The sequence below is a fragment of the Sesamum indicum genome, linkage group LG7, assembly GCF_026168435.1.
Source record: "Sesamum indicum cultivar Baizhima isolate 11 linkage group LG7, ASM2616843v1, whole genome shotgun sequence".
Lineage (NCBI taxonomy): Eukaryota > Viridiplantae > Streptophyta > Magnoliopsida > Lamiales > Pedaliaceae > Sesamum > Sesamum indicum.
The window spans coordinates 8,914,754-9,160,978 of record NC_142663.1 but is presented as its reverse complement, the minus strand read 5'-3'; the positions used below and the strand labels follow the sequence as shown (position 1 = coordinate 9,160,978).

Sequence of the window (246,225 nt, the reverse complement as noted above, 5' to 3'; positions counted from 1 at the left end):
ACAAATACCAATATTAATGAAAGTATAAAGCACAAATTAGATCTCGAAACTTATTGAAATTAAGCATTCATGGAATCTTTAATTGAAATTAAATAACTAGCTTAGCATGCTAATGTGAGAACACATAAAAGAAAAGGGTTAATTCTACAAAAAAAAAAGTAGAGAATGAAATATCCAAGGATCAAAAGTTGTTCATATGGTGAATTACATCACTTATTTATACTAACTAGTTACCTAATCCTATTAGAACTAAAAAAATGGTGGATTCCTAATAAACTAAAATATCTAAGGAATTAAAATTATTATCCTAAAGAGTTTTCTTAAGTAAGGGGACTTCCAATCAGCCATAGATCTCCCGATCAACCACAAAAATCCTCCAACAAAACGCATCTTATGTTTCCTTGTCTTGCCGATTTTTCGCAGGGTTAAGCGTGGGCACGCCTAACTGGATAAGCAAGGCTGAGTTCCTAACTATAGCTTCTTTATTCCTTTTCCATTCCACCAACCTCTTACAAACTAAATCTGCAATATATCACTGAATTAGTAGTGTTTTTAACATCCAAAGATAGTCAATCACTATTGAAATTATATCAAAATACAATCCTATCAATAGGTGCCGCATTGTTGATTTTACATACTCTTTTTACTTTTTTAATGAAATTTATCTTTACTAAAAAAAGAAAGTAAGTTATCAACCTAATTATTTTTATAAGATCTTTTAAACTTTCTAAATTTTATCATCCAAATGCTAGTAGATGTGTTATATTTTCTAGTAAGGATACTTGTCCTATTTTGGCATCATCTCTGCCAATGATTTCATAAATTAAAGAATAACGTCTCAAATGCTTAGATCGTCTATGAGACATTGGCTGCTTATATAATGGCATTGGCCAGCGCATTGGATGACAGCTATGATACTAACATTCGAGGGTTAATTTAATATGTTTCAAGTTGAAAACTTCAAAACTGGACATCGAGGGTCCCATAGAAACTTGCTAAAAGTATTGCATTCATTGGATGAATGTTGTGTTTCATTTGCGAAAAACATAGGATGCCTATACAATTTTAGTAGGTTAGTTGACAAGGTTGTCAACTGACTCGCAAGAATAGTCATATGACAATCTAGCCTCCGATGCACTTTGACATGATATATTTTGCTGTTAATATCCCTATATTCTTGTGTTATGATATTTGTTCTTGGGTTTATTTGTTTAGGTGCTTTCATGGAAAAAAATAAGTTGCAAGAAAATATATCAAATGCAAAAAGTTTATCAAGAATAACTAGTGACTCACGGGCTATCAAGAATCCGCAAAACAGAGAATTGAATTTAGCATAGGTCATGACTCACGGGTTATCAAACAAATGCTAGGTGAAAATTAAAGAGTCCCCAACATAATTGCTTAGTCAAATTATCATATTTAGCAGCTTATTTCTTTATAATTATATTGAGAAGTTTAGTGATAATAGGACTAGGAGAGAAAGAAGGAGAATTAGACTAAACTTAGGACACATGGGAATTATTATAAGGATTAAAGGTAATTTTCGTTCCCTAACTTCAGACCATTCTCGTTTTAGTCCCCTAAGTTACTAGGGCTCCATTTTGGTCCCGTAAAACTAAAAAAATCTCAATTTTGGTACAAATTTGGTTGGAAAGTTGAGTCACTCGCCGGAAACAGGCATGTGACTTTTTAAATTGGGGCTTGCATTGTGATTGGCTGAAACTTTCTGGAGGCATTCCTAGTTGGAATAGGAAAATCAACAATCTTTAATTCTACACCGTATCATATAATTCCAAATTTAGTGATTCTGCGAAAATTTTGTTTGACTCTAGAGCTAAGTTTTTCGTTTAAGGGGTTAAAAAAAGAAAACATTATATTGTCCTATTTTTGCGAAAATTCAAACTATATGTACTAAGAACCTTATAACTTGAAATATGAAGGTCCAATTTATATTATTCTTATTCAATATGAAACTAAAAACATAGTAATCGAACACATATCTCATATTCCATATATTATACAAAATTCATTTTCCAATGACCACGCATCTAATGCCAAAGGCTCCCATAAAGCTCAACCCAAATACTGATGTTTATTAATTTGTATATATATTTAAATTTTTATACATCTAACCCCATATTCAATACTATATCAATTTTATATTCAAAATTGATGAAATATTATATTTAATAATCAATATCATATATTTTAATAAATCCTAACAATTAACCTATAATTTTTTATATCAATTTTTGAGTATATATTTATACTAAAATACATAGTATGCAAGCTAGTTTATTATTTATAAACTTATGTCAAAATTTGAAAATTTCCCATGAGTTAATCTAAAAATACTAATAATAGCAATAACATATGAATAATTTTTAATTATTTTTTTGTTATTTTATTATATGTATAAAATGAGATCGATCACTATTTGATACTTTTGTTTTAAAAAATCCTTACTTTTAAATCGTTTTTTAAATATAATGAGATTAACCACTTTTAAGAAGTACCTTATGCTTAAGATTAATAACTATACAAAATTATGTGCAAGTATTTTGATAATTGATGTATGTATGTTTTTTTTATATTTTATTAATTATGTTACTACTAAACTAATTAATAGTTTATATTTATAACAATAAATTAAAATATCGTAATATATGTTTAATGATTTTTTATAATTAATATATTGGTATTTAATATTATTTATTTATAATAAGATAATTTTATTAACAAAATTGTTGAAAACTCGAGCTCATTATATATGATTTGAACTTGAGCTCGAGTTCGAACCATAAAAACTCATCTAGCCCGAGCCATAAAAAGAAAATTCGAGCTTGAGTTTGAGCCAAAATAAAATAATCGAGATCTACTCATTTACAACCCTACTATATACAAACATCGAGTTTGACTCGTTTATACCCCTACCATAAGCAAAGATAGATCTATTACCTCAGATGCCAATCAAGTCATACGGCCACCACCAAGAGTCTAGAGACGTTGAATACATGCATTCACCAAAACAAGAAGACAATGGAAGGCCTAAAACCAGATAGCACACAATAGCATAAACTCAATCTGCTGCTGTCACAACCACGTCAACTCCACCATGCATATAAATCTAAACTAGGGGTCTTACAACAAGAATTTGGGGATCTCTTTGATACCATTCAAATATGAACTTAAATCCTTTCTAATACTTCTAACATTATCCATAGAACTCTACGTTTCTACATTCTTAGTTTAATGCTCATATAACTGTTCCCCTGGCAGGGATAGGAAGATAGAGTGATAAATATTCCAAAGAGAAATTATCACTTTTACCAGCATGACAAAGAATCGCACAAAGGGCCTTGTTTGGACAGTTTTTAAATCTGTACAACCATTGTATCTGCTTCTATGTATGACTTGTATGGGCAAAGTAGCAAACTTAACTAGTTTCTTCTGTGTCTCAATTCCTCCAAAGAAAATTGGCTCAACTCCAAGGTTCAAGAAGAAAATGTAATGTTCATTCAGAAGCCAAATCAGAAGCTTCCATGTAGTACCTCTGTGGGTAAGAGGAAGTAACTCACAAGAAAACATATATATATGATTTTAGGCAGGAAAAGTATACAGGTTCATAAGTAAAAAAGTTTAGCCCTTGAGGATCTGTAACTCCTCCAACGACGCACGGAGATCAGAACTGTTACATCCTTCAGTCGTTCTGATAATATTAGGGCTGTCATAAAATACAACATCTGTAAGAGGGTAGTTTCTGTTAGCATGGAGTTGGCTACTAGCACTGCTGCAAACTCCGGTCAGCACTACAGACTTATGAACACCCCCAAGCAATCCTTCATAGTCAGTGTCTCCACTTTCCCCAACAAAAACCACCACTTTTGACAAGTCCATACCCCAGCGAAGATACAGATACCTGAAGATCAAGTTTCACATGTAAACGTCTTGCTAGAATATGATAGAAGTAAATTCAGTATATCAGATATTAAGGATACCGGTGGCACAACGAGTCTAGCAAAGCTATCCAAACTGGAAAGAAACAAACAATTTAAAAATGATTTTCTTATGATGTAGTTGGTCTATGGGGATGATAATTTACGGGGATAGGTTTGGTCTAAATATAGATAGACACCCCGCCCCCCCAAGGTTTGACAAATTAACTCTCTTCTTTTGCACAAACGGCCATTGAAAAACCCTAATGTTCTTAATAAAACAACTCATTTGCCGTTCATTGTGAATAACACAACCTTCGCCTGAGGTTTATCTAAATTCAGACGCCTCTCCTAACGTACATCACCTTCAAAGTTTTTTTTAATTACAACTAGATCCCTAGGTAATACTTATCCACATAAAATAATTAAATATCTTAAATATTTAGAGGTACTCTTAACCATAAACGAAGTTGCATTTTAAAGTTCAAATTTAAGTTCGTAGCATTATACTTAGGTTCAAATATCAATTTGGGTCATTATCTTTTCTACTTCAAAACTTTCACTATACAAATAACTTATTTATTATCAAATGTTAAAAGTCAAGTTAACTTCTACAAGTGAATTTTCTAGACAAAAGCAATTAATTATTGGTTCACATGGTTATGGTAACTACATAACAAAACTCATCTATCTTTTTGAGAAGGCAAAAGGACATCAAATTTAAAGTGTGGAAAATATTTCAGTTGGCTTATTTAACACTAAAAAATTTTGACCGGAGTAATTTAGAATGTACATATTAGTATTATGGGATATAACTTTAATTTTATCACAAGTTAGAAACACTAGATTTTAAGGTAAGTATAAATTACAAACCTCAAATGAGCTTGGGTAAATATAGTCAAGCTTCTGGAGAGTACTCTTATAAAGATAGACTAACAATTAGTTCAAAATTTATTGCATTATTAAATATGATGTTGATGGTATTGTACAAAGTTGAGATTATGTAGAATCTTAATGAATAGTGAAGTTATATATGACTTCAGAAAGAAGGTTTATTTGTATTTTCATCAAGTTTAGGGAAGGCTTAATAATTATCAAACAGCAGAATTCGTCAACCGAGGAATAAAATTGGTTTTCATTTAACTTTTCTGTTGATATGTCAGCAACTCTGGTAATATCATCAATGGATATATGTGTTTGCCTGTCATATGATTAAAAATGACAAGGATGGTAAATGTAATTTTCTAAATTTGAGGGTGTCCATGTGTAATTAGACTAAACATAAAGGGAAGCACTATAAATATCCCTAGTTCAGGAGATACCAGAAAATGTCAATGAAAAGCTTCTTTTATTAAGGTGTTACAGAACCCAAACCAGATACGAACAATGGAACTGCTCATTAGAAATATGCGAGTGAAGCTGATAAAACTGCTGTTCCAAAAGTCCCAGGAATCTTTTATTAGGTTTCATTTAATAGTTACACAACATACGGTCAATTATAACATCAGTAACATATGGATGAAATGGTTGGGGAATTTAAAGCAAGAGCAGCTAAATGGATACCTTTGATGAGTGGGTACACCTTAAAGCATGTGAAAATTTAATAGGTGTCACATGTTGCTCTAAGTATGACAAACTAATGTTGTTGGTGGTGTGGGAATTGGGATGTTTCAATTTTTTGTATCTCGAGTACCGTGTATCTCTCTTGCCAATTCAATTTCCAATCTTAGGCATCCCAAATAGTGTGCTATACTTGTCCTACTGATTAGGTCATTCCCTCTCCACATCTTCTCTATCTCTATTGTCCACTGTCCTCTTCTCTTCATCCCTTTTGCCTTTCGTTTGTTCCACCTTCACATCAACCCCCACCATCTTGAATCCTTTAATTCATCTTTCCACCACCAGATCAGCCATTGCTGCTACGTCTCCATGGTCTGACAACAGCCTTCATCATCCCTAGCCCCCTATCCTTCCACTACTAACATGACTGAGTGCTGCCTCTTACTCTTCAGATTCTAGAGCGGAGGTTTAAGATTAATTAAATGCATGATAATACATTTTAGAGCACCTTAAAGTTGCCATGAGCACGCACATTCACTGGACCAGCAGTTGTTACCAGTGAATTACGCAAAATAGACTATAGCAGTAAAAGCAATCTCAAATTCCCAATTAATCATAATCAGCAACTGCTTCGTATGAAGTCAATCATCGAGAGAATTGTGATAGTTAGTACTATGTAGTCAATAATAGATTTTGATTTTCAGTTTTCAGTCAAATAGTATTTGTTGATTAAGTGCCTATATTATAATGTATATCTCTCACAACTCAAAGTATATCCAAGACAAAACTGATAGCCTCAGGCCGTCATCAAAACTCCTATTTCCCTATGTTGAAAGAGAGGGAAGCGAGGTGGTGGATGATCCATTAAGAATGATGATGCACCTGTTAACTAAAACTATATAGCAATTGACTAACAATAAACACCAAGCAAATGCCACAAAATTACAATATACAATGGATTTTGATGCCTCATACATAGTCTAGAGAAACTAAAAAAATGGAATCATATAAAGTGTGCATATAGATGGTATAAGACATTCATAAATAAAAAAACTCATACCTGAGTGCTTGGGAGCGAGAAGCGAGAACTGGAATAACATTGATCTTCCTTCCATTTTGACAATGGATAACATGACAACGTAGTGCCTGAATCCTCATCAACTTTCTTAGTTCCTTTATAGGGGGAACCTGCAACCAGACTAAAGGTGTCAAGTGAAAGTTTTAATTGAATAATCATAGTCAACCTACAGAACACAAAATAAGAATTCCAGCAAAAATATGAAAAGAGCAGTTAGTTACTGCTAGCCACTATACACGTCATAAGACACTAAGAACTGCAAACCATTATTGAGATAGACATAAAGAAAATATGTTTACCACTCCAGGCTTCTGAACTTTAAAAGAATAGCAATAGTCTGCAGAAGTCTCTTCATCTTCAACAACAATGTGTTCTTCCTTTTCTCCTCTCTTATCTGCTGTTGAAGCAGCCCATCGCACTAAAGTCTTCCTCAACCCTTCACCGCCCCAGCGGTATTCAATATGTGAATGATAATATAAGTCCACCACAAACGGGTTATCTTCTGAATGAAGAGATGAGTAATAAAGATCACCACCACTATTGCAAACAAATGCATCAAAGTCAGTGGGGTTAAATCTTTCTGATATCAGAAATGAACGTATTTCTGTAATGTTAAAGGATGTTGCTAATATAAACCCAACTGAGCCTTCAGCTCTTTCCTCCTTCACAGCCTCAAAGATCTTTCTAACGCTTTCGGAAAGACCTGCACTTGGATCAGTATCCACAGCAATCACAAATATGTGTTTCCTCCTCCTCAAAGCTGGGAACTTTCCAGCATGAGAATTCTGGTCTCCTTTATCAGTTGACGCAGATTTCTGTGCACTCCTGGCTACACCCTTAGACCATGTCAACACCGCATTTTCCAGCTTACTCCTTCGGTCTTCAGAGTCTAAGGAACCATCAAAATTGTCCCTGCTCTCATTCTTATCTCCTTCAAAGGAGAACTTCAAGTTCAAAGATATATCTTGTATATCCCTCAAGGAGTCACTTGGTGAATCTGATTCTGAATTTTCGTCATCGTCATCATTCCTCAACCAACGAGGTTGCCTTGGTTTGCAGCTTGCTATTCTAGAGAGATAAGTTTTACAATGTTCAGGCCACGAAAATAGGTGAATATTTTTTAATCCATTTGCTCTACATTTCGCCCAGAGATGCTTATCTGCAACCAGCTTCAAAAGAGCATCAGCAACAGACTGCTGATTATGGGGATCGACTAGGAGACCATTGTCTAAAACCTGCCATCAACATGAGAAACCAGTGTGAGAAATAATATTGGGAGGCAAATAGTATGAGTGAAATCCTTGTGACTATAAATCAGGTGAAAGAGTAAAAAATACCCTGTGAATATCAACCGGGCCACCATTTTTGGTCGCGACAATCGGCAAACCATGTGCAGCAGCCTGTTAATTGCAGCCAACTCATACAGGTCATGTGAACAAAAAGGTCAAATTAATAAAGGTGTGTAAATTGAAGGCATACCTCGATCAGAGTAAGCCCAAAAGGCTCAATAAAAGCTGGATTTATGAAAACACCCTGTATAAAAATAAGTTAAGCCCACATAAGTCTAATGAGAAGTATTACTAATTTACGCAAGCCAAATATTGATCCATGGAGGGCCAACCAACCAATCTGAACTATTGATCCATGGAAGACCAACTGATCAAACCTAACATTGATCTGTCAGGGCTTTAACCTCTACCAAGAGCTTAAAACTCTGCCTTCAACATTAAACGAGATTTAGATAAACTGTTAACCGACAGCACTATTGATAATTAGTAACTTTTAATAACTCTAATACCGTATCTTCTGCCATTTATAAACATTTTGGTGGCAACTAATGCTTCCAAGTAATTCCAATGTATTCAGTTAAAATATTCTTCTGAGCGAGAGCGAAATGAGAGCTTGAGGTATTCAGCCATCAATGGAAGCAGTTGAGATCAAGATGAAGACATTGCAAGCTAGAGTTTAATATATTTGTTTATCTTGGATCGTTAGCGTAGTTCACTATTTCATTTATTTAAGATGATAAAACAAATATTCAGATCAATTGCCAATTGTGTTTATTTGACAGGAGTCCCTTGAAATCAGGCCAATATTGATGTGAGCTAAATGAGAAATGTTGAGTACCTTAGTTTTTGCTGCTAGGCGGTAGATTTCAGGAACATCATTTTGCTTGTGATGTTTAGGATAGGCCACTTGACCATAGAGATCATATTTATCAATCAGCTTAAGGATTGATAGAAGTACGGAAGCATTTGTTCCAGACATTTCATCAATATTATCACGGTTACCCATAATCAAAGTCTGCAAAAACCCAAATAAAACAAGTAAAACACCAGAAGCAATGCATTCTTCATACTATGACAAGAAAGTATTTACCAAACATTTATTTTCGCTTTCACTTACAAGATTAGCAAGCTCCCTCAGTGGTCGACATTCCCCAAATGCTTTGACCAAGGTTGTGAGGTTCTTTTTGGGATCTGGCCTGGCAAGTGCAAGAATCATAGGCTTCCTTGGGTTTGAAAAGAAGCGCATTATCTGTTTATACATCAGTATTAGATACTTGCATAAGCTTTGGGAACAACAAAGAAGTGCAATATATCTCATAAAAGTAATGAGTTTAGAGGATAGGTGCAAAGTTCCAACCTCTGACCAAATCGGATGATCCGGGGACTTGCCGTCTTCATTTGCCTCGGCTTCAGTATCAAGGTCTCCATCATGTGGAATAATGTGATGAAATTCCATTCCAGGTGGAATTACCTGCAGAATAAAACTCATGCTCTCAGTGAAACAGCAATTATTGCATCATAATGGCATTGGGAGAAGATATATAAATGGGGAAAAGACATGGCAGGTAAAGTTACATATGATGAAAGAGAACAAATTGATGATAGATCACCAGATTATCTGAAGCTGATATCAAGAACTTTAATCCTCCTGATTCAAGTAAAAGACAACAGTTTTACAGTTTTTGGCAGGTCCGCAAACAATGATTGCCAGAATGTAAGACTTCCCCTCTCAGAAAATAGAATGTTCATCCACCAGATGGTAAATGCACCGAAAGCATTCCTTTTTTCAGAGTACTTTGAAAAGTAGGAAATAGAATCTTTCTATAAACTAAGTGCAAAATTTTCTCTGGCATCTCTTTCCACAAAAAACGACACTGCAGTTCAGGTAAATATAAATAAAATAGTTAACCTCTATAAGAGCCCTCCAACCTATTTGCTTAGCTCTATAAAAGAGTCTACCAACATATAAGCAGACATTACGGATAAACCATGGCAAACTTACTATGTCACATATACTGACAAAAGCAGACCTTTGTCTAAAATAGTAAAACAGTACTTACAGCCATGCGGGGCATGAACCTTCCATAACAGCTGACGTTACGCTTAATCCTAGCACGTAGTTTACGCTCTAGTATCGGATCAAAACCATCATACAAACGCCACTGCTCCTCTATCTCTTGCCTTGTGCTAGTAATCACTATTTCAGAGGCATCAAGGGATAATTCTTCTGCCTCTATCCTACGCATTATTTTGTAGGTGGAATCAATCTCATCCCTGGACAGTCGCCCTTGTCTCAAAAGTTGTTCCAGCTTATCACGACCCAGTGAATGACCAGTGAAAAGCATGGGAACATTCAGAGCACCAGATAAAAGAGCCGCGGAGTCGCCTGCATCTGCATAATGCCCGTGGATAGCAACAGGCCAGACTGGACGTCCGTCACCAATTTGCTCACCTAGAACCTTTGACATCTGTATAATGTGGCCAAGAGCACCATCAACAAATTCAGGTATATGAGGCCAGAGAAGTTCTTTTGGAACATATTTATCTTTTGGCCCAAAGGGAATTCGAATTATATAAGCACCACTACTTTCCCCCATCTCATCAATCAAGCTTTCTGAATTTCGTGGAGGAAGCATCTCTGTGGGTTCACCATAGCTCCAGTCTACTTCAGGTGATGATACTTGTCTAGTAAGCAAATCAACACGATATACACCTGGCATTGAAGCTAAAGCCCTTGCCAGTTCAACAACATACTTCACCTGAAGAAATCATACAAGAAAATTGTCTCCATCAATAAAAAGAAGTCATAGATGACCCAAGCAACAACTACTTGCCTCTGTATATAGCAACTCAGAAGATAAAACGTGCTTATATGATAAAAGGAAAACAACTTTAGCAATGAGATAAAAGTTCCTCAGAATCAAATGTAACCTGACCACCAGTATCAGAGTCACGGCCAAGTTCCATGTTTTCACCACGTATCAGACCATGAAGGCTGCAAGAGAGCTAGCGTCAAAAAGATCATGTAATTAAGTTATAATATATAGTTGTGGTCATAATACTTGGACAGAGGCGACAAATAAGATTATCATGTATGCTGAAATTCAAATTATGTCCCTTTAATGGCTTCACAGATTTAATACGCAGAAGTTTCAAGTGATCAATACAACCCATCATCACTTTACACAAAAGTAAGGGCATCCCATTGTGATTGATTGGAGGAAACTTAGAAGCAAAGGAAATACCTGCTAATATGTGAAAATACGTCATTAATATGAAATTTTTTATCACAAAAGAAAAATAGATTTACATTTTACATCATACCTAATTAATACAATGTACAACTTTTTTCCCTTTTGTTGATTGGTCCAGGCCTCCATAGTATCAACAGAACTGATTCTAGGCAATCTACCTCTATTACTTTCACCATGAGTTGAAAGGTCAGTGACAGTATCTCCTTTTTCCCCCTCTGAAAGGTCTTCAGACATATCAGCAACTGCTTCTCTGCGCCCTCTTTCACGTTCAAGACGGCGTTTAGTCATCCTCTGGGCTTCCTCTCCCTCAAGCTACAGAGATTATTATTTGTCAATGATTGGAATGATAACAATCAGCCCTAGTATTGAGCAGTGGTCAAATTGAAGTTTTAAACAATAAAACAGTACGAACAAGTTCAAATAAGTAAATGAAATCAATGGAAAAGACATTCAGGTTGTTGTAATACAGCACAAGATTGTCGTCATTCGACAGCGTGGAGCATATAATGGATCAACTACTGATCATATATTTCATAACCTAGAACCAAAGAAAAGATAATGGAAGTATTGCATGAGGCAACTGCGTAAAGAATGGTAAGAAATCTTGTGCTAAAAAATATCTTAAGCATGTCACAGCAATAATGAGTAAGGTTGTTAGCAAGTATTTTTTACTTCTGAGGTGCATGTCAACCTGATGGAATCAATCATGGAAGAACAGAAATCAAACTCTTCTATTTCAATATTCAGTGTAAGTACCAAACTAAGCAAGAGCTTACTAACTATCAAAATGCATTCATAACTTTAGAAAATTTAATTTGACACCAAAGCCAATCTCAATTTTACAAAATTTAATTTAAAACCAAAAGAATATTCTCGAATCAACTTTTACACTAGATTCGCCACTAATCCTCACATTCTTAAGAAAGCAACATTTCACTACATTTTCAAATCTATCTTAGAAACATCAGTTGATCCATCCTCCGGACTCAAATCAATCATAAAAGAGCACAACCAGGTCCAAACAATTAAAACACCCAAGCAAACAAGCACCTGCTTCTTTTGGCGGGCCAAATTCCAAATCCGCCAGCACATGTTCTCCAGCCTTGTGTTCCTTTCCTGCGGACTTCTGGTCGCTTGCGCCTACATAAAATTCATCCACATGCACGCAAAATCAAACATACAAATCCCAGAAAGAGAAACGCAACACAAAACACACACCAGACACCAAAATCACACATACTCGGACCCACGAGCGGTGGAGATCGGTCTCATCGAACCCCGTAATCACCTCCTCCACAAAGTACCGTGTGGGGCTGAACCTCCCCCTCTCCCGCAGCAGCAGAGACGATTTCACTTCATCGATTCCGGGTCCGACGTCAAGAATCGCCTCAAGGTAACTGTTTATCCAATCATTTCCCGCCATTCCCCCACACACCGGCCACCAGTAACGCCGCGTACCAGTGCCTGTGAAATCGAGTTTGAATTTGCAAATATAGACGTCAGTGGTTTTCGAATGCGTAGAGAGAAAGAGATGGAGCGGTAGGATTTATGTGGAGGTGGGGTGATAAGGACAGTGAAATCCAAAATAGAAATGGTTTATAGAGAGATTCTTGGAATATTGGCGCACAGAAATAGCTCCTATATTTCCTGCTAATATATAGTACCATTGTTTTTTTTCTTTTTCTTTTTTTTTTCAATTGTTTTTCTTTTATAGTTTTGGCCCTTTCACTAATTTCTTCTTTTTCTTTTCCTTTTTTTTATTTTTTGGAATTTTCTTTGTGAACTTCAGATTTTATGCTCGTATTTTACGTGGACGATATTTCGTGTTTCAGTGCTTGAATTTAATTTTATATATACTAATAAACTGACACGCTCGATAAGTGTTCAAAAAATTTTAAAAAATATATATATCTGTGTTTGTGAAGATAAAAATATCTATTAAAGTATGTTTTTTTTAAATATTATATTTTAATCGTATAATTTAGAGCCTGTAAGTTTTTAATCCTACTATCTATGGAAAATTCAACTTTTAATCCCTATTTTAAAAACTTCTCACATTTCAACTTTTGTTAGCTTTTTTTTTATGGTAAAAACATACACAAGTCACGTGATCATTAAGTTTTCAACTTAAAAGAAAAATACGGACGTAATTTATATATGTGAGAAGGTTTAAGGATAAAATTAGCCGATTTAGAAGGCAAATCTTTATATTCAAAAAACCTAAATCAAACTTCACTAAATTCTCTTTAACCGGAAAGCAAATTAATATAAACTCAAACTCTAAAATCAACAACAAAATATAGAGATAACAACAATAAATTGGAGATTTGGAATGTCCTTGCAGTCGCAAGACCTTCTAACCGAGTTTGAATTCGTCCATGAGACCCGACCCAAACCCAGGCGGGTCCTGATTTTTAGGACCCATTACTCGTCCCATCAATATTTTTTGGACCCGGATCCGTCCTATTAGGGGGGTCCAGAACGAGTCCTGTCGGGTACGGATCTAATTGCCTCCCCTATGCACGAGTCACGTATAAACTATGTCTGTGAGGAAAGTGGCTCATTTCCTCAATTGTCCCACGTAGGAAATGAGAGGAAACTTGGCAGCACTTTTCACTATAAAATGGAGGCTTGGTTTTTGTTTTGATATATCCCATAACAACTTGCATATTTCCTACTTTTGCAATTCTACTCTCTTTTGTAATATTTTTTCTGTGAAAGATATTTGGTAGTGTCCAGGAACGTAGGCATATTTTTGTGCAAAACTTTGTTATATTTGGTGTTATTTTATTTGTGTTATTTATGTTTTTCAATAGCAATTATAAGAAGATATGAACATTTTTTAGACACGAATTGTCTCATATATAGGAACGGTCTCCTCAAAACCTATCCTAACTTTAATAATGTGTTCCAAAATAAGTTCTGATTATTTACCGTTACAAGTTTGGACCGATTTTGAGAACACTAATTGTAAAACTTCTGTCGGAACGCCTTTGGTAATGGTCTGGTCGTCCCAAAATCACAAAACATATGACGTCATCGATCGATTTTTGTTCCTCAAGAGTGCCAATAACCGTTCCAATATAGGACGGGCTTTGAAATGGTCGTCTCATCTGCCCCAAATCCCACATTTTTTTTTTTTTTGTAGTGGTAGGTAATCAAAAATTTTGATTTGGATACATACAAATAATGTATATTTGAAAATTTTGATTTGGTTTGGATATTTTAGTTTTTAATGTTAATAAATGCAACTTAATCATAAAAATAAGTTCCTATAAGTTAGATACGTATTGAATTTGTGTATAAGAGATAAATACAAATTCAATTAATATTTTAACATTAGATAAAATTTGGGATAAATACAAATTAATATTTAATATACTTAGAATATATGATATTTCTAAAAAATAAGATTTTTTCTTATCAATTAAAAAATTCAATTATAATCTTGAAGATAAAATTTTAGATAAGTACAAAATAAATATTTAATATATTTAAAATAGGTGATATTTATAAATGATGCTTTATTAATAATTTAAAATTTAATTATAATATTGGAGATTAGATTTCGAGTAAATACAAAATAAATAATTAAGATTTAAAATAGATAATATTTCTAATCAATAAAATTTTTTATTGACAATTAAAAAATTCAATTATAATTTTGGAGATAAGATTTTGAGTAAATATAAAATAAATATTTAATATATTTAAGTAGATAATGTTTCCAACCAGTAAATTTTTTTCTTATCAATTAAAAAACTCAACCATCATTCTGCTATATATATATATATCTAGGAAAAAGTATTATTTTAGTCCGCTAGTATGCCTAGTTTTAATTTTAATTTGACAATTATGTCCATTTTTATTTAAGTCCAGTAACTTACGAAATTGCTTACTTTTAGTCCTCTGACAGACTTTGGATAATTTTGCCCCTATGAGTGCATATGAACTAAAACTGCCTTTCAAAAGTTGCATAGGGGTAAAATTGTTCGAAAATCTGTCCGAGGACTAAAAGTAAGCAATTTCATAAGTTACTAGACCTAAACAAAAAATGGACATATTGATCTAACTAAAATTAAAATTAGACATACTTAGCAGAATAAAATAATATTTTTCGTTCTATATCTATATGTTGCTAATAATGCTCAAAATGGACGACAAATAACTACTGCCTCACCTCATCCAATAATAATATAAAGTTTGGGAAGACCTAATTTTTGTTGGGTGCTAATACTTTTCATTTAGTACTCTAATTATACAACACTACATGATGTATTCCTAATCCATAAAGGTATTGTACAAGAATTTCAATCATCCAAACATTGAGATTTCATCTGTCCTAATATGGTTTTTGTTTGTGTTTCTTTTCCTACGTATTTTGGCATTTCTTGGCAGCCCAACATCTCATCCGGACGAAAAGTAAAAGTAAAAAAAATAAAGTATTTTTCGTCAAAAAATATTATAGTTTAGTGACCAATTCCAACCCATGTTAGAATAAATGAATGGGATAAGCCTTTTATCTTTCACATTATGTGTTTGTTGTATTTATAATTTATGTTAAATTGCATTAACGGCATAATAAATGTCCACAAATTAATTCGATAATCGTGTATTGGACTGCAATTGAATGGAAACTATGAAATCAATTTTTGAGGGTTAGTCAGAAACATTTCGAGTCGAGAACCTTGAGACACTAAGTATTATAATACTCATTATATGAGTGTCATGTTTCATCAACGACAGACGTAAGTCGTCTATGCAATTTTAGTGGGTTAACTGACAAGGTTGTTAGTTGACTGAACTGACTAACGGGAATCATTAGATGGAAGTCTTGGAGATTTGGTTGGTATACTAAAATTCCCCTGCTCTGATAGTCTAGAATGTCCTTGAACTTGAGAAATCATGACAGTTGTATGCATATGATGGTTGCATCTTAGATCAAATGAAAAATAACCATGTCTTCAATGTGGTCATTACAAATATTACAAAACTCGTTCCTAAGTATAAGTTTTATTTAAAATAGAATATGTTATAAGAACCGTGTCTACATTTATTATAGTTTGGAACGGTTTATATATATTATTAATATTGTAGTACTAAGCCCATTCCAAAAGTTAGTACAACGACTATTTTTAATAAATACAAACCGTTACTATATGCGGTCCCAAGACCGTTCCAAAATTTTCTATATATATTCCTCTCTTTCCATTTAATATCACTATCTTCTTTATTCTTCCTATATTCTCTCTATTTTTTCAATCTCTCTCGAATTTTATTGATCTCTCACTATTCCACTAATACTTTCATACTCTTGTTGGTCAGTCTCTTTCAAATTTTTGTTGATTATTTTAAAGTTCTTTTGATCAGATAATAATTTCAACCCTTTATTTGTCAATTGATTATATTTGTTGTACTTTTATAAATTAAATTTAATGTTATAATAATATATATGTGTATGTGTTTCTAGGACTATCATATTAAGACGGTTGAGCATATAGATGTATAAAAAGAACCTGGTGAGGAGGGCTGTCTTACTCCGGAGTTTGAAAAAGGTGTTACTGCATTTATAAAATGTAATTTGAACACGTTTTTAGAAAATCCTCATTCAATAAATTCTTATTTAACACAAATGAAAGTCATTTTGTTCTTTCATGGCCACTGATAATGTTGCCATATTTATGATTTGATTAAACTTAGCCATGATATTTTTATTTGTACTCGTCTTATTTTTTTTATTTCATGACAATGTACTTTTTTTTATTCAAGTTGATGAAATGATATTGAAATTTTGAAATTATTTTTTTATAGCTCATCTTTCTCTATTTTCTTTTATGTTTTTTGTTGCCTTTTCTTATAACTTATTAGTAATAAGTTTTTATTCTTACTTTCTATTTTACGCTACTATATACATATATACTGACATTCACGGACAATATTATTATCTCAGGGTGCTGGACTGATGGATTTGAAAGAAGAATTTGGAGAAAATATTCAAATGGCTCTATTTGATAAGAATTTGAAATACATCAATATTGAACAAAACATAATTCAAGAATTTGAAATTCTTAAATTTGAAAATATCTAAATAAATTTAAATGATTTGTTATCAATCATTGAAAATTTATAATTTCAAATTCTTCCATCCAAATACAATCTCGTATAGAATTTGAATTGCCTTCGTATTTTCAATATTAGGAGGCAAATAATCTGAGAGGTGTCAAAGTAATTTTTATCCTTATTTTATTTGATGGAAATCTTGTATTTGTTAGTAAGTTTAATTTTTATGGAGAGCAACATGCAATTATTCTTGGTTTAAGTTCATTATAAAACTGTGACAATATATGTGCATGGATTGTGGTACAAATTTCTCTGTCATTTTTCGATGTGGTTGCATCCAAGAAGGATTTATATAAACTAATTATCCGATCATTTCTTTGAAGTTTTGGGTTATCTTTCAAGCATGAGAATGAACCCTTTAGTGGTACGGAGTTAAATTCTACAAAATTCATTTCTAATAAATAATGCTATTAAGAAGTTCGATACCCTTGTTCCAATTATTCCTGAATGGATATATAACTTGAGTGTTGTGACACACATATATAGTCATTTGATCTTATGTTCAAATTATTGGGTTGGATTAAAATGGTAGGCAAAATTGCAGAATTAGTCTTGTAAGTTGTATGTATCAGGATTGGTAAAATTTGTCCTGTAAGTATTGGACTGGCATCCTTATAGGATGTTGACAAAAATAAAGAAAGTAAAAAAAAAAAAAAAAGAAAAATACTACCCTTTCACCTCTCTCTCTCTCTCTCTCTACCCCTTCCTCGTCGCATGGCCTCCATTGCCGGAAACCACTGCTGGCAGTGGATTCGTCTCTTCAATTCGCACCTTTCCATACCCTTTTCTCTTGCATTCCCATCTCCGGCTAGCTACTTCACCTCATCTCTTTGTTTATTGTTTTCGCCTCTCTTCACCCTCCCTATTCCTTGCTTAGACGAATGCCAATCGGTTTCAGACTTTCGTAGCAGTTTCTCCTCACCTTCTTCAACTTTTCCCCTTTATTAATTTGCATTTTGATCCAACCCACTTCAATGGGGCTCATTTTTTTTTTATCCCTATCAATATATGTTGTGTATTTAATTAAGAATTTATTTTATTAGAGTAAAAAGTGGGTGCATAAGAAAAAGTGAAAGTAAAAAATAAATATATAAGAAAAAAATTTGGCATTTGGTTAGGGAGAAAATTTGAGGGAAAGTAAAACTGGATGTATATGAGACTATCTAGAGTTCAATCTCATTTCCGTCCAAAATTGAGGAGAAAAGTGAAAGTATAAAGCAAAAATAAATAAATAAATAAAGAATAAAAGTACATATTTTATTTTTCTTTATTTTATTACTCATATATATTTTTTCTCCAATTCTTTTTTAGTTTCCTCTGATACCAATACATAACTTTTGAGAAAAAAGAAAACCAAATCTTTGAAAAAACTAATGCGTCATTGATGAATGGTAGTGATATTTATTTTATTTAAACCAAATGATTTTAAATAAATGCAAAATACTTATTTTGATAAATATTTTTATGTTTGTTTGATGAATTTTTTGCTAATAAGATTTTTAAATTTTTATATACTAAAACTATAATATTAACTTGTTTATTTTTTAATATAAATAGAAAGGATTAATCTATAAAATAATAAAAAAAATTCAATCTATTCTTTTTATAAAGTATTTAAAATTTACTTCCCTTTCAATTATATAAAAAAAAACTTGAAAAAAAAAATTATTACTCAAGTTTCCCACTTTTTTCAAATTCCACTAACAATATTCCATGAATAGTCAGCAAAAGAGGATAACTGGTTAGATATGTTCGTGGAAAATCAATTATGACTTAAATAGATATAATTTTATAAATAGAAGAGACATTTGATCAATCATAAGTGCAAACCAGACATGTCTTTACCTCCTTATCTAATAAAATAAATTGCTATATTTTTAAAAATACAGAGAGGCAAATTACTATTTTTTTCATAAAGAGATAATTTATTAATTTATAATATCATAAGGAGGTTGTTTGCATTTTTTCGAAAATTTTAGTTGAAAAGTGAGTAGATTTTTCGATTGGAACTCGGGTTTAGGTAAGAAGGGGAGAGGAAACTTCGGCCTTATCTGGTTTGATTTTTAACTTTATACTATTTTAAACTGTGAAATTATGTTTAGTTGGACTTTCTTCGGTAAGAGTTGACCATAAGTTCAGAAAATTAATTCTATAGTAACTTTTTTACACAAAAAAGATAATTACAAAATATTAAATTTTCTCATAAAAATCTATCACAAGTTATTTTAATCCAAACACATTTTTATCTATCACGTCTTTTCTTAAAAAAAAAAAAAAAGAAACTATCATAAGATATTCTAATCCAAATATGTTCATTTTATCATGTTTGTTCCCATAAAAAAATATTACAAATTATTCTAATCCCAAAATTTTGTATCTTGTCTTTTCATTTGAAAAATATATATATCAAAATATACTAATCGAGACATATTTTAATTTTTCAAACAAAACTCGATACAAAAACTATTTTGGTGTGGGCTAGAAACATTTTTAGTTTCCTGGTACAGTCTCTTTTTGTACTGGGCTTCTCTGAAGACGTGTCTGTAAAAATTGGACAAAATTTGTACTAATAGTATAAGAATATTTGTCCTCTTACCCATATTTTATAGGTTCATTTGCAACTAGCCCAATTCGTTACCAAATAAATTTTTTATATATTATGTAAAATCTTGATTATCTTTTTTAAAAAAATTACTAATCATGATCAATAATGCAGTAGTTTTTCTGGCGATTTGATTATCTTTTTCTCAAAAATTACTATCCATGATTGATATTGCAGTAGTTTTCTGACGAGCTGGTTACCTTTTTACAAAAATTATGTATTGGTATTATATGAGATTAATAAAGTAAATAAAAATAAAATATGTACTTTTTTGTCTTTTTAACTTTACAGTTTTACTTTCTATCTAAGTTTGGACGAAATGAAATTGAACTTCGGAAGGGTTTCATATAGGTTCAGTTTTACTTCCCCCCAACTTTCATTTTTCACCACAATCAAACAAATTCTAAGACAAAATTCCGCCCACCCCCACCCCCACCCCTATCCCTATTCTATTGAATTACTTTTGATCAATTTATCTAAATTCAAGTGAACTAAACTTTGAAAACTTACGATGTTGTAAAAATTATTTATCATGTAATCCTTAAATCATGTTCATTTTTTAATTAATAAATAATTAAATAATTAATTATATAACATACATGATTGTGCTAAGTATTGTTTAATATCTTGATATAATAATATTTGGTTGAAATGTTGAGGTTGAAGCTTAACATTCTATTGCTATTAAATATGCGGGTTTAATATTTTTTAAATGATATAATTATGTATATATATTTTTAAAAGAATTCAATAGAAAAGAGTTATTTTTTATCTGAGTCTCAATATAAAGAAAAGTTATCAGTAAAAATAAAAAGAAATAACTACAAATATGTTGGTAAATTTAATGTACATTGTAATAATATAGTAAATTACTGCAAATTCAAAACACAACTTCTTATTTTGATACCATTTATTTTGATGATCCAAATATAAATAATGAATCTAATTTTCCTCATTTTTGGAGATTTTGATCTAAGAAATTTTATGTTGAATATGTATCTAACCTATTTAGTTTTTGCTTTAATTTAAAACTTCTTTAGTCTTTCTTAATTACTTATCTTGAGTAAAATACGAATAATTATCCAACAGCACTGTACAATACAAAAAAAAAAAAAAAACAAAAAGTTCGGGGCCAACCCAAAGATTCGAGTCTGGAACAGTGGGCTTGGGTCGGAAGACCCGTTGAATTTTGAGGTGGCTTGAATGTTAACCAGTGCATTGGTTCTCTTTCGATATGACCTTATCCATTAACAAGTCTAGATAATTGCCCTACCCACCGACATAGAATCATCTTATCAAGAATGTTACGGTTCTTTGACAATATATTTAGTACGAGGAGAGATGAATATAATTTTTTTAAATCTAAAAAAACGTATACGTAATTAGAATAAGTTTCAAAAAAGAATATTATAATTATTCTTTAAAATAATTACACGTGCTTCATTTATGAGCGTCGTATCAATATCTTTCAGTAAAATACAAATTATTTTTTTTTTTATAATTTAAAGTTTCAATCTTATCACATGAAAATTATTCGTTATTGTTAGTTTTTACCCTAGTGGATGTAACTTGACGAGGGCACTAACAAGATCGTTTTTCAGGCCAAATCTTATTCAATTTTTAGTATTATATATTAGCAGTTAAATGAACAAATATCACAATAGGATTATTTGTATTTTTCATTTTTTTTCGCTATAGTTCGATTATATGTGCTATGTTTTTTTAAATTATAACCTTAAATTCCAAAATTAAAGTTGGAAATGTAAAAATTTCGTTCATATAATTATAGTATTAAAATTATGTAATTTTTTTAAATAAATTAAAGAAAAAAAACACAAACGCTTTGAATGATTGAGAAGTGTCCAGAATCGACGAATGACCACTCACTGCTCACTGTCCTTTTCTTTTCTGCATTTCTTTGTCGATATATGTGTGAAAAATAGCTATTCGATCTGATCATCTGCAGCCCATGTCGTCGACAGTGATCGTAATTGTGCTTCACGTTTTCTTTTCTTCCCATCTTTGGCTTACTTTTCAGTAAAACAGAGAACAAAATGATGCACTTTTATATTAAATTAGTTGTCTCTATATATATGATTGAGTCTTTGTGCATGTGAAGACATACGCCATTTCATAAAGAAGGAAGTTATAAAGCCCCACACAAGAAATCTGCAGTGGATAGTAATTAATTATCGTGGTGTAATAATTGTGGATCTTTATTTTAGCATATGATATGGAAATATTGCTCACAATAACAAATTATAAGAAATTTTTTTATTATAATTAAGAATTATGATCCGGCTCGATCACGTGCGACTTAGATCAAGGATCGTGATTTCACCACGTCACCTCCCCGAATCTGATATTTGAAGATAAACCAAGGAAAATTAAGCTAGTCGAGTTCGTCCCCGGCGACGACACTCCGAAACTTGAGTTAGTCTCGAGATCGAAGGAAAAGTTGGCGATCTAAATTTGCGAGTAAAGTGATAGAAAATGAAGATACTATTTCCTTGTGTAGGTTGGAGTATTTATAGTGGAGATCCTGGGTCCCACCACTTGACACGTGTTGCTCCTGAGGTCCTTCATGCAATGACTAAGCAGACGACACCTGTCTGGGTCGTTTTATGGGTCGGACCTGAATCAACTTGACCTAACTGCCATAATCTTGACCCGCAACGACCAACGACCACATGTGCGACCTCAATATCTTTGCGACCTTGCAATTTCAATAGAATCCTCATCAAATTAGGATAAATATTTTTGTTGTAGTAAGAATTATAATAAATATTTTGATCATACGAGATTATGGCAAATATTTATTTACTATAAACGTAAGTTTTCATATTGAGGAGAAGCCACCCCCCGGTCACTACTACTGTTATGACCCACCGTTCAGCAAATATTTATTTATTTTATATAACACTCTATTCAACACATAACAAGCTGTTAAAATAGTTTCATATCAAAGATTTGAATGTATGGAAGATTCAATAAAAGTGGCATTTATCAAATCAACCGACGTTTTATTTTTTCTTTCAGCTACACTATTTACTGGATTGATTTTCAATTTCATGGAAATAATATTTATACTCCTCAAAAACATCACTTTATTTTTCGTTAAATAAACATAAGTATATTTGGAAAAATCATCTTTTATATAACAAAAACATAAGTATAACACCTTTTAGAAAATAATATATAGTCTCTAATAAATTATGAAGTTCATTATTGTAATACATAAACGTTTACGCCATAAAATATATATAAATAAAGATAATATTAAAATTATTATTTAACTCTATTTTGACGATAATCAACTATTTTTTTTAGTGCATTAAAATATATATGATTTGACACTTACAGTTTTCTGTCCCTTTCCAAAATAGCACCAAATACATTACCGTTCACTTTCAATAATTTTCTGATCTCTTGAACTGCAACATCAAGCGCTCATCACATTTTAAAATATAAATTTCTCACTTTTTAAAAACTCATCATACCCATTTTCGGTTGGAGTAAGAGTGATGAATTATTAATTAAAATAAATTAATTATAATTTTTTTAATATTAATATCTAATAAATTATTATAATAGTTATATTATAATTAATAATATTAAATATACTTAATTGAACAAACATTTATTATTACAATAGAAACACCACCTACTGTTCAATAGAAACAACATCCCATGTTGAGGTTTGAACCCACCTACTGTTCAATAGAAACAACATCCCATGTTGAGGTTTGAACCCATGACCTCTAACATCATGAGATTTTAGCTTTGCCAACTAAGCTATATCTCACGGCTATTAAACCCATTTTCTCAAATCATCTAAAGTTTATCCCAAAACCCCTTCAAAAGAATTTATCCAAAAACAACTCCAAATCAGAGCACTAATTTTAGAGTAAATTATATTTACATTCATGTGATTAGGTTTAATCTTACAAACACCAAATACCTGTACAAAATTATAAATACATTTTTCAGACTGTAGGTGTAATTATAGGTACAGCCTTTATTCCACGGCAAAATTTTACGCAAATACATTAGAAAATATTTGTATAATTGAACAAATCTTAAATAACATCTGTATAATTTATGGTTAAATTCATTTTGACCCCCTATTATATGTAAAAATATCAAAAACCCCCATGAAAATTTTAATATAAACAATCACCCCTATGTTATGAATGAATAATCACACTGCCCCTGGTCAACTTGAGCCTATTTTTTAGAAACAATGATTAAATTCCCCTCCTAATCAATTGATGAAATTAGGCCTATTAATATATAATTATTTTAATTTATAATTATTAAAATATACTTATAATATATATAATTACAATTTATAAAAAAAATTCAAAATAATAATTAAAACTCACACCCACCTGCTTTACCCCCCCCCCCCCCCCCCGCCACCCCCACCTGCCCAGACTGGCGTCGCCCAAATAAAAAAGGAGGGCGATGGCTGTTGCCCAAGGGTGAGGAGGGCGTGAACGCGCCCTCCTCTTCTGCAGCGGTAGCAGTGGCAGCTGCATTTTGTAAATATATAAATTAATTTAACTAAAATAATATTTTATTATTAATAAATATATGTAATATTATATATATTAAACGTGAGAGAAGGGCAAAAATGTAAAAAAAAGAAGAAGTTATTTTCATAGTCAAAGCGCGTGTGACCCAATTTCTGTATGGAGGGGTTCTTTTTAACTTTATTTTATATCGCATGGAAGTATTTAATATTTTAATTTATGCACAGAACTTTTTAAATATTTCTATTATCACAGGGTGTATGTATTTTTTTCCTAAAATTTACCGTTTAGCTTTTAACCTAAGTCATGAGTTTCAAACTTGCAATTACGCCCTCCACCAACAGCCTTAAATTGTGGTGTAATTAAGATCCACTTTCAAGTTTACACATTTTCGGACTTCTGTTCACACACTTTCTTTGGGATAAGACAACCAAATCAAGATAGAAAGTGATTGAAAACTTGGACAAATCAACAAAATTTCTCCACATCACATGCCCAACACTTTATCAAGATAGAGAATTCTGTTAAACTTCATTTTAGGTTTTCCCATATTATTCCTATAATTTTTTTCTTTTTCTTTTTATCAAATATCATTTTAGTCCTTTAATTTTTTTTTTTTAGTTATAATTTGATCCCTTTCACATCAATTAGAAAAGTATACATAACTGCTTTAATTAAAAGAATTTCTTGTTGCGGTTAAAGATGGTTATTCTTACAATATTACATACCTAAAACTTGATTACAATAGTCCCTCATGTGAGGTCTCTATCACTACAATGCAAGTGACTCAAATGTCCAAAGAGTATGTGGAAAGTGATGACACTTTAGAAATTCACATACTTTCGCTCTTATTATGTCGACCCCAATCGATCGACACAAAAATTATGTTGGATTTGTTGGGATCGATAGCCTCTAAACAGAACCCTTCACCAACAATATTGATGGAAGTATAATGTTAAGATGAGGTCGAGAAGCTAAAACTCTTAGTACTTACAAAGTGCTAATGTGTTGGAAAATGAACCTAACCATGAATCGGTCGTCATGGTCGCTCGACATTTTCTAAACAGTTCGGAAGCGAATCATCAAATTGGTCATAACAAGTCGTGCCCGACAAGAATGCGGATCCATGTCCTATATATTTGATGATATTCATGTGTATTATGAGAGTAAGTTTCTACTAATAACCCCATATTATCCACTATAATTGAGTCATGTTCAGTATTCTTTTAAATGTGTTTGTAAAGGATAGGTGATAAGGACAATTCCACTAATAAAAAGTTGGATAAAAAGAAGAAAATGGGTTGTCAGGAAATCTGAATTTTATGGACAACACTTTCTGGTCTCATCCCTCAATGTGATGCCCCACTCCCATACGCAGAAGAAAAGATGGAGCCCCGGAGTTTAAAGTAAGATTTTGCGTATCTCTTTAGCGCATTTCTGTTTTCATCCACACTTTGCCTCTGCCCTACTTTCAGACATCATTCAAATGAGCATCACAGGCATCAAATCGGAATAAACTTTTGCTCAACGTGTAACTTGTACTAGCGATTGAAGTACACTCCACGTCTGTGGTAACATAAATCTTATTATATTTGTTTAATTAATTAGGAAAAAATAAAATAAAAATCAATAATTGATAATTTTTATCAACTTTAAATATGCATGAGGTTGAAAAAAGTTGAAAAGAGCATTGCGCATCTTATTATATTTTCGTTTTTGGTACCACAATTGTTGTGAATTTGAATTTTGGTACCATTAAATTCAAAATAAGCCTTTTTAGTTTCATAAAATCATGAAATTTATCGCCAGTAACTTGAAAGTTTGTCGAAAAAGATGGGTAAAATTTAGTACAGCTGTAAATACAATTAACCCTTAAATAATAATAATAATAATAAAACCACACACATATCCACCCTCAAACCCTATAAATACCCCCTCAGTGAAGTTCTCGACACACCCCATATTCACTTCTCAACTCTCTCTCTAAACTAAAAGAATATGGGGCGCCTTGCTACTGTTTTCTTTGTACTGATGCTTGTCGTCATCAGCACTGGTTAGTCATTTAGTTTTTTCTTTGAGTTTTCCGACATCCATGTTTACATACAGAGGATAAATTATATGGGCATTTCTGGAGATTAGATTAAATTATATAAACACTTTTTGTGTTTTATAAAATTACAGCCGCACTTTCTGAGAGGTGTTAGTATAATATTTTTCAACCGGTGTTTGTTTAAATTTTACATTTGAATAGGGGTGTAATTGTCGTATAATTATAATTTCAAGAGATGTAACTGTAATTTTACAAAAAATACGGAGATGTTTGCTTTTTGCTTCCTCTTGCTGCAGTAAATATTTTAGTTTAATGAAATAAGTCCCGTGCGAAAATAATAGTAGGCAAAAATCCTCCCAAAAAAAAAAAAAAAAAAACCCGGCAACATGATGTTGTGTATGTGTTGTATTTATTTATTCATTTTTTATTTAGAACAATTTTGTGTCCATGTAAGCTGACACGATATGAAGTTAAATTTAATTATATAAATATTTTATACTTTTTGTAAATTAGCACAGCACTTGAGATTGTAGTTGTAATATTATATATATTCTGGACTGAAAATTTATAAATACACACCCTTAAGTTGAATTACATCGATATTAATTCCTTTATGAGGTAAATTTGTAATTTTACAAAAAATAAAAATTATCTATGTAATTATACGTAATTTCAGGATTATCCATGTAATTTATCTTTAATATTTTAATAGGAGGTAAGTGCAATTAATCAAAAATATATTTACAGAAAGAGGTCCAATGGTGGGAGAGGCAAGGACATGCGAGTCACTGAGCCATCGTTTCAAGGGAGCGTGCGTGAGTTCCACCAACTGCGCATCGGTTTGCCACACCGAAGGCTTCCCCGGCGGCAACTGCAGAGGGTTTCGTCGCCGTTGCTTCTGCACCAAACACTGTTGAAAGGTTCCATTTCAAGCATTAGGCTGTTATTGGTTTTGCAATGTGTTTGATGGACTTTCTCTCTTTTATGTCTTTTTTACTGAGTGGAGTTAATGAATGGTGTCTCTCATGCTGAGACTTCTGTCGTGGTGTACTGTTGAATAATGGCAATAATTGTGTGGGAATGTTATTTTACTTGTGTTTCGCCTTTGTCCGTGTAGGAAATTTTTTTATCTAATTTAGATTTGGCTGAATTACACTAATCGCAAAATAGATGTTTTATATTTATTATGTGATTGGTTAATTTTTTTAAATTATATACCAATCACACGAAAAGTATATAACACTTATCGTAAAACCCTTTAGTCCCAACCCTTTATATTTTGTACAACCTCTTGCTCTTATAAAGAACTTCTTTTTTTTTTATTTTTTTATTTATCTATTACCATTAGGCCATGTTTTGGTGGAAGACAACAAGTCTAAGGGCAGAAAAAATAATGACAAAAGAAAAAACGAAACAATTGAAGATCTTGAAGCTGCAAAATGAAGCATAAAAAATTGAGAAATCTCCGACTATAGTCGTTAGTGTCATTATTGAGGATGTCAGATTACGTATTCTTAGTATTAATTTGCCGAGTTATGTTAGTACTAGTGCGCTTTATAAATTATGGTGTATCCCTTGGCCTGTCGAGGGAGAAGCTAGCACTTGAGCACTGTTGTATTATATCTTTATTCACATCTATGAAATTTACCTTTCTCCCAAAAAAAAAATGAAACATAAAAAAAATATTTATTATTTATGGTAAAAAAATATTCTAGAAAAACCTTAGTTCGATTATTATATTTATCGTTTTTTTTTAAAAAAAAAGAAATAGCAGAAAGAAAGAAAAAATTAGAAGAAGAAAGCACCAAACCTAAATTTCACCATGGAAGAAGCTGAGCTAGTTGACGAAACATCCCCACTCGAATTCTCAAAGTGTTCTTAAAAATATTTTTACTTATCAATTCTATTTTATTATTACAATATAACAGTGTTATAGAGATAATATGAATCACGGACAACGCACGTGCTTTTGACTAGCATAATATTTAAACACCCAAATGAGGTAATAAATTTGATTTAAAAGATAATTATAACATAAAAGGTATATATATAAATAGGTAAGAACTTATAATAAATTCAACAGTAGCCTTATTTCCGAACATCGTTCACAAAAGGGTAAATTGCGTAACACCTCTATGTGTTTGTAAGATTTAGTTAAAAATTTCTTGCGCTAAATTTTATCGGTAAAAAATTCCCTATATTTTATAAAATACAGCAAAAAGTTCCTCTTTATTAGAAACTAACGGAGAGTGTCACTCACCTATTATGCAATATAAAAATCACTTATAATATATATTATTAACTCAATTAAGTTATTATTAATTTAAATATATTCTATTTATTATAAACAATATTAATTAAATATAAAAAATACCAAAAACTTAATATAAATAATTATTAAAATTAAATATTAAAATTAATTAATATTTAAATTTAAAAAATTAAATTAACTTTACTTTACTTTTAATATATATATATATATATATAACTTTTTTTTAAATCTTTTTCTCCGTCACCCGCCATTACTGGCCAGCGACGGTGCCTAGGCGACGGAGTTTGCGCTTCTTCTCTAGGCGACCACCATCGTCTTGATCAGGCCGACACCTCTTCCAAAAGGGGGCGGCGGCGATTATTCTGGGTGACGGAGACGACTATTTCACCCCCCACATAGGCGGCTGCCGTCGCTACCTGAAATTCATATATATATATATATGTTATATATAGTTATATTATATTTTTTATTTATATATTTATATATATATATTATATAATGTATATGTAAATATATAAAAAAAATATATTTAAATTACTTAAAATTTGGACCGTTCATTTTTTATAATTGAAGATAAATGGTTGTTATAAGGGTATAACAATCAATTTAACAACAAATTAACGTCAGAGCTTACCTAACGGAAGAAAAAAGTATACAACCTTTTAAAAACAAAGGGAGATTTTTTTCCATTTTTTAACGTAGAGAATTTTGACTAAATTTTAAAAATATAAAAAAGTTATATACAATTTACCCTTCACAAAAATATCTATATATATATCCTCTCATCGATATCTTCTCTCAGCCTCACTGTGCGCCATCCTAAATTTGGTACAAAACTAAAAACCCTCGTCCTCGCGGACACTCCTTATACGTCGACTCTTTCGACTAACACCTCTGCCAACCATCTCGTTTTTGGTAATTCAATCATTTTTAATTTACTTTGATTTTATTTTATATTTGAATTAGATTTCTTGTTTTGTATTTTTCATATTTAATTTTTTAATTTCACCTGGATCTTATTTACTTTGTGGGGATGTCGATCTTATTTTTAATTTTTAATTTAAAATAGGTTGGTGTTTTCGAGCGAAAACTAAGAAGAAAGTAGATCTAAATCATTTTTTGGAGTCAAGAATCTAGTCTCACATCATAGTTCTAAACATCGAAATAATAATTGATTTTTCTTTTTCTTTCTTTTTTTTGATTTGAACCGATGAACTATTATTAATTTAAATAGTTCGATTACAATCAATTACATCAAATACTAATAATAATTGATTTCTTATTTGTTTTTCTGTTTGTCTGCACACAAATCTAATTTATGTTAAAAAAGATATCACAAATTTAATTGGTTTATTATGTTTATCTTTTTTTTACTTTTGTTTCTCTTAAAGAGAAAAGAAAAATATTTACGTATTTTTTGATGTATATTCATTGAAATTTAACAAAGGGGTTTTCTGGGTATCTATTATCTTTATTTCAAATGTCAGATCTAGGGTTTTTATTGTTTATTTTATTTATTTATTTGGGTGAAATGAAAACTAATTATTTTTATTCATAATATAAGAAGTATTGTCAAATACTAAATACTAATATATTTATTTTATTTTCAAGATTATTGTCAAAATACAATACCAGCGTTGTCGTTTGTTTCAAGATTATTACTCTTAACTTATTAGGATAGAAAATAAACATCAAATCTCATATTTTCCATAAAATATAGAAATTATTTCATACCGATAATTATGTTAAGAGATGGGAAGATAAGAGAACACAAATTCTTCCTTGTTTTGCAGGTTTCTGATAATCATGGGAACAAAGAGCAATCGACATGCATTCTTCAAGTTCTTCTCACCCGAAACTTGTGCAAATCAATTGGTATTTTCCTGCTTTCTCTTGTTTCTGTTCTATCCTATAATGCAGGCTTATTGAAATTTTAGTCATGTATCTATAAGGGATTGACAATTTTAGTTCTCGAATTTTAGATTTAGTAATTTTGATCTTGTTACTTTTAAATGTTCGTAATTTTGGTCATTCAGCCCATTTTATGACCATTTTGCTATTCTAGCTAAAAATTAATCATAATCCACTACATGCTTCAAATTAATCATAAGTCCTCAAAAATTCGTATATTTTTTCGACTATCTTGTTTCTGGATATTCCAAGTTCTCGGTTTTATGGACTTTCTCCAACCACACTACCGCAATAGATGGTTTGCAGGTACTTGGCTCCTTCAGCAACAAACAACACAGCCCTATTTCGTTTCATACCTTAGGACGTAGAAGACTCTCCAATATAGGGACTTAATAGAATTTTGGATAACAAATCGGACAGAAGCCTTACTTTTATTGAAGAGATATATGGAATATTATATAGATATTATTTCCTTCGTTGGAGGAGACAACTATTTAGCCTCTCATATGATAGAGAACTTGACTCGTTGGGAAACCCCCATAAACTAAGAATTTGAAAACTTATTAAGATTTAGACACTCAAATATTATGCTTTGAAGAGTAGAAAAAAATTTCTGATGACCCCCCATCTGCTTCAATTGCTTCTTTCTTTATAGGCGTCCGTTGACTTCAAATTCAGACTCGAAATTTGGTTTTTGATGACGTCATTGTAGTCATCATCATCTTGTCTCTTTCAGATGACGTCACTGCATTCGTCATCACCGCATCTTTTTCAGCTGTTGGTCAATATGGCCTGTCGGTTATGTGATTGCTAGCTAGCATTCCTGTTTTGCTAACTATTGGTCTTTGTTGTTTTCTGCCGATAGTCTTATTTTTTATTTTTTACATTCTCTAATTTTTACTTCAATTTGTAAAATCTCTTCTTTTACCCATGTCTTGATTTGGTTTGGGTTTCTTTTGGGTAACCCAAATTTTTGTCCAGAACAGGGGTTTCTCTTGTTTCTCGCAGTAAGGGCATACATGGTTATGCCATTGTCCAACTTGCAGCATGTTGCACGTTTTCATCCTTGTTGTTTCGGTCGCTGGTAGCTTAATTTTTCAAATCAACATCCTCTTCTTTTCAAATAAGCTTTTTGCGAACTCAATATTTTTTTCCGTCATGGAGTTTAACAGGAATGATCTATTCACTTTGTTGAGAACATTTTGAATGGATATGACTTTGTCCATCTCAATAAGATAAACTCATAATCCCCAAGCTTTTCTAGTAGAGATATCGTCTACACTAATTGCTGATACCAATGGAGCTTCTCCTGAGTCAACTTTACTTTGTTAATGGCTACCATATCTTGTCTCTATAGCTTGATGAAATGAAAAGCTAGATGAGACCCATTTCCTACTGTTTCTGGAGCTGCTGATATGAATTTTAAATCCAGAATATCTCCTCTTTTTAAGTTGGGGTTGTTTTGTTAAGAGTCATAGACTGCCCTACTAATCCATTGCAAAAGCTTTGAAACTTTTGAAAAATTGGGTGATATAGTACGAACTAAAGCCAAGGCTCCAGAATCATACCATTCTCAAACATCTTCTGGTTTGGACCCATCTAACATCCAGACTATGTTATATTTTTTTCAGATGTTTCAATAATGGTCGTGCTTGGGTTTACTCCTTGCGGGAAATTAATTTTTCCCACATTTGCTGGTATACCTGCCAATCAGAATAAAAAGATATCAAACTCGTTAGTGTTAACCTTAGAGGTGTCTGTCATTGGCCTAAAGCTAATATATCCCTCTTTCACTCTAAAAGTGCTGGGTTGACTTAAATTCTTAGGAGTTTGCACTTCATATGACCTAATTGTTGCTATTTCAGTAGAGTCTGACGATGACCTCATGCAATCGGTACTTGAACCCGACACTACAAGTCCACTAATAACACTACCCCCAATAGTTACATGACTAATTTTGCAATTTTCCCCCTACAATACATGGAAATTTCAAAAAACTATCCAGTACAGTGCCAAAAATAACATCTGAGTGTCCAAAAATATAAAATAAAAAAAAAAAGATAGACACGATTAGAATTTTTTGTTATAATTTAAAAAAAATTTAGACTATCTAAAGCTTTTGTAAGTCTGCTGAAAAAACTATACCTACTGAAAATGAGAAATTAAAGAAGTCAAGTTCTTTTCGAAATTCTCAACACACACCATGCATATCAAATTTCTGTTTGATGAACTCGATATCGCGTGGTCGCCGGCCAAGAAAACCAAATAGGGGAAATAAACCCCTGATGAGATCTTCGAGCACCCGAACTGTCCAAGAGTCCCCTAACCCGGTAGTTCCGACAAATGAAACTCAGATGACAAGAATGATTTGATTTCAATCTAACAAATGTAAAGTTAGTTTGCACGTGTGGAAGCTCTCATTTGGTTAGAACTGATTTATGTTCTCTGTGCACAGGAAATTCCTTCAGCCTTTATTCTATCCATCCAAGGAGCTTTACCAAATAATGCAATCCTTAGAGATAAGTACAGTAATTCATGGCACGTGAATGTGGCAAAAGTTGGGGATACATTCTACTTAAAAGATGGTTGGGCAAAATTTGTTGGAGATAATTTTATTAATAGAGGGGACATGTTAGTTTTCGAATGCTATGGTAAAGGCTTGTTTAGTACCAAAATTTATGACTCATCTGGATGTGAAAAGAAAGGAGTTGGAGCTTTTCGGGCCACTAATGAGGAGACGAAGGCGGTGATGGAAGAGGATAAGGAGGACGAAGGGGACGACGAAGAGCAAGAAGGGACGACGAAGGATTCAGACGAGAAAGAGGAAGAAGAGGGCAAAGACGAGGATGAAACTAATGATAACGATGACAATTATATAGTGGTGAGTGAAACAGATGATGAAGGAGAGGAAGAGATTCGTACTAGTAACGTCCACGCTCCGATCGGGAAACATGGGACTAGTTGTAAGTTTACATATTCGATATTTTGTGTTGAATGCATTTAAACATTCTACGTAGAGGAAATGAGCAAAAACACTCCTGTAAAAAGAAAAAAAAAAACAAAACAAATTACCATACTGTGTTTTGGGAAATTTTTCAAAACACAAGGGGTAAGTTACTCATTTTTATTTTTTTATTTTTTATAGTGAGTTTTCTGTTTACTTTTTATATTATACGGGTTAAATTGCATTTAACCCTCAATTTTTTTATATAATAACTAATGTAATTAAATAATTTCTTTATTTAAATAACTTTATACTTGTTTTGCTACATACAGCCAACACTAGTGAAAAACAAAGTCGATGTAGGAGGGTTCCTGATATATATGGCGAAGAGATTTTCCGAACTGGATTGGCAACATATCCCAAACATCCTTATTTTATAACCAAAATTAATCCGGGACGTAAGGGTGAACTGGTAAGATTTATTCCATTACTCTAGTCTTCTCTACATCATTTGTTGCTTTTATAATACGGACAATTATGTTTACGCTCCAGTTATGGTCTGTTTTTAGTATATAATTATAAAAACTACTCCTGACAGTGAAAAATTATGTGTAGTAGTTTGTGTATTGATGTTTTTCAGGAGTGCACGTGTAATTTTAGAGAAAGTAAGGATGGTTTGTATAAATGATATTAACGTTTTTAGTTTCTAGTGGGTTCATATGCAATCATCCAAAGGCAGGAATGATTTGTGTAAACAGACCATAGATTAAGGTGTAAATAAACTTTGAGTAGTGATGAAGATTTGTGTGCTTGCAATCTACTTATGTTTGAAATATGCTTTAGACATAATCACTTATTTGTGATGGTTGGTAGTATATCCCCATGGACTTGATCAAAGTTCAGAACCTCAATCTTCCCAAGGAGATTTTGCTTCTTGATCCAAGTGGGAGGAAGTGGAGCGCAAGGCTGAAGCAATGGAGAGATGGACGAACATACTATAGGGGGGGATGGAGAAGACTTTGCAAAACGAACTTGATTGGAGACGACGACCTATGCATCTGCGAGTTCATAAAAAGAGGCGAACGACTTTGTTTAAACATTAGTTTTGTTCGTGCCAATCGGGACTAAAGCTACACTTCAAAACGATCAACAAAGATCGATGTTGGTGAATTGTGTTTGTATGCAACAATTTCCACATCAAAAAGTTGAGAAGTGTACACTTTGTCTTTGTTAATTTGGTGAAGTATGCAGAGCAACATTGGAAAGGTTAATGGTGAAGATCATCTGCAGACTAATGCTTTTGTATGGGAAAATCGCATTAATGTTTTGTGCCATTTGTTAAGGTATTTTTCTCTATTTAGTTCTCGCATTGCATATCATAATTTCAAAATTTTCTCAAAATTTTAGTCTTCATGTGCATTTATCATCCAATAATTAACGGAGCAGTAGCCTCATTAAGATTTTCTATTAATTATCTAAAATTGAGAAAAGTTTCGAACTTTAATTATTTAGTGAATCTTATATTATTTGATTTTTTAATATTAGATAATCTTGTATATGCATGAAAGATTAAGTTTTTAAAAACATGAGACACTATTGAATAAGAAGTAGACAAAATCAATTAGATTTAAATGACTTAATAGATCAAGAAAGTAAACTAAAAATATGATGAAGTTAAAAATTACAAATAATAATATTTTAAATTTAGAAGTTATGAAGAATATAGATAATATTTTGACAAAATTTAAAATAAATATTTTAAATTTAGAAGTTATGAAGAATATAGATAATATTTTGACAAAATTTAAAATTTGATAGTAAATTATAATTATCATGATTATAGGACATTTCAACAGAAATTAGTACTAATAATATGGATATGTGTATTAGATTAAACTTTTACAAACAATAGTTAATAAACAATTAGTTTAAAATCATTTCACATCAACAAGTTTAAAAATAAGACATTACAATTATTATAATAAAAGAAAAAGTACAAGATTTCACAAAAATAATGTAACAAACATAAAATAAAGTTGAAAAGAAATAAAACCTACAAATAAAGCATGATGATTTTTTTTTTTAAAAAAATGGAATTTCTTATGAAAAAATCCAAAATGCGGAATTTCGTTAATTTTATTTTGATATCGAATCTTTCATATATTATATATTACTTTCATATTAATTTGTTCCAATTATTAAACATAATAATTAGTAAATACAAAAGACAAAAATTAATTTTTAGGAATATCTTTTTCTTTATTTAATAGTATCAATTAAAATTAAAAAAGTGAGTGCAAATAACAAATTAAATGATTTCATCATCAATTAAAATTATTATTATCAATTTTTTTAATATAATTGTATACTAATGATTCAATGATAGAAATATAAATAAATTTAGAGTTTAAAATTTTTTAAACACACTATAAAAAAAAATACAGGATTTAGTGCGGGTTTAGGAATGATTTTTTTTTTTTTTTTAAGAATGAGAAATTACTAATTGGACACTGTTGAATTAGATTTTGGAAGGGCCATGGAACATGAGACCTTCCGTCATAATAGATGGTGTTTCTAATTAGTAAGAATTTTTGTACCACTTGTTCATATATCGTTTCTAAATACGCCTGACTATCTAAAAATATAATTTTTTTGGAGCATTTTTTTTTCTATTTGGAATGGTTTTTATTTTTACTTTTTGTACACATTTTGAAATGATCATTGTAAGACTATCTATGTCCGAGTAATATATTTTGGACTACACTGTTGAATATACTTTGGGACAGTTTTGTTCTTTATTTGGAATACATTGGAATTGTTGGGTCGATGTTGTAGAATGTGCTTTGGAACGGCTTTTGCACCACCATTTTCCACTAGATTTAATACATTTTTTAGAATGATTCTTACCATATTTAGTTATTAATTTTGGAATAATTTTTTATTTTTTTAAACACATTCACAAACCATTCAAAATTCCTTTCCTGATTTATATTTTTTGTAATTGTTTTTTAATTTTGAAATAATAATTTTATAATAATAATAATTAATTAGTTAATATAATTATTTTATTTTTATTTAATTAATTAAATAATATTGAATTATATAATGCAATTAACAATAAAAAATAGAACAAAGGCATGATGTAGATTTGATGGCTTCAAGGATTAGATCATCTCTTGTTTTTTTTTTCTCTGGAATCTCCATCGTGTTTCCTGTTTAATGTAGAAGATATATTAGTCCAAGGGCATGATTCGCTCTTGTCTTGATTTGGATGTCTCAGGGTTTTTTCTTTGGTTTCTCTATAGATCTGTAACTTTTGTTTTCAGATTTGTAAGATTCTTATGTAGATCTAAAAGGATTTTAAGGATTTCAACCAACTTTTGGTTTAAAGTTTCTATTTTTATAGGCATATGGATTAACCTATGTCTATAGTTTTGGATTATCTTTTGAATTTTTCTTAAATCTTGTGAGATCTTCAAGGTATCCGACTCGAGTTCTTTCTAATCATTTCCTCAAATCATAATTTTTAGAATTGTATAGGTGAATGAACTACCCATTTCGTTTCTCTTGGTTAAGATTCTATCATGGACCTCGGTGGAGTGTAAGCGCCTTACTGCGTTTCCTGGTAGTATCTGACGGACTTGAAAATTCCTCACCCCTTTTTGTTTTTCTTCTGGTGTGAGAAAAGTTGAATCAATCCTATACGGACTTTTGTCAAACTTTTTTGAGAATTTTCATAAAAAGTTCCATTTTTGTATTTTCAGAATCTGGAAATATTTTTCATTGTCATCGTAATTCAAACTTTCATTTGGTTCCATTCTCTTAAAAGGTCTCCTCTGTTAGTAGATAAAATATTTAAGTGCAATATAAATAAAGAATCCTAGCTTTGATACCATTCTATGCAAATATGATGCAAAAAAATGTGAAAATATCGAAACATAACTAAATTGCTCTTTTTAAAGCTATAAAGGGATAAAGTTGTTCAGATTTAATCGAAAGGCAGAAATTGCCGTATTTTTAAAGTTACGGAGCATAATTACCAGGGTCAAAAGTATAATCCTTAAAATCCTATCCCTAAATTACGAGTTAGTTTATGTAATTAACCCAAATTAAAAGTATAACATAATTTGCAAAAGGCATGATATTCAAACCTTTTTAAGATCGAAAAAAGTAAGACAATTGATGAAAGTGAATTTAAAGTCAACGAACAATATTGCCGTCTCTATGCATTTGTCATCCCACGGGGATGAGAGTTCTACACTTTCGATCACAACATATATAATAACCACATAATTTTGCCATCTAGTTTCCAACACAAGTTGAACCTTGGGAATAATCAAATGTCAATTTTGATACCTTTTCAAAAATCACATAAAGCGAAAAATCAGAACCGGAGACCTCCTATTTTGTGGGAGGAAAAAAAATGCTATTTTCCCCATTTCATTTGCTGACATTGACAACCATCACATCCACATTCAAACGCGTATACAAGCTGAGGAAGTGTCTCCTTCATATTTCACTTTTGTTTGTGTTTTTTCCCATTTTGGTTGACTTTGTGATGGTAAAGTGAGAAAGAGAAAGACAGCACAAGAATCAGGAACCATCTCAGACAATAACTTTTGACAATTTAGTAAACTTGTTGTAATGTACGTAGTTCCACAATTTGATTTTAGTTGGCAAATATCACCACCCCAACTTAATTGCTTAAACGGACAACATGTGAATATCAACCAAAAGGGAAAATCATTAAAGCAAAAGCATGTGAATGCAGAAATATCACCACATTTTTTCCTTATATTCTCCACTCATTTAAGAATCTCAAACCCTTCCAATATTTAGTTTCCAAAAACCTTCAACCATCCATTCCAAAATAAGCCACCGCTCCTCCATTGTGGCCCAACTTCTTACACTACATACCACATTCAGACAGACTAAAAGATAACCTGTCTTTAATTTCTTAAATGATTTCCCATATACATACATTTTTTGAGAAAGTTATCATGTACCCTGCAATGAGGATTGCCGGGGAAGGCCCTTATGGCTGGAGACCCAAAATCGATTCCATTAAGAAGCGTTGGACCGCTCTAGTCCAGAAAATGAAAACATTGGCAAAATCGACATGGACGACAATTTGTCGCGTTGGGCAAGAAGATCCACGTCGGGTCTTTCACTCATTGAAAGTAGGGTTTTCCTTGACATTGGTTTCCTTGTTCTATTTGCTGGAGCCACTGTTCAAAGATATCGGACAGAACGCCATCTGGGCCGTCATGACCGTAGTCGTCGTGCTGGAGTTCACTGCTGGTGAGCAAGTTTAGTAATTCATTTACCTCTGCCTGTATCTTCTTCTTTCATGCATTATCAATATATATTCAAGTGCATGTGTCATTCTAACTAATTTAAACTGTAGGTGCAACATTATGCAAAGGCTTAAATAGAGGGATTGGGACATTGTTAGCAGGATCACTGGCTTTTTTCATACAGTATATTGCTCAAGAATCCGGGCAGATATTCCGCGCTATCTTCATTGGGACTGCAGTTTTCGTTATCGGTATGCACACCTAACCCTAACTCCATCCAGCACCGTATCGGTTGATTACTGATGTTTTTTTCGGTTTTCCATATATATAGGCTTAATTGTATCTCAAGTCCCATAACTATGATCATTTGAGGTTTTAGTTCTGCAATTTGTTAGAGTTGTAATTTAATTTTGTATGTTGTTTATTTTCACGAAATCAGGACATGTATGTTTGAGGTAGAAAGTGGCATAAGCCACTCATCTGATTGTTTGAAATTTGGGCAAATCATCAGATTGGCTGATTTTGGGTTGCTTTCTTTACATCAGAATGGCATTAATCAACCAATAGGGTGATATACCCCAATTTTAAACAGTAACACTTTAGGCCATCTGTGAAGAAATCCGGCAAATGGGGGAAAATTTCGGTTAAATTTATCTTGAATTGGACAATTTAAAACAAAAAATGTACATAACCAAATTACAATACTAACAAGATACATGATTAGAATGTCAAAGATGAGAATTACTTGACTAAAATACAAGGGAAAAGTATTATTTTAGTCCGCTAAGTATGCCTAATTTTAATTTTAGTCCGATAACTATGTTCATTTTTATTTACGTCCAATAACTTACAAAATTGCTTACTTTTAGTTCTCTGACAGATTTTCGAACAATTTTACCCCTATATATACTTTGTGATTACGTAGTATATATCGTCACTCGAAATACTATTGAGGGTCTGATCAATATCTGAATGAATTGTTTTCTTTATGACAGGAGCCGCAGCAACGTACATGAGATTTTTCCCTTACATAAAGAAAAATTACGACTATGGAGTTGTGATATTCCTCCTTACCTTCAACTTGATCACTGTATCGAGCTATCGGATTCATAACGTGCTTAAACTAGCGCACGACCGCTTTTATATGATAGCAATAGGGTGTGGGATCTGTCTACTCATGAGCCTCATCGTCTTCCCCAACTGGTCGGGCCAAGACCTCCACAATTCTACTGTCTCTAAGCTTGAGGGATTGGCATATTCCATTGAAGGTAAATGCATGTCTATGCCATTTCTTCTCCCAACTTGATGCATATCATTATGTTGTCACACCACATAGTGTAACTAAATTTCTCCTTCACTTCAAATGTTGAGGGGCGTTCAATCCGTCAGAAACTTAATGACGCGAAATGGCAGTTTTAGTCTCGAGATAGGAGTTTGATGCTTTTAGTCCTCTACTTTACGAAATTTTAGAAAATAGTCCCAAAATTGGGAAACCCGACACATTAATTTTGAAACCATTTTAGAATTCTGTAAAAGCAGCGGACTAAAAGTGTTGAATCCTTATCCTATTGGACTCAAAGCGTAATTTTTTCATTTAATGGAAATAAGCCTTAATTAGGACTAAAATTGAATTATTTTTTTCTTTTAAAGTTATGAGATGCAATATTATGGTGAAATCAATATCACAAAGGGACTAACTTGTGGGACGTAAAAAAAAATACAATTTTTCGACGTAGGGTTTTGCAGAAAGTCAAGTAATAAACGAGTTTCCCCATCCTTTGCATGCAGCTTGTGTTAATGAATATTTCAGCAATGAAGATCCAAATGCATCCAAAGATAAATCATCAGAGGATCCTATCTACAAGGGCTATAAGGCTGTTCTGGACTCAAAATCAACTGATGAGACTTTGGTACATAAATCTTGTTTGTTTCCATGCATGCCAGCCAATTCCTATGTATGTCTCAATTTGTGATGTATATATATGTTAGTTGCGCAGGCAATGCATGCAAGCTGGGAGCCATGCCATTCAAGGCACTGTTACAGGTTTCCGTGGCAGCAGTATGTGAAGCTGGGAGACGTCCTCCGCCATTTCGGCTACACCGTCGTAGCTCTCCATGGATGTCTTCAAACTGAAATCCAGGTTACAGTCTCTCTCAAATTTAATTTTATTTCTTTGGAGATGATTAATTGCATTTATACCTCTTGAATATTTCTTTGGGACTATTTTTGGGAGAAAATAAAAACTACATTTGAAGGAAAATAAACAAATCTCGAAGGAAATTAGAGCAAAAAAAGCAGGATTTCTTTCTATTCTCACAAATATTGAATCTCATCCTTCTTATATTTATGTAAGTTGAAGCCAAGTGAGGTAATACAAAGAATAATGTCTTATACAAGTGAATCAAGTAGGTCAAATAGAACATTCATATGCTACTGTTGAAAGAAGGGTTAATTTCCTCTAGCAAAAAATACTTAATGGTCACATATTAAATACGTAACCTATATTATTAAATTCTAGACAAATAAGTATATGATGATCAAAAAGTACTAATTTTTGTAAGTTACACAACTAATATGCTATTTTCCTTATATATATTAGGAAAAATTATTTGTTTACTCTTTTAAATTTGTCTGCTATTAATTTTAGTCATTTAAATTAGTTTTAGTCTAATAACTTACAAAATTGCTTCAATTTTAGTCTTTTGGCCCAATTTTGAACAGTTTTATCCTTATAAACTTTTCAAAAGCATTTTTAATACATATATATCCATTCATTTTGCATCTTGTAGCTAATTCTGGCTTAAAATGGTATAAAAGTCTAAATTTATTGAAAAAGTATTTATTTATATTACCCTTAGAGCATTAGGATGGATTATATATTAGCCTTTATCATAAAAAAAGCAAAAGAGTCATAAATTGGGGTAAAGGACCAAATTTATGTAAAATTAATAGATAAATGACTAAATTTAATATTATCAAATATGAAAGACTAAAATGAATTTATCCAAAGTTATAAGACGAAAATTTCATTTTTTCCAATATATTAATTGAAAAGATGATGTAAGGGGTTTCAATAGATGATTGAATCCTGGATGCTGATCTCTCAGCAACTAAAACCCTCTAAAAGGCTTGGAGAATTGCGCAGGCTCCCATGATTTTACTTTAAACACATTTCTTTCTTACTACTCATGAGCATCAAAATCAAGTTCCTTAATAAATTGTTAATTGCATAGACCCCACGATCTGTTCGAGCTCTTTTCAAAGATCCATGCATCCGAGTTGCTGGAGAAGTATCAAAAGCACTGCTGGAACTGGCTGACAGCATTAGGAAACACCGGCAGTGCTCACCTGAGATCCTCTCCGACCACCTCCACGAAGCCCTACAAGACCTGGACACCGCCCTGAAATCCCAGCCGAGGCTCTTTCTAGGCCCCAACGCCCATGCCTCCACCAACATGTTAGCCTTTGCAGCAGCCACAGCGAGGCAGAAGTCCTCAAAAGACTTGGGAGTCTCTCTCTCGAGTGTCAAAACCGACTCGTCGGCATTGCTTCAGTGGAAGTCCAGAAGGGCTGCTGCCAGTTCTGGCGAACAGGTGGCTGAGAGAAAGGTGTTGAGGCCAACCTTAAGCAAGATGGCCATCACCAGCCTTGAGTTCTCCGAAGCGCTTCCATTTGCCGCCTTTGCCTCGTTGCTCGTGGAGGCTGTGGCGAGGCTTGATCTTGTGATCGACGAGGTGGAAGAGCTTGGAAGAGTGGCTAACTTCAGGGAGTTCAGCGCAGTGGATGCTCAAGAGGCTGCAACTTGTCAGAAGCCTGAAAGGGGAAATGGTGCGCCATTGGAGAACCATTTGCCTTCCCATGGAGCAGATTGATGTCTATGTAGAGTTCAAAGGCAGTACTTTCAGATAGGTTAATGTATTGAGTCATTCTTAGTTTTAATTTACATATCGGAGATGTATGCATTTTGGTGGCTATGCCAAGTGATATAGGGACTGGATTTTATATCAAAAAGTGATCAATATTTTTACACAAGAAAGATGAATTGTCTGTCCTTTCGTCAAAGTTTGTCTCACCTGATACCGAAAATTTGTATTTTACCTTCCATAAGTTAGTTTCTTTATATTTTAATCCTATTGATATGTCACTCACTACATTGCATTTTAAAGTTAAAAGTAATTTGCGCTTTTACTCCCAAATTAACCTTAATTTTATTAAATTTCTAACAAAACAACTTTAGTTCTCCTAAAAACTTAACGGAGCTCATGCCCTTCATGTGTTGTTTCCGTCATAAATTTAATCAAAATAAGACTCGGGACTAAAATTGTAATTTTTTCAAAGTTATGTGATGTAATATGGTGAATTTAAAATGAGACCAGCATCACAAATTGGCTAATTTATGGGGAAAATGCTATTTTGCGCAATTTTCTCCACCTAAAACCAATGGGAAAAATTGCATTTTTCGCCCCATATGATAGGAGGGTCTACCAATTTGGTCATTCGCTTTATGTGATTTTTTAAAAGGTCCCAAAAATTAGATTTATTTTGACACGTTTAGTCCCACAAACCAACTTTTGAAAAAAAAAAAATATGTATATATATATATGGCAAAATCACAAGTCCTTGACTGTTATTTTCCAACGAAAGTGGTTGTCCAAGAAAAAGGTGAGAAAAAATTAAAATACTTGAACCAAACGTATATTCTACCCTATCTTATGGGTCGAAAAAAAATGCAATTTTCCCTTTCACCTATCCATTATTTAGGGGCGATTTACACTTTAGTTTCATAATATAGAGTTCAACATATTCAGTCGTCTATTTTATGAAATTTTCAACAGTTTTAAAATTAAAATTTTTTGACATATTTAGTCTTATGTTATACTGAATTTTTAAAATAGTCTCAATATTGTAAAATTAAATATTTCTAATCCCATAAATCTCATAAAGCGATGAGTAAATATGTTGAATTTTTTCAATTTAGAGATTATTTTGAAAATTTCGCAAAGCAAAAGACTAACTGTTTTTTTCAATTTTGGAATCTTTTTTAAAATTTAGGTAAAGCATAAAATTAAAAGTGTTGATCCCTATCCTACGAGACTAAAATTGTAATTTTGCCCATTATTCACTGACTCTTCTTTTATTTTTTCATCAATAGCCTTACTTTTCTCAAGCTCAAAAAAGGTTTAGATATCGTGTCTTATGCAAATTATTTGATCTTTTAATCTTGAAAGTTAAACTTAATTTTTTAAGTGTGTAGCCTAGTAACAAACTTATTGATAATTATCTTTTCGTACCATTAAGAATATACCAAAACTATCTACTTATATTTTTAAGTACATGTAATGGCTACTACAACACAAAGTATAGCCACATGGTTGCTTTTAAATGTTGGACAAGTGAATTGGTTTAGTAGTTTAATTTCCTCCACGAACTTATAAGATCTACTTTATTGAATAAATGTAGCAATATTTTCAAAATAAGCCTAATGAGACTATATAAAAACCCATTAACGAATAAAAGTAAAAGTACAAATTCCCCATCGTGGTCGACTCTTGATTGTTGGGGTTAACAACCACGTGACAGATTTATGCCACAACTATCGAGGTAAAAAAAAAAATGGGAGTTAAAAAAAATCCAATTTCAGGTCTAACTTTGAGAACTCATTTGCAACGGATAAATTTCACTTTTAATCTTATAAGATAGAAATTCTATATTTTTAATCCTTTACTTTATGAAATTTTTAAAATAATTTTAAAATTAAAAGAGCTACATACATATAGTCCTATATTTTACAAAATTTTAACATAACCCACAAATTAAAAAAATTCAACACATTTAGTTCCACAAATTCCGTAAAATAGATGACTGAGTGTGCATAATTTTCCCTATTCTGAAACAATTTTAAAAATTTTATAAGCAAAAAATTAAAAATATTGAATCGGTATCTTACATGACTAAAAACGTCATTTCGTTTTTCATGTGAGACCAGAAAAATAACTATACCCCTTCTTTCTTCAAAGTTGTTGCCATTCTCTGATTTGCACACTCCAAAGCCCCCGCTAGCTATTTTCCTCCGGCCAAAAGCAGGTCATGCACAACAGTGCGCATGCAAGTCCATCATGTTAGGTCAGTCAATGAGAGGAATAAACTTGTGAAAATAACGAACTACAGGATCAAATCCAAACTTTGGTCACTCACTATACTTGTCACCTCCCTATACTTACACCAGTAACAGCACCAAAAACAAAATTTTGCTCAAAAGATCTATCACAGAACTGTAGAGAGTAACATAAACAGGTGAAATTTAGATTTAGATGTGAACCATCCAAATAAACTAGTGTAATCTGGGATAATTGATGACGTATTAGAATACAATTTAAATACGCTATCACGCGGGGACATGACATGACGGTAGCTATAGCTTCAGTACAACGGGAAAGAATGTAGCAACCGAAGTCAATTAGTGCAGACTTTCAAGCATTTTGATTCGTGGTTGAGATAATGCACCTTGTGACAGGTTGCTGCTTTGGCCTTCAGGAACGAAGTGTTTAGCTCCAACACCATTGGAAAATATCAGTGCTCTAAGGATGGGATCCACTCAGGGAAAAAGGTTAGTGGTGGATGGCTTCAATTTATATCCGAAATAGAGCCAGAACAAGATATGCTAGTTCCTAACTCATAATTAGAGTACCAATCATCTCACATTTCTCACTTACCAGGCGTGGATGCACAAGGAGACTCTTTACAGCCCTTTGCACTACGGAATAAAGATAAATCTGTTCTTCATCTTTTTAGAATTTTCCAGGCACTGAATTTCTCTAAGTATGTTTGCTCAATTGAGGGAACTGTGAATCTCAAACTTCTCGACCTGATCCGTGCCAACCTGGGATGCAAATTCAGTATGTCTTCTGGCATGAAGTCGTGCCGCGTCAGTATACCCACAACTGGAATTCTCTGCACGAGCCAAACATAGCATTTCAACAAAATTACGATTTAAAAGAGAGGCACTACGGAAGAATGAGCATGATGTGTGACGTTATGATCAAAAGTGCATTGGCACCTCCATATAATAATATAATAAAAGAAACCAAAAAGAGTACCTCACAAATTTTCAGGGCGGCATTACAAATAATACTATACGCATGACTATGACCAAAAGTCATTGTGCAATAGAATGTTCCAAAGAATTTCATTTACCGACAAAGAACTGCATAAATTTTGTTATTCATGATGTTTCATGGGTATGACTCCGATGACTTCAAAGAAACCAACGTGTTAGTAATCAAAATAGCTCACAAGTCGTATATTTGGGACCACATGGATAACTAGAATAGCTATTAGAAAGACAAGATATGGAGAATAATTTTGAAATCTAGATATGACCAAGTTTAAAGGATAAAAAATCTTACCCCCGAAAATTTAGGAATCACCAGCAGATGCCGTAAACCAACTTCACGGAAAAGTTTGAGGGCTTTTGCTAAAGACATTGTCTCTACAACAGTGTAGGGAGATGTGTTAGTAAAAGGATGCAAATCTACATACATGTCCATCTCTTCTTCAGACAGTTCTATGTCTTCAATATTATCATCATGGCCGAAACCCCATTTTGCAAAATCGTCATCTGAAAACCGTCTAATGGCATATCGGCCAGCTGGTGCGGGAGTTCGCAAGAAAGTTTTCGATTTTAACAATATGAGAAGATGAGCTCGGAGGATTAAACCAAAGAGGACAGGAGAAGCAGAGAATGGCGGATTCTCTACCACAGGGAACCCATTATGTTGTGTGGTTTTAAGGACATTTACTACATTGCCAACCTTCTCAAAGCCATGGAAGATCTGAAGAGGACCTCTAACCACATCACCAACTGTCAATTGTCTCATGTATGGCTCAGCATGAGCTTTTAAGAAAGGTAAACCCTTCAATGTCATTATGATGTCATATATATTTCCACTGATGGCATCACCCACAGCCTTGGAAATGAAAAGAACAAGCATTATTAGTGGCAGCAGCAATAGATTATTCGTGAGTTCAAGAATAATTGCACATAAGGAAACTGTTATCCTCATAGATCCCCCAAGTAGAGAAGCAGAACCAAGAACTGCAAAGAGACCAGGGTTTAGATTTGAGTTAGAACCAACTAATGTCGCAACGATGCGCCCATAGGCTGCACCTGTCACAATAACTGGCACAAATAAGCCCGCGGGAGCCAGAATTCCATAGCTGAAAATGCTCAGAAAAAAGTGGGCGGCAAAGAAAATAAGCATTGATGAAAGATGAAACTCCGTGTCTGTGTTTTTGCTGAAGAGGTTTTTGATTGCATCATCATTTGTGTTGAAAAAGAGGCTGGCGAGATCGTTGTGGTAACCATGAGGACAATGGAACTTCTTGTAATTTCTGGATCGCCCAATTGTTGGACAAGGCTCTGATGCATTAGACGGACATGCATGACAAGACACCGTCCATGGTAATCCAAATAGAAGACAAGACGTGAAGATTGAAACAGAACAAGCCAATATGATCCTGGAAGCACCTCCTTTCCTGGCACAAGTGATGAAGAGAGACTTGAATTTTTTCTTTATAGAGGGTTGAGAAGGAAATCTAATCCAGTCCATAACCATGTGAGAAATATGAGAACTCACTTGTTAATTGAACTGTATATTTGGAGAACTTTATTCAGTAGAAGATTGTAGATACCCCCTAAGATGCCCCCTAGAACTGCAAGAAGAAGAACAGGAGGCACATCCCTGAGGTGATAGGAAATATTTGCTGAGGTGACATCATACATTATCAGACCCCCTTTACCAAATAGACCACATTTGCCTCTCAAACAGACATCAATCAAAGCCCGAAGAACTATGGCAACAACAGCTGTAGTGAAGAAAGTTTCGCACAAAAGAGTACCTCTCCACCTGCAGGAGAAAAGTCGAGATTAACTGCCTCAGAACAACAACATATAGAGATTCACATTATCACATCAGTCACAATTGCTAACGTCTTAACACATTGCAAGCATCACAGACTTACTAATCATCAAAAATGGAACTAGCCTAATGGTACTTTGGATTATATTCGTGGATAATATCATCAAGAACAATAACATTGTAATGTGCACAAGGAAATTGTTGCTGGTGCCAACTCAAAAGGAAAGGTTGTAAACTTGTGCAAATCAACAGTATTGGAAGCTTAGCATGACCAAATTGAAATGCAGCCAGCAGGAAGGATAATTAAAATTTAGTTTGTTTTTGGATGATGATCAGTCCAATATCAACAATTCAGTATTTGTAAATAAACAATAATACGAATTTTATATAAAACTTATAAATGCATTGAAAATTTTAATGCAAAATATTGAAACAAAAACAGCATATTAAATTAATAAAAAATAATGGGAAACACAATTTGATTCATAAGCTTGCTCCGAATTAGAAGCTTGGGATTGTAGTGTATTTTTCACTATTTTAATAAATACATTTTTATCTCAAATGTCAAATGTCTATTGTCAACTTTTAAAAGGGTTTAATGATTATTATAAAACTTTCAGAATTATTCTATTTATATTTATTTTTCTATCTTTTTTAACTGAATTGTCGGACTACAAAATTAATCTACGCAAAAACAATCATAATTTTATCTTGAATAACTTAATTTATAAAATTGTAAATTAGACTGCTCAGCTATAATATTTATTTGATAGCTATTTGTTGATGACTTTGCCCTCAAATTTTTTAAACCAATTTTCCAAAAGAACTGAAATAAAACATTAATATCAATACTAGGGATCGTATAAATTAAGTATTAGGGACTACAGGGATACAAAACCCAATTTGAAGGACTATATAAGTCGTATTTGCCACAACTAGCAACAAGTGTCGTATCGAATGCCTTACATCTCATCAAGAAAAGGGAAAAGATAACCACAAGCTAAAACCTTCTCTAAAACAACTTGGAGAAATGTAAAATATCCTACTGTATATATGAAAAGGGCAAGTTGCATCATTTTACTTATGGACTGTTCAGTCATATAGTTACCATCAGAATTGACGCTTAATAAACAGCATACCACCAAAGACAAGCTATCAAGCATAGTTAAGGTAATACCAAGATGCAATTTCTTCAAGAGCAAACAACAGACCACCAACTGGAGCGTGAAAAGCAGCAGCTATCCCGGCAGCAGCTCCGCATGTTACAAGATCTCTCATGTCCCAATCATTTTTAAAATAACGCTGCCACTTCCAGGTTAACCTAAACTTTTTTGACCTACCCTGACCTACTATTGCAGCTACACAGGCACCAGTATGGACCAATGGCCCTGCCCTTCCAACATTAAGAGATGACGACACAGCACATATGCTTCCAACTATCTGTGTCATGACACCTTCAAGTAAGACCTCAAAATTCAAAAGATTAAACTTGACACAGCATATACAATTTGAAGCAAACAACAAATAACAGCTTTCATTGAAATTTCTGGTATAAGCTAACATGGATGAGAACATGGGGAATCATGTTTACATTGTTTACCTTCTCCAGAAAAAATGAAGAACAATGACCATAGTTAATTTCCAATAGTAAGATTTCTCCAAATTACAAGAAATAATTGTCTAATGTTCCATTTGAATTGCTCTACTAAAAGGTTCAAAGAGAAGGAAAGACGGATGCCACAATAGAAGAAGGTTGCTGGCCAACTAGCACGGAATGGAACGACAGGAAGTACATTGAACATTGCAATGTGTATAAAAGTCAACTTAATCTTAGTCAATAGGAACAATGGCCAATGGACAGAGAAGATAAACAAACAAGAGTTTTATTAGCACTGTGTTAAAGCAGAAGCAAGTATTCGTAGGATCTGACTTAACAGAAATTGAGAAAATGCTCCTGACAATTTTCAAGAGGACCTAGCTTATGACCAAGTCCAGGGGTGAAGATCATAGGACCAAGTTGGTAAAGAGCACCTAACTAAAGGGGTAACTATCAAAGTGGAAATTATTGGAAACTTTTATCCAACACAGAATCATTAAGTTCAGAGCATCTCAATGACATTTGATTAACCAACCAAATTTCTGATTATATTAGACAGATTAAGTCCATGGAGGCACAAATAGAAGTACCTTCACAACTAGAGTTTGGAATGAAAATATTGCTGGCACATCTACACCATTCAAGTAAGCCTTAACCTCTGGTATACCTGAACCAGCAGCCTCAGGCGCTACAAAAGCAGTGATCAAGCTAGCAAGCAAAGTTAACCCAAGATTTGAAGAGGTAAATACAAGGAAAGCCACCATGAACCTGTCCCCAAATTTCAAAACCATCACATATATATGTAAGACATGGATAACCCCACTACAAAACTAGGGATGGAATGGATGCAGGAAAGAGAGAAGGAGAAGGAGATACAACAAGCCAGATACCACGAAAAATCAGTTTATAACTTAATGAAGTTAACAGATTCAAAGATTCAACCAAACATGAAGTAACCTTTTCCTTTTAGTTTAATTCAAAAGAGGAAGTACTTTTAATTGGAATTGACCATAGCTATACTGAAAATTGAAGGAATTGATGTCCTTAAAGCATGAAGTTAGACCTAAAAATAAACAAGTTTCAGAAGCATGTAAACAGAAGACTATCTTACTTTCCAGTCAACATCATTTTGGAGGTGACAACAAACTTCATGCCAGCTATATTTTCCACAGCGAGATTGATAAAGAATCCAAGGAGACCGACGATGAGTCCAATAAGAAAGCACAATATCCATTTCATGAAGATATACTGATATTTTTGGATCTTTCCCCTACTCCTCCAATCTGCCTTGAAAAAATCATTCTCTATTACCCTGCATGTCAAAGCTTTAGTTCATTAAGACAGCCAACAGTTTTCAGGTCACCAAAAGCATGGAAAAAGCAAATGGAGAAAGTATTAATTTACGAAGTTTCTTCTGAGCATATACATTTTCTGCAAACTGAATTTCAACTTAGCTAAAGGGGCAAGATATCATATAAAAGTTTAGGTGTAATTTGAAGGAAACAAATCAGATGGAAGCGAGCAGCAATCATCCCCTTCAATTCCAAGACTGATAACAACTCAAATAAGACTTAACAGACAAATACGCCACAGAGTGTCGAAAGGAACAAACAAAAAACAAAACTCTTAAGAGAACTGATATCGATACTTCAAAAGTTGAAGCACAAAAGCTAATCCAAAATTCATTTAGAATTCCACCAAGCCGACATACTAAGCTGGTTAGGTACTCGACCGCTCACACACATACTAGGAGTATTTTACGCGCCCTCCATCTTACCCACGTCTCTGTTAAGAAAATCATCTCCATTCAATTAAACCCTGCTCGTCCGTTGTGATCCACATACCCAACCACAATCCAAAAACAGAAGTGCACCCATAGACATGCACACAACACAGGCACCTACGCAATCAACATTGCAAAAGTGAAGGCTGGCGCATATACTGCATACACAAAAAAAAACACGCATACTCATAGTCAAGGCTTTCGATGGGGCAGACACTGGAACCGACAATGGCGACCTCCGCCACCGTAATCGACTCCGATGGGAGCAGCGGCTGGTGTAGCAGTGCCGTGTCGTCATCCACCGACGAAGCCAAACTACTGAAAAGCGGTGCGGACATGAGGACGTGGCCGCCAATATTCTTCCTAGAAGAGAAGAGAATAGCAAAAAACTATTTGAGAGAGTGCAGCAGTTGGTGTTTGCGTTGGAAAGAGCGCAAAAGCGATATATGAGCGACGACGGGGTCGAGGAGGACAGTTACTGAGAGTATTATGATGATTACTCCAAACTTCCAAAAATCCGTTGCAAACTGCAAAACGTTTCTCTCCCTCTCTCTCTCTCAAAACGTCTTTTCTAACTATCCATAAAGTCATAAAAAATATAAACATTATTAATATAAATTATCCATATTGTTTAAAAAATTAGTTGTTATGGTATGCATTTTCTACGTGCATATAGTGAATAATTTTTTTACATATTTTAATATATATTAAAAATAATATTATAAATAAAGATAGAATATATAAATCGATGCATTACATTAAAGATAAAAAGAAGAAAGAAAGAAAGGAATTAATTTATCATTTAATGTAAAATTTTAAAAGTTTTAAATAAATTAGTTATTTTATTGGTCAAAGGGCATTATTGGCTTGGAAAGAAATTGGTGTAGCGGTGTCATTTATGATTGGAGAATGACTTTTTTTTATATAGTATAGAGTATAGATTACACATACACCTTCTAGAAACGTCGTTAAAAAAAAGCCCGGGATTTGTAAAGATTCTTTTGAAACAACCATATGTCTGTTCCAATTGGAATGGCCTTTTGTAGCAACTTGGAACGGAAAATATTTGCTAACGTCATATTTTTTGCCAGAAGAATTTTATATGTTTGGAACGGCAAAGTTACAAAGGTTGTTCCTACAGTCGTATTCGTAAAGCCGTTACAAAAATTTCACTATTATAATTTGGAACGGCTTTTGAAATTGCTATAAAAATTTAGAACGGCTTCTCTTTTTATGAAGGCTCACCATTTCAAAACCTAGTCCAAAATCCATTCCAAATATATAATTCGCTTTGATCATTAAAAACATCGGTACAAAACGTAATACATTTGAACAGTCCATAAATCGTTCCAATTATTTGATATTTTGTGAAATATTTAAGTTTATAATATTTTATGAACAAGTTTTTATTTTTTTAGAAAAATAATAATTAATATTTGGAACGTCGAAAAATTTTAAAAATGTGTTACTAGGGTTGTTTGAAAATTTATAATATTTAGTGGATTTATTTCGGCGTCAGCTCAAAGTATGGATAGAAATTGAAAATTTGGAACCGCCATTATATAAAGTCATTCAAAAAATCGGTCTAATATATTCGTTTGGAGAAAAATTCTAAAAAAAATTGGGAAAATTCAATTTTCAAATGGTTGTTCCAGAGTTATAATGTGTTTAGATTTCAAGACTTATATTTTCAAGTACGATATCTTAAAATTCGTGCACTGAATTTATTGCAAACTTAAATACATATAAGACTGTATCCATTTGATTCCAACTGCCAGTCTGATTTAAAATCACATATCGTGATTCAATGATGCACTGGATTGAAAGACTACTCTTATGTTTCGGATATAATATCTCGACATTTGTATATCCAATTAGTCCGAAATTTCATCGTATGTATTCTTTTGTCGGTTTCATCATATCCGATTAAGCCATGCATTACAAGAATGTAAGATGATAGCTACATCAATGTAATACTAACAATTATGAATACACAAATTTATTTCATTTTGTGAATATATATCAGTTTCAATTTCAAATATTTTTATATACTTCAATTACATTATATGTGCAGTACGGATTTTTATATATTCTTTTAAAAAAATAATTCTTTGTTTGGAATTCCTTTTGGAACGACTTTATGAATGGCTCATTAATATAATGTCGTTTTCTTGATTTGGAATGGCTTTATGAAGGGCTAACCAATACAATGTCATTTTGATTTACGAAAATTAATATATAGAAGGGATAATTATATTTACACCCCCTAACTTATAATCTCTATTTACACAAACCACTCCTATTTTTTGCATAATTATAGAAACTACCCCTGGCAACTAAAAAGTAGAGGTAGTTTGTGTAATGATGCTAATATTTTATGTGTATAATTTTTCAAAAAAGTGAAGGGTGGTTTGTGTAAGTGATAATGATATTTTGGTGGGTGTATGTGATATTATCTAAAAGATAGGGATGGTTTATATAAAAAGACCATAAATTAAGGGATACAAATATAATTATTCTTATATAGAAATATTAGAAGAACGGCCTTATATACAACTTTATATATAATAACTCATTTTGAAAGGCGATTCCAAATTTTTAATATAAAAGGTATATTTTGCATAATTTTTTCCATTTTCTATCATCTTCTCCAATTCTCCCCCACCCACCCAAACGCTTCTCTCTCACCACCCATCACTCGCCGCCACCACCACCACCTGTTGCTAATTTTTATACCTAGCATTTTATTTCAATTTTCTTTAATTTAAAAATATAATTTGACTAAAAAGTATTAAGAGAATTAGAATTTACTTTTTTAAAAGTACAACAATAAAATTTTTGCCATGGACTTTTCCACATCTCACTAGTCATAAATTAAACAAATTGTGCCCCGTAAAAAGTCAACTCACTCCCGTTGCGATTGCAACTAGGGGTGGCAACGAGTCGAGCTCAAGCTCGAGCTCGACGACTATATGTTGAGCTTGAGCTCAATCTAACGAGCTCGAGCTCAAACTATTTTTTTTTAATTATTTTTGTTTTTATTATTATTATTATAAGTTATGAAAATCATTAATTTTTACATAAATTTATAAGTAATAAAATAAATTGTATAATGTATACTATATTATTGTTATTATTATTATTATTAGATTAAATAATGTGAATCACCAATTTTTTACATAAATTTATAAGTAATAAAATAGATTGTATAATGTATACTATATTATATATATACCAAAATATAGTATGAAATTCTAATTTATTGTTATAAATATAAACTACTGATTAGTTTAGTAGTAATATAATTAGTAAATTGTACAAAAAAAAAATCATTTTGAACAGTTTAAAGTTATTGGGAAAATATCAATTTTATGAAATAATGCAATTGAGATACATAAAAATATTTTATAGTTGAAATTAATATATGTTCACAATCTGTAAAATTTATATATTTATAAATGTTAGTATAACATTGATGTAACTATCATCTTACATTGTTGAACAACATGGATTAATCGGGCCATTAAATTCAGATCAGACCGTTAGATATGATAAAACTTACAGAAAAATATATTTGGTAAAATTTTAGACTTATTGGATATACGGATGTCGAGATATCATACTCGAAACATAAGAGTAATCATTTAAGACGGTGTATCGTTGAATCAGACCATGTAATTTTAAATCATACCGTCTGATATGATCTAATGGATACAGTCTTGTATATATTTAAATTTTGTTTGGATCGGGTGCCCAAATTTTAAGATATCGTAATTATTGATTAAATTTTTCAATCTCATTACATATATAATAAAGAATAATTAGAATTGTTCATCATCATCATCATCATCATCATCATCATCATCATTATTATTATTATTATTATTATTGTTATTGTTATTATTATTATTATAATTTTTAGATTAATTCATAGGAATTACTTAATTTTGACATAAGTTTATAAATAATAAAAAATTATGAGTGAATTACTTGTCAATTTAAAAAATGTATAACGTAATACAAATATATATTAAAATATAACATAAAGTTTACATATATAATATTAAATAATAATTTTAATTATATAAAAATATTATAATTTACTAAGTTGTTGACTAAATTTATTTTTGTATAAAGATTAAATATATAAATAAAAATACCATAATTTATTATCATCCAAAATAAAATATATGATATTGATTAATAATTATAATATATAGTCAATTTTGATTATAAAATTGATCAAATATTAAATATAAAATTAAATATATAAAAAAATAAAAAAATAAAAATATATATAAAAAATAAAAAAAATATATTCACCAGCTCGCGCTGGTGAATAGCCAGAATTGAGCTCGAGCTCAAAATCGAGCCGGCTCGACTCATCTGCCACCCCTATTTGCAACAGTACTGATTGTTGCAAAACCATCCTAAAATTTGTGATGTCTCCCATCACAAAAATTTGTCCCAAATGAGTCACATGGTTTATTAATAATTCTAACATACATTTATAGCAAATATTCGCCCAATCTTTGAAGGTATTGGGACTGTTATCCGTTCCAAATACATATAGTACGATATAATCCATCCAAAATAGTCGCAAAGGCCGCTGCAAACTTACTTAAAACATAATCGGTCCATTTGACACAACTTGAGACGAATATATATATATATATATTAAAACCACCCAGATCCGTTGCAATTGTTTCGACTGGATTTTTCCGTCGATAATATTTTCCGTTGCAATTGTTATTTTTTTCATAAGGGAGCAATTACTCATTTGCAATATCACTAGAGGGTTGCTTGCATTTTTTTCTAAAACTTATTATCACTAAATATATATAATTAGTGACAAAATTAAAATTGCCGCTCACTTTTTATGTCATTAAATTTCTCTTTTCTTTTTTTTGGCGATTTTTAACGAATTTAATATTTTATTCAACAAATTAATTAATTAAATTATTTACTATACGGTGAAACTATTTTTCCGACTTTACTTGACAACAAGCTATTATAAAAATAGATATACATAAAAATTTATCAAACTTAAGACTCCAACCTTACTAATCGAGCAAGCCCTTCCTGATTACTAAAACTTTTGAGCTTCTCAGCTCTCAACATTCTAAATCCTTCCCTATAAAATCATCCAAAATCTAATGGTTCAGAGCTCCTTCCTAAATAATTGGTGGTACACATCTTTTGCCTTTGCTAAAACCAACATCTCAAATCCATGCATGCATTCAGAACCAAATAATAGAGAAAAAAGCCCTCCACCACGCTGATCTTTGTCTTCCTCTCTCCCTCTCCCTCACCTGTCTCTCTCTCTCGCTCGCTCGCTCGCTCTTCTCTCAAACATGCATCACATTTACCAGGTTTTCCAGCTGATGTCGATGCGGGCAACCCCACCGCCGTCGCCCCTTTTCCTACCTCCTCTGAACGACGGAGACAACTCCCAAAATGCCAATAGTGTTCTGTATATCCAACCCACTCCAATTGGAATCGCATCCAGACAACGAAGCATGGCGAATTGGAGCACCGGACTCTTTAGATGTCATTCAGACATGAAAACTTGTACTATATATATATATATATATATATATCCCTCTCTATATATAATATATATCTCTCATTTCAGTAACTATTTTGTTCAATTTCTTTTCTCAAATGCTTTTTCTGTATATACATAGGTTGCAAAACATTGTTTTGTCCATGTATAACATCCTCGGAGATTGTCGAGATCATAACGGAGGGGAAAACATGTAAGTATCCATCTATTCTAATTAATGATATTGCAAGGAACAAAAAAAAAAAAAAAGGAGAGAGAGTACATTTGCTGGTAATTAGCCACAAATTTAGTAAACGATAAGAACTTTAAATTTTTGTGAAATTCAAAATTAACATTAGAAATGAAATATTTTCTTCAATAATTAAAAAGAAATTTTTTAATATTGCAAAACTCCGTAGCTAATCTTGGCCAAAAAAGTTGAAAGTAATTCCTCTCAAAATCTTATATATGGATAAATATTTTTGTTAGTTAGCGATTTCAGCAACAAAAAATTGAATATTAAAATCAGTTACGATCTAATTAGCAAGTAAATATTTATTTTCTTGTTAAATTCGCTACTAATATAAATTAGCAACGAATTTTATTATTTTTGCAAGGTATTTATATTTTTAATAGTGCTATTATTTCTTACAGTGATGGGGCCAACGGGCTGCCTAATGTAGAACTAAAATACATAAAAAAATCTAAGTTTCTTCAAATTAGTATATGTCATGGGAACCTTTCCTTGTACATGCAGAAAGAATTCAAGAAATAGGAATAGTTAGGAGAATTTTGTGAAGTTAATTTTTGTTTGTAATATATGGATGGTGCAGTGTCGGGAGATGCGTTGGTTATCTTGGGAGTATGTGCAGTGATATGCGGGATGTGGACGTACACTTGCCGCACGCGAACAATAATCAGAACAAAGTTCAACATTAGAGGAAGCCCTTGTAATGATTGCCTAACTCATGCATGTTGCTTGCCCTGTGCCTTATGCCAAGAGTATCGAGAGCTTGACCATCACGGCTTTGATCCTAGTCTTGGTAAACTCTTTCTCCAAATTCTATTAGTATAAATTATATGCACAACCAAAATTATATTTTTAATCCCGTATGATTGGATCAATATTTTTAGTCTTTCGCTTTACATAAATTTTTAAATAGTATTAGAATTAGGTTTTTTTTTTTTACTCATTTTATCTCACATCCCAATTTAGTTAAAAAAAAAAGACTACAAAATCACGTGGTTGTTAGTTTTCGATGAAAAGTGGCTCTTGAAACTAAACGTATAAAAAATGAATTCAATTTTGGGACTAAAAGTATAGACTTTCTTATTGTGTGAGATGAAAGATGTGATTTTGTCCCAACATTTTTCGGCCCATAGCATATAAGGTCTATGTTGGTATTAACATTTTAATTTTTTCAACATATTTAGTCTCAAGAGCTACTTTTGATCCAAAAATAATTGGGACATGCAGGATATGTGATTATGCCATCAATTTTTTTACAGAAGTTGGGTTGTGGGACTAATTGTGTAGAAAATATTCAATTTTGAGAGTATTTTTAAATTTTGATATAGCAAAGGACCAAATGTGTAGACGCCCTTATCATGTGGAACAAAAAATGCAGTTTTACCTCATATGCACATACATTCTCCATGTCCCCCCCCCCCCCACCCTCACCCCCAATATGATTATTTTTTAAAAATATTTTCTACTTAAAAAAGCATCAGATACAGTACACATGTGATATTTAAGGATAATGTGATGTTTAGATAAGATATTGTGCATTACATGCAATGTTTTTCTAACAAAAAATTTGATTGAGAAACGATCATAAATGGTAACTTATAATTTTGCAAATTTAAAATTATAAATTGACACAAAAAAATAAAGGGAAAAATGGAAGCAACCCCCTTGTGATATCGCAAATGAGCAAATTATCCCCTTGTGAAATAGCGATTTACCTCCCTATATCTTTTAAAATACAACATTTTACCCCCTATGATTTTTAAAATGAAGCAATCTACCTCCCTATATTTTTTAAAATACAACATTTTACCCCCCTATGATTTTTAAAATGAAGCAATCTACCTCCCTATATAAGGAGGTAAATTGCTTCATTTTAAAAAGTATAGGAAGGTAAATTGCTATATTTTTTTCATAGGGGGATAATGTGCTCATTTTTAATATCACAGGGGGATAAATTGCTATTCACCCAAAAAATAAATGACTAAGGGGTGACGTTTTTTTCTATTTTTTGCTCTGGAGGGGTGGGGGTGAATTGCAATTTGCTAATATGTATGATGTTGCAATATGTTGAGTTGTGTTTGTATATAGTATTAAGCACTATAAGTTGAATATGTTCTTTTGTCTTCATTGGAAATGCACAACCAAACAACCCTCAAGCTAGCTAGTTTGCTTTGGACATGGGTTGGATTTAGGAAGAGAAGACATGTATTATTTATTGATTGACAATTTGCTAATTGTTTTTGTTTTTTTCGCCATTGAGTTTAGGTGCGAGGATGTATTATTTATTGATTGACAATTTGCTAATTGTTTCTTAATGGAGGGTGGTTCGAGAATCTTGAAAGACAAAGATATGCAGTTGCCATATACACCATCACTCCACCCAAGCCTGAAAAGATGGAAAGAACATAGAAGCTTTATATAAGTTGATGTTGAAATGGTAAGTCTTTTGTTTTTTTTTGTATACATTTGTTAGTTGTAAAAGAATACATTGATGAATGTAAATCTTCCAGAGTCTTTGGGCAGGAAATGGGAGAAGTGAATACAAAGTATACGGGGAGGGCTAGTGAGAATGAAACAACACATATTTTAGCACTAAGAACAAACAAGTCTTATTAGATCCATCCATACTTCTTTTCTCAACTTTGTTTGTACCACTTTTCCATGCGTGATCTTCTTTATCTTGTTGTTGGTACAAGCAATCAAGTTCTTTTTTTTGATGCAAAATTTTTGTCTACGTGCATTAGATGGGATTTGTCCATGTACGAATTTTCGCCCATAATTTGGGCTACTATACACTTTTGGTCCTATTGGGTAGGGGAATCTCTAAAAATTGTTACATAACTTCAAAAACTTCTCGTTCAATCCTCTCGCCAACTTCTATTAGGAAATTCATTGAAAAAACATGTGAAAATTGAAAACATGGTGTACACATCATTCAGTAAATGTTCATGAGAGATAAAAATCGTTAATGGAGAATTCTATTTTCTGTTCATTGGACAGGCTTATTAATACAAAGGTGGGAGTTTACTAACTCCTATACAATAATTGTAAAGTTGCTACTTTACTAATAAGGTTGTAAAAAAAATTGCGAACTAGCTAAGGTTCAAGACTTTCTTCACTCATCTTCAAGTTGGAGTTGGGGTAGCAACACCAAGCCTAACTTGCACAGAAATGTGTGGAATCCTGGTCCAGAGAGTATCTTTGTGGACATTTCGGCAGGCAGAAGTTTGCTGGCAATGTGGTTAGGTGCAATGGAGCATTCCTTTAGCAATCATGAACAAAATTGTAGTCAATATATAGATTCTTCTATGGTTCATGGAAGAAAGGGTTAGCGTCGCACCAAATGGGAATGGTGGTGACTATAGGAATATGAAAATCACGAAGGATGTATGCAATCCGTTGAAGCTCACCGACCATGAATGATATGGAACCATATTCTACTTCAGTCGATGACTAAGAGACAGTGTTTTGTTTCATGGTTTTCTAAGAAATCAAGAAAGGACCAGAAAATACACAATAATCGTGGTAGAACGTCTATTGTCCATACAACTTGCCCAATCAGCATCAGAATATACATTAAGGTGAAGATCATAGCAGGAAGGGAAGATAAGTCCATGGACATAATGCCTTTCAAATAGCGTACAACGTGAATGGTAACAACCCAATGTTGATCCGTTGGATGTTGTAAGAATTGGCTCCGCTGTCGGACTGCAAAGCAGATATCTGGTCAAGTATAAACAAGATAGAGAAGACAACCGACCAACCTTCTATATTGATTTGGCTCATGAAGAATCCTTGTTCTGCAATACGCTTCAAACCCTAGGGAAGCGGAGTAGGACAACACTTAGCATCAATGAGGTTCAAGTCTGTGATGATGTTTAGGATATATTTTTGTTAAGAAACACTTAGGCTTTCAGTAGAACTGGCAATCTCAAGTCCCAAAAAATATTTGACACAACCAAGATCTTTAATTTTGAAAAGTTCATCCAGGTAATGTTTGATATCAGGAATCAATAACTCCGAGGTACCTTTGATGAGCACATCATTAACATAGATTAATAGGGCAAGAAAATCTCCACCTTTATTCGTAGCAAATAAACAATGATCATGAGCTGATTGTGTGAAACCATAGTCAGAGAGTTTTAAGGATAACTCAAAATTCCATTAGCGAGAATCAAGGTTAAGACCATAAAAGGATTCTTTTTTCAATTGACAAACCGTTCCAGGAGGTGCTGAGTAACCATCCGATGAGATCATATACTAAGGTCCCATGTTTGTTTTTTCCAAGCGTACCAAGCTCCATTTTCATGGCTTCTCTCTCTGTTCTGCATGCTCATGTGCTTGAAACAAAATATCATGGTTCCTGTGAGACAAAGAATTGAGCAACAAAGGATATGTGTGCATTTGTATATGTAGAAGAGTGATTGCGTATAAAATCTATCATCTAGGCGGGTTTCTAGATTATCCTGGAGCATTTCCTGAGAAATAGATGAAGATGAGAAAGGGCGAACAAGATTAAGAGATGGAGGGGAATCAATGTGCATGGAGTTTTGAGTTAAATCTAGAAGAAGAAGAGGTGTGTGATTAAGATCTAGAAAAGAAGAAGATTGGAAGGAAAAATCTCCTCATGGAATATAACATCTGTAATGATGATCGCTGAGTGTGTGGTTAAGTAATAGAATTTGTAAGCTTTTTGTCTAGCACAATAGTCAATAAGTATACATTTGCCATCGGTCTACTTTATTATTAGTTGTTGGTATATTATACATGTTTGATATTAATAATTAACGTACATTAAATTTTGATGATTAAAATTTATCATGAAATTAGAACTACTTTACTCAAAATCAAACAAAACAAAAGAAAGAAAGAAAAGGAAAAAGAAGTTGTAAATGAAAGTACTCCTTTTTCATCTTTCCGTTACTTCAATTTGTGTAGCAAAAATGATTTACTTATTTTGCACCAGCCGGGAATCGAACCCGGGTCTGTACCGTGGCAGGGTACTATTCTACCACTAGACCACTGGTGCTTTCTGTCTGGGAGATACTTGGTGTTATTAAGTTCAAACACCGCAACAATTTGATAATAATAAAATATGTTATCTAAAATTAGTATAATAAAAAATGTAGTTTTTGATCATTTTATTTTGTAAATAATTATTAATATAATCCATATAACTAATTTATTGTTATATTTTAATATCAATCTGTACATCTTGTAATTTTGTAAATTTATAAATTCAAACAATTAACTTATAATAGTTTATATTTATTTAAGGGTATATATTTGTACCAAGATACATTGTATATAATATTTCTATTTTTCTGCTTGTAGACTTATGTTCAAATTTAATGATTTTTATGAATTAATCTAATGATAATAATAGCAATGATGATTAAACAAATTTACTTATTTTTATCCGTAGTGTATTATATATATATATATATATATATATATAAATAAGATCAATCACTACTTAATTTAAACTCCATCTTTTAAAATTGAAAGATATAAAATTTAAATTTCCATCTTCATATTTTAAAAATGTATTTTCATTACCATTCACATTAATTTTACGTTTAGAGAATAGCTTATCTTTATCTATTTTATTAAAATTAATATATTATACAATTCAATTATTAAAAAAATTATTTTGAACAAATATATTTTTAAAATCGCATACTATAAGTATTACCTCCATGTGATATTGCAAATTAGAAAAGCATTTTTGAAAAATACAGTAGGGTAAATTGATGTATTTTTAAAAATATAGGGAGTTAAATTGCTAACTTATTTTAACTGATTTTATTTAATAAATGTTTCATTTAGTAAAATAACCGAGTAATGCCGTTTTGGCAAGAAAAATAGTTTCTTTTTTTTGGCCCACATATCCATTAAAACTAACGATTAGATAACGGAAAGGACCAAAAATAATGGAATCTACAAATTAACGGGGACTAAAAAGTGATGGTTACCCTTACTTTAATTTTAAGTTATAGATTATGTATCATTTATTTATTTTTATTTCTTAAATTTAAATAATTTATAAAATTATTATTTATTTTTCAAGAAATATAATTATCCCATGCCTTGGCATGAGGTACTAACTAGTTCGTTTTATAAGTTCGAATGTCTTACTTTAGGCTTTGATTTCTCATTCACCTATATTTCTCCAACCAAAGTAATTTCATGCTAAATAATGGAATTAATTTTCCAACAATTTACATACTTCAACTGGAAATTTTAACACAAATCGAGTTTAACTGAATCTGAACTAATTATATGGCAAGTTTAATGTGCAATTCATAGAAAGTGACCAATCAAATGAAAAGTATATCACATTTGTTCTATAATTTACACCTTCAGTAACAAGCCAATAACTCGAGTGATCAAAGAATAGTTTCATCCTTCAGCTAACTGTACATGGCCTAGTAGAGCAAACCTCAGTTCTGGTGATGAATTCTAGTAAATTAGGCTCGAGAAGGATGAAGTCAACATGTAGGAGATGTTAGCTAAAGGGCCCCGTTGGCATGCGAGGTCGTGAATGTCCTTCACAATGTCGAAAACTGCCTCCGGTTGTGCAAGTTTTAGTGCATTTTCCGACAATCTATTGAGTTCGTCCTTCTTTGTGCTGAACCATTCGGCCACAATTCTTGCAGTTTCGTTGGGGCTTCGGGTGAATACTCCTGCCCCATTGTCAACTACGTATGGAACATTCCCTTTCTCCTGCCAATGCCAAATAAAAGAGAAAGCAATTACAGACGGCAAAGTTTCAAGATACGGACAAACAGGCATTCTGCCTTCACATGCATGCACTTACTTGCCCGGGGATGTAATCGTTAAGTATAACTGGTAGCCCTCTTATAAATGCTTCAGCAATAGTACCAGGACCCGCCTAAAAAATTCAAAAATCCGATCAACAACTAGTCTACGACGCCAGAACATATTTATGGTAGAGGTAGAAGAGATTAAAGGAGTATAAAGGCAAACGACATACTTTTGTGATGATGCAGTCACAAGCACTCATCCATTTCTGCATTTGTTTCTCAAACCCTCTAATCTAAATGAAGGAATAATACGGCAAAAGTTTGATTAAGTTTGGTCCAAGAAGACCAAGTATACTCTCTGGCTAGTACTACATGTATAGCTTGTAACTCAAAGACAACTTGAAGAACAAATGAAGTTCACCTTAACTGGGATTTTCCACTCAAGTGATTGTAATGTGGAGAACAGAGTTTCATTACGGCCACAGATGATAATCAGTTGTCCGATTGGCTTTTCAAGTTTTGTATCGAACAGAGATTCTCCAAGAGCCCTTGCCGTTTTCTTCACGGGTCCCATGCCTTCTCCACCTCCCATTAGCAGGACGGCTGGCAGTTGTGGATCCATTTCAAGTTCTACCCTTAAATCGTCCTATGAACAAAAGCGGAAAAGTTCCACCATCTAGATCACCTCCAAATATTCAAATTTATCCAAGGATGGGGGGGAGCAGGGGCTTACAGTGAAAGAAGTAACTCAGAGAAATGGCTTTGTTTGGTTTTATTGAACGTTTTGTTTTTTATTTTTGGGAGAATAAGAGAGAAAGATAGTGACAAGTGTGTGTGTGTTATTTAGAGTCCTCAGTCTGTTTGATTTTGTATTTTGTAGTAGTTTAAGATGAATAACAATAAGTTCAAACACACTGAACTGTATGGTTTATAAAGATATAGGTAATTGTTCGTGGTGGCTTTTCCTATCTTTTGTCTAACCAAAAAACAAAAACAAACACAGCATGAGAGGAAATGGCATCCACCTTGGAGAAAACTGCTCGACAAAAAGAGGGTCGGATGGGCAAGCCAAATACACGAATTTGAGATTCTTCGAGCCCATCTAGCAAAGCCCTCTTTGCTACCTCCTCTGACGGACAATATAGTCGGTTCACCGATGGATGAAACCTTAACAAAATAATGTTCTGATGTTAGTATTGCAGCATGTGGAGTTTAATAGGGCCTGAATCAACATGAAATCAGTGTATTACCATGTACGATGGCAAGTGGTTAGGTCCGTTACGACAGTAACAAACGTCACTTTCTTTCGCAGGTTTTGCCGTTTCAGCACCCACAGTGGAATATGCTGCATTAGCGGGTGCACACTAATGATAATATCAGGCTCGTACGCCATTAGACCAGCCTCAACTTCCCTTTAAGATGAAAATTGCAGCATTATAACAGACATAAAATGGTGAAATATTTAGTAGCTCTATGAAAGCATTATTCCCTTAACTATATATATTCTACCAAGCTGTGATGCATCATTCGCAGCATAGTTAACATCCAGCTCGAGAAAAGAGAGATTAAGGGGGGTTTTCACTAGCGTCTAATTCCTTTTGAGAAAATAAGTAGTAGAGAAATTGTAAGTTTAAAGTAGTGAAAGTTAAGAATGCCTGAAAACAGAAACAAATGGTGGTGAAAAACTGAAGTTATAGTGTTTCGAGGAGAATGTTATAGGCTTATAGCTTTTGGCTTAAATGAGCTTATTTTAAGCAATTCAAAACCATAAGTTGTAAACAAAAAACACTATTTTCAATGTATTTTAATCATAGAGCTGATATGCACTTAAGCTATTGCAAAGATCAGTCAATCGAAGAACATAGATATCATGAAAACCAATAATCTACTTGTGGGTGACAGAAGTACAAATCAGATGTCTCTAATGTGATTTATCTGGATTTAGAGTGAAGGTGATAGGATAGTAGGAACAGGTATACATACTTGGCGTAAAAGGCAGCAAAGGCAGCAAGATAGACAGAGTGTATCCATCTAGGAGAGGTGCTATGAAATGCAACTTTCCAAAGCTGCACATGTTTAACCATGAACTTATACTGTCGTTCCATATCATTCAACGGCCAGCCAGTATACTCTTTCCACACATCCTTCACAAATATCTGAGGAAAAAAAAAAAGCAAAGGAAATGAGGTAGGGGAATAGCATCATGAATAAACTACTTATAATCATAGTAGCTTTTATCTTTTGGTGGATTACGGGATTTAACGTCTTCAAATCCTCAAGCACACAAGAAAGATCATTCTCGTTAATTTCTAGTATTTCTACTAAAGCTTTATTTGCATCGGCCCAATATTAACATAATCTAACCAAGAAACGATTGAAGAGATGGCAAAGAATCACTTCATAAGCAAAATTGAGTTAGTCTCTTAGACCAAAAATATCACTGCTAAAATCGGAAGCAAAGACGTAAAACAAATCGCGGTGGTGGAATTGCCAAGCAGTCAAGACAGGAACTAAGCCTCTCAAAGTTCTAGCACCTAAAGTTTAGCTAGTACAAATATTCAGGAACATGGCCTGATCAATAAACCTCAATCAAGAATTGCTCAAAGACCTCCAAAATTTGAGTTGTAACATTACTAGCAAAACTCAAAGAGCATTTATGGCTATACATGCATACATGGTAAGTAACAGAATGCAAAACAAACTAAAATTTCGATGAGCTTACTCTATACTCATCCCCGTATTCGAGCTGGAACGCATCCCTGATCGCCTCGGCAGACGCTCGGTGGCCGCCGCCCGTGTCGCTCATCAGAATCAGCACATTTTTGGTCCTCTCAGCGCCGAGCTGTTCCATCTCCATCCTCCCATCTTCTTCTTCACATTCAACGGCATATTTGCACCTTTTCTGCCTGCTCACAACCCCAAATCCATACACCCCAACTCTTTCGAACACCCTGTTTATGGATTTCCTCGGTGATGCTGCCTTCATCACCATATCTAATCTACACTCAGACAACGTTGTATGTATAAATGTAGAGCTTCTGAACATATATCAATTTCATCAAACAGTTTGAATCAAACAACTCCAAAACCCAAAAAAAGAAAATAAAAGAACCGTATGATTCTTGAATATACCGAAATGGGCTAGACAAAAATACTTCCTTTTCTCCTGGCAAGAGGGTTACATGTAAATCAGTAAATGTATAAGCTTTAAAGCAACCAAACACACAACCTTTGAGGATTTCGAAAACCCTTTTCAAGCAAACATCTTTGTCCGGCAAGAGAGCTAAGGATGGGTACAAGAAACAGAACAAAGGACAGACAATGTCCCAAAGCAAAAGGGACAACGTAAAATGTACGTACATTTGCTCACTATACCTTAACAAAACCGAAACAAAATCAAGAATGCTCAGAAAATCAGCGGACTTTGATTTCCGGCGAGAAAGAGAGATGAGAAGAGTCTTGAGTTGGCGAATGGTTGTTCTTTTGTAAGTTATGAAGGAGGGGTGCGGTTTCTGATACTCGAATTATGCCAACAAGAGAGATTTGAAGGGATTATCAGCCGTCAGATTGCCAACTTGAGGGAATCTTCGGATTTGCAGATTCGGATATTTTGGTTAGCTTAGTGCAATTTTGTGGGACTGAGAGGAAGTGAGTTGGTGATTCATCATTACATGATGAACAGTTGTTTTGACTTGTGATTGTGTATGACTGTATGTTGTCCCAGGTCGGACTCGGACTACATACTGCTTCCTGACCTTACATTGTGTGAAATGGAAATTTTATTACATAGGTGTACGCATAATCATGCAAGAATTGTGAGCTGATTACTTACCCCCCCCCCCCAACAAAAAAAAAGCCCCCACAAAAATAATATTGTAATTAAGATCGTTTTGATTGTTTGTGATAAATTATATAAAATAATATTTGACTTATTTATTATTTTATTTTCTTAGGACAAATTAGATGACATTCTCGAACGTTGGATCTAATCACACAAATACTTCAAGTTCTTTACAAAATTATAAATACATCTACAATATTATAATTACCCCAAGTTCTTTACAAAATTACAAATACGTCCTACGATATTATAGTTATAATTATAAATATATTCCCTATAAAGAGGCAAATTTTATAAATATATCGCTTGAGATAAATTATATCAACAACTTTTAGTGGTGTACTTATAATTTTATAACAAGTATAAAGTGTTTTTATAATTAGACTTAATATCAAAATATTTCAATGTAATGTACCCCCTACACTTTGTCTACATACAACTAAATATAGGATAATACTACCCTTATTTTATGTATTTGTAGTTCAAAGGATTTCTTTTTTTAACATTTTATATTTTAAATTCAATTCAACTTTTCATTAACTGGAAAAAAATGAATTACAATATAATAAAATATATTAGTGAGTTAAAATAGTTCAAATTTTATTAATTTTACAAACTCAAAGTCAAGTAATGAATGTGTATATAATAAACACACAAAAACTTTCATGTAAAAGATATTATTAATTAATAAATATTAACTATTTTAATTTTTTAGATAAAAAAAATGAGTAATTACTCTCAATTTTTTAAGTATATTTTTTTAAAAATATGACAAAATATATTTATTCATTTTTTCCCCCTAAAAGTGATTAACTTTTGGTTAAGTATTGATGATACCCCTCAAATATTTTTTCTCAAACCCAAAGCTAAGGAGTGTTATCCTGTTGGCTCATGAGTAAGGTATCAAGTCCATAGCCCATTTATTCTACAAAGTTGATAGGTTCAGAACTAAGCCCAATCCAGTAAATGACTCAACAAATTATAAAGATCACACGTCATATACATTTTTGACATCACAAGACATCATATTAAAAAATCTCCAACAAATTTTTTCAATTTTGATTGCAGCCGACTTGATAGTAGCAAGTAAAATGGAATCCGTAGAAATCAGAATGACTCACTATATTAATTTAAACAGTCATAACTTTTTCAAGATAAGTCCAAATTGCAATCCATTTTTTTATTCTCATTTAGCTAAATCATGCAACTTTCTAAAGGTATACCAAAAGCTTGCGACCACTTTCGAGATTCACTCTTCACCGATCTACAAAATAGAGGTCATTATGTAGACAAAATTGTAACCAAGTTCACTCACTTTTACTATCATTTTCTCTCAATTTGAGTAAGCTTCTTATGTATTTTTGCATTCCACACGATTATTGTCACTCTATCTTGATATTTTATCAAGTTACTTCAATTATTTCATACAGTATTTCAAGTTTTCCAATTGTCCTCTTAGTAACTCCATTACTAACTTAAGCATTGGAGTGTTAACCCCTATTTTGTATGTTAGCCTTTCTTTGATTTCACTTTACTTGAAACTTGAGCTGTGAGCTGAGAGCACAGCAAGAGTACATCAGCCTCGATGACGCGAGGTATATTTGCTTACCTAATTTTTTTTTATTAATTATTTTATCTTGAAAATATTAAATATTTAATATAAAATTAATTTTAAGGTTCGACCGCCAGTTTCACGAGCGCATCAATACGGTCGCGTGGGGACATTTCCCCCACCCCTGGCCGTGTCTGAGTCAGGTGCCACCAGAACACCAACATTTCTGGTTCGAGATCATGAAGGTAATCAATTTTAAATCAATTCAGTTTATATAATCTAATTGTTTAATTTATTTTACTAATATTTTGTTTAATCTTATTACTGCAGATGACCTACTGGTGGGACGTTCATATTCTAGGTCTTCCACATGTGGGCTAAGAAGTAAATCCGAAAGACATTTTTGGTTGCCCAGTCCAGCATGATCAGGCCACTATGGCTGGCACATGAGCTCTGACTCCAGCTCTAGGCGTACTAGGCCAGCGAGAACTTCCAGCAGGAGTCCTCCAAGAATAAGGCGAACCCCACAGCATCCTCGACTGTGTACTGTGGGGGAGGGATCTTCCTTAGTCGGCATGCACAAGAGAAAATTAGTAAAGAAATAATAATTTCTGTCTATTAAATTATTTTTGTTAAATATGATGCAAATTAACTATTTTTTTCTTATACAAGAGATAGAGCTCGGACGACCGCCCAAACAAATGAAATTATTCGAGCGCTGCTATAAGAAGAAAGAGAATGGGGGTTGGAGTGGACCGCGGGCGGCGGAGGTGGTCGTAAGTAGCTAAATTCTTCATTCAATAAAATATTATTAATATTATTTTTTTAATAATTAATTTTTCATTTAATAAAATTACTCACAATTTTGTTTCTTTTACAATAGACGTTCCAGAAGATGCTGGAGGACCATCAGCCCTGGCCCACGGCCGACGACCTCGGTGCCCCCGCCGAGTCCGAGGCTTCGGTGGCGATGACGGAGCAACAGATGTGGCTGTCTGTAGTTGGAGGCAAGAACAAGGGTCGAGTATTCGACCATGATTTTATGGCCCACGTCTCTGGCCGTACATTCACATCACCATCACCATCGCCACCCCCACCCACAACCACCGACCCGGCCATGGAGGACTGCATCGGCCTCCTCGAGACGATGATGGCCGACATGATGGCCATGATGAGGGAGATGCGAGCCTCCTCGTCGACTGCAGCACTGCCTCCAACGGATCCCCCGACTGAGAATCATAATTCATAAGTCATAAGTCAATTTATCATAATTCATATAAATCAGTAGTTACTAATTAAGTCATATTCATCCAATAAACTAGGTCTTCAACCTACTTAATTTTAGAGAAAAAACCTGAGAAAAACTTTTAACTTAATCCAAACCTAACGATCGTATGTACTCGAATCCGTAATTCAATATAAAATTGGCCTCATAAAAGTTGGTAATCAAAATAAATCAATATTACCTAGATCAATTGACGAGCTAGTCACTCGATTATTTCTTATCGAATCCAAAAAAAAAAAAAAAACAAAGAAACTAGACTAGACAGATAATAAAGTAATGCCAATTGGCAATCTAATTCTATGAAATTTGTGAAACTATATACTTAGTATATGGCAATGAAAATTTTAATGGAAGTGTTTAAAAATTCTTACAACATAGACTTGAAGTTTACTTGAACAATTTTTTAAAATTCAATCATATATGAAAGAATTGTACAAATTTTATATGTTACTCGAGACTCGTATTAATTAATACAGAAAATAATTAATCTTTATAAAGACTATTTAAATCATCATACAATTTAAGAAATATTAAGGTTCAGCAGAGAAGAGCACTGCCGCATGACATAGCTCAAGAATTTTTATAAATTTATCCAAATATTAAAAAATTCTTAAAATTAACAGGTATTGTATATGGTTTCATACATATATATAAAAGAGTATTATAACTAATATACATCTTGGAATAAATCAAATATGTGAAAAAGGGAATTGCCAGATTCACGCCTAATTTCTGACAATGCACGTGTAATAGTAGTTTTTGTAACGATGTTGGCATTTTTTAGAAATTGTGTGTAATTTTTTTAAAAATAGGAGTCGTTTGTGCAAATGATAATTCTTAATTTATGTATGTACAATTTTTTAAAAGATAAAAATAATTTATGTAAATAAATCATATATTAAAAAGGTGCACATATAATTATTCCCTTTATGTATTGCAAAGTTGAAAGTAAGAATAGTGAAGCATGTTGAGTTAGAAACATAGAAAAAATTGGCTCCCTTTTACTTATAAGTGTAATTTTATGTATATTTTGATATTTATAAAAAGATAAATATAATATATATATATATATAAAGAGAGAGAGAGAAAGCGAGATAAACACCATTACATTTTTTTTATAAATACAAAATTATTACCTAAAAATATTAAATAAGGGATGAATAATATATAATTATTTTGCTAACGTTAATATTTTTTGCCTAACTCTAATAAGAAAAGGTCAAGTGTAAACAGTGATATTTCGAAGGGAGTGTAGCAGTAATTTAAAAAAAAAGAAAAAAAAATATAATTTCAAATTTTAAAAGAGAGTCCATATTATCTTGTTGATGTCCCCTAAATCCTTAATAGAGTAAAAGTCCAAAATACACCATCCACCAGCCCAACTTGTATTCAGCTGGCAGCCCCCCATCAGCATGGAAATAAGGCCAAAATGTTATTTTCTATTACACTAAATTGACAATTCCAATAATTCATTTTTTACTTCACAAAAAAAATTGATGTGATAGTCGCGTAAACCACCGCTTACAAATATAAAGAGTTTTTTTCTTTTTACACTAGCCATTATGAGTGCATATAATAAATAATTATATTATAAATAAAAATTAAATGTATAAAATCTATACATACATTTAGAAAAAAATAATTTATTAATTAATATAAATTAAATAAATTAATTTTCAACATTACAAAAAAAAAATACGGTGGTATCATTAACTGTCATGGCTTATTTTTCACTAGCGGCCATTACACATTATTCCCGTCATATTACAGCACCATTAACCAGCATCTGTGCATGTAAACAATCAGCCTACATTTCCCAAAGAACTAGCCTTGTTTAGATCATTTTCCTTAATCACTCCCAGAAATTAATTTGCCATCAAGGGATTAAGAAATAAGAATTCATTTAAAACAAAATCATTATAAAATCCGGAATTAATATTTCAGAAATAATCAAAACCAAAAAGTCCTAATTACTGTGAGTGCATCAATAAAACTAACAAGAATAGACTAATGAATGGTGATGAACATAGCATGTAAAAATACCATCCTTTGTAGAAAATGATGTTGGACTTGGAATTCACGTAGATAAAAAAGTTCATTCGGAATAGTTTGCTTCAACCATATATTAAATTTTCAATAATATATGGAAATTGATAACAAAAGATACAAATTTAAGTCCAAAAGCATGACTTACAATATTAGCAGTGGGGCAATCCTTCACAACCATCTTGCACATTATGGTGATGCTGAAGCAAAACTAAAAGACCATTTCCTCTAAGTCACTTTTGTACTGATGGCTTTGAAACTTTATCATTTGCCCTTGCTTTTAGTGTTTAAATAAACTAGGACATGTACCTTAAATTGGTGCTCTGGCATTGTCCTACATCAGACATGACTCCTAATCCCAATCAAATCAAAGAAAGAGATACCTGTCATTTTCAGCCACTAATAATTGTTGATTTCCAACCATTGTTTAAGCACCAAAGCAGCTTCAGATTCACTTCGAAACAAGACGCACGTATGCATTTGATTTCTTGATGAAATTCCACCTAAAACTAGGACACATTTAAAATTTAATTCTAAAGCTAGGACATTGACAAAATATATTAAACAAGACAAAACAAACGGATTTGGGAGTATAATTTGCATAAGACTTTCATCTGACACTTTCCTTTGCCTCTCATAATAAACAGCGATGACCTTAAGAGGAAACACTATCTGGAGTTCTAGCAATGACCTACATACTTCAACAAAAGATTTTAGTTCTTTTTTTCCCAACTAAGAATGCTTAAAAAGAGACATCTGTGGCCATCATTAAATAAGAAATGACTACAACCTTAGCTGCAATATAAGATCTCAAATTACTGCTCTTAAGGAAGCACCATCTTCTTAATAGAACCTGAGAACCACCTACTTCAAAAGTCATCTGTAGACAACACTTTTCCTCCTTCATGTCAAAATATTCTTCTTTGTGGAGAATGATGTCAGACTTGGAAAGTCATGCAGATAAAGAACTTCTCTCGGGTTATGTTTCTTCAACTACAAAACATGAAAATAGGCAACAAAAGATACAAATTCAAATTCAAAAGCATGACTTACAAGTATTAACAGTAGGAGATCCATCACAACCATTGCTTATTCCCAATCATCAATATAAGATGGTTTGCAATGTGCAATAAACTTGAATGGATCAGGGCTCCCATAATTGTAGACGTTTTCTTCAAGACAACTAGAAACTAATGTAAGATTTGGAAAGAAAAAAAGCAAGATATATTAATATGTAATGAAGAACCAAAAAGATGAATCTTTTGAGTCCTATTCTCATACTAGCCATTTCAATGACAAACTCCACTTCTGAACTTCGAATACCCAACCAGTATAACTTTGTAACTAAGAATTTGTAGATTCTCTGCTACACAATTCTAACAAAGAACACAAAATTACATTCAGATAAAGCCTTAGTCATGCACAGATTGTTGATTAATCAACACATAGGTCATGAAGCACACATACAGTAGGCTGCTTTCATGAGTTTTGATGTAACTCTCATGAGTTTCGGTGTACACATCAATTTCAGACTCTTCTTGATTAGAAGAAGAGACTACTACATAATTAAGCATTGCTTCATGAGAAGAGTGTTGCCCCAAGAAAAGGGCCTGAATAGTTAATTAAAAGTATGTGTACAAGATACTTTATAAAATGAACCATAGAAAAAATGTCAAGGAATGTCAAAAACAAAGAAAAAAAAATGCAAAATGCAAAAAATCAGAAATTAAAAAATAAAAATATGAAAAAATACAAAAGTTAAAATCAAGAACTATCAAGAAAACACAAAAGAAGATTAAAAATAATAAAAAGCAAACATATTAACAAGAAGAAAGAATAAACCAAAACAAAAAATATTTCAGTCAATTGAAATATAAAATATGGGGAAAAGAATACAAAAGTTAAAGAAAGTATCCATTAAAACATAAAATAAAATAATAAATAATAAAAAAGTTAAAGTACCCGAACGGTATAAATTAAGAAATTACAAAATTGAATCAAAAACTGAAAAAAAGAAGTATCAAGAACACACAAGACAAGAAGAAGACCACACGCTGATCTGCATTATTCGCCTCTTTTTCTTTTGATGTGTTTCCATGGAGTTTCCGACAGTATTCTTCCATCACTGCATTTTCGATCAATCTTACGACCACTTCCGAATCCCATTCATTCCACTCAAAAGAATTGAAAACAAATACAAGTAAGAAATTTTAAAAACTATAAACAATCAAATATCACAAAAGAATTTTCCTTTCACGATCCCGAGATAAAACAACTTAATTGAGAATTGAAAAGAAAACCCATCAAAGGAAAAAACAAAAGAGTGATGGGATTGAGAACCAGAATAGTGAGCAACCTATATGTATTGAACAAAAACTTACATCGTTATGTGTGAACACAATGCATTGATTTTGGGCTGATAACAGTCTGTCAAGGCCCAATAAGATATTAAGGGTATGGGCCTAAATTCAATTTATAATCTCAAGGATTATTAGAATCATTGGGTCCGTGAATCGCCAATGGCACGAATTTATGTATATCTATTTTTTTTTTTTTCATTTGCTTAAAGAATTTATTCCTTGTAACATTTTTATAAAAGAAATGGTAAATTACATTGACACCCTATGAGGTTATGTTAAAATATACAAACTTCATCTATTTATTACAAATTTATAATTACACCCTATTTAAATACAAAATTTACACAAATACCCAATTTGTGTAACACCTAACCTCGGGAGTATCAATACAATTTACCCTTAAAAAAATAAGGGTACAATGACTATACATTAAATTTGCAACAAAATATGAAAACAGGTAACAAAAGAAACAAATCCAAGCATGACTTACAGTATTAACAGTAGGAGATCCTTCACAATCCTATTGCAGACTGTTGTGATGTGTTTCCTCTCAAGTCAATGTAGTACTGATAACTTTGAAACTTTATCACTTGCCATCACTTTTGGTTTTTGTAAACTTAGTACATTAACCTTAAAAGGAAACACTAATTGGTGCTCTAGCATTGAACTACATATGTTAGTGAAAGAAAGTTGTAATTATCCCAACTGAGAATGCATAGAAAGAGGATGTGAGCAACATTAAATAAGAAACAACCACAACCTTAGCTACAATATAGGATCTCAAAATTACTGCTACTAAGGAAGCACTATCATTTTTCGGACTTATCCACCTCATTAGAAAGTCACCTATAAACAAACCTTTTCTTTTCTTCATGTCAAAATATCATCCTTCTGTAGAGAATGATGTCGGACTTGGAATTCACGCAGATAAACAAGTTCATTCAGAATAGTTTGATGAAGCACCAATTAGCAGAAGTAGATAACAAAAGATACAAATCTAAATCCAAAAGCATGACTTACAATATTAGCAGTGCGAAGATCCTTCACAACCATCTTGCACATTATGGTGATGCTGAATCAAACAAAAAGACTATTTCCTCTCAAGTCAGTGTAATACTGATCGCTTCGAAACTTCATCATTTGCCATTGCTTTTAGTGTTTAAATAAACTAGGACATGTACCTTAAAGCATGACCTACATCAAACATGACTCCAAATCCCAATCAAATCAAAGAAAGAGATACAGGTAATTTTCAGCCAATAACAATTGTTGATCTCCAACCATCATTTAAGCACCAAAGCAGCTTAAACTACAAAACATGAAAATAGGTAACAAAAGATACAAATCCAAGTCCAAAAGCATGACTTACGGTATTAACAGTAGGAGATCCATCACAATCATTGCTGATTCCCAACCATCAATATAAGAGGTTTGTAATGTGCAGTAAACTTCAATGGATTAGGGTTCCCACAATTGTAGACATTTTCTTCAAGACAACTAGAAACTAATGTGAGATTTGGAAACAAAAAAAGCAAGATATATTAATATGTAATCAAGAACCAAAAAGATGAATCATTTGAGTCATATTCTCATACTAGCCATTTCAATGACAAACTCCAGTTTTGAACTTCGGAACTCGCAGTCAGTATAATTTTGTAATTAAGAATTTGTAGATTCTCTGCTACACAATTCTAACAAAGAACACATAATTACATTCAGATAAAGCCTTAGTCATGCTCAAATTGTTGATTAATCAACACATGGGTCATGAAGCACACATACAGTAGGCCGCTCTCATGAGTTTTGATGTAACTCTCATGAGTTTCGGTGTACACATCAATTTCTGAGTCTTCATGATTAGAAGAAGAGACTACTACATATATTAAGCATGCTTCAAGAGAAGAGTCAACTCCCAAAAAAGGGATTGAATAGTTATTAAAAGTACGTGTACAAGATACTATAACTATAAGAAAATCAACTATAAGAAAATAATAATGAGCAATCGAATTGAAAACAAAAAATAAAATATAAAAATGAACCATAAAAAAACACGACATCAGAAAAATCAAAAAATGTCAAAACATAGAAAAGAAAAAGCAAAATGGAAAAAATCAGAATTAAAAAATAAAAATATGGGAAAATACAAAAGTTAAAATCAAGAACTATCAAGAAAATAAAAAAGAAGATTAAAAATACTAAAAAGCAAACATATTAACAAGAAGAAAGAATAAACCAAAACAAAAAATATTTCAGTCAATTGAAATATAAAATACGGGAAAAAGAATACAAAAGTTGAAGAAAGTATCGATTAAAATAAAAAATAAAATAACAAATAATAAAAATTCAAGTACCAAAAAGGTATAAAGTAAGAAAAAACAAGAAATCGCAAAATTGAATCAAAAACTGAAAAAAAAAACAAGTACCAAGAACACACAAAATATAATAAAAACAAGAAGGGTATTGTGAGTTAGAACCTTCTTGTTTTTGATGTGTTTCCATGGAGTTTTCGAGAGTATTCTTCCATCACTGTATCTTCCATCAATCGTACGACCACTTTCGAATCCCATTCCTTCCACTCAAAAGAATTGAAAACAAATACAAATGAGAAGTTGAAAAACTATGAACAGTCAAATATCAGAAAAGAACTTCCCTTTCTCGATCGCGAGAAAACAACCTAACTGAGAATTGCAAAGAAAACCTATCAAATGAAAAAAAACAAAATTAAGAGAGAAATGAAATTGAGAACCAGAATAGGATGCGAGCAACCTATTTGTAGGGAAGAAAAAATTTTATCGTTGCGTGCGAACACAATGCATTTTTCAAAAAAAATTATCATTGCATGTGAACACAATGCATTAATTTTCAAAAAAATATTACTGTTGTGTGTGAACACAATGCATTAATTTTGGGCTGAACCAAGGCTTCTCTATTGGATCCATCTGTTTGGGTCTGGACCGGCCCTAAATTTTATATTCTTTCAGGGATTCAGAGAGCCTTTATTTCTAGTTATGAAGCAACAGAAACACGTTTTTCTAAAAATAAATTTTAATTTGGACGCGCTATCTAATTTTTTTACATTCTCTACTTTCTATGTTAGTAAAACCCCACCCCACCACAATATGGACTTTCTTTTTGGTCAATGGATCCCACATACACTCAATTGGACTTCTATTCATCGCTTCACTTTCTTCTGCTTCTCTTTCCTAATTTTATTTGAATTTCATTTCAATTTGTTATTCCACTTATTTGAATTCAGAAATTAAAATATGACCAACAATCAAGAGACGAGTCTAATGGTAGTGATCTATGATCGAGATTCTACCGGACGGCGACGAATCGACGACAAAGAAGATTGGCGGTCGTGGTTTGAGCCTAGTCTCTACAGTTAACGAAAACTCAAATTAAAGATAAGAAAATATTCATTTTAAAGATATGATTGGAATGGTGTCACTTGCGGTCAGAAACTCGCCCAAAGGGCACCGAAAACTTAGAGACTAATTTTCGGCAAAAAAGGGGGGCGATGCTCAGTTTTTTCTTCTTCTTTTTAATTAATTATATTAGTTAAAATATATTTTAATTAATAAAAATATTTTAAATAATTATAATAATTATATATTTTAGCTAAATAAATACATTAATTAATTAAAAATAATTTTAGATTTAACAATTAACAATTATAATATTATTTGAATTTAAATATAATTTAATTTATATTTAATATTAAATAAATTAGATATAGTTTAATATCTTATTTAAATTATAAAAAAATATAAAAACAAAACAAAAATTAAAAAAAAAGCATTTTACTAAAAAAAAATGTCAGAAACAGTTAAAAAAAATACTCCCACACCCACAAAGAGCGCATGTAATGCACCTTCTATTAATTACTAATAAAATGGGTGTTTTTTGCTGACTTTTATAAGATACAGAGAATTTTAGGCTATTTCTAAAACATATGGAGTTTTTAGCAATTTCAACATAATACAAAAAAAATTTTATGCATTTTAGCCAAAATCTACACTATTGTCATATGTAACAATTGGTTTTTACTGGGGTGTGTTTTGCCAGACTTGAGAACTGCCTAGCTTAATTTACCTAAGCCGGAAAAGTTAATAATTTTTTTTCAAATAAATTAAAATTATGCTAAAAGCATATCTTTTTGTATATATATATATATATTAAATATAAGTTAAAAATTTTAAATAAATTATATATATTTATAAATATAATTCAAGTAGATGACGGACGAGACCAGAGTTTGACCTAGATTTGATTGGATCCACAATAAAAAACCATCTTCTAGCTCAAACTCGTCAAGTTCGGTCTAAGCTCCAGGCAGGTCATGGTCAACAGCTCTATTTGCCCTCCCAAATTTTATAGATGATCTTATATATTTTTGAAAATTTCGTAACTTTTTTATTATAAGAAAATTATAATATTATATATGATGCAATGGCATTTTATCAAATACTAATGAAAGAATTTGATATTTTCTAAGATAATAATTTATACGTTTATAATATCACAAGAATTACTTGCATTTTTTCTTAAATTGTGAATCTGGTTTCGGACTTCAATTGAAGGGTTCCAACAATGTCGCAAACTTATCGGTATAGTTCATTATATTTTTTTTAAGATTCTATAAAAAAATATACACTATTATATTTGTATGATTAATTATATTTTTAAGATTAATATAATTTTAAAAATTAATTAAATATAAATAATTTATAAAAAAATAATAATTCACAAATTGTGAATTGCATTGCAGTTCACAAATTGCCATGTCGTGGATGAAATCCACGACATCCAGGACATCAAGTCTAACCGCGATTTGATCAAAAAAATATTTTTTTATTCAAATCGCGATTTGTAATTGCGACTCGTATATGTATATTATATTATTTATTTAAATTATATTTATATAATTTACTTATTTTTTAATAATAAAAAAATAATAAACACTCAAATATGGAGTGCTGAGTGACAACAAACGGCAAAAAGAGGTTAACCGTTTAGCCTCTCAGTGACAAAGTTGTTTAATTTGTGAGAGCAACGTAAGATGTGAGGGTGCATGAATAGAAATTGGTGTGGTTGAGAGGAGGGGCCCACAGTAAGCCGTGATGAACCGCTATGATCATTTCATACTCCCCCCGCGGGCCCACCCAACTAACTCACTTTGTCTCTTCGTCCTCGACATGACTCTGACAACACAACCATATTACTTACATGTGTTTGCACACATAAATAAAGGATATATTACAACTTTTTTTTTTCTAATTTGATATAATTATAAATATATTTTTATTATTTAAAAAATTATAAATATTTCATTGATTTTAACGTCCGTCTATCAACAAGCACATATCGTTTGATTTTCATCCAATTTTTGTGGGAATTAGATTATAAATTATAATTTTATATATTTTATAATTTTTTTAAATATTTTATGAACTAATATTTTCTATAGATTATTTATTTTATCCACTTTCAATTTTTTTTATATTTTTAAATAACTTTTTATTTTTTAAAAAAATTCAACAAGGGTAAAATTATAATTTTTACTTCACCATCTAGGGGCTACATAATTATTTTTTATTTGAGAGGTGTATTTGTAATTTTTTAAACAATGATGGTATTCATAATTATACCAAACTTCAGGAAAAATAATTATAATTTACCCATAAATAAACAAAGAAATAATGAATGTTCTTCTTGTCTCAATTTATAAGTTTCCTTTTTTTCTTTTTTCTAAATATTCAAAGAAAATCATATTTTTTTTAAATGTTTTTATTTTAAAAATACTATAGTGTATAATATTGAAATTATCATAGCTAATATTGTGTTTTAAATTTACGGTGTTTTAAATTTTAATTTTTTTTAGTTTGAATTTCAATTAAATTTACTTTCTCCCAAGAAGTTTATTGGCTTTTTGTCGTTAAATTGCTAATATTGTATTTATTTAATCAATTAATATGACTTGTACTGATAGTACGATATGCTACAAAAAAAATATACATGTATATAATATATTTTGGATGAATCGATTTTCTCAATTCGATCGGGACCAGTTGAATCCAATGATCCAATAATTTATCCGGTCCAATCACTGGTCCATTTTTTAAAACAATGTTCAAGAACTTGTTATTGATAATGAACGGCAAATTTCAGGATTGAAAAATTTAGAGTCCGTGATTTGTTTTGAAGTTTAGTCCTTTGATATTCTACGGAGGGTCAAGAAATTCTTTAAAATTGTATGGTGCTACTAAGTTTCAATAAACATAAAAAAACGACAAGTAATTTTAAAATAAATATAACCAAAAACTCGGAAAAAAAAACAATTGAAAATTATCCAAATAAGAGTGTTATCTTCATATGAAAGGCTTCCAATCCTTGGAATAGACTTGCCAAGAGGTTCGAGCCTCTCGAATATGTGTACATCTGGTTGATATTATCTTCAAGAAATAGACCAAAGGGGGGGGGGGTGGATGAGGTAAGTGATAATGATTTATGAAATTTGTCATAATTATGAATATTTTATCGTTATTTGAAAAATTACAAATATCCCAATAAAATTACAAATACTCTAACAAATACACCCCACAATGAGTTGTCACAAAAGGATATTTATAATTTTAAAAAAGTATTTATAATTTTTAAAATAATCAAAAAAGTACTTATAATTATAACAAATATCGTAAGAATACGATGTAATTATTATGTATTTATGTGGCTAAAGTCTGCGGAGGGACAGGAGGAAGATTCTGATGAGAATATCCTTTTGGGTTTATGCCATTCCCTGTATTATTCTTGCACAGATGCCTGGGGATCTGCTTTTGCTCTGCTCAAAGCATCGGATGCTCTCCCAATGACGTGGGTACTGGTGTTCAGAGTTATTTATTAATTTAATATAAAAAAAATAAAATTATGTTAATAAATTTATTTTAAATATATTTATATAAATAAGTCGAGTCGGGATTTAAAATCCCGACTCGACTTTTAAAATAATAAAAATTAATAAAAAATGCTTCAAGTCGGGCATTAAAATCCCGATTCTAAGTCGGGATTTAATATCCCAACTCCAAAAGTGCCCCACTTTAAAGTGGGGCACTTTATATATTAAAATATATATTATATGTATATATATTTAAATATGATATGATATATATGTATATATAATATATATATAAAAATTAAATCCCGACTTGGGTGTTTTCCTTTTTTTTTTTGTTTAAATAAATTTATATAATTTAATTATGTATACTTAATTTTTAATAATATATTAAAATACAAAAATTATAAAATTAACATTGCATTAATTCAAAACATTACAATTAAGGGTACAAATGTAATAGTGTATTTATTTGGTACAATTGTTAAAAATTACAATATTGCACTCGCTCAAAGAGTACAAGATATTCAAATGCATTAGGCACTCCCAAAATACACAAAAACTTCCTGATATTCTAGAGTACAAGATATTCAGATGCCGATGTGGTCCTTTTTTTCCTCTAACTTTGTATGAAAAGTTTGGGTGGTTTTAGCTTAAATTACTATTATAATTTAGAGCTTATCTCGAGACCATTGATAAGTTATACATATATTTACAAATTATTCAATACCCTAATTAAATGTATATCTACTTTAATATAAACAAGAAAGTCACTTTTCACTTATAATTCACGATTTGTGACCATTATAAATGGCATTTTAATATGTTAATCGAAACAATATTTTAATCTAATAAGTTGGATGTCAATCGCAATGTTATTTCCATGGATTAGATTATAACTGAGAAATAGTGTGTATCTCACGTTGAAAAATTGAGGAATTGATACGAGTTTTGGAAAGTATATATTGAGATTGGGTTTGTACAAGTTAAAAATAACTCTAATTTGTCCCACTTTGGAAGTTCTTTGGGAAAAGAATCATACCTTTTATATCACTGTTCATTGGCAAATCATATATCTTTTATATATATTTTTATATATAAATATATATATATATATATAAATATGGGACAAAAATCACTATTTAGTGTCAAATTATGTCAGTTTTATATTATATATATTATATAGAAAGTTGAAAAATAAAAAAATACACAGATAAGGTGTAAAAACACAAAAATAAACATTGAGTGTGTTTTATCTTGTTTTGAAAAATGCAAAAACATGAATCCAAACATTGCCATAGTGTTTGGATTTGTGTTTTGAATGTTTTATTTTGGGGATAAAGAGAGAAAAATAGAGATAAATAAGTGTGTGTTGGAGATAGATGTTATGTTTGGATTTATATTTTGAGGTAATTTAAAATATTTTAAAATAAGTGGTGTAGATTTGATGTTGGGATTTGAGAGACAAAAATCACTGTTTATTGTCAAATCATATCTCTTTTACATAAATTTTTATATATAAATATTGTATGTTTAATGTTGTATTTTTATGAGACAAAAAGTATTGTTATTGTCAAATCATGTCTCTTTTATATATTATATACAAGTGTCTATATATATTATATAAAAAGTTTAAAAACAAAAAAATACAGATAAAGTATAAAAAACACAAAATCAAATATTGGGTGTATTTTATCTTATCTCGAGAAATACCAAAACATGAAACCAAAATCTTTTTATATTAAATCCAAACCTTAATTGGTATTAAGGAAACATTTGAATTTGAACGGTAAATGTCTTTCGATTTTGACAGCAGTTTAACCTTTTTGTTAATCAATGTTGGATTATTGTTGGTTGGCTACTGCAAAGACCCTCTTCCTCACATTTTTGCTCAAAATTTTCAGTGACTGAGTATCATTTTAGGAGAATTCTGACATAGTGCAATGTCATAAATTTATCCGTCTTATTCTGGAAGAAGTGACGTTGTAACCGTACACTTAGGACCGGGACATAATTTTTTCAAGACAACAGATTATATTATGTGATTCGGTTGAACAAGAATTGTTAAAACACAAATTTGCGTTTCTTGTGTTTCTATATGATTTTTTTGACATTGTATTTGGGTTGATGAATTTGAATATAAGAATTTCAATTTTCCATAACAAATCTTTTAGACTTGTTTGGATAATTTCATATTAGAAAGATTTTCAAAATTGTCAGCTCTCATTTAATATATTAATGAGTTTCAATTATTTTTTCAGAATTATTTGAAATTCTTTCCTCAAATCCGTATCTAAAATTTAAATCTTTCTATCCAAATATAGCCTCAAATAATATATTTCTCGTGTACTATACATCTTCTACCTAATTCATAATATATATATATATATGACCAAAACTTATGCTATAAAATTTATTTATTATTTTAAATTTAAAATTTTTACACACGCATCTAAAATCATAGATTTCAAATTCTTAATAGAAAATCCTTTGAATTTGTTTGAATTTTAAATTTAAACTATTTTATATTGAATATCAGGTTGCATTTGGATAAAATAATATGAAATTATGGATTTAAAATTTTAAATCCTTTAATTCTAATTTTAAACTCTATTTTGTGAATATTAATTGATTGTAAATTCTTTTCAAATGAAGTCATTTAAATTCCTTTCAACAAATCATTCTTTCATATTCAAATACACTCTTAATAATATTAAATTCTTCGACTCATTTAAAATTTTTTATTTAAATCTTTTTATTACATTCAAATCCATAAATCCAAATACCGTACCGAATCATTCTGATCCGGCTCGAATTCAGCGATCCCGAGACACGAACTCGTCACAGATAGCTAACTCCTCCGAGATCAGATTTTGGGTTCCCTGAGAATAAGACAAGAACAGTGAGCTCGTCGGGCACGTCCCCGACAATGACCCTTCGACACTCAAGTTAGGTTGATCGAGAAAAAAGTGTGCGATCACAAGGTTCGATCTCAATAAATGCAGAACAGTTACCTTTAATTACGGCGTTTCGGGTCTATATATAGGACAGAGCAGGGTAGCGTTGACCAGCCACGTGGTCTCATCCTACTGGCCGGCGTCCGTGATCGGACGACTACAATTGTCCGGGTCTTCAAGGGTGGATGGGTCCGGGTCGGGTCCTTTCGACCCGACCGATAGAAAAAGCGTGGATCCTTGCTTAAATGACTAAAACGTCCTTAATGAAGGACATTTTTAATATTTTCCTAGCACTTCTTCTTAATCCACATTAGGTTCAAAAGGCCAGACAGGGTAGAGAGAGTGGATTCCCCAAAAGCTGATGTTATTATACATTTGGGGTCAACAATTTAGGTCAAGAGTTGGGCATAGAAAGGTGTTTGATTTTCATTCCAATTTCCCCATCCTTTTATCAATAAGAGAAACCACTTTAAATTATTTAGAGCTCTGATTAATTTAAAAGCGGAAAATTGGATTTGACACTTTCCCAACTTTTTTATCATACCATGATTTAAAAAAAAAAAAACAAATATATTAATCCAAAAAATAGAATAAAAAGAAACAAAAATATTAATCCAGAAAATAAAATAAAAAGAAAGAAAATAACAATAGGCGCGGTTAAGTTGAAAATAGTGTTTTTAATTTATAATTTTATATTTTTCAACCGTTTAAATTAAATTTATTTAAGTGAAAAATTATAGAGTTCTCGTCGCTAACTTTTGCAAGTTTAGTTGATAAAATTGTACTTGTTAAACTTTTTTCAGCAAACACTCTAACTTTAATTTTGTTTTTACTATTGTTATTTTTTATAACGCTTAACTTTCACTACAACTAAATTTACAGTTTTTCTCTACAACGCAGAGGGTGTTTGGATGAACTTATAGCTTTTTAAGTCATCTCGTATGTTTTATGAAAAAGAATAAGGAGGTTCGAACTTACTTTTAGAATTTTAATAAATTAGCTAAGATTTTTATTAAATTAAGGGTAAATTACAGTAATTTTTCATGAGATTTGTTGTAATTAAAAATATATCATTATTGTTTGAAAAATTACAAATATCCCCTAATTTAGCGTTCGTATAACAATGGGCCATTCAGTTTGTATCCGTTAGGTTTTCATATAATTTTTATGGTAAACTGACCAAAATGCCTTTTTGGATTATTAATTATAATTTTATATATTTTAAATTTTTTTAAAAAATATTTTTATGAACTGATATGCCTCATGATTATCTACTTTATTCACCCTCCCCCCTACATTTTTTCATACATTTAAAAAAAAAAAATCACTAAGTGTAAAGCAGTAATCTTACCGTTTAAGGGTAACATAATTATATTTTATTTTAGGGGATATTTATAATTTTCTAAATAATCATGGATATTCATAATTATGCCAAACCTTAGAGTTGTAACTGTAATTTACTCTTAAATTAATTATAAATTTGTCCACTGGAAAGAAATTACTATTGGCTATAATATTAATGGTTATGGCTAAAAATCGTGGTAAATAACTATTATTAATCAGATTAAATAAAATCGATATAAAAAACTAACTTTTCCACAATAAAAAACTTATTTGCTACAGGTAAAAGCCGTGGTAAAAATATTTGTCACGGCCTTTTAGTCGTGGTAAATATTTTAGCCACCCTCGCAGAAACCACGGCCAACAACCATTGCGTGGCCGTGACAATAACTATTTGCTATGGCTATTTATTATTAACCATGAGAATTAACCATGATTAAATATTGTATTTTTTTGTAGTGGTCATTACTATCATAATTTTATAAGCTTCATATTTTTACTTTATTCAAATATATTAACAATTTATTTTTAGAATAAATATAACATCTTATAATTTCAACAAATATATTATAAAATGTACGAGCATAATTGTCTTTAATTCAATTCCCATCCGCCTCACACATTGATGTTCACATTCATTCGTGTATTGTATGCAATATAAGTTTTAAATTATAATGAGATAATTATATTTACACTCTTCTCCCTTGAGCTTTGGTAAATTATACATAAACCCTTTTATTTCGAAAATTACATCTAAAATTCCTGATCTTTGCTTCTATCTAACAAATAAGTTTTTACGTTAGTCAATTCATCAAATTTTCTGATATTAACAAAAAAACTGATGAAAAATAATAGTTATCTTCATCTGACTTATTACTGATTTATTGTAGGTCAAATAATTTTTTCCGACTAAACTACCCTTATAATAGTACCTCATCTCATGCATTATGCATGAAGACATATGATGTTAATTTGATTGTAAAAATATTTATTTGACTAATAATGAATCAGTAATAGTCAACTGGGGGTAAATATAATTTTTTTTATTTATATTAGCAAATTTGGTGAATTTTGATTAATGAAGGGACTTAATAGACAAAAGTAAACTTTAGAGGTACTAGACATAATTTTTTTAAATTATAGAAGTTTATGTATAATTATATCAAAGTTGAAGAAAGGAGTGTGTAATTATTCTTATTAAAAAGGACCCCAAAAAATAAAAAAAGGGAAAAATGTAAGAACAGGCCATTCGGATTTCACCCACCCAGCTAATGTGCCAACTGCCAGCCAGAATCCCTCCAAACCGCACACACACACACACTTGGAACAAACAAAATACCTCTCCACCTCCCGTACTTAAATTCTCTCCTCTCCTTCACCACCTCACATTCTCCCTCTCTCTTTTCCTCTCCCATCCCAAATTTTCTCAGTTACCCACGAAAGAGATGGCTGAGACGACGCTGCTCCCAGATCTCGGCACCCAAATTCTCATCCCTATTTGCGCCTTGGTCGGCATAGCCTTCGCTCTTGTGCAATGGCTGCTCGTCTCTAAGGTGAAGCTTTCCACTGATAAATCCAGCTCCGCCGACGGGAAGAATGGGTTCACCGAAGCGCTCATCGAGGAGGAGGATGGCGTCAGTGACCACTCCGTTGTTCGCAAATGTGCCGACATCCAATCCGCCATCTCCGAAGGTGGAATTTTTCTGTACTTTCATGCTTTTATGTATGTGTGCGTATATTGAGAGATAGCACCAGCTTATGCTTGGGTCCGAATGAAGCGTTTCTTCCCTTTATTTCTTAAGATAAGATATGCGTTTTGAGGATAAATGGATCTTGCGATTTTTGTTTGTGGGTCTTTTATGGCTATTTTGAGCTCTATGTATTAGATTTTATTTACATTTTGTGTATGTATACGTGGTGTCTCTGTGCCTATGGGTTGTGTGAAGGTGTATTGTGTGTGGTGGTGTTGTGTTTCAGGCTTATATTTTTTTCTGGGCTGAAAAATTCAGATATTTGCTCTTTGTTCTCTTTTTCATATACTTACATATATCTTCACGTGTGTTGCTGCGTAAAACTTGCGTTTCGTGGGGACAAAACCAATTAGCAGAAGGGCTGGTCTAAGTTCTTGTATCAGATTCTGAGTTCTTGTTTCTGCTGTGTACTTCCATTTCCTGATTACGTTCTTATTCTTGAAGGTGTAAATCTTTTCCAGAATTATTTGTGGTTTCTTTTGTGTACTCCGTGGACAATTTGAAAAATCAGGCTGATATTTTTCTTTCTGGTGGGTGCTCATAATGTTTGATTGATTAGAAAATGCACTTGGTGCCCTTTTTGTCAAGCCCTGTGATGTGGGGATCTCATAAAGATCCATCTTCTTTGTTTGTTATTATTATTTCAAATTTTTCACTGTTTATTATAATGATTTCTCTATGGACACGTGTGGAGAGACTTGAACTTTAGTCCTTGGTCCTCTTTAATTAGTGTATTCATAATAGTTGGATTTAACTGGCAATCCGTATTACATACTTTAGTTACGTGTATCTTCCTGTTTATTTACTCATTCAACGGGCCATATATGTCAACTGTGATTAAATAATAAGTCTTGCTGAATTGTTACGGGTATGTTGCTTCTTGTTTACTCATCCAATGGGCCCTATATATTGAGTGAATAATAATTCTTGCTGAATTTTTTATTTCCTTCTCATTCTTGTCAGTGTCATGTGCATTGTGTGAGATCTTATAAACCTTGTTAACCTGGGATTTTGTTGTGGGTTAATGCAGAAGCCCCCCCCTTTATTATACTAAAATTGTTAAAGACCCCTTGTGTAAAAAATAGCAACACAAAAGTCTCGTGTTAATATTAAATTATGCATACTCTACCCTGTTGTTAAAACCTTAGTATTTGTCTGATACCTGCTATACCCCATATTTGTATATTTATCATTAATAATTGTTGAATCATTTGGAAACTTTAGGAACCATTGGATTTTGTTCGCATTGGGCAACCAAAGGATCTTGCTCAAAATTCAGCAACCATATGATCACTGTATCTTGTCCATATTTTGAAATTTAATAATATATATTTTACATATCAGTATATGTATATGTTAATTAATGAATACATGATAAATGATATAATTAATAAACAAATATGTATATATATACATACATGAACTAGTATATATGAACATATATGTACGCAGATTTTATATACATCATCAGGGGGTGGGGTTTGTGGTGCCTGGTCAAAGGGAAAGGAGGTCTTAGGGGTGTGCATAGGCATGAGGAGGGGTGGGGGTTGGGGGGAGGAGGAAAATGCGAGCTTGAGGTTACAGTGGCGGTGGTGGGTTGGTGAATGTAGGAGGGGAATGGAGAAGAAAATGGATAAGATGGACTGAAAATGGATAAGATAGAATGAAAAAGTAGGGGAGAACGGAGGAGAAAGAGGAAGATAGGAGGGGAAAAATGGAGATGAAAGAATATAAGGTGGGCAGCAGGTCTGATGGAGGGAGGGGTGTGCACCGGAGTGAGGGAATGGGTAGCGGTGGCAGCAGGCAGTGGGGGTTGTTATTGCGGGTGCAAAGGTGAGGAAGAAGGAAGAGGAGAAGGAGAAGTAGAAAGGAGGAAGAAGGGAGAAGAGAAGTAGAAAGGAGGAATAAGGGAGAAGAGAAGGAGAAGTAGAAAGGAGGAATAAAATAAAAGAAAAAAAGAAAAAGTAAAGGAAAAAGGAAAGATGAGAAAGAAAGGAAGAGAAAAATCGAAACTTGACCCTAACCTTTGTAGTTATCATCCTTACATCAGAGGGTTGAGAAATGTATTTTCAACAAATATTTCAAATTCAAAGTTAACTTACTATGAGTTTATGTAAAAGTTTTAATCTCCATTAATCTGTGATGAGGAGGGTGTATTCTACTGGGTATCTGAAATTACAGGGCGGCGGGGGGTGGGGTTACGCATACATGGAGGTTTCACGTAATGTTGATGTAGCACAGTAGATAGTTATAGAGTTTAACCTTTTCCTTAGATACGTTGACAATGTTCTATAACTATGATTTCTTTGTTATCCATTACATCTTAGTCTGTCATTCTGAACTGAGTGCTAAATCGGCATTACTTATCTGTTTGTGTTTCTTCTGGAACCATAAGATACTTGTTTCAGTGGCATTTTCCCAGAGAAGGAAGTTTGACCAACGGACACCATTTTAGGTTATTTTCAGCCACTCGAGATCTTTCTGATACACTAATTCTTGTGGTGCAGGTGCAACATCATTTCTCTTCACCGAGTACCAATATGTTGGTATCTTCATGGTTGCATTTGCTGTCTTAATTTTCCTATTCCTGGGCTCTGTGGAAGGATTCAGCACGAAGCCGCAAGCTTGTACCTATGACAGCACCAAAATGTGCAAGCCTGCTCTTGCGACAGCTGCTTTCAGCACCATATCCTTCCTTCTTGGTGCCATCACATCTGTGGTCTCTGGCTTTCTTGGAATGAAAATTGCCACCTATGCCAATGCCCGTACTACTCTAGAGGCCAGGAAGGGCGTAGGAAAAGCTTTCATTGTTGCATTTAGATCTGGTGCAGTCATGGGTTTCCTTCTTGCTGCAAATGGTCTTCTGGTTTTATACATTACTGTCAACCTCTTCAAGTTGTACTATGGTAATGACTGGGAAGGTCTATTTGAGGCTATAACTGGTTATGGACTTGGTGGATCTTCAATGGCTCTGTTTGGAAGAGTTGGTGGAGGTATTTACACGAAAGCAGCTGATGTAGGGGCTGATCTTGTGGGCAAGGTGGAAAGGAACATCCCAGAGGATGACCCCAGGAACCCTGCGGTATAACAACAGCAATTTAGAAGTGCCAAAGTTTATTAAAATTATTACTTCTTCCATTCGCAACTTATATTTTCAACAATGTTGCAGGTCATTGCAGATAATGTTGGTGACAATGTTGGGGATATTGCTGGTATGGGGTCTGATCTATTTGGCTCGTATGCAGAATCTTCCTGTGCAGCCCTTGTTGTTGCTTCCATCTCATCTTTTGGGATTAATCATGACTTGACCGCTATGCTATATCCTCTTCTAGTCAGCTCCATTGGAATTCTTGTTTGTTTGCTGACCACTTTATTTGCAACTGATTTCTTTGAGGTCAAGACTGTCAAAGAAATTGAGCCAGCACTGAAGAAGCAACTTATTATCTCCACGATATTGATGACTGTTGGAATAGCTTTTGTTAGCTGGGTTGGCTTGCCTTCCTCCTTCACAATATTTAATTTTGGTGTCCAGAAAGATGTTAAGAGCTGGTAAGGTTACATCTGGTTTCTTATCATTATTGCTTCAAATTTCTTACGCCTTGCTTCCATCATAAACTGACCTTTACATGTATTTAGTCATACCTTTCCATCAAAGTATTTCACCCTCATTTCTAGCTAATTAAGTAAGAAAACATTATTTATTCTGATTCTTTTTCACTTAGAGAACACTGTAATCATATCATTTAGTTCTCTCTCTCTCTCTGAGATGTTTGATAAAGATTAATGTATATTTCTATTATTTTCTTCCTCATCTTTCCTCCAGTTCCTAAACAACATATGACTCTGAGCTTGCAGGCAATTGTTTCTATGCGTTGCTGTTGGTCTGTGGGCTGGCCTAATCATTGGATTTGTCACAGAGTACTACACAAGCAATGCTTATAGGTACTATCTGGACCAAATTATCTAGTGTGGGTTAATGTTGGAAAGTAAATGGTTCTAAAGTCATGCTTCTTGTCGCTTTCAGCCCAGTACAAGATGTTGCTGATTCCTGCCGAACTGGTGCAGCTACGAATGTCATTTTTGGCCTTGCATTGGGATACAAGTCTTGTATTATTCCAATATTCGCCATAGCAATTAGCATTTTTGTTAGTTTTAGTTTCGCCGCAATGTATGGAATTGCAGTAGCTGCTCTTGGAATGCTGAGTACCATAGCCACTGGTTTGGCAATTGATGCTTATGGACCAATCAGTGACAATGCTGGGGGTATTGCTGAGATGGCAGGCATGAGCCACAGAATCCGAGAGAGGACTGATGCCCTTGATGCTGCAGGAAACACTACTGCAGCTATTGGGAAGGTAATTAGTAGTTTCACTCTATTCCACGGAATTGACATGGGTTTCTGGTTGTACATTGGATTTTGCATGTGTTGGAGTTTGTAGCCTGGTATAATTTCATATTCTCTGGGCTAATTTTTTCTTGGGGGAACATGGTCAATATAAGTAATGTTTTTACGTTAGGTTTCCCTGCACTTACTCATGAAGACCCCTGCCTTTAAATCATTTGTTAGCGAACATTGTGATTGAATAGTTAAAATCAGAAAATAGTTTATTCCATATGGGTAATATATTTTTCTCTCGCCAAGAGGAATTTGCTAATGTTTAAACAGGTTTAGTATCTTCTGAGATCTATACTTAAAATTAGCCATTGCTGACAAGCCTTTTGCAAATATTGTGTATCATCACGCAAAGTCTGACTAATACTTTTGTATGTAACGAAGTGTTCTTTACCGTTACTTCCAGGGATTTGCTATTGGATCTGCTGCTCTGGTCTCCCTTGCTCTCTTTGGTGCATTTGTGAGCCGTGCTGCCATATCTAGTGTTGATGTTTTAACTCCAAAAGTTTTCATCGGTTTGCTTGTGGGCGCTATGCTTCCTTACTGGTTCTCAGCCATGACAATGAAGAGTGTGGGAAGTGCAGCTCTCAAGATGGTTGAAGAAGTGCGCCGTCAATTTAACACCATCCCTGGTCTCATGGAAGGCACCACTAAGCCCGACTATGCAACTTGTGTCAAGATCTCCACGGATGCATCTATCAAGGAGATGATCCCTCCTGGTGCTCTTGTCATGCTTACACCTCTCATTGTCGGAATTTTCTTTGGTGTGGAGACGCTTTCTGGCGTGCTTGCTGGATCTCTCGTCTCTGGTGTTCAGGTAATGTGCCGAATATGTTTTGACATGCATTTATATAAATTCCCAAGGAGACTTGCAACATGTACCATGGATTTAAAACGAGTTACCTATTAACATCATTCTGTGTCTCCGTCTTTGACATAATTCTATCACAAAAACTTGCACGTCAGCATGTGTACTGCACAAACCTGATGATATTAACTATGGAACCAAAGTACTACTTTATGGAATGGTCTTCTTTGTGTTGAGGTATAACTTCACTTACATTATGCAGATTGCTATCTCTGCATCCAACACCGGTGGTGCTTGGGATAACGCCAAGAAATATATTGAGGTAAAGAATTTCCCTTGATTTCTATCTTGTCCAACTAATACTTTCAGTTGGGATTGAATCTGGTTTCTCATGCCATCAATTCTTGTATGATAGGCTGGTGCTTCTGAGCACGCCCGGACTCTTGGGCCTAAAGGATCTGATGCACACAAGGCAGCTGTGATCGGAGACACTGTTGGCGACCCACTGAAGGATACGTCTGGACCCTCGTTGAACATTCTTATCAAGCTAATGGCTGTAGAATCACTTGTGTTCGCCCCCTTCTTTGCTGCCCATGGTGGATTGCTCTTCAAGATTTTCTGAAGTATGGCTGACATGAATGCCCTGCAATCCATCCCCTTCCACATTTTGTAATCTCATGTCCAAGTATAAATCTATTTTGCTGCATTCTAAATCTAGGCTTTGAAGAGAATGTTTCCATCATCAGATGGTCAATCTTGTGAAGAGTGAGACATCATTTATATTCTTTCACTGACTAAACGAACACCATATTATCCATTTCAGTAATTTTTCCGGACGTATTCTTCAGAGGAAATAGTAGGTGGGAGTTCAAGATGGACTGCACCAACACGGACCAGTTTGGAGAAGTTCGACCCAAGACGGGCCCTGTATTGTTCGTGGCCAGGTTGGGGCCTTTGAATGGGGCCAATTGGGTGAAACTTTCAGCGTACGTTCGCCCCATGGGTTGGCCCGGTTGAGACAGGACCAGCCTTGGTTGGTCCTGTATTATTAATTTTTTTTAATGAATTGAGGTATTCTTTGGAACAATTTTGTTTTTAATTTATGATTGTCTTATGAAATAGATAAAAGATTAAAATTAAATCTAATAAAAAATTATAAGTAAAAAAAATTAAAATAAATCCAATTCACAGCATTTGTCTGGAGCAAAAACCACATGCACAAGTGAACTTCAGTATACTAAAGATAGTTGCATTTTGTGATGAACTGATTAAAGTGCTTTTTGAAATAAGAATTATAATTTTATTTTTATTTTTTTTATGAACTAAGAGGATAATTTATTTTTATATAATTTTTTTAATTTTTTCATCCATCCCGTCCAATTTCTTTTACAAAATTTTAATTTTTTAAAACAAAAAAGATACAATAAGGGTAAAGTTGATACTGTTCTACCTTCATTCAAAAATTACATAATTTTATCAAAAATGGAACATTTGTACTTTTTCAAAAAATGAGAGGATATTCGCAATTATACCAAATTTTAAAAAAATTGTTGTAATTTACCTTTAAAATTATAATCATGTATTTTATCAACACAAATCGCATTCCTAAGTTTAAACTATTGTGGATATTGTGCGATTTATATTTATAATTTTTTATTTTTTCAAATAATTTCATATATAAAATATTAATATGATAGTTATAAAATTTCATATAGTAATGAATAAATAAAGCTCAAGAAATTACAAAAATTACATTGAAGGAAAGTTACGACACTTGTCATTGTAACAAAATCATAATTGCTCCCTATGTACAGGTTTCAATAGAGGATCATGGCTCCAATATAATACCTCATTAGCTCTTGGGAACGTCCATCTCATTTATACGACCAGACTAGGAACCAATCCACATTCATGTTGCTAAAACTCTAAAATATTTATGGGAGTATAAGATATTTCTCGACTTCTTCCATCACAATAACCTCAAATGACCTTTTTATATAGATGAAAAAATAAAATCTTTATATGAAATAATGAACCATTGAAATATATTATAAATTAAAAGTAACTATAATTATAAAATCAAATCATAATTAAAATGATATGGATAATTAAAAGAATATTAAAAATCCAACGGTCATATAATGAATATTATAATAAACTGATAAAAAAATAAAATTAGTAAAAATCATAAAATAATTAAATACTAATAAAATAAAAAAATTAAAATTTTTATTTAATTTTTTTAACGATTTAACACTACTAAATACAGTTTAATTATTTAAAAAGTTATACTATTTATTTATCGTTACAAAGATACTTCTTTTGAGAAAAATAGGATTATATAATAATATAAATTTTTCTTTATTATATAGAAAAAGGACACACATAAAACTTAGCAGCTATGATTTCATTCTCCTCAACCCATCCTACTTCCGCCGCTCAACCGCCCACAACCTCCGCCTCCGCCTCCGCCTCCTCTGCCGCCGGAACGTCGAGGCTTTTCGATCACCATGTCAGCAAATTATCCTCCTTGTCGTTGCCGCAGTTCCACCAATATTCCGGCCGCTACCGCCGTGGCCTTCGGGTGCGTGCAATCGACGCCGCACAGCCTTACGACTGCGAAGCTCACCTCATGAATCGCTTCACTCAGTCCACCAAGCTGAAAATCGCAATAATTGGGTTCGGAAACTTCGGTCAATTCCTCGCCAAGGCGTTCATCCGCCGAGGGCACACTGTATACGCGCATTCACGATCCAATTATCTCTCGGTTGCGCAATCCATGGGTGCTGCCTTCTTCTCCGATCTCCACGACCTCTGCGAGCAGCATCCAGACGTCATCCTCATCTGTACATCTATTATTTCGACAGAATCCGTGCTCAAGTCGTTGCCCCTCCAGCGTCTCAGGCGGAATACTCTTTTTGTTGATGTTCTGTCTGTCAAAGAATTTCCTAAGAATATTTTTCTCCAAGTTCTTCCCCCTTATTTTGATATTCTGTGTACACACCCGATGTTTGGACCCGAGAGTGGGAAGCACAGTTGGCAGAATTTGCCATTTGTGTTCGAAAAGGTGAGGATTGGAAATGAGGAATCAAGGCTTTCGAGGGTTGAGAATTTCTTGGATATATTTAAGAAGGAAGGGTGTAGGATGGTGGAGATGACCTGCGCCGAGCACGATAAGTATGCTGCCGGAACGCAATTCATCACCCACACTATGGGGAGGATTCTTGAGAAGCTTCAATTGGATAGTACTCCGATTAATACAAAAGGGTATGAGACTTTGTTGGACTTGGTGGACAATACTGCAAGCGATAGTTTTGATTTGTATTATGGGCTTTTTATGTACAATAAGAACGCTATGGAGCAGCTGGAGAGGTTGGATTTGGCATTCGAGGCACTGAAGAAAGAGTTATTTGGACATTTGCACGAGATTTTGAGGAAGCAGTTGTTTGGGAAGGCGGAGGAGGGGGGCCTGAGGGGGCCGCTCCTGGGGAAGTTGCCCAAGAATGGGGCTCCATTGTTGCCGCCTGGAACGCCACAAGTGGAGAATGTGGGCGAAGACGGGAATTAGGATGGTTTCACTTCTATTAGGTACCTCAGTCTTGCAATGGCTATTTCTAGATTGAAATGATTCCTTGTTAGGATTAATTGGAGTGCAAATGATGAAATAACTTGATGAGTGGATTGCATATGTAGAATCTTTGTATAGCTTTCACATAGATCATCTGAATAATCGATTTAAACAATGGTTGTTGTGCCTTTCCTTTTCCTCATAAGAACACCAACAGATTGAAGTGATAAAATTCGAAGTTCCTAGAAAATTAAAATTATGCATTCTACGAAAACGAAGCACCAAGTTGTTTTCTCTTGTTAGTTAGATCCATAAGCGTCAAGCCACTTTACTGCTGAAGATATTAGATGAATCTAAGCTTAATTTGTTGTATTCCTGCATGGAAATATGTCTTAAACCTGACATCGACATACACAAGGGAAGGGCGACAGTGATGTTTCATGGATGAGCAAGCTCGACGGTAAAAGGCTGCGGATCAGTTGAGCTTACTAGGAATTTTTGAAGCAGCTAAAAATTTGAAGGAAATACTTTTACTAGATTGATGAAGCATGCTTAATCAAGAATGCAGTTTCCACAGCTTTATCTATGAAGAATGGAGAATCGAATGGTAAACTGTGAATCATATTTTTGTCCCTTAGGTTTTCCATTAGTAACAGAACTTGTAACATAGTTAGAACTATTTCAGATGTCTAAATCTCCATAGTTAAACAAAAGCAACAGCATTCCTCAGCAACGAAAAATGGTGATGAATTATCTTACAGAGGGTTAGAGACTCTTCTATCGTATCAGTATACACAATGTGAATATTGTGTATTCATATTGTTTTGTAAAATGCTGTGTTCATATTTCCTAATTGGTTTTCTTTTGATTCCTATCTGTTCTGCTCATAATTCCTGGTATGTTTGCTTCCCATAGTAACCCGTAATGATATTGGAGTGTGTTATTGACTTGGAAAAGTCTCACACAAGTGAGTTTAGCTTCTATTTCCTGGTTTTGCCTGAAGCTTCTAGGAGAAGAGAAGTCATTCTGCATCACAGAAGTCCTGTTTATAATTTGATGACCACAGGAGTGATCTATGACTAGAAAAGATTAAGTTTAAGCCCTTACATAGCCTCCAACATTGTTTGGACAGTGCTTAGGTTTCAGCTAAACAGGAAAGAGATCAACTCCCACTATTGGTAGGTTTGAGTTGATTTTGGAGAGATATGGAATCACAACATAGAGCCATCATTGAACTGTTATTATTTCCTAGTTATTAGATATTGAGGATAATTAGCAAGTTTTATCGATTTTCGTCTTACTAAGGATAGCTCAATTTCGTGATAACATGTCTTTGTCCACATTTAAGGTTAATTTACTTTTCTACTTCATGAATCATATGCTTGATTCATCCAGTCCAACAAGAAATACCGTTGGACGTCTTTTGGGAACTGCTTGGTTGACATAATTCCATCTACATCAGGTATGTCGTAGTGCATGATTAGAGTTCTTGCTTCTTTCATCTCAGGAATATTAGATGAAGTTTGGCTGCATAGCAGGCAGTGCAGGTATGAAGGTTCTGCATCAAATCAACCAATATGACACAGTAGAAAACTTGTATCAAATTCGCACAGAAGTTTGTTAATTACAACCCATGAACCATTGTCTCTGGTGGTTGAGCTTCTGAAGAAGTCTCTTTCCCTAAAGTTGTTTTTGAGGATGCTGTTGTGAGGCACCAGAGGAGTAATAGTGTAGTGAAATTGCATGACCTTATATAGGATAGTTCTAAACTTATATGGTTGATAATTATTCATACTATCATGAACTTGAAAAATTACTTTGACATTAAGAGTAAATTACATCTACGTTCTCTAATATTTGATATAATTACAAATATTTTCTTATTGTTTGGTAGATTATAAATATTTTTCTAATTCTAACGTCCATGTAACAATGGGCTCACTCCATTAGCCTCCATTAGGTTTCCATCCTATTTCTGTGACGAACTGATCAAATGCTCTTTTGAACCATGAAATATAATTTTATACATTATTTAAATTTTTTTAAATTAGTTTATAGATTAATATGCTATATGGACTATATATTTTGCCCATTCTCAAATTTTCTTTTATATTTTTCAAATAAAAAAATCGAAACGGTAAAATAGTAATGTTGACTTCATTGTTTAGGGGTTACATAATTATTTTTTATTTAAGAAAATTATTTATTATTTTTGTAAATAATGAGACGGTATTCATAATTATATCAAATTTTAGCGAAATTAGTTGTAATTACCCTAAAAATAAATGTCTGATATGTTTTGCGACGTGTAATTTGAAAAATCATACGTACAATATTCTGGTAGAGAATTTGCCCCATGAGAAGAAACTTTGATCATGATATGTTTTTCAATTTGATACATTTTTATTAGTGTATCTCATTCTGCATTAATTAAAAAAAGTTTCAAACTGGTTCCATAAACACTAACGGATCTGTTATGTTTTTATCCATTTTTTCTGGTGAATTAAAAAATTTTTCATGAGAAATTTTTATGCCATATATCCACTTGTCATATGTTATATATAATTCCGGATCTTCTGTATTTTGTAATTTAATTTTTGGAAAAAATGCAACCAACCCCGTTGTGATGTTATAAATGAACAAATTACCCCGTTATAAAAAAACAAATAGCGATTTATTTCTTTGTATTTTTTAAAATACAACAATTTACCTCCCTATATTTTTTAAAATGAAGCAATTTACCTCCTTGTATAAGGACGTAAATTGCTTCATTTTAAAAAATATAGGGGATAAATTGCTATATTTTTTTTAAGAAGGATAATGCACTTATTTTCAATATCACATGGGATAAATTGCTATTCACCCTTTAATTTTCATAATGTGCTACTTGTCTATGATTAATTTCAAATAATCTAAACACCTAGGCCCATTTATTTATTTACTTATTTATGTTTGTATGAGATAATATGGTAATAGGATAATTAATAATTTGATGAAAAATAGGATTTGATAAGGATTAAATATTTCATGTTTCCTTGTTTTGATTGCCAAATTAAGGGATACTTATGGAGCGTTTCATTTTATTTCTATAAGTCAATTTGATTTGGAAAAGTTATTTTTTAGTTGATTAAGTATGTCTACTATTAATTTTAGTATGATAATTATGTTCATTTTTTTTTATTCAATAACCTAAAAAAATGATTAAATAGGTTCTTTAAAGTCGTTTTTTTTATAGCGAAAAATATAACGTGGCATGCCAAGTGAATATATTTTGATAATTTTTAAGTTTATGTGGCAATCTTTTATGTGAAAAACATGTTGGACATAGTTTGACTTATTTCATAATAGTGAGAATCTAGGGTTTATTCTTATTGTGAGGGAACATTTGTAACCTTAGTGGGGTATTCCTTTGAATTTTGATGCTTTCATTATGTATATATATTAGTGAACACAAAACTGCATCAATGTTATGTCATACTTGATGTTTCACATAATATATACTTACAATCATACTATAAACTTTTACTCCTTATTAAAATATATTAGTTTTCAATTTTCATTAAGGATAAATAACCCAAAAATAAAAATATGACAGAAACCGTCAATAAGAAAACAAAAACATAATATAAAGTGACTATTTTGCCCTTGAAAGTACATTCGAAGGAATTATCCCCATAACAATGTATCAAGAGGAATGTTGTGCAAAAAGAAATACTAACTTAAATCGAGTTTGGTTTAAACATTAACCAATTACATAGCAAATGTAATACATTTTTCATGTGATTTGTGTACAATTTAAGAAGAGTCATCAATGACATGTCACATATACCACATTTTGTATGATTTGTTGTATTTGATCGAGCCTGATTATATAAAACTTTTTTATTGTACATATATACAAATTTGAGTTCTTAAATGTGAACAAATCGTCACTCTATGAATCTAACATCCCTTGTTTGATGTGACACTAACTCCTTGTTAACAACTTAATTATAAACTTAGGAACTAAAGTGAAGAAAAAAAATCTAAATTGATCATTTTACTCTCAATTATAATATAGTCAGAGGGATTAATATGAGATAAAGCTAAAGTTTAGGGATGTTAACGTCATTAAATGAATTTGAGAAACTAAAATTATTTTTGAAAACTTAAGGGATCAACTATAATTAATATTTAATTCTAACAAAGAAGAAAAATATATGGTATTTCTAATTCCTCTAAACTACTTATAAGATGAATGATATATCTAACTAAAAGATAAATAGGCAAATAATATTTTAACAAGCTTAATTTGCTAGGAAAGATCTTACATATTTATAAACAAAAGGGTTAATTACATTTTCCCGTCCGAACTATGATCGTTTTTCCACTTTAACATCTAAACTTTTTTTTTGTGTCAACTATGCCTGTTTTCATACAAAATTTACACTTTGTCATTTATAAATATGTTTCAACCAAGTTTTTTGTCGAAAAAATCACATGCAATGTACATGTGATGTTTAAGCTTATGTAATGTGATATTTTTCACATATGTTTTTCCGCCAAAAAAATCAACAAAAAGATGATCATATATTACAAAGTACAAATTTCACAAATTTGAAATGGTAAGTTGACACAAAAAAAAGTTTTGATGGTGAAGTATGAAAACAGGCATAGTTCCAATAACAAAACGTAATTTATCCTAAACAAAATGATTTATTAGAGTACAGTAAAATTTAAAATAAATAGCACATGAGTAAAATGTATATATTAATCCAAACTTCAAGATATAAAAATATAATGTTGAATAAAATTCTCTATTTTATTAAATTAAAGGTGTTGTTGAAAAATTTAAATCATCAAGTGGCTCTAAAGACTAATTGATTTTATTTTAATATTCACATTAGATAATTATTTTTAGATTGTAATTTTTCTCATAATATAACGAATGTACCATTTTGACAATATAATAATAAGTGCAATTTATAATTACATAAAAAATACGTGATAATGTTTTGAGTGTTTATTTTTATTATGAGAAAACATTCGCACTTTTATCGGAGTATATAATCAGATTGTATATATTATTAATTGTGTATTAATAAAATTTCTTGTAAAAATAATTCAAAAACAAGGATGTTTGCTTAAATTTTTTTATTTACTATTGAATTTTTTAATATTATTATTTTTATTGTTATATTAATTAGTTTAATACAAGATAATGAAATACAATCATTAGTGAATATGAAATACAAAATTTTAATTTTGGGGTATAGCTTTTTATTTATTATATAGTATCATTTAAATTTAGAAAGTGAATTACAATTAAATAATAGACGTAAATAATTTTCTTGTCAATTAAAACAATTATTATCAATTTGTTTTCAAAATATAATTATATAATACTAATACTTCAACAAGAACAACACAAATAATATCATAAATATAATATTTTTTTACGACTAACAAATAATATATTTATCCCGAAAGTTATATTTATACACGTGCATTACACGTCATGCTTCCTAGTAAATATAAAACTAGTGACACCATCAAATCGTCACTTCATTTGGATAACAACCCCCGAACCAAAGACAGCTCTTGCAGAAATTCTTGGTCGTGAATTCTTGCATCAACAAGTTGTGTGTTTGAGTTCCTACCAAGTCATTTGGCCATGGAGAGTATAATGTAAGCAAGTCTTTCAAGGAAGAAATCTAAAGTCTTCGTTTCTTTTTCCTTAGCTGAATATGTCAAAGATGAACTACTCCGCTGCTGCCAACCGCATGTCAGTACTGTTTTCTATTAGACAATGCATTTCTGTGTCAACTTGTAGTTAGTTTTTGCATAGGAGTATGTAAACTCAACGCGGAAGAATTGTTCTTGATGGCAGATGCAGTGCAAAATGTCAACGGATTATACTTTCCACGGCGTATCGTTACCCGTACATACGTTGTTTTGGGTAGATGTATATATATATATATAACCATTTGATGTTATAGTTTATCGAACACATAATTCAGACAGAGTTTCCCAGTTTCTGCCATGTTGACTTTCTCTTGCTGGAAAGCTAAGCTTATATAGACAGCATAAGTATGCACTAATGTAATTCAATGTTCACATCATAGGTTGAATTCGACAGCGAAATTATGTACTCAAGAATTTTGGGCAAGTGCATTTCTTTTTCCGTTTTGTAGTTGATCACGTAAACTTTTTCGTTGCTTTTGTAATCGTCTTCACGGCCTTTGTTTTATCTGCTTTCTCTTCCCTGTCACCAAACTGCTCGAAAGTCAATGACTTATACGCAAGCTTTCTCTTGATGCAGCGGTGGTGTGGGCGGACATATTAGCAGGGTATGCTCTGTGGATGCTGATGATATACTTAACTGATGTGTGGAAGCTTAAGCTGACACATGCTGCTGGAATTGTCAATGTGTTTCTGGGGTTGGTCGGAGTGATCCCTTTTGTGCTCCAGTTCATTGTGGACAGTTTTCTTGGCAATTTCTGGATTCTCCTTGCTTCCTCTCTCTCCTATTGCGCAGTAACTCTCTCACTAAATTTCTTCCTTAGATAGTTATGGTTTTCGTTTCCTAAGAATCGCTGCTTGATTGATCTCAATTCAATAGGTTGATATAGATCATTTGCCTGGTTCTTGAATCCAGGGAATGGGAATTCTTACAATGTCAACTCCGCCCGTCCTAGCAGACGCCCTTCGTACGTGCAACGCCAATGTGCCTGAATGCATCAGCAACACCCACCGTATGCTCTTTTTTGCTGCAGTAGTTCTAATAGCAGTCGGGATATCAGGTCATTCTGTTTGTCTTGGGAGTTTCCTGATTGAGCAATCTGTGGAGGTAGGAATCATTGATTTCAGCGGACGGTCACTTTTGACCATGTTTGCTGGAAACTGGCCGACATTCGTTTTCACCGTTATAGTAGCTTTTGCACTTCCTTACATAAAGCCCTGGTCGCTCCGATTTGGAATTCCAGCAATTTTCATGGTTTTGGCAACTCTAGTGTTCTTGAGCAGGTCGTGCTCTTACTCACGTGATAGACCCGAGGGTAGCCCTTTGACGATCCTCCTCAAGGTATTTTCTGCTGCAGCCTTCAAGTTATTTGTTCCGCGACCTCCAAATTTAAGTCAGTTCCACGGTGTGCCCGAGTACTCCGTCTTAGTACACGAAATTCCTCCCCTTCGTTGCTGCAGGTCTTGACTCTCTATCCCTCATATTTCCCACGTAAACAAGCATATTCTTGCATATAAAAGTAGATGGAGTTGTTAACGAAAGACTATTAGGACCTTTTGAAAATCACCTCACTGTCCAACTTTTTTCAAACCTCAGGTGCTTAGAGAAGGCTGCAATAATATTGCCAGATCAAACTCTAGAGCAACAAGTGCAGAATCAATGGAAACTCAGCTCGCTCACTCAAGTCCGTAATGCTCAATACATAATATTCATGATTCCGTTAGCAATGGCCTTCGCTCTATGGGGCCTGATATCATCTCTTTCCTATACTTACTTTGTTGAGCAAGCGAAAACTATGAATCGCAAGGTAGGAAGCCTTACCGTACCTATTACAATCCTCCTCTGGTCCTGGGCTCAAGGAAGACGACTATTTCCCCGACTTATATGTTCCTTATGGTACGCTCCCGTAACAGGCATTACAATGTCAATGATACTTGGCGTGGTGTGTTGCATTACTGCTGGCAGTGTTGAGTCCCGGAGACTTGACATGGTTAAAAAACATGATTTACTGCATAAACCTGATGCAGAAGTCCCGATGAGTGTTTTCTGGCTCGTTCCACAGTTTGTGCTTCTTGGTGCAGTAGACGGCCTTTTGGAGTTCAGCACAGCTGCTATTCTCCTGAACAAATTTGTTTTCTCTTGGTGGAAATTCATGCTCACTTTTATCAATCTGGTGCATGGTTTGGGATGTTTCGGGAGCGTCCTGATTGTGTACATTGCTGGAGGGCTGAGCGATGGAGAGGGACACTCAGGCTGGTTTCAGGACAGCCTGAACGAAAGTCGACTCGACAAGTACTATTGGATGCTGGCATGGTTGATAGCCTGTAATGTTGTCCCATACTGGATGTTGACATGCTGGTATTCTTATATGAATCAGAAAGAACAAATTGATCCTGGAGAGACTCAACCTTTTTGTTGCTGCTGCTGTTAGGCAATCTCCCATTTTTGTGATTGCATTCTGTAAATCAAGGATAAGTCTTTTGTATCATCTATAATTGGTTTCCATCAATAAGAATGTGGACCTTCCAGCAAGTATAGAGAGTTGTGTGACTTTCTTTTACCGTCAATTTGGGTCAACACCAACATTAAGAGACGAAAGCTAGGGGCGCGAATGTAATTAGAATCATTAGATATCCCAATAGTCTTAGCTATAGACAATGGATACTAGACTTTGTGCATATCGGCCCTAAAATTGCTATAGCTAACACCTTAAGTATGCCTCTAGGCAGAGTCCACAGTATCAAGATGAAATCACTTTCCAAGGTATTGGAGTTCTTGAAAGAGCTGCAAAAACAACCTTTGATTATGTAGTAATTGTACACAAGTACAGGTTGGAGAAAGAGATGAAGATGTGTTTCTTGAGGCAAAATAAGGAGAGGCCTAATTCTAGTATGTGTAGGTGTGTCATTTTGGCCTCTCTCTCCTCACCTTTTAGACATAGTCTTATTTACATGGGTTTTGGGCTTTTGGATTAAAATCCAAATTTTGCAAGGCTAAAAAATATGAACTATGTGCTTCTATCAAATAGGACCAAATTTAAGTAGTTCAATTATTTAATTTTTATGGATTAGTTGTATTTTAATAATTACAATAATTTTATACATGAATAAATTGAGTTAACACCCTTAATATAATTAGTACTCTTTGCCCCTAGTTTATTCCTAGGTTAATGATGGGTTTTAAATAGATAAAATCTATGGTTTCATTCTTTAAATTCATTATTGATTTAGTTGCAATAAAAATCATTAACTACTTCCACATTTTATAACCTTTTCCACATTTTTTATAAGAAAAAAATTCCAAACATATTTAGTATGTTTTAGTTGAACTTAATTAAATTTTATTGCATCATGGTTCTATATGGGCTGGTGATGAATTTTAAACTAATCAAATTCATGATTTTGAATAAATCTAAAAATGTGTTTTTTATTTTTTAGGAATAAATCAGCAATCTATATCTGTATTTAGGGGTGGCAATATGGGTAGAAACCCATAGTTTCAACCCAACTAGTTTTGGATTGGGTTGTGTTTAATATTTTTTAATATAAGTTCAAAATGATTTTGGTTAAATAAATTTAAATAGATTTTGTGTCCTATATGGGTTCAAATGGGTCACAAATGTGTTTTTCATGTCTAATTTTCTATTAGTTTAAAGTAATTTTAGTAATATAATAGAATTGATAAAATATATTAGTATAAATTACAATCATGAGTTTATTGTGGGTCCTATATGGGTTGGTGATAGATTTTAAGACCCATCAGGCCATCACCAACCCATAAACATTACTAATCCACTTAAAATTCATCACCAATTCATATAGAAACCATCATCAGCAGTTGGGGACTTTTGATACCACCCTTATCATGAAATCCTAAATTTGATAATTCTATTAGGTTCTATTTGTTTATAGTAGGGGTGGCAAATGGACGGGTTGGGTCCAAAAAGGATTGAGTTTAAAATGAGTCTAAATGAACAGGTTCAAAATGAGTTAGGTCGGGTTAGTATAAATTATTTTATTAATTTGAATCTAAATATTCCAAAATTGCACATAATGGGAAGAAAAAAGAATAATATTTGAACTATTAAAAAAGGTAATAACTATTTGTAATGCAATTTGACTAAACTTATATCATATGTCATTTCTGTCTAATGACCATGTACATTAAGATTCATTTGCTAAATCGTTAAAGTACAAAAATCTACTAAATATTTAACAAAATACTATATTTTATCAAAATAATTTATAACATTTTGAATGCTCATGTTGAATGAACACTAAATCATGCAATCAAGTTTTATATATTTGTTGAGACACAATTTTTATGTGTGTGTGAGAAAAAGAGGATAGTGTTTGTGAAAGAGAGATATGTGAGAGTGTGTATGTATGACGAAAGATGAGTTGTGAGAGTGTTTATTTACTTTGTGTGTGTGTGTGGGAGAGAGAGAGAGAGAAATGTGAGAGTGTGTGTATATGAAGCAAGAGGAGTTGTGAGAATATTTGTATATGTGAGAAAGAAAGAGATGTAAGAGAGTAAGTATATATGAGGAAAGAGGAAATGATGGATTGTTTTAGTTTTTTTATTATTTTAATTTATGGTAGATCGCATTAAGACCCATCATCAACCATATTCAATCCGTTATGAACTCATATTCAATCCATACAAAATATAATTTTATTTAAAACTCCAACTCATATCAACTTATTTTAAAATATAACCAACCCAATCCAACCCAAAACTAGTTAGGTTGGGTGAACCCATCGGTTTTAATCTATTTTGCCACCCCTAGTTTATAGTCATCTCATATACATATACACATAAATTAAGGGGGAAAAGAGAGCTTGGGGAAGCGAGTACTGACAGCGGATAGAATGGAAATGCACCGCCGCCAAGAGCCATGACGATACTAGCGTGGAACTGTTGGGGATTGGGGGTGGCCTCGACAATTTGAAAGCTCGGAGAATGGGTCGGACAGTTCTAGCTTCTGCTGTTGTTTATGTTAGAAACAAAATGTGGAAATAGCAGGTTTGAAAAGGTAAAAGATTGATTGAATATGTTCAGTGTAAGTGTTCCAACAGATGGTCGAGCAGGGTCTTTAGCTTTGTTGTGGAGGAAGTATATTATAGTCCAGTTGAGATCCTATTCGGTTAATCACATTGACGCTGTTGTGATTTCGGGAAAGCAGACAATAAATTGGAGGTTTACGGGTTTCTATGGGTAAACTGACACGGCAAAACGAAAAAGGGTATGGGATCGGCTCACTCAACTTAGTAGAGAATCGGGATACAACGTGGATATGTGCAGGGGATTATTATGAAATCTTACGCTCAAATGAGAAAACTAGGGCGAACAGATCTCAGTGCCAGATTGACGATTTTCGAAAGGTAAAATTGCAAAATTAGTCCTGCAACTACTGAACTGGCAATTTTAGTCCTATATGTTTTCATTTAGTGGCAATTTTGGTCCTTCCGACCAAAATTACCCAAAAATTAGCAGGACAAATTGGGGCTTAGGGTTCTGGTTGCCAAATTGATCTCAACTTAAACACGTGGCATCTTACGTGGATGCTGACTGGTAATTATGGTTGGAAGGACCAAAATTGCTATTAAATTAAAACATATAGGACTAAAATTGCCACTAAATTAAAATATAAAGAAAAAGTCAACCGATGATGAGGGCATGATGTGGATGTACCGTTGACGGAAACTGATTGGAGGGATGTCTGTGCCATGGGGAGCGAACACAAGGGTATTGGTCCGCCAGCAAGATGGTAGGTGGTGACGGAGATATGACGGAAAAATCAATGGTGGGGGCAGAGAAAAAATAGTGAAGATAAAAAGGAAGAGAACCAACCGAATAGTTGATGAAAATGGATGGGCTTGGGTGCAATCAACTCACCAGAGGATGGGGAGTTGAATAGCGGGTAGGTCGGACGGCGGTGAATTGAGAAGAGAAAGAAAATAAATCTAGTTTTTAGGATAAGACTATAATCAACAATTGGGGGCATGTTTGAACTCCGATTAAAACACATGCTATAGGGTTGGAATCAGCGTAGGATGACGAGTTTAGTGGTGGTACGCGTGGCCGAAGACGCGTCGGAAAAAAAATTCCGACGATCGGCTTGCTGGTGGTGGTGGTGGTGGATGATGGTTAACCTTTTTTTGTCACGCCAGCATCCACGTAAGATGCTACCTATGTAGTAATGTCTATTTATCGCTGAAACCCTATCCCCAATTTGATTTGTTAATTTTCGGCCACTTTTGGCCGGAAGGACCAAAATTGCTCAAATTTTAAACATAAAGGACTAAAATTGCCAGTTTCATAGCTACGGGATCAATTTTGCCACCCCCGAAACATACAGGACTAATTTTGCAATTTTGCCATTTTCGAAATACCCTATCACGCAGCGATTTGGTAGATTTGGGCTTCCAAGGGGCTCCTCAGACTTGATGTAATCGTAGACAACATCCGGATACTGTATGGGCTCGGTTAGATCGAGCATGTGGAAACTCGAACTAGATTCGCAACATATGAACACGAGTATAAAGTGTATAACAGTTCCTTATCCTAATCATGTAATGCTTCAAATTTGTTGGAACGAGGATAGAAGTTTTAATAGGGGTCGACGGAGAAAACAGTTCAGATTTAAGGCTAGATGATTATAGTCGGAGAAGTGCAGTCAGATTGTAGGACAACGGATCCTAATCTTAGACTGTAGCGTAAAATTCAAGAATTATTAGTGAGTTTGCTTAGGTGGGATAGGGATGTTTTTACTAAATTGGGGAGAAGGGTTAAAGTGTTAAAGGAACGTTTTTGTCCAATTACAATCAGTTTGCTTAGATACAATGGCCTATGATGAAATGGGGCGAATCCGATGGTCAATTGAGGAAATCCGGTGTTAGGAAGTGCTCTATTAGCAATAGAGAAATAAGACACATTGGTTGGCGGAGGGAGATGGGAATACTAAGTCTTCCACTCACACACGTCGTTTCGGACATCGAATAGTATAAAGCAAATTCAGGATGAAGCTGGCGAGTGGAAAGAAAATGATTCAGACATTCAGGGAGTTATACTTCATTATATTTGGAATATATTTGTTTTTTCTCATCCGATGGAGTCACAGTTAAATGAGGTTCTATCAGTCATTAAGCCTCAAGTCACCACAGAGATGAAAACCGTTTACGGCCACTGAGGTTAAGCAAGCTGTGTTCGGTATGTTTCCTTTAAAATTCCCCGACCCTAATGTCATGCCCCACTATTGTTCTGAAAACTCTAGCCTATTGTGGGGCATGATGTGTCTTGTTCTGTCCTTCGTGTCTTAAATGACATTGTTTTGTACCGTAAAATGAATAATACGCATGTGGTTCTTGTCCCCAAATGTGAGACACCGGAAACAGTGGTTCATCTCCATCCAATTAGTTTATGTAATGTGGTGATTAAAATAGCATTTAAGTATATAACTAGTCGTTTGAAGGGCTTACTTGATTATTTTATATCTCAAACTCAATCAGCATTTATTCCGGGTAGGCTCATATCTGATAACTTTTTATTATCGTTTGAAATTAATCACCATTTAAAAACTTCAACTCATTCTAAGAGAAGTTGTGCGACTGCTAAACTAGACATGAGCAAGGCATATGATAGGGTGGAGTGGTTATTTCTTAGGGGAGTGCTTCTTAGACTAGGCCTTTATCATAGATTCGTTAATCTTATTATGTTGCTGGTTACGACTGTCTATTATTCGTTTATGCTTAATAGTGAACCTTTTGGGTTTTTACAGCCGAAAAGAGGTATCCATCAGGGTGACCCGCTATCTCCATATTATTTATCTTTAGTGCAGAGGCGCTATCCCGATTGATGCAGGTGGTGGAGTGTTAAGGACGGCTGGCGGGAGTAGCGGTGGCAAAGAATGCACCCCAATATCACATTTGTTATTTGCTGATGATACGTTGGTGTTCTGTGAGGCACATGAATCCTAATTGGAAGAGATTCGGAGGATAGTGAGTAGTTATGAAGGAGCTTCGGAGCAGGTGATTAATTTTCACTAGTTTAGCATGGTGGTAGGGGGTCGAATGTCTGAGAGAAGGAAAGCTCAATTGGCAGACATTTTGAATGTACAGCTAGTTCCATGTCATGGTTGATACTTGGGTTTGCCATCGTCAAGTGGGAGGTCTAGAGGGGCACTATTCAAGGATAAATGAGACCGTATATGGAAGAGGGTATGTAGGTGGAATTCTAAATTACTCTCGCAGGAGGCAAAACACGTGTTGATTAAATTGGGCCTGCAATCACTACCCACCTACGCAATGTCCTGTTTCTAACCACAAGATTATCTTTTTCGCTTAAAAGTCGCTATCACTAATTTTTGGTGGCACTCGAGGGGGGATAAACGAACCCATTGGGTTGCCTAGCAATGCCGGCCTACATCTCAGGGGGGATTAGGTTTTCGAGATTTGAAAGAGTTTAATTGGGCTTTATTAGCCAAGCAAGGGTGGAGAGTATTGACCCAGTCGAATGCTTTGTTGAGTTGTGTACTGAAGGCTTGATATTTCGCTCAAGATTCATTTTGGGATGCCATGTTAGGTCGGCGGCCTTCACTAACTTGAAGGAGTGTACTGCACCTCAAGAGTTACTAGAGAAAGATTGTTAATGAATAGAGGAGCCAACGACACAAGAGGGGAGATGGAGGTGGCGGTTTCATAGACGGGATAGTTCACGGTATGTAGTGCGTACTTGCACGCTAGGCTTATGCGAGAGAGGGAGGTGGCTTCATCATCTGCAATGGATTTAAATTCTACAACCCAAAGGAGGAAGCTGTGGGCGCTGATTTAGGGCGCGAAGGTCTAATCAAGGGTGAGGTTATTTATGTGGCGATTATGTCTAGAAACTCTGCCCACTCTGGTTAAAATAGGGCGACGTGAACCAGGTATTGAAATGTGTTGCGGGGCTTGCGGTTTGCCAATAGAATCTACTAAACATATCTTCTTGGAATGTCCTTTTGCATAGCGGATGTGGGCTTTGTCTTGCATCCCGTGGAGAGTTATTTCGGCATGGAACGAAGGGGTGGCGGAGTGGGTGATTCAGCTCGTACAACAAGGATGCGAAATAGACAAATGGCACTTCTTTACCCTGTGTTGGACTATTTGCCAGAATAGATGTAAGCAACTTATGGAGGGAAGGATTCTGGATCCTATGAGTGTGTGGAGAGATGCTGAGGTGGAATTAGAAAATTATCATAGGGTTCTTAATAGAAGCAGAGTCTGCTTGTAATATCTTCTTTTCTTGAGTCAATGGTATGGGTTTGGTTATTGTGATTGGTAGGAATTTAAATAGGGCATATGAGTCTGTTATTTAGTGTGTTTGGTTATGCTGGTGAATGGTTTGAGACCTACGCGACTAGGTAAAACATGTCTAATCAGACTTATTAGTGTTTTGGTTTATTTTACGTATTAATGAATTTGATCGCTTTTAACTCAAATATATATATACATAAATTGAAGTATATCTTAATCTATTTCTTTTTATAATTGAAAACATTTTGCATTAGCTTAATATTTCCAAAAAGAGTATAAAAAAAGTTATTGATTCACGCGCAATGCGCCTCGTAGTTACTAGTATATATATAATTACTTAACCAAAAGGTTTCTATAATGGACTAACATTACCACATGGGCCAAATAGAAAAATACTGCACTCAATATGCACTTCAACCTAATATGCAGCAATACATGAAAGGGAAGCTAAAATCAAAAGCATTGGACCAAAGCACTACAATAGCAACTAACATTGCTCTTACTAGTCGTAGTAAAATATTTGAGATGTTTTCTTTTTTCCTTTCAACACAAAAGGAATATATCATATAAGTTTGTTGACATGATGTGCATTGAATTTTAATGTTTCTTTTATCAATATATCAAATAGGGTGAAAAGATAAGATATCAACGAATATAGGAAAAATTGTATTTTTGGTCCCTATATATAGTCATTCATTTGCTTTTGATCCCTAACGTGCATGTGCTATAGTTTTAGTCTCTAATCTTTATAAATTTTTACAGGTTTGGCCATTCTATTAAAATAGGTTTTAAGTCTGACGGAGTAGGAGAACATGGTCGTGTTTTAGTACATGGTTTGACAATATAAATAATATAATATTATTCAGCCTTTCCTTGTCTTGCCAACAAAGCCTGATTTCAATGGGCAAGAAGGTGCAAGATCTAGAAGAGCTACCTCCAATTCTCAGCCCTGAAACTCTGAAATTTGAATTGCATGACACTCCATACCTAGAGGAATGTTTAGAGCTTGAAACGTTCCAACTTTTTGAGAATTCTATATGGGTCATAAATTGATTTCTTGAATTCTAGAAGATTGAAGAGCCTGTTCGTTTGTAACTTTGTTTTCAATTTTTAGCTTTTGAAATAGTAATTAAAGTGAAAAATGTTTGTTTCGGTACATAGTCTCATTGAAAATGTATTGATTTGACACCATAGTTTAATATAAAACACAATTTTAAAAAAAAAATAAACATATTCTTCCAATGAAAACACAACAAAATAGGCCCAAAATTTATGAAAAAACTACAAGGGATGAAAGGTTGATGAAAGAACTGCCTAGAACTGATGAAAAAATTGCCCAAAAATTGATGAAAAAAATGCACAGAAACAGCACAAAAGACAGAAAATCTATTGAAACATAAAACAGAGAGCCCTCCTTCCCATTTTAGGCAATGACATTATTCTTGTAGAAAACAAAAAAGAATTTTTAGGTTTTCATTGGCAGAAATATTAGAATATTGCCTATATATAATATTTATTTTATTATTAGAGATAATTGGCTTGTAAAGAGTTGTGACTCAACCAATATGTATAATTATTAATAGTTATTACTCAACCAATAGGTGCTTTGATGGGAAGACTCCTAGACTTACATCTTATGTCTTATTTAAAGAGGAGTCCAGTCCTCTCACTACCCTACAATATAACATTAAATATACTAAAAAGAATTCCATCGTTTAGAGAAGGGATCAAGAGGAGGAAATCTAAGTTATTGTGTGTGCCGATTTTCTGGTTCGATCTCTGTGATCCGATTACTCTGAGTGAGGAGCAACCGTGGGCTGAAGGTTTCTGCGGGTACGGTGCCAAGTGACCAATTACCCTCTTGTCTGAATCTGGCTTGTTCCTGAGCCTCTTTCAAAATTACAATTTATTCTTTTTATCTCTTTATTTTGTGTATTCTTTCATTATTTGTAATCCTAAGGAGTTTCGTACTCCAAAATCAAGTGTAATAGTTGGATAATCTTTCGTTGATAAGGAATACCACTTTGGTTCTGTACCCTACATTAAAGTTTTGAGATTTGAATAAAAAAATAATAAAGTTGGAGAGATTGCATCTTATAGATACATAAAAAGGTATAATAATTATTGAATTTATCACTGAATATTGAAGTGTAAATCATTGGCATTTCTATTGATGGACGATTTTAAAAAATAACTCTATAAAATTTAAAATTCTCACTTTTACCAATTGAAAATATGAGGACCGGAAAAAATATGAAAATTGAAAGAGAAATTTCTGCTCTTGTGATTTACTTTTGTGCTACTTCTCCAAATCTATTATTTTACTATTACAAATTTCCTATCTTTGAGTAATTTTGAATAACATAGTAGATAAGTTTTTATATAATTGACCTACCTTTATCATTAGTGAAAATTCTAAAATTATTTAAATTTTCTAATTGATAATCACGAAGTAATTCTCCGATTAATTTTTTTTTTAGATAAACACAATAATTATAAAAGAAAAAATTATTATATTTTCAACATATATATAAACATACTAATCTATACTTTTTCTTATTATCTATATATATCTATATACATAATATTCAAATATTGTAGTTTATTATTATGTATCAATAAGCAATCATATCAGTTATAGTATCTTTTACGAAAGATGATATGTTATATTGTGGCTATATTATAAGTTTTTTCTAGGTAAGTATTAATAATTTTTTTCTTTTTATTTAAATGAAGAAGTGTGTTGGAACGACTGGTATAATTAAAATAAGGGCTAACTACGCACTTCTTCACTGAAGTTTGGTGAAATTATATGTTGACCCTTGTAGTTTGGGAAATTACATTTAACATTCTTGAAGTTCGCTTCCATCTAACAAATAAGTTCCTCTTTTAGTTAACATTCAATAAATTTGTTGATTTTAACAAAAAGAAACTTAATAAAAATTGATATTTACCCTCGATTGACTTATTATCGATTTATTGCAGGTTAAATATTTTTTTCGAATTAAACTACTATTATAATGGTGAAAATATACTTCCTTGTATGCATTAATGTATGAAAACGTATAAGGGTAATTTGGTTATAAAAAAATTTATTGAAACAGCAATAAGTCAGTAATAAGTCAATCAGGGGTTAATATAGATTTTTTCTGATTATTTTTTGTTAATATCAGTAAATTGGATCAGTTTTGACTAATGGAGAAACACATTTGTTAGATAAAAATAACATCAGAAGTGTTAAATATGATTTCTCCTACTATATAAAATTTATGTGTAATTATATCAAATTTTCGATAGTTTAATTATTTCTTAAAAAAATAAATAAAATTATTGGTAAAGAGGCAGGGTTCACCCAAATGATGCCCAAATTTTCAAGTGGGCTTTGGACCATCTGTGCCTCCAAATTGGTAGTACTGAAAGCAAGCAACCACATTATCAAACATCGAAACCTCCTCAGCCTGTCAGTGTCGCTCGGCGTGCGGAGAGGGGCGAGATGCTCAGACGGAAACCTACTAAAATCGAAGTCAAAGTTGAAGATAAGGAAGAACTCGAAGAAGCCCGCAAACGCGCCGCCGCCGCTGCGTCGTCCTCCGCTGCCGCCCCCTCGTCCACTGCAGCCTCCTCCCTCCTCCATCACTTTGACCGCTCTTCCCACGATACCTCCTCCAAGTCCCACCGCATCGGTCTCTCCTCTTGAGTGTAAGCATCCAAATCAAAGAAAACCCACGTAACGCCGTTATACTTGAAAATCAAGTTTTTATAGTTAATCAGTACGGGTTTATTTTCGAGATTGATAATGGAGGTCGAAGTAAAGCTCCGATTGCCAAACAAATCCTCCCACCAGAAGCTCCTATCTTTACTCTCTCCATTTCACATCGCCACTCACCACCAACACAACACTTTCTTCGATGGATCAGCCTCCGAGCTGAGCTCGCAGCGGGCCGTGCTTCGTCTCCGCTTCCACGAGGAAACCCACCTTCCCAAATGTTTCGTTTGCCTTAAGGCCAAAGCCGTCCTCGCTAATGGCGTCAGCCGTGTCGAGGAAGACGAGGAGGAGGTGGACTCTGCAATCGGGAAGGCGTGTTTTGAGGACCCCCAAAAACTAATGGACGTGGATTCAAGGGTTTTGAGGAGGGTAAAGGAGGAATTTGGGGTCAAGGGATTTGTGGGGTTAGGAGGGTTTAGGAATGTTAGGAGTGTGTGTGAATGGAATGGGGTGAAATTGGAGGTGGATGAGGTTAAATACGACTTTGGGGATATGTATGAGGTTGAGTGCGAGAGCATAGAACCTGAGAGAATCAAGGGGATGATCGAAGAATACTTCAAGGAAAATGGAATTGAGTACTCTGATTCTGTTATGTCCAAGTTTGCCATTTTCCGTGCTGGAAAGTTGCCTTCTTAGTAAGTAATTTGTAGTTGCTTGTGATCACAGTACCACATTCACCCTTCAAATTCATATCCTGAATTTCTTTGTGGTGGATAATTCATGTGTTCTCTTGCTATGTTCTCCTTTTAGTTGGTTTTGTTCTTAGCATCATATATATCGTTGTAGAGTTTCTTCATGTGACTCCATTTTCTGAACTTTGGTAGTACTATCTTTGCATTGAGTGCAATGTGCTTGTATGTAAATAATTCATTATTCCGTCTTATTATATCATCACATTCAATTCTTAGGCCGAAGGGTTTATTCAATTGTTAATACTGTGCAGTTTTCTAATCCCAACTTTAGGAACTATTTTAATCAGTGAAGTGAGAAGGGGTATTTGCTTTCTAGTGGGTTATTAGTTTCTTTTTGATAGCCACAACAGAGCTGATTTGTTAGGGAACAGAAAAACATAGTTGCATAGGTTGGCTTATCATTTACTTACTCTGCTTAACTAGGATGATCAAGCAAGTCAGTCTCTGTAGCTTTGTTATGTCTAAGTCCTGTTAGGCTTTTTGTTTACAATTACCTTGCTGTTTCACTCTCTGACATTAATGTTGTGTACTGGATGTATATATATTAACAAGGAGCTCCCAAAAGCATATCCAGATAAAATTTAGTCTTTGGTTTTTAGTTATTCGTGTAAACCTGAAAAGCAGCTCAATGTTGTCAAAGTGTTACATTGTTAAGTATTAAATTAACCATCCCATCTAACTTTTAGAGAGGAAAAACGTTTAATATCTAATATCTCTAACATGCCACGTGCAGACAGCATTCGTTTTTGTAAAACCTAATATGTGAAACTCTTTCTAATAAATGGGTAGTGGTGAGATTCATACTCAAGATCTCTTGTTTGGCCGGCTCACCTCATCTAAAATCTTAAGGTTTTAGTGAGGAGAATCATTTACTGCTTATTATGTCCAACGTTGAGTCACGTCCAATCTATGAACAATAGAGAAAGTTAGCATTGTGCATTCCTTAATAAAGCCACACGGCTTTAATACATTCATCTATATTATGTTAAAACGGTAATAACCTTTCCTCTTGCTGCAAAATTTGTCTAAGGTAGATTGGGCTATATATCTCCTTTGATATATGTATGAGTCATTTGCATCCTATTTATTGTGTTTTCACATATTGCTCATATTGTTTCTGTCTAACTGGAATTTTTAGATGTCCTGTTTAATCAATGGATGTGCTGCTCTTTGTTTTGATTCAGGCTATGTGCCTGGATGATAATGATTAGTAGCATACGTTAAGGAGCAGAGTGAAGCAAAGAATTTATCCATGTTTGCAGCTGCTTTAGCCACTTGCCGAAAATGGTCTTCTTATGGTTATTATATGCTGCTGTGGATGGCCAAGAGAGGGAACCTTATATTTTGTAGTTTCTCTGTTTCTATCATTTCTTCTGAAGAACTTCTGGAAATGCCCCAGTTTCTTTCATTCCAGGGTGGAGGTTTAATAATTTCTCATATTGAAATTGTGGAATGTCAGAGTTGTTACTTGGTTCAGTAGTATCAAATGAAACTTCTCTGTTTTGCATTTTGATTGATTCCTGGTTGAGTTATGTTGTAGTGCTATCCTTGTTGGGCTTTTGTCTTGCGAGAACTCTGATTGCTTCTCTAGAGGTGATTCTTATGTAGGAATGGAGTGAGAATAGAACGGCCATTCTCAAATATATTCCTACATCTATGATTGGTATAGAATGACGGATCTTAGCTTCTCACTCATTGCACTGTTCTCATAGAAAGCGTGGCTGCCTTCTGCTATTCGCTCCTCATTTCATAGTTTCACCAACCTTTAATTAATATTATATTGTTAAAACTTCATACATTCAAAGTTTGTCTTACTTTTCATTGGATTTGTACTTAATTTTCTTAAAATTAGATTGTTCTCATATGGAATAATGACAGCAAAGATTATTATATTATTTTAATTATATAAGTGGTTGTATGTAACGATAAATTAATATAAGTTAATTATATTTAGATTTTGTTTGAAAATGTAAGATTATATTTTTCTTAAACAAAAAATTGAAATTGCATTTAGACCTCTTCTAAAATTTTCTGTTTACACTTGGCTTATTTTTGTTAAAATTTGAACTAAAAATGTTGTGTTAAGGAAAAACAATAACATAATTTTTTAATTTTGCTTTTCATTTTATATTCTTATGTATATTTTTATACTTATAAATGGATAAATATAATATGTGTAGGGTGAATTACAACCACCTCTTTTGAAGTTTGACGTAATTACAAATATTTTTTATTGTTTGAAAAATTACAAATCCTTTATGATTTTAACATCTGTCTGACAACGAGTTCATTTTGTTATGGTTCTATTCAATTTTTGTGATGAACTAACCAAAAGAGATTAATGGGTATGGCCTAAAAGAGATTGACCCTAGAATGAGTGATAGGCCTAAATATAGGCCCACCAACTCAAGAGAGAGGCATTCCGCCCAAATCACCATGCTTGGCCCAAGAAGGGGGTCTCCTACAATATAGTTCGGCCTAAAGGGGAGGCCTACTAGGCTCAGCCCAAAAAGACGCCCCCCACAACACAGTCTAATCAAGGAAGGGAGCATACTTCGTCAAATACGGCCTAAGGAGGAAGCCCGATCCGGAGACCTCCAAAGCTAGCTTGTAGGAAGGAAGGTGCCCTCAAGAGGTTGGATTCTTCAATTTGAAAGAATTTCTCACTCGGTAAGAATTTCCACGAATCCCACCTTTCTCGCTGGCCATGCGGATTCTCTTCAGCAAGACTCCTATTACAGGGGAACTCCCTCTTTATAAATAGGGGAAGTATCCCTCGGCAAGCATCCTCTTCCACACTCGAGAACTCCTCTTATTGTTACTCTACTACTCTAATTTCGTGCTCTTATATACGAAATTCTCATTCTTATCATAATTTGTCGTCATAATTTATTCTTATACTCATCTCTTCTTAAGTTCGGAACTAATTTAAGCATCTGAGTGCTAACGTTTTATTTTGTAGGTCCTCTTTCTCAATAGCTTTCACTCAATTAGCTCAAATTCAATATCGAGATCCAAGAACTTTGGACATATGCTAAAATTGCACGCATTAATTGGCGCCGTCTTTGGGAAATTTGAGTTAAAAGCGTGAGATATCATGTAGATCCCCCAGCAATCCCGCTAACAAGCAAAAAACTGCGGAGGTACCAAACAACGATCAGTTTCTGCAGGTTGTTGCAAGGGTCTCCTTAGCACTAGTAGGAGGGTCCATCCCAGCCTTCCCGGTTCCGATGCTGTCTCCCCAAGTAACGGAGCCATTGGCTGATCCTCCAAGGCGAAGCACCTCCTCCGACACTACATCAGGCGAACTTTCCTTAGCCCTACTGGGCGTGATCCAACAAGTGGTTGCAGTGGCTGTATAAGAGCAGATTGCGATACTAGTCCCTACTTGTCCAGCCCCCACGCTGGAAGCAAGCACCCTTCAAGGAGGAACGGAAAGAACTCTCCTAGGAGAATGCGTCGCTATGATAGGGGTCCCCCCTACTAGGGTACAAGCGTCCCCTCCAGCAAATCCACCAGAGGTCCCCGAGAAGTGGCTGGCTCGTTTGGAGTGTCTTCAAAAAGACCTCCAAGACGTACAACACCAGATAGCGGGAATTCCAAGAGAAGAACTGCTCTCTTCATAAGTATAGGCAATGGGTCCGTTGGGCGCTTGCCCTTGGGATCTCCAGTTGAAATAGAACTAGTAAGGGTTGATGGGGCTCTTTAGTAGGGTGCATGTGGTGGAGAAGCCGACACTAGGGGTCTTCTCCCCCTTTACAACTCTATTTTGCAGTAGTTTCTGGAACATCTTCTCTACCAAAATCCAGGTATCAAACTAAAATTAGGATTTATCTAAAATTCTCTTGCAGTAGGAAAACAACAAACAAAAGGCTGTATAAAGAAATACTAGCAGCATGATCCATATTCTCCTCTTTTGGGCTCAGCCTGAAGCGATGGAGAATAGTAAGGTGAACCAACTTGTGAGGGTCAAAAGGAAAATATTCAAATATTCCAGCAAATTCTAGAAAGCAACAAGGTGAGTTCAGATAGAGTACTTAAGTTATTAAGGGGGGGCTTGAAATCCATATAGGAGGAAACCTCCAAAGCATAGGAGTTTTCACTCCTTCACAGAGGACTCAGTTGGGGGGAACTTAGCTTTCCCTTAAGAAGTGAAATAGAACAGGCCAGGCCCTGCGCTCTTGAGCAGAAAGAAAGAGTGAAATTGTGCAGCAGAGGGGGTCTCCCCTAGATTTCTCACCAAACTGTAAAAATCAATAACAAGCTGAAAGATTTGGGGATTGATTGGTTTAAACTTTAAAGGCCATTAAACAAAGTTGCCACAACAGAAAAGAACTTATGAATAGGAAAACGCAAACCATCTTCCAACTGGACAAAGCAAAAGCATAGAAACTCCTCAGGAGAAAAATTAGGGCGGCATCCAGAGCAGGGACTTGAATCACAAATTCAGCAGGTATTCCATATTTCTTCCTTATGTTCACCACATCAACCTCAAAGATTTAACCTCGGTTGCCACCAATCTCTCATCCACTTTCTTTCTCTCCTTCTACTTCCTAGTGTTCCCTTCTTCCTCGCTCTCACCTCCATTGTGGGAAGCGGAATCAGAGGTCACAGTGTTTTCCCCCTCTTCTTCAAAAGAGCCTACCGAGACTATTATCATCTCATCGGCCGCTTTCTTATCAGTACTATCAGTTGACATATTTTTCAAGAAATAAAACAACTAGGAGCAAGTAAGAGGCTTTTACTTAGTGTAGATGATAAGGAGCAAGGAAAAATTGGAATCCATAAATCGAAAAGTTGAAAACCTACAAAAGAAATTTCAAAAAATTCATGAAAAACTTGTTTTCTACAGATAAATGATGAAGATGAAGTGAAGGTTACTCAATTGCACAAAGTGTGTGAAATGAAAAATAGGAAAGATGGCTTAAATATGAGGACAGTTGAGCAGTCCCATCTGCTCAGGACTCGGCGCCCCTCTCTCCTAGTTGTTGCCTCTCCTCCAATCGTTAAGCGTGTGTCCTTCGAGCACCGCTAGGTATGTCTCATCTCTTTATTTATTATAATTATCACTTACCTTTTTACTGATAGGCATGGATCCCCTTAAATCCGCATGCGCGTCCAAGTTATCTTCTACCGACAGAACTTTCTTTCAACAACAAAAGGATTTTTTCTTTTGCAGGACTATTTTTTCCTACTCCAGTAATCTAACACCAGGTCTTACACTTCTAATGGGGGGTGAGTAATGATGCCCCCTTAAATATATTTCTCTCAAAGCCCAAAGATAAGGAAATAGACCCCCACTAGCAGCCTAGCAGGTCAGGCCCTGCTGGTTCATGAGCACAGTCTCTATCCCTAGCATGTTTTTTCTTCCTAACCTGACAGGAACAAAAAATGAGCCCAATTCAGCAAGTGAATCAGCATACAGTAGGAATGACATGTCACACAATTTGTTGATATTATTACATGTCATATTAAAAAACTTCCAACTGATTCCAAGTAATTTGGTTGAAATCAACTCCTCCAATAGCAGGTAAACTGATTCCCGAATTCTCTGATTAATTGAACAAGACACGATCAAGAGGTCATATCCTCATCTAGATAAGTCCAAATCACAAATCAATTTTTTTGGTATTTAGCTAATACGTGCATCTTTCTAACAGTGTATGGTCTGCCCTAACCGCTTCCTAACAGCTTTGTAAAGGTCTCACTCTCATTCACTCTAGATTTCTAGCTACTTTTAGCTCTTTTTGTTGCACTTCACACCAATTATATCACTTCATCATCGTATTTCATCATTGTTCTCACATTACTTCAAGTTTGTCCTTCATTTCTCCAGTAAAGATCAGTGCTTGACTTAAGCACTATAGTGCTAACTTTTGTTTTGCAGATTAATCCCTCGCTAATCTTAGGATCTTCCTAAAGATTTTTCGACCCTTATAGTGCTGTTGGACGTCAATACGCATCAGTTGAAAAGATTATATTTTTCATATCGATATTTTCTTCTTTTTACATACAAGAATATATAATATTTAGCAGTTTTTTATCTTTTAAGTATAAAAAAGTTTTTATTTAATAAAGTTGGTCATTTTTTGTATTTTGATTCTAAAAATTACTAATTTATTAGTTTATAACTTACTCCAAATACAGAGACATAGCCCCTAATATCTAACAAAATTGAGTGAGTTTATTGATCGAATCGATATATGAATCGACTTAGCGATATTGATGTAAAGCATGTAATTAGTATTTCTATGTATAATAAAAAGGTGCAATATCTTGAACAGACGACGGAAATAGTAAATGATGAATAAGAAATATCACATTGAAATTCACACGCAAGCAATAGGAAGATAATTAACAATTTCATTGAGAAAAACCCAAGAAATTCATAAAATCGAGCAAGAGGATTTCTCCACCCAACAAAGACGAACAAACAAATGAATAATGAGACCATGTGTTCAAAGAACAACTTGTTTAATTATTATTTAGCATCTGAATTTTCATTGAATGGAAAGTTTTTTAAATAAATTTCTAAAAGTTCAAATTCATTAAGTTAATAAATAGGATCTTTTCATTTATAAATTACTTACTAACTTTCGAAAAAATATTTCTTAATTTATGAAATACCCTTATGGTTACTTCATTTAACTTTTTTAAGCAATATAATTATTTTATCTTAGTAATAACCAATATGTGAGAACCACATGACTCCTACTAGTGTAGAAAAACATAAAGAAGAAGATGCAACAATATCAATCTCATCAAGGGAGGGGAAGGGAAACAAGAGGGTAGTATCTTTTGATTGTATTTGCACCAACATAGACTAGGTAGAAACAAGATGCGATTGATCCGGTGCTTTCTAACTCAAGTTTCCTTGCATTTCTAAGATTTAATTGCTTTGATCTGAAGGTATATGCAGTGTGTTTCCCTATCCTGGCAGAACTGAACTAGTTGGCCCTCGTATATATTCAGTGCCGTCTCTAACATGGTGATCGATGCTAAATTCAGTCTGATGGTTGAGGCTGATTTCAGGATTACTATCTCAACTTCAGTGTGGATTACCTTGTCATTTTAACAGGCAACCGACTGTGGTTCTTGGCGGAAATAGCCAAAAGAGCTGCGAACCCAGCAGCCATTCCAACTCCAATAATCAAAGAAGGCAGATGAATAATTGATTTCTTGTTGTTCTGCATGATATCCCACTGCAGCATAACATCATCAGGGTGCCATAAACTCAAGTGCAGTGCCAGCGTCATTTTCACCTCAGCATGACCTGATGTCCTAAGTACATTCAAACATACAGGACAAGAGACACTTGAACTTTCTTTATCATTGACTGTAGTGACTCTCCCGGCAACTGCTATAGCTTTGTCCCTCAGAGACGTCTGAGTGGGTGGAGAAAACTGGAGAAAATATAAGTGAATTCATCCCAATTAGTAGTTTGATGCAATAAAATGTAACTTTTTTACCTCCCTGTTGGGCCTCGAAATCAAACAAAAAATGAGAAGAATCATTGTTAGCATACCCTCATCAAATTACAAAACCGCAACCATGTTGCTCTTAGAACACTCCTCATTTGACTAAGTAGACGTGTTCTACCTGGCCAGAAGTAAACTAATTAATCATAAAGAACAGCTACAGTCACCAAGTAAATGCAAGACTTGAAATAAGCAGCTAACTTTTCCACCAAGAATTGCTACGTCGCTCTTTCAGTCACAATTACAGACCATAAACTAAATAAACCATTCATTATTCGACCACCATTACTTCTGAGGGCTAGACACCCAAGCGCAGGCAAAGGCCAAGAATACATGTTAGTCGAGAAAGAGAACATGTTTAAAAGTACTAAAAGATGATCAAATCATCTGTTTGTTATGTTCTTGGTCCAGAACTTCTGGTTTCTCCAGATTCAACAAAAACAACTCATGAAGCAGAACATTCATCCAAGCAGAAGCTTGGCTAACATAATAGCCTCCTCAAGGCAATCAGCTCCAATTCCTAATAGAGTATTGTATCATATATCGAATTATCGATACGGCCAAGAACTTAGGTAACAGATTCTGATTACATACATAGACAGAAATAGGTAAAAATAATCGCATTGTGAAACAGCCATAAGTTCACACTCTCCATGCTGCATTGCATAAAAATTCTATAAAAGTAAAATCCACCTCAACCTACATACGTGACTTTACTTACCAATTATATCACAAATACTGCAACCCTAATTCTTCCAGATTTCACTAATTATCAATCATTTTCGTCTCCCTTTTTTGCCGCATAAAATCAAATTCAAACACACATTTCCAACCACAAGCACAAGAAACAGCAATCGCCTCAATTACCAACTACTTGCAAACAAATTCATACCAAAACAATGCATCTGCTGCCCAGTAATCAATCAACCCCCCCCCCCCCCAAAAAAGGAAAATTCAACAAGTTATATAAACTAAATCGTCATGATTGCTCACCTACAACATAAGCAATGATAAATACAAAAATATTATATGGAAGCCCAGAAAACCCCGAAAAATATGAGATTTGAAAGAACCACCTTTCGTCAAAGATGCTGAACTGTAGAGAGAGGCAAAGACAAAGTTGAAGTTGCAGTGAGGAGCAGCCGAAAGCATTGAGAAAAAGTGTAGAGTGGGGGGGGAAGGGGGGGGGGGGGGTTAAGGCATATTATATGCATGGATTAAATTTTGTTTTGGTTAAATTTGGTGTATATATCGGTAATTTGTAGTTTGTGAAATTACATCTCATTAATATAAATAGATAATAAAAATTTATCAAATTTACTGATATCAATAAAAAAAATAGATAAACTGTACGATATGTTTACTTTCTATTAGTTTAAAAAGTTATGTACTTATCTTACATAAATTAAGTACAATGAATCAAACCGCAGTAAATTAAAGAATTTTTGCCGTCACGGTGAGGCCGTATGGTTCATCACATTTTATACGTATGCATATGTGTGCTTTATTATAATTAATCATTGTTGCAAAACGTTTCTACGTGCATATAATAAATAATTTTTACATTTTAAAATATATTCAAAATAAGAATAAAATATAAAAATCGGTATATTACATTGACAAAATGAAAGAAAGAACATAATTTATCAATTAATGTAAATTTTAAAAAGCTGAATAAGTTAGTGTTTTTTATCATAAAGGTCATTTTTGGCTTTGCGAAAAATTAGTACGGCCGTATCGTTAACCGCCAGTTGTGAGTGTGGACGGTCTGTTCTTTTTATATTAGTATAGATTAAAAGGGTGAATTACAACTACTTTTCTTGAGATTATGAATACCTTTTTATTGTTTGAAAAATTGTCAATGTACCTCTGATTTTAATAGCAATTAACACAATTCGTTAGTATCAGTAAGATTTTCAATCTACTTTTTGTAGTGAACTGACCAAAATGCCATTGTGAACCAAGTTCCATCCACCCCGTTCGATTTTGTTTACAAATTTATATATTAAAAAATAATAAGGGCAAAGTTAACATTTTCATACCTTTATCAAACATCAAACGATTATTTATAATTTTGCAAATAACAAGAAAGTATTTATAATTATATCAAATCTTGTGAGAGGTCGTTATAATCTACTCTAATTAAAAAACATCTCTTTGGTATCTCAAATTTTTTTAATCTATTTCTTTGTTTAAAAAAATATATATTTTCAGCAGTTTTTTTCTTTTCTCAGCCTCCATCTCTCTCTGTGTCTCTCTCCGTACTTGTTCCCCTACTCTTCTCCCAATAACTTCTAACAATTTTCATCTTTTTATTATGTTTTGTTTATTTAATTAATATATATTTAAAAAAAATAACAATTTTACATTATTGAAATTTTAAATTAATTACAATGGGATGTGCCACAGGGAGTTATTTATTACAATTCAATGCCTGAAGAGTAAACATCTTCTGTGAAAAAATATGAGTTAATTAAAATGTTCCTATATATATATTTGCTTATTTATTCACAAGAAATTCATTTTTTTTAACCAATTAGCTCTTTTGATAATTTTATATTCATGCTTATTCAATATTAATTTATTTTTTTAAATTTTAACTACTTATTTATTCTATCTTCAAATATTGTATTTATTTCAATTAAAAGTATAATAAAATTTTAATGGGCATTCGTTGATTAAATGTATGATTGTTTTAATGTAGTTGTTTACGTAAAATTTTGTGTAATTTCTGATTTAAAAATAATCCCTAATTCGTTACTCCAAATGTGGACCCAATGGCTTGAAGCTTGTTCTTGGATGTGGATGCATAATCTCCTCCGTATTTATAAAGCAAACTATGTGTCACTTTGAAATTTGATATCAAGGTTTGAAGATTTGATGTCCAAGAAGACGTGGAACCTTCGCAATTACAGTGCTTCATTGTGACATAGAGCTTTTGGACTTGAGATTCTTTGAATTTGTTGTGATGTATGGAGTGTCCTGTGTAGAATGCGTCAAATCCTCCCTTGTTGTCTGGAGGCTTTTTTTTTTTTTTTTTTTGTGATTTGTGGAAATGTCTCCCCTTTTTACTTGAGTGGTGGAGGCTCTTACTTTTAAACATGAGTAGAACTATAGTAATTTGAGATCACGTCTTTTTGGGCTTATACATCATGGACTTGAATATAAATACATTAACTGTTGGGTTGTACTTGAACATATTTTGTCTCAATTGCTGATCCAAAATAAAAGGTAACTTGGATTTTATCTTAAATCAATCCATCAAAATATATAAAACAACTAAATTTAATATAGTCATTTATGTGAATTTGTCGTCTTAAAATATGAAAAGCTCAAATTTATTATAAACATTAATTTAAAACTCAATTATTAATCATTTTATTTTAGACTTTTAATTGATCATTTATTCCAAAATTTTAATATCATCAATAGTATTTCAGAATTATGTTTAAATTTGTAATAAGACATGGAAATGTCCAAAATGGTGTCGTTGTCAAATGTCAAATCAAAGAAAATGAGAAGACGTGGGAAGAGATTTTGGCTTGTAGGCGTATCTCAAATTTCACCTAAAACAACATTTTTTATGGGAAAATTGCGTTTTAGTCTAGTGATTAAAATTGATGTTTTTATAAATAAATTTAAAATTATCAATTTGAATTTTATCAGACAAATAAGTATATTTGTCTCATTTAATATAAATTTATTATAAAAAATATTTATTTTATGTATATTAATATCAATTTATTATATGATAAATTTAATGATCGAGTCGATATATATTATTAATTTATTAATATTAATGTAATATGCCATCACCGTTTCTATTTGAAAAGAAGAACATTGTCTTTGTATCTCACTTCTTTACATCAAAACAGTTGCCTCTTGTATTTGCATCCTCCGCAATAAAACGCCGCCGTCTCCTTCTGACTATTGGCTCAAAGATTTGGATGATTCTATCTCCATTTTGGTGCATTTCTTGTTTTTCTACCCTTGCAATTTTTTAGAAAAAGACAAGCAATGTATAAGAGAAGAAAGAAATATTTTTATATTTGATGGTGATACTGTAAATGACTAAATTAATTTTTAAAAAAAATAATAATAATTTATCCTTATATTTTTAAAATAAAGCAATTTACCTCCCTATTTAAGGAAATAAATTGCTGGTAATTTGCTTATTTACAATACCACAAAGGGGAGTGCTTGTATTTTTTCCTTTCCAATTCTTCGATGGTGAACTACGTCCAATGTATAAAGTCGAAAGAATTATACTTTTGATTCTAAACAACACCACTTATTCGATTTCATTCCCTAAATAATTTTCAGTTACACTTTTGGTTCGTAGTACTTTTCTTTTTAGTTTAGATATTTGAGGCAGGTGGTCGTCAAATCAAATAGAAAAAATTACTTACTGTGCACATAAGGCCGGGAGGCACGGAAAGAAGAATATCATTTTTGACTAATCGAACAGTCAAATTAACGTAAACCATCAAAATCGTGAAAAGTGTCCGACTATGGGCCAAAAGTGTAAAATGATGATTGTTTAAGGATCAAATAAGCAATATTTTTGGGAACCAAAAGTGTAACTCTCCCTATAGAGTCTGATAAGCGAAATTGGCTGAGCATCACATATGAAAGGTCCCAATCCAACCTTGCTGAAAATTTCTGGAGGTGTTTTGACCTCAGCGAAATGGGAGAGAAGCTGGGAACTTGATGGCGATGGTTTCTCCTTGTTAGATTTCGTACTAGGATGTTGTGAAATGAGCTAGCCAAACGATTTACGATTACGCGTAGTGAATGCGCTTTTTAACGGTGTCAATCGTGTCTGAGGCGGCATTAATAGATCAGCGGATGTGAAAGTGGAACGGAAGAGAAGGATGATCGTCTTCCATGGACGCCTGAGGAGCTTCACTACCAAGTGTTTGCATGGGCGCTTTGGACAGCCCGCGGCCAATCGGTGATACAGAACTTGAGACGATCATCAAGGGATATCATTGTTTTCTAAGGCAAATACTGGAGACTCTTGAATATTAATAAAAAAAAGTATGGTTTTTCCAAAAAAGGAATAAAGAAAAAAATTATCATTTTACAATCTATACCAATATAAAAAAAAAAATACGAGCAGAAATAAATATCATATATGCTTAGGGTAAATTATAACTATCTTTTCTGAAATTTGGAAGAATTACAAATATCACCTCATTGGTTGAAGAATCACAGTATTTTGATGATCGTCTAACAATAAGTCTATTCCATCACTCTACTTTATATTTTCATCTAATTTTTTTTGTTAACTCACAAAAACTGATTTCTAATTATGAATCAAAATTTTATATACTTTTCAGAATTTTCTAAAAAATTGTGTGGACCAATATTTTCTGTAGATTATTTATTTTACCCATTCTCAATTTTTTTATATTTTTTCAAATGCTTGTTTTTATTTTTTTAAAAAATAAAGAATCAGTAAGGTTAAAGTGTCTACATAATTATTTTTCGATTTGAAGAGAGTAAGTATAATTTTTTAAACAACGAGGGACTATTCATAATTAAACCAAAATCTCAAAAGAGATCACTGTAACTTACCCTATATTAATGGATCAACAGTTTGCATTTACGAGAATCTCAACGATCACATGAAGGACTTGAGGCAATGGTTTTCTAGCCTATTTTGAAGCTGAAATCAATCGTTCATGATCGATTTCAACAGTCTAAACTTCTGCAGCCTGCCCTTCAGCTGAAATATAGTCTGTTCAGAGAGTAGCAGGCGTGTAATTGCAAGGTACTGTTTGGATGGCTAAATACTAGGAATTTCACAACCCATTCTCTTCAAGCTACCCACTAGTCATTTTGACTACATATGTTGTTCCCAATCCACTATAGATATTGCACCAAATGCAACAGCAGCAGATGGTCATAATGTTCGTCTCGGTGGAAACATTTTCTCATAGGTTTCAGCTATCATTTTACTGTTTGACCTGGTATCTGCTCATGGCTGGAGATTGCTTTCTTCCATAACTGCCGCATGAAAACAGGGATTGCTGAAGGAATTCCTGAATGGATTTCACGTCTCAATTCTGGTTTTATGCAGTCTTTTAGATGACTTCAACCATTCCACCAGGCTCATAGTTGCATTTCGGTATTTACAGGCCAAAGCATTTCAATGCATGTTGAAGCCAACTTTTTGAAGTGTTTACTGAGCAAATGGTTAAGTGTCGATTCTGCATCTCCACTTTTCGAGGGATGAAGTCGTGTACTTCTCTTTGACAGCCAGAAGTCTCAAGAAAAATCGACGTGCATCTCCCCTCCCACAATAGCAAATATTTCGTCCACCCTGTAAAAGGAAAGCCTATTAGAACTTTGCAGTGTTCAAGGCTCCATTAAAGCAATTCACAAAGGGGTTGTAAAACATGGTTTTGCATTCTCTTTCCCATTTATGACGAGCATAGCGGCATTAAATGCTGAAGTTGGCATGGAAAATAGCAAAATAGAGGAAGTTTCCATCAGAGATACCAACGATGAACATAAGCCAACTAGGGTCAAGTTGGCAACCCACAAACCCTCTCCACAAGGGCGGATTTGGACCCATAAACAACTTGTAAAGCAAGTCTTGAGTTCTACATATTTCATCTAGAGCGGGTGCCATCCCGAACTCACCCTCATATGTTTATAAGACGTGTGCGCATGCGTAATATGTATATACGTGCAATGAATGTGTGTATTGCACATATACATCATCATAAGGGCAGTATATTGGTAAGTAGTCATACTATCAAGCTAGGCCTAAACATTAAGGAGGTTAAGAGGATTGTCCTAATCACAAATAACCCTCAGTTATTTGGAAAATAAACATTTAAATTCCTTGACATTTTGTTCCATCAAGGAATCAAAATGGAATCCCCTGAAGACTATACTTCAAAGAATTCAAAAATTAAAGTAACTTACAATGTACATGGACCTTATACCTTTAAGCATACAAGATATATGTAATATTTCAATGTTATATCCAAATGTTATGAGCAAATATTAGAAATTACATACTCTGCCTATAGTAAAAATCAACTATAGATATTCATATTTTAAAATAAATTAATTATTAAAATGACGCATTTCTTATTTTTCATTAGTTACAACAAACTCACCTATGGCTGAGTAGGTAACATAGAAGCCAAAATGGTATTATCGTTTGTGACGATTGACCAAAAAATAATGAAAAAGCCTTCACACATGCAGCGGGCATTCTTCGGGAGTCGGTCAAGTTTTTGGGCACCTCAACCAAAAAATCCCATGGGCAAGTGACAAATGGGTTCAAATGTTAAATGAGCAAAACGTCAAGCGGGTGCTATGTAATTATGAAATGCTATTCGTACTTACCCAAACTTCAAGGGTGAATTTGTTATTTTTCCGAACCGGCAACTTTTTAGAAATGAAGCCGACATATTATGCTTGCAACTATTTTGACTTTGACAATTACATCATTGCAATTTTAAGGTGGAAGGTATAACTGATCTATTTAATAAAGATTATTATCTTTTTAAGTATAAAATAGGTCTACAAGTCTAACTTAAGCTAGGTTTGAGGCAGGATAGATCCAATTACAGCAGGGAATCAGTTTGGTCACATGGTAGGGGCTAAGCCCATTTCAAACCTGTTACCGTTATCCTAAATGCCTTAAACCTGAATGTGGTTATTGCTTTTATGGATTCCATCTTCTACCGGGCAACATAATTGTGAGCACTTGTTCAGTACTGATGAACCCCAACACTAGCAAAGCACTGGCTCTCCTCAATCATCACAATCAATCAAGCATATAAAAAGTTTGAAATGTTTTTGAAGTGATGACTTTACCTGCATCTATCTATGTTCACTTCTACGAGCCAGGTTGTTAAGTAAACCTGCAGAGCAGAGAGAAATCAGTATTAAGAAAAAAGTGCTATCTTTTTATTCTATGACTTTTTACACACATACAAACACATATATATACATGTCGACACACACATTACAAGCATGGGGAAATTGCACTTTTAGTCCCACATGATAGGGTATATTGCACTTTTGGTCCCATAGTTATCGGTTTAGCACATTTAATCCCATAGGATAAATATTGTAGCATTTTTTGTCCCATAAAATAAAAATATGGCGCATTTGGTCTCATAGGATACAAACAACTTTATATCCAATGGGACCAAATGTGCTACAACTTTTTATATCTTATGAGACCAAATGTGCTACAATTTTATCCTATGGGACCAAAAATGCTAAGATATTTATCCTATGGGACTAAATGTGCTAAACCCGTAAATTGTGGGACCAAAAGTGCAACACACTCTATCATATGGGACCAAAAATGCAATTTTCCCTTACAAGCACATATATGCAAAAATGCATATATAACTATGGATGGATGCATGCATGCATATATACATACATACATATATATCTCTACATATATACATAAATACATACATACATATGCAAACATACCTATATAGAAAGATAGATATGGATAAGTATATAGGAACACATGCACAAATATCACTCAAGATTCGATCATCTCATTAATTCATATATGGTGGCTCCACGAACTTTTAAACGTTATAATATATGAAACAGAAGTTTGCAAAATTATGAAGTTCCAAGGTGGTTATTGCACTTACAGAACTTGAGAACTCATTAATACAGTTGGCTATTCCAACTAACAGTACATGCATGCACTATCCACACATTAATAACCAAATATATGGGTATGCCTCATCTTCACATCCAACTTCACGTAAATTTACTACCTGTAAGACATTGCTATCTTGCTGCTGTTTAGACTGCACGGCTGAAGTACTAGATTTGCAGCCTCTAAGGCATGGAAGCACTGGTTCACGAGTTTCTTCGGAGTACAAGTTAAGTAAACTCAGTTCATCAAATTCTCCATCATAGAATTCATCAGACCAACATATCCCAATAACTTTGGCAACTTTTTCATCATAGATGTAGAGCAATTCCATCACAAGCAACCGCTGCAGCAGTGTATTTGAGATGGCTAATTAAGAGATCAGTGACACCTAAGAATATTAAAAACTCCTTCAAAGTGGCAACCAGATTTAAATTTCACCTTCAAATTTAATTCTGATACAAACATTCGTACCATCTCCCAAGCTAGTTCTTCTGGAATCATGTTAAACAACTATGATTATGACAAAGACATCATAGAATAATCCCAAAGAGGCTGTGAATATAGTTAAACATTTTAAGATAAAGAATTTATGTTCAATTTTGTGTTTAAACAAAATTCTTCACAGAACAACTTAGCATAAGAAAAAGAAAATAGCCAAAAGAAGAGAAAGTAGAAGTAAGATCCGGATAGAGCAGCTCTGTGATACTTCAAACCTCCAACCAAAATAGCTTGATATGGAGAATGTGACCAATGGCATATGAACATCAAACTACCAGATAAGAACATTACATTACTCTTTGAAGACAAAATTCAACCAACGTTTTGTTTGCAATTAAAACATGTCACCTGAGATTAGATTGTTGAATATGATCCTTTTTTCTCATGATCCTTTAAGATGAGCAGTATTTTCATTTTGTTTTCACACTTTTAGTAGATAGGGGTGTCAATAAACCTGCTCAATTGACTCATTCGCTCAAACCGCAATAAACCACCTGGTAACCCATCTATTTTGAATTCTTAAAAATAAAGGCAGATTTTTAACATTAAAATTGACTATTTTAGGGTTAGGTGGTGGATTCAATAATTACAATTCGCTTTAACCATAACTTGCCAGCTACATCTATTCCATATATTTTCTTAACAATCAAAAAGTTCTAAATTTTCACTCTTTCTCAATTTCTGATTTCTTTCATATTAATTTAATTATAATTAAATTATTTTACATTTGATTTACAACTATAAATAAGTTAAAATATAAGAACATAACATTTCATATTTCCTAACTCGCCAAACGAACCAACGAACCAATTGGTTTGAATGGATAGTTAAGTAGTATGATTTAGTTTTGTGATAAACCTTGCTCAATAGGTCGAATTAAAATTCTATTCAATCGAACCTACCACGAATACCCTCACTAGTAGACGTAATAATCAAAGAAAAAAGGGGGAAAATGTATCTTTTAGACAACAAATACCTAACCAACAATTCATTGGAACAGAATTATATCAATTCAGATAATATTACTTAAAATTCTTTATTCTTTTTTTTTCTTTTTTTGCAATTTAAATTTATTATGAAGGCTGAAAAACTAAATGGATACGGAAGTCACAAAAGCGCACATACCAAAAGAAGCAACTGAGTAGAATGCAAAAACAGGGATTCCACCACAGTCGCCACTGTCACTGTCATCCTCCAAGGAGAAAGAAAACTGAGCTAATGGACTATTGCTTGTCCCCCTCAAATAGCACCTCATAGATTTACAAGTGTTGACCATACGGGTTACAATTGCCACCTGCAAAAGAGTTCCAATATATATAAATGTATTTCCTGCTGTACACAACCAACATTCCATAAAGAGCACAAGTAATAGCAAAAGAATTGTTCATTCAATCCAGCACAAATAGATTTCTGAGAAATATGCAGTGACATGCTCCATCAAGTAAAACAGCATGCACGAGTAATATATTTCCCATCATCTTGGATCATTTTGAAAATGGTAATATGCTTGGAAAAAAGATAAACTGGATATTTATTCCCGCTCAAAAGCCTGATTCTAGTAACAAGGTATAGGGCCTGAATCTGGCATGCTAGCAGGTCGAATTCACCCAACTGATGATACAAAAATTGGAACTAAGTACTTCACTTGCCAGTTATATGAAGATTACAGTTAACAAAACAAAACATTCTCCCTTAGTTTAATTGGCAAAATTTTCTTCACCAAGTGGCATAATTTTGACCAATGATGATACTTCAGTTTGACAGACATTAAGTCAAATAAAATAACAAGCAATATTCCAAGATACGACGTACATCTTTATCTTAAAGTATTCACAAACAGGCTGATGCAGAAACAGGCTTCTGACTGAATAAGAAGTACAAAAATAAAAAATATTAGGTCATAGTATTTTACTATTTTACCAGAAAAAGGATGAAGGTTAAATATGCATACCATATCTCTGTAAGATGACAGCAGTTTACCCCTATAAAGCTCCTGACAAGAAAAAATACGTCACAGTTACAAACATAGACCCAAACACAGTAAGACAGAGAGAGCATGTCTCTATTTTCATTTTTAGATTAGCTTACCTCACATATAAACAGTCACCAATAATATACGTGTGAAGCATTTTTATAATGTACACCCCTAAGGGAACATGGTAAATAACACTACTTATTACTCATAAAAAGGCTAACCGAATACAAGTGAGAAGGAACAACTTAAACCCGTGCAATGCAGGGCGATTAAAATGCTGTATGACTAATAACAAATCGCCATGTTAGCTTGTACAAGTTTAGGGCATTGATCTAATGAGTTTTAACATGATTTAGCGAAAAATTCCCCAAACAGTAGTCATATTCTTCGTTCTTCAGCAATTCCTTGTCCACCTCAAACTAAAACCTTCAATCTGCTTAATTAAATTGTGTAGTGAGGTGATTGCACTAAAAGAAGTTTCAGAAAGATGGAGTGCAAGAGATGGTCATTCAAGTAGTGTTACCTAATCTCTTTTGAAATAATACTGCTTTTATATCAGTAAAGAAATACTTCTAGATCCACAGCCATTATCATTAATGACAAGCAGAGATCAAGAATCCATAAAGCTAAAGTTTGATAATTTTCTTCCGCCATGTGAAGTAAAGGATGTCTAAGCATTAGCAGACCTAGCCTATGACAAGTTGTTGAGCATGCTGTTAACTGGATCAAAGCAAAAAGTTAATGCAAAATCCGTGATATACACCTGTTGCTTGAACAATTTGGAACAAGCTTTCTTCCGAATATTAGGCATGTCACTCAACACACCAAATTCCATCCCGTCCATGTACCTGTCATATTCCAAAAGAAAGAACCAGTCACCCACCACATTGGACTTATGACATATGATTAGCAGTAGAAAAATGTTAAGCTGCAAGTTGACTCTTAGTAAGCTCTCAGAGGAATTAAATTGGCTAAACAGGGAGGTGTAGGCCCTCATGATAAGACCGCCTCCATTTATACCTTTAGGTCCTCGCAGCATACCTTGATGTTGTATGACAAAACAACTATATGTCAAGAATATCCAAACCTAATTTATTTTGTTATTTCTATACAACAAATTTGTATTCATTTCATTCCTATCAATAAAGTATTATCCTAACATGACTGCAACAGTTTCTTACTATCGCGAATCAAAATCCATTTAAGACCGGATGGAACCAAGACATTCCTGCTTTACGCTTGCAGCCTCATGCATAAGAAGCGCATTAAGTACAGATATTGAATTCAAATTCGTCCAGACGCTTCACAAGTAAGTATTTCTGCATTCTACCTAACCTCCATACCAAAGCACCAGCAAACAAGTGTACGTCGTGCTCCCAAAGTTGTACTAGTGTTCAAAATATACAGAATTAGTTCACAAAATCGCACTTGAATACAATACGTATAATGTGGTTTTGAGCTTACTTTTGGGAGAGATAGGAGTTGACGATGGCAGTGGCGTGAGAGCGGCCGGCCGATGCGGCGGAGCGCCAGTCCTGGCGGAGAGAATTGAGGTTCGACCACTGGTTCCTCAGGTTCCTCTGAGCAGCCGGTCTCCAGAGCCGCGCAGCCGCTGATGACGGCGGCGGTGTAGATTTTTGGCTTTGTGAACGGGATTCATATGGAGGAGTCTTAGGTTCCATTCCTTCGCAGCGGAATGGACGTCTTTGATTTAGATTATCATTTAATTAAATAAATACTATGCGTCCGTCATTTTTTATAATTATTTAAAGTAAAATGTTAATATAATTTTTATTATTCAATTTTGAAAATAAAAAAGATACTTAATAATACAGAACAGTACTTTATATCAAATGTAGATATAATTTGTAATTTAGTTGGTATCTTTGAAATTTAGTTGGTGTCTTTGAAGTCTTGCTCTCTTGTAGTGTGTATCTGTGTATTAAATTTAATTATAAGTCAAAACGTGTTGGAGGAGTTTGCTGGCTTGTCAAAAATGTATTCTAATCCTTAGCAGAGTTAAGTTTTTAGTGTCTAAATCTGCAGAAGCTTTCAAACAGAGGCAGTTGGACATTGTGGGGCTATCAGGAAGGGGTACTTCTTGTCAAGTACCTCGGCTTCCTCTACTTGTTTATAGACTCTCAACTGCGTATTGTAGGCCTCTTTTAAGCGGGCAGGTGCAAAGGCGCCCTAAAATGAGCATGGAGCTCCTCTGCCATGATGTCGGCACTATAAGGAATACCATTTTCTAGGAGGGGGACTTCCCTCCTTACCCCTTGGCGGAATTCTGTCATTCTCTTCATGAGCGAGTGCTAGCTTCGGGGGTCCCTAGGGAACTACCTTCTTGCTTGTTGGCTCGACAGGTATATTGTCTCCAGCAGGAACTTGCTCGTTAGTTACTTGCTCACTAAGTGCTCTGCTCTCTCCCAAGAACTTGCTTGTAAGTTCCTTGCTCATTATATGTTCTGCTTAAGGTTGTCCTGCTCCACTGGCTCACCTAGCTGTGAGTTGATGACAACAGGCATAACTGTTGGATCAAAAGCTGGATCGAGGGCATTGCGTCCCCTATGATTTGCTCTAGAGGTAGAATAGTGGAACCAACTGCAGCAAGTAGGGAAGCATTTTCCTCAAAGAATCGTTGTTAGAGCTTGCCATTTCTCACGTCTAAACTCAAATATTTGCATAAACGGCACCAATGATGCATACTAAATTTCAGTCGCACCACAAAGATCGAAGGATCTTCAAAGAAATCTTGAAATTAACGGGGGACTAACCTTGCAAAACAAAGATTATCACTTTGATAGTTAAGTCAGTAACGGTTCACCAAAAAAGAGTAAAGGAAAATTTGAATAAAAGTGAGAAAAATGGTGAAATTATGATGTTAGGATGATATATATTCATATGGACTGCAAACAATAAGATTAGAATAGCTTAAAACTAAGAGATGATTGAGAGAATAAGTGAAAGTTTGAGTGCAAGAGTTGATGTTAACAAATAATTATACAAGGCTTCAATTTATAAGCTTTACAGAGTGAAATACAAGAGTTTGTATAGAGAGTCCTATGCCGTTTGAAAATCTTTTGAATCAGCTAACGAACTAAAAATCCATGTGTGATTTGAACTTGGATTGTCTAAGATACACCTTGTTTACTAGGTCTTACCAGGTCTGTCTAGAAATCCAAAATTTTGTTATTTGTAGATTACTAGCTCGTTTGTCATCAATCTATTAGGAGCCATCTGGGGATATTTTAGGATTACGTGTCTCAATATATTGGCAAGATGTATGATATGTCCGTCTAGCTATCTGATGTCGTGTCTGGCTGGAATGAAGTCAATTTCTGAGCCTGCCAGTTCAGTCTAGTTAAAAGTAGATAACTTTATGGGCCTTACCTCCTAACTGGTGGGCTAGCTAGTTTACAACCAACTGGGCTAATGCGCAATCAATAGGGTTGATGTGCATTGCCTGTGGGTTTGGCTCATGATATGTTTAGGGTGAATCACATAGTAATAACCAGAGGGTCATCATGAGGGAAAAACACTCACTCCAGGTCTCTATCATTTGACTCGACTTTACAGACGATACAACATGATTATGCCAAAAGCTAGAGTAACTCTATCCAGACCTTACGTATCTTCTTCTCTAGCTCGAAGAGTCACAGTAAGCCTATCCTCCTGAGATCATATTAATTGTACCTCTCCTCGATTGATTGTTATCAACTAGAGCTCTCCTTTGCAAGCTTCTTGATCATCTATTATGATACCTTTTTTCATGGATTCGAGACATACTTTTGTCATGTTGGGGGTTGCACTCTTTGCGCCTTTTAACTCTATTAGCTTCAGTTTTTGCAATAAATTCTTTAAGTTATCCTTATTTTATCAATCTTTCAATTTCATCATTCAATTAAAAATAATCTTCCATATCATATCCTTTATCCTTGTGGAATTTGCAATAAAACTTGGAGCCATTTTTCAAAGGACTTGGCCTTATCTTGGGTAGCCACTGGAACAATTTCTTTTCAATATTCATCAAGGTTTTCGTTCTAGTGCTAGTCAGAGGTGTATACTCATGAAAACTTTTGTACTTTGGGACTGGATCTTTTTCAGACTAAGGCTTCATTTTGTCGTTTCACTTTTTGTTCTTCCTTTGATCTTCTTCCTTTCTGTGTGAATCTTCTACAAGATATTCATCTCCTCTTCTTGACTAATGATTCTACAATATTTCAAAGGGATTTAAAATGACTAGATTATTAGGTGGATTTTACAAAAATTTTCATAAATTTATAGGCTAAAACATTAATGGGTTATATGAAGGATTTAATATTTACTATTTTATTTTATGATCCAAACAAATTAGGTGAATTTTAACTATGTCTTACTAATCCACAAGACCCAAATCTGTATGTCCAAATGCACTCTAAGAGTATAATTTATAGGTAAAAAGTGAATAAGAGTAGTAGTAGGTCATGTTTACTAACGAGGAATAACAAGGATTTCCTGCGTTATCGGGGTTTGGCTAGTGTTTACTTCCAAATAGCGTAGCCCAGTATAAAAGCGCATGGCCCGGTACTGCGCTGGATAAAATGCCGGATATGGATCCGGTCTACGGAGGTGGGATTAGAATCCCGTCTTGTTATCCCATTTTTATGTACCTTCCGAATTTACCTTTGTATACTCGGAATTACACCGGAAATGACGAAATTGTCCACTTCCACCTACCGACTTCAATTCCTTGTCACTTTTCATTTCCCACCAACGCCTTCTATCTCATTTTGAAACTTTCCTCTGGAAGAATGCTGTTGCAACCACACTGTGTTCCCGCCAGCAAAGTCAGCAATCCCGTCTGGTGAGTTGTAAGTGGGTGAGACATTGTCTGTATATCTACCTTTTTCGTTTCAACTTGTTGGTCCTCCATTTTTTTTGTTCGAATCTCATTTTCTGTTATAAAGTCATTCATTTCTTTGCTATGCTTAACATTAGTTCTTTCTCCTTCTTTTCGGCGAAGAATCTGGAAGGAGTTCCCTTCCGAGCTGTTCCCTTGACGATCTGTCCTACTCTGTCCATATCTCAACGGTTCTATCGCGATTACTGCCGGATCTCACGGTGAGTACTTCTGAAACCCTTCACCGCAACCCTACAAACATTTTCTTCGAATCGTTTATTAAGCTGTGCTATGCTATGTACTTCATTTTTTCAAGTTTTCCACCTCTACATCGTTGTGCCCTCTTATCGCGTGACTTCGATGTCCTCTATCTCGCACTCTATATTTCTTTAACTATTATCAATTTTGAAAGAATTGCATGTCTTTTTTTAATCATTTTCAGCTTAACTCCATCGTCTATTCAAACTTTAATATTTTATTTTTTTTCATTTTTATTTTCTTTTAAGTGGTAATTCGACAGATGCAGTTGCCCTACCCTGTTTTCGTTTGTGTACCTTCTTACCCAAAGTTTTTTGAGTTGGTTGCTTAATTTTTTACGTCTTTAGGATGAGGTCATTCAAAAGAGTCACACTGGGTTTAATAATTGTACAACAAATCATCGAGGAGCTTGTCGTCGCTATGACAATATTCTCTTATGTAACCAAATACCTTGGTGGTCGAAACCCTAGTCGATGTCTACGTCGGCCCTCCACATACGTCATGAGTACTAGGATCCCCGACCAGATTCACCATCTTCATAGGCTCGTATCCGTTTCTGACGAGTCATGTCTGTGCAATCTCCGCATGGACCGCAATGCATTCGGACGTCTGTGTTACATGCTTCAGTACGCAGGTGGTATGACCCCCGACGAAAAACCTGAGTGTCGCGGAGCAGGTAGCGATTTTCCTAAGCATTGTATCCCACCACAAAAAGAATAGCGTTGTCAAGCATGATTTGATACGTTCCGGATGCACGATCCACAAACATTTTCACCGTGTATTGAATTCAGTGATTAAGTTGTACAGTGTCCTCTTGGCTAGGCCAACTCCAATTACGGACGAATGCGTTGACCCCCGCTGGAAATGGTTCAAGGTACTTTTTCATTTCTTTATTTTCATTCCAAATGTACATACAATGTAGGAATTGTTTTTTCGGTCCTTGTTGTGGATATTATATACCATTTGCCAATGGCGAATTAATTGCTACTTGTAGGGCTATCTTGGGGCATTGGATGGACTTTCATTAACGTACGCGTACCTGAAGAGGAAAAGGGAAGGTACCGAACCCGCAAGGGTCATGTTGCTGTCAACGTTCTCGGTGTTTTCAACCCAAACATGCAATTTATTTACGTGCTTTCCAGTTGGGAGGGTAGTGCGGCTGATAGCCGCGTACTACGCAATGTCGTCCATAGACCGGGTGGTCTCAAAATCTCCTCAGGTTATAATTTCATCTACACTGCTTTCATATTCCTCTAGTACGCGTATATGATTATTCGTGCATTGGTCTTATACAAATATCACATAATGTTCAGATATGCTTTCCCAGAAAATTATTACTTGTGTGACAATGGATACGCAAATGCCGAAGGCTTCTTGACTCCCTATAGAGGTGTTCGCTACCATCTACGAGATAGGGACACTGGAGTTGGAGGACCCCAGAAACATCGGGAGTTTTTCAATCTAAAGCATGCGTCAGCTCGTAATGTCATTGAGCGTACCTTTGGTTTGCTTAAAATACGTTGGGGTATGTTAAGGAGCCAGTCATTCTACACCATCAAGGTCCAAACCCGGATTATATTGGCTTGCTGCTTATTGCATAATTTTCTAAGACAGGAAATGCTTGATGAACCGTTGGAAGATGAGTTGCCTACCGTAGGAGTTGATGAGATGGAAAATGACGCAGAATTAGTTTGAAATATAGAAACCAGTCCAACGTGGACCACTTGGAGGGATACACTGGCCACGTCCATGTACAACGAGTAGAGAAACCATCGTTGATGAGTCATTATTATACAATATTCACGATTGCCTTTGGTTGCTTACACTATTATCTATAGTCCCGCAAGTCAGAGATGTTATTTCGATTTTCTTATGTAATCAAGTGAGCGTAATGGCATTAGGTGTATTGAGATTGGAGACAGTTCTTCGTTGTAGTGTTCCATGTCCTGTTTTTCGCACTTTTTCGCTCCGTTCTGCTCCTTCTATTGCTACTCGTTTACAATAAGTTTATTCCTTATTTTTAGCCATTGTCCGCTTCGAACGTCATTTGTTGTTTGGTTTCATGGTTTTATTGCAGTCCACATTTCTTGTTCAATTCAAAAAACTTGTGTCATCTTCTACTAATATTCAGAAATTTTTGTTATTACTAATACATAGCATGGTGCAGGTCTAATCACGGTTCCCTGCTCGGTCTTCAATCATAATATGGAGGTTGGATCCGATGAAGGTAGCAGTATGCCGCACCATCTTGGTGGCAATCGAGATAGGCCTTCTGGCCGCCGAGTGTGGACAATATTGGAGGAGGAATGCCTTCTTGCAGCACTAAAGAATTTGGTGGTCACTGGTTGGAAGTGCGAGAATGGGTCTGCTTCAATTGGAGGCCTACATCCTGAAGCATTTTCCACAGTCTAATATTTAGGCCGAACCACACATCACTTCAAAGCTGCACGTTTGGAAAAAACAATACTCTACACTAACCACCATGCTTACAAGGTCTGGGTTTGGATGGGACGACAGCCGGAACATGGTAACGGTTGAAGATGATTCTGTCTGGGATGATTACGTGAAGGTATGAAACTAACTAGGGCATTTGTGCAACTCGATTAACAAATTACATACTTTTGCAATCTTCCATTTACTTACCTCCATCTGTAACGCTGGTATAGATGGATCCATCCGCCAAGGGGATGAGGTAGAAAACTTGGCCATTTTTACCTGCTTGGCGGGAAATTTTTGGACGGGATCGTCTGCTGGAGAACAAAGTCCTGACCAATTTAGGGAGGCCAACAACATTCGAGATGAGGAGATTGGTGACACGCACGAATTTAATGAGCAGGATCACGACTGTATTCCGGAACCATGTGAAGTCGGTGTAGAGGGAGAACCTGTTTCATCTTTCAATGCCAACATGGATCCCACGCAAAACTCCTCAAGTGCTGCCAAATGCACTGGTGGATCTTCCTCGAGGAAGCGAAAATCCACTGATTTGTACGATGGTATCCCTAAATTAGTTGAAATGGTCACAAACTTCTGTGAGACGGCTAACGCACGCTTCGGAAAGTTGACGAAGGTGCTTGAAAGTGAATTTGGCGACCCTGAACGTCGATCTATGATCTTGTAGCAGGTTAGAGAGTTGGAAGGGTTCGACGAGAACGAACAGTTGATGGTAGCAAACCGGCTGGTCAAGGATCCCAAGGAAATGGTGCTCTTTCTTGGGTTGACAAGGGATTCTAGGGTCAAGTTCGTTCGTCTAATGCTAACAGGCAAGATTTAAGGTCGCACTGGGCTACAACGTGTTTGAAGGCTATACAAAGTCTTTGTTGTTTGCTATATACACCATGTAAAACTTTGCACAAACTGGGCATCCTAATTCTGTGTCTTTTTTACTCCAGTTTTTTCTCTGTACATGAAAGTTATGTATTGAACAAATTTTGGATAATGGTGTAACCGACGCACATTTCGAAATGAATTCTGCGAACATTCTCTTTTCTTTCGCCTGCAACCAACATGATTTAAAGAGGCTTACTTTTGGCTTAAATAGTTTTACGTATTGGGTGCTCTCTCAGCGTGTGATGTGGTAATACATCCCCCAAGTAACACGGTACCACCATCCATGTGTACTGACTAATTATATTTCGAAATGTAATAAACGTAATAAGGCAGTACAAGCAAAATCCATTATGCGCAGCAAAATATAACCAAAAAACTTACAAACACGTATAAGTGCGGAAAATGGGGAAGGAAAACGTTTACACTGTTAATCGTCTTAGTAAAGGACATAATTCAGTGCACATACTTCTATACAAGTTCATTAACATAGGTTACGCCATTTTCCTTGCTCCTAATGAACCACCTATCTTCAGATTGAGTCGAGTATTATTATCAGATTCTAGTATCATGAATTAAATGTGATTATGCATGATACACAATTCTATCATGCGTAATAATGCGAACCAAATGAGTCTTAGACCCCATTTACTTGAGGTGATGGGATTTAGGTGTACAAATAATTTTGGGAAAATTGTTGTAATTGTGTTAAAAGTAATTATATTAAGCGACCTCAATTTGATCTCAATCACTAAGACTATATAATCACTATATTAATCATCAATATTAAATATTTATAGCCAGTCTCCATATCATCTATTCTATTAATTGTTAACAACATCGCATATATATTTAATTTTGGGGTTTGGTGAGATTTCTTCAAAATTAATTTTGAAATTGAAAACATTAATTAGTCTCCTTAAAACTAGATATCTAAACCCCAAAAATGAAATCTCAAGTAGAGAAAATAATTCTAACTATGAATTAATCTCCTTAATTAATTAGCAGGAATATATACACACAACTAATATTAATTTATACATATTTGGATAATGAAATCAGAAAGAAAGATTTCTTGTAATTGTATAATTATGAAAATATTCCTTTGGAACGGATACCATACCAAAATTGTAAAGGAAATGATTTGATTTGGAGTTTAATTACTAAAAAGAAAAATGCGTATTGGTAAAGAAATGAAATATTCGTTTTCAATTCCCAGCTATAAAAAGACTAGTATTGCCATTTGCCAATGCATCGCAAGCAAATATCATCATATTATATTGTACAAATTTCAAAAAGAAAGTGAAGAGAAGATGAAGAATTGTTCAATGATGATGATGCAATGTCTATGTGCACTAGTTTTGCTAGCTCTTTCTATTCCATCTCTAGGTAAGTAATCAATCACATATATGCATTTCTATATATATATATAGATATATATTAATTGCTTGATGGTTTGGGTTTGATTTTTGGTAGGGCAACCACTGAAATACTGTCCGATACCCCCTATTCCAAGGCAAGGCGCATGTGGGTCGACGGGACTACAGGACTGCGTTTTAAGGGTTCTCGCCGTATATCCAGCAAGTAAGATGCCCAAAAGTATCAAATGTGTGGATGTTGGGCCTAACAAGAGCCAATGCGCTGCTCAAATTCTTTGCTGAAAACTCATGTGTTCACATAAATAGTGTATTTGTAGTATGCCATCAGCCATGCCGCCTACCTCTTTAATTTAATAATAATGAAATAAATTCACATTTTTCTCTCCACCATTGCCAATATATTTCAAATGCTCAATTAACATATATATTATGAATAAGTTCTACAGAATTTATGTATCCCCAACTATTCGACCTGATATCGTTGTCCCCCTTTTGTGCGCGGTTAGACTATTTTAGGCGACATCACCGTTGCCTAGTTTGGGTGGCGACCGTCGCCGCCTACATCTATACATATGTATATATATGTTATATTTGTATGTATGATGTATATAATGTTATATAAATAAAAATATATTTTAAATTATTTAAGATTTGAATTGTTCATTTTTTAACAATTGAATATCAATGGTCATTATAAAAAGGATATAACAGGTAATTCAATATAAATTTCACGCCGTTAACCTTACCTAACATAAAGGTAAAGTCTGTAATATTTTCGAAAACACATGAGTCTTTTTGCCTATTTTTTCAAACACAGGGGAGTTTTTAGTTAAATTTTGAAAACATTGGAGGATTTATGCAATTTATCCTTTTTGTAATCAGAAGTTGAAAAATATTCTTTCAAAACTCTCGCAAACACTCCTTAAAATAATAAAACTACAAATATTAAAAAATGACAAACCAAAGATATACTGAAACTGTCTTAATAAAAATCAAAATGTTGATTTCAAAAGTGTTTCAAAATATTTTAAAGTACGTTTTTTTTTTGGTACTTAATAAAAGTGCTAATAAAAGGCTATCAATTTTCAAATAAAATAACCAATTTTCTGTTCAAATTGATTCTTCATCTCATTCAAAAAACACACTACTTTATCAAAATGAACACAATATTTAATTTGAAAGATACATAACTGATTCAACTAGATATAATTAAAATTATGCACGATCACATGTAACTATCATGTATGTGTTGCTTGTTTGCTATTTGTCGCGCATTTAATAGAATTTAATTTTAAATTTGCACTTTAATTTATCATTAAACATTTTTGTATATAATTAAGACAAAACGAATTTTTGACATGGTACAAGAGCTGTATAATTGACCTAAAGAATGTAATTTTTCTTTCTTGGCTTATGCAAGAAAATTGAGAGCAAAACAAAAATATATAAAAAAATAAATGGGGTTATTTAAACGAAAAAGCTGGAAAAATCCATGGGCAGGCGAGTTGGTTTCCTCAGCCTTTCATTATTTTCCCACAATAATTTCAATATTCTCCAATCCCACCCAGTCAACTCCCTCTCTCCTTCCAAGAAAAACCCTAGAATCGGTCAAATTCATCCACAATTTAAATTCATATATAGATTTACATGTAATGTATCCACACCCATAGACACGCGCCATTGTTGATCGTCAATTCGAATCCTCCCGATCTCCGTTCGCATCATCCACTTTTTGGTGTTTTGTGTTATGGCGTCGGAGATCGAGATAGTGGAGGAGGTGGAATCGAGAGATCATCGCCCACAGCCCTATTCAAATGGCGGAGAGGAGGCGGCGGTGGCAGCCGTGGCTGAAGATGAGAGCTTGAGGAATGATGTGTATACGGCCGCGGCGTATGGAGATATGGAGAAGCTGCAGCGGCTTGTGGAGAGCGAGGGATGCTCGGTTTCTGAGCCCGACGCTCTCGGCTACTACGCTCTTCAGTGGGCGGCCCTTAATAATCGGTCGGCAGCTGCTCAATACATTATTGAGGTACAAGGGACTCCGTTTTTTGTATGCAATTGTCTGGTTTGCAAATGTTTGACCTTTCGTTTGATGTTTAGTGATGATTGGCCGTAGTTCATTGGGTTCTGAATTTGGGTATGTGTATCTAACGTTATTGGATTCTGGTTTTTATATCGTGTAGAAGGAAATTGCTAATGAAATAGGTTGACGTTAAGTGCACTAGCGAATTTGGTAACGATATAAAGCACGTAAAATCTGTTTGTGATCAAGTTGTGGGATGATTCTTCTCTTAGAATATCTTTTTTGAGTTGCATCTCTGAGAACATGGTTATGTGTGAAAGAATGATCACCACAACTGTAGGACTTGTGTTATACATTGTTATAAATGATTTAGCATTAGTTCGGCCAATGAAGTTAAGTCTTTTGTATGAACTTTAGGCATTTTGACTTATTGTAGTACTATAGATATATTTCGTGGTGGTTTCTTTAAAATGTGTAAGTAGCTGGAATTGGAAATTTCACAAAAACAAATTGGCAAAACCTTCTATTTTTCATGTTCGTGTGGTGTCAGGTGTGACCATAAACATCAGGATCTAACTAAGGAGAGGGAGTAGGAGATTACAGTTAGTCATGCATTTATGTATCATATGCATTGGAGATTTTGCTAGTTTCTAGTGATGTAGCACATAGTGTTCGCATCAGGCCTCAGGGCTTTGCCTAGTAATCTATGTTCATGGAGTAAACTGTGTGCATAAGAGGCTTTGTCTAGCTTCTATTCTATATCAGTGCTTCTTAAGAGAAAAAAAGGGGCGTGAGGTACTTGATAAGGCTAATATCTCAAGATGGGTGCTGGTTACAGTTGTAAGCTGAAGTGGTGGTGTGAATTTAATGCAGTTTTACAATTTATTCTTTTCTTTGATTTGGATTTGTTGGAGAATATTCTAATCTTCTTGTGTTCTGGTGCCTAATTGACAGCATGGAGGTGACATTAATGCTCGTGATCATACAGGCCAGACAGCTCTGCACTGGAGTGCAGTGAGGGGTGCAATCCAGGTTGCTGAACTTCTGTTGCAGGAGGGTGCTCGAGTCAGTGCAGCTGATTTTAATGGCTATCAGGTTTGCTTTATATTCTTGTGGTCTTCATTGTAATTCAGTCACTAATTTATTAGTTCAGTTATTTGGAAAATTTAGGAGCAAGCACGCTCTGTTGTCTTTATCTTTCTAGAAACATATAATTGACTTTGACGCCTTTATTTGTTCGAGACATTTGTCCCTGTGACATTGTTATATAATGCATGTACAAATGATGATGATCATGCCTGGCAATGTTTCTCTTGAATATCGAGAACCTAATGCGTTTACTTACTTTCAGGTGTGTGATTTTCCTTTGTTAACTGATTTGGTTTTCCCTGGTTTGCAATGCTATAGAGTTATATTCATGTCCACCTCCATCTTATTATAATTCAAGGCATTTATCCTATCTTCTACTCAAGCCACTGCAACTGTCATGTAAAATCAGAAGAGAATATTTTTCTGGTTCATGTATGCCAATAGTTTAACACCATCACCTACTAATCAAATATGCAATAATTACTGTAATAGTTCATATTCAACTTAAAACTACTGTTGCATTGCTTCAGTGATGGAACAAAATCAGCTCAGTACGTACTTTCTATTTTTCTTCTCTCTGTCATTTTGGTGTAAATATACTCAAGTTGTGTTTAGAGTCTTGGGAGAATTCAGTGAGCCTTCCCTTTGAGTTCCCATTTCCCTTTCTTGTTTATGTGTTTGGGCTCATGTTTGCCGACGGTTTTGAATCCAATCCACCAACTGGTTCTCCCAGTGCTTTGCATAGATTGCACTATCTGGTTAGCTTGAGGCCATAGTGTTAAAAGATCAACTGAAATAATTTTCTGCAGTCTTAATGAGGAGACAACACAAATACCTTGGCGTTCTCATTTAACAATATGCAAAAACAGAGCCCAAATATCTCACTAGTTAAATTGTGCAATAAATAAGGTTTCCTGTTCGTATTATCTGTGTCTTCTTGCCATTAAACACCTCTGACTGTTCTGGTGATTTTAGATTGAGTGTGAATCAGACAGTATTTGAGTGAAGGAGCTCTAAGTGTGGTGAAGCTGAGGTCATCTCTGATTTAAGTTATGTCCAATGCTTCATAGAGGTTATAAGTTGGTAGTTAGATTCAAATCAATGAAAAATCCTTTACTTTTTCAAGTGAGATGCAAACTAAAAGGAAACTGACAGGAAAATAGAAAATAAAAACAAGATCATGTTTCAATCCCAACATTATTTGTAAAACTTTGGAGGAAAGAAGTGATCGACGATATGAACCGTTTACTACACTGTGGAAAAGTGTAATTCACAAGTTGCATTAGTGAAGATAAATCCTTGATTTTGAAACAGTTCTTGGGGCCTCAAGTTGTGTGTCAGAGGTTGATCCAGGCAGATGCACAAAGAACTGGAATTTGTTTTCCAGAATGGGGATATTTTTTGAAAAAATATTGAGAGTGATAAATAGAAGGTCTTTGGTGAGCTTGTAGCTTCTTAAACATTGTGTAAGATGTATACAAATTTAGAAGAAGTATTTAAGACTAATTTAGAATGTGTTTGAGGGAGCATAGTAGCTTTAAAAAGCATCTTACAATATATTGTAAATGTTCGACAAAAACTTTAGGAGCCTATGAGCTCCCAAAATTACATGGTAGAATCTTATGAACTTCTTGGAGACAAGGAAAGAACCTAGTGACAGATCCCGTTTCAATATTTATAAAATTCTTCACTTCAAATTACTTTTAAAACAAGATGTAGCATCTTTTAAGCTTCAGAAACATTTTATAAGATTTAGCAACTTATGAAATGTTTGAGATAAGCTTAGACGAACACCCTTTTAGCCCAACTCTTGTGCTAGTGGGACACTGTTGATATGGGCTTCGGTCTTGCCGTCTGAACTCTTCTATTTTTCAAGTTAATGCTATTTATTTCAACTAGTCATGCGTATTGTCACAATGATGGTCTTCCGGCTCCCTGAAGATTTCCTATTTATTTATTTTGAATTTGATCTGATTGCAGACAACTCATGTTGCTGCACAATATGGTCAGACGGCTTTCCTTTGTCATATTGTCACAAAGTGGAATGCTGATCCTGATGTTCCTGATAATGATGGAAGGAGCCCATTACACTGGTACTTGACAAATGTAATTGTAATTCTCTGTTGTCATGCATACTTGGGGTGCTTTAATTATTGCCTTTTACTTCATCTCAATGTCCAGTGTAGGCTTTTTTAGCTGGAACAATATGTTTAGGAACTCATTAGTTACTCTATTGGAGAAGGGGAGGTTTGTTACAATTTTGTAAATCCCTCGATGTGGTTCTGTAGATTAGTATGGTCCATGTTGAGCTTGGTACATTGGATGCTTTTTGTCTTTCGTTTATGTGAAGACAGAATTCTGCTTTATGCATAATATTCCATGATTTTGGTAGCACGTTACTGAGATATGGTTGCTATAAGTTTCACATGTCTGCTTTGCTTACTCTTTTTTTGCTCTAGCTAGTATTCAGTTGTGTATAATTTATTGGTTTTCGTCAAAAGTTGGCCCATGTCACATGGAAACCTTTGAGGTCACCTGCATTGTAACCTCGTAAAGCATTATCAGATCATTTGGAGTTATGTCCACGACTCCACTGATTAACAGTAGTTGCCCTTTTTCATCCCCATTCATTACATCATCTTAATGGTGATGTAGGAAGTTAAGCAATTACATCATCTTAATGGTGATGTAGGAAGTCATTGCTTATATTGATCCTTTTTTGCTATCTGCATCTAGAATTTAGATAAGCAAATTGCTAGCAATGCATCATGGATCAGTTAAATTACTGTGTACAATCATAGTCTTTACGCCTTCTTAATCCTTTTTATGCGTATGGATTGTATCCCATGTCGGAGCCAGAGCAATATGATTTATTTGTTTGCTAATGGTAGACATAGTACACCTTTACCTGTTATCATTGTCTTTCTACACCGATATTCTTTGGTAATTGTTATTTATACATTTCTTATCTGATTGATTGGAAACTTGAACCATTGACTTACAGTTTGTTAACCTATTTGAGTTGACTATAGGGCTGCTTACAAGGGATTTGCGGACTGCATACGTCTTTTGTTATACCTAAATGCGTATAGGGGACGGCAGGACAAAGAAGGTTAGAAACGATGCATGCTTATGATCTTGGTTTATTGATATTGTGGAAAATCTGTCACATCCTGCTTCAAAATTTTAACGTTTATATTTCATTATTTAGGTTGTACACCTCTGCATTGGGCCGCCATTAGGGGTAATTTAGAAGCATGCACTGTTTTGGTGCAGGCGGGAAAGAAGGAAGATTTGATGGTAACAGATAATACTGGGCTTACACCTGCACAACTTGCTGCTGATAAAAATCACAGACAAGTTGCATTTTTCCTTGTAGGTACTCTGTAAACATTTACTTTAGATTAGCATTGTCACTACAAATTCCATAATCACGCCAAAGAATTGGACTTTGCTCTTATTTAAAATTTTGTTGACCTCTGAATAAGTATGTCAAACAATTACTGTTTCACTTTCATTATATTATATGCATCACTCCTGTACTTCAGCATTCAGTTTCTCGATCTATCAATTTTTTCCTATATTGATTATCTTGTTCCACTAACCTGTGATGATAACTGTTGGCCCGTGAATGACCATAACAAGTTAGGATGTCTTTTGTTCAGTTTGTGTGGAGTTTCTATCCCTCATTTCCATCTGCAGTTGCAATCTGTTCCTGGTGCATAAATGGACAAGTTCATCATACTTATGCCTAGTTGTTGAGCTGCCTTTACTTAATAATCATTGCATGTTGTGCTCTTCATGTTATCTTATAAGATGGAACAGGATAAATGTGCTGGTAGATATTTTTGGAGTTTGGCCGTAATACATGATTCCGCAAATAAATTTGCCAAAAGAAGTTCATGATAGCTGGTGGTTTACTGCTGGCATGCCATATTTATCTGCATTTTGGCTCCTCATCTGAAATGTCAAGTAGTTCAATATTGAACTTGGGGCTTACTGACTTACCCATGTTTTTAAAGACTTAATGCCATAGTGTTAATTATGAAAATTATGTATAGCATTTTATAAGCTTCCTATGTTTTTCCACCTGGAAAGAGGTGAATTTCTGGTTGTTATGATAGGCTGCTGACCTGTGTATTATAATGTAAACATGAATTTACTGCAAAATCAAATCTTTGATTATATTTAGCAACTGGTGGTAATAATAACCATTCTTTCAAGTTGGATCTTTGGCAATGTCTGAGCTAGGTCATAATCTTGTTTTGCAGGGAAATGCTAGAAAGTTGTTTGATAAACGGTGGGATAGCAACAGCTTTGTTGGCAAGCTCTCAAAATTAGGACTTGCTCCATTACTTTGGTGTATAATCTTTCTGATGCTCTTGGCATATATACATTCAGTCGTTTTGGGTATTTATCCTAAATTTTCTTGTTATATCAGTTGTTGTTGCCTGTTGTGTGTAATTCGACATAGATAACTTTTTGTACTTGGTCATTGATGCAGCATCAAATTTACCAAGATTGACAGCTGGCTTTGGTCTTTATGCATGGATGGGCGTATTCTTCGCAACAGTTGGTCTTGTTCTATTTTATAGATGTAGCAGGTAACCTGTAGGTTTTCTTTGGCTATGTCTAAACCTTTCTAGGAGATTATCATATTCAATTTTGGTTACCAGTTGCAGTGGGTCGTGATATTAATTCCAGTTTGCTTAAACTTGGACGTTGATTGTAGTTGTGAAGATGACCTGTTTTTCATTTTAGAGAATGAGTTACCTGATGGATATTTGCAAGTATCTTTTTGTAGTTGACTAGTGGAATAAGCCATGTTCTTTTGGTGTAAGTGGTGTTCAAATAATGTTTAAATTACTTAGATGTTGAAATATACCTAGCAGCTGATGATTTCAAGCCAAACATGTTTATGTTTTCCTTAAACATTGGTGGTCTGCGCATCTGATTTGCATTCTTTTCTATCGAGCTCTCATTCCCAAGATGTAAATTCTGAAGTTGCTTGAATCTTGATTACATCATGCGAGTAAACTTGCATAGTGTCTTCATAATGGCTGCTTTTCTGCTTATGCCTACAAACAGATTTGCTGGTAGTATCTTATGCTGGGATTCATGAGTTTGCTAATCTTGTGTGGCCTTTCCATTTGCAGCAAGGATCCTGGCTATATTAGAATGAACATACATGACTCAGCAAACATGAAAGATGATGTACGTTGCAAAAAGTTTAGTGTTAATTCTTTTACAATTATGCACCTTCTGCTAACCCGTCATGGCTCTATCTTTTTCCTGTTGAGAATAGTTCAGTCATTCAGACATTAGTGTCCTGGCTCTTGTCCTTTGTGGATTTAAGCCTTATAGTTACATTTTAACTGCTTGCTTTTCCATTTGTAACTTGTGCATTTCTAGGTTTTTCTTATTGTATTAATTTCATTGATTTCATTTAGGAACCTTTGCTGAAGATTGAAATAAATAATCCTGCTTTGCTAGCTGGAAATTGGGCTCAATTATGTGCAACTTGCAAGGTATTACTTCTATTTGCTGTGTTGTGTAAATCTAATTAAGAGAATAAGCAGCAGTTCCCTTTCAAAACTTAATTGTATTGTTTCATGAGAGTTTCATGTTTGCTTTTTCAGATTGTTCGGCCTCTTCGGGCAAAACATTGTTCCACTTGTGATCGTTGTGTTGAACAATTTGACCATCATTGCCCATGGGTGTCCAATTGCATTGGCAAGGTGATTTAGCATTTACATGTTTTGCAATTTTTACTGTTATTCAGTGGCTAATGCAAAGAATTTTCTTCTACTTTAAACTGATATTAGAAATTTATTTATGCCTGCTCCAACTGGAATGATGAAGGTGCAGATTTCAGCTCGCTCTCCTTCTATCATTGTTGCTTGGCTTTTCATATTAGCGAGTAAAATAGTGCACTAAATTTATTTTCCATGCCAAGTATAGTGCTGCTAATGAATCAAAGTCACAGTTACCATGTCGTGTTCTGATTGCATTTTACAATCTGGAACAGAAAAACAAGTGGGATTTCTTCTTGTTTCTTGTACTGGAAGTTCTGGCAATGCTGATTACTGGATCGGTGGCTCTTACAAGTGAGATTTACCTTATCCTTTTCCCCTTTGCTTTTGAAGTGAAAATGTTTGGACTTTGATGTCAACATGAAGTTTGACCTATGTCTATCCATTCTTATTGCAGGGGTGTTGACTGACCCGTTGGCTCCATCTACATTCGGTGCATGGATAAGCCATGCTGGTAATCAGCATGTTGGCGCTTTGTCATTTTTAGTTGCAGACTTTTTCCTCCTTTCTGGTGTTGGAGTTTTGACTTGTGTACAGGCTTCTCAGGTATACCTCCGTTGTCTCATGTTCTGTTTATGATTTTGCGTGCCTGCTGATTCACCTTAATATGCACTCCTTATTGATAATGCATGGCTAGCACCTTTGTCACTTAATCTTTAGACTTAAGTATTTCATGGTTGTAGCCAATATCTGTTGCATTGTAAATGACAAAATCACAAGGTCTGCCATGTCAAGCACTAACTCTGAACTTGGCTTGTGTTGATGCTTGTACAGTTGCCACTGTGCCATCAGTTATCGTTCCATTTGTTCTTTGAATTCGACATGCATGTAACTGTTTTTACTTCCTTATATGAGTCTTCATAATCTGGAACAGATAAAATTGAAATTTATACTTGCTCTGTATGCTCCGTGAGTGCTTTTCCCTCTTGATATATTAAACTAAGTGTCTCACTATCACCTTGTTCTCTTACATGATTTGTTTTGTGAGAGTTAAAAGAAGATATAATATAATATACTTCCAAATCATGCTCATTTGGCACGAAAGAAATCTAGGCTTCAAATGCTTTTGTGCATTTGAGTCGTGTGTGCTCTAGTATTCCTTTTTATTCTGAAATTTCTAGTTTGAAGAAATCAGCGCTCCCTTCCTCGAGCAACCTGCAAAATCATCCAACAGGCTGCTTATGTGAACATTTGTTAAATTCATCTTCTTGCTGGTTTTGCCTTACGGTCCCGGAACTCTTGCCTAACATGGAGATATTCTTCAAATGCAAGATGCATAAACATAAATATACTCTATGAATCACAGTCGAATATTGATCTCTGAAAGACTCCAGGAATATTTCACATTGCTGTAGATTTCTAATCTAACAGCTCTCTTTTCTGCTTATCCATCTCAAGTGCGCATCTGAACGTTTTGTATTTTGCTACAGATTGCTCGTAATATTACAACGAATGAAATAGCAAACGTATTGCGGTACAGTTATCTAAGAGGACCAAGTGGTCGATTCCGCAACCCATACGATCATGGCTGCAAGAAGAACTGCTCAGATTTCCTGATAAATGGATACAACGAAGATATCGAGTGTATTGAGGAATCAACTGAATCTGAAGGAATTGGGATGATGCACATGACAAGGAACTCAAACCTCCCCAATGGAGTCAGCCATGCTCATCAAACGACAAATGGAAATGGTCATCTAGTAATCGATGTGAATAAAAATTCAAATTCACATCACGGTCACGTTCATTCTTCTCATTGCAGCCATAGTCATAGTCAGAGTCAGGGTACTGTTCCTTTAGGTTTGGGTATTGGTTTAGGCCGAAATGTTGCACGCCCTGCTGCGGTTTCATGATAAGCCCGTGCTATCATGATAGTCTTGGAAAATGTTTGCTTTGTGACCCCTATTGTCCATATATCACATGATAGGCATTCATATTTTTGTTTAGTCATTCTGTACTCCCTATTTTTGTCTATACAACTTTCTTTTGTCATAGCTCGAGAAACTATAAGTTATCACCGGCTCCACTTTGGTTCCCTCCGAGCCCGGTTTTGTTTTGTTTTGTTTCCACTTTATAGTCATTTTATGTCAGGACTTTAGTGGGGTTGTAAAATGTTGGATCATATACAATGGTAACGGAATTCTTATTTCACTTTACGATATTATATGCACACTCAACGGCTCATAGATTCGTCTAGAGAATTATAATCAAGTAGATGGTGTCAGAGGTTGTATTTTCCCATGGGGAGCAAACCAAGCTAAGTGATCAAAGTGTGCTGTGTAGCTTAGCAATTGCAGCTTTCCTCCTGTGAATGCTGCAGTTTTTAACTTATTGATGTTAACAACCTGTAAAGATCCATGCTAGAGTTTGCCCCCACTTGTAGAACTTTCTGATGCGACTTGAGGTGCCGAATCCCTTGTATGCCGTTTTTAAAAGTTTAAAATGTTTAATTGCCATTTGAGGCCTAATTTCAAGTAAAATTTGTATCAGAATCATGAATCATAGATTAACCATGATTCGGATCAGCAAAATGGACTATTATGCTACAGCCTCACTGTAAGGAGATGGTTTCTTGTCTTTTATTTAGTTGGCCAATCTTCCTCTCCAGACATTGCTATCTAACATGTTTACTTTTATTTCAAACTCATGATGAGACACTTTCTTTGTTGTAATGTTTATGTTTCAGCTCAGCAAACAAATGATCCGCTTCACTGGTGATTTGATCATGATATATGCACTCGTCTGGTGGAACTTTTCCACTTACTTGCATTAGATATGCATAACTATCTCAACCATAAAAGTCGTAGTATTATTCTATCATAGAGTTACAATTCACATATTCCCCCTAGAACAAAGATAATATTTTACATTTCTGAGAAGCAACAAGTCAGAGCACAAATAATTTTAGGAGGCGAAATAACAAGAGACTTTATGTTTAGAGAAATATTGCAGTTAATATCTGAGTGATCAGTGAAATATAAAAATACAGTCATGTTTGCTTGTTCGATTTATTCCATCTCATCCCATCAGATCAGATTAAGCGTGTGTTTGATTGTCAATATATGTTTATCCGGAAAAAATGAACACACATACATATCCCATTAATTATAATCATTACATGTTCTTTTTTCCATAACAGCTTTTACATGTCAAATCAACTATTATCATTATAGTTTTATCTCGCGTCAAATCATATACTAAAAAATAAACATCACTACAACTAAACACATTTCTTCTCATGTTTTAATTCTTTTGACTCGGTTTTCCTGTTCAAGGATCTATGGTCCAGATTAGCATACATGTTGTGATTCTAAAATTTGTTTAATTAGAATATCTTTTCACAAAGAAGTTGAAACATTAATGATTAATAACTACAGAAGTTGAAGAAGAACAGATGTTAAATTTCTTAGCCAAAAGCTAAGGAACTCTTTCAACTTAAATTGAAGGGAGACAAGTTGATGAAGATGAGTTCCCATCAATGTTTCTATCAATTTAGTCAGGCTGATAACTCAATCATCTAACTTCGAAAATCAGGAAATCTTCAAAAAGAACTGAAAAGTCAATTAACATATCAACAATTCCATTGCCTTTCTGTTAGAGCAGAACACTGTGTTGATCTTCTAGCATTCTTGCACCATTACCTCCACTCACTGAAAATAATTAGACAAATACAGCTTTCTTGAAACATTAACCAAAACCTGTCACCCTAATATGAGAAGACCAGATTCTGGCTTTGTGCTGTGATCTTGCCGAACCAGCGTCCGCAGCCGAAAACCGAGCAGAAGGCTTGCAGTGTAAGCAGCACCAGCACTGCGATGGTAATAAGCACACCAAGAAACTTCAACGAAGCGTAGCCGTATTTCTTCAGGAGTCGTTTAACCTTAACACTGAGTAAATTGCCGTATCTTGAGTTCACATTGTCAACGGCCTCTTCGATGTTTGATTTATTATCGTTCTTTTTCGTTGATTTGCCAATCCCATTGAAAATATGGGCAATTTCGTCGTCAGGCAGTTCACTTTCTATGATCCCCTCGTTTCTCAGAATTTCCACATCCTTGGAACTGTCTATAATTCCACACATCAAATCCACATACTCGGCCAGCTCCAAGGTTGATCCTGGTTCGGTTGTTGCTGCTTCGTAAGCCACCAAATTCCTCAACACGACTTCTGTTGTAGCGTTCACTCTAATCACTGGGAGATAGAAATTCTTTTCCTCAAAATCGATGTCCCTGATTCCTCCAGGTGTGAGTGTGAATTTTATTCCAGCGATTTCAGTCATCTGTGTAACGGAAGGAATGTCGATCTCCTGGACTGACGGGTTTTCTTCATCAGTACCTCCTTTCTTGAACAGGCCTAGAATTTTATCCCATGGCACCTTCTGCACGGCGGATAGAATTTGGCCTGCAATTCCAGCCCCTGGAAAGCCTCGTTCAGCAAGAAATTGCACGCCTTCGACAACATCATTCAGTCCAATTCTTGTCACTGCGGCTGAGAACATGGAGACGTACTCCTCCTCTTGGATACCCCTGTTGTTCACAATCAAATAATACATGCGATTCAGCAGGTGAGCTTGACTTACATCTCCGATTATCGCCCGTTGCTTGTTCAATCTGAGAGGAGAATGGGCCTGACAGAGAGTTTCAAATTCCTCAAACAAAGAACAGTCATTCTGATCATTGGGGACGAGTTCAAGAACTTGAAGAATTTTCTTGAGCAAAATGACAGGGATTTGGTTCTCCAACATCAGAATATCCCCCGCCAGGTGCTCCATTTCGGGATAATTCTTCAAGAACTGGACCAAGTATAGACCATCAATGGCCAGAATCCAGGCCAGCGTCTGGATATCAAGATCCAGGTACTCATCGTAGCAAGCTCGAAGAACAGGCTCCCATTGGACCAGATCCTCAACCACTTGCCTAAACTTCTGCAGCTTTTCCTGGCCCAGAAATTTCCTGACGGCGGCAAGCTTTTGCTTCTGCATTATGTAGAGGTCGGGCCGCAGGTGGTGGTAAGGCCCCAGGCCCAGGTGCTGAGGGGCGTAAGCTTCTGGTTTTGCTTCAGTCAAGATTTTTGACACTCTGAACACACAAGAAGGAATGTCGAAATCTATATCCAGGACGTGTTGTTGAGGGAAATTCTTCTCCATAGCAAGAACCCATCTTTGCTCGCTTTCGACAGAGCTGAAAATCGAGTCGGGAGACATTTTCTTGACGGGTTGTGGCTGCAGACTGCAGTGAGTTTTACGGGTGATTGTGTATGTGCTTCTGCTGTGCTGCTCTCTACTGTGTTATAATGGGGGAGTTGTATCTGCTGATGAGCATCAAAGACAGCCCCCAAGAGATATTTCCTAGTGAATTTGCATATGATTAATTTCAGAGAAAAATGTTTGATTGTGAAATTGCAGTCACGTTTTCCATTTACGTTAATTGTCAGTAATTTTGGGGTACGGGTTTGATGAGAAGATGTGCACATTTTTGTCCTTGGAGGATCACAAAATCTTGATTTTTTAGCTGTCATGAGAGGAGTAGGTAAGGTAACTCATCACAAAAATATGGGTATAATTGGATGGTTGTCTTCCTGTCAGGGCTTTAGATATATCGTTAATTAATAACTAGTAACAATCCACATTTGATGGGTGTGAAAAATAAATATTAGGAATAATTATATTTATATTCATGATTTATGGTCTATTTATACAAATTATTCTTGTTTTTGTTTAATTACAAATGATAGTTTGTGTTATGATGTTAACGTTTTTGGGGAGTATATGTATAATTCTTGAAAAAGCAGAGGTGGTTTGCATAAATAATATTTACTTTTCTAGTGGGTGCATGTGTAATTTCTTAAAAATTAGAGAAAGTATGTATAAATAGACCATAGGTTAGGGATGTAGATGTAATTATTCTTAAATATTATTTTCAAAACATAAATGCATATGATTATAAAAAATAACTTACAATACATATTTGAGTTTGTGTCTGACAAAATTGTGCCGCTATGTACAAATTTACGCTATAAAAGATTTCAAATTTTTGAACTTCCATTTTGAATTATATTTCGTAAGCACTATGAAGGATTATAAATCCATTTATACGAGACATTAGAAATCCTTATTTGAAATCATTCCTTGAGATCCAAATCCTTTCATCCAAATATAGTCTAAAACATTTTGACTTCAAAATAAATTCAACTTTTGCTACGCGTTCATAAAAGTGGGAGAGTGAGAAGTTACATGATAAATAAAATATATTGAAAAATAAAATAACAAATCAAAAGTAGGTGAAATATCCAAAAGCTCCATCTCCCTTATAGATTACAAATATCAATGATTAAGGATGGGGTTTCATGAAAAAAAATTAAAATTATGGTCTCGAATCCCATTAAATATATGAATATTTGTATAATTTTATGTGAATTTATTATAATTTATTTTTAATTATATTAGTGTATTAAGAAATGTACTATGTAATATTTGATAAAACCCCCAAAATCTTCTTTCTTTGATTCAAATCAAATTTCAAATGGAGGAAATTCAAATATATTTATAGGTAGAGAGATCTCATCAACACACTTCCAACATCCACTTATCTCTCATGAGTATATTTATGCATTATCTCATTATCGTGGTTTTGGTTGATCGATTTTGTTGAAATATTTAAGTTTTGACAATAAATTCAATTTATTGATTGTAAACTATTTTTTTTTTCAGAGGAAAAAAGCTCAAATTTGTATTGCAAATAAAAACACCAACGTACCACAAAAATATCAGACCAAAGCCAAAAACATGAACTTGACAATTTTGCCTAACCAATACTTGTACTCTCAACTTCCGCCGCTTGCCCCAACCGCTGTTGTAAGTTAGATGATTCCTTCAAGCCTTGGTTTCCTTATTGCTAACATCAGGCCATAGCCCGATGTTCCTCAACGTTTGCCCCGCGTTCTCCGCCATCAATCCTCCCTGCAGGTCCTGCATGCCCCTCCAGCTAGAGTTAGCAAAATCCACAAATATGGCCGGGTCTTTCTTCCTCCCTAGTTCTTCGATTTGATGATGTGGCACATGTGCCGCGACCCCTAATGGAGGTCGTGCATTAGGCCTGTTCCTAGTTGGTACTAGGGCTTTGAGCCATGGGCCATATGGCGTACTTGCGCTGGGTGTAGTAAGCCCTCCTCGAATTACGTAACGCAATATGACTGAGTTTCCTGCACTAATATCAGAAATTCAAAAGCCTCTCAAATAGGTGAAAGTAATCAAATGATCATCCCCAGAAGTTGTTCTAATTTTCAAAACCCTTGTTAGAGGGAGGTTGATATTCAACGAGACATAAATACATAGCGAACGCCCCCATGCCCAACTAGAACCATCCATCTCCATGTCCTTAAATCGACCTATTATATTCCGAATGTGGATAGCAATTTCCAGATTCATCCTAGTTAATGGAAAGTCGTAGATGTTGAACGAAGAAGTCACACCAATTCAAATAACCACTTTGTTGCTGGAAAACGTTGACGTTTTTGCATGGTCAGCTCATGACCTGGTGGGCATTGATCCTAGCATAGCAGTGTTCCAACCTTCCCTCCCTTCGGTGAAGCAAAAGAAGAGGCATTTCTGTCCTAAAAAGACATGGTCATCCAGGAGGAGGTAAGCAAGCTCCTTGCGGCCGGATACATCAAGGAAATGCAATTTATAGAATGGTTATCTAATGTGGTATTAGTACCCACGCTAGGTAACAAGTGGCGTATGTGTTCGAATGCTAAGATGTTAATAAAGCATTTTTATCCTTTACCTCGTATAGCCCCGCTGGTGGATTCCACCTCTAATCATGAATTGCTAAGTCTAATTGATCCCTCGTAGGGTTGCCACCACATTATGTTTAATCCCGACGACTGAAAGCGAGTTAGCTTCATTACGTTATGGGAACCTATTGTTACATTGTTTTGCCATTTGGGCTAAAAATGTAGGTGCTACCTACCGTCTGGTGGACAGCATGTTTCAAGAGCAGCTAGGATATAACATGGAGGTGTACGTCGATGACATATTAGTAGAGAGCCGACAGGTGGACCAACGCATCACTGACCTAGTTGTGACATTCAACATGCTGAGGAAGCACCACATCAAATTGAATTTGGCTAAATGTGTGTTTGAAGTCCGGAGTGGCAAATTCCTAGGATACACGGTCTCAATCCAGATAGATCTGAGCTATCTAGGAGATGAAACCTCTTGCCGACCTCAACGAAGTGCAGAAACTAACTGGTCGGAGGATTTCTCCTGCCAACAAAATCAAACAAACAAACAAATGAATAACGGGACCTACTTGTGTTTACATAATAATTTATTTAGTTGTATTTTTATTTAGCTTTTGCATATTTAATTAAATAAAAAGATTTTACAATAAATTCAAAAAGTTGATATCGTTAAATTTAATGAATAGAATATTTTCATTTATAAAGTAATTATTAAGTTTCAAAAATAATGTTTGTTAACATAAAAAAGGATATGTGGATGTCAAACTCCAAAGTTCAAGCGAGACTTCAAGCCTCAGGATAAATACTGCAAATAATTTTAACTTTTAAAAATAAATTTGGTATGTAAATTTTATCATAATTGTCAAAAAAAATACGTATTAGATGTTTTTTTTTCTTTCTTCTTTATTATATGATAGTATTTGCTTCAATCTTCCATAATTTTTAAAATTCAAACTTGATAATACATTAAATCCACTTAACCAACTTGATAACATTATTAATTATTATCAGTACCTGATAATTTATCAATTATTATAAGTTTGATAATTCAGAAAATATAAGAACTTTAATTTTATCCACTTATTTTTCCTTTACCAGTCATCACAATAAAGAAATATAAAGAAAAAAGAAAAGTTCATAAAACATAACCATAATTTGAAAATATAAAAGTCTCTACATGTCAAATATTATTTACCTTCTTAGAACAGTTGCATTTTACTCTTATTATTGCTGCATAAGTCCAATTTGGTAGTTGAAATTATGTCTGTAAGCAAAAATACAACTCGGTATAGCCGAAATTCACCATTAAAAATTTCCATTGATCGATCGAAACAAAGGTTACTTGTAGTTCCATAGCACAAGAAATGAATGAATACCTTCGTATCTATTAACTTAGAACTAAATCCTTCATCAGAAATGACTACAAACGAGTCCGAACCGACAAATAAAACCAAATTACTTGAAAGACTAATCGCTATGCAGAAGAAATCCTAGATGCAAAAAGGCGAACATGCAACCAAAACCTGTAAGCAGATAGTACAACAACAATCTCTTTCAGTTCTCACCGGGAGAGCAAGGGGGAGGCGATAAGAATGGGGCAGAAACGAAGAAAAAACATATCTGATTTTCTGCTGTTCCAACTTGTTCCCCAGAGCTGTAGTGCTAATACCGTTGATTATTTTTCGTGCTATAATTACATGACGAGCTACCACACCAGCACATGGACCTTGTATGTTTAGACAGGGTAGAGCAATAGTTGAAGCACAAGTTGATGCAGCGTTGGAATCCTGCATGTTTCATTTATTATCTTAGTTTAGGCAGTAAGGATCAACAATATAAAGGATGCTAACAAAAAATATTTAAGACCTTTTAACAATTGGGAAATAATGAAAGAATGATACAGGAGGAGTTTGAGTAATTTCTTTAGTTCTTGGCTATACAGAAATGAGTACGAAATAGGCCTAAAACTGGTCCAATAATAAGCAAGTACGGGTCCTACATTGAACATAGCACAGAAGAACGGTAAATTGGCTACAGGCAATAAATGAATCATTTTCCAGAGAAAGAGCTGAATTTTCTAAGTCATTCATGATTTATCGTGCGGATACTTGAGAGGCATATATTTACGGTTTAGATATTATTGCTTCCCTAGAAACTGCAGAAAATGTACATTGTAAACAGAGAACTGCAAAGCCCATTCAGGAATGATCTCAGGAATCTGAAAAGTGGTATAGTGATTTACATGAAATAAATTTGAGAAAAACAATTTGCCGACCCTGATATGCGCATTGTTTTAGATTTAACGCTCAAGTATTGAGCTTGGCCAAGAAACTGCAGGCTATGTTTGGTTTGATGTTTTGAACTTTGTCAAAATATGCGCTTTCCCATGCATCTTTTCTATCCTTAAACTTCTTTTCCCAGATATTAAAATGACATAAAATACATATTCTGATCTTCTTTATGTTACTTTTATGTGTTTAAATCGTTACAATCTTATTTATATCTTCCAATCACTAAAAGGTCTGATATGACACCCCCAGTGATCAATTAAACATTCTCCAAACATAAACCAACTACTAGGTACCAACACATTTGCAAAGTATGTTCTCAAAACACTCTTTCTCAAAAGAACGCGAGTCAAACCATCCAAAATATCTAAACAAAATATAGCTGTAGATTTCCTGATTTAACTCATTTATCTTTCAATTCATATTTGCAAGTTCGCCAAGTTAGTTCTTATTCTCCAGTTAGCTCGTTGATGTACCAAGTACTTTAAATGTCACTCCTCGTTATGTATGTTCTCTTTGTCTTTCCGCTAATCATGTAGAAGCAAACTAGAGCATCCATGTACATCTACTCATCTGCTTGTCAATTTCGTTATGTCCCAAAACCACCTAGGCAATCTTCCCTTTCAACTTAACGGTGGATAGATTTGAGAAGACACAGGGACTATCAGGGAAAAAGCTGAAGTTCCTAAGCTGAGTCGTTGAGGAAACACAGACCAAGGAAAAGTAAAAATTCGGGTGAAATGGTTGGGTGGTACGTCGTCTTTCACTTGTGAAGACCAACAATGAGCGACTTGATCTCTTAAACTTCCTACAATTCCTGAATCATTCAAGTCTTTCTTATCTGAAGTTGACCATAATAATCCTTAGTGAGGTCAGATACTTAGTAACGTGTATCCAATAATCTGCATCTTTACTTGACCTATATATCATCACATTCTCATGTTTTCCTCCTTTGTGATACGTCTCCTGAATTCTGAATATACTGCAATCAACATTAGTTATAATTTGGGTGTCATTTAGGAGGACTAACTTCACCATTCCAAGAGTATAATCTCCATCTAGAACTTACTTCTTATTCAACTACACACTTGGTGCCAATTACTAACATAGGAAGACTATATCACCTCACTTTGTTTATAATTCCTTCGTCACAATATAAGCTCTCATTTAATCGGGCATGGGGTTTTAGATAGAGTTGACATGGTAAAAGTCTCAGATATCATTATACTATCAATTTCCAGAAGTGCATGCAATTCTTAATATCATCGCAGAGCAACTTTTTGTTTTCTAAAATCTCCATATGTCAATATATACCATGGGTGATCAAATGAACAGCCTCTGAAGATCTACTTTTTAATTCTTGCACTTCACACAGGTTCCCTCTACAGAACATAGCTTATTATGCACCCCAAAAAAAAAATTCAGGAAATGAAGAAGCTCCAGAGCTACATTCCAGGTAAAAATTGTTTAACACTCGCAATGATGCTATAAATTCTATATTCGCCTGATACTTAGTGATGAGGTATTATGGCTGTTGTTTCATTCAATTCAATGGCCAAAGGCTCTAAACTCTTTTCCATAAGCATTTTATTAGCACCTATCTTAGCATAATGTCTCTTAAATTTCTTCTTATCTTAGATTTGGGATAAAACAGAAAACATAATATCAGTAAAGATACCAGTCAAGATTATTAGCAAGCTCATACTCACCACAAACACAAAAGGCAAAAATTCTTGGTAACCAGAAAGCTCTTCTGGGTATTTCCTCTATGCTACATCAACAGGAGCACCTATGCATGTTCCAGGACATGATAGAGTTTTGAAACTCGTCGCCGAAGTAGTGGCTCTAATCGGAATGAGGGAACGCTGCTCTGCCACTTTTTTGCTTCATACATTTCATTCCATGCCTGTACTATTTCGTCAATGTTGAATCCTACACCTGCAAGCACATTAAGAGTTCAGAATGATTAAACACTTTGTTGCTTTCATCTTTTTATACAAAATCGGCAAGATATTCATAAACCATACGAATATATTACCTTCTAGTGCCGTGTCATTGGAACAATGATTCTTTATCATAACAGCAATATCGGTAGAAGAAGCACCAGCAAGTTCAAATTTTTCAATAGCAACCTCAAGACACTCGTGCCACACAGGAAGTCCTAGTTTGAACTCCATAATCGATCTTTCATATAGAATGGTGCCCCATAATACATGTATCTGAGACCGAATGTTTGCAGCCTGCTCTGCGGCTTCATCTGCTGACACATGTTTCAACAACTTGTCCAGTTTCATTTTCTGCAACAGAGGTTCAATTTTATTTGGTTGGGAAAACTCAATTACACGTTTTTCCTCTGCATCCTCCCACATCTGCATTCCCTTTTCCATGTTTTCCTCAGCCTTGTTGTAAAGCTCAAGGACTTCTGTTGAAGGCCATGATTCCAGATCGACATCATTGCCAATTGCATAATACCAAGAGAGTTTTGCCTGCTCAAACTGTTGCTGCCCAAGAGCAAGAACAGCTTCATAGAAATCTGGTTTAATTTTTAGAGCTTCCTCATATTTTTTTCCCGCTTTAGTATACTCCGTCTGCGCCCAATCATATGAAGACTTGACCTGTCTGAACACAGATTCTCTGGAAGAATCTTCTGTAAAATATAACCTCTTTCTTGCCCTGGACATATAAACATTTCCACAGTTGAACAAGGCTAGAGCTGCCATCTCCTGGAATTTCTCTGCGGCAGAGCTGAAAAGGACTTGAGCCTCTTCACTAGTGACTGTGTCTTCCATAGCATCTGAATAGAGCTTCATTCCAATCTCATGGAGATCAATATAAGCATCAACATCAAATCCAACATAATTCTTGAAGAATTGCGCAAACTGAATGATCCAATCACTTATACAAGCTGACTCACTGGGTACTTCCTTTCTTTTTCCTATTTGTCCATTTTGAGTAATATTTCTCATCTTAAGATTGTCTTCTACTTCACCCTTTCTAACCTTTTTAAATAGAGTATCTTGATCTGGCTTAACTTCAACGACATACAGCTTCACAGAACAATGCTCTGCAGATGCTTCAGCCATCCTCAGTTCTTCTGTATTGGTGATGGTAACCAAATCACCTTCTTGATCCCTATACTTAACCAGAACAGCCTTAGAGGTGGGAAACCGTTCAGAAATAATTTCCCTAAGTTTCATAAAGTTGCAGTTGAAAGGAATCTTAGCCCATCTTATGTCTTCTCCAAATACTAATTTCACTGTTCGTTTAGGCTCTTCCTCTGTGCTATTACTTAACTTTTCTTCCTCCACGACCAACTTGTCCTCGGTTTTCTTTTCCTCTACCTCATCCTCAGTTTTCCTCATTACAACATGAAGATCAGGTTTTTCTCCTCCAGTTTTTCTTTTAACTTCCTTCTCAGCTCTTCCTTTCTCATCCTTATTTTCCTTCTCATTTTTTCTTTTCTCGCCCTTATGTTCCTTGTCATCTCTTTTTTTCTCCTCCTTACGTTCCTTCTCATCTCTTTTTTTCTCGTCCTTTCGTTCCTTCTCATGTCTTTCTTTCTCGTCCTTTCTTTCCTTCTCATCTCTTTCTTTCTCGTCCTTACTTTCCTTCTCATCTCTTCCTTTCTCGTCCTTACTTTCCTCAGCCTTCCCATCAACTCTCTTCTCCTCTACATTGTTGCTTTTCTTTTTCCGTGCTTTCTCTTTCGGTACTTTGGGTTGAGGTAAAGGAGGTGGCTCCAAATACTCAGGTAACGGCACCAAATCCATAGGAATTTCATTTTCCCTTGAACCCTGTCTCTCGATTGTTTTTTTCACCCTTTCTGCAATTTCAATTGCCATGAGATTGTTCGGTTCAATCTTCAGCACTGTGCCAACATCTCTCAGTGCCAAATCTAGCCTGTTCAATGCTTCATAACACCTAGCTCTCTTCAATAGTGCCTTACTGTACTTCGGCGTGACTTCAAGAGCCAAATTGCACTCATGGATCGCCCTCGGATACTCACTAATACCCAACTGCATATGGCATGCAGCCATATTACTCCTAAGATAGGATACATCTATGTGGTTCCTCGGAAGCAACTTTATGGCTTTCTCATACTTCAACATGGCACCTTCATAGTCCCTCTTCTGAAATAACCTATTTCCTTCATCCTTCAACTCCTGCGACATCAAAATGAATACGGCTGTGTCCTTGTCATAAGTTCTTCCGCCATTCTCATTCGCCTTAGCATGCCTGAAATTCGATTCACCCGATTTATCTCCATGAGATTTCTTATTCTTTCCACTCTGTTTCCCCATGCTAAATCCCAAGATCTCAAACTACCAAACCTTGATATTCAACAACAGACAATTCAAGCTAACTTCTACGGTATCCCAGCTCAATTTATTTCAATGTCTAATAATTAGCTTCAAATTCCCTGTTGTAGAAGTGCATCAAACAACCCCAATAAACACGAAAAAAAAAAAAACCCTATATATCAATCAAATCAACCATAAACCGAAAACCCCAATATGTACCAAGAAATCTGAGATAAATCCCACAAAATTTCAACACAAATACAACAAATGAAAGAACAAAAAATCCCACCAGAAATCGAAAAACACCCAATTCCCAAAACTATGGAAACAAAACTCAAGAACCTGAATATTTATCCAGAAACCTGAGCTAAATCCTTCACCAAATCCCACCAAAATCCAACAAAAAAAAAATAAAAAGAACCAAGAAATGTAAAACAATTCTATAATAAAATAGAAAACAAGATTCCCTTCCCTTAACGCCCAATTCAGAGATTTGTACAGAAATGAAGATAAGTATAAAAACCTTTATTCAGCTACAAGCAAAGTTTCCTGGCTTCTCTGCTCAACAAAAGATATGGGACAGTAAATTACGGTAACACGAATGGAATGAGAAACTTATCTGCATCTTTATTCAAAATTTTTGTTGGGTTTTTGCGGGATAATCAAGAAATTTGGCAGGTTTCTTGAATGGATTATGTGGTTGCAGGTAATGGATGGGAAGAAGACCACAAAAAATTGCCGAGAACAAGAAAAGAGTTCTTGCCAGGTCCACGTAAAAGCCACACAAAAGATTATTAGCATATTAAAAAAAAAAAAAAAAAAAGAGAGAGAGAGAGAGGAAAGCCTGCATCATTTTTCATTTAATAATTTAAAGTGGGATTTATTTGTTTATTTTCTGACAATGTTGGTAATGGGACAACACGAACGTGGGTCCGGATTTCCGTGTATTCCAAGATTGTGGGGAACGTCATCTCTATTACCATTGCCAACGGTCATGTTTGATTTGACGACTACTTCTTAACTAACCTTTTTCTCATCTTTCTTTTTTTTTTTTTTGCAACTCTGAAATTTATTGTACTCATTTTTATGTTGTGATTTTTATTAGATTTGTCTATTCCAAACTCTTTTAGCATTAAACTTTCAATAAAATAATTATTTGACATTATTATTATTTTTATTCTTTTAAAAGTAATAAAAAGTATATTTTTTAAAAAATTAGGAACTTCTCTCTTTGGGATTGGTTTACAAAAAAATCAAAAAGGCAAAAGGAAAGCAATATTTAAAATTTAACAATATATTTTTGGTAATACATTATTTATTAAGGGCCAATTATTTGCTTAAATTTTTATTGGAGTCAAAAGCATCTTACAATTAAGACATTGAGTGTATAGAATTTGATGTTTGACAAAAGAATTGAAATGAAAACTCTTAACATCATTGCAAACAATGTGGATTCAAAAAAAATTTGAATTTCGGACCTGACCCAGATATTCAAAACGTTTGTATTTGGTAGATCTGATTTTATATTTTTTAAAATATTAAAAAAATATATTTTTTTAAATATACTATAATAACTTTATAAATATGAAATAATAATATTATTAAAATATTTTTTTTATAAATTTATATGTACATATTTTAGACTTTAAAATATTGAACTTTTTAAAATGTATGTTACTTATATATGCATTAAAATGTCCATAAACTATTTATATGTTATTTTAATTTATAAAAATATTAAGTTTATGTATTATATGTAAATATAAGTAAAATATATGCATATTTTTTCATCTATGTATAAATATATTTTACAATTATAATAAAATATATAAAAAAATTGAAAGAATCTAATTCGAGTTGGGTTTGTGGCCAAAACAAAAAAAAAACTCAAGGCCGCCCTGGGACTCTGTCAGGGGACGGGGCGGTCTGTATCTAACCAAACCATTTTCCGTCCTCCACTTCCCACATACATAATATTTGGGTGAATAACAATTTACATCCTATGATATTAAAAATGAGCACATTATCCCTTATGAAAAAAAATATAGCAATTTACCCACCTGTACTTGTTAAAATGAAGCAATTTACCTCCTTATGCAGGGAGGTAGGTAAATTGCTTCATTTTAAAAATCATAGGGGGTAAAATTGTTGTATTTTTAAAAAATATAGAGATGTAAATCGCTATTTATTTTTCATAAGCGGGTAAATTGTTGTATTTTTAGAAAATATAGAGAGGTAAATCGCTATTTATTTTTCATAAAGGGATAATTTACTCATTTGCGATATCACAAGGTGATTGCTTGCATTTTTCCCCATAATATTTTGTCTCATATATCACCTGATTTAAAAAATCCAGTTCCTTCTTTATGAAGGTCTTCATTTTCTCTGTTGAGACTGCCCCATAGTTACAACTCCTCTTTTCTCCATACTGCGTCGGAGTTTTGGTGGCGACGAGCAGGTGAGCGATTCAGCCCCTCTACGAAGTCGGCGCTTTACTTTTTCAATGGTAAATAATTTCTATTAATTTACGGCTGCTTTTTTAATTTATGATGGTTTCCAAAGTATTTATAATTCAAAAGGGTTTAACGCAATTTATCTTTATGTGATATTGTAAATAAGTAAATTTTCTCTCTGTGAAAAAAATAATACAATTTACCCCCTTTATTTTTTAAAACAAAGCGATTTACCCCTGTTTAGGGAAGTAAATTACTTAATTTTAAAAAACACAGGGGGTAAACTGCTGCATTTAAAAAAAAAGACACATGACGGTAAATTGCTAATTTGTTTTTCATAGGGGGTATTTGAACATTTGCAATATCACATGGGCCTAAATTGTATTTTTTCGTCGATAAAAATAATTTAAGATGGGAAATTTGAGTAGATATAGTTGAAATTTTTGTACAAGTATGGGAGTCCTATAATTTAATAAAATAAATATTATTACTCAACACATAGGACACCTTCAGTGTGTGAGGAATAGGAATAATCAAATTAAAATTGATGAAGAAATTGTGGGTGATGGGTAGAAAAGAGGATAGAATCTTTGGTACACCAATGAATGGGTGTGAGAACATGTGATCAAAGTTGAAGGAATTTATATGGTTGGGACACTTTTCTTTTTCCACCAAAGTTTGCATCACTTGCAAGTCACCTAATTCTTCCCCATAAAAAATATGGACCCTCAGTTTATAATTTATTTACACAAATCATCCCTATATTTTTACATAATTATGTAAATCAATTTCGACAGTAGAAAAATAGTGATAGTTTGTAGTGATATTGATGTTTTCGGGAGGTATTTATGTTATTTTTCAGAAAATATGAATGATTCGTATAATTCATATTGGTGTTTTTTATGGGTACATGTTGAATTATTCAAAAAATAAGAACGATATATAAATAAATCATATATCAGAGGATGTGAATATAATTATCCAAAAATACAGCCTTTCTATTAGTGTTTACAATTACCCCCCTCGCAACCCTCCCTTTCTTTAAAAGATGCTCTTTCCTTTTTTATCCTTTTGATATATTTTTATTCTCTATCTTGTCACAAACTTCTCCTAGACAAAAGATGATAAGCATGGCCAAAGATGGAAAAGGCAAATATACCATCAAGAATTAGTAGGGATGTAATTTGTTGATTTAATCTTCATACGTTGTAATTCAACACTATAAAATTTAGCGACGGACTTCGACATCTAAAGATTTTAATATATAATTGTGGAATTAATTCATAAATATTTAAAAAAATTAATTAATGAATGAATAAATTATAGTTTTAAATTTTGATCGTATTAAAATTTGATTGGAGTAAGCTGAAGCTTTATAAAATATTTATAAAAAATTAAATTTAAAAAAAATAGGAGAAACATAATGAATATTTTAAAAATATTTAAAAAATAAATAATGGATGAGGATGGGGCGGCTCCCCACCTTAGTAAACACAAACACATGCACAAACTTCAAGTACACACTGCAGACACACTTTTTCACTATACATATTTTACTATTGCGAGAAGACGAGATAAGGGTAAGAATTTTATTTTAATTATTATAATTTATGTAATTATATTATTTGATTATTGCATTGATTAAATATAACTTATACTATTAGATTTAATATTTAATCGAAAATTTTTATGAGTTTAATTATTTTTAAATTAGAGATTGGATAGATATCTCAATTAAATTAGGGATGTTATAGTTAATGAGTTAGATTACTTAATTTATTAGATTTAATTACTTCTATAATTGATTATATCTATTTAATTAGTTGCTATAATAGTGAGAAATTGATGAAAAATGAATAGAGATATTAGAAAATTATATTTGACAAATATAAGAAGATATATATTTGAAATATTATGTTTATTAACATAGAATATGAGATTTTTTTTAGATAATTCAATTTAGGGATGCTATAGAAAACGACATCTATAAGAAGATGAGGGGTTTAATGGAATAAATTTAAACTATATAATCTTTAGGAAGGTTAAATTGTTTACTTATTTAGAAGAAATGGAACAAAGATTTGAATATTGCTAGAAATAAAATATTAAAAAGCTGGTGGAACTGTACAAATAATATATAATATTTTATTAGAAATTACAATATTCTTAATATATTGATTATATGCATGACAATAAGGAGAAAAAAATTGGTCCGTTAATTTTGTCCTCGATTAATTTTGCTGCTATCATATAGCTTTCTTCAGCTAAGTTCATGAGTTGGAGATAAACGGCTCAAACCGCTGACATCCGCCGCAGGGTAAACCACCGCCTCTCATGTCCTCCGATTGATTCTACCATAGAGGCCAACGATAGACAATAACTCCCCCCCCCCCCCCCCGAACATAGCTTACAACTTTCATCGTACTGTGCTCTCCAAAGAGCACCTCTTCTCAAAATCTCATTCAAAAAGTGCTGAGTTGGAATCCCATTCTAATTAAAGATTCTTGTGGTTCTGGAGGTTCCAGCAGCGAACCAAGAATGGAGAGCGTCCACCCCCCCCCCTTTTCACTCAACTCTTTAGTCTTAAGAACGATGGTTTTAAGAATGAGTGATTGCCCTTCTCCGACCCTTACTGCCTAACCTGAGAACGAACGGCTAATGCGTTCTACTTATTGAACAGAGTTGGGCCAGGAGAGTCTCCTAATGCCTTATTTTTTCTTCTCAGTGGAGTTATTTCACAAAGACTTACCGGGGTAAAGAAGAAGGGGGGAAACAAGCTTGGAGAGCGCAGTACAACGGAGAGTTGTATGCTACATTCAGGAAGGATGAATCGCTCCCAAAAAGGAATCTATTGATTCTCTCTTGATGTGGTCGAGGATTTTTTTGCTAAAGGATAAAGTCGAAATTTTTACCACAACACAATTGCACTCCAGATGAAATGCAATTTCCGAAAAGGGGTGCTGTTTTCAAGAGAATCAATGAATAGTAACTTGTCTTAAAAATTAATATTTTGGTATTTATAGTAGTGTTGGAAATTATATGGTGTGGTGAGTTGTATTTGCTTAGTGTGTCTCACACATATCAAATTATTTTTTTACCCTTACAATTTAATATATTTTTTACTAATGTATATCATACAGCCCCACTCTTGAGCGGAATATGTTGATGCAAATTAGTCAAGAAGAACAGAAGTAGAGAGAGAGAGAGAGGAAAAACTTAGCGGTGCGAGGGAGAGGGGACGTGAGAATAAGAATAGACATCCTAGCTTATACAAACTCTATTATCTCTCAACAACCTCTATATGGCCAATCTTGAGGACTCTTAAGTGGCAAAAATTCGTGCATGCCTCTTTCCAAAGAGAAGTCATTCTCTTTGACCTAAATTAGGTCAAACTGGGTCATGGGCTTGGCCACAAATGCACTAGGCCTTAAAAGATCAAGTCCATGTTCAATGGACTTATATTAAGTTCAATTTAATTATAAGCCCATCAATTAAAAGTCCATGTCTTTTAATCCAATTATAAGATTCAATCCTACTCTCTCTTTTAATTTATATGTCCAATTTATAAATTAAATCAAGCCCAATTTATTTAAAAAGATGCGGCAAATGAACTTGTTACACATGCGACAAGCCAAGTGAATGAAGTTGAACATATCCCACAAAAACTGAAAGTATAATTAGAATTAAATTTCTAATTCTTGTTCTTTTAATTGAATAATGGTTTGTCAATTATTCAAAAGTTTTCTGACAAATGAGAAGAAAAGAGAAAGAGCACATGCAGGAAGGAAATGATGTTGTCGTGCATAGAAGAATATGAGTGTAAGTCATCTTCTTGGTTGTTCTATATCTTGGTTCACTTGTATATTAATTTAAGCTTGTTCAGGGATATATCCCACCAACCTCTGCTTTCAAGTTGGCTCCAAAAACTACAACAATAGCACCAACAATGTTTGAGCAATTCAAACAATGCCAAAAGGAGTTCAATATCAGAAAGCCAACACCTTTTATAGAAGGTGAAAAGCCAACTCAAGAATAAGGAAGTTCAAGATCAATGTAAACCAGTATTCTTGTTTTTGCTCAAACACCGGATGTATTTTGGTTGATGATACACAACCTTGTTGCTGGAAATGTTTTGTGATTTGGAGAATACTTTTTAAATTTCATCTTCAAATCGAGAGCATCTTGCAAGCAGTTTAAAAAGTATAATTTTTGCTCGAACATATATCGGTGGATCTTTCCAAGCAAAAAACTCACCCTTCTCTCTCTGAAAAAATTTAAGAAAAAATTCAAAAAAATCAAGAAAATAAAATGAAATAGACTGACAAGAGAAAAACTTTGAGCATATTACCTTCTAATCTTGACAAGAGTGGGACCTCCTTCTTGGGGTTTGTTAGTCCAAGAAGTCCTAATCATTGTTATCTTTCCACAGTAGCAAAAAAGAGGTATTTCCATGGACATGTTGCAGCTAAGAAGAAGGGAGAGAAATGTTTTGTGCAAGTTTGAAGAGAAGAAAATATCTTTTGTTGATTAAAAAGTGTGTTTTTAAGGAAAAAGAGACATTTATTCCCTCCAAACCATGTCCAAGATATCTTCCAACTCATGTCTATAGTCATATCCGATTAAGAATCCCAAAAAATGTCCAACTGAACTATCATGTCACTTTTTCCAGCCAAAAAGCAAATTTTCAACCATCGAATGACTAAATTCAATCAATTTTCAAACTTAAAGAACTTGATAAAAACAATGGGCCTACCTAATGTTGGATAAAATTAAAGGACAATAGTTTATCTTTTATTCATATGTACATAGGGTTTAATGCAATTTATCTTTATGTGATATTGCAATGAGCAAATTATCCCAAAAATAATAATAATTTATCCCCATATACTTTTTAAGATAAAGCAATCTACATCCTTAAACAAGGAGTAAATTGCTTCATCTTAAAAAGTATAAGAGGTAAATTGCTTCATTTTGAAATATACAAGGCAGTAAATTGCTACATTTTTTAAAATGCAAGGAAGTAAATTACTATTTTTTTTTTCTTAGAAAGTAATTTGCTCATTTATAATATCACAATGAGATGATTGCTTGCATTTTTCCTATTTACATATAATACATAAACTTGATATTTTTATAAATTAAAATAATGATATAAATACTTTATAAACATTTTGATGTTTATATAAGCAATACATATTTTAATATTTCAATCCCCAATATATGCACATATAATTTACAAAAATATACTAACCTTTCAATAATATTATTATCTCATATTTATAACGTTATGATAATATTAATTTTAAATAATATATATTTTAATATTGTAAAAATATTAATTGAGTCCAATCGATAAGTCTCTAGTTCAGGATCTAAACTTTTCTTGATGGGGCGGGTGTCGAATTTTGACAAGCCCACTTTAGACCCAATGCAGTTCGTAGAAATTATTGCAAACACCTCTAAGTACATTATAATTTTTTATTTTAAATTTCTCCACTTTTTTCTTTTTTCTCTTTCATGGTGTGTAAATTAACAAAACTTTGACCATGACTGGTCAGTCAACACTTGACATGGCTGATTACTATTGGTTTGATGGTGTGCGATTCCATCACTACAAGCACAGTCGATACCCACTTGGTCTCCTCTGGTCATCGTCTTCATTTGGGGCCAAAGAATAAAATTAGGGTTGCAGAGGATTTCAATTTCCCGAGGAAAGTACCGAAAACATGAGACATACATGGTGGTGGGTGCCCGTACTTTTCGCCGCCGTTCTCTTTTCCGACTTTGTCTTATCTGATCAGCTCATCCCAGCTCATACAGGTATTGGAAAATTTTAAATTACTGACTGGTGACAGATTTTAGTGGTGTTGAATTTTCAATGCGCTGAATTCCCACAGCTGGTAGGGAAAAGAATATTATGAATTTGAATTGTACGATGCTTTGGGTTACTTCCGGCGGAGAGAACTTAGAATCTTGATAGAAGTTCAAGCGTAGTATTGGGACTATGCGAATAGGATGTAAAGATTTTTACTGCGTTTTTTTGTATTAGCTCAAATATGGATTGCCAATTCATGTGGATTGTCTGGATTTTCTGGATTTTCTGCAAAACTGTATGGAGCAAATGAATTAGCGAATTATCACCCATAGACTTACTTTGATTATAGAATTTACAAACGGGAGTCTTAATGAAATGATATTGGAAGGATATACAACTAAAGATGAACTATAAAGCAAACACCTGAACAGGGGTTGGATACTGAATCTGCATGGTTATTCTTTTAAATAACTTAAAGCACTAGTTTATATTATGGTAGATTGGAGGATTAGTGTCTAAGATCACTGGTATAATATATCTTAAGAACCCACATATATATACTGCAATTTGCTGAGCGTTGTAACTAGGTTGAAAGTAGGTTTGGAAACACAAATACTCTTACCATAGTAACTTGATATAACATTTCCTTCGATTAGGTTTTTAGTGCAACTATTCTTTTTCTTTCACGTAGTTTCTTTCATTTTTAGGCGGTACATTTGGTCGGAGCTCCCGGGAACCAAAATTCAAAATTGAGTTCCATCCAGAAGACTCACCTTTCCATCCAGTAAGTGACATTGTGACTATTGGATTATCATTTAGTTTATTTGTAATATAATTTTATTTCATAAGCTTAGAATTTTCGATATGGAGTCATTACTATTATAACTACCTAGCAAAACACTTGAGAGGTATTCCCATTTTCTTTTTTCTTTGAGTTTGAGTAGTGTCTTGAAACTCGCTAGTCTTATTATTGTCTCTGTATGAATTCAAGCAAGAGACAAGTGCGTCAAAAAATTTCATCACTGGTGTAGATAAAACTCATGAAAACTGAGCAGCTCATTTTGTATGGATGAGACATAGTACTAATGTTTTTAACCGTGATTCATATTTTAATGTTTGGCCAGAAACATGGTACATTATACCGCATCAAATGTGGTAATTCAATCGCTCAGGGAAATTCCCTATTTGTTCTTTCTTAGGAATAAAAGATTATCCTGAACTGTCAACTTCTTGGAAATCTTCACTCTTTTTGATCAAGTTCTTTGTCAAGATAAAAGTTCTCTTCAAGGTTACCAATATAAGGATGGTATGGGTTTCATTTCCCATGAGTATTCTTTATTTCATTAGAGATACTACTATAACTAAAAAACTCCTAAAAGGTATTCATGCCCCAATCATTTTTCACAAAACTGTACCGTCCGCCCTGCATGTCTTCCCTGGGGTGTCTCAAGGCCTTGAACTAATGAATGGACTCATAGAGTGCAGGGAAGGATTTTGTTTGCAGTTCTTCAATATATATGAAATAAAAAAGCTGGTGATAAAGCATTTTATCTGAAAGGCAATAGTTGCTTTCGGTCACGGAACAATGACCAGAAAAAGTAGTGTGAACCTCTATGAGCAGGAATTAAGATTTGCAAACAATAGGTTGGCTCAACCATCACCTTGGCTTTCCAAGAGCACAAGAGAGTATGTATGTTGCCTGGTAGATACTTAGAGCTCTTCTCCACTTTGCCACATGCTTTACGATACGTACTTAAATATCTGCGCTTGGATTTATGCTATTTTGCTTTTGTGCTATCACATAGGATGTAGATCTTTATGAGAAATCTGCAAATGGGATGCACTCCCTTTTTGTATGCTGTGTGATAGCATCAGCATATTCTCATGTGAAAAAGCATGTTGCAAGCATTGAGTTATTTGATTATTTTGTTTCTGCTTGACTAGGTAACATGCTAAACTATTGATTATCTTTAATTGGTTTTATTGTGTTACCATTTAATAAATAACGTATACACTAAGAATATCCCAATTTAATATTCATTCAAATCAAGCATTTTGCCCATTCACTTGGTAGACTGTCACCAAATAGGTCATCCTTTCCCTTCCATCGTGTCACATGGATCTTTTTCTGGTGTATGGTTTTCCCTCTATCATTGGACAATGGCATTTTTTCAATGGTTCTATACGCTTGTTCCATGCAATTGCCACAAAGTAAGTTCTTGTGAATTGAGAAAAAGAATAAACCCTGAATAGCATCTGGAGATGTATTGATGTTTGGTATTTTGATTATGTGATTGTTGGGTGGCTAATTCTCTAATTTTCAGGATGATGACCAAGAGTCTATTGTTATGCCCAACAAAAATGGAGAAAAGTTTCTCTGTTTTTTGCCTAAAGTGGAGAAATCGAAGAGTGGAAAAGTTGTTGCTCAACAGAATATAAGTAGCATGATTGTGGAGTCTGAAACACGTATGAAATTGAAGACCCCAGATGAGCTCCTAGAAGTGCTGAAAGATCGATGCTTTATCAGGGTAAAATTTTCAATATCAAAACAAAGAAGAAAAATATAGAACGCTAGAAAGGGATGAAGTCATAAATTACTTAAAATTCATTTGTTGTTAATGGCATCAGTTAATTTGGTTAGTTTATTTCTTTGTACTATGCTGCCTCGTTTATCATATTGGAAAGGCTCACATTGTCCAAATACTTGACTGCAGCAAGAGGGATGGTGGTCATATGAGTTCTGTTATCAAAATCGGTTGCGGCAAATTCATTTGGAGGGTGAGAAGGTAGGCCTTTTCTTGACTCTAAATTGCATGCACAACATTTCCTTGACATTCTTTAGATATTGAATTTCCTTGCTGCTTCAATTTCCAGAATACCATGTCTTTCAGCTGTTATTGTTGCCCTCAGAAATAAAAGCCCACATATAGGTTTACATGAGAATGGTCTCCAAGTTGGCCTTGTGTTTTAACTATTCTTGTAACTTGTTGCTTATGCTGATTATTTAATTTTAGGATTAACTAACTCTTTTGTTCTATATCTATGTATATATATTGCGACTCTTGGACTATTATGTCTTTGTGTCGTTCTTGTTACTGTTCTGTAATGGTGTAAGCAAAAGGTTCCGCATTTAATGTCTTATAGGTGGTTCAAGAGTTTATCTTGGGAGTATATGACGCTGAAGCTACAGAGGCTAACAATCAAAATCTTTCTGATTTATCCACATTGAAGGATCCTCGCTCAAAAGATGCATCACAAAGGTATGGATTTCTGTTTTACAAATTAGAGGGACAGCCCCAGAGACACACTATTGTTGTATAAACTGAAAGGAAATTGTTCTCTGGATAACCATACTATACTTTTACGTATTCAGGTATCATGCTCATATCTTTACGAATGGAACTCTCTGCGATTTAACAAATGAACCCCGCCAAACAGAAGTGGGTATTCAATCTTGTATTTTTCAACCTCCTATCCGTCACTTTGGATTACTATATCTCTCTTGGACTTTAATTTCAGGTCAGGTTTGTCTGTTCTGAGCCCAGAGCAATGATAAGTTCGATCACAGAGTTGTCAACATGCAAGTATGCACTAACATTTCAGTGCCCGACACTTTGCAAGCACCCGTAAGACTGACTCTCTCTCTCTCTCTTATATATATATATATATGAATTTGTGCATGATGGGGTGTGTCTGCATGTGCGATCAGGTGACAGTATATGTATACATTTTGGTGCGTCTCTGTGGTTCTTTTTTTTTTTTTGGGGGGGGGGGGGGGGAGGGGGGGGGGGAGGGGGGGAGGAAAGGGTGCTCTTACACATGCAGTAAGATGCAAAGAAATGCATGGTTTGAAATTTCATTCAAGTCATAGAAAATGTGAACACTACCTACTCCTTAGACACACATTCTTACAATATTTCTCTTTCCTGATTGCATTCGATGGTGCCGATCTCTGTACTTACAAATTCTTTAAATCTTATCGGCTGTTAATTGATTCAAATTAGCCAGATAATTTTTCTCAGATGAGTATATGTTACTAATTGTACTAATGGTAAGTTAATGTCCACCCTTTGAATCACCAAGCTTGGCAAAGTTGAGGCTTATGTTCAGTCTCTTATCTTGTTGTCTGGATAAGTACTCTTGACTTGATTGTACTCAAGTTTATAGCATTTAGTGTATCTATAAGCATATTATTGTCTATTATGCAAAAGCACAATCTTATGTCATTACCCAATGAAATTTGGCTTTTTAATAGAAAAAGGTAGCGTGTGGTGAGAAAACGAATTCCAAAAATATTGAATATAGCAAGTGTTGAGTTTTCATTTTTCCCATTGTATCTGTGCTGGCATGGCACGTAAATGAAAGTGCCACCACACAATTCCCGTGTATTACCTTAAAAGGCTGCCACTTTGTTTCTGAGGTGGAATCTTTTTATCTGAAAAATGATGTGATATGAATAGATATATTTCAATGAACTAATGAAAAGTGATATGAACAGGTATTTCAACAAAATACATTCTTCTCTGTCCAGCATTTTGCATATGCAACTGAGCATGATGCGTCTTTCTTGTGTAGTTTCACTTATTTCAACGCTTTAGGTCTGTGAATCACAACAATCACCATGGCACCGTCAAGGAAAGTCATTTGAGTTTGCTATTTTACATTCACTGTTATTGTTAGTTCTTGCTGTAATAACCATGCTATGTCAGTGGGCTGGGGATCTCGTCTCGTCAGTCACATAATGCAAATGGTTTCACTGCACCAGCTAAGCATATGCTGCTTTTACAGTTGCTTTAAGTACCCAAATTTCTCTGCAGATTGTTCCATGAAGAAAGACCAGTTTCTCATACTATTCACTGCAATGCTCTTCCCAAGGAAGAACCAAAAGCAGACGCAGAGGCAGCGGCAGAGGCCGACAGTTTTCAAGGGGGAAAGATAACAATGGTTACAGACATCGAGTATCCCCCTGCTATCAATATAGAGCATGCAACTTGAATTTTAGACTATTTTTTGGAAAAAAAAGTATTGTCAACACTGCAGATGGCTGAGGAGTGTTCGTTTCCACACCCATCGCTGAGCTCGAGCTGTCAGCAGTTAGCGTCTATGAGTATGGCCCTTTTGTTTCCATTTAATCATAGATAATCAAATTACTCTGTAAATTTACAGTATGTTTTAGAGAAATACCTTCTATTCAAATCAATATTATCTTTATGTGTAGAGGACTACAATTCCTTGTGATGTTCAAAGGAAAGTCTCATTTTTCCCATCTGGAAGTTCTACAGTCCATTTATTGTTGCATATATTGTTTTTTGGTTCAAGTTTGTTTCATGAGCTGCGCAAATTGTGAATTGCTGTTGGGATTGTATTTTTCTTCCATTAATGTCCGAAAAGTTGCATTCTCAATGTCCAACTTGTCACTGCTGAACTTCATATATTTCCGACTGTGTCCTAATTAATGTCTGACAGCATTTATTCTCCCAACCACCTTTCTCTCTCCAATTTGGTATTGTCCCATTTTTGTGCAAAGACAAGACAATAATGATTGTTTTATCCAATTTGGTATTGTCCCAATAATGATTGTGCACAAAACAAAACATTCAGCTCTGGTAGAGCCCAAAAGCTCCCATACTCTTACCTCCGGTGGCCGATTCTACTAAAAAATGACAAGTAGTGGGCACGACACTCCCCCTCTCTCTTGGTGGACTGTGTCTCTTTGGCATGGAGAGAGAGACAGAGAAAGAGGAGAGAGAGAGAGAGAGAGACAGTGGTGGGCGACTGAGGGGGAAAATGCATAAAATACAATTTTTTTAATTTTCGTTTTTAAAACTAAAAAAAGAAAACCTAAAACGGGGAGTACATATTCTACCAGCAATAGAAGAGTGGTTAATATAAATAATAAATAGTATTATTAATATTATAATATTATATATATTTGTATGCAATAATCATTAATGAGAGAGAAGAAATTTTAGGTGATATCTGAATTAGTTTTCTTGTCTTATTTATGGGTCCGAATGCAATTTTACTTTTAAACCATTGTATGTTATGAAAGTAAATATGTAAAATAGAGAATTTAAAATATGTACTAAAATGATAAACATATTATTGAATAATTCCATCCAGACATATCTCCATTTTAATCATTATTTAATTTATATCGTATTTATCTCATCCCAATCAGAAAATATGGCCTAAACGTTTTATTCAAATTAGTGGCCAAAAAACTATGGGGCATATAGTATTCGACAAATCATTTAGGTTAATTACATTTACATACTTGATTCATGATCTGTTTACACAAATCGTCCATATTTTTTTGTATAATTACAGAAATTATCTATGACAGTCAAATAATTTGTATAATAATGTTGATATTTTCAAGAGTGTATGTATAGTTATTCAAACGGTAGGGGTAGATTTGTATATTATTAGTTTTATAAGAGCTTTGAAACAATAATATATTGAGATTTTTTGAAATAATATTGAAGTATACAAGTCCATAACATTGTTACATTTGACATCGTAACAGCAACATAATCCAAATATTTGTCTGAGATTCGATGACAACAACAACAGACAAGAAAATCCATCCCTACCTATTATTTCAAAATTTACATATATTAATGATAATATTCGATCAGTATACATATAAATAAATTTCATTTTGAAAAATAACTCTTAAGTGATTGTACATTCCGTCGTCCATAATCAACTGAACCAAACAAAGCCTATAAAATGTACCATGAGAATTTTCTTTTCTTTCTTTTTTTCGTCGAAGTGAGTAATTTGTAAGTACCTCGTGAACGGGCCTTGTTTATGGTGGAAATCAAGGCCGAGAGCACCTCTTTGTTACAAAAAAGAAAAAAAATAATAATAACTTCTAACTAAGTGAGAAGGTTACTTCAAACGAGACGAATAAATTAAAAGACATGATTAGATTATACGCGAACGATCTTGTTAGCATGAACTAGGTAAGAAACCTCATCTATCTTCATATTTAGCATAATCAAGTGCTTAAGATAGACTATACAGAAGGGGTATGCTTGTAGGCCATGAACATCTAAGACATTTCACTGGAGAGATGAGACTTTATCGACATTCTCTGCAGAACTCAACAAAGCCAAGTACTCGATTATAGCTTCACCTTCTTTCGTGACTTCAATGTCATAGTCTGAGTAAGCATCTGCGTTTTGCAGTCCCTCAGTAAGTTGGTCCTCCATCTCCATGTCCCGCTCCAACATATCGTCTTGGGTTGACTGACCGGCACCGCCGCCTTCAGGATTGGATCCTATGTCGTGCTCTGCACCTAATCCATCTGTTCCATGAGTGTCGGGTGGCAGAACAGAAGGATTCGCTTGTTCGACTGCATTTGCATTGGGTTGTCCAAGTAGATAATTTAGTGCTTCTTCTTCGCTGCCAAACGTACGAAGAGCGCTGTCCACTGCAAACACGAGGAATATATGAAACATGAAAAATGGAAATCAAGATTAATATCATTACACAGGAAACCAATATGCCTTTTCTTGATTCGTCCTCAATTTTCCTCGAATTCCCAGAGCAAGGAAGCAAAAATAAAGAATCAATAATTGCTCACGTTACAGTTGGCCCTCTGTTAAATACCCATGTTAAATTTCAATTCAGGTTCCATTTAGGACTATCCAGCCACTGAATTTGTATTTTTAATCTCAACCCCAAATCGAGACCTGCTAAGTTGCGCATTGGAGAGTTCGGTTGGAGCTGACCCGAACGACCTCGATAGTGCTCTCTGGTTTCAGGTTGGCACCCTAACGTTCAATCTAGGTCATCAATGAACCTAGCCAAAGAGACATGCATCAAATGTACTATTCCAACCCAATTTGTCCTGGACGGCACTACTGTACTTGCATGCATAAGCTCATCTTTTACTCTGTTCTTTTACCCAACATTCTCACCTTAACTAGATTAGATCTGTGTAGAGGTTTCTTAATTTTCATGCTTGTCTGAGACAAGAATGACTGGTTTTATGGTGTTCCCAAAGATTTTCCTTTTAGGTAACTCTAAACTCCATAGGCTTAGCCAGACTAATTTCATTGAATAACATCACCTCTGATATTAACCTAGCCTATATGAAAATATTCATTTTCTGTTTTTCCTGAACAAGAATCTTCCCTCTTTTCAGCATGTAGTCAGCAATTACTAAAACTAAACTGGGTTCTAAATCCTGTGCACTTTTCCCCCAAGCAACACTTGCTAATATCATCAACAAGAGAATTAAATAATAACAAGGCATACACCATTTCAGCAAAAAAAACAGAAAAATGAAAAAGAAAAAGAAAATGCATTCATCAGTAGGGCCTTATCTTACACACCGTCAGATAATTCAACTATGATACAACAACTAAATGAGTACATTGAAATCATGCATAAAAATTAGGAAGTAATGACTCTTCTCTATTAGTTCTTGCTATGGCTCCCACTTAAATAATCTTATGAACTTATCACTTTTTGTCACTCAGTATTCTGATCTTCACATAACAAATTAACTTTATATGTATCTTCTACATACTACACATTTTCCTTCAGCAGGAAGGTGTGAAAATTCATATACTATAGAACTGTGAAGCATTAATTGAAGAAAAGAACAGTGTAAACAAACAAATTTAAGCCTGTTTAGAGATCTGGAAAACAAAGCAGACGCTATTCAGCAGTAAATATCATTCTCTACTATCAACATTATATTGACTTCAATGTGTAAGTCAGACCGTTCGACCCAGACCCTTTAAAGCTTTACGTTCCATTGTTTAGACCCAACAAGCATAGTCAGTATTTGAAGAATCATCGTGTAGACATATAGGAATACAGCAGGCAGCATTATTGATAAATCTCGTATATGTCATGCACCTGATGCTCTGTCAAAACCCATGGACACAAGATTTTCAGTGGCAGATGCTGTTGTTTGGCGCAATCTTTTCCTTTTCCTTGATATAACTTCATTCTGCATACCAAGCAGTAGAATGGTTGGAACCTGGAAAAAGTCAATGTAAAAGTACATGCGAAACTGACTTGTAAGGTGGAATTTGTCTCAGGGTTTGTTAAGTCATCCAGAGCCTTTTGGGTATCATTTTCATTTCTTCGAAGTGCCTCTGCAGCAAGATCTTTCTCAAACCTGTGCATTGTCACAACTATCAGACTAATTTCAAAGACTAGATAAACACGCAAGATAGAAAAACAAATAATGACGAAAAGCCGGTGAATTCCATATGTAACATGCAGAAAAGGTTCCAGTTGAAATCAAACACATTCCAGTCACTTGCCAAATTGCACATCTGGTGTTTCTTGCAGAATTGAACTAAAGGTTGGGTGATCTGCAAACAGTATTCAGATGTATTTTTGCCCTTCTTTTGCCTCCTTGTATCTTGTTAAAGATTAAGAATTCTGCAGCCTTGTTGACAAAGCATGTTTGTCCAGTCCTACAGACAACTTACCCAATGGAGACCAATTCTTTAAGTTTCTGTAGATCCACAGCTTTCCTAAGAGGTGTCCGACCATATTGCTTTTGCTCCCTGCATTTAAATGTTTGTCAACTATTGCATTGTTCTTCATATGACAACCCCAAAGAAGCAGTATAGTTAATGCAAAGTAGTATGGTTAATGCAAAATATAAACCCACAGAATTTCTTTCTGTCGCTGAAGATTCTCCTCGCGTTTCTGTGCCTTCTTAAATTTCTCCTCAACAAGAAAATCAACCGCACCTCCAACATCCAAATTGTTCATGCGTAGAGCCCTCTTTGCTTCACGTTCTTTATAACCCATGCTCATTAATAAGGAGAGGGCTTCATCTGGAACTTGAAGCTGTTGACAGTATGGAAAATTGTGGAAAGAAACAAAAAAATGGAGATCCCCTAAAAGAACTTAGTGTCTTGTGCAAAAGAGATGCAAAGTTTGTCATTTGCTGCCAAATGCTATTCTTGGTTGTAGTAGTTCTTCAACTCAAGCTGATAGCTGATTATTGCAACATCTAGTTCAACTTAATAGTAAAAAATGGTGTTGCTGAGTTTCATCCCTTTATTCCTTCTTGTTTACACTCTGGCTTGTCATCCACTCACTGATCTATATGTTTGGGGTTTAGGGTGACCAGCAAGATGTGGTTATAGGAAAGAACTGGTTTTTCTTTTGGTTGAATAAGGACATTGCCAATTGGAATCATTTAGAGAATGCAAGCAAACAATAGAACAAAAGGGGCTTCAGAATAGAGGTAAACCTTGGATTGTAGGCTGATCAGGAAAACAAGACAAAATTGACTGACTGGAAAGTAAATCATAAAGGAGGAAAAAAGAACCACGTCGTTTCTTCTTCTTTGATTGGTCAGTGGAGAGGGGAAGGTTCTGTTATCAGTAATTCAAACTAAAGTTATGTTTTCTGTGCATATCCAACTAAGATAATTAGCACACACACATCTTGCTGCATAAAAGCACAGGCATAGCAAAGATGAGATTAAGTAACCTGGAAGTATTTAACTTGAGCTGAGATCAGGGCGTCCTTGGACTTTTGCAACTGACCACTGTGATATGCAACAACTCCTTCTAGAAGCTCCATTCTCAGATGTCTATAGATGAGCAATGCCAAAATAAGTAATAACACATGCAACACCTATAACAGAATAAAAATAACAAAGGTCATCCACAACTCACAAAGCTAGCTCAGGGTAGCGACCTCCTTGCAGAATCCTCAGGCGAGTAGATTCCTTTCCATGAGCACGCTCAATACCTTCTCTGGCTTTTGCAAGGCGAATCCCTGCTACTGAGAGCCAAGTGATATCACGGAGCATAAAATAACACCACACCATGTCTATTTGAAGAATTGAGACGTTGTCAACCATCTGGGAGCCGAACACGAAGGCCAGAAAACATAAGATTGTAGCATAAGATGTGCTATGTATAATAACTCTGCAGCCCAACTGGGGTAGAACTGATAATGCTTTACTGATAGAGCTATATTTTTCAGAATGTGAATCATTATTTCTCATAATTATTAGTGTTTTAAATTTGCATTGTTGAAAAACAGCTTATGGAACTATACTATTCAATTGTCTTTACAAAATTAAGGTCCGTGATGGATAGGAACAACAATAGAAGTTACACAATTCTTTTTGGGATAATTTCAGAAAGTGGGTTTGAAGATGGGAATGAATAAATATATTTGAGAATGGGATGTATATTAAGATTGGTTTTACGTAGTCGGAAAATATATATAAATTTTTTGTTAGTGGCATCACATCACACCTTTAGTAATTAGAAGATGTAAATATATATTTAAGACTGATATAATAATTTAAATCGTAACATACGAAAAAAAGAATATATGTTTGTTAAAATATTTACATGTATATATAGTAATGATTAGGACATTGTAATGATATTTTTGGAGTAAGAAGTCTAAAAAGTGAGATAAGTTGGTCTCTGTCTTTTTTGAAGAGATAAAAGCAAACAAAAATAGAAAAATTCATAGTTAAACAAAATCTGAATTGTGTCCATCATAATTATTGCTATTATTTATAACATCAAGGTTTGACATGATTAGTTCTTTAAAATTTACTTCCAGAGAAAGGTAAAATTATCTTCATGCCACAAACGCTATCACCCATCCCAAAGTAATGTCTTACCTCAATAAGCTTTGGGTCGCACAATGAGAAAGCCTCCTACAAGAAAGATATGAAGACAACTTTAGTAGGCATATCTGGGAAATTTCAAGACATTTCACAAATCCTCAATAAAATTAAAAGTATTGCAAGGACATAAAGTAATTTAAATCACGCACTAAACCAAGGAAAATGATATTTCTAGTTGTCAATGTCAGCAATTCAACCTTCAGAGCAAGAACATGTACTAATATAGAGAAGACAAAACATAAATATTAAGAAATAAAAGAAAAATCGAAATCTATGTTTGAAGAAGAGGCTTAAGATTATCATCTACAGGATTATCCATAGCATATCAAAATTCAGCTACATTAAACTTGTTTGTTTAACCCTATCCCATTGAATAAAGTTCCATTTTCAATATAAATTTGCAGCCTAGTCTACTCAAGACATACTTCTCAAACCACCCTTGTAGATGTCATTATTACCTAGTAAAAGACGACATGCCATGGCATGTTTTCATATCATGTTGACGTTTTAAGAAATAAAAATAATATTATACTATATTCAAAATACAATATCTACAAAATACCTATATAACATATCGAAACCAAACAAATCCTCATTTCTCACACCTATAAACCTATGTTTGGAAACATACAATCCAAACATACTTTCATTTCTTGCATAAAAACCTATAAAGCATTTTCATCTCATTAAAAATGCTGGAAATTGGAAATAAAAATGGAAACAAAACGAAACGGGCTATCTTCTTGTATGAGTATGCACTGAACACATAAGGAACACATACTTCACCCATGGTGAGCACTTCTAGTGCATCTCTATATTGTTGCCTTCTTATCAGAGCTTTGGCATTTGCATGAAGCATCAGTCCCATCATTATTGCCCTGAAACATGAAAATAACATTTTCAGAACAAAAAAACACAGAGCAAACCCTTTTAGCAGTACAGTATTCCTTTACATCCATACGCATTCAACTAAAACATGAGTTAAGCAATCAATGTAGTTGTTACATATATACCGTTGGTCAGTCTCAGATCCCAACTGCACTTTTTCACCACTCTGATTTTCAAGCTCCAGATTGAAGTCCTCAACAGGTAATGAACCATCTGCATGTCTACTGGCCAACGAAGTGGCAGCAGCCCTGTGATTCAAGTCATGTGACTAGGAGAACCAGCAAAACAAATGCAAATAATAAGCCTGCTTAAATAGATGAATAGGAAGGTTGATCATGTTAAGCACTCCTATTGCCTTCCAATGATTGATAAAACCCATGGCAGAAGACACATTAGAGGCGATTAGCATGTGAACAAGAGCAGAGAGACAAGAAGATGCAAAGGCATTCATATCAAATTCATTTTCGCCACCTTTTATCTCCATTTGTAAACTGATGGTAACAATAACAGGAGAAACTACAATCGCTTTAATTTAGTTACTACATCTTAAATTAGGAAAGCACAAGTATGACATATCATAAGGTATTTGCTCTTGAATAAAAAATTTACAAAGATCTAAATGAACCTCATAACCAAATAAACCTTGTAAGAAATATCTGGATATATATATATATATATATATATAGGAAAAATCTTAAGTATAACCTCAGAAAAAGGTGAAGCAATCTATCAAGGATAAATTTAGTCTTACGAACAATCTCAAAACTTGAAGATTCTAAATTGATGGCACTAACATGCTGCTCCCTTCACATTTTCTGACAGACTAACACACAAAAGGCTACGTGCTAATAGATTCATCATAACACAAAATGAAGAAAATGGTTGAATAAAGGTGTAAAAACCAAGAGGGAGTTAACTACGCTTTACTAGCATCTAGCTCTTGCCTTCTAGCATAAGCCCAATTCAAGACCCAAGATGGAGAAGCTTTCTAGTTGCTTCCTCAATACAACTTCTAGGAACTTCTATTTTTTTTTTTTATTAACACTGTTTTGTCCAGAATTAATTAAGGAGGGTTTACTAGTTCAACCCCAAACCTTCTGTCAAGCAAATAAAAAACTTCATCAATTTCATAATCTTGTATAGAATCTATGCTAGATGTATAGTGCCCATAATTTCTCAGTCCACATGAATCAAAGTAAATTTTCCCCAATTCCCACATCCACAACCTCATGCAGATTTTCAGTTAAGACCAGCACCACAGAAGTTTTTCAGCAATAAAAATTGGCAGGAAAAGTTAACATTCACTATGATGATGCAATTAAGCAGACAAATAATTGCATTTGCCAAAGCCCACAAAAGAGAAAACTCTTGATTCACTAATTGAAACAACATGGTGATAAATCAAACAGATTAAAAAGGCTCAGTAGTAGATGTCTTTAAACATAAACACACTATGTAGCCTCTATTCTGCAAATCCAACCGAGAATCACATCACCATCCAGGATATAAAAATTGTACCCAATTCAAAATTTTCCTAAAAACCAAAATGACAGCACCAAATGCGCCTTTGTCGGTTTTCTTACAGGAGTAGGGAGGAAGGAAAAAGCAGCAACTTGACCGTGTATAACTCGCACTTGATCATGCCATCAAGCACCCAAATCATAAAATTACTGCATAACAGACAATCAAACAGACCAAAGAACAAACAGTTGCTTCAAGCACTCTTGGCTAAAAGAACACAAAGCCTGCCCATGTGTCATATTTGACTTCGATTATGCAATTAAACACAGAATTCATCATAAACCCACAAACCCATCTCAACTCAACTCAACTCAAGAAAAGTAAAATCCAAGCAGAATCAAACACAAATACACACATACTTCAGTCTAGAAAGCTTCTTGGACCGCTCTTCCTCAGCCAAGAATTCATCTTTGACTGACTTCCCATCTTGATCAGCAGAGACCTTAGAGGCCAGAATCTTGGCATTGTTTCTGATACCCAAATGACTTAATTTTTCTGTACCATCGCCATCTTTCAAAACTCTGCCCGCACAAATAAGGTTTATGCAGTGCGGCCCACCGCAGTCTGATCGATTCGCCACCTCTTCCCTCAGCATGGCCACTGTCCAGTCATCCATTTCCACTTCCAACACCCCACTCCACGCCCCACCAATTCTCAGTTTCCCCATCCCCATCTCGACTTTCAATCACTGACTATATGGGCTCCAGACTCCAGCCATCTATAAAGTTCTTCCGGATGATAATGTAGAGTCTGAGTAGAGAGTCTTGGTCATTTCTTGGGCACTAAGAATACACAGTATTGGTGGAGTCTTCTCCTATAATGTCAGAAAGCTGGGAATAATGATTTTTGAGTCTTGATATTGACCGCGACTATACGATTAAGGGGTCGCCCATAATTCTCCACTTCCTTTCTTTCTTTCTTTCTTGGTTTTTTCCTTTTCTTTAATGACTTTATATGCGACTAAAATTTTTATTGTTAATCAAATTTTATTATTAATATTATTTTTATACATGAAAAATTATAAATAACTTAATTAATACTATTTTACCACTAATATAATTTCGGTATACGGTAATTATGAATGACTTAATTAGTACTCGAATTTCATTATTAATATTACTTTGATACTTAATTCATATTTTTTATTTTTTTTATTTTATTTTATAATAATTATTTTACCATTAGATATAAAAATAAAAAAATAATGAATATAACAAAGAAAATTTTGCATAAATTTCTATTGATACTTTTTTATTTTTTTTAATTTGAACCAATTGACTTTCATTTTCATATTTGGTTATTAAAATTATTATATTTTTTATTTGATACTTTCTACTATTATTATCACTCAATATATAAAAAAAGAATTATTAATAAATAACTTATGTTAATAGTTATGTCCTAAGGAATCAAAATTTTCATTTTAAAAAAATATTCTTTTTTATTTCATTGAGATATCTAAATTTGATTGTGAAACTTAGATATAGATTCAAAAGTTTCAATTTTAAATTATAAATTTTTGAAATTTGAATGCAAATTCAATTTCTCTATGGTTGCAAAGTATTTGGATTTTACTTTTAATATAATTAATTACTAAGTAGTGAGTTATTTTTATAAATATTGATAAATGAAGTGTTAGAAAAAAATAAATTAATAGATTTTTATTATTAAGTATAATACTCAAATGTAGAAAATGAAAGTCGCAAAATATATGATTAAATTTATTCATCTTTTGTATATTTATTATTTTTTTATTCTAAGGATAAATGGTCATTACATAAAATGATAAATAAAAATTAAATAAAAAATATTAATTAGTTATCAAAGTGATTTAAATAGTGAAATTCGAGTACTGATTAACTCATTTGTAATTATCTGTGTATCAAAGTGATATTAATTTTAAAATTCGAATACTAATTGAGTTATTTTTCTTAGGTATCAAAGTGACATTAATAAAAAAATTCAGGTGTGAATATGAATTTTACTCCTTTATATGCCTCAATTTAAAAATATTAAGGCATCGTTTACTTTTCTAATAAAGGCGAATTGGGTATTAATAGTCTATTAGACCTAATTTAGTTGGTGAAATTACAACCTCATAATTAAAAAGTTATAAATTCGATTTCTAGCATGTGGTACTAATATATTTTAATAGTAGTTATTTGGTTAGTTATACAGGTTTTATATTGATTAATTATTGTATATTAATAATTGATGATTAAAATCTATGATGTAACAGTAATAAATTCACTAAGAAAATGATTTTGCATTTAGACCTTTGCGAAAATATAAAATTCCACTTTCTTCTATAATAATTTAAAAATTACACCCCTTTCAAGAATTCTCCGCTTATAACTGATGCCCTTTTATTAGGGTTTGGACGAAATACCTTAAGGTTTGTCGTAATAATAAATACCTCATAGTTGTTTCAAAAAATTACAAATGCTCCGCTCAAATGAAAAATAATTATGTTGTCCCTAGACGATGAAGGGGACATTACTACTTTACCTTTGTTGAATTTTTTTAAAAAGCATATTTGAAAAATATAAAAAAGTTTGAGGTAGGTAAAATAAATAATTTATAGAGAATGTTAGTAGATAAAAATATTTAAAAAATTATAAATTTATAATTTATAATTTAAAAAGACATTTTTATTAGTTCACGATAAAAAATTTAATATATGATTTACAATCGAGATAAAAAAATTATTGGAAAAACTATTAACCACCTAGATAACCTTTTTTTTTAAAAAATATTTTCCAGCTTAGTCTGTACTTTTTTTTTAAAGAAAAAATATACGATATTTTTAAATCAATCAATATATTATAATATTCAGTGTACAATACATCAAGTATTTTAAATCAACTAACAAATTCAAAGCAAACAAAAGAAACAACATATTATTACTAAAAGTAGTGTATATATATCCGTAGAACTTGTCTTACGGTCTCTTGATTGTGAGACCCAACGAATTATTTAATAATAAATTTTTTTATATATATGTATTTCCCACTCATTCGCAAAAGGTTCAGCTGGGAAGACCGAATGAGTATTACCCACTCATTCGCAAGCTTATTGGAACACATCTCATTGAAAAGAATCCGAATCCGTCTTAAGATTAAATGTGCTTACCACTGGACCGATAATATTATTACAACTTATTTTTCTCGTTTAAAAAATTTCACATCTAATCAAATGTCACAAATATGTATTTCCTTAGAGATTGACAGTTTTCCACAAGAAAGATGTCTGCAGTAAAAATGCAGGATGAAGATTGGTGATGAGCATGAGACATCAGTCCAATGAGAACTCTTCAAGCCATATTAGTACCTCATTCCTCTTTGAGAGCAACACATGCACAACAAACACAATATTATTAGTTAGCTATGCCATCCAAACTAATTTGAAATGAGGGCTAAATGCAATTTACCACAATAATACGTTAAATTAGTTAAAAAAAAATTTGTAAAAAAAGAATTAGCAAATTATTCTTCTATATTTTGGAAAATGAAGCAAATTTCGAAATATGGGGGCGGGGGGGGGGGGGGGGGGTTGTAAATTGCATTTTTCCCTTTTAAAATTTGTTAGTCCAACTGCTATTCGCTTACCATTATAAAGTTCCAGGTCCTCCCTGAATTGTTGTAGCGAGCTAACACATAACCCGTTTTAGGTTTCAGGCCGTTTTTAATAATATTAGCTCGGAGAGCTTTTTCCTTCTCCCGAACAATATCCTCGATTGGTTTTCCATTGAATTTTGACACTGCCGCTATACCTCCTTCTACCTTCCTCAAGTTAACTTCTGGTTGATTTGGAGCTGGCAACCTGCCCGACACACGATTATCACCATTGTTAGTACTACATTTAAAATTTATTCTCCAATCTGGTACCCTTTTTCTTGACCTATGCATCACTGTCACACTCCACGGCAAATATCAGACCGTCTTCTTAGAAAGTTCGATATAGGTAAATGAGAATTAGAGGGTGTTTAGACGTGTTTGTAAGTATAAAATATCTTAAAATATCTTTCAAATCTTATAAGATGTTTGGTAAATCTTTTATAAGAAAACCGAGTATAAGATTTAGAAATAAAATATTACGAGCTTATAAGCTCTTTTAATAAAAGCAAAGAGTTCCGAACTTATTTTTAAAATCTTAATATTAATCTCATTCAAATTAATCACAAAATTTTCTTTGTGAACATCTTATAAGTTTCATCGCATTTTATCCAAATTCTTCAAAAACTTATTTTTAAATAAGATCTCATCATATCTTTTAATATCTAAAAACGACTTGTAATTAATAGCTTGTAATGCCTTTTAAATAAGTTCAAATGTACACTCTCCAAGACCCACTCTATAAGACCGATTGATTATTGGTAGGATCAACATATGTACTTCACCTGCTCATATCCTTACCCGATGGAATAACTATCTGAATAGACGCTTTGGAGATTTCAGGGTCAAATGATGACTTTGAATTGCGTTAAAATGCCTTACCCGACAACTGAGCTGAAACCACTTGAACCCGACAACTTGTCACCATTTGTTTCGACAACAATAAATGAGTCGTAACTTCTGACCTGCATATAAGTCCGGAGTCTAGTGATTTGTGATGATTGGGTGCAGTCAGGTGATCAGTGCACAGTTTACAAAAAATAATTACATATCAAATGTAACTCGATATGTAAAAGGGTCAAATTGGTAGTATATAAAAAGTGTCGGACGATGCAACATTTTGTCGAATGCTGTTAATGAGACACCAAAATATAACAATTTGTTCTTGAGATTGGTTCCCCAAGAGAGGAAGAGTTGTAAGGCAATGAGGAAAAGAGCAGTAGGGACCTCATAATCTGCAGTTTTTTTCAGTATTTGATATTTTGGTGTTTCCAGGTCCGGAGTCTTGTAATACCATAGCTGTACGAACGACACTTTCAAAAGTCAAAATATAGTATAAAAATTCTTATTCGAACCAGGTTTAGTTGAACCAAATTAATTACAGAGCAGGCTCATCATACTTGTTATGTAAAACCTGAACACTACACCAATCACACGGCAAGTGTATTGCACTTGCCCAATAGTTGATTCAGGTCCAATCGGATCAGGTTCGAGTTAGAATTTTCCCAATACGAATAATTGATAGTAGAAAGTGTTAAATGTAATAGTCTAGTTTCATGGCATATACATATATACCTGCTTTACCACATATAATAAACCCTCTACAGAAAAATAGTCATTATTCTGAATGGAGTCCCAATAGTCCTGGATAAAGGCAAACAATTGAAATCAGCTGTAGTTCATGAAAAAAATACTATTGATATTGGGATGATTACACTTTTTTTTTTTTTTTAGATTTGGTGTAATTATATATGAATCCCATATAGTTTGAAAAATTATATCCAGTACCCTTGATATATTTGTTTCTATCTAACAAATAGGTCATCCGTTGTCAAGATTCATTAAATTTGACGATATCAACAAAATACAACTGAATGAAAATTGATATTTACTCTCGATTGACTTACTACTGACTTACTGAAGGCCAAATAGTTTTTTCCGACTAAACCACCCTTATAACGGTAAAAATATATCTCCATATGATGCATTAGTGTGTGAAGATGTATAAGGGTAATTTGACTATAAAAGATTTAATTATTTGGCCTACAATAAATCAGGAATAAGTCAATTGGGAATAAAATAGATTTTTGTCCCCTAATTTTGTTAATATCAGCAAGTTCCATGAATTTTAATTAGCGGAAGGATTGTTAGATAGACACAATCCACAGGATACTAAATATAATAGGGTCTACATATAATTACACTAAATCTTGTGAGGGGGAGTGTAATTATAAAATTTAATTCTTGGAGAGAATTAATTTAACCCCGTCGACTATGGTCCAATTAAAAAATCATTTTTATTATTTGAATAATTACTCAAACAACCCCAATTGTCAGTGATACAAAACCTGGTCGGCTCTTTGTACAACAAAACATTGTTATTCAAAGTTCAAACAGTTCATTCTATAATTTGACAGTAGTTTATGTACGTGTAAGAACATTTATATGTTCCTAATTACAAATATTACTGATAATTATATCATTCTCCCATAAACTTTGGTATAATTACACATAAACTTTATGTGGTTTGAAAAATTACATCCAATACTCTTGATGTTTGTTTCTATTCAACAAATAGATCCCTTCATTAACCAAAATTAATGAAATTTGCCGATATCAACAAAATAATTAAATGAAATTTCATACCTACTCTGGTTATTTACAACAAATTTATTTCAGACTAAACAAATATTTTCTAATCAAACTACCCTTATAAGTGTGAAAATATACCTCTCACATACATTAGCACGCGTGAAAATATAAGAATAATTTGATTAAAAAATACTTATTTGATCTGCATTAATAAGCTAGTAGAAAGCTAATAGGGAGTAAATATGAGTTTTTTTTATTATTATTTTTGCTAATATCGAAAAATTTTCTAAATTTTAACTAATAGAAAATTTTATTTATTGATAAAAATAAATATCAAAATTATTAAATATAGTTTTTTTTTAAATTATAAAAATTCTACTTATAATTACACTAAAATCTCGTAGAACGAGGGCATGATAACATCGTACCACATGGCTGCAGAACTTCCTAGTTTCTGGATTAATGCCCATAACAGAAGTACCGGTGAAGACTAATTCTGGCTTCCAAGGTAAAAGAAGGAATCTCATGGTCACAGTCCATCTCGTAGTTATCTCATAAGGTCCTGTCTATAGTAACTCCAACACTCAGAGAAGAATTATTACATGTACAATAAATTTACATGTTAGAGAAAAATATTATTTTAGTCCGTTAAGTATGCCTAATTTTAATTTTAGTCCGATAACTATGTTCATTTTTGTTTAGATCCAATAACTTACGAAATTGCTTACTTTTAGTCCTCTGACAGATTTCGAACAATTTTACCACTATGAGTGCATATGGACTAAAATTGCCTTTCAAAAGTTGCATAAGGGTAAAATTGTCCGAAAATCTGCCAGAGTACTAAAAGTAAGTAATTTCGTAAGTTACTGGACCTAAACAAAAATGGACATAGTTATCGGACTAAAATTAAAATTAGGCATACTTAGCGGACTAAAATAATACTTTTTCCTATTTCTTATTCAATAGTATTTTATGTTTTTAAAAATTTAATCTTTTATGTGCATACAAGATTATCTAATATTAAAAATTATATAATGAGATATTTCATACATAATTTCAACTTAATATATAAAAATTAGTGCTTTTATTTGCGGATATTTGTTATTATTAATACTTATTTTACTTTTGTTAATCACGAAATCCTATAATCGTATTCACTATTTTTTATAAATTCTAATATATATACTCTTGTTCAATAGTGCTCACATGGTATGTTTCGTTTCGAATTCCACATTTGTATATCATATTCTTTAGTACGACATCGTAGTACTTTATTTATTTTGGTCAAATTGTTACCAATTTTTTCTTTTTAAATAGCATATATTGTCATTTCAATTTAAATTTGAATTGAACTTATTAGTATTATTTTATCTCCACTATATTATGGAAAAAAGAGAGTATAAAGTACAATATAAAAAGAATTATCTAATACTAATATTCAAAATAAAATCAATTAGTCCGAAGTCACTCATTTTAAAGTTTTCAACTGATTTCTATAATAAAATTGATGGGTTTTTTTTATATATATATTTGGAATTTTCTAATACTTATTTTTAATTTTTTTTGCTTGATAGAATATGGTTCTTATAACTAATTAATTCTAATTTAGAGATAATTACATTTACACCCTATAACCTATGGCTTGATTACAGAGATCACCCATGTCTTTTTTGATAATTACACATACACCATCAGAAATGTCAAAATTATTTACACAAACCACCACCAATTTTGAAAAATTACACACACACCTAAAAGTGTCAATATCATTACACAAAACCCCTGTTCTTTGGTTGTTAGGGATGTTTAATGCAATTATGCAAAAAGTAGGGATTGTTTATGTAAACACGTCATAAATTAGCTAGGAGGCCTAAATGTATTATCTCTCTAATTTATTATTAAAAAGAGAACCACAATAAAAATACAATATTTTCTGACAGTAGTAACGAACACTCAAAAGATTCTCACTATTATATATTTAATAATAAGTTGCATTTGGTAGTATTATTTTATCTCCCATATATTATGGTAAAAATAAAAAATACATAAAAGTATAATCTCAAAATAATTTTCCACTACTAATATTAAAATAAAATCAAAAGTCACCAATGTTAAATTCTTCGAAAGCATTAATTAAAATTGATAATTTTTATTTAAAATTTCAAAATATTTATTCTTTCAATATATATGTATTTTGCAGTTTATCATTTTACGTACGTATTATTCCGATGCGATTCGTTTTAAGCTATATTGTGCAATAGTAAAATAATATTTTTAAATTATTTAAAAATATCTTCTAACAAATTAATCGTTTAAAACATATGATTAGTCTATTTTTTTAGTAGGACATATTTATCATTGCCTAAATAGTACAGAAGTATTAGAGCTCTTAAATAGTCTCTTTTTAATAGAGTTTCATACTTTTATAATTAATTTTTATTATAAAGATTACTTACATAAGGGTATGAATATCTTTTCACATAGAGAGCAAATACAAAAAATATTCATATTATTATATATAATATAGATATAAATATAATTTTAACTGTGATTAATAATAGTTATTTACCGCAATTTTTAGCGATAACCGTTGGTAACTTTTTTTTTTTGTGGTGTCTTAGAGCTTGTTGTTGTCACTACAGACATAAAGAGAAAAATCAATAGCTGCAAAATTAAAACCTGTTTAACCCAATGCAACTGGCAATAATGAGAGCCGAAGAGCTTCCTCAACATGGCAGTGTTGAAAAGGTATCCAGTTTTACTGTCATGCTTGGTGATGGGGTCTCTGTACTTGATATGCTCATCATACGCCGTTCCATCCATCCCATGATCGTCAAACACGTGAGGAATATTCTCGTACAAGAAGTCCACCAGTTCTTGCACCTCAAAGGTGGTGGCTTCCGACAAGCTCTGTTCTGATCGGCCTATGTCTCTTTGTTGCCTAACCACCCACTTCAAAGTCTGCCGGACTTTGAGTGGTGGTGGCGGGCTTTTGGTTTTGGTTATGAGCTTGGGTGATGGACGGAAGAACGGGGTGGTGGTGGTGGTGGTGCTCCGCCTGCTGGTTGGCTGCGCAATGGTGGGGGAGAAATTTGAGGTCGCCATTTTATGCTGGTTTTCGTAGTTGATACTCTTTATTTGGTGGATGATGATTTTATTGGTAAATTATGACGAGATTTTTTAAAAATTTAATATAATTACTAATGTTGCGTGTTGTTTGAAAGATTATTAATACTCTATTGATGTTTGATAAAATTACGTAGTTTTGGATAGAAGTATGAAATTATAAACTTTGTTCCTATTACATTCTTTTCTTTTTTCAAAAAAAAAATTAAAAATTGTTAAAAAAAAAGAAAGCGGATTATGTGGATGGAAAAAAAATCCAATTAGTCTATAAGAAAATTTTAGAAATTTTTAAAAATAATTAAAATTATAATTTCTTGTTCACAAGAATATTTTGATCAGTTCACTATGGAAAAAAAGGGAAAATTATTTATTTAGTTCTTTAAGTTTGTCTGCTATTAATTTTAGACTTTTAATTTTAATCATTTTAGTTTTAGTCCGATAACTTTCAAAATTGGTCAATTTTAGTCCTTTGACCCAATTTTGGACAATTCCTGCGTAGCTTTTTAAGAGCAATTTTAGTCCATATATTCTATTCTTTTTGCATCTTGTAGCTAATGCTTGTCTTAAATATTATAAAAGTTTAAGTTTATTAAAAAAATATTTATTTATGTTGCACTTAGAGTATTATGATGGACTATTAGCCTTTATCATAAAGGGTAAAAAAGTCATAAATTAGGCTGAATGACCAAATTTATGCAAAATTTATAGATAAATGACTAAATTAATATTGTAAAAAATGAAGGACGAAAATAAATTCAAACCAAAGTTATAGGACGAAAATTTTCTTTTTTTTGAAAAAATAATGAAATTCCAACAGAGACTAACGAAATGGGCTAATTATTGATCGATTGTTAAAATGAGATTTAAACAATAAAAAGATATTTATAATTATATCAAATTTTTAAAAAAATGGGAGTAATATTTCCCTAATTTTATTTAGAATTTGGTGCCTAAGAGCAAGTTTAAACCAACACTTCCTTCTTTGCATTTATGTGCTCATTATGATCATTCATTTACAAATGCCTAACATTTTGATTATTGCTGTCCTATCGTTGACAAAACATCTCATATAATTAGTTAAATATTTTTTTGTTGTCTAAATATCAAAATACGTTACGGTATAATGAAAACAATCTATCATATTTAAGGAGTAATTGTTACATGCCACGAAAGGTAACTCTATTCAATTAATTAATTTAAGCTGCAAGTGTTATATTTATTAGTTAAGAGGGATAAATATTGCTTTTAAAATGGTCGAGGAAGACAAAGCGTATTAAATCTTTTCTCTTTTTCTTCCCCCTTTTTGAGTGACTTTATATGCGTGAGTTTAAAAATAGGATAAATTAGTCTTTTAGTCCTTTAACTTTACTCAATATTAGTTTCAGTATGTAATTATAGTTTTAGTATCAAGAGATCTGAACCTGCGGTTATGTTGGGGGAGGCTTCGACTCCAAGAAGGGTAAGAAGGCTCGACGTTGGAAGAAGAACAAGCGCAAAGTCTAGTCCTTGCGAGCAAACCAGTTGTCAAGGTCCCGACTGTTGGTAAAGGGAAGAGGAAGAAGGTTCCTAAAGCTAGCAAGGCAGAAAATGCCTACCACTACTGCTATGAGAAGGGCATAGGAAGAGGAATTACCCTAAATTCCTTGCCTCTATCCAAAGTATGTTTGTTGTTGAAATTAATATGATTGCTAATTCTTCTTCTTGGGTATTAGATATCGGCTGTGGAGCTCACATTTATAATGATTTACAGGTGATAAGAAGTAGAAGACTAAGTAAAGGAGAGGTAGACCTGTGACTTGGAAATGGCAAGAGGGTTGGTGTTGAAGCCGTGGGACTAGTCCACTTAGTAGTTAGTGATCATGTTAGAATTGACTTGAAGGAATGTTATTATGTACCTAGCATGATTAAAACTATCATTCTATTCCTGTTTTGGACAAAGAAGGTTATGAGTTTTCAATTATTCAAAACTATTTTTATCTGTTGAAGAATGGTTCTTCACACTTGCTGAGTAAACTAATAAATGGCCTTTATATCGTCCCACAATATAATACAATTATGACTGTTCAAAACAAATGCAAGTTAGATAATCAAGAAAACTCATAGATCTAGCATGTAAGGCTGGGTCACATCTCTCAAGATCGGATAAGGTAATTGGACTTAAAGAGCCTAAAAATAGACGATTTGGACAACCTGCCAACTTACGAGTCTTATCTAAAAGTGAAAATGACCAAGAAACCTCTTGTAGGACAAAAACATGTATGCTAGTGATCTGTTGGATTTGATCCATTCAGATGTTTGCGGGTCATTTAACACTCAAGCCAAAGGTGGGTTCACATACTTCATAACTTTTACCTATGATCACTTATGGTATGGTTATGTTTACTTGATCAAGTGAAAGTCTGAGACCTTTGAAAAGTTCAAAGAATTTAGACTTGAAGCAGAGAACGAAACTGGTCACAAGTTCAAAACCCTTCGATCGGATCGAAGTGGTGAGTACTTGAGTGGGGAATTCTTGAACTATCTAAAAGAGAATGAGGTTCTCTCTCAGTGGAAACTCCTCCTGGAACGCCATAATTGATCGGTGTTTCTAAAAGGAGAAATCGAACCCTGTTAGATATGGTTTGGTCTATGATGAGCTCCATTGAGTTGCCACTATCTTTTTGAGTTATGTTCTTGAGACGACGACCAAGTTATTGAACATGGCACCACCTAAGACTGTGGCCAAGATACCATATGAGATATGACATGGCAAATCTACTTCCTATAAATACCTTAAGGGATGGGGAAGTCCCGCGTACGTCAAGAGACTAGTGAGAGACAAACTGGATTCGAGATCTAGTTTGTGTAGGTTCATCTAATATCAAAAGAAAACTGCAGGATATTATTTTTACGATCCCTCGGAACAAAAGGTGTTTGTTTCGACAAATGCGGTGTTTGTTTCGACAAATGCAGTGTTCTTAAAAAAAGATTTTCCACCAGATACCCGACGTTAGGTGTTGCTTCTAAGGAGTCAAGTGAAGTAACGTCTCAAGCAGCAGTAGCATCATCTCTGTGCCTATGGTTCCTAGTGAAAATATTTGAATTCTCCAGAGGTCACCAAAGTATCTCAGCCGCTTGAGAGATACGATTTACAAGTGATCGGTCAGTTGAATAATGATCCAAATATTACGAATAAGTGATATCTAACATCGACTATGAGATCCGAGATGGACTCCATGAGTGCCTACGAGGTATGAACCTTTGTAGAGCCACATAATGGCTTCAAACCTATTGGGTGTAAATGGGTTTACAAGCGAAAGCTTGGAGCTGATTGGGAGGTGACTACCTTCAAGGCCAAGCTAGTGGTAAAGGGTTATACTCAGAGACCCAGTGTGGACTTTGAGTTAACTTATTGGCCTATAGCAATGGCCAATTCCTTTCGAATTTTGCTTGCTATATTTGCATATTATGACTATGAGATATGTCATATGGATGTGAAAACGATGTTCCTTAACGCTTTCATTGAGGAAGAGATCTATATGAATCAACTGGTGGGTTTCATATCCATAGAAGAAGAGCAAAAGGTTTGCCATCTTCATAGGTCTATTTATGGACTGAAATAGGCTTCCCAAAGTTGGAATATTCATTTTGACGAAGTCATAAAGAGTTATGATTTTGTCAAGAATGAGTTTGACCCTTATATATACAAGTAGGAGCTCAATTGTATTCGTCGTGCTTTACGTGGACAATATCTTGCTCATTGGGAATGACGCCAAGATGTTGGGTGACACGAAATGATGGCTTTCTATGCAATTCTCACATGAAGGATTTGAGTGATACTTCCTACATCCTAGGTATCAAGATCTGTGGAGATAGATCTAGAAGGATATTAGGAATGATCCAAGCCACGTATATTGAAAAAGTCTTGAAGAGGTCCAAGATCAAAAACTCGAACGAGGGTTCCTTCCATTAAATACAGGGTTAAGTTTTCCAAGGCTCAATCTCCTAAGACTAATGAGGAAAATAGAAATATGTGTCACATCCCCTATGCCACTATTGTAGGCAGCATACAGTATGTTGTCCAATGTACAAAGCCTGATATCGCATTTGTTCTGAGTGTCACGAGCAGGTATCAGGCATGTGCTAGTGAAGCACATTGGACTGCCGTCAAAACCATCCTTGAGTACTTGAGAAGAACTAAAGAGATATTTTTGGTATTTTTAAAATTATTAATCGGTCTATCAAGTTCACCGGGTCCAACCCAGCGAGTTTGGGTCTAGGTCCAAAATTTTCTTGCCCGGACAAGTCCCAAGTTTTGACAAATCCATCCAACACCGGCCTCCTTGCCTTCCCTACAGCCTTATTGGGTAAGTAAGCTAAACAGATTTTCTATTTCAAATCATAAAACATTCTCTATTCCCATTAATATAAACATGCCACAATATTACACTATTTATTTGATTTAAGAAAGTATTTTATATATGTGACGTGTATGTTCTTAGATTAATAGAAGATGTAACATGATTTGAAACAAAAAATCCAACCCAGTAAGAATGTGTTGGCGAAACTTTTTCTTTTAAAAAAGTGATGTTTGTAGCAAAAAGTAAAAGTTGTAGCAAAATTAAAATTGGGTAGTGCTTGTAAAAAAAAAAAAATTGAGTGTTGTGCTCGTTGTTAAGAATCTAACGTGTTACACGATGTACTCGCTATTGTACCAACAATATGTCTACAATTTATTTTTTTCTTTCCAAAAATTTCAATGTCAGAAATATGTATTCCTTATAGATTGACAGTTTTCCACAAGAAACATCTCTGCAGTAAAAAATGCAGGATGAAGATTGATGATGAGCATGAGACATTAGTCCAATGAGAACTCTTCAAGCCATATTAGTACCTCATTCCTCTTTGAGAGCAGCACATGCACAACAAAGACAGTATTATTAGCTAGCTATGTCATCCAAAGTAATATGAAAAATTGTTCACCCAACTTATTTGCTTACCATTGTAAAGCTCCAAGTCCTCCCCGGATCATTGTAGCGAGCTAACACACAACCCGTTGTAGGTTTCAGGCCGTCTTTAATAAGATTAGCTCGGAGGGCTTTTTCCTTCTCCTGAACAATGTCCTCGATTGGTTTTCCACTGAATTTTGACACTGCCGCTATACCTCCTTCCACCTTCCTCAAGTTAATTTCTGCTTGATTTGGAGCTGGCAAGCTGCCAACACACGGTTATCACTATTTGATAGTACTACGTGTGAAATTTATTTTCCAATACATAGTATCCTTTTTCATCGATAGTGTCACGCTCCAGGCTAATATCATATCATTTTGTTCGAACGTTCAATTTAGGAAAACAAGAACAAGATAGTGTACACTCTCTAAGACTGATTACTGCTAGGATCAACAAAGTTCACCTGCTCATATCTTTTCCTGATGGAAGAACTATCTGAATGGACACTTTGGAGATTTCAGGGTCAAATGCCTGCGTAAATACAGGTGTCGTCATTGGTATTTTCTCGCCCGATGAATTTTTCCCAAATATATACCTTACAAATGGAAGAGTACATTAGATCATCCAAATAGGTAAAAATTATAATGATGACTTTGAATTATGTTAAATAGCCTTACCCGGCAACTGAATTGAAGCCACTTGAACCCGACAACTTGTCACCATTCGTTTCAACGACAATAAATGGGTCGTAACTTCTCACCTACATATAAGTCCCAAATCTAGTCACTAGAGACGAGATTCATGATTCGTGTGCAATGTAGTAGATATAGCATTAGCTTACTATAGTAATAGGTGATTGATGCACAGTTTAAAAAGAATGAATCATATAGCAGACGTCATTCAATCTGTAAGAATCAAAATTGGTAGGAAAGATAATATTTACAAAAATCTCCGACGATGCAACACTTTGTCCAAACCCGTTCATGAGACATCAAAATATAACAGTTGTTCTTCAAACTGGTTCCCCAGTAGTGGAAGAGTTGTAAGGCAATGAGCAAAAGGGCAGTAGGGACCTCATAATCTGCAGTTTTTTTCAGTATCTGATATTTTGGTGTTTCCAAGTCCGGAGTCTTGTAATATCGTAGCTGTACAAAATGACACTTATGAAAGTCAGAATACGGCATTGCATTACAAATAATTGATTTGTAGCACGTATTACGTGTAGTAGTCTTCCATGTCATATACCTGCTTTACCACATACAGTAAACCCTCCACAGAAAAATAGTCATTATTCTGAATGGAGTCCCAATAGTCCTGGATAAAGGCAAACAACTGAAATCAGCTGTAATTCATGAAAAATTTACTACTAATATTTAATTCTTCGAGATAATTAATTTTAAACCCCTCATCTATGGTCGAATTACAAAAGCATCCATATTATTTGAATAGTTACACTAACACCCCCCATCATTGACATTATGTTGACTCCTGTGTCAGTGACAGTGAACCTGGTTCTTTGTATAACAAAAACAACAATATTGTTAATTTGACACTAGTTTAGGGGGTGTAAAAGCTTACCACATGGCTGCAGAACTTCTTAGTTTCTGGATCAATGCCCATAACAGATGTACCGGTAAAGACTAATTCTGGCTTCCAAGGTAAAAGCGCGAATCTCATTACCATAGTCCACCTTGTAGTAATCTCATAAGGTCCTGTCTACGTACAGCAACTCAATCAGTCAGGGAAGAATTATTACATGTACAATAAATATCTTCTTATTACTAATTGCTCAGCAATTGTTTTTTTTCTTACAAATTCAAGTTTAACCAATACTAGTTCATCTATCCTAAAACTTCCCAACATATAATAGTTAGTAGCAATTTATGTTGTTTGTATTTTATATTTTAGAATTTTCTGACATCACATAATGCATTTTCTTTGTATCATCCAATAATATCTCGATACGTCACGTCCATGTGAAAAAGCGCCTATCAATATTATAGCCGATATAGCGACTTTGAACTATGCTTAGACCATCAAGTTGAACCTCCAACTTCTTAGAGCTTGTTCTCCCTACAGACGAAGACAGAACGAAACAACTGCTGAACAAATCAAAATCTGTTTAATCTAGTGCTACTTGAAATAATCAGTGCTGTAGAACTTCCTCAACATGGCAATGTTAGAAACGTATCCACTTATACTGTCATGCTTTGTGATGGGGTCACTGTACTTGATATGCTCATCATACGCCATTCCATCAATCCCTTGATCGTCAAACACATGGGGAAGATCCTCGTACAAGAAATCCACCAGTTCTTGCACGTCAAGGGTGGTGGGTTCCAACAAGCTCTGCTGTGATCGGGTTATGTCTCTTTGCCTAATCACCCACTTCAAAGTCTGCCGGACTTTGAGTGGTGGTGAGCTTTTGGCTTTAGGTATGAGCTGGGGTGGTGGAAGGAAGAATGGAGTGGGGCTGGTGGTAGTGCTCAGCCGTGGAATGGTTGCGGAGAAGGTATTGTGGCCATGTTTTGCTAGTAAAGGTAGGTAGTTGGTGCTTTTTATTTGGTAGATGATAATTTTATTAAGAATTTGGTGGGAAAGAACAAAGATGTCTCGTCTCATTTAATTCATTACAAATTCTATTGTATTGTCACTACAAGAAAAATCCCTGATACGTATGTAAAAATTTAATACTAAAATCAGCGTCAAACTAATTAGTAAGTAAAATTTTCGTTGCTAATCGACATCATTTAATATGTATTTTAAATAATTCATTGCTAAATTCGGAATCAAGTAAATTTCATTACTAAATTCATTAGCAAGTAAAGTTCTTATTTTAATTAATATACATTAGCAACGAGAATTTTACTTGCTAATTAGCTCGACGCTAATTTATTTTGTTGCTATTGAATTATTTTTTTGTAGTGTGTCTAAATATCAAAATATCTTACATGGTATAATGCAAATAATTTTTCAAATCTAAAAATTAATTGAGAGTTAGTCATTCAAATTTAAATAAAAATTAACAAGAACCTAAATTTAACTTCAAAACTCTTTTCCTCGATCATATGCAACTTACTGATTGGATACCACTACCAAAAATAAATAAATAAATAGAAGATTAGTGACAGAGAAATTAAAATGATAATTTCAATATTGTTACTAATTATATATATTTAGCGACGAGGATGTTTATTTTGTTAAAACAATTTCATAATTTTAATAATTATTATTTACTCTGTAAAAATTCTTATTAGAATGAATTAGTGATAAAAAAAATTGCACAACATTGTCACAAAATACAATTAGTAATTCATGTCAAATGACGACCTACAACTATATTTTGTTGTCACTGTAAATATGTCGCTAATTGTATTTAGCGACAACTTTATACACGATTCTTGTCACTAATAATTATATAGTGATAAGATAAAAATTATTGTCTTTTAATATATATTTTTAGTGATAATCTATCACTAATATCATATTTTCTTCTAGCGTACATACATATATATACATACTAGCATTTAGTGTAAACATTTCTAAAATCTTTTACAGAATGCCAAATACAATAAAATTCAATATTAATATCTGTATTTAAATTTTTATAATAATTCTGCTTTACACAAATTGTTAATCTTTCTTTCATAGTAATTGTTTCGTTTTTAAGTTCTATGTTTGAAGAGAAGAAACCCTCTTTATATTATTTTGTAGGCATAAAGAATTTTATACATATAATAACCTTATATTAATATCCAAGTAGTTTAGAATTCTCAATGCTACATTATTCAACATCTTCGTAGGGAGGACAACAGAGCAGGTTTGGGCGAATTTGTCAAAATTCAGGACCCATCATGTCAAGAAAATTTTGGATTGGGACCTGGGATCCGTCGGGTTGGATCTGATAAATATTTTAATACTACCATAACTTTATAAATACGAGACAGTAATACTTTTGAGAGGCTAATATTTATTTGGTAAATTTGTATGTGCAAGAAAGGATAGTATGTCTCATTCATCGGTGCTAGATGTTGAGAAAGAACCGTGCGTGGTTCTCTCATAAAGTCCGTCTATAGCAACTCAAACAAACAGGGAGATGGACTTATTCGTTAGTAGAAAGACTCAGGAGGCAAATAAGAAGGCATACGGTAAGTTTTTGCCGCGTTTTTCTCCCCTATAATGACTCGAAACAAATGCTGAAGCACTACGTCCCGTAACAAATGAAGGGATAAAATAGCAGAGGTATATTTCTTCTCAAAGTTGGAGTGACAAGGCCATATCCTCACTGTTTCACTTCTTCCTATTCCTTCTCAATCTTAAATCAAATATGGTATTGATTTGTACGTGCCACTGAATAGCTAACATCGAAGTTTCTTGAGCTTTTTCTGGGAAGAAATTTCAAGAAATGGTGGATGTAGAATGAATCCAAGCAAGAACATTAGCCTCATAATAATGATCAAATCAAGAGACTGAACTGTATATTCTGGGAATAGGCCAATTTGACTATATATGTTTGTTCCCTATGTCAGTGTACACCACCAGACTGTCCAAGAACAAGGTCTAGAAATCAAATGGCATTATTCACACCCCATCAATTAGGTCACTGTACTGAAATTAATGATTCCAGCAACATCCAAGTACATGAACAAACACATAATGCAATCATTAATGAACATGTGAGAAATCAAATAGGATCAAATGCATTTTTTATCCGTAACTTATACAGTAGGCATTTTCGTCAGGAATTCACCTCCTACTGCAAGAAGGGCGAACCCTGACAAAAAAAAAAGGGGACTAAATTACGGAAGTTTAAAAGATATAATGCCAAAATTTTATTCTTAGAAAGTTAAAAAGACAAAAATGCTGGCAAAAATATGATTATAAGAATCACGAAAATTAAAAATATGTAAAACTAAAAAACCTTCTGAAAATGCCAAAGGACCAAAATTATAGGAGAAAAATGCATTTAAGGCAAGTAATTCAATTCTAGAACACTAAACTCATGAAACAATCGATACCAATTGACGCATAAAGAAAGAGAACTCCAAATTGGAACGAGCAAGTGAATCATTTCAACCAATTGGTTCTTGCTTGCTTTTTCATTCCCAAATTCCCAGAGCATTTCTTCCGCAATAGACACAGAGAGAACCAAGAACTGCTGGAAACTCGTACCTGTTTAACCCAGTGCAACTGGAAATCAGGGCTGAAGAGCGTCTTCAACATGGCGATGTTGAAAAGGTATCCGCTTATACTGTCATGCTTTGTGATGGGGTCTCTGAACTTGACACGGTCGCCGTACGCCGTTCGGTCGATCCCTTGATCGTCAAACAGGTGGGGAAGATCCTCGTACAAGAAATCCACCAATTCTTGGGCATCAAAGGTTGTGGGTTTTGGCGGGCTTTGTTCTTGGGCTATGTTTCTTTGCCTAACAACCCACTTCAAAGTCTTCTGGACCTTGAGTGGTGGTAAGCTACTGGCTTTGCTTATGAGCTTGGGTGCTGAAAGGAAGAAGGTGTTGGGACTGCTGGTAGTGGCGCTCCGCCGTGTGGTTGGCCGTGGAACGGTGGTGGAGAAATGTGAGGTGGCCATTTGTGGTTGTAAAGGTAGTTGGTAGTTACTACTCTTTTTATTTGGTCTGGATGATAACTTTACTTCGAATTTTGTGGCTAAGAGGCTAAGAGCAAATTAACTCAATTTACTCAACAGTCCAAACTTTCTTTTCTTCTTTGCAATTTTTACAAATATTTTATATTCAATTATATTTATAAATATTTGAAATATTTTATGTCACTAGCTACTCACAAATTATAAAATATTACAGATTAATTACACGTATAAATTTGCATATTTTATTGATAAATTATTTTAGAATTGTATTGATAATTCTTATAAAAAAAAAAGTTTAATACATATAACAACACATAGAAAAAATTATGTAATTCTCTAAACAACGGACTAAAGTTTATAAGTACCGAAAGTTTATAAAGAGATTTCTCTATTAATTATAAAAAATAATGTACTTTGGGAAATCTTAATTTTAAAAAAAGTACATTTTATGGAAGTGATTATAATAAATATATTTTAGGGAGCGCAAATAATAAGTACAGTTTTGTCAAAAAACTTTGGTCCACATTATGAGAGATTTTTGGGAAAATTATTTTTTAAATGCAAAATTTTACAAAAATAGTGTTATTTTAAAATTTTTGAAAATATAGGCAGAATTGAGATTTTTTTTTAAAAAAAAATGAATATGCAACAAAACTGGGATTAATTTGAAATGGAATTCCCATTTCAATTTTTTTAAATCTATTATTTGCTTTTAAACATTTAACCAAATTTTTATCTTTTTCAATTTGAACGTTCTTTTTTCCTTTTTTAATTTTAAAAATTATTTCACCATTTTTTTTACATTTATCTGGTTAATTTTTGCATTCTATTTTTTCTCAATAACTTCTTACAATTTTTTTGATATTTTTAAGTTTATTCAATTAAAATAAAATAATAATTATCTTAAGTTTTTTAAAATTAATTGCGCACATGCATTTTTGTATTGCCACACGCACTAGTAATAAAAATTAGGGATAACTACACTACTTTTCTATGAGATTTGGTGCAATTACACGCAAATTCCATATGATTTTGAAAAATTATTTAGTACTATTGACATTTACTTCCATCCAACAAATAAATTACTCTTTATTCAAATATCATTTAATTTTTCTACGTATAATTCTTATTCTTTATTTGTTTACTTCTTCAATATCATAGTTACTTTTGTTCTTGATTATTTAATTATGAGATGTGAATAATTATATTCTATACATTTCAATGTCTCCTAAAGTGGACATATACAAGTAAAAGTTTTATTATAATTGATATTGCCTCTAAAAGTAGACACACAAGTTTTGATTTCATCCCTTGAAGTGGACATGTTTTTATATACTTTCATTGCTTCTTGAAGTAAGTAATGAGTCAAATTATCTCCAGCAGTAGATAAACTATTTTATATCAATTATTTACAATATCATCCTAGAAAGCAATGATAAGTATAATATTTGATTTGCTCACCACTTGAAGTGTTTTGAGATAATGGCTTGATCATGAAGCCCGAAGCTTGTTCGTTTATTTAACTGATCCGTGATAATTTTAGTGTCATAGTATAAATATTGTGATTAAAATTAACTTGAAGTTCATTTAATTAATTTACTTTACCTACATTTTTTTCTTTCATATCCCTATGTATGTATTTTTTAATGTTTTGCTAGCATATTATATGCAATAAAATTTAATTATTAACAAAATAAATTTGACATGAATACCATTTAATTGTCATTTGTAACATTATAAGACTTAAACCAAACTTAAATATGCTTATTTCCATCTATTCATGTCATAATAATTCAATTTAGTTACAGGTAACTTATATTTCTCTTATTGTTAGTAATGTTTTATGTCATTTACTTTATATTCATGTGTAATACACATGCTTCAACTTATATGTATATGTTGAATGTTATACTGAAAGTGCATATTAACTTGTTGTAGTTTAATGGCCAATCTCACAAAGTTAAATTTCAATGCTCTTGATGTTTCGATAATAAACTATTTATCATGAGTCATTGATGTCGAATTGCATTTGGCAAGTAGCAAACTGGAAGAAACAATAAAAGAAAAACTATTGCTTTTCAATAAGATTATGTTAAAGCGATGATTTTGCTTCGTCATCATCTCCACGAGAACCTAAAGTCTCAATATTTAACAATCAAAATCATTTTCAACTCTATAAGAGTTTAAAGTATCAATTTCACCATAAAAAAATTGTAATATTACCACGTGCAAGATATGAGTAGATACAATTGAAATTGCAAAATTTCAAGACAGTTGCTTATAATTTTGAGATGTTTCGAATTGCATTGTATGCGGCTTGGTGTGAATGTGTATGGATTAAATCATTTATACATTACGTTCATGAACCATGTGGATTAGAATTAATCGAGAAAAGTTCCACAGTAATATACAAAGACAATGCGGCATACATCACGCAAATCAATGATAACTATATTAAAGGCGATAGAACCAAACATATATCACCAAAATTTTTCTCCACTCACAAGCTTTAAGTGGAAGGTAAAGTTGATGTTATACAGATTCCATCAAGTCAAAATTTAGCAGATTTATTTACGAATGCATTACCAATAAAGGTGTTCAAGCAACTTGTACATAATATTGGAATGCAACATAAAAAATATATCTGTCTGAATTGAGGGAGAGATTATACAATTATACTCTTTTCCTTGGCCTTGATTTTTGTTCCATTGAGTTTTTTCAAGGCAAGATTTTTAATGAGACATGATGTGTATGATAAGAGGTATCCATTCAAAGGGCATATTGTAAATACATATATATATATATGAATGCATACACCTCTTGATATTTTTTTCATAATGCTTATAATTTTTTGTATTTTTCATGATGTTTTGTAATTATAATATTTATTAGTACAGTTTGTAACTACAATTTATAAATAAATTGTTAATAAATATTTTTATTTAATTCATTTATAAATAAATTTTTGAAAGAATAAGAAAAGAGTTTTGTAGAGATTACATATATTATTTTCCTATATACTATTAGAAGTTATTAACCGTATGTTAAAAAAAAATGAAGTTATTAACCATTCATTCAAAAGAAACTGAAAGCGATGATACCAAAGAAGTTAAGCGGACCTTCACTCCAAACACAAGACCCGAGTAGAGAGTACAAGTACAACTCTGCAGCAGCCTACCGGGGGAATGGCCACAGCCGGCGCCACCAAGAGACGCCGTGGCAAAAGGAAAGGCAAGAAGAAGAGGGTCAAAACCAAAACCCAAGCTAATCTCATCAATTCCCAGTCCGGCCATCACAAACACCTCTCAAATTCAATACCCCTGTTGATTTCCGCCATCTCTGGTGCGCACTCCTTCCTCCTCCGCCACGACCTCCACCTCTTGCCCTCTCAGTCCTTATCCTTAGAATCCCTACTCTCCGCCACATCTCGCTCACTTTCCCGTCTATACTCGCGCCTCTCGTTCCCTATACCTCCTACCCCTCCTCCATCCCCGCCCCCCGAGCAAAATTGGTTTGAGTCTTTCCTCTCCTCTTCTCCCGATTACGATCCGAGGTGGGTTCAGTTCTTCAACCTCTCTAAGCCTTCTTTCACTCTCCTCCTCCGCCTCCTCACCCCTTCTCTGACCTCATCTCTCCATCCCTTGCCCCCCAATGCCGCCCTCGCCGCTACCCTTTTCCGATTGTCTCATGCCGCATCCTTCTCTGCTATTTCTCGACGATTCTCTCTTGACTCTTCCACCGCTTGTAGAGCTTTTTATTCTGTATGCAAAGCCATTGTGGAAAATCTTGGTCATTTGTTTGAGTTCAACTCAGATATCAATAGGATTATAGTGGGTTTTGGGTGGATTTCTTTGCCCAACTGTTGTGGAGTTTTGGGGATTGAGAAGTTTGAACTCGAGGGCCATTTGATGGGTGAGAATGGGTCTTTGTTAGTTCAGGCTTTGGTGGACTCTGAAGGGAGGTTCTTAGATGTGTCTGCTGGCTGGCCTGAGAGTAACAAACCTGAAGACATATTGAAACGGTCGAAGCTGTTCTCTGGAATTGAGGAGTCGAAGGAGTACTTGAATGGGCCGTCTTTCGAGTTAAATTCTGGCAATTCAATTCCCCAGTACATTTTGGGTGACTCATGTTATCCACTTTTACCTTGGCTTTTGACCCCGTATAGCGAGAACAGGGAGTTGAGTTCTTCAGAAACGGCATTTAATGGGGTGCATAGTAGAGGGATGGAGTTGATGGGGACAGCATTCACAAAGGTTAAGCAGAGATGGAAGCTTGTGGGGAAGAAATGGAAGGATCAATGTATTGAGGCTTTTCCCTTTGTAATTGTTTCTTGTTGTTTACTGCACAATTTTCTCATCAAGTGCAGTGAGATATTGCCAGACGAACATGCCGAGGGCTATAGGGATGCAGGGTTTCCTGTTTTTGATGGAGAGGACAATGAAAGTGGGAAGAGAATTCGGGATGCACTTGCTTCGCACTTGAGTCGGGTAAGTCAGAGATCATAGATGTTGTAGGACTTGTTGGGATACATGTAATGTAGTGTTTTCTAACTTTAATGGATCCAAGCTTCCAAATGCATTGCTGGTTTGTCTTTTTGATGTGCTTTCATGTATGATGAGTTCTCTTTCCCCTGACCTTCTGTAATTATGTGAACCACAATTGGAAACTCAGTTTTGGAAACTATATATGCTTCTATCATTCAGTGCTTGGTTCCATAGTCTTAGGATGCATGTGTATCGAAAGAAATCCAGAAATGAAGCATAATTACTATGGGTGACTACATAAATTGTTCTGGCTGGTACTTTGCTCTTCTAAACCCTGACCAGATAGGCAAACCTATCTGCTGCTGGTAGAAAAATCACAATTAGATAAAGGTCATATCTATTTCTAGAGTTTGAAAATCTAAGGCAGATACCATACTAGATACTGTAGGCTAAATGGGAGATGAAGCATTATTTGGCGCTTAAAGTCCTTCCTTTGGTTGCCAATGTGTCAATATGGTTAGAAGTTATGAAATAACAACAAACAAATAGGTGATAAAATATGTGCTGCTGGGCCTGGTGCAATCGAATCTTGGATTATTGGTACAGCTGATGTTATCACAGTTTCTTGCAGTTTAACCCAAATTTCCTGATACTAAGCTAAATTGACTCTGTGAAGAATAATGACCTCCCATCCCAAGTACTATGACTGATGATTCGTTATCTGGATGGTGAATTGAAGGCAAATCCTATTATTCTACTGAAAGTTACCATTGTAAGCGAAATTAGAACCTAAGAGAGCTTGTTGGAACTAGAACCACTTTCTTGATGATCATTAACACTGTTTCCAAACATTTTCACCCATATTGGTCCGGCCCTGGGAAATTTTTCGGCCAATTTCTCCTGTTCACATAAAAATTGCTGAATCTTATCTGCTTTACACAGTAAGTAATCCCCCCCCCCCCCCCCCCCCAAAACCTCATTCAGAAGCATGTGGGAATTCTAACCCACCTTTTTATGTATGCATCTCTACCTGATTGTTGAATGTTATATTTCATTGCTCTGCTGGACATATTTTCTCTAGCTAGGATGATCGTGTGATTTCCACTTCTTGCTAACATAACACCAAGAACATCAATTCCCCCAATGTCAGAATGTTTATTACCATTTTTCCAAAGGTCATGTATATCACACTCACACTAAAAGGAGAAGTAGGCAGATCACTCAGTAACTGGCAACTACTGGAAGTCATATTTCTTGTCAAAAATAATATTATGCATATGTTATGATCCTAATCGCAAGGTATGGAACATGGATCCCACATTGATATTATGGGTATTGGTGTGAGGTTTATATGGTTTTCGGCTCTCCACTTTTATGGTAGAGTTCTCCTAAGATCATGTCTACATAATCATATTGCTAATGTAGACTCCTCAACCCCACCCCTCACCCCCCTGGATTTTATCTAATCAAAAGATAATCATGAGCTATAGTTGATTCAAAATTTAAGTAGCCATATGATTATGCTGTTCTCTTATTATTTGTCATTCTTGGAGATCTACTCCGTCGACATCCAACTAGAGTCCATATTGTTCATAACTCTCATAATATGCCATAACCCCTGGAAGTTTGAAGATTACACCAGTGATAGAAGCAACATTGATGATTTTTCTCATGTTTCTAAAGGAAGGGACTGCTAGTGAACTTTTCATCAATGCATATTCCACAGGATGAAGATTTCCTCTTCAAATGAACTGCCTATAGATTATCATCCAACAGTATATCATTTTTGTTGTCTTCTAGTAGAGGAAGCTTGAAACTTTCGGTGAAACACAGGACATAAATTCAACCAATTACGAGCAAATAATGGTATTGTTTAAATAGTTTCACCTCCTGCATGAATAGGTTCTCATATATATAGCTTGAAGTCAGATGTAAACTTAAGATGAACCTTTTCACAGACAAGAACTTACATAAAGAATATTTTGCTGGGAACGGTGAACTTTACATAACCTTTGAACTAATGACCAATGCAAGTCATGAGTTTTGAGTTATGAAGAATTACATTTCAGTACTGATATAGTTCCACAGGTGCAGTAGACTGTCTAGTGTCTACTTAAAGGTAGAACCATATGTTTTTGTGAATGAGGATTACATGGGTATCTGCGGTAAATATAACCGAAAGATTGTACAAGAGACTGAGAAGCTCCTGCACGAAAATTTCATATCTAATTCCGATCATCCTCTTTCTCATTTTTAGATACTAGATACGGTGGTACGCAGAATTTGTGCACATAATTTTTAGTAATGTTTTTACTTTATTATAACACATAATTTGTCGCTTTATTTTAAAATTTGTTGTTGCCTTACAACCTCACATATAAAAACTGTCTGGTAATTTTTTTATGCATTAGTTATCAGTATATATCTTACTATTAATTAAAAACGGACACTTTGTACAATACATATTATAGGGTTAAATTACAATTATTACCTCCTGAAATATCTACCCCTAAAGTATCAAAACCTTCAAAAAAGACCCATGATCGTTACTTTTTAAGTTTGAAAAGTTTATTTTACCCTTATAAAAATTACTTTGTGAAAAAAAATATAAAGATTTTTAAAAAAAAATTATAATTTGTCTAATTCTAGTTTCATTTGTTCATCGAGCTCTCTTTTTATTTTGTAATCCTAAAGTATTTGTAGCTCATTTTATTTTAGTTTTACTTGTTTGTCGAATCAAGTTAAAATTAAATTTATACATACATATATATTTATATTACAGAAATTTTTAAAATGCCAAAAGTCACCTTTTTGTTGAAGTTTCACTTATTTATCAAGCTCTTTTTACTTTCATCTAAGTATTCATTTTATTTTAGTTTTCACTTACTTGTAAACCTAAATTAAAATAAATTTGTACATGTATATATATTTATATATTTACTTTAACAAATATACAATTAATAAAGCCAAAAGGGTTGATGAACTAATAAAAAAATATTGAATTAACATATATGTATAATATATTTATATATACGATAATTATATAAATGTGGTAATTTTATGCATGTATAAATGTATTTTTAACTTGGTTTGACAAACAAGTAAAATTAAAATAAAATGAGCCACAAATACTTTAGAATTACAAAATAAAAAGAGCTCGATGAACAAGTTAAACTCAAAATAGACAAATGGTGATTTTGGTATTTTAAAAATCTCTTTTTCTTTTTTTCACAAAGCAATTTTTGTAAAGGTAAAAAGGACTTTTCAAACTTAAAAAGTAAAAGTCGGGGTCTTTTTTTGAATGTTTTAATACTTTAGGAGATAATCGATATGGGGTGACTATTTCAGGGGTGGTAACTATATTTAACCCTATATTATATTGATGATAAATATATATTCAAAGAAAATACTAATATATTATTTCAATTTTAGTAACCAATAAACTTAGACAAACTTAGAGTAAATTTAGTTTTTTGAGTATATATAATTGCAGAATTAATTTTCTAAGGGTCCGTTTGGAGGAGAGATTTGGATTTGGCTAATTTAAAATCTATTCATTTCAAATCCCTTATTTGGAATTACAAGTAATTTGTGCCAAGAATTGTAGATTCATGGATTTCAAAGTCATTATTTCACTAAAGATTTTAAAGCATTTCAAATATTCAATCTTCTCTTTGCCTTTTTATTTTACAATAACTAATAACAATACAAAATATAATTCTTATCATTTTTATTAAAATATATAAATTAACAAAACAACAATATTGATAATTTTGTACATTAACAATAAAATATTTTATTACATAATATCCTACGAAGCACAAATAAATATGGAATTTCAGGGAAAATATGATCAATTAATTAAAGGCAAGACAAATTAAAATCTATAATAGTAACATTTATCATTCATTATGCTCCAAACAATAAGTATTTTGTTAAAATAAAGACCAATTCAAGGAACAACATTCGATTAAAAATAGGAAAAAGTCATGATACGATCTTCATAGTCAAAGTTAGGAAAAGATATATCAGAATTAACAGACACATTCAAATATATAAGCAGCCATTTAAGAGCTTCCTAATGGGAAAGACCCGTATTAGACATGTACCTACTAAAACAACTAATAGCATATGCAATGTCTGGGTGAGTGCTAACCGTGAGATACATAATGGAGCCAATAACATTTGATTAGGGACACTGTTCCTTAGTTAGTTACTACAAGAAAATAGGGTATCAGAGACAAAAATTTAGAGATGGAATTAAACCCGTATTTATCAAAGATGGATTTAGAGACCGAAACTTTTCTCTATGATAAATTATTAATAATTTTTATATTAGAGACGGATATATAATTCTGCTAAATTATGTTATAATCAATCTATATCCGTCTCTGATACTATTACGTGATTGCTTCAAAAGTTGGGATGGCTGACACTTAATTTTTTTGGTTATTTTCGGTCTGCATTTTCATAGCTAATTTATTTTTAATTTGGCCACGGAATTTTCCGTCTCTCATGTTGTAAATAGGGAATTTTTTATTTATGAAAATATTAAAACACAAAAGTAAGAATTTTTTTTATTTATATAAATAATAATTAAGTTGTAAAATTTTATATGACATGATAATATGTATATATATATATTTGTATAATTCTACTGCATTATTTAATTTTAATTAATTATAATAAATTAAAAAAGTAAATTTTTTATTTTAATAAAAAATACTAATTCCTCTTAATGTTTTCTCTCATCAACGACCGCCCCTACCTTCTTCTCCCTTGACGTTTTCTCTCTTGTCAACTCCTTCCTCTCACCAACGACCATTAGGGGTGTTCATAATTCGGTTAAATATATCGAATCGAATCAAATCAAAAATTATTTCGAACCAAAAATCAAACTGAAAAATTCGATTTAATTTTCGTTCTCTTTTAAAAAAAAATCAATTTTCAAATTGTTTTTTTAATAGACTCACTCAATCAAATCAAACTTTTTTATATACATTAATTTATTAATTATATATTCTATATTATATAATATATTATATATTATGTTATATATTGTATTATATTATTTAATATATTTATATTTAAATTATATAAAATAACTAATATATTTAATATTTATTTAATTATATAGAATAAAATATATCAATAAATATATATATATATATATATATATTGAGAATTGACTTAAAAACTCATGAACCTCTCTCTCTCTCTCTCACTCTCACTCCTATTAACTCAACTTCAAGTCTCTCTCCTCTAACTCTCTCTCTTTCTCACGGCGGCAAATAGAAAAGAAAACAAAAGCAATCTCGAACTCTCTCGCTCGCTCGCGGCGGCTCCGACTCCATCGGCACAGCTACTTTCCGGCATCGTTAACAGGTAATTTTTCTTCTTTGTAAATGTTTTACAATTTGTAGAAGAAATTTGAATGCTTGGAGGTATTTGTTGAAATGCCTGATTGAACACCTATGTTCTTCTCGCCAAAATATTTATTTTTTCTTGCTGAAATATGTTGAAAAACGAACGATTTGGCTGATTCACATGCTTCTCCACATGTATTGGTTCTCCATTCGGAACAAATTTTGTGCAAAATCTGTTATTCACTTCTACATTAGGAGAATGGGTTTTGTGAAGGTGCAACATTTGTTTTGATCATTACTTTTATTCCTCCTCACACTTTGCCCTCTCCATTCATCAGATTAGTTCAAATAATAAGATTCACAAGTAGGAATTATGCATATGAAGGAATTTGTTTGTTCCATGAAATCTGGTATATATTCAACATTGAATTTGAGACTTTAAATTATGTGATTTAGACTTGCAAGTCAGTGTTTTTTGTTTCTTTAGTTCACAAGGAACCATTGAACTTCTTCTTAGTCTTGGGGCACGTGGTGAGCACCTAGTTAGGATATCAATATGAAATTTTAGGGACCAAACTGGTGAGGCACAGAGAATTAAAAAGCAGAGTAGCAATATATAAAGAACAAAAATGTCCGACAATTGTGGAATATTTAGATGGGCGAATGGTTTTTGGGATTGGATCATTAGCCTCCTTATAGATTTAATTCACACATTATTTTGATGTGTAATTTTTAGTTCTCAGTTCATTTATGTGGTTTGAGTTTTCATGCCTATACTCTGATGAAGGCCTAATTTATTAAAGCATACAGTGATTGTATATTTGTTGCTGTTTTAATATCTAGGGTTTATCTACTGACTCCTTGTTCAATTTCTAATCAAGGGAATCAAGTAATGTTCGAATCAATGATGATTGTGCACTTTTCTTTATTATACTTATTTAACTCTCTGGCATGAGTCTATGTTCAATTGAGAAGTTTTGAAATTTGTTTTGTGTTTTCTTAAGTGAATTGAGAAGTTTTCTTGAACTCAATTCCCTTTAATACATAATACACACACACAGGGAGATCAGGATATTATTCTGGGAACAAGTTCTACTGGAAAAAAATTCAATTGAATAAATTGATTAACAGAATCTATCTACATTTATCACTTATTCTGTACAATAATTCTCAAGTTTCAACTACAACTTCTAGCAAGCTATGCCTATAACCACATTTACTCATTTTAATTAGTAAGTGTAGTTATTGTGTTACTTGAAACTTATTCTTATCCTTTAACTATAATATGCAGCTACACATTCAAGAGTATACTCTGGTCCTAGATGTTTTTTTTTTCCGACAGCTACTTGAAACTGAGAAAATCAGAAACTTCATGCTAGATAATAGGCATTAGAACATAACACATTTTGCTACAATTCTCAGTTGAACTCTTCATTGAAGAAGTTCATCAATGTTTCAATACATACAGCAACAAATGATTCACAAACTGGTATTGCTTACTCATAAAGGATTAAATGTTTTATATATTAAACTGTAATATTCTTTCTACTTTGTTCTTTATTCTAATTTTATTAAATGTTAGTTCCTCTTTTCTTATATCAGTAGATCAAAGACCTTGGTCCTCAAAATAATGGCTAATTAAGATATCAAACAACAAGCTACATAAATCACATTCTCCTTTACTATATTTTGTTATTTAGCCTCCTTTCTCTATCAAGTATATCTAAAATCGGTAAAAATTGCAGATAATGAATATTGACCGTAGTTGGATGTGGAAGCGCTTGGATGATAATGGGTTTCTTTTAGATGAATTCGTAACAAAGGTTGATCAGGAGTTCTTGAACTTTGCCTATGATAACCCACGATTTCTGAATAATGGACAAATCAAATGTCCATGCTCTAAATGCCGCAACACGAGATTTTTGAATCGGAGTGATGCGCATTTACACATAGTAAAAAATGGATTTGCTCGAGGTTATAACATCTGGTACGCACATGGTGAATCTTTGAACACAAGAGATAATGTGGGGGAGAAGCTTAATGAGTTAACAAAAGTTGTGGGGGACATGCGCTCTAATGCTACAAAGATGGAAGAAGAATTTTTCAAGACAAGAGAAGAAAATAAAAAATTGCTTGAAATTGCTCTTGAAGAAGCTCGAAAGAGGGAGGAAGAGGCTCGAAAGAGAGAGACAAATCTACAAGAATTAGTTTGAAAATTATTTCAAGATGTGGGATACACAAACCATCAATTTGCTGGTGGGTTTGGACAACAGGAGCAACAACATTCCATAAAAGATCATTATTTTATTTTTTCTGTTGGTTGTTTATGAATTAGTTTTTGTTGATTTGGGTTGTACTTTGACTTACGTTTGTTATTTGGGAGTGGAGACATTGATATTATTTGGTAGTACTTGGATGATACAATGACATCAATTATATTGTTGGCGGTATTATGAATTAGTTTTTGTTGATTTTCTTCGCATCACCTTTCAAAATTGATGTATTATTAGTTGGACTCTCATGTCGATCCGAATGAATCATCCTTTCCGCGTAGGTAAATCTTTGCCTGCTAGGCAAGAGGATAGCAAATTACAAATTCTGTCTCGGTAGGACATGTATTTCTATTACTATGAAATTCATAAATGAAGTGGTTAATGGTGGGGTTACCATTATCCTTTTTGTAGTGACGAATCTTGTATGTGTTCTTAAGAAAAGGAATTAACTAATAAAAATACATTTTTGGGAAAGGAGATCAAGTTTATTAGAATTTTGAAGCACAAAAGCAGAATAACCAAAGACACGTAAGGAAGAAATATCAACTTCTTTACCAGTCCACTCAGATTCAGGAATTTTACCAGATAAAGGAGCAGAGGGAGACTTATTGATTAACACAGCCTCACCCCATAAGGATTTGGGTAGACCAGAACTTACTAACATGCGTCTAACTTTGTTTAATAATGTCCTATTCATGCGTTCAGCAACACCATTTTGTTGAGGAGTATATGAATTTGTTTTATGCCTTTTTATGTCATATTCATCACAAAGATTAGAGAAATTTTTGTTACAGAATCCAAACCATTGTCAGTTTGTAAAGCTTTTAATTTCTTTCCATTTGGTTTTCAACGAAAATTTTCCATTTCTTAAATTTATCAAAAACTCTAGACTTATGTTTCATCAAGAAAACAAAGATCTTTCTAAAATAATTATCTATTATAGATAGAAAATATTTATTGTCACCATGAGTAGCAATGTTAGCTGGTCCCCAAAACATCCACATGTACATAATCAAGAATGCAGAATGTTGTTGAAGGGGTTGGGGAAGGGGATGCAGGAAAATGTACTTTATGTTGTTTTCCCATAATACATTCATCACAAAACTTTCATTTTTCAAGTTTATCCGTTAGTACTCCTTCATTTTTAAGTAATTCTAGCCCTTTATAACTAATATTGCCTAACCTTTTATGCCACAAACTAGTTTTGTCATTTTGAGAAACTGATGCAGCAAGAGCATCATACTCCACAGTACAAATATATGGGTTTCTTTTTTTTTTTTTCTTTTCAGCTTTGAAGATAATGAAGGAACCTTTCATTATTTTCATAATTTTTTTCTCCATTTACCCTCAAGCCCTTCTTCCTCAAGGGCAGAGCAGGAAATCAAATTATGGCTCAAATTAGGAACATACCTAACATTCTTTAAGGTTAATTTAAAACCATTTTGATATGTTAAACAAATGTCACCAAGACCTTTAATTTCACAAAGTTTCTTATTAGCCCTTGACATAAAACCACAACTTTCGGACTTGTAATTGGTGAAAATTTCTTTAAAAGGACTCAAGTGAAAAGTACATCCTGAATCAATCAACCGTTCATTTTTAGAGGAGACTGTACAACATTTACATCACACACCATGAAGACTTCACCAAAATTTTCTTCAGTAACAATATTAACATCTTCTTTATTGTTAAAATTATTCGTATTTTCTTTTTTTTAGGTAAAGGTAATTTTCATTAAGTAAAAAAAAAAGTACAATAGTACAATACAACTTGTTTAATCTAAGCGGTTTCCTCGACAAGCTAAGGAATCCACCATAAGCGGTAAAGCGCACAACTGCTAATAGCAGTAGGTAATTTTACACTAAGAATCCTCTACTGCACATCTCGAACCATCAGCGCACCCAAAGTGCGTGTATCTCTATGTGCTCCATCAAATAGCCTAATATTGCGCTCACGCCAGATATGGTACACACATGAGGCCAAAAGAGCACAGTAGGCCTTAGAAACATAATGTTTGCCTCTCCATCTGCGAGCAGCCTATAAGATGTCAGTAGCCCAAGCTCGGTTTGGCCAATCGAACCACAGTGTGCGTCGAATCACCCTCAAGCAGCCACGCGAATAAGTGCAGCGAAAAAAAAGATGATCATGGGTCTCATCAGCATCATCAGAACAAAGTATGCAGGAACTATTAAGATGAGCCAACCAAAGTTTATCCATAGTAGAGAGTCTAGCAAGGATCACCAGACATAACACAAAAGTATGTCTAGGGGTTTTGAAGCGGCCCAACAATAGTGAAGCCCAACCTACCTTGGCCCTTCACTCCCTAGTGAACGAATCATCATAGCAACTGTTAGTTGTGTATCTCTTGACCGCCAAAGGATGCGATTAGCCCCTCCGTAGATGGGTGGAAGGGAATGCAAAAGCTGTAGGGAGTGAGTGTCAGTGATAGAGGGCCAACACCATTGCCCATCTAGAAGGAAAATCGCAACCTTGTCCGTCTTCATAGTGTTTTAAGTCGAGGGCCCTGCGGGAACTGCTGGATGAGTGGACCAAGATCATGTCAAGGATTGAACCATAAAGAAAAAGTAATTCCATCCCCTATGAAATAATGAATAAAAGGCCGAAGAAGTGGCCGTAAGCAAAGGAGTTTCCTCCAACCCCAAAAACCCCATCGCTTAGGGGTCGTCCAGATAGTAACATGTCTTAGGCGTGTATGATAGATCCAATCAACCCAAATAGAAGCTCGGTTGCGCGAATACTCTGCCACAATTTGAGTCCTACAAGTGCGCGACTAAAAGTAGCATTGACCACCGTCATCAATAGGACGACATACATAATTCCATGCTACTTTGGATACCCTCGAGTAGATGATCCCTTCCATAAGAAGGTCTTCAACTACTTTTTTATCTCTCGAATGATGCCTTTGGGTAGAATAAAAGCAGATGCCCAATACATGCTAAGGGCAGTAAGAACATATTTAATAATCTATACTCGTCCTGCATAAGATAAAGTCGTGCCCTCCCATTCTTTGATGCGCTGAACCAGTTTTAACAGTAAGGGTCGACAATTCGAAATAGTGAGCCGTGATGAGATAAGAGAAAATTCCAAATACTTCATTGGCAGAAGTCTCTCTTGGAAGTGGAGTTGGTCAATCAGCAAATCCTGGATCCCCATAGCTCACGGTGAGATAATAAAGCTACTCTTTTGGGCACTGACCCGAAGGCCGGACAAATCCCCAAATAAATCAAGTCCCTGTTTGAGCACTCGTACGGACTCTGGCTTAGTCCGATACATGTGTAAAATTGTGTACCTTAGGGATGAGTGTCAAAACCGTAGCATTCACCTGTCTCAAGAGTCGGCCAGTGGTGAAGAAATCCCGAACAGCCTGCGTCACTTCAGCACCCAGAATAGGCCACACGGCTTGATAAAATCCCGAGGTATACCCATCTGGCCCAGGGGCTTTATCAGTTGCAATATAAAATATAGCTAATTTAACCTCATCATCTGACACGGGGCTCATCATCACCCGAGCCTCTTCATTGGTCACAATGTGGCGTACCCACGGACATAAGTACCGAAGGTCTAGAAACCTTATGCTCCGCTCGCCTCCCAGCAAATTGCCATAGAACCCAAGTTAATACTCAATCCAAATATTCGACAACCTCTCAAGGGCTCGACCAGTTGAGTAATTAACAAAGGGGTTTTGATATATGTTTAACTGAAAAACAATAAGTAAAGAATAAAGCCAAAAACACATTGTAGAAAAAATAAGGATGCACAAAGTAGTTATTCAAGGACCAAAATAGCACAAAGCTAATTAAAGCATATTTAAAGAGTTAGGGAAAGATGTTACCGTATCGTCGTCAGAGACAGAGCATTTGCTCTGATACCATTATTGGGAGTTTATCTCACCAGAAAACAGCCCAGAATCTCAAACCCTAACCAAACTATTACGACACAATAATGGGTACGAAACCCTTTATATTACAAGCCAGATACATACAACAATATGAAGAATAGTACAAATTTCATACAAAGTAATAGATCTATAAACAAGAACAAAAGCAGTAAGAGTTTTAGGCTCAGAGAGCCAGATCGAGTGAGTTGAAGCCCATAGCCACAAAAGGCCGACAACACAAAACTCACGGTTGCTCAACAACTAGACAACAACCAGTTTCACTTGACCACAAAGACCCACCACTTATGTTTTTAAAAGATTTCAGTTCACTAAGAACAAAGGACAGAGGCCATGGAGGCCATTTATAGGTATTAAGGAGGAAGAGAGAAAGAGGCGGTGGAGAGATGGTTTCAAGTCCATCAAAAATAGATGGGGAGAAACGAGAGACATAGAGAGAAGAGAGGGAAAAGAAGGGTCAGAGGGAGAAGACGGCAGAATGAGGGATTAAGGTTAAATAAAACGAGTTACCAGGGTTGGGTAAGGTTATACTAAAAGAGCCAAGTGAGCTGGGTCTTAAAATATCGAGAGTTTTTAATTGGCCAGGACTGGGCCTACGTTTCAGGTCATGGGCCAAATAATTTTCAAGAAGATTTGATTTTTGATAAAAGATTAATCGAGTTTTTCCTAGAAAAAAGTTTAAACATCATATTCCAATATATATACTACATATTTTATACATAAAAATGATATAAATAATAGAATTATGCTAAATAATCGGTTTTCCATTAGGTCGAATTTGTCAAGAATCAAAAGTTGATATTTTAAAAATTTCATACTAAATATCGATCAAGAAATTTGGGTTCGATATTTGACTCGTATCAAAACTTCGATTTCAACAATACGATCAGTTTCTTGGACTGTGCATGCCCAGGTCCCGTCACCATTTTTATTTACTTGGAATTTTGAAATTGAAAAGAAATTAAAAAACATGTGCATGGTAACTTCAAGATAGGAGTCGTCGGATTTAATGGTAAGAAATTCTGTCGGTTCTTGTTGGTTGGACGTGAGGCTCCTTAAATCCATTTTCAATAAATTTTAACAAAAGAAATATTTTTATACTAATTAATTTTTTCAATTCAAATAATTCTAATTAGTTTAATGAAAATGTAATCTCTAATTCATAAAAAAATAAGAAAAAAAATTGACAACATCTTTCTTACAAACATGGCTTGTGACACGGCACAAAACAAGATTCTAGAGCAGGCGGACCTTCAAGGTGTTGCACTTAATTTGATAGCATTAGACAGACGTTTTTCTAGTTTCAGATTTTGATTAGATACGACTTCTTAATGTAAAGGGAGTAAGTAGCTTTCTATTTTGTATTGTTGCTTTCTTGAAATTACAATAAACGGGTAGCACTATAAGAGAGCAGGCTATCAGAGACGGAAATTAAAGACGGAAATATATCCGTCAAAAAATTTAATCTTTCAAAGACAGATTTAACGACGAAAAATGTTCCCGTCTTAAAATGGAACATATTTTAAGACGGATAATATTCTGATTTAGTAGAATTTCTGTTACTTCACCACCTAGGGAGTCTGAAGAAAGATATAATGAGTTAATGAAAGTAATTGATGAGAAATATAATGAGTTAACTATGAAAATGCAAGAAGAACTTTTAAGACGAGAAGCAGAGAGTAAAAAGATATTGGAGCAGGCTCTTGAGGAGTCGCGGAAGAGGGAAGAAAATGCGAGAAGGAGATAAGAAGATGCAAGGAGGAAGGAAGAAGATGCACAAAGAAGGGCGGTGGAGTTTGAAGAAATGGTACGCAAATTAATTCAAGAGGTGGGATATACCAATCGCTGGTTTGCAAGTGGATCTGGACCCAATGAGCAACAAGATTTTGGTGCAAAGCGTTAGGCAATTTCTGATCTTGGTGCAAATTAAAGAGTATTGGAGCTTAAATAGTGATTATCCTTGGATTTAAGTAAAGAGTGCAAGCTCTTGAATGATGCGATATTTCAAATATTTTTATGATTGTATTTGGTGTATAATTGTGAACATGAAAAATTGCAAGTCTTCTTGGTAAACAATGATAGTATTTCTCATACTTCCACTTTAAGTATATTAATTGGTTTCTTAATTTTTGTATGGTTTTAGTTGATGCTTGTTTCATTTGTTATAATTGTGATATTTCTTTTTGTCCAGGTATTTAATCTCATTTTATTTCAGCTTTGCTTAAAAAAATTAGGGATTGAATTAAAAGGGAGCTTTGTCTTCAGCTACAAAATTAAAGACGGATTCAGTGATAGGATCAGTCACAGAAAAATAAAGATGAAGAGAGAACAACATATGATAATCTTTTGCGACGGATTTTGAGATAGATCAACTACGAATTTAAAGACGGTTTGTCTAAGTTCGTTTGTTAAATGAAAAAGATTTTAAGACAGATAATTTTTCATAAAAAATACAGTGATAGATTCAGCGACGGAATTAGCTATTGGGCTTTCAGCAATAGATTTTCTAACAGAATTTATCCGTCGCTAATGGTATTAGCGACGGAAATAATGGCTTCTGAAAGTCTGTTTTCTTGTAGTCTAGGGATCCATGCCAAACCCTCGTCTAGGCACAGATGGCTTTTGTAAGGAAAAAAGAAACATCTTTCTTAAAGCAATGACAATAATATCGCAAATATAATATGAAATTTAATTTCTTAAGAATTAATTAATTTAATCGAAATAAAATTTAAGAAGAGATAAATATTTTTATGAGGGCAACTAAAATATGAAGCCATATATACATAAATGGAATTGAAGGAGAAAGCTTAAAATAGTTGAGTGGGATATGAGTGGATACAACACTATTGTTCCGAATTTATAATTAGCAACTGTGGAGCTTCTCATCAAAATATGAAAAGGATACATGTGAAGTTGGAGATGCGGGGTATCGATCCCCGTACCTCTCGCATGCTAAGCGAGCGCTCTACCATCTGAGCTACATCCCCAGGTGTCACTCTACTTAGATTCTATCTTTACTAGTTATCAAGGAATCTAGGTAGGTTTGCATTGCATACATGTTATTGATCTTATATAAATATAATATAATTAGTTACTTGCTCGCCCATCACTTAACTTTGACTAAGCCCATTAACTTTTTTTTCCTGTTTTTTTTATAATAGTCCACAAAGCAACTTAGCCCATGGTAAATATTAGAGGACAAATGGCATTGGCAGCTGCTTCATCACTATTAACTACCACAAGAAAAAGAAAAAAATGGCAACAACTTCCAAAGCCAATGCAGCTGCTTGTGTAAAAAACAAAGAAACTTCTCTTAACTTGTACAAAAATCAATTTCATAGATACTATAGCTCTTTACTATTTTGAACCATATAGTTCTGTGGAATATTCCACTTAGTCAAGAAAAACAGTTTACTTCATCTTGTGATTTTCTCAACTCCATATTACAATTCTCTCTAAAATTTCTATTGCTTTTATTTTTATGTTTTCTGTTACTTTTTATTATTTTCTTCATATATATATATTTCAAGACAAATAAATAAGCTTAGATATAAAAATTAATTATGAAATTTATGATTATATGAATGTAGGTTAATTTCAATTTTCAGGGTATGGATAAATTTATTATTAAGAGACCATGAAATTTAGTAGGATGTTTTGCTACATAGAGCTAGAAACAACATCGAAACAAATAAGATTGAATGTGGAAGAAACAAGATTTATGTGGAAACAAGAACTAATATTTCTAGTTCTTCTAAAAGTACTATTACTCGAAAAAGAACTCCTGATGAGTTTAATTCAAATAATATTGTTGTTGATCTTGGTCTCTGAAAATTAATTGATGAATTGATGTTGCAATTAAAGATACGGTCATAAGACAGTATTTGCTGAAAGGGGTGTGTCAACCAACTGGACACTTTTTTTCTAAAAAATAATATGAAAATAAATGGAGGGGCTTTAGAGCTGCCTAGTTCAACAAAGATGATTGGTTGAATATAGTATAATAAAAGATGCAATATTTTATCTGTATTGTTATCTTTTTAAACAATTGGGGAAATGTGCAAAATATGAAGGTGATGTCTTTTCAACGATTGGATTGAGCCACTGGAATAGGGTAAATGATATCTTTAAAGAACATGTAGATGGGATTGGTAGTGCTCACAATTATGCAAGGCGACAAGTAGAGGACTTTATGAACTAAAGACAGAGTGTTCTTAATGTCTTTTCATCTCAAGACCGAAAGATGGTGAAAGCTTATCGAACTCGAATTACAACTGTTTCACATGTTATGATACAATTATCGATGTAAGATCTTGCTTTTCATGGTTATGATGAGTCGACCACTTCCAGAAATAGGAAAAACTTTCTGGAGATACACAATTTGTACGAAAAGATCTAGGATCGATACTGTTGGGAGTGTCCTTAATGAAAATACTCAGACGCATATCATGTCTTGACTCAAGAAAATCCTTTGCCAAATTCGATCGTGATATGCTCATTCATCTTGGTGAGATTTATTCTAATGATTTCTCTTCTTATGATATTATTTTATTGAAAGACCAGCTTTAAACATATATTTTCAATACAACGTGAAGTTATGAGTTTTCAAATTGTCATGATCTTTCGAGTCTTCTTGTAAGATGGTTGAAACTAGAAAATATGTAATTTTTTATTGGCATATCGTTTTATTGAACTGACGTTGATTTTACTGGTGGCAACTACATTTGTAGAAAGAACTTTTTTGGCAATGACCATCATCAAATCGAATTGCGAAATAAATAGGTATGAATAATTGCATGACTTGGTGATTTGTTATATTGAGAGAGAGATATTTGCTGATATCAATGATGAAGTGATTTTGCAACATTTTCAGATTACGCAGACCCGTAACTCGCCCCTCGTTGTCGGAGTAATAATTATAAGAATTAGTTGTATTTATGTCATAAAATGTATTTAACTTGCAATGATGAATTATATTAATTTAATATTTCTTTTGATAAAATTGCAATATTTATTAAATTGACAAGGGTAGACCAAGTTCCTAACTTCGCCACGAATCTGAGTCGTACGAGCGCCCCTGCAGCTTCACCACACTCCTACCTCTGCTATCATAGCACCCCCTTGCACCTCTACTGTGAGACTGTTGTCATCTAATCCACCGTGAGAGTGCCCCAATAGTGCTCCGGTGGCTCCGCCACGAGAGAGTTCCATGCCTCTGCTGCATGAGTGTCCTAATGTCTTTAGTACTAGAGTTCCCCTATTCCTACACTCAAGAAAATTGTATGCCTCCACAAAGAGAGTAGTCTAGCACATCCGCCCTCATAGCGATGCAACGCATATTGAGATAGATTATCATTTTCTCGAGAGCCAATTCAAGCCATCATAGTTGCTAGAAGCATATACCGTCTGCATTTCAGCCGGCGGACACACTCCCAAAGCTATTCAACGCTCGTAGTTCCAAAACTTTTACTTGGCAAGTTGGGCATTTAAGACACCTGAACAGGTGCTAGTTTTCTTCTTATCCTACATTAGTTTATGATTGTAAATAGCCCTTGTCTTCCTTTAGCTAATTGGTTTTATGTCTACATATGCTGATCCTCTATTAAAGTTGAACACACACAACAATGGAGATAGTTGCTGCAATCTTCAATATGAAAAATTTACATATACTCATTTTGAGAAAATGATCAGAAATTATTCCAGACATGATAATCTTCATATACTGAAATTTACAATATGCATTGCCTTATAAACTTCACTAGAGTATTTCACCGCATTTCTGAAAAATAGAATATACGGCTTAAATAGATCGTATAGAACGTCGAAATCTACCTCAGAATACTTGCTATCGTCTATAACAAAGAACTATTACCAGTGACTTAAACTGCATTCAGAGGCAATACCTACATTATGGACAGTCTTATGAGTTCATAAACAGTTTTTGCCTGTTTCTTTACATACACAACTTCAATTAGAGCAACTTCTTTGATGAACAGTTCCTTGTGCAATCCAACCAGCACGATATCATGCCCACTAGTCCTTCCTCCCGTGGCTGCAAAATGTCCGTTTCTCGTCTCTCTAGCACTCTCAGGAACTCATCTGCGCTTAGGCTCCCATCCCGATTTGCATCGAACATATAGAACACCAAATCAACAACTTTATCGGTGAGGGAGACACCACAAACCTTCAACCAGAGACAGAAACTCAATGAGCTATAAAAGAACGACATACTTAAAACAAGAGAGCGCAAGAATAGGGAAGGACTATGTACTTTATCGGCAGCTCTTTTGAAGTCAGGCTTTGACAGTAGGCCATTCACTTTACCATAGCTGAAAAGGGCGATGGAGAACGGCTCTAATCGTTTCCGGAGCTCAGCAAAGTTCTTGAATTCTTCAAACGTAATACGCAGGTCTCGCAGTGATTCCTCATTGTTCAGCTTGTCGACAAGATCAAGAAACTTGTTTATGTACCTCATATCGGCAGACGCAACCATTGACAAGATGAAATCTTTGGCAGAAATGGTTCCTTGTGACTTGAAATCGTAATGTGCAAATTCCAACCTCAGCATCTGTTGATTAATGAACCAAAACTTCATGAGAAACAAAACACTTTTCGTATATGATCAGATCTTGTTTGCAATATTTACCTCATCGTGCAAGTCTCTCAAGAACTTGACGAATCTATTGTGTCCAAGGCGCTCGTTTCCGTCTTTTCCAAAGAAATACTGCAGAAGCCCCCCATTCTCCACAGGCCCTGTGACTTTGAATCCTGTCCTCTTACCATCTCTGTGCGACGCCCCTTGTCTGTTTTGAGTACGCATCAGAGACATCACCTTCTTGAATTCCTCCTTGTCTATGCCTCTGTGAAGAAGTGCCACTCAAGAAAATTCGGCAATCATATGAAGTAAAGCCACACTTACAGAACTTGGATATTTCAGTTAGAATTTTCGAAGTTTACTATGAAACAAACATCAGGTCTTTGCATTTTGAGTTTGTTTACAATGTCTGTAAAAGAATTGATTTACTGCATTAACTTCATTATGCTGCACTATATTTTGAGGGTATGTCACAAAACATCAGCTAAATGATAGAAATCTTTAGATCAATAATATCTAAATGATCACATAAGACCAATGCAAACTCTTATATTCTGGCTACTGTTTTGGCCTCCTTGAAGAAACAACGGCTAATAGCCACTTTTTCACTTCAGGCCATAGTGATTAACAATGACAAAAAGTTATATTATGTAACTCTCACAAAGAACGAGAGACATACCCATCGCTATCAAGATCGAACATTTTAAATGCAACAGAGAAGCTTGTTTCTGGGATGCTCAGTATTGTAACAAAGAATATATACCTGTTGCAATAAAGATACAAAGAAAAGAAAACGTTAAAAACGAACTTAGATCGTCAGTTCATCACCAAAATAACATTTCTTTTGCTAGATATAATCTTGAAATGGCACTAACTCTGCAAATGAGATAAGGCCATCGTTATCGGTATCAAACAGCATAAAGAATTCAGAAGGAGGGCAATGCAGCTCGCTGGTGACGGTTTCACCTTTCAGGTATCCTCCCCTAACAGCACCTGCTTCAGATGGAGGAAATACAGGAACAACTGCTCTCATCAAGTCTGCTGCTGTCATGTACGCTTCTCCTGATGGCATTTTGTATGATGCAAAGTACTCGAACACCTTATCAAAATCATCAAAACAAAACTTAACTAGGTAATCTTATTTGTGATCAAACATGCACCAATTATAGGGTCTAAATGTGATTCATTCCGTCTCCCATTTCTTTCTTGTTGGTTCTCCTTTCTGCTATTATCGTTATCATATTATATAGTATTTCGGGCTAAATCCAAACTACCCTTATAAAGATTGACGCAGGCACAAAATACTTTTGCACTAAGGGTAAAAATGCAAGTAATCTCCTTGTAATGCTTCAAATGAGCAAATTATCGTCTATGAAAAAAAAATAGCAATTTTACCTTCATATGTTTTAAAAAATACAACAATTTATCTCCGGTGTTTTTCAAAATCAAACAATTTACGTTCTTAAACGGGGAAGTAAATTCTTTATTTTAAAAATTATAGGGATTTAATTGCTATTATTTTGTCATAAGGGGATAATTTATTTGTATGCAATATTACGTAGAGGTAAATAACATTAAACCCACACTAAAAGAAAGGTCAAAATTCCCATGCATGTATGGATAATATGAAATGACACATTCATGTATTCATCTAAATACATGAATAACAAATCTAGAATTCTTGACTTGGTTTAATTCTTCAACAATCTTCACCTGCAGGGGTCAAATGCTTCTTCATGACAGTTGTGCCTATTTCGATTTTCGCAGGAGGTCGCTGTAAGCTATTTATTTGCTTGCTACGCAATGTTAGAGCTAATTAACTAAGCATTCTTACCTTTTCAGGGGGACTTCGTGTTCTTATGCGTTTCTCATACTTGAAGAAAACTTTTCTCCTGTATGCATCTGGAATTGCAGTAACGAAAGGTTATTGTACGAACGACAGAAGCATCGAAATTCCTCAAAAGTTGGCATATAATTCACAAACATGAGCTGAATATAGAACAATAACCTAACCTGTAATCTACAGCAAATTAGTTACAATGATACAAAAACCTGGAAATTCGTACATATTATGGCAACTCTAGTCTTCTTTAAAGTATTCTATAAGATATTACAAAGTATTTGGAATTTATTTTCTGGATATATTAGATTGATCTTTCTTGAGATTTGGCATAATTACGAATACCCTTCTTGTTATTTGAAAAATTATTAATAACTCCTGATTTTAACAATCATTTAACAACTAGTCCAATTCGTTAGTCACTGTTAGTTTTCCATCCATTTTTTGTAGTGACTCATCAAAATGTCATTGTGTACTAAGAATTAAGTTTTAATTTATTTTTTATATTTTTTATGAACTTTTTTATGACTAAGTGGATAATCTTTTTATGATTTTTTAAAGTTTTTCATCCACCTGTCTAATTTTTTTTACAAGTTGTTTTTTAAAAAAAAATATTGAAGGTTAAAGTTGACAAGTTTAAACTTTCATAAAAAAATAACATAATTTCATACAAACACAAAGGATATTAAATATTATTTAAACAACGAGAGAGTATTCATTAAAGAGGTTGTTGTAATTTAACCTTATATTTTTCAGAAAAAAAAAGTTATGAAGTCTTTTAAGAAAGAGCGAAACACCATCTAATGACCTAAAGAATGCATCAAACGACAAAGCCTCCGTAAGTTTAATTTGCATTGAAAATCGAAAGCATAAAGTGGGGAAATTCTAACTCGGACTCAACTTGATTAAATCTAAACTAATTACATGACAAGTATATTGTATTTATCATATGATTGGTGTATAATCTAGAAAAACATCTTTGTTTCATTTAATTTGAACGAGAAATTTTCCATAAAGAGACAAATTAATACCTTTAAACAAAAAGGTATCTTTCTTGTCGGGCTCCGCCCTTTGAGTACTCTCGGAATCAGCATACGACACCCATGAATCTCGACTACAAAATGAAGAGCAGTAATAAAGGCCTAAGCTCGAGCCAGCCACCGCCACCCCATAAGACACTGATCTCAAAAGTGATTCCAGAAACCACGACGAACGACCGTTCTTGCTCTCGTTCTCATAGTATCTCCTCTCACCGTTCCTCGATGATCCGAGCACCGGGGCGTTGGATTTTGTGAAAATAGAGCGAGAATACAGAGTTTGAGACGCGAGAACTCGAATCTGTGCTGAGGGTTTTCTCAATGACAATGCCCAAGGATGCATATTATGTAGGTAGTATTGGGCTTCCGACACGAAGATAAGAAGCTTTGTGGGAGAGGGCTGTGATGTATAAATGCATATGTGATGAGGAGAAAGGAGAGGAAGAGGTGGTACGGATTGAATAGAGCGAAGAAGAAGGTGGGATCAACATTTGGAGTTAGACTTGTTCTTAATTAACGGTCTTCAAGGTAGTTTGGTTCAAGACACTAGAAGTTGTTTGTCCGAATAGGCACATGCACATACACATATGTATAGGTACGCAGATTATGTATTCAACAACTCCAAACACAAAGTTTTGTGGTACACGAGATGAGATAATTTGTGCAGTATATAGATTTATCACACTTGAGTTTGGGATGTTTGACATATGGATTGTGTTCTTGTCGTAAATTTCTATTGTATTTGATATCTATATATGTAAGGGAAAATTAGATTCTACTCATGAGGTTTGAGAGATTATGTTCAATGTTTTTGATTGTTTGTTTCTATTTGATAAATAGATATGTCTATTAGTCAAAATTTATAAAATTTATTGATATTACCAAAAAATTGAATGGAAATTCATATTTACTCAAAAAAAAATTATTATTGACTTAATGCAAATCAAAAAAAAATTTCTAACCAAACTACGTTTAAAAGTGTGAAGATGCAGATCCTCACAATGTGTTATGATGTATTTTCATCCTTTTAGGAGTAGTTTGGTCAGAAAAAAATTATTTGTTGACATGTAATAGATCTGTAAGTCAATTATAGGTAAATATGGGTTTTCATTCAAATTTTTCGTTAATATCAACAAATTTCATGAATTTTACTAACATATGAATATATTTATTGTACGTAAACAAACATCAGGACAACAAGTGTAATTTCTAAAATCACAGGAGGTTTACGCATAATTAATATATAAAATCTCATAAGAGGATGGTGTAATTAATTCCTATGTAATATGTATATAATATTTTTAAAATAAATAGATAACATAATTTGTATAGGTGGCGTATATTTATTGAATGTAATATAAAATATAACACATGCAATAAAAAAGTTAAAAGAAATTACAATTTCAATCCTGTAAGTATAGAGGTGCAAATTTGGTCTTATTGGAATTAATTTTAACAATTTGATTTTACAATTAAAAAAAATTGATAATCTAACGGCAGTTTTAGTCGAAAATTTATAAATTCATCAAAAATTCCCAATTAGCATATTACGTGCACAACACATTGACTTTTTTGGCTAACTTATGAATTTCTAGCTAGAACTATCCTCAAAATGCAATTTTTTTTTAGTGCATGACAAAATTGCTAAAATCGATGTCAATAGGACTAAAATTATCATCCTCTAATGGCACTATAACTATATCTCCCATAAACATCAGAGTTACAATAAATCCTATTTATACATGTAATTGTTCACATAATCAAGTTCCTGCATAGTGTATATATGGGAAAAAGAAAATTTTTATCCTATAACTTTGGTTTGAATTTATTTTGGTCCTTTATCTTTGACAGTATTAGATTTAGTCCTTTATCTATCAATTTTGTGTAGATTTGGTCCTTTAGCCTAATTTATGACTCTTTTTCTCTTTTGATGAAAAAGGTTAATAGTCAATTCTAATACTCTAAGGCCCCGTTTACTTTGAGGATGGAATTAAATGAGTTATAGGACTGTCCTTTACTAAATGAATAATTAAAATGCCCGATATTAATTGTAAGGTATTTACTTATTTGTATTAAGAAGAGCTCACTAATTCTATATTGTGTTCTCTTTGATGATTTCTTGTCATTTTGGTGGCAAAATGACATTTTAGTCTTTATTTTTCAAATTTAAAGTGACTGCAGAAAGTTTGCCCCAAATTATAGAATTTGACCTAACACTATTCTTCCACTGTTGGAGATCTTTTACTGGAGATATCCAAATCGAAAGGTGCCGATTTTATCTAGACCCAGGTATAAAGTTTTTGACAGTTCCGAATTTGTAATTTTGGAGCTTCTGATGTTGTTCTTCAATTTCAAAATTGAGATTTTTTCGAATTTGTTTTGTTATTTTAACAAATTTATCTGGAAAAAATAAAAGAAAAAGAACTTAAAAATCAAATGGTGTTGACCCAAAAATCTGGAAAAATGGGCCTCCAAAGTTCAATAAAGCTTTTTTATTACATTTTTCAACTTGGGTTCAAGTTTTCGGAAAAAAAAAGAAAAAGATACAAGAATATGAAACTTTCAGACAGTAGATGAAACTTGAAGAAGGAAAAATGGAATACTTCCACTTCCAAGAATGCAAGAATGGGTGCACGAAATAAAATGTACTTGCTGTCACTTTTTTACCACAAATTGAGGGTTATTTTGGAAATTGAAAGGAGTCAGCCTTGTACTAATTTAATACCACCTCTTTAGGTGGTATTATTTATATAAGTGAAATATTAAATAGTATCGGACTTTAAATTTGTATAGGGTCCTCATACGTTAAAGTAAACATTATATTAACATATACTAATTTCCTTACACAGGCTAATATATCGAAGTAAATGGGTCCTATGTAATACAAATAAATATTTTTCAATAAACTTAGACTCTTACTCCATTTTAGGTGAGAATTAGCTACGAAATTGCTCTTGGATAGCAGTTTAAAGGTAAAATTATTTGAAATTTGAATGAATAGACTAAAATTAAGTAATTTCAAAATTTACCGGACTAAAAGTAAAACTGGTAAATTTAAAGGACTAAAATTAATAATAGACAAACTTAAATGACTAAACAAATAATTTTTCCTATATATATATATGTAATCTCACCTCACTGGTTAGCAAATTTATCATCGCATTCACAAGATTATACATGTGTACAAAATACCACAAAATGGAACTGTTATAGCTAGTTCACATGCTATCCTCATTTGTAATTCATATTTATACAACTCCCAAAGGTGACCTCTATTTTGATAAAAGAACTGTATACTGGTCCCACCTGACTGAAATGCAAAGTTTGGACCTAACCTTCGGTGTATAAAGTTCTATTTATGAAAAATATTAGCAGAAGAATGAGTCTGCGACTCAGTAAGTGAACAATCAGCATCATCTATACATGTATATCAAGTATAGTTTCGTACAAGACAAAATGAACACATATGAGTATATTATCAATTTAATTCCAACACAAATAACTTTATTATATAAGGCAACTAACCCATGACAAGACAATCAATTAAACTCTTTTTTTCTTAATCTGCTTACCCAAAAGGTAATATAGTATTTTCTCCACCAACTCAACCTCAACATTTGTTACATAATGATTAAACGAATCCTCTTGACATGCCTTACAGGCTCATCGATCTCATTTCGTATAGTAGCTCTTTTTATTTCATTTTGCCACGCAGGCTATTCAACAACATCAAAGGGCATTCACATCACAGCTATATTCAATTTTCATCACTCCCTTGTTTCCACATATCACTATTCTAGTAAGCAACTAATCACCTAAAACCACATCTCAACATATCTTCATTTGCAAACACTAACAATGCATTATACAACAAGTGAACATTTCAACGAATTTCCTTATTACATTTTCATAACATAATCATTCAAATTAAATCATTCACCAATCATACAATTTTAGATAAATTAGTTCCAACACGAATCGCAAGCCTTCATAAAAGTAGGATCACAAGGAAAGGAAGCATATATAAATAATACTAATCATTTACCTATCTTGCTTTCACCAATTTATCATCCGATCACCTTAAATTATCAACTTGTCATTTTCTTCTCATAAAGTAAGTAAGAACATCAAACTTAAATTTACTGTTTTACCCTTTAAACTCAAGCAATAAACTTGGACTAAATTAATTCTGAATATAAGCTTAATGGACCAATTACACTATTTACCCTTATTTAAAAGAAAACAAACATTAAATTTATATATCTATATATATGTATAATTTTCAGTTTTGTACTTTCAATGATGTTGTACCGATTTTTGGACTTAACATCTTTTAGAGTGAGTTTATTAGGTGGATGTTAATTGCAATGAGCAAGTGTGTATTGAACTCGTCTTCGTGTAGCCTACAAAATAGATCACCATCAGAACCACACCAAGAAGGCTCCCTTTATGATCTTTCGGTGCTTAAGTCATGTAGGCATCGTAGAAAAAAAAAAAAAAGTAAAGGTTGTAAAAATCTTAGGATAGCAAATGTATTTGTTGCATGAAGGGCGGCTATTATAGATTTCTCCAATTATACGATTTCGGATCACTATAAAAAAATAGTTCAATAGCAAGTGAAAAAATCAGCATTCAAGCTAGTTAGTAAGTAAAAAAACTTCTAGTTGCTAATCTACATTATCTAATACAAAAAATTTACTTACTAATTAATTTAGCAACAAATTATTTAAAATATATATTAAAAATAATATGAATTAGCTACGAAATTTTACTTACTAATTAGCTTGATCGATAATTTCAGTATCATTTTTATGTTGCTATTTTCTTGCCGTGCATGAACCACATATATCAAAATGATCGGATGGTCATGGTGAGTAATAGACTTCATATATATTAGGGTTTTAAATACAATGGGGTCGGGTTGTAAAAATCTCAAACTAATAAAACGAATATAAAAACTTATTTAAATATATATATATATATTTATATATATATATTAAAATAGGTCTTAATACGACCTTTATAAAATAGGCCCACGTCATTAAAATCAGACTCGAGTTAAATGAGAGTATAGGGTTGGCCTATTAAAATGGAACCTGAGACTGATGTGTTTCTAATTAAATATACGTAGTTACGTGAAAAAAATAGCCAAATTATTATGAGTTAGGTTTGTATTTTCAAGGCTTTAAATAGTGCAGTTGAATTGCATGCAATTTGTTGAAGAAAGTGGTCCAATGTACCAATACATATGTAGATACAAATATCAACTTCACTCATTCATTTCTTGACCTACTCATTAACCCTATACTATAATTTCCATCTCTTTTCCCAAATATTAATGCACAAATATATGCATGCATTCACTTCTGCTTGCTTTGCTTTATTGCACTACAAAAATAGAAGTAGGTTTGCCAATGAATATATAGTATCTCTACTCATCTCACTATAACAAAAAATAAATTCTTCTCCTAAATTATAAATTACCACTGAATTAAAATCATGACAAATCAAATTTTTTTTACGCAGTCAGATAAAATCGATGTGAATATTTAGATTCTAATTATTGTCAATCAGTATTTGCCATGATTCCACCTATGACCACAACACACTAAAAGAAATATGATTTTCATTACGGTTAATAATTATTTTGACCAGAATTAAAAAATTATGGAGAATACGAAGCATCAACGACTGCACAACGGCTATTAATTAACCTTGTTTATGCAAGCGAGGCCAAAATCTTAACTATAGCTAAAAATCATGAAAAATATTTCGATCATGGATAAAATTAAGGCAAATATTGATTAATAGCGGTCAAAACTTAAGTTCCACATCAGTTTTATTTGACCATGGTAAATAATATTGATTTATCAGGATTTTTAAACCGTAACGATTCATAATATAGGGAATAATTCATTTTTGTTTTGTAGTGACATTTATCATGATTTTTAGTTGTAGCTAATACTTTATCTCATCTGCAGAAACAATGTTTAATAGCCATTGTGCAAACATGATTCATAAGTAGCTAGTTACCAGTTTTTTATTTTTAATTATGATAATTAACTATAGTAAAAAAATATATATATTCTGTTGTTTGCAAGAGTTCAAGAGATAATTTATAAGATATGCGTGTTACGTAATTGGATATATCTGTAATTTTTCAAATTTCAAAGAGTAATAGTGTAATTTGTCCGGGCAATATGGAGTAAAGATGTCATCCGTCAACTTGAATGCATAATTATAGTCCACCAATATAACTAGTACTATAGAGAAACTGAGACCAAAATTTTTGGTTATATAACTAACAATTCAAACCAAAAACAAAGTAGAAATTCTACACATTATCTTAAATAGGAGAAAGGGAAAGAAGTCCAAATTTAAGAGGACAAAGAACCCTAGTTTTCATGATCTCCCCAACCACCCTTTGAATTCCATAAAGTGAGAAGTTAAAGTCATCTATCACCTTACCCACCACATTCATGTATCTTTTAATTGCCAACCCTTCTTCCCATTTTGCCCTTGGACTTCTTCACCTTATATACATATAACCTTCACAACATCTACATTCCTTGCCTAAAAGAACAAGAGTTCCTGCTCAAGAAAAGGTAAGGTGGCCAAGTAGCCATGGATTGGTACTCATGGCTATCGGAAACAAACCTCGAGCCAAGTCTCGTACACGACTACGCTCTGGCCTTTGTTCGTAACGAGCTCCAACAAGAGGATTTGGCCTACTTCAACCACGAGTTCCTTCAAAGCATCGGCATCTCCATTGCCAAGCATAGACTAGAGATATTGAAGCTCGCGAGGAAGGAAGAAAAGGGAAGGATGACCTACGGCTTGTCAAGGCTAGTTATGGCAATGTACAAGACGAAAAAGCTCATCGCCAAGAACGTCATGGCCAAGTGGGGTTTTTCTAAGAATTCCGAGCTTTCGCCCTACCGGAACCAATGGAACGGGGCGCTCAAGCGGCTCAATGATGTAAAGCAAGTTCATCAAAATATTGAAAAGGCTTGTAGTCCTTGTAGGAACATGATGTGGTCAGGGCCTCTAGACAAGAGGGTGCAAGACAAGTTCATGGTGGCAAATAGAAGTGTAAGTGTATCTGGACCTCTAGATGGGAAGATGTCGGAGCGGGTCGTGTACCCGAATCGAAGCCCATTGGTCACAAGGCCCGTCATCGATGGCCGGACGAAAGAGAGATTGGGCTACATCTGTAGAAGCCCAACTATTTCTGGGCCTATAGATAGGTTGGGCCTCAGCCCAAAAATGAGTTACTATAGCACTGAAAAGCTTGGTGAGTATGAGGGGGTTCAATCACTGTGGTCTGTGATGTTTCAAGACATGAAACCAACTTAATTAAAAAACCCATTTCTTTTTTCATTTTGGTTTTACATTTCTGCGATCAATTCATGTGTTATGCACATTCTATGATGTAATTTTGTAACCCTCTCCAAAGTGATAGGAGCTGCAGAAAGAAGGTTACTAGTAAAGTTGTTAGGAGGGAGAAAATGTAATTTCGGTCATGTAATTATACTTATGGTCATATTTGATTTTGAGTTTGTAATTGAGGATTATAATTATAAAAAATGAAAAGAACAGCTCATTTAATTTGGATGTCGCAGAAAAATGTTTAACTCAGCGGAAATTAGCACATACTTTGCATGTCATCCCTTTAATTTGGAAATTTTAAAATTTTCACCAATTTTGCTGATGTGATATTTTTGTCCTAATGATATTTGGACTAGACGTGATACCCTCTATTGTTATAGGATCAAAATTACATTTTTTCTTACGTTCATCATGCCATGTCAGTAAAAGTGGTTGAAAAAAATTAAAATATTACAAATTAATTAGGTCACGTGCAAGGCATGCAATTATTTCTATTCACTTTAGCTTTTTCAACGAGATTTTGACTAAAATTTCTAATTTCTTAATTATAGTACTCAATTGCAATTCACAAATTGGACAAGACTGAAAGTTTGATTAATTTGAACATAAAGTTAATTTTGAGTAATTATGAAATCAGTACGAAAAACTCTAGAATATTTTGTTTAAAATATAATTAGGTAATCAATATAAATAAAATATGCAATGAAATAATTATATATTATATAATTATTTTAGATATTAAATAAATTTAGTTTATTGATTTACTAAAAGTTTACGAACTCAATAATTTTAAATTAATGGATAAATGAATATTTTGGGGCATTAGATTATAAATTGAGCAATATTTTACGATATTTTATGAGTATAGGTAAAGTTGTACCCTAACCATTAACAAGCACAGTTACGGGTTGGGTACTCACAGACTCAAGACATGTCCGAACCCAAATGAATTCTAATTTTTCGGACCGTCTACCTATTCCAATCTCTATTTTACAGACTCAAATCCGCCCCATAAAAAATAAGTTCAGGACGAGTTTTCCCATATCTGGACCCATTGTCACCCCTAACCCATTAAGAGTGTTAGCTGCCAGGAACCCTATCCTAAAATCAATGGCATATGTAAATACTAATTAAGGTTGTCTTAGTCTAACTACACGAACTACTTCACCATCAATACATCAACATTACTTTAGTATAACATGAATGCGAACTACCTGCGGGCCGTCAAGCTATACATAGACCTTGCTAGCTAGCTTCAACGAGAAACTCTTGGTAAATTACACTGACGTCCTTGAAATTAGATTTAAATACATAAATACGCCTATTAGCAAAAACTTATACAAGCACCCCTAAGTTATAGTACAATAACACTCTCTAAAGTGGTGTTCCTATAATTTTATAAAAGATAGGAGATGTTTGTATCTTTAAACCTAATATTAAGGGTTACCCCGAAAATAATTATGAAAAACCCTAGAAAGCATTGAAATTAAAATCACTTTGTCCGAAATTTGGGAGATGAATTATAAGTTTTTCCTAACAGGAAATCTCCACAATTTGATCAATTACGTACTCTTAATCTTGCTCTATACGTCCACGAATCATGCGAAGATCAAAGAAGTTTATATAAGTAAATACCTAAATTGGAGAAATTGCATTTTGCATCTCATAACTTTGCTTGTTTGCGATTTTGGGTACCAATATTTTTAATTTTTAACTCGAAAACTTTTGCAAGTTTGGTCCCAAGTCAATTACCGTTTAATTTCTAGGGCCTCGTTTACTTTTCACTGTTAGGTTGTATAAGTTGTCCAATACATTCTTGTAAAGTGTTTACTTTGCATTATGGGGTTTGATTTTTATTCCCAAACTTGTACAAATCACCAATCGTCCTGAGTAACTCTGCTCATTTAAAAAGGTGGGTTGAAACTTCATCCAAACAATCCAAGTAAATATAGTATTATAAGAAATGGCCAATGACCCATTAAGATAGCTCCACTTGGAGGCCTATCCCAACCAACCCACCTGGAGGCTCACACCCAAAACCAACCCACCACCCGTACCCAACTCAGGTTCCTATTGCTAAAACCTAACCTTAATTCTCTCCCTCTCATTTTTTCCATCTGCCTCACTTCTCCCTCTCTCCCTCTTGGTTGTGCCTCCCTCTATTCTCTTTCTCTCGCCTTAATGGTTGTGGCTTTCCCCATCCATATTTTTCGATGGCTTTTGGGAACCCACTCCCAACCCCTCTTCTTCCACACCCCTTTAAATGTCTCAAACCTTTAAAAGGGGATTTTGGCCTTCAGCTATGGTAATCGGCTAACAAGTGTTGTTCTTCTTCTTCCTTCTTCCTTACTGATAAAGTTCTCTGTGAACTAAGGAATCTTTATGGCGGGTCTTGGTGATCGGAATCTTGTGGTGGTCTTAGTGATTGAAAAGTAGTTATTGCTTCTTTTTGTGGTGCAACCGTGGGTTGGTTTGGTTGTGTGCAGTGCCTAGTGACCACCCTATATTGAATTTGGCTCTCTGAGCCTTAATCCACATTCTGCTATTTTTGTGATTCTTTTATTCCTTTTAGTATTTTTTTATATTCATCTATATATTTGGCCTGTAAATATATTAAGGAGTTTTGTACTCCATTATTTTAATAGTTGATAGGCCACGATTTGTAAAGAAGTACCACGAGGGGCCTTTTATACTCTACAGTGGTATTAGAGCCTCGTTTTTTAACTCTCTCTAGCTTGGTGGTGGTAACCTCTAAAACCCCTCCTCTTCTATTTTTCAGCAAATTTAAACTACTATAACTCTGTGATACTTTTTGGATCCGTTATACTGTTGTTTTGTGCTGATATTTATCCCATTAAGTATAACTGTTTAACCGTGGTTCACTCCCCCTAATCTCTCACCTAGCCGGACCCTTGAGGTCATCAATTATCTGGTCGGGAATTAAGCCGGAAGGCCTCGATTTTTTAATCTGAAATTGTTTGTGATATTTTATATTTTGTCGATCCTATTACTGTGAATAACCTGCATTTTTCTGTGATTTTTTCTTTCACTATTATTATAAATTTTTGCTGAAAATTTTTTTTGTGCTTGTGCTGCTTGAATTAGCTGTCAAAATATCTCTAATTTTGTAAGTTATCTTGAAATTTTTTGAAATCGAAAAACTTTAAGATTTTTAAATGGCGGGTTATAATCTTCAACCCTTTGATGGTAAAAGTGGTTTTTCAATATGACAACAAAAAATGAAGGGAATACTTATTCAACAAAAAGTTTTCAAAGCAATAGATGATAAATACACTAAAAATGTTTCGAATCAAAAGAAATTAAAAAATTACGAATATGCTTATTCATCAATTATTTTAAATCTATCTGATACAGTTCTTAGAAAGGTAGAAAAGGAAAACTCAACAAAGAAACTTTGGGAAAAACTTGAAAATTTGCATATTGA

General features: G+C 33.7%; 22 protein-coding genes, 2 long non-coding RNA genes, 2 other non-coding genes and 1 pseudogene across 35 annotated transcripts; 14 read left to right on the top strand and 13 right to left on the bottom strand.

The window, feature by feature from the left end:
• Window positions 1-3,493: 3,493 nt before the first annotated feature.
• LOC105166439 (putative sucrose-phosphate synthase 1) lies at window positions 3,494-12,751 on the bottom strand. Its single transcript, XM_011085788.3, has 13 exons — window positions 12,357-12,751; window positions 12,167-12,256; window positions 11,187-11,428; window positions 10,794-10,857; window positions 9,923-10,621; window positions 9,220-9,333; window positions 8,980-9,111; window positions 8,701-8,877; window positions 8,053-8,106; window positions 7,911-7,973; window positions 6,873-7,808; window positions 6,556-6,683; window positions 3,494-3,919 (listed from the first exon to the last, which is right to left on the bottom strand). The coding sequence occupies exons 1-13, from the start codon at window positions 12,537-12,539 to the stop codon at window positions 3,640-3,642; spliced, it is 3,162 nt and encodes a 1,053-aa protein (XP_011084090.1). The 5' UTR covers window positions 12,540-12,751; the 3' UTR covers window positions 3,494-3,639.
• Window positions 12,752-26,268: 13,517 nt separating this feature from the next.
• Window positions 26,269-27,523, top strand: LOC105166438 (defensin Ec-AMP-D2). The gene is made up of 2 exons (XM_011085787.3): window positions 26,269-26,426; window positions 27,171-27,523. The coding sequence occupies exons 1-2, from the start codon at window positions 26,372-26,374 to the stop codon at window positions 27,338-27,340; spliced, it is 225 nt and encodes a 74-aa protein (XP_011084089.1). The 5' UTR covers window positions 26,269-26,371; the 3' UTR covers window positions 27,341-27,523.
• Window positions 27,524-29,460: 1,937 nt separating this feature from the next.
• LOC105166436 (putative B3 domain-containing protein At5g66980) lies at window positions 29,461-34,884 on the top strand. The gene is made up of 5 exons (XM_011085786.3): window positions 29,461-29,610; window positions 30,489-30,570; window positions 33,062-33,569; window positions 33,883-34,022; window positions 34,424-34,884. Exons 2-5 carry the CDS (start codon window positions 30,502-30,504, stop codon window positions 34,676-34,678), a joined length of 972 nt encoding a protein of 323 aa, XP_011084088.2. The 5' UTR covers window positions 29,461-29,610; window positions 30,489-30,501; the 3' UTR covers window positions 34,679-34,884.
• A 3,505-nt stretch (window positions 34,885-38,389) lies between these two features.
• LOC105166435 (aluminum-activated malate transporter 12) lies at window positions 38,390-42,859 on the top strand. The gene is made up of 6 exons (XM_011085785.3): window positions 38,390-38,851; window positions 38,958-39,098; window positions 39,843-40,115; window positions 40,636-40,757; window positions 40,845-40,988; window positions 42,082-42,859. Exons 1-6 carry the CDS (start codon window positions 38,512-38,514, stop codon window positions 42,718-42,720), a joined length of 1,659 nt encoding a protein of 552 aa, XP_011084087.2. The 5' UTR covers window positions 38,390-38,511; the 3' UTR covers window positions 42,721-42,859.
• Window positions 42,860-45,130: 2,271 nt separating this feature from the next.
• On the bottom strand, window positions 45,131-51,613 carry LOC105166434 (putative chloride channel-like protein CLC-g). Its single transcript, XM_011085783.3, has 7 exons — window positions 51,333-51,613; window positions 50,475-50,675; window positions 49,954-50,131; window positions 48,944-49,206; window positions 47,485-47,754; window positions 46,255-47,383; window positions 45,131-45,799 (listed from the first exon to the last, which is right to left on the bottom strand). The coding sequence occupies exons 1-7, from the start codon at window positions 51,482-51,484 to the stop codon at window positions 45,629-45,631; spliced, it is 2,364 nt and encodes a 787-aa protein (XP_011084085.1). The 5' UTR covers window positions 51,485-51,613; the 3' UTR covers window positions 45,131-45,628.
• Window positions 51,614-56,410: 4,797 nt separating this feature from the next.
• Window positions 56,411-59,595, top strand: LOC105166433 (protein PLANT CADMIUM RESISTANCE 7). Its single transcript, XM_011085781.3, has 4 exons — window positions 56,411-56,717; window positions 56,834-56,905; window positions 57,525-57,734; window positions 59,262-59,595. Exons 1-4 carry the CDS (start codon window positions 56,501-56,503, stop codon window positions 59,348-59,350), a joined length of 588 nt encoding a protein of 195 aa, XP_011084083.1. The 5' UTR covers window positions 56,411-56,500; the 3' UTR covers window positions 59,351-59,595.
• A 2,304-nt stretch (window positions 59,596-61,899) lies between these two features.
• Window positions 61,900-61,970, bottom strand: TRNAG-GCC (transfer RNA glycine (anticodon GCC)). Its single transcript has one exon. It is a non-coding gene; the product is annotated as a tRNA-Gly (tRNA).
• A 1,433-nt stretch (window positions 61,971-63,403) lies between these two features.
• Window positions 63,404-66,754, bottom strand: LOC105166432 (monogalactosyldiacylglycerol synthase 2, chloroplastic-like). The gene is made up of 8 exons (NM_001304402.1): window positions 66,431-66,754; window positions 65,692-65,864; window positions 64,959-65,120; window positions 64,734-64,875; window positions 64,130-64,354; window positions 63,939-64,001; window positions 63,762-63,836; window positions 63,404-63,667 (listed from the first exon to the last, which is right to left on the bottom strand). Exons 1-8 carry the CDS (start codon window positions 66,752-66,754, stop codon window positions 63,404-63,406), a joined length of 1,428 nt encoding a protein of 475 aa, NP_001291331.1.
• A 20,516-nt stretch (window positions 66,755-87,270) lies between these two features.
• LOC105166431 (pyrophosphate-energized vacuolar membrane proton pump) lies at window positions 87,271-93,756 on the top strand. The gene is made up of 8 exons (XM_011085776.3): window positions 87,271-87,674; window positions 90,241-90,815; window positions 90,903-91,282; window positions 91,589-91,675; window positions 91,758-92,088; window positions 92,533-92,943; window positions 93,197-93,256; window positions 93,350-93,756. Exons 1-8 carry the CDS (start codon window positions 87,428-87,430, stop codon window positions 93,554-93,556), a joined length of 2,298 nt encoding a protein of 765 aa, XP_011084078.2. The 5' UTR covers window positions 87,271-87,427; the 3' UTR covers window positions 93,557-93,756.
• A 1,579-nt stretch (window positions 93,757-95,335) lies between these two features.
• LOC105166429 (arogenate dehydrogenase 2, chloroplastic) lies at window positions 95,336-96,407 on the top strand. Its single transcript, XM_088882399.1, has 2 exons — window positions 95,336-96,306; window positions 96,377-96,407. The coding sequence occupies exons 1-2, from the start codon at window positions 95,336-95,338 to the stop codon at window positions 96,405-96,407; spliced, it is 1,002 nt and encodes a 333-aa protein (XP_088738525.1).
• On the top strand, window positions 96,296-104,756 carry LOC105166502 (protein NRT1/ PTR FAMILY 5.5). Of its 4 annotated transcripts, none has more exons than XM_088882424.1 (4): window positions 96,296-96,522; window positions 102,804-103,018; window positions 103,140-103,684; window positions 103,821-104,756. In XM_088882424.1, the coding sequence occupies exons 1-4, from the start codon at window positions 96,438-96,440 to the stop codon at window positions 104,653-104,655; spliced, it is 1,680 nt and encodes a 559-aa protein (XP_088738550.1). In that variant the 5' UTR covers window positions 96,296-96,437; the 3' UTR covers window positions 104,656-104,756. The 4 variants fall into 4 exon arrangements, with proteins under 4 accessions (XP_088738550.1, XP_088738551.1, XP_088738552.1 ...); XM_088882425.1 differs by lacking the exon at window positions 96,296-96,522 and adding an exon at window positions 96,926-97,109; XM_088882426.1 differs by lacking the exon at window positions 96,296-96,522 and adding an exon at window positions 102,148-102,169.
• A 3,888-nt stretch (window positions 104,757-108,644) lies between these two features.
• Window positions 108,645-111,630, top strand: LOC148787559 (uncharacterized). The gene is made up of 2 exons (XR_016066353.1): window positions 108,645-109,436; window positions 110,005-111,630. It is a non-coding gene; the product is annotated as an uncharacterized LOC148787559 (long non-coding RNA).
• A 3,266-nt stretch (window positions 111,631-114,896) lies between these two features.
• Window positions 114,897-117,482, top strand: LOC105166428 (adenylate cyclase). Of its 2 annotated transcripts, XM_011085772.3 has the most exons (2): window positions 114,902-115,918; window positions 117,160-117,482. In XM_011085772.3, coding segments are annotated over exons 1-2 (606 nt in total). In that variant the 5' UTR covers window positions 114,902-115,313; the 3' UTR covers window positions 117,161-117,482. The 2 variants fall into 2 exon arrangements, with proteins under 2 accessions (XP_088739001.1, XP_011084074.1); XM_088882875.1 differs by lacking the exon at window positions 117,160-117,482 and having other exon boundaries at window positions 114,897-116,000.
• A 5,231-nt stretch (window positions 117,483-122,713) lies between these two features.
• On the bottom strand, window positions 122,714-124,625 carry LOC105166427 (uncharacterized). Of its 4 annotated transcripts, none has more exons than XM_088882468.1 (3): window positions 124,530-124,625; window positions 123,501-123,574; window positions 122,714-123,378 (listed from the first exon to the last, which is right to left on the bottom strand). In XM_088882468.1, exons 1-3 carry the CDS (start codon window positions 124,603-124,605, stop codon window positions 123,034-123,036), a joined length of 495 nt encoding a protein of 164 aa, XP_088738594.1. In that variant the 5' UTR covers window positions 124,606-124,625; the 3' UTR covers window positions 122,714-123,033. The 4 variants fall into 4 exon arrangements, with proteins under 4 accessions (XP_088738594.1, XP_088738596.1, XP_088738595.1 ...); XM_088882470.1 differs by having other exon boundaries at window positions 123,501-123,570; window positions 124,530-124,622; XM_088882469.1 differs by having other exon boundaries at window positions 124,447-124,550.
• A 4,371-nt stretch (window positions 124,626-128,996) lies between these two features.
• Window positions 128,997-136,300, bottom strand: LOC105166426 (uncharacterized). Of its 2 annotated transcripts, XM_020695210.2 has the most exons (9): window positions 136,053-136,300; window positions 135,919-135,975; window positions 135,352-135,436; window positions 134,565-134,606; window positions 133,739-133,907; window positions 132,554-132,606; window positions 132,234-132,458; window positions 131,296-131,342; window positions 128,997-129,781 (listed from the first exon to the last, which is right to left on the bottom strand). In XM_020695210.2, exons 1-9 carry the CDS (start codon window positions 136,268-136,270, stop codon window positions 129,727-129,729), a joined length of 951 nt encoding a protein of 316 aa, XP_020550869.1. In that variant the 5' UTR covers window positions 136,271-136,300; the 3' UTR covers window positions 128,997-129,726. The 2 variants fall into 2 exon arrangements, with proteins under 2 accessions (XP_020550869.1, XP_011084072.1); XM_011085770.3 differs by lacking the exon at window positions 135,919-135,975.
• Window positions 136,301-139,168: 2,868 nt separating this feature from the next.
• LOC148787558 (uncharacterized) lies at window positions 139,169-141,523 on the top strand (annotated as a pseudogene).
• Window positions 141,524-145,924: 4,401 nt separating this feature from the next.
• LOC105166425 (protein S-acyltransferase 24) lies at window positions 145,925-155,512 on the top strand. The gene is made up of 13 exons (XM_011085769.3): window positions 145,925-146,460; window positions 147,409-147,549; window positions 149,524-149,636; window positions 150,576-150,655; window positions 150,755-150,918; window positions 151,815-151,953; window positions 152,048-152,147; window positions 152,700-152,757; window positions 152,994-153,071; window positions 153,183-153,281; window positions 153,572-153,650; window positions 153,754-153,902; window positions 154,787-155,512. The coding sequence occupies exons 1-13, from the start codon at window positions 146,179-146,181 to the stop codon at window positions 155,207-155,209; spliced, it is 1,905 nt and encodes a 634-aa protein (XP_011084071.1). The 5' UTR covers window positions 145,925-146,178; the 3' UTR covers window positions 155,210-155,512.
• Window positions 155,513-156,825: 1,313 nt separating this feature from the next.
• LOC105166501 (putative UPF0481 protein At3g02645) lies at window positions 156,826-158,779 on the bottom strand. The gene has a single exon (XM_011085879.2). It carries the CDS (start codon window positions 158,557-158,559, stop codon window positions 157,063-157,065), a length of 1,497 nt encoding a protein of 498 aa, XP_011084181.1. The 5' UTR covers window positions 158,560-158,779; the 3' UTR covers window positions 156,826-157,062.
• Window positions 158,780-162,388: 3,609 nt separating this feature from the next.
• Window positions 162,389-168,504, bottom strand: LOC105166424 (protein PHOX1). Of its 2 annotated transcripts, none has more exons than XM_011085768.3 (4): window positions 168,212-168,504; window positions 165,426-167,807; window positions 165,097-165,325; window positions 162,389-162,886 (listed from the first exon to the last, which is right to left on the bottom strand). In XM_011085768.3, exons 2-3 carry the CDS (start codon window positions 167,686-167,688, stop codon window positions 165,177-165,179), a joined length of 2,412 nt encoding a protein of 803 aa, XP_011084070.1. In that variant the 5' UTR covers window positions 167,689-167,807; window positions 168,212-168,504; the 3' UTR covers window positions 162,389-162,886; window positions 165,097-165,176. The 2 variants fall into 2 exon arrangements, with proteins under 2 accessions (XP_011084070.1, XP_088738811.1); XM_088882685.1 differs by having other exon boundaries at window positions 165,426-167,623.
• A 7,258-nt stretch (window positions 168,505-175,762) lies between these two features.
• OS9 (ER lectin-like protein) lies at window positions 175,763-181,222 on the top strand. Its single transcript, XM_011085765.3, has 8 exons — window positions 175,763-175,961; window positions 176,664-176,740; window positions 178,281-178,484; window positions 178,671-178,742; window positions 179,101-179,216; window positions 179,330-179,396; window positions 179,476-179,582; window positions 180,774-181,222. Exons 1-8 carry the CDS (start codon window positions 175,868-175,870, stop codon window positions 180,949-180,951), a joined length of 915 nt encoding a protein of 304 aa, XP_011084067.1. The 5' UTR covers window positions 175,763-175,867; the 3' UTR covers window positions 180,952-181,222.
• Window positions 181,223-182,872: 1,650 nt separating this feature from the next.
• NUB1 (ubiquitin-associated (UBA)/TS-N domain-containing protein) lies at window positions 182,873-190,849 on the bottom strand. Its single transcript, XM_088882785.1, has 11 exons — window positions 190,372-190,849; window positions 188,617-188,739; window positions 188,385-188,481; window positions 187,598-187,633; window positions 186,627-186,814; window positions 186,439-186,541; window positions 185,606-185,787; window positions 185,421-185,498; window positions 184,999-185,101; window positions 184,837-184,930; window positions 182,873-183,397 (listed from the first exon to the last, which is right to left on the bottom strand). Exons 1-11 carry the CDS (start codon window positions 190,683-190,685, stop codon window positions 183,027-183,029), a joined length of 1,689 nt encoding a protein of 562 aa, XP_088738911.1. The 5' UTR covers window positions 190,686-190,849; the 3' UTR covers window positions 182,873-183,026.
• A 5,093-nt stretch (window positions 190,850-195,942) lies between these two features.
• Window positions 195,943-199,350, bottom strand: LOC105166499 (uncharacterized). Its single transcript, XM_088882398.1, has 3 exons — window positions 198,898-199,350; window positions 196,647-196,784; window positions 195,943-195,984 (listed from the first exon to the last, which is right to left on the bottom strand). Exons 1-3 carry the CDS (start codon window positions 199,321-199,323, stop codon window positions 195,943-195,945), a joined length of 606 nt encoding a protein of 201 aa, XP_088738524.1. The 5' UTR covers window positions 199,324-199,350.
• Window positions 199,351-204,032: 4,682 nt separating this feature from the next.
• Window positions 204,033-209,917, bottom strand: LOC105166498 (uncharacterized). The gene is made up of 8 exons (XM_088882454.1): window positions 209,446-209,917; window positions 205,852-205,989; window positions 205,519-205,587; window positions 205,347-205,418; window positions 204,951-205,033; window positions 204,737-204,868; window positions 204,324-204,537; window positions 204,033-204,226 (listed from the first exon to the last, which is right to left on the bottom strand). Exons 1-8 carry the CDS (start codon window positions 209,860-209,862, stop codon window positions 204,182-204,184), a joined length of 1,170 nt encoding a protein of 389 aa, XP_088738580.1. The 5' UTR covers window positions 209,863-209,917; the 3' UTR covers window positions 204,033-204,181.
• A 3,051-nt stretch (window positions 209,918-212,968) lies between these two features.
• On the top strand, window positions 212,969-214,582 carry LOC105166422 (LOW protein: nuclease-like protein). Its single transcript, XM_011085764.3, has one exon. The coding sequence runs from the start codon at window positions 213,066-213,068 to the stop codon at window positions 214,383-214,385; it is 1,320 nt and encodes a 439-aa protein (XP_011084066.2). The 5' UTR covers window positions 212,969-213,065; the 3' UTR covers window positions 214,386-214,582.
• Window positions 214,583-219,569: 4,987 nt separating this feature from the next.
• On the top strand, window positions 219,570-222,203 carry LOC110012306 (uncharacterized). Its single transcript, XR_002287413.2, has 2 exons — window positions 219,570-219,749; window positions 221,476-222,203. It is a non-coding gene; the product is annotated as an uncharacterized LOC110012306 (long non-coding RNA).
• Window positions 222,204-228,833: 6,630 nt separating this feature from the next.
• TRNAA-AGC (transfer RNA alanine (anticodon AGC)) lies at window positions 228,834-228,906 on the bottom strand. The gene has a single exon. It is a non-coding gene; the product is annotated as a tRNA-Ala (tRNA).
• Window positions 228,907-231,624: 2,718 nt separating this feature from the next.
• On the bottom strand, window positions 231,625-235,898 carry LOC105166421 (calcium uptake protein, mitochondrial). Its single transcript, XM_011085763.3, has 7 exons — window positions 235,386-235,898; window positions 234,349-234,416; window positions 233,390-233,613; window positions 233,194-233,277; window positions 232,566-232,779; window positions 232,191-232,487; window positions 231,625-232,103 (listed from the first exon to the last, which is right to left on the bottom strand). Exons 1-7 carry the CDS (start codon window positions 235,732-235,734, stop codon window positions 231,891-231,893), a joined length of 1,449 nt encoding a protein of 482 aa, XP_011084065.1. The 5' UTR covers window positions 235,735-235,898; the 3' UTR covers window positions 231,625-231,890.
• Window positions 235,899-246,225: the final 10,327 nt, after the last annotated feature.

Bases quoted from the DNA above. Each gene is read 5' to 3' on its own strand.
- LOC105166436 (XM_011085786.3), top strand. From the start codon at position 30,502: ATGGGAACAAAGAGCAATCGACATGCATTCTTCAAGTTCTTCTCACCC. The intron at 30,571-33,061 runs GTATTTTCCTGC...CTCTGTGCACAG, and splicing joins AAACTTGTGCAAATCAATTG to GAAATTCCTTCAGCCTTTAT. The intron at 33,570-33,882 runs GTAAGTTTACAT...TGCTACATACAG, and splicing joins CGGGAAACATGGGACTAGTT to CCAACACTAGTGAAAAACAA.
- LOC105166432 (NM_001304402.1), bottom strand. From the start codon at position 66,754: ATGTTCAGAAGCTCTACATTTATACATACAACGTTGTCTGAGTGTAGA. The intron at 65,121-65,691 runs GTATGTATACCT...TTCATCTTAAAG, and splicing joins TTTGCTGCCTTTTACGCCAA to GGAAGTTGAGGCTGGTCTAA. The intron at 63,837-63,938 runs GTATGTCGTTTG...TGAATTTTTTAG, and splicing joins GTGACTGCATCATCACAAAA to GCGGGTCCTGGTACTATTGC.
- LOC105166426 (XM_020695210.2), bottom strand. From the start codon at position 136,270: ATGGAACCTAAGACTCCTCCATATGAATCCCGTTCACAAAGCCAAAAA. The intron at 134,607-135,351 runs GTGTATATCACG...TTTTCTTGTCAG, and splicing joins CCAAATTGTTCAAGCAACAG to GAGCTTTATAGGGGTAAACT. The intron at 131,343-132,233 runs GTAGTAAATTTA...TCTGCTCTGCAG, and splicing joins AAGATAGCAATGTCTTACAG to GTTTACTTAACAACCTGGCT.
- LOC105166431 (XM_011085776.3), top strand. From the start codon at position 87,428: ATGGCTGAGACGACGCTGCTCCCAGATCTCGGCACCCAAATTCTCATC. The intron at 87,675-90,240 runs GTGGAATTTTTC...CTTGTGGTGCAG, and splicing joins CCAATCCGCCATCTCCGAAG to GTGCAACATCATTTCTCTTC. The intron at 91,283-91,588 runs GTAAGGTTACAT...CTGAGCTTGCAG, and splicing joins CAGAAAGATGTTAAGAGCTG to GCAATTGTTTCTATGCGTTG.
- LOC105166502 (XM_088882424.1), top strand. From the start codon at position 96,438: ATGGGGCTCCATTGTTGCCGCCTGGAACGCCACAAGTGGAGAATGTGG. The intron at 96,523-102,803 runs GTACCTCAGTCT...CTCTTGATGCAG, and splicing joins GATGGTTTCACTTCTATTAG to CGGTGGTGTGGGCGGACATA. The intron at 103,685-103,820 runs GTCTTGACTCTC...TTCAAACCTCAG, and splicing joins CCTCCCCTTCGTTGCTGCAG to GTGCTTAGAGAAGGCTGCAA.
- LOC105166501 (XM_011085879.2), bottom strand. From the start codon at position 158,559: ATGTCTCCCGACTCGATTTTCAGCTCTGTCGAAAGCGAGCAAAGATGG.
- LOC105166498 (XM_088882454.1), bottom strand. From the start codon at position 209,862: ATGGCCACCTCACATTTCTCCACCACCGTTCCACGGCCAACCACACGG. The intron at 205,419-205,518 runs GTATATGACATG...CATTTTGTACAG, and splicing joins TACTGTATGTGGTAAAGCAG to CTACGATATTACAAGACTCC. The intron at 204,227-204,323 runs GTAAGCAAATAA...CTGCTCTCAAAG, and splicing joins GGACTTGGAGCTTTACAATG to AGGAATGAGGTACTAATATG.
- LOC105166424 (XM_011085768.3), bottom strand. From the start codon at position 167,688: ATGGGGAAACAGAGTGGAAAGAATAAGAAATCTCATGGAGATAAATCG. The intron at 165,326-165,425 runs GTAATATATTCG...ATGTGCTTGCAG, and splicing joins CAATGACACGGCACTAGAAG to GTGTAGGATTCAACATTGAC.
- LOC105166421 (XM_011085763.3), bottom strand. From the start codon at position 235,734: ATGCATCCTTGGGCATTGTCATTGAGAAAACCCTCAGCACAGATTCGA. The intron at 233,614-234,348 runs GTAAGAATGCTT...GATTTTGATAAG, and splicing joins CACGAAGTCCCCCTGAAAAG to GTGTTCGAGTACTTTGCATC. The intron at 232,780-233,193 runs GTATGTCTCTCG...ACTTCTTCACAG, and splicing joins TTCGATCTTGATAGCGATGG to AGGCATAGACAAGGAGGAAT.
- LOC105166433 (XM_011085781.3), top strand. From the start codon at position 56,501: ATGCATCACATTTACCAGGTTTTCCAGCTGATGTCGATGCGGGCAACC. The intron at 56,906-57,524 runs GTAAGTATCCAT...TGGATGGTGCAG, and splicing joins CATAACGGAGGGGAAAACAT to TGTCGGGAGATGCGTTGGTT. The intron at 57,735-59,261 runs GTAAACTCTTTC...TTCTTAATGGAG, and splicing joins CGGCTTTGATCCTAGTCTTG to GGTGGTTCGAGAATCTTGAA.
- LOC105166427 (XM_088882468.1), bottom strand. From the start codon at position 124,605: ATGCTTTCGGCTGCTCCTCACTGCAACTTCAACTTTGTCTTTGCCTCT. The intron at 123,575-124,529 runs GTGGTTCTTTCA...ACTTCTGGCCAG, and splicing joins TTCAGCATCTTTGACGAAAG to GTAGAACACGTCTACTTAGT. The intron at 123,379-123,500 runs GTATGCTAACAA...TATTTTCTCCAG, and splicing joins GGTTTTGTAATTTGATGAGG to TTTTCTCCACCCACTCAGAC.
- LOC105166422 (XM_011085764.3), top strand. From the start codon at position 213,066: ATGGCCACAGCCGGCGCCACCAAGAGACGCCGTGGCAAAAGGAAAGGC.
- LOC105166435 (XM_011085785.3), top strand. From the start codon at position 38,512: ATGATTTCCCATATACATACATTTTTTGAGAAAGTTATCATGTACCCT. The intron at 38,852-38,957 runs GTGAGCAAGTTT...TTTAAACTGTAG, and splicing joins CGTGCTGGAGTTCACTGCTG to GTGCAACATTATGCAAAGGC. The intron at 40,989-42,081 runs GTTACAGTCTCT...TTAATTGCATAG, and splicing joins GTCTTCAAACTGAAATCCAG to ACCCCACGATCTGTTCGAGC.
- LOC105166499 (XM_088882398.1), bottom strand. From the start codon at position 199,323: ATGGCGACCTCAAATTTCTCCCCCACCATTGCGCAGCCAACCAGCAGG. The intron at 196,785-198,897 runs GTTTTAATTTTG...GAGTTACTATAG, and splicing joins AGTTGCATTGGGTTAAACAG to ACAGGACCTTATGAGATAAC. The intron at 195,985-196,646 runs GTACGATGTTAT...TGTTGTACAAAG, and splicing joins GGAAGTTCTGCAGCCATGTG to AGCCGACCAGGTTTTGTATC.
- OS9 (XM_011085765.3), top strand. From the start codon at position 175,868: ATGAGACATACATGGTGGTGGGTGCCCGTACTTTTCGCCGCCGTTCTC. The intron at 176,741-178,280 runs GTAAGTGACATT...TCTAATTTTCAG, and splicing joins AAGACTCACCTTTCCATCCA to GATGATGACCAAGAGTCTAT. The intron at 178,743-179,100 runs GTAGGCCTTTTC...AATGTCTTATAG, and splicing joins TTCATTTGGAGGGTGAGAAG to GTGGTTCAAGAGTTTATCTT.
- LOC105166425 (XM_011085769.3), top strand. From the start codon at position 146,179: ATGGCGTCGGAGATCGAGATAGTGGAGGAGGTGGAATCGAGAGATCAT. The intron at 149,637-150,575 runs GTACTTGACAAA...AGTTGACTATAG, and splicing joins GGAAGGAGCCCATTACACTG to GGCTGCTTACAAGGGATTTG. The intron at 152,148-152,699 runs GTAACCTGTAGG...TTCCATTTGCAG, and splicing joins CTATTTTATAGATGTAGCAG to CAAGGATCCTGGCTATATTA.
- LOC105166438 (XM_011085787.3), top strand. From the start codon at position 26,372: ATGGGGCGCCTTGCTACTGTTTTCTTTGTACTGATGCTTGTCGTCATC. The intron at 26,427-27,170 runs GTTAGTCATTTA...ATATATTTACAG, and splicing joins GCTTGTCGTCATCAGCACTG to AAAGAGGTCCAATGGTGGGA.
- LOC105166428 (XM_011085772.3), top strand. From the start codon at position 115,314: ATGGAGGTCGAAGTAAAGCTCCGATTGCCAAACAAATCCTCCCACCAG.
- LOC105166434 (XM_011085783.3), bottom strand. From the start codon at position 51,484: ATGTCCGCACCGCTTTTCAGTAGTTTGGCTTCGTCGGTGGATGACGAC. The intron at 50,676-51,332 runs GTATGCGTGTTT...TTTGACATGCAG, and splicing joins ATCGAAAGCCTTGACTATGA to GGTAATAGAGAATGATTTTT. The intron at 47,755-48,943 runs GTATTACCTTAA...TTTCTCCTGCAG, and splicing joins CTTGAAGAAATTGCATCTTG to GTGGAGAGGTACTCTTTTGT.
- LOC105166439 (XM_011085788.3), bottom strand. From the start codon at position 12,539: ATGGCGGGAAATGATTGGATAAACAGTTACCTTGAGGCGATTCTTGAC. The intron at 10,622-10,793 runs GTTACATTTGAT...TGATTTCTTCAG, and splicing joins ACTCTGATACTGGTGGTCAG to GTGAAGTATGTTGTTGAACT. The intron at 8,107-8,700 runs GTACTCAACATT...ATTTTTATACAG, and splicing joins GCCTAGCAGCAAAAACTAAG to GGTGTTTTCATAAATCCAGC.
- LOC105166429 (XM_088882399.1), top strand. From the start codon at position 95,336: ATGATTTCATTCTCCTCAACCCATCCTACTTCCGCCGCTCAACCGCCC. The intron at 96,307-96,376 runs GTTGGATTTGGC...TTGAGGAAGCAG, and splicing joins GCTATGGAGCAGCTGGAGAG to TTGTTTGGGAAGGCGGAGGA.
- NUB1 (XM_088882785.1), bottom strand. From the start codon at position 190,685: ATGGGGATGGGGAAACTGAGAATTGGTGGGGCGTGGAGTGGGGTGTTG. The intron at 187,634-188,384 runs GTATGTGTTCCT...TCTTTCTTGTAG, and splicing joins AAGTGCTCACCATGGGTGAA to GAGGCTTTCTCATTGTGCGA. The intron at 185,102-185,420 runs GTAAGTTGTCTG...GACAATGCACAG, and splicing joins AAAGAATTGGTCTCCATTGG to GTTTGAGAAAGATCTTGCTG.